This window comes from Carassius gibelio, chromosome B25, assembly GCF_023724105.1.
Source record: "Carassius gibelio isolate Cgi1373 ecotype wild population from Czech Republic chromosome B25, carGib1.2-hapl.c, whole genome shotgun sequence".
Lineage (NCBI taxonomy): Eukaryota > Metazoa > Chordata > Actinopteri > Cypriniformes > Cyprinidae > Carassius > Carassius gibelio.
The window spans coordinates 19,925,815-20,214,172 of record NC_068420.1 but is presented as its reverse complement, the minus strand read 5'-3'; the positions used below and the strand labels follow the sequence as shown (position 1 = coordinate 20,214,172).

Here is a 288,358-nt window from a genome sequence, read left to right as displayed (position 1 = left end):
GAACCAGTAGTCGACTGCGGGAACATCAGAGGACTCTCCTGACCAGGGGAATAGAGGTGGCTGGTAGCCGAGTACGCACTGGAAGGGTGTGGGTCCGGTGGTGGGTTGACGGAGGGAGTTCTGTGCGTACTCTGCCCACCCCAGGAATTGGTTCCAGGAGTTCTGGTGGCCGTGACAGAAGGTACGGGGGAAGCGTCCGATCTCCTGGACCTTCCTCTCTGTCTGCCCGTTAGACTGTGGGTGATAGGACAGGCTGATGGCCAGACCTAGGAGGGACTGAAACGCTCTCCATTCCCGGGAGATGAACTGGGGGCCCCGATCCGACACGATGTCCTCTGGGATGCGGAAGTACCTGAAGACATGGTTAAACATCAGTTCTGCCGTTTCCATGACAGTGGGGAGACCCTTCAGAGGAAGAAGACGACGCTTTGGAAAATCTATCCACAATTACTAGAATACATGTGTTAATGTCAGAGGGTGGAAGGTCCGTGATGAAATCCACCCCTAGGTGTGACCACGGGCGATTGAGAACGGGCAGAGGATGGAGTTTGCCAGATGGTAGATGGCGAGGACTCTTGGACATGGCGCAGCTGGTACATCCACTCACATACCTTCTGACATCTGAGGCCATGTTGGGCCACCAGAAGCGTTCCCATATCAACGAGAGGGTTTCATTGACCCCCGGGTGACGAGTGCCAAGTGATATATGGGTGGAGTGGATGAGTGGAGAGCGCTGTATCCTGGGAATGTACTGGTGTCCCGGTGGGCAACCCGGTGGGGTGTTGTTAGGAGCAGGAGGTAGGGTCTCAGCTGACCAGATGATAGGGGCGACTATGACCTTGTCCTGGAGGATGGGTTCAGGGTCTTCTGACCATTCTTCGGGTGCATAACATCTGGATAGAGAATCGGCCTTTACATTTTTTACCCCTGGGTGGTAGGAGATGGAGAATTAGAAGCGGGTGAAGAATAGCGCACAGCGGGCCTGTCTGTGGTTGAGTCTCTTGGGTGCTCTAAGGTATTCCAGGTTCTTGTGATCAGTGAGAACTTGAAACGGCTGTTTGGCTCCCTCCAGCTAATGTCTCCACTCCTCCAGGGCAAGCTTGATGGCAAGTAGCTCCCTATTCCCTATGTCATAGTTAACCTCCGTCGGGTTGAGTTTCCTGGAGAAGAAGGCACATGGATGGAGGCGGCTGGGCATCCCCTGCTGCTGTGAAAGGACCGCTCCCACTCCGGTGGTCCCTGACTGCGCTTACCTTCCCCTCGTCCATCTCGATGCCACTGCGGTCGATGGTATACCCAAGGAACTGCACTGAGGGTTGATGGACTGAACACTTCTCTGCTTTCAGGTAGAGCTGGTAGTCCCTCAGGCGTTGCAGGACCTCGGCAACGTGGCGCTGATGTTCTGCCAGGCTCCAGGAGCATATCAGGATGTCATCAATATAGACTAGGACGAACTGGTGGAGGAAATCCCGGTTGCACCTCATGTATGAAGTCCTGGAATACGGAGGGGGCGTTTACAAGCCCATACTGCATGACACAGTACTCATAATGACCAGTAGGGGTGATGAAGGTGGTCTTCCACTCGTCCCCCTCACATATCCGGATGAGGTTATACGCGCTGTGGAGGTCCAACTTGGTGAATACAGTGGCACCACGGAGATGTTCTAGGGCCGCTGGGACGAGGGGAAGAGGATATCGGAATTTCTGAGTTATCTTATTCAAGGCTCTATAATCTATGCATGGCCGTAATCCTCCATCTTTTTTGGCCACGAAGAAGAAACTGGATGCAGCAGGGGAGGTAGATGGGCGGATGTATCTTTGTGCCAGTGCCTCCTTGATGTACTCCTCCATGTCCGTCTCCTCGGGAATGGATAGGGGATATATCCGTCCCTTTGGCACTGGTTCACCCGGCAGCAGATCTATTGCACAGTCCCACAGCCTGTGTGGAGGCAGCTTGGAGGCCCGCTTAGGGTAGAAGACATCACTGAAGGGGGCATAGCACTGGGGAATGGAGATGGACTGGTTCTCGACAGGGCTTTCAATGGAGGTGGAGTAAACAGGTAGCGGTTTGGGGGGACGTTCCACGGGAACAGGGCAGCCAGAGATGCATGATTGAAAGCAAGCTTCGCCCCTCTTCAGGATTTCTCCGGTCTTCCAGGAGATCACAGGGTTATGCTGCTCCAACCATAGGCGCCCTAGAATCACGTCAGCGGTGGAGTCCTCCAGAACCAGCAGATGGATTTCCTCATGATGTAGGAAATCTTTCTGAAGGGAGATGGGACCCACACAGTGACGTACATACTTCTTGCTTAACGGCCTGAGCTGACGGCAGAGGGCGCCGGAGATGAAGTTGCTGGCTGACCCAGAATCGAGGAGGGCGGAAACTGGAAGAGATACATCAGCGGCAGTAAGTGTAACAACAGTGGTGAATGGTTTCATTTGGTATCGTGAAGGGAGAATGGCATACACCATGGGACGAGGAGGACGAACGGGGCACCCAGCTATGGTATGCCCCGGAGCTGGACAGTACAAACATAAGTTCTGGGCCAGCCGTCTTTGATGCTCCGCCATAGTGAGGCGGTATGAGTCCACAATCATGGGTTCGTTGGCTGGTTCTGGGGAGCTAACGTTCTCTGGCCAGCAGAGAGGTGTGGAGGAATGCGCCTGGCCCTGGTGCTCTTCTAAGCACGACTGCATAGGAATGGCGAAGCGGATGGACAGCTGGATGAATCGCTCGAGGCAGATGGTATCCTCGTATGCAGCGAGATGCAACCGCACTCTGGGTTCCAGTCCTTGGCAGTAGGTAGTTAGCAAGGCTTGTTCGTTCCATCCACTGGAGGCCGCTAGAGTTCTGAACTGTAAGCCATATTCATTGACAGACAGTTTCCTTTGTTTTAAATTGTATAGCTTCTCACCTATCGAGGAATCCCAGGCAGGTCTGCCGAAAACATCACTGAAATATTCGATGAAGCTAGAATATGACTGAATCACTGGGTTATTTTGAGTCCAGAGAGAATCTGCCCACAGTAATGCCTTGCCTTGTAATTGAGAAATGATGAATGCTACCTTAGAGCGGTCCGTTGGATACGAGAGCGGTTGCATCTCCAGGACCAGTGAACACTGAAGCAGGAAACCGCTGCATTCCTCCGCCGAACCAGAGTAGGGCGCCGGCCCGGCCATGGGACTGGCGTGCACGGCAGGTGAAGGAGGGATGACGGGATCGGTGGAAGTGCTCGCTGGTGGTGGGGATGCTGGTGCTGACATGAGTGTCCGACGGAGTGCATCAACCAGGTCTTGGAAGGGATCCGTGAGGCTCATGCTTGTGTCTCTCTGTGCTGGTCCGGTCATCTGTTACGGATCACTCAAGAGACAGAGGAGTAACAGATGAAGGTGTTTATTTTTAATACACAAGCAGAGGAGCAGGCAATGAGGAGTGGATGGGTGTTGGGATCCGTGCCGGGAAGGTAGTGACTTCGAGAAGGGTAGGTGAACCACACACACGCACTGTAAGGGAATCAGTATCTTCGGAGGCAATCCTTAGAGAGAAGGAAGAAGAGGAGTTAGTCCTAATAGTTAGCACACAGGAATGATCTTGTCGCGAACGTGACCGGACGATGACTGGGTGCATGTGTGTGGCTTATATGGTGCAGCGCTGATGAGTGGATGATGAGGAGCAGGTGGTGATGACTAGTACTCAGGTGAGGGTGTGCGCTGTGATTGTGTGGAGGTGGAACCTGGCGTGTTTGTAACAGTTATACAAAAAATATTACAATGAAGATCAATTATGAAAACTTCCCTTGAGAGCACTCTTCTTTTATCCCAAAATATACATGGACCACTGAAATATCAGAAAGAAATAAAATAACAAAATGAATACAAGGAATAACTTTTCTCTCAAAATATCACAGCTGTCCCGATAGGGATTTCAATATCAATTAAGTGGTTTATCGGTAACCATATAGTGACATGACATACAGCCAAGTATGGTGACTCATACTCAGAATTCATGCTCTTTTTTTTTACCCATCCAAAGTGCACACACACAGAGCAGTGAACACACACACACACTGTGAACACACACCCAGAGCAGTGGGCAGCCATTTATGCTGCGGTCACCCGGGGAGCAGTTGGGGGTTCAGTGCCTTGCTCAAGGGCACCTAAGTCATTGTATTGAAGGTGGAGAGAGCACTGTACATGCACTCCCCCCACCTTCAATTCCTGCCGGCCTAAGACTCGAACTCACAACCCTTTGATTGTGAGTCCGACTCTCTAACCATTAGGCCACGACTTCCCATATACCATCAATAGTTCAATGTTCTGTAAAGTACTGATCAGTTTCTTTTCCTGTTCTCCTTTTTTTAATTAATTCCCTCAAGGGAAGGAACTTAATTATTTAGATTTTGATCGTATTGTCCTCATAAATCAAGGATGATAATTGAAAGAAAGGATATTGTTGTTACATTCAGTGACTTTCTGTTTCCTTATTTGGTCATCTTCCTTTTCTTGTTTTGTTAATTGATTAATCCCCACCTGTCTCCTTTTCCCTGATTACTTCCCATGTGTTTAAATACCCTGTCTTTTGAGTTCCTCTTTGTCCGTGATTAATGTTGTATCTTGACGTTGTCTCTTGAGTAAAGTTTATCTGTTATGTTGGATGTGCCGTTGTTCCGCAGCGATCATTAAAATAACCCCTTTGAATAGCATCTTCCTCGTACACCTTCCTTACACACCAGCAAACCGTAACAATTGTCCTCTTCTTTATGATGTGTTATTTTTCTTCTGTAGCATTTGTAGATTTGGGTGGCTTGCCATCAAATGTGAAGTTTAACAAGATGTCACAGAAGATCACAGGAGGATCAGGAATCCATAGAATCAAGAAAAAATAATAGAAAAACTAAGGAGAAAAAAAACCCGGGCCTGATCACAGACCAGAACATTAATTTAGTGTATTCAAGTATAATTTCACATGAAAGATCAAACAAATCAGAATAAACAATTAAACATACAGTTACAAATACCATTTTTTTTCAATATATACATCCACTCACCTCTGTTACAATAGTTTTGTTTTTTGTTTTTTCTCTTACACAGGCACTTCTCTATCACAGGCACGTGACCAACAATGGTGTCAGTGAACTGCAATGAACAAAAGCCATGTGGTTCTCCATGACCGCTTAGACTGAAATTAAACAGTAACTCATACAAATATAATTTTTACAAGAAATTATATCAGATATCATCAATGACTTTTACAGGCGTTTGACCAACAATGGTGTTGTGAACTGAAATGAACAATAATCATGCCGTTCACTAACATTTATAACTACTTAGGTCAAATATTAATGTAAAAAAGAGAAATAAACAATTAACTGCAACTAAATGTCAGTTTTTTTTATCACTGATTACATTACGCTGACTCACTGAGTAAAATGTGTCTTACAATACTCAATCGGCCTCTTCCGTTACTGGATGGCTCAAAACAAATGAATTACAATACTTTGGAACACTCTTCGGTGGATTTGTAATCTATGTTTCTTCAAATTAGATTGTGAACATAAGATCACGTCTTTTCTTCTCTGTCAGGGTCGTCTCTTCTCATTGCGCATGCTCGTCAACACGACGGGCGCGCAACGTCAGAGAGCTCTCATTGGTCAATAACTAATCTTATAAATAAGATTATTTAACTAGTTTTTTAAATATTCTCTAATAATGTCTACACCTCTTTTCAACTTTTATTAGATAAATATGATATTACGAAACTATGAATAAATTAAATAATTCCCCTTCAATTACACTTCATTTAACCGGGGTTACATATAATTTATACAAAACGAAAATCTTTTAAAAAGAGTCTTTCTACCAAACAAAACTCATTGAAGTGGTCAAAATCATGTCTTAAAAAATATATATATTTGCATTAACATAACATCAAACTTTCCATAATATGCTAAATATTTCCTATATTTCTCAAATCTGTGAGGCACAAGCTGAGTTTTGGCGCCCTCCAGTTCACGTTCAGTGCAAGTGATCGCACCAGTGCCTTATTAGATTGTCTGCTGTGCATTTGCTTCTTATTTATTAAATACAGGCAATTGGTTGATAAAAAAATATCAAAATTAATATACAATTTATACAAATGAAAATCTTTTAAAAATAGTCTTTCTACAAAACAAAACTCAATTAAGTGGTCAAAATCATGTCTTAAAAAACATGATAGCACCTGGACACACCCCAAAGCTAACTATAGACATTCTGATAGGTAAGCCCAATGGCCATACCCTATTGAGAGTGAGGAGCTGCTCCTCCCCTCGATATCACAGTCTCCGCCATGTTTGCAAGATGCCGGCTGCAAAACATGATTGTTTACATGTGTTGTTAACTCGGTAGTAGGGGAGGTTCTTGCAATTCCGCACTGATTTACCAGGCCTGGAAGTCACTGCTGCGATAAAAACTGCTCCAGTACCTCACACGATACATATGGAAAACATAGGAACAATGGAATAGTTTTTTAAGTTACGGAAATGGACACAGCATGAAACACACAGTTTATGAAACACTAGTTAATTCACAGTTAATTACTTGTTAAAAACTTGTGGCTTTCAAACTCCTGCATTGTGTAGTAACTCACACCAAAAACAAGATAATTCACAGTGTCCATATGTGAGCATGGAGGTATATGGTGCAGGTCTCTGTGCCATTCCACTGCATGAAACTCGTATGGGTCGATATTTTGGATGCCTGAGAGCTTCTCCAAATACCGCTGTTTTGCACTTGGTGTGAGCTTTTCTTTCGCCTTATCTTTATGCATTGCTTTAATTTCTTCTTTTTCTTTCTCTTATTCGTAGATCCGTCTCTGTTCCTCCGAAATAATAAAAGTGCAAAAATTAAAGAGCTCTGGAATGTTTAGTCATGCCTCTGTGAAGTTCTGAAGGCGTTGCCACTGGCAACCAATAGCATCTCCGAGCGTCATGGCTGACTGGCTCAGATCCCGCCCAAATCAACCCAAATCGGCATGTGACTCCTCACTCTCAATAGCCCCGTACACAGTGGCAATGACAAGATCCCATTCATCTCAATGGACCTTGGGCAACACAAGCGTGTGGTACTCCAGTCCACTTTTTTACATTCCCTTAAAGTAAGTGTGCTGGTAGCAACCCCATGCTGTGGGGCTGTTTTTCACTGCCAGGCACACATCACAGTGTGTTTCCAAAAATACATCAACACATTAACTTTCCAACACAAGGTAATAACATTTTAGACTTTGTTTACACTACATAGAGAGGAGCTTACAGAGCCCCCCCCCCCCCCAATCTTGGTGCATCAGACCACATCACTGTTAGGGGAAATCTTGGTCTAGTGGTTAGAGAGTTTGACTACTAACTCTAGGGTTATGGGTTCTCCCCGGGCGCTGCAGCATAAAATGGCTGCCCACTGCTCTGGGTGTTTGTGTTCACTGCTGTTTGTGTGCGCACTCTGGATGGGTTAAATGCGGAGCATGAATTCTGAGTAGGGGTCACCATAAAGGTGCAAAAATATATGTGCAATAATATAAACTATATGTCACGTGCAATACAATCTCTAGTCACCAAATCACCAGCTACTCATTCCATAAAAATGTTACTTTGTTTTAATGAACTGTGCATATCAATGTGAAGGCCAATGTGCAATCTTATAAATGGTCACTTTACTCAGATTGCTCAGTGTGAGGTCTTTGTGTATGTGCAAAGACCTCTAACTAGCTTGCTCTATTCTTTTTTATTTTTATTTTTTATTCTATCTGTTTTCTATTTATTTATTATATTATTTTAAATCCCATGCTACATGTACTGTGTTAACCTAACTGAGATTGTTATAGCACTTATATATCATTGCTTTTTTTGTTGTTTTTGATTGCTTCCACTGTGTTCATCTGTAAGTCGCTTTGGATAAAAGCGTCTGCTAAATGAATAAATGTAAATGTAAATGTAATGAATATCAGGACTCATTTTTCTCTGTTTATTTGTTTGTTTTTTTTAACACCAGTCAGGAGAAATGCTCGTAATTTTTTTGTGTGCAGAAAAATACAATGACAATAAAGGTGTTACATTTTATAATAGGCTAGGTTTAGAGCTAGAGCAGATAACTACACAACCCTAAATATAAAAACCAAAATCCATGCTTACTACATTTAAACCATGGTAACCACAAATTAACCATGGTCTGATGTACCTCAATTCTAAGCATCATGTTTGAAGGGAACCAGCTCTGCTCATCACCTGCAGAGTACCATCCCAAAAGTAAAGTATGCTGGTAGCAGCCCCATCACCCCCAGGGACACATCAGAGTGTGTTTCCAAAAATACACCAACACATTAACTTTCCAACAAGAGGAGATAACATTTTAGACTTTGCTTAAACCACACAGAGAGGAGCTTACAAAGCCCTCCCCCATCTTGGTGCCTCAGACCACATCACTGTCATGCTAATACCTGCATACAGGCACCAAACCAATTCAAGAACAGATTCAAGTGTGGCTGGAACGATTTTCAGGGGCTCTTCAAGACTGCTTCAGCACAACTGACTGGGACATGTTTAAGCAGGCTGCCACATACAATAACACCACTGACCTCCAGGAGTACTCAGAGACTGTCACTGCCTACATCAACAAGTGTATTGATGATGTAACGGTCACAAAAACAATCATTGTCTGGGCCAGTGTGTTGAAGTGTTTCTCTCTCTGCTGGAGTGTGTGTTCACTCGAGTGGAATAGAGGTTTTTGTACGAGTGTTTCATTAGATTGTATCACTGTGGTGGACTTTCGGTGGAGGAACTAAACTGGTGCTCGTTAAGTCTGTCTTATTAATTGTCCATTAAAAACACACAGTTTAGGTTATATGAAACATTAATACTTATAACACTATACAAACAGTAACCCTATAACACTATTATCACTATATAAACACTCTTTATCACTCTAATAACACTCTCTCTCTTTATAACTCTATTAACACTATACTAATTCTTTATTAACACTCTATTATCACACTATTAACACTCTATTAACAATATATATCTAATAACACTCTACTAACACTATTAACACTCTAATAAGAGCAGAGGTGTAAAGTACTTGAGTAATTTTACTTGATTACTGTACTTAAGTATTATTTTTGGGGATTTTTACTTTACTTGAGTACAATTAAAAATCAATACTTTTACTTAATTACATTTTTTTTTAGAAAAAAAAGTACTTTTTACTCCTTACAATTTTATTTACAGTCAAAAAGTACTTATTTTTTGGAGATCACTTCATTCTATTTTCCCTTGCTATTACCAAACCAATTGAATTGCGCTGATGCCCAGTTTAATTTAAATGTTATTTATTCTGCCTATGAAAATCGTTTTCACATTATATGAAATTGGTCAGACATGTTCATTGGTCCTTTGGAAGTGACGTCATGTCACATCTATTACCACAATGCACAGCACCTTGACCTGGAAATTAGAGAAATTATAACAGTCAATCAGTGGAAGAAAATGGAGGAAGTATGTGATTCATCAGCAGCTGCGAGCAGCACAGTCCAAAATCAGCCACAGGATCAAGAGCACCCGTGGCCGTATCTTCGCGAATTCTTTTCTTTTAGTGGTGTAAATAAAGATTCATACAAGATGAAATGTGTCCTCTGTCTCCCGCTTAATAAAGAAATATCGGCCTTCAAAAGTTCGCCATCAAACCTAAGGAAGCATATTGAGGTAAGTACATTAAGTATTTTGTTTTACTGATAGTTTTTTTTTTTTTTTTTTTTTTTTTTTGGGTGTGCATGTTTTGACGTTGATGGCGCGCCTTTTATATGTGTAGTAGGCCTATTTTCACTAATGCATGCGATTGACAATATAAGGCTCACGTAATAAAATGCTAAAATGCATTTGTAATTGTCTGTAAATTATTTGCTATGGTAACGTTAGGTCCACGGGAAATTTGGCGCCTATTGCAGCTTTGAATAATCATTATCATTCCGTGCTCTCATTGTGTTTGAATTCATGCAAAACACAAGAAAACCAAGCGAGAAATTTTAATTTTTAATAATTACCAAACATGTTGTATTGTCAAAACGGTAACACTTTACAATGAGGTTGATTAGTTCATGTATTAACTAACATTAAATAACCATGAGCAATACATTTGTTACTGTATCTGTTAATCTTTGTTAACGTTAGTTAATAGAAATACAGATGTTCATTGTTTGTTCATGTTAGTTCACAGTGCATTAACTAATGTTAACAAGATATAAAGTATTAGTAAATGTTGAAATTAACATGTATACGTGCAGTTCATTATTAGTTCATGTTAACTAATGTAGTTAACTAACGAACCTTATTGTAAAAGTGTTACCATCAAAACTAATGTAATGAAATCAATTCACCCTGTCATGTCAGCCTTACAGTCCTGTGTTTTTGTCAATATAATCAGAAATAAAATTAATGTTTGATTGTCACTAAATGCTACTGTATTTCTAAAATCAACAAGTATTTAACATTATAAAGTGTGCAATTGGCTGCAAATGTCAGTTTTATTAAAGGGTTAGTTCACCCAAAAATGAAAATAATGTCATTAATGACTCGCCCTCATGTCGTTCCAAGCCCGTAAGACCTCCGTTCATCTTCAGAACACAGTTTAAGATATTTTAGATTTATTCCGAGAGCTTTCTGTGCCTCCATTGAGAATGTATGTACGGTATACTGTCCATGTCCAGAAAGGTAATAAAAACATCATCAAAGTAGTCCATGTGACATCAGTGGGTTAGTTAGAATTTTTTGAAGCATCGAATACATTTTGGTCCAAAAATAACAAAACCTACGACTTTATTCGGCATTGTATTTTCTTCCGGGTCTGTTGTCAATCCGCGTTCACGACTTCGCAGTGACGCTACAATGCTGAATAAAGTCGTAGGTTTTGTTATTTTTGGACCAAAATGTATTTTCGATGCTTCAAATAATTCTACCTAACCCACTGATGTCACATGGACTACTTTGATGATGTTTTTATTACCTTTCTGGACATGGACAGTATACCGTACATACATTTTCAGTGGAGGGACAGAAAGCTCTCGGACTAAATCTAAAATATCTTAAACTGTGTTCCGAAGATGAACGGATGTGTTACGGGCTTGGAACGACATGAGGGTGAGTCATTAATGACATCTTTTCATTTTTGGGTGAACTAACCCTTTAATGCTGTAATCAGAGAGTGTATGTGTAATTGTTACATTTATTGCATACAATATAAATATTTATTTGTTGTTTTTACAGAGAATGCACCCAAATTACCTCAAAAACTACTCTAAATTGACAGCACAGAAGAGAAAGATCGGGACCTCCACCCATGCTTCCAGCAGTAAGCAACTGAAAGTTGACTCAGTTTTCCCAGTCAAACATGTGTCTCCAGTCACTGTGAACAAAGCTATATTAAGGTACATCATTCAAGGACTTCATCCTTTCAGCACTGTTGATCTGCCATCATTTAAAGAGCTGATTAGTACACTGCAGCCTGGCATTTCTGTCATTACAAGGCCTACTTTACGCTCCAAGATAGCTGAAGCTGCTCTGATCATGAAACAGAAAGTGACTGCTGCCATAAGTTGAATGGATTGCAACCACAACGGATTGTTGGACTGCACGTAGAAAGTCATTCATTGGTGTAACTGCTCACTGGATCAACCCTGGAAGTCTTGAAAGACATTCCGCTGCACTTGCCTGCAAAAGATTAATGGGCTCTCATACTTTTGAGGTACTGGCCAGTGCCATGAATGATATCCACTCAGAGTATGAAATACGTGACAAGGTTGTTTGCACAACCACAGACAGTGGTTCCAACTTTCTGAAGGCTTTCAGAGTTTTTGGTGTGGAAAACAGTGATATCGAGACTGAGGCAAGAAGGTGTGAAAGTGATGACACTGATTCTGAAGGCTGTGGTGAGGGAAGTGATGGTGTGGAATTCCAAGATGCCTCACGAGTCCTGGACCGATGGCTTAAAGACCGATGACCGAAGACGATGGCTTCGAATTCCAGCTACCAAAACATCAAAAGTGTGCCTGTCACTTACTTAACCTAGTCTCAAGCGTTGATGCCCAAAAAGCTCTCTCAAATGAACACTACAAGAAACTCTACAGATCTGTCTTTGGCAAATGCCAAGCTTTATGGAATAAAAGCAGCCGATCGGCTCTAGCAGCTGAAGCTGTTGAATCAGAAAGCCGGCTTCAGCTTTTAAGGCCAAACCAAACGCGGTGGAATTCAACTTTTATGGCTGTTGACAGAATTCTTCAAATTTGCAAAGAAGCAGGAGAAAGCGCACTTCGGAATATATGCACCTCTCTTGAGGTTCCAATGTAAGTGTTTTTCCTCTCTATCGATGTAAACAAATGTGGGTTGTTGTTGTTTAATACTCTTTGATTATGCTGATTTCTCCTGTAGGTTTAATCCAGCAGAAATGCTGTTCTTGACAGAGTGGGCCAACACAATGCGTCCAGTTGCAAAAGTACTCGACATCTTGCAAGCGGAAACGAATACACAGCTGGGGTGGCTGCTGCCTAGTGTCCATCAGTTAAGCTTGAAACTTCAGCGACTCCACCATTGTCTCAGGTACTGTGACCCACTTGTGGATGCCCTACAACAAGGAATCCAAACACGATTCAAGCATATGTTTGAAGATCCTGAGATCATAGCAGCTGCCATCCTTCTCCCTAAATTTCGGACCTCTTGGACAAATGATGAAACCATCATAAAACGAGGTAAATGAATGCAAGCAACATACACTTGACGAATTCTAATCTGGGCAACCTTTGAGCCATACCAAAATTATTCTTTTATTTATTTATTTTTGCACTTTTTAGGAATGTTATATCCCATCTTTGGCTGTGATCTCAATATGAATATTGATGTAAAGTATTCTTGCAGCAGGTTGTAGTTATCCCTCAGTGTTTCTTGAAACAAAACTCATATGTATCATATGTGGTTTGGAAATGCAGTTAGATTTTATGCTAAAATAAGGGATTTGCATGATTTTAGATGTAGATGACTGCACGTAAATGTAGTTAATGACAAAATCCATAAAATTTGTTCCCAGTCAGAAGCCCCTCAACCAAACTTTTCTTTGTGTCTGCTCACTGTGCTTGTAGGCATGGACTACATCAGAGTGCATCTGGAGCCTTTGGACCACAAGAAGGAATTGGCCAACAGTTCATCTGATGATGAAGATTTTTTCGCTTCTTTGAAACCGACAACACATGAAGCCAGCAAAGAGTTGGATGGATATCTGGCCTGTGTTTCAGACACCAGGGAGTCTCTGCTCACGTTTCCTGCTATTTGCAGCCTCTCTATCAAGACTAATACACCTCTTCCCGCATCGGCTGCCTGTGAGAGGCTTTTCAGCACTGCAGGATTGCTTTTCAGCCCCAAAAGAGCTAGGCTTGACACTAACAATTTTGAGAATCAGCTTCTACTGAAGTTAAATCTGAGGTTTTACAACTTTGAGTAGCGTGTACTGGCATTAGATTGTCTGTCTTATAGTTTGATAATTAAATACAAACAGTTCTAAAGCAGGATAAAACCTTGTATGCATTTCATTTAATGTTTTTTGAGATTAAAAGCTTAAACAAGAATCTCTAGTTTTCTTTCTTGCTTTTACTTTTACTTCTTTAATACTCAAGTACAATTTTAATGGAGTACTTTTTTACTTTTACTCAAGTAAGATTCTAGCCAGATACTTTTACTTTTAATTGAGTAAAATTTTCCCTAAGTACTTGTACTTTCACTTGAGTAAAATTTTTGAGTACTTTTTACACCTCTGAATAAGAGTCAGTAGATATATAAGTTCAACGTTACTTATAGTCAAAAGATTGTGTTAATTGGACCATCAAAATAAAGTGAAACCAGATTATTTTCCGTTTAAAAAAACGTTTATATATTTAGGAAAATAAAAATTATTGATTTTGAACAAACAATTCTTGTCTAAACACTTTTTTTGTAATTTGTCTCACTATGCAATTTATCAGTTTATTTTAATATCTTTTGCTCATGCTGTTCTTATAATTCAATGTATTTAATATACATACAAATGTGTAATTGTGTATTTTAAACACATTTGACTGAGTTATTTTCTAATTCTGAAAATTAACACATTGTCACTTGTAGTCAAATAATGTGTATTTGAAATTAATTTTAAAAAGTATTTTAAAGAGATGAGTTCAATATCTCATATAAACACTATGCTGCTGTGTTTGCTGCAACATTCAATAAAACTTCTCAACAAACTCCATTTGTGTCTGACAACATCATTCAACTAACAGATGAAGATGCATGTAGTGTTTGTCCAGGTGTTTTTCAGAAGCTCGATCAGTAGCAGTAAATCTAGTCAAATAAAGCTCTTGGGGTTTGAACATGGTCTCTGGAGACAGAGCTGCTCTATTCTGAGAGGATCACAATCACTCCACCCCGACAATGCAAATGAGATTTTCAGCTCACACTCCCAGAGTCACTGTTTGATTGGTTACATGATCTGGACTGAAACACACCAGTTTCATTTCTGCTGTAGTCAAGAGATAATCTCAATATACGGTGTATGAAAATGACATAAAAACATAAAAAGCCATTCCGATACTAATTGTGTAGGAATTTAAATCTCTCTGTGGGTCAAATAGAAAGCATTACGTTCAGACAGAAGAAGTGACTGAATGCAGTCTGTTCAGTTTGATTGAAAGGAATCATATATTACACCTGAAACATGATGATTATATTAAACACTGACTCATTCTCTTCAGAAATACAATATGTCTACTAATACACACTGTAAAAATTTTTGCCGTTAAATAACAGTAATTTTCTGGCAGCAGGGGTGCCAGTAAAGTACTGTTAATTTACAGCTCTTAACCATTAATTTACCACTCTTATTTTTTAACAGTATTTTACCGTAAATTCTACCATGGAAATTAACTCCACTCCCACTGCTTCAAACAGTTCGAGTTTTTAAAACTAGCATTCCTACGATGTTAGTACTATGAACATATTTCATTTGAGTCCACTGAGAAGGAATATTTCTTACACTTAATGTGCAGTAATAAAGTAACTAAATACATGACTTTTACTCAAATCACTGCAGCTCATTGTCAGCTGTATTACACATGTATGTGCTGAAATACTCAACACAGAGATCATCACTGTATCAGCAACTCCACATTTACTGACTTTATATAAAGCAGCAGAAAATCTGAATTTGTGGCTCATCATTGACTGAAGCACCGGCTCTACTCTCCAGCACAATGGTGAACAACAAAACTACATTAAACTAAACGATCTCTCTTGTGCAAACACACATTAATACAGTCAAGTTCAGTATTTACTCTCATTATCAGTGTATGACTTTGCCTATTTTTTTTCTATGGATGTTCACAAATATTTTAGTTAAATTAACTTTTTTTTCATTTGGTAAATCTGACGTTTACATTTTACAGTATATTACTGTTTTTCCTTGACTTGACGGCAAAAAACTGTAGAAAAACACTTTTTTTTGCTGGCAACCATTAATTTACGGCAAGAAACAGTAGAAAAACAGTTATTTACTGGCAGCAGGGGTGCCAGTAAATAACTGTTTTTTTACAGTTTGTTTCCTGTAAATTAATTACAGTTTATTACTTTTAAATTATGTTTCATTCTGTTTTTTCTTCATCTTAAATCTTTAACCCTTTAAACCCCACAAGAAAATCCTCAGTTTTAAATGAACACTTATAATGTGTGCACACTACAGAGTGTTTGAGTAACACTGAATCAGTGAAGTTAATGAGATAATTCGGTGATTAATTGATGATTGAGCATTAGTGATAAACACCTGCAGAATCACTGAAGGAAAGAGAAACACAAGATCTACAAATGACTTCAGCCACAGCCTTAAATGAAATCAACTGAATAAAAGAATACATCGAATCTCTCAAGATCTGATTAAACAACTACTAAAACAGCTTCACCAGATTCACATTACTAACCAGACTGACTTTATTTCTGTCAGATGTCTACAGAAGAACTTATGGAGAGTTAAATAGGTTTAGGTGTTTTTTTCACTACCATGATGGAGATCAGTGTTTACTTTAGTTGGGCTCTTGAACGTGACTTTTCAACAACTAAGGTTTTTTTTTTTTTTTTACATGCTGTAACAATGCGCTTTTGGAACCTGTTATAGCAAAACAAAAGTACACAGAAGAAAAAAAATCTGATATTGTTGTTTATAGATTGACAAGAACAAATACTATTATTTCTGATCTAATCCCGTGTCTCTTCTCTTATTGAACATTGATACTACTGTTAAGAAAATTTCACTCATAATAAAAAAAAAAAAACCTTAGCTGAAATTTAGACAGAAACATCAAGAATCAGCGTATGAATCACAACAATGGTGACAATCCACAAAATAAATGAAAAGATCAGTTCTGAACATCACAACACATGCTACTAAAACTTAAAACAAATGCAAAATTAAAAGCACATAAGAATTCAAGAAAATAAGTGAACAATTCAGGGGCATAATTTATTCATGCCGCAATGCATGCTGGGAATCATGGATGAGTTTTATCCTGTGCTGGTACCCAGCATGCATTGCATCATGAACCTTTTGATTGTCACCATTGTTGAGATTCATATGCTGATTGTTGATTTCTCTCTTTGAGTGTTGTGGGGACTGCTGCCCGAAATACTTTTTAACTAAAACTAGTCGTTAAATCCATCAATACTGGTTATCACACAACTTTTCAATCTTACAAAATTGAAGTGTCATTCACTCAAATATTTCAACACCAAATTAATATTTGATTATCATAGCAACACTTTAAGTCAGTCTAGTAGATCATGCCTGTTAGAAACAACCATAATCACTTGACTATCAAAATTAATACTGCTGTAACAGATGCATCATAAAGATACAAATACAGCAATAAAACAAAATTTAAAGTGCAAAAGTCAATGGTCAGGAGCCCAACTAAAGCAAACACTGATCTCCAAAATGGTGACGCTAAACGAAACAGTAACATCATCATCTAAATCTCTTTAATTCTCAGTAAGATCTTTTGATCTCTGTTCTCTGATCTGACAGAAATAAAGTCAGTCTGGTTAGTAATGTGTGAAGTTGGTGAAGCTGTTTGTTGATCGTTTAAATCTTTAGTTGATTTCATCTAAAGCTGTGGCTGAAGTCAGTTGTATTTCATGTGTTTGTCTTGTTATGTTTTTTTTTCTTCAGTGATTCTACTCATTAACAGCAGCTGTTGATCATTGTCTGAATTCACTCATTAGTGTTCATTCTCTCTGTCAGGTGGAATATATTAGTAAACTCATGTAGGGAATAGTGAATGAGGGTGTAGGGTGTGATTTGAAACACAGCCGCTGAGTGTCGACTTTGAACATTGTTAATTTACGATATATAGCAGCAGGCTACTTCTCGAAAACGATGAATATTACCCAGAATGCACTGTTTTAATGAAAAACAGTATTTTACTGTCGAAATTTGGCCGTTTTTTTACAGCGATTTTTAACAGTGTAGTAATGACATTGTGTTATTTTTGTTCTGTGTGATTGTGTCGATCAGTGTTGTGTGTGTGATTGTGTTGTAGAGCAGCTGCAGTGTGTCTCAGCTGTATCAGTGCAGTCACTGTGACTCTGACTGACGGAGGTTTTGTACGACTCTTTATCACTGTGTGAACACACCTTTACTGTTGATGTAGTGGTAACTCTGACAGTAATAATCTCCTGTATCTTCAGTCTGGACTCCACTGATGGTCAGAGAGAAATCAGTTCTTGATCCACTGCCACTGAATCTAGAAGGAGTGTTTGACTCTCTTTGGACTGCATAACGAATCAAGAGTTTAGGAGCTTCTCCAGGTTTCTGCTGATACCAGGCCATACAAGTATATGAACCTGGACAGCCATTGCTCACTACTGTGTTTGTTTTACAGTTTATAGTGACTGATTCACCAATCTGAACTGTTTTAACAGAGGGAGTCTGAGTCACAGTCACCTGTCCACTGAAACCTAAAAACATTGTTAGAGTTAGAGAGAGCAGGGTCTGTGTGTAACATTCACTCTTGATAATAATATTATACAATTGTCTTTAATATTTTAGTAAAAACATTACCTTGTATACACATAATGACAGTCCAGATGAGGATGATGATGTTGTTCATTGTTGTTGTTGTGTCTTGTGTGATGATGAAGATTGTGTTCTGTTCTGCTCTCAGTCATGAAGTGTTAAACTCACAGCTCTATAAACACTCTCAGAGCACTGAAGCATGTGCTGACCATGCAAAGAAGTGGGCAGGATTCACAACAACTCGAGCTGATACAAGACTAATATACTAGAGTCACAGATTATATATCATTACATATTCCATTAGATGAGCTGCCACCGCTGTAATAAGAGCAAGAAACATGATTCTGTTCATAAAGTTTCAGGACTTATTGAAATTATCAAATGGACAGATAACGTTCTGTTAAAGATGGGGATAGATTACAGCTTGATCATGTGAAGTTTTGTTGTTTTTGTGTTCCAATTAGAGCCTGGGATTCACATGAGCCTGTACAGTATATATTTACAGTATATATGAACAATTGTGTCTTGATTCTTTTGTCTGAAGATGCAGGTTATTTTGTGAATTATTACACTCTAAAAAACGCTGGGTTGTTTTTTCAACCCAACTGCTGGGTTGAGGCCGTTTGATAGGACTTTGGGATGTTTTAACCCAAGTTTGGGTTGAAAATAACTTTCTTTTTTAACCCAGCGGGGTGGGTTGAGGACGCGGACGTGAAGGAGAGCACGCACGTCACGTCAAAATCGTACGTCTCCAGTGCGAGCAGCCGCCATTTTCTCAGCGTGATAGAAGCGAGAAGCGAGTGAAAGACTATGGTAAGTAACGTTAAATATTCAAAATGTAAAGTTGTCTTTTATTGTTTACCCGGTTGTATGAAAGGCGGAAGGTTTTATGAAAGGCGGAAACAAAGGAGCTTAACGTTATATACGTTATATATAAAAAAAAACGGACGCGGTTTTCGCCTCGGACACGGAGGTCTTAACTGCCTCATGTAACGTTACTGAACGGAGGATGTACTTTTAATATAACGTCTGTGAATGTATTTTGTCATATTTACATAAGATTTTACATTATCTGTTCTCTTTGAGGCGTTAACAGACGGTTATGGTCACGGTTACGCTCATGTGAATTTGTCTTTTTTTTTCGCGGTTAAACTGAATGTATGTTTGTCTCCTAAAGGAAACGGCATTGTGTAGTAAAGACTAGCATAATTATTTAGAGGCTGTTGAAGTGGTAACTGATAAAAGTATGTTTTACATGTAATATTTCAGACTTGTCCAGCTCCTGTCTTCATTGTCCTCGCGCTGAGAGTTAAAGACACAGAAGCTGTTTGTGTGAGGAGTCACAGACCTGTGTTAGGATGAGGAGGAGGTGTTCTTCTGAAGAGAGGGACAGACGGTTTAAGGAGAGTAAACTTCAGAATAACATCAAGTTATCTTTATTTTTACTAAGAATAAAATAATATGTGTGTTTTTTTTAGATGTTGAAATCCAGAGACAAGATAACTTCATTCTTTTGAGACTGATGTGAGTTAAATTATTATTACTTTTTTTTTTTAGAAAATTAATGTTTCTGTTGTGTCCTGTCTGTTAACTTCACATTTTGATGCAAAAACAGTGTGATTTTATATATGTATGTATGTATATGTTAATATTGTATTGAAACCATTGATGTCCCTCTTTGCAGAACTCAAACTAACTGGAGTTAAGGACACAGAAGTCTGCTTGTGTGAGGAGGTGGTTTTCTCAGCTTCTTCTGAAGAGAGGGAAAGATCGTATAAGGCAAGTAAACTTCATAATTTCATGTTATCAGTTGTTGTTGTGTTTTACTAAGAGTAAAATAATGTTTGTTTTTTGTTTTTTGTTTTTGTAGATGTTAAAAGCAAGAGACATGGGAGAGCATCATTCCTTTGAGATTTTATGTAAGTTATTTTTAGAAAATAAATTTTTCTGTTGTCTCCTGCCAGTTTACTTCACATTTTGATGCAACAACAGTGTAATTACGTGCTCATTTCATTAAGACCATTGATGTCTGTGTTTTTTATTGCAGAACTCAAACCAACTTTGGAGTTGTCTGATTTGGAGAGTCATTATTCTTGGTCTTCGCTCTTAGAGGTAAAGTTCACACAAAAAATCATTTACTTGCCCTCAAGTCATTCCAAACCTATAAGACTTTTGTCTGTCTTTACAACATAAATTAATATATTTTTAGTTTTCTCATAATATTTGTTAATCCATTTATAGTTTAGATAATCAGTATTTTCAAGCTTCATAAATATAGAGTTATTGTAGAAGTAAATTCTGATATTTATATATGAATACATCTTAAATTATATGATAGCAAACATGTTCAAAATAAAATACTGGTCTCCCAGACCAGCAATGGAGGACACAAAAAGAGAATATTAAATATATTCATATGTTTTCCAAAAAATGAGCAGATTTTGTATGAGTCAGGAAAAACATGAGGAGAGTAAATTATAAACATTTTAATTATTTGGTGAACTAACGGTTTGAAGAGCAGCCCTCCATGTACGTGAATATTGTGAGGTATGTGAATGTCATGTCTGTTTTAATGTTTCAGTAAAGAAGCTTTCTGAAAGCAATATTTATTCAAACAATATCGCATGTCCTCACACTAGTGCTGCCATTATAGCATCCTGGAGCGCTGTGGTGGACTGAGACATTAAACAACCTCACAAAGTGTTGAAACTTTAACACCGATTATTTACCTATCCTTACGGATGTGAATACACCTCTACCTGAAAATGGATAGTTTAATTAAATGTTTAATTTTTTCAAATGTGTTTCTCTTAGGCCACTGATGAAGAACAGGCGGTGACTGGGATGAATGCTGGTCAGAGAGGAGAATCTTCTTTCCCCTAAACTGATGCAGCGGTGGTTTTAAAGGAGGACGCTGCCCTGGATGATGTAGAAGATGTCACATGCTGTGCAGATGGGGTTTCTTCATGATTACATCAGTTATGCTAAAGAGATCATGAAAATTGACCGTGATGCATGATCTGTATTCATGGACTATGAAACAAACTGTAAGTGTATAATTTGTTAAGAAAAAAAAGTTAAATGCTTTTTCTGTGTTGTTTAGTAGAAGAGTTTACACTCTGTCATTCATACACCTGCTCACATTCTTTCTCACACACACACACACACACACACACACACATGCGTCTGTTAAATGTTATAATATCAAAGTTAATGTTGTGATTTATTTGTGTACTGTCATGCCAGAATAGTTGGAAAAAAACCTAACTAATTGTAAATTTATTGTATGTGTTTTCGTATATTTTTATACAATATATACAATTGAACAAAGCCCAATTTGATTTTAAGTTATATTCATCAAATGCTCAATGCTTTGTTTATGAACTCTGTAGCTGTTAATGCCATCCTTTTCTGCATTTCTTCTAACATGTTACTTTTTGACTTTTCTCTTGTTTTTAATAAATATTTTCCTTTTGGTAATTATTATTTGTGTGTAAAAGTGATATTTAAAATGAACAACATTTGTAGGTTTAATGCCTAGCTCAATTTGGGTTAATTTTAACGTAGAAATGCATTGTTTCCCCACATGGCTGCACTCTGCGAGTTTATTTTCTGCCAGCAGGAGGCGCTAAGAGCGGGAGAGGTAGGTTTCTCCGGTAACGGCTGCAGAGCGGTGCTGAGCTCACAAACGCTGCCTTATCAAGCACATGCGAAATGATATCGAACATTTTCTAAATACAGTAGTTTTCCTTCTGAAATACACTGATAAAAAAACACCAGCTCTGTTTTTTTAAACCCTGCAATATAGTCATTTTAATCTATAAAAAAGGCAACCCAGCAGGCTGGGTTAAATATGATAACCCAACTGGTTGGGTTAAAACAACCCAGCGCTGGGTTCGTCCCTTTTTGACCCAGCGCTGGGTTGTCAAAATAACCCAAATTGGGTTGTTTTCAACCCAGCAGTTTTTAGAGTGTATGATTGAGTTGCATATAAAGAACATAAGCAGAAACTCCACAACATTGTCATGATAAAAGAGGTCAATGGTCACCTCAGAGGTCACAGTTCATCAATTACTGTATATTTCTTTAGAAATGTCTAAATCAGCAGACAGCTGGAGATTGAAGAGACATACAGGATTTAAAGTCAAAGTGAATCATGTCTATCGTAAATGTGATTAATTAACTCTTCAACTGATTATGAAATAACTAAATTGATGTTTTTCTTCAGTTAATAACAAACATTTTGAAAACACTTTGTCTTTGATCTTAATTTTTGAAACTAAATGAGTGTTGAAGTGTTTCTCTCTCTGCTGGAGTGTGTGTTCACTCGAGTGGAATAGAGGTTTTTGTACGAGTGTTTCATTAGATTGTATCACTGTGGTACACATTCGGTGGAGGAACTAAACTGGTGCTCGGTAAGTCTGTCTCTTTTGACTGTCTTTTACAAAATTATTAAAATGTTTAGATTTTAATGTTTAATTTATTGTATTTTCACATTTAGAGCTTTAAAATAACTGAATTAAATACTCAGAAAACAAATATTGTCCAAACACATTTCCATGATGTGTCTCACTTTGAGTTTCATCAGTTAATTTTATTTACAGATTTATTTTCATTAATGTTTACACTGTTCATATGACGTTCACATTTTTTTATATTATACATGGAGAAATGACATTAGAATGTCAATAAAGTTACTTTTTGTAGTTCAGTCAATGATTTTGAAATTTCTTTTGCTCATGCTGTGCTTCAAGATTTTACAAAAATACTAAATATGTGACTGTTGAGAAAAGTTGATTCAATTGTTTATTATTATTAAAATAATTTGCATTTGATGTGAGATATAGTAATAAAATAGCAGCTTGAAACATTAACATTTTTAAAAGTGTAAAAAATTATTTAACAGTGTAATAGGATTTTAAGTTCAGTTAAGACAATGTAAGAACTTTATGGTGAGATTTGAGACTATACTGGAATTAAAGCGTTCAGTGTCTTTGTACAGTGTCAGCATTCATGTACAGTTTCATTTTATGATGTTTCATTTAAATGTATGTAGTGATTGTATTTAGTTTGTATATTGTGTATTAATCACTTGTAGTGATGTTGAATAAGATGAATGATGAGATTGTAGTGATGTTGACTGCACTCCTCATGTCTGCTGCTGAAAGTCCTGTTGAAATGCTGTGAATGCTGCAGGGCAGAAGAGTGCTGGAGCTTCAGTGTGTTTTCTCTGTGTTTGTGAATGTGTTGTGTTTGTCTCCTGCAGCTGGTCCCACAGTGAAGCCCTCAGTGTCTCTGCTGCCGCCCTCTTCTCTGCAGATCTCTGGAGACTCAGCCGCACTGCTCTGCCTGCTCAGCTCTTACTCTCCACAGGGGGCGCTGGTGAGCTGGACACTGGACGGCTCAGAGGTCACCGAGGGGGTTGTGACCAGCGCAGAGAGCGAGCAGGACGGCCGCTACAGCCGCAGTAGTGTCCTGACCCTCAGCAAAGCACGCTGGGAAGCGGGAGAGCAGTACGTCTGCAGAGTAACACATGATGGAGCTCCTCATGAGGCCTCGTTCCACAAGAGTCGCTGTTAGTCGCTCGCAGTGCTGATGTTTCTCCAGTGAGCGCTGCTCTCTCCTGAAGATGAGCGTATCTGAGTGTCCTGTGTCAGGCAGGATTCACATGAGTCTAGTGCTGCAGCTGTAGTCATTTACAACTCAATACTGAAAGAGAGCTCTAGTGTCAAAGCACTGGCTGATCTTTCAATCTGCTGTGTTTGCTGCAACATTCAATAAAGCTTCTCAACAAACTCCATTTGTGTCTGACAACATCATTCAACTAATAGATGAAGATGCATGTAGTGTTTGTCCAGGTGTTTTTCAGAAGCTCGATCAGTAGCAGTAAATCTAGTCAAATAAAGCTCTTGGGGTTTGAACATGGTCTCTGGAGACAGAGCTGCTCTATTCTGAGAGGATCACAATCACTCCACCCTGACAATGCAAATGAGATTTTCAGCTCACACTCCCAGAGTCACTGTTTGATTGGTGACATGATCTGGACTGAAACACACCAGTTTCACTTCTGCTGTAGTCGTGCAGCCCAGGTGTAATATACGTGTATTTAAATATTTTTATATGGCACACTTATATTTAAATTATACCATACTTAATCCATAGTTAATGTATTATCTTGAAACAATACGTATATTAAGCATATTCCAAGATATGTTTAAGATCAATGTTTAGCTATTTGATAAATATTTTAATATATTTAATGGTGTGAAATTGGAATCGCTTCAAGAACATTCAGTGCAATTTAATTTTATTAATTTACAGTTCATGTAAAATAGTATTCTAATGTAATTCAATAACATTTCAATTTAGTATTTAGAAATGCATTATCATTACAATATTGATAAGTTGTGTTTTTTTCTGGTATTTGATAGGCAGATAGGCAAGTATTCATCAACATAAATCGAGTAAGCATTACAACTATCAGACGCATCTTGGTAAAGCACAACATGAGCTTGAAGCAATTGCACAGGGTCCCATTTGAGAGGAACAGTGTCAGGGTCAAAGAACTTCGACATGAATATGTACAGGTAAGTGTTTTTGCTCCCCATGTGCTCCGTGACCTAGTTTGCCCATATGTCTAAGTGTTGATTGCTCCCAGGTGTGTCTCGTAAGGTCTAGCTCATTATTCTACTTAAGTCCCAGTTTGTGAGTTTCATATTTGTCGGGTCTCGAGTTTCTCCATGTAGGATAATACATGTGTGTCCAGCCAGCTCTATGTTCCTCTGAATGTGATTATTGTTATTTGTGAGTATCCCTCATCTCCTAGTTCCTTAAAGTAGTGCAACCGTGTCAAAAGAACTGACCAAAACAGTTTAATCTGTTTATTCTTTCCATTTTTGTTTCTGTTTTTTTTCCATCCAGTGTTTTATTTTTTTCCTCTGTTGTTCCCAATGGATCCCCTTGTCCGTCCCGAATACCTCCTCCTCCTGCTGGAGCATTGGAGCCGTTCTCTCAATGACCAATGTCTCAAAGTTTCCAGGAGGGCGACGTGTGCTAAGCTGGTGCCGAATCACAACACAGGAACCGATGGCACAATCAGAACTCGTTACGTATTTCTGAAGGAGGGACTTTATAGAACAAGGAAGTCATCAGCCCGTTTTTATGACAGTGAAAACAGCGGTATACAGATAAGTGAATTGTGTGAAAAATATTATGTTTTTTTATACGCAAACATGAACACATATTATATTGCACCCTGTAAACACAATCAAAGCTTCAAAAAGACACGAAAAACGGGACCTTTAACAAGGTTCGGTAGGAGCGCATCAGATACTTAATCCACCAGTGGACCACAATCAAGTAATCAATACCACAGTATAAATACCTCTGACGTATCTCCATCCATTGATGGTTTATCAGCATCCCTTCGCCACCCAATCGCCTCTCTTAGAGTTAACTTTACAACTATACGGGGAAAGTGGGGGTACTCTAGGTTCGGGCCATTGCCGAGCTCGGAGCCCTTCACCAGACAGCACGCCAAATACGCATTCCATACCTCAGCTAATCATATGTAAGCGTGAACTTGTGAATTGATGACAAACTAAGAGTGGGTTGTGAGTGCTATAAAGAAAAGTTAATTTAGATTAAGAATAATAATGTTATGACAACTTGTTGAGATGAGTGCAATATTTCCAAAAGAAAGTTTAATAAATGAAATGAATAAAAATAAAATACATTACAAATTGAATCTCTCTCTTTCTTGCCAGCTTCACTGTACTCTCGCAGTATGTGTCTGTCTAGTTCAGCTGTAAGCATGCGCCGGCCTCAGTTAACCACAGACTTCTGTTTTGAGGATATTTTTGTTTAGTATGCTTAGTTTTTTTGCAGATTTCAGTATAAATAAAACACTGGTATAATAGGGTTTAATGTTTTTACATTATTTGTACAATTATTGTTATCCTGTATATGCAGAGTTTAATGTAATTATTTAATAATTTAAAGATACTGTACACTGTGTAACTTTTCTAAATATCAGTACAATATACAGACTCATCTGATACATTAGGTTTGGATTCAAACAGATGAAAAGAATGAAGTTAATAACGGCTGAGGATTTTCTACTATTACCTTGTTGGATTCAACTGCAGTAGTTATTGAGGTTGAACTTGAGCAGAAACAAACATGAGCAGTATCATTGGCTCAATGGTAATTAATTTCTTGTGTGAATCCTCATTTGTAAGTTGAACTTCTCCCTCACTGTCTGACAGCTCAGATTTACTACATTACACCAGAAAAGATATACAGAGATCATCATTGCCCTCCACACCTGGATAAAAGAGATGTGTGTAATGCTGTTTGTGGACTGTAATTCATTCTTGAATTTCTGATATTTATGTATTCACAAAGGTTTTTACATATTATTATTTGTTTTGTTACTTTAGTTCTATCAGATCTTTATTATTTTGCTCAGGGTTTTTCTCATTGCTTGTCTTGATTGTCTGCTGGTTGTCTCTGACTGACTGTTAAACTGGTTCTGAGTCAGTGTTCCTCAAGTGACAGATCTCTGTCTCATTGTGTCCTGTCTGGCCCTCACCACCATCTCTCTGGTCCTGCCACTTCCTCTGCTGTTCTTCTACAGACTGTTATCTGAGGCTGGCTCCAGCGGTCATCTGTCCTGTCTTTGTTGGACTGTTTCACTGCTCACCCACCCTCTTGTGCACTGTCTGTGTTATTAATAAACCCTGTATTTGCCATTCTGCGTTTGGGTCTTCCCTCACAGATCCTGACAGATAGTTCTTCCATTTGTTAACTTAAACACACAATTCAAAGAAATACTTGGCTAAACTTTACAATGATCACAGAATAAATGCCCTAATGGTTAGAGATTCAGACTCATAATCCAAAGGTTGTGGGTTTGAGTCTCGTACCGGCAGGAATTGTAGGTGGTGGGATTGTGTCACGGTGGGTAAACCGTGATCTCTGGGTTTTGCACTTTGTGGTGAAGTCTGTGTGTTTCGCGTCTGCACTGATTAGTTTGTGGGCGTCTCAGTTTATTGTCATCAACAACAGCTGTCACTCATTACTCATCCCCTATATATTGGCTTGTCTCACGTCTTGTGTTTTTGAGATCGTTGTTTAATGTCGCTACCTTGTCTGTTTGCTTTAGTGTTGTATGCGTTTGGATGCCCGTGTCTTCCCCGGAACCTCATCCACTCTCCGCACTATCACTCAGCACCATCCTCCATCCTCTCCTGCTTCCATCTCACCATCTTCACCTGGATTACTCACCATCTTCCCAGCCTTGTTACTGAACTCTTGTTTGTGTGTCTCATCTTTCATAAATTGTTAACTCACATCTGTTTCCAGTACCTCCTTCACCCCACCGTCACAAATTTACAGCACTAAGGTGCCCTTGAGCAAGGCATCGAACTCACAACTGCTCCCCGGGCGCCGCAGCAAAATATTGCTGCCCACTGCTCTGGGTGTGTGTTCACCTAGTGTTCACCTAGTGTGTGTGTGTGCACTTATTCCAAGTATGGGTCGTAATTAACAAACTTGGCCACGTTGGTTTCTCTTCTTTTACGCTATATATATATATATATATATATGCCTATTAAATAAGTATAATAGGTAAATAAATATTGTATAAACTCTCTCTAATTTTTGCTATAAACTATTTGTTGTTTGTGATCCTCTCATCAGCAGCTGCAGTGTCTCTCAGCTGTATCAGTGCAGTCACTGTGACTCTGACTGACGGAGGTTTTTGTACGACTCTTTATCACTGTGTGAACACCCAGCTACCACTGATAGAGTGTAGACTCTGACAGTAATAATCTCCTGTATCTTCAGTCTGGACTCCACTGATGGTCAGAGTGAAATCACTGTTAGATCCACTGCCACTGAATCTAGAAGGAGTTCCAGTGTAACGGCTTGATGTATAAGATATGAGGAGTTTAGGAGCTTCTCCAGGTTTCTGTAAGTACCAGTGTAAGTAACTACCACCATACACTGAACTGCTGATTTTACAGTTAATTCTGACGTCTTGTCCTTGAGCTGCTGTTATTAATGATGGACTCTGAGTTACAGTGTACTGTCCCCTACACTCTGAAAGAAAGAACAAGAATAATATTTAGACAAATGTGACAATAATGTACATTTCAAATATTAAATAATTAATATTAATTATCAAATTTTATCACACAAACCTTGAGCAAACAGTGCGAGAGTCCAGATGAGGATGATGATGTTGTTCATTGTTGTTGTTGTGTCTTGTGTGATGATGAAGATTGTGTTCTGTTCTGCTCTCAGTCATGAAGTGTTAAACTCACAGCTCTATAAACACTCTCAGAGCTCCAGGGGTGTGTCTATGTGCCCCCCCCCCCCATGTTTGTAGTAAATGTCTAACTGCAGTGTCGGATCCTCATATGTGTAAGCAGCTGCCTAGGGTCATTTTTTTTCTCTTCATAGGATAATTGTTTCTATAGTGTGATCTTAATGTCAGAAGTCGAGAATACATAATGTTCTGTGATCCATGTAATGTGTGAGCACAAATATCTCCACTAGCAAGTGGATTTCCTTCACTCACACAAAACTGGATGTGTATCAACCAGGTTCCAGAAATAATCACTGAGGGAAGGTCCACTTACAGTGCCCTCCATAAATATTGGAACAGTAAAAACAAAATTGTTCTGTTTGAGTCAAGAAACCTGTAAATACAATTAAAAGATGAATATGAGACAAAACTAAAGAATGTCACTTTTTATTATTGGGTGATTCAACACAAAGATGTTTCACCAGCTAAGAAGATCAGCACTAATAGAGTTTCATCTCCTTATCTCCTTTATGTGAGCAGAAGTATTGAAACATTTGCCTCACAGGTCTTTCTAAGTGTTCAGCTGTGTCCTGTTGCATTAATTCTTCAGATATTAAAAGCAGGGAATGTGTCTTATCAGTTAAATCCATTACTTCTGCATTCGAAGTCTTGCATTCGATGATGACACACACAAACCAGGATGAAGATGAGGAAGCCGACTCTAATAGAAAAGCAAGCAATTTGGATGCTAAAAAAAGAGGAAGTCAAATAGAACTATAGCAAAAACAAAGAATATGAGTGTGGCGAGTGGGGCGGGGCCGAGAGGCGTGGGAACGAGGAGTGAGGCCAGGTGTAGTGATTGGAGATGAGCTACACCTGCGCCCCACCGCCAGTATCGAGTCCCACGTAGGAGATGGAAGGATATAAAACTGGAGTGACGACCGTGAAGGACGAGAGAGGACCAGGCCTGGGACATTATTTTATGTTTGCTTTTTATTTGCGCGCACCAGTCGTCCGCGAGGGGCTGGTGCGCTGTTTTGTGTTTATTTTGAATATTAAAATTATGTTTTGATTGTGCGCCGGTTCTCGCCTCCTTCTTCCGGATGATTATGGAGTTATATCGTTACAATGAGAAATCAAGAGTTTGGAAACTAAAGGTGACATCAGCAGCCAACAACGACCTGATCGGCTGAGAAAAACAACAGTAGTTGATGACAAACAAATCATAAGATCTGTGAAAATTAACCCCAAAATATATGTCTGTAAAATCACCAATAACCTCCAGAAAGCTTGGGTGATGCTCGGTCAATCTACAGTCCGCAGGAGAATTCCACACAGAATTTGACTTTAATTAGCACCAAAAATAGAAAGGCAAGATTCTACACAAATGTGAGTCAGTAGAGTTTAGGATCTGAGTTGATGGACCGATAAGACAGAGATTAACCTTTATCTAAGTGATTGGAAAGCAAAAGTGTGGAGAAAAAAAATGCAACTGCAAATGACCCTAAGCATACAAGCTCATCTGTAAAGCTTGGTGGAGGTGGTGTCATGGCCTGGGCATGAATGGCTGTCTCTGGAACAGGATCTCTTCAGTTTAATGATGACTTAATATATAATTGAAGTAGAAGAATGATTTTATAAGCATGCAAATTCATCTTGGCTACCAATATTCAAGAAAATGCCAACAAACTCATTACAAAGCACCTTATATTGGATCAGGACAATGACCCAAAATACCAAGAGTCTGGTGAAGTCTATGGGTTGCAGACTCAATGCTCTGATTGCATGCAAGGGATCAGCAACAAAATATTAGGGATGAACATCAAATAGGGGGATGAACTCTATAAGTGCGGTCCTTTTTTTTTGGTAAAACATGTGTAGAAAGGCCTAATAATAAAATGTGACATGCTGTAGTTTTGTTGCATATTAATCTTTTAATCATATTTGCAAATGTCTTGACTCCACAGAAGAGAAAGCAATTTTCTCTTTACTCATCACTATACATGATGTGTCCGTCTCTGTTAAAAGAAGTATTTTCTCGTCCTGCTTGAGACTCAAATGCAGGAGAACAGCTTCATCATCTCCAGCAGGGGCAGGACTAGGATTAAGATCCATTGCCTTACACTCTTTATGGTTTGTAAAAGCCTGTCCTGACTGAACATTGTCATTGACATTGTCCAGGTGCATGATGTATCTGCTTCCTAAGTCTTTCACATGTGTCCTACACTAAAAAAAAAAAAAACAACAACAAAAAAAAATTAAATGTGGCTGGTGTTGGTGGAAATAATATTACTATGTATTTAAATGAAATAATTCAGTTTGTGTGTTAAATTAAAAAAAAAGTTGTGTTGATAAAAGTAGAAAAAGTTATGAATAAAATTGATTTGTTCCTTGTGCAGCACTGCTTTTTGGTCAGCAGGTAATATCTGCACATGCGCAGATGGAAAGCAAATTCAACGATCACGCTTCAGCTCTCTTTTAGATCAGCGCCATCTTATGAGAAGCAAAACAGAAGAATTTCAGTGTGAGGAATGCAAGAGAACATTTGTTTATTTGGAGACGCAGGGAAGATATTTAAGTTTTCATGCATATGTTGAGGCTGTCATTAGTTTACAATGGTAAATAAAATATAATCTTGGATTTTGTATGGTATTTTCATGAAGGTGCCGAATTCAATACCTTGAATCTTGAAGTTAGGTTATCCAACACATCCAACGATATGACCATGGGCATATAGTCAGTAAATCTGTTTAAAATATATATTTTCAAACATATTAACACAAATATTGTAACTAATTCTTACAAAATATCTTTTCTTGCAGCACAGTTTGGTAAGATTTTCTGGTTTTACACTTTTCAAAACTTTACCATGATGCTTTCAACAGCTATAGTACTTTTAATTAGGTATTAGATCTTGTATTTACATCATTTATTTGTTTCCTAAGCTACTTGCTGTGAGCAGAGAGGTAAAGGCCAATCACTATCAATGTGTTATAATATAAATATAAATATTAATAATATAATATAAATGCTGATGTGTTGAGATGATGTGTTCTCTGATTGTGTCAGGCATCATTTCTCCTGCAGTGAGTGTGAAGAGATTTCCACAAAGATCAGCAGAACTGATGTGAGAGACAAACTCAAGCTTCTCTTCAGACTGGAGCCGGAGCTGAAGGTGTTTGGGAACATCAGGTCTCAGGACAGCAGTGCTGGAGTCCTGCAGAAGAACAGTCTGAACATCTGGAGCAGCAGCCTGACTCTCTCGTGATGAGAAGTGAGGAGAGATCATTGTTCAGAGCAGATGCACTCACTCTCTCCTCTGGATTCTCACTGATGTCTCACATCGAGACCAACAGCACATGAGAGACTCCAATCATTCTCCACACTGAGCTTTACTCTCTCTCATCTGACATCTGCTCTGCTTTCACCAACAACAGCAGAAAAGAGTGCGTGTGTGCTTTTACACAGCTGTATCATGAAGCTCCTGTGAGGACGCTGAACATCTGCTGTTGGAGCTGCTCTATTCTGAGAGGAACACAATCACTCAAATATGAGTTTAACTGTTTGACTCTTTATTCTCTGAAATGAGTCAGTTGAGTTGGAAAATCCACAAAGAGCCTCTTACTCCATTAACCCTTTAAACCCCACAACAAAATACTCAGTTTTAAGCGAACACTTATAATGTGTGCACACTACAGAGTGTTTGAGTAACACTGAATTAGTGAAGTTAATGAGATAATTATGTGATTAATTGATGATTGAGCATTAGTGATGAACACCTGCTATTTAAAAACAGAATCACCAAAGGAAAGAGAAACACAAGAACAACAAATGACTTCAGCCACAGCCTTAGATGAAATCAACTGAAATAAAAGAATTCATAAAATCTCTCTATCTCATAAAAACAGCTTCACCAGATTCACATTACTAACCAGACGTCTAAATCAGATGTCTACAGAAGATCTTATTGAGAGTTAAATAGGTTTAGGTGTTTTTTTTTCACTACCATGATGGAGATCAGTGTTTACTTTAGTTGGGCTCTTGAACGTGACTTTTCAACAACTAAGTTTTTTTTTTTTTACATCCTGTAACAATGCATCCTTAGAACTTGTTATAGCAAAAAAAAAGTCAACAGAAAAAATAAATCTGGTATTGTTGTTTTATAGATTTAAAAGAACAAACACTCTATTTCTGATTCAATCCTGTGTCCCTTCTCTTATAGAATATTCATACTTAAGCAAAATAAGAAACACTGCTGAGCCTTAAGTTATGAAAGACTGTTAAGAAAAATTTAACTCATTAAAAAAACCTTTCCTGAAATTTAGACAGAAACATCAAGAATCAGCGTATAAATCACAACAATGGTGACAATCCACAAAAGATAAGTTCTGAACTTCCAGCCTGATCTCACAATCAAAACGTACATATTTAGACGTAAATTAAAACTGTCCAATACGTATGTGCCTTTATGTATTTACAGTGTCATTTACGTATTATCTGGACGGTTTGATACGTATCGAAATTTACGAAAAAACAACCTCAAATATGTACAGATAGATCGTGTTCTCTGAACAGTCAGTTATCCATTAAAATTTGCTCATGAAGCTGCTTTTCAATGCGTATCTGATTAATTTGTTTAATATTTATGTATATTTTCCCTTTTTATATATTTTTTTGATAATTGTAAGAACCCTATACCCCACCCGAACCTAAACCTACCCATTTTATATACAGAATGTTAAAAGAATAAAACATAATAAAACACAATTTTAGTAAAAATATAACATTAAAACAATATTTTGAGCCATTAACGTTAATCCTACACCTACCCCTAAACCTACCCATAACCATATCCTAAAATTACATAACGTTACTGTTATAAATACACAAATAACAGACAAACAAACGTAATGTTAATCATTTATTTTTGTGAAAATATCAAAAGTGGTTCCAAAAGTAGTTCAAATGATAATGAGTTCCAGTCGCAGTCCTCTCTGGAGGTAATAGTTTTTATAGGGTACAGAGCAGAATTTTATTTATTAATCCGTGGAATTATGTATCTGTCTTCTCTCCGTGAAGGCGCACTGGCGCAGTACTCAAATGTCATAAACTGAAACACGACATGTCGCAATCTGTGACGAATTGGATGAGGACCAATGAGCATTCGATATCATTGCCGTAAACCATGTCGTAACGTGGCGCACTGGCACTATTTTCAAATTCGAATCATAACGAGTGCGAGCGTTGACTGTGACGGACGCTGTTGCTGAGAATGAAGATCAAGATCGATTGATAAAGGGCTGAATTCGGATATGTTCCTTGCAAACATCTGGATTCTAAAGATATGCAGTACAGCAAACAAATAAAATGGATGTGATTTGTAATTGTAGGCTGTGCTTTTGTGTACCTATGGTTTGCAGCATGCACATAAATGTTATTTCCTATTAAGTAGACGAGTAAACTGCTTTCAATAAATTGAATAAAAACATGTATTGATATGACATTTAAATAAAACAGATTTAAATCATTAAAGCCACGATTTTAATATTAATACATGGGAATTCATATACATTCACACTTTACGTTAGAATATTTACGTTTTTTTAGCTGCTAACACGTAAGTATTTGTACGTTTTACTGCTATAAATACGTCTAAATTGTACGTTTCTATGTGCATGAAAACGTAAGTAAATGTACGTGTGGTAGAACAACATTTAACGTAAAAATACACATGTATTTTCATGAGATCACGTTGGAACTTCACAAAACATGCCACTAAAGCTAAATTATAAGCACATAAGAATTCAAGAAAATAAGTGAACAACTCAGGGCCATAATTTATTCATGCCGCAATGCATGCTGGGAGTCATGGATGAGTTTTATCCTGTGCTGGTACCCAGCATGCATTGCATCATGAACCTTTTGATTGTCACCATTGTTGAGATTCATATGCTGGTTCTTGATGTCTCTCTTTGAGTGTTGTGGACACCGCTGCCCAAAATATTTAAAACTCAAACTGTTGTTAAATCCATATGTTCTGCTTATCACATTACTGTTCAATCTTATAAAATTGAAGAAACAAAAAAATGTGTAATTGTGACGATTGTGTGTTGGGAAAAACACAAGGATAGGGTAGATCCAAATGCAGGTAGTCTTTAATAACAAAAAAGGGTAATTCAAAACAAAACAGTACTAGGAAGACAAACAAAACAAAAGCGGGAACCGGATGAAACGGGAACTCGGAGGAACGAGAAGGTAAGGGGAAGTCTCGGGAGACGAGAACATACGTACACATAGGGCAAGGACTCCATCCAGACAACAGAGAAGGACAGCTATATATATGGAGACTAATGACAAAGGATTGTCAGCACCTGTGCGATTTAATTGGAGTGCAATTACTGTGAAGACAGGACCAGACTAGAGGAATTGAAGTGCCTATGGTGAAGTGCCTAAGGAGGAGAAGTGAGCTCACTAGGGAACACCCAGGAAAACAGAGACTGACAGCGTGACAGTAATTCACTCACATATTTCACTATAGCAGTACTATAGCAACACTTTAAGTCAGTCTAGTAGATAATGCCTGACAGAAACAGCCATAATCACTTGACTATCAGTATTAATATTACTTATATATAATATTATATTACATTAATATAACAGATGTACCATAAAGATACAAATACAGCATTGAAACAACATTCAAAGTACAAAGGTCAAGGGTCAGGAGCCCAACTAAAGCAAACACTTATCTCAACAATGGTGCAGTAACATCATCATCTAAATCTCTGTAATTCTCAAAAAGATCTTTTGAGCTCTGAACTCTGATCTGATAGAAATAAAGTCAGTCTGGTTAGTAATGTGTGAAGCTGGTAAAGCTGTTTGTTGATTGTTTAAATCTTCAGTTGATTTCATCTAAAGCTGTGGCTGAAGTCATTTGTAGTTCTAGTATGTGTCTTGTTTCTCTTTTTTCCAGTGATTCAGCAGCTGTTCGTCAGTGATTGAATTGAAATTGAAAAACAGTATGTTACTGTCGAAATTTGGCCGTTTTTTTACAGCGATTTTTAACAGTGCATTAAAGATATGTGTAATTGCAGAGCTCTATAATTGAATTACAGAGCTCTCTAATCGTAATTGTTACTAGTAACAATTCAATTAGAGAGCTCTGTAATTCAATTGTTACTAGTAACAATTTGATTATAGAGCTCTATAATTAAACTACAGGGCTCTCTAATTGAATTGTTACTAGTAAGAATTAAGTTACAGAGCTCCATAATTCAGTTCTTACTAGTAACAATTAGAATTAGAGAGCTCTGTAATTGCAATCTTACTAGTTCAAATTGAATTACAGAGCTCTACAATAGCAATTCTTACTAGTAACAATTGCATTACAGAGCTCTGTAATCGGTGACATATCATTATGCTAATCGTGCCTTATGCATATTCAACTGGGGTATATAAACAGGCAGGCGGAAACTTTGGCGCCCCCAGCTGACATGGATGAAGTACACGGTGGAGAGGCAGGGCTGAGCAGTCTGCAATATCTGCGATTTGTAGCCAAAACATTAAATTCAAACACAATACCATTTTAAAACCCCCAGGACGTCTCCTAACAAAATAAAAAGAGAAAATGCAGATAACACATTCATAAATGAAATTAGTTCATTTAATTATTATTAATTAACATTCAATAAACATTCATAAATGAAATTATAGACATATTAGTGCTCTTAGTGCAAGTTGTCTAAAAACAATCTGGTGCTTCCTACACTCAAAAAAATTTACTTTCACTTTTGCCAATTTACTTTAACAATGTGAACTTAATTTAGTCTAGTTCATTCAACAAAAAAAGTGTGTATTGTCAGCTTTACTTAAAAATAATTTGTTCAGCCAACATAACTGTTGCATAAAAGTAAAGATTAATAAAACCAATACAGACTTGAATCTCATTGGCTGAGGATTTTGCAGTGTATTATGGGTAATTGTTGTTCTGTCACCCTCCTGCAGAAGTGTAGCACCATTAGATAGGTACCTGAGTAATAACAGATCACAGTTGAGTTAATGTACTTGTTCTAATATAATTTAGAACAGATCATATAATTAGGTTGTTGAAAAGGCAACATTGCATTTCAAACGTGTATTTGTTATCTGTTTGATGAACCTTAATTAAGAAATGGTGTTGGTGTTGAATTGTATTGAGCGACTGCACTCTTATTTGCTGATTTGGTGTTATAGTCTTAAAAAATCCTTATTGAAAGGGGGCGGTGTTTCTGAAGTGGAATCATTAATTTTTCTTTGTCATCATTAATCACAATTTTCATGTATAATGAACTGAATTGTTGTTTGTTGATTTTACTGAGGTTTGTTAATTTAAGTTTACTTAAACATCTTTTGTAAAATGAACTAAATTATTGTTTGTTGAGATTAGTTAAAAAAATTGTGTGGAACCTGTTGACATAGTATTTTTAATTAAACCCAACATTTAATTTTTTTGAGTGAATGTGGGACACTGAAAGGTCTATAATAAAAGTCCAAAATCTATGATAATGATGATAGTAATAGTAATGATAATAATAATAATGATATTGATAATAATAATGATCATAATAGTAAAAGTTCTGAAAAGGCCAAAGTCTGTGATTAAGGCCAAAATCTATGATAATGATGATAGTAATAATAATGATAATGAAAATAGTCTAGTAATTCTCTTTGTTATGGATGGATTGATTGAAAATTGAACATCATCAGACAAATAATACAATATGATAGTTTTTATGCATTTATTACAAAGACATTAGCCAGCTATTTTCATAGGCTAGGTTATTATATATAACGTTAGCCTCATAGCATAATTGCCTAAGTAATTTTTTGGCCCAATTGATATATCTGCCTAACTTTACTGTCCTACCACTGCTGCATCATCCTGCCTTTCTGAATATGTCCTTAGCCAATCACAACACTTATTAGAATCCAAAAACACTATCTGCCTAATCATCTCTTTAAATTAGGCAGTTTTGATACAAACAAAATGGAAGTAGACATGGGAAGACAGATGTCCAGAAGTGATGTATTAGCTCTTCTGTTTGATATATGAAAGATATGATGAAGTAGCTAGCCAACACTAGCAAAATATAACCTCATTTGTGGTCAGAACAAATCTTTACAGTTAAGAAACATCACCATAAAAAGACATTTAGGCAATTTTAGGAAAGTAAAGTAATTTTTCAAGCATTTACTTTTTATTTTAAGTGCAAATAAAAGTAAAAATAGTAAAAGTGCAGTGGACCTATGAATTTAACATGATTTACTGAGTTAAAATACTCAACAGCACTCCATTTTCTGCTTTAATGTCAGGAAATAAAGTTGATACCCATGTAGTGGAGTTAGAGGATTTAGATGAGAGCAGACCTGAGAAAGAAGGTAATGGCATAGACATGGGGCAACAGATAGAAGAGGAAACAGCCAGTAAAGCCTCCAGAGCTGAATCAGATCCTGATTTATCGTCAAATAGTGAAATCGATGACACTGTCTTGAATGAGGACTATACACCTGAGAAAGATGACAGCCCAGATAATGGTAGTGATACAGACACAGCTCAAGGAGCTGTCAGTGAAGGAGATGCAGGAGATGTACTTGAAACTTCTGCCGTTCAACGTCAAAGGCACCCAAGGCCAGATATGTGAAGCGAGAGCTGATAAAGGAGAAGCGTCTTAAGGGGGAGAATTAGAAGAATCCAATGGGACAGGAGAGACCACCAAAGACCATGGGCCCACCCTGCACATCACATCACTGCTTAAAGTCAGAGAAACTGACTGAAGAGCATGGAACAGATATCTTCAACAATTTCTGGTCCATGCCTTTCTGGGAGACACGCAAGCTGTATATCCAGACTCTAGTCCAAAATGTGCCCATAAAACAGAAGAAAGGTGGTGTTGCATCTAGGAGAACAACGTCCCTATTATACCACCTGCAACTGGCAGATAGCTGTAAACTAACTGTGTGTAAGAATCTTTTCTGTTCAACACTTTGCATCGCCTCCAGAACCATCGGATCATGGTTAAAATCCAAAACTTATCCGTGTAAACCCAAGATCAACAAGACTGGCCCATGTGTGCCCATATCAGATGTTGACCAGAACTTCCTGAAAGAATGGCTCTCTGGACTGCCTACAGTCCCATCCCATTACTGCCGTCAGGACAAATTACACATCTTGGTTATATTTAGGAGAATAAAAAAAACTTTGGTTATGTTTGCACAGCACCTAAGTGGAACTTCGATTAAGGGTAGAAAAGGAAAACAGTGGTTAAGGTTAGACATTAATAAGAAACAACTTGGTTAGGGTTCACAAGTTACACATCTTGGTTATATTTAGGAGAGTAAAACAAGTTTTGTTATGATTGCATTTTATATGTAAGAGAAAGTCATGGCATATCACTTTTATTGGTTAGGCAATTGATGATGGATCTTTTTCTTTTTGCATACTTGTTCACACATCTGGTTGAATGTACTGTTATAATATCAATAAAAAATAACAATGTGATTTCTAAAAAAATTGTTTATTCTTGTTTACCAAAAACATTGAAATATGACTTTTATGATATGAGGCTAACAATAATATATATTTATATATATAAAAGAGTTAAATGCACAGTCAGAATTCCTCACTGTTCTCTTGTTCATTTTACTTAACAACAAACACATGCAACCACAACAGGCATAAGCTTATTTGAAAGGCAAAACATAAAATCTTGCAACCTGGAGAAAAAAAGAAGATGAAAAAAAAAACTTTGTAAAAACTTTAGGCTAGATTTAACCTCAAGTCACAATTTACAAAAAAGTTTAAGACTATTTGGCCTAATGTTTTCTATTTTACTAAACAACAAACACAATCATTCTATTATTGCATATCAATTCTAAACACTGTAAATATTCATCTCAGGCATCATCTTAATTTCGCTTTAATGTGAACATGATTAATGTTACCTAAGTCTGTAAAATATTTCAGAATACTTTAGAACCACGCTACAGGGCTTTTATTTTGAAACGCACTGTTGTAGGCGGGATATCTGCAATCTGTTTTGCATCTCATGAATAGGAGTTTCTACTAGTAACAATTACAATTAGAGAGCTCTATAATTCAGTTTTTACTAGTAACAATTGAATTAGAGAGCTCTCTAGTGGAATTGTAGAGCTCTGCAATTGGATTATTACTAGTAACAACTGAATTACAGAGCTCTGCAATTGGATTCTTACTAGTAATAAATGAATTGTAGAGCTCTCTAATTGGAATTGTTACTAGTAAAAATTGAATTATAGAGTTCTTTAATTCAGTTGTTACTAGTAAGAATACAATTGCAGAGCTCTATAATTCAATTAGAGAGCTCTACAATCATAATTGTTACTAGTAAAAATTGAATTATAGAGCTCTATAATTGTAATTGTTACAAGTACAAATTAAATTATAGAGCTCTTTAATTGAATTGTTACTAGTAAAAATATAATTACGACGAGTAACGCTGGGACGTTTTTTTGCTGAAACAGCCTCCCATACCTCCAGGATTATTAACAATCTTATTTGAACTCTTATTACTCTAGTCACACTCTACTAACACTCTACTAACACTCTATTAACACTCTAATAAGAGTCAGTAGATATATAAGTTCAACATTACTTATAGTCAAAAGATTGTGTTAAATGGACCATCAAAATAAAGTGAAACCAGATTATTTTCTGTTAAAAAAAACGTTTATATATTTAGGAAAAGAAAAATTATTGATGTTAAACAAACAATTCTTGTCTAAACACTTTTTTGTAATGTGTCTCACTATGCAATTTATCAGTTTATTTTGAATATTTTTTGCTCATGCTGTTCTTATAATTCAATGGATTTAATATACATAAAAATGTGTAATTGTGTATTATAAACTCATTTGATTGATTTATTTTCTAATTCTGAAAAGTAACACATTGTCACTTGTAGTCAAATAATGTGTATTTGAAATTAATTTTAAAAAGTATTTTAAAGAGATGAGTTCAATATCTCATATAAACACTATGCTGCCCGTGTTTGCTGCAACATTCAATAAAGCTTCTCAACAAACTCCATTTGTGTCTGACAACATCATTCAACTAACAGATGAAGATGCATGTAGTGTTTGTCCAGGTGTTTTTCAGAAGCTCGATCAGTAGCAGTAAATCTAGTCAAATAAAGCTCTTGGGGTTTGAACATGGTCTCTGGAGACAGAGCTGCTCTATTCTGAGAGGATCACAATCACTCCACCCTGACAATGCAAATGAGATTTTCAGCTCACACTCCCAGAGTCACTGTTTGATTGGTTACATGATCTGGACTGAAACACACCAGTTTCACTTCTGCTGTAGTCAAGAGAGAATTCAAATATACTGTATATGAAAATGTCATAAAAAAAAAAAACATAGAAAGCCATTCAAATACTAATTGTGTAGGAATTTAAATATCTCTACTGGTCAAATCGAAAGCATCATGTCCAGATATCAGAAGGGACTGAATGCAGTCTGTTCAGTTTGATTGAAAGGAATCATATATTACACTTGAAACATGATGATTATATTAAACACTGACTCATTCTCTTCAGAAATACAATATTTCTATTAATAGTAATGACTGTGGCGAGTGGGGCGGGGCCGAGAGGCGTGGGAACGAGGAGTGAGGCCAGGTGTAGTGATTGGAGATGAGCTACACCTGCGCCCCACCGCCGGTATCAATCCCACGTAGGAGATGGAAGGATATAAAACTGGAGTGACGACCGTGAAGGACGAGAGAGGACCAGGCCTGGGACGTTATTTTATGTGTTTGCTTTTATTTGTGCGCGTCAGTCGCCGTGAGGGGCTGACGCGCTGTTTTGTTTATTTTTGAATATTAAAATGTTTTTGATTGTGCGCCGGTTCCCGCCTCCTTCTTCCGGATGATTAGGAAGTTCGTATTGTTACAATGGCATAACTGAAATATTCTACAAATGGATACAAAGAGCTCTGCCATAGCATTTCACTAATCTTTCATTTATGTATTTTTGGTCAAGTTATTATATATGCTACTGTACTTTTTAATGTACTCTCGTATTTTATGTGTATGTTTAATCATTTATGTTTAATGATTTTTGCACCTTTATACCATTTTTAATACCAGACATAAACTACTTGATAATAAACAAGTATTGCAATGCTAATGAATTTCTAATGAGCTGAAATGCTATTTAAATGTTATTGAATCACATTAGAATAATATTTAACATTATTTGTAAATAAATACAATTAAATTGCACTAAATGTACTCGAAGTGGTGTACTCGAATTTTACACAAATGTAATATATTTAAAATATATTGCAAATATCTTAAAACTTTAATTATACAGTACATGTCTTGAAATATGCTTAATAATAGCATTTAGTATGATATAACTTATCAAAGTATGCCATATATATGGAGCCAAAAGAGTCTCAATAAAGATAAATGCACACACTACATTCACATATGCACACATAGGATTCATACATTCACACACATAATAAATAAATACACACACAGGATACACAAATGCGCACAAAATTCAGAAATGCACACACAAAATATAAAAAGCACAGAAGATTCACAAATGCATACAAAATTCACAAATTCACACAAAATTCAGAAATATACACAATTCAGAAATGCAAACAACATTTACAAATGCACTCACGATTCACAAATGCACAGGACAAGATTCAGAAATGTATTTCTGATGCACACACACATATATCTTGATTTACAAACTGCATGCGATCTGTGAACTTCACTGCATTTGTGTGTGAATTTTGAGACTCTCCTGACTTGGCTCAACACTAGGGATGTGCACATTGATGCTGCAGTATCGATATAACGATACTCAGAAGCTTCTATTTTGGTATCGATATTTCCTGCAAAGTATCGATACTTAATTATATTTATAATTTCTTTATAACTAAATGTTTTAAGCAGTGTGTGCAAGCACATCGGGACGGTGTGTAAATGATATAAAAAGAAAAGGTCTCGCGGACATGGTGGTATGACGTTAAAACCGATTGGTCTGTGGCTGCGCACAGTGAAATGTACCATTCACCATCACAACACGGCATACACGGTTGCGACTTGCGCGAAAGATGACAGCAGTACCGCCACTCCCTATACGCAGAATACGCAGTCTACATAGGGCACCAACTCCCAGAGGGGCACCATCCCAGTTGCTCAAAAAACAAAACAAAAAGAAAACATGCACCATTCTCCCATCCGCGCTCGCGACCGCTCCCACCTCATGTTTGCGGCTGAACGTTCACAATTGATGGATGGACATCTATGCCTAGGTAAAGGACATCAGCAATCCAGCGCAGAGAAAAGAAAACTAAAGAAAGTAAAAAAAAATATATAAAAAAAAGCATGAAGTTGGCTTGACGTTGGATGTTTGAGAGTTTCAAATTTAGGGAGCGTCTCTAAAGTTACATGCGATATTGGTATACACTTTTCTAACGTCAGTAACATTTGAGAAGAATGACTTACAGTCATAAAAACAACTGTAATTGTTAATCTAGGTGTCAGCTATAATGCACAATTGTCGATATCGGTATCGGAATCGCTAAAATTGTAACAACAAGTATCGGTATCGTATCGCATGGAAAAAATGTGGTATCGCCCATCCCTACTCAACACACAAATGCCTTTTTTAAAAAAGGGAATGATCTGCAACCAATCAGATATCTCTCTTGTTTTAGCCAATCACAAGAATGCACCCCATGTGGGGGATTGTTTACTTATAAGCCAATCAGCGAACGACTTTCCTCAGTCAACAACTCACTTTCCCCACCCAGCGAACGACTCACTTTCCTCAGCAAATGATTCACTTTCCTCACGCAGCGAACGACTCACTTTTCCTCAGCGAACGACTCACTTACCTCACGCAACCGGCGACTCACTTTGCGCAGCCAGACACCCACTTTGCGCAGCAGGAGACTTATTAGTTAATGTTAATTAATTTAGTTAACTAATGAACCTTGTTTTAAAGTGTTATCGATTATTTGTTTATTACGGTTAAGGTGTACAGTCAGACACATAAGCATTATTTTAATAAGAGAGATATATTTAATAATAAAAATATAGTGCCTAAGTGAAGCAAATAAACAACTTAACTAATTTAAATGATTGCATTATTCAATAGGCTACTGTAGAATTAACAATAGACTAATAGATTAACTTACAAATAATAATAGAAAAAAATGAGAAAATGTAGAAATGTTTGTAGGTTGGTTATTTATTATGTGGTTTCACTGTTGGGATGGTGTTACTGTCTGATAACAATGACAAATATGTTATCCCAAAATCTGTGTTCACGCTGCCTTAATTAATAAAGTTAATTAGCAATTCATATTTTTATGAAAACATGTTTGAATTTGTGATTTACCACCACTGGTAAATCACATACATGGGCTCATGGATCCCTCCGTCTGTTGGGGTCTGGCAACAGGACCTCATCGACATTGCAAGCAATGTCTTCTCCCGCTAGGCACCGGGGAAAATATCCCCTTGCATGTCGAAACCATCCATTGGTTGAAATGCATACCAAAAGATAAATAACAGGGCACAGATACATAATTTTCATGTATTGATTCATCAATATGTGGTTCTTTTTTTCTGAATTTCAAAAGTTTAACATTTACTGAGATCAAATTTACCTGAGCACTATACCAAACCATGCCATTTAACTACAGATAGTGTAAGAGTTTTAGGTGAACCAGTGGTTAAATATAGCCACATATCCATGAAATTCTGCATAGAGAAACTCAAAAGAATGAACTCAGAAACACAAACATGCGCCCTCTGCACTCTGGGCACTCTTGTTTTTGGGAGGTGTTCATTTGCTCTGCCACAATACTTTAGGATCGATATTTTCATGTTTTGAAGGCTTCAAGTGCCAGTAAAAACAAGTAAAAATGCATATGCTTTTCCAAACAGCTGTAATTTTTGCTGCATTGCATGTAGGCGTTCTGCGCATGCGCAGTGTGAAACACAGGACGCTATAACAGGAAGAAGCTCCAGCTTATCAACTACCAAAGTCGTCTCTGTTTATCGAGCGTGGCATGAATGTATTTGAGAGTAACTGGGGTAAAACCTTAAGCTTCTTCGGTGCTTTCGTCGCGGTGCTCGCCGCTGTTTTTTACTTTCTTGAGAATTCAGAGATCCACAAGACTTTCCTGAACTGAATAATTTATCACATTGCGCATGCGTGAAATGCGGTAAAAAAATTGACGTAATTAACGACAAACAACTAATTAACGTCGTTAACGCGCTATTTTTGACAGCCCTAATATTTAGATATATTTAAATATTCAAAAAGGTGTAAAAAATTTTTTTATTTCATTAAAATATTTCAATAAAATGAAATAATTGCCTATTTCAATTTTATTTTTCTGCAGTCACTGGGCTATATGTATTGAGAAATTTTTTCCATTTATATTTTGAAAAAAAATACTAAAAAATAAACCTGAATTGTAATCTGTATTTTGAATCTGTATTTTCATTTTCATACAATTTCATAAATAAGTAGGCTATAATATGCCACACCACAGGCATATCGCGCTGTGTGAACGCGTTCATGTGATTGGCTTATAAGTAAACAATCCCCCACGTGGAGTGCGTTCTTGTGATTGGCTAAAAGAAGGGAGATATCTGATTGGTTGCTGATCATTCCCTGTTTAAAAAAAAAAGGCATTTGTGTGTCGAGCCAAGTTGCAGTGAAGTTCACAGACCGCAAGCAGTTTGTAAATCAAGATATATGTGTGTGTGCATCAGAAATACATTTCTGAATCTTGTCCTGTGCATTTGTGAATCTTGAGTGCATTTGTAAATGTTGTTTGCATTTCTGAATTGTGTGTGTATTTGTGAATTTTGTGTGAATTTGTGAATCGTCTATGCATTTTAAATTTTGTGTGTGCATTTGTAAATTTTGTGCGCATTTGTGTATCCTGTGTGTGTATTTATGAATCATGTGTGTGCATATGTGAATGTAGTGTGTGCATTTATCTTTATTGAGACTCTTTTGGCTCCATACATATAACACTATTTAAGTGTATTATTCACCTGGGCTGCTTGACTACAGCAGAAGTGAAACTGGTGTGTTTCAGTCCAGATCATGTAACCAATCAAACAGTGACTCTGGGAGTGTGAGCTGAAAATCTCATTTGCATTGTCAGGGTGGAGTGATTGTGATCCTCTCAGAATAGAGCAGCTCTGTCTCCAGAGACCATGTTCAAACCCCAAGAGCTTTATTTGACTAGATTTACTGCTACTGATCGAGCTTCTGAAAAACACCTGGACAAACACTACATGCATCTTCATCTGTTAGTTGAATGATGTTGTCAGACACAAATGGAGTTTGTTGAGAAGCTTTATTGAATGTTGCAGCAAACACAGCAGATTGAAAGATCAGCCAGTGCTTTGACACTAGAGCTCTCTTTCAGTATTGAGTTGTAAATGACTACAGCTGCAGCACTAGACTCATGTGAATCCTGCCTGACACAGGACACTCAGATACGCTCATCTTCAGGAGAGAGCAGCGCTCACTGGAGAAACATCAGCACTGCGAGCGACTAACAGCGACTCTTGTGGAACGAGGCCTCATGAGGAGCTCCATCATGTGTTACTCTGCAGACGTACTGCTCTCCCGCTTCCCAGCGTGCTTTGCTGAGGGTCAGGACACTACTGCGGCTGTAGCGGCCGTCCTGCTCGCTCTCTGCGCTGGTCACAACCCCCTCGGTGACCTCTGAGCCGTCCAGTGTCCAGCTCACCAGCGCCCCCTGTGGAGAGTAAGAGCTGAGCAGGCAGAGCAGTGCGGCTGAGTCTCCAGAGATCTGCAGAGAAGAGGGCGGCAGCAGAGACACTGAGGGCTTCACTGTGGGACCAGCTGCAGGAGACAAACACAACACATTCACAAACACTGAGAAAACACACTGCAGCTCCAGCACTCTTCTGCCCTGCAGCATTCACAGCATTTCAACAGGACTTTCAGCAGCAGACATGAGGAGTGCAGTCAAAATCACTACAATCTCATCATTCATCTTATTCAACATCACTACAGCTGATATATACACAATATACAAACTATATATAATCACTACATACATTTAAATGAAACCTCATAAAATGAAACGATGTACATGAACGCTGACACTGTACAAAGACACTGAACGCTTTAATTCCTGTATAGTCTCAAATCTCACCATAAAGTTCTTACATTGTCTTAACTGAACTTAAAATCATATTACACTGTTAAATATTTTTTTACACTTTTAAAAATGTTAATGTTTCAAGCTGATTTTTTATTACTATATCTCACATCAAATGCAAATTATTTTAATAATAATAAACAATAGAATCAACTTTTCTGAACAGACACATATTTAGTATTTTTGTAAGTTTTTGAAGCACAGCATGAGCAAAAGAGATTCAAAATCATTGACTGAACTACAAAAAGTAACTTTATTGACATTCTGATGTCATTTCTCCATATATAATATATATAATAAAATATGAACGTCATATGAACGGTGTAAACATTAATGAAAATAAATCTGTAAATAAAATTAACTGATAAAACTCAAAGTGAGACACATCATGGAAATGTGTTTGGACAATTTGTTTTCTGAGTATTTAATTCAGTTATTTTAAAGCTCTCAATGTGACAATACAATAAGTTAAACATTAAAATCTAAACATTTTAATAATTTTGTAAAAGACAGTCAAAAGAGACAGACTTACCGAGCACCAGTTTAGTTCCTCCACCGAATGTGCACCACAGTGATACAATCTAATGAAACACTCGTACAAAAACCTCTATTCCACTCGAGTGAACACACACTCCAGCAGAGAGAGAAACACTTCAACACTCATTTAGTTTCAAAAATACTTCAAAAATTAAGATCAAAGACAAAGTGTTTTCAAAATGTTTGTTATTAACTGAAGAAAAAACATCAAATTAGTTATTTTCATAATCAGTTGAAGAGTTAATTAATCACATTTACGATAGACATGATTCACTTTGACTTTAAATCCTGTATGTCTCTATCAGTCTCTAGCTGTGTGCTGATTTAGACCTTTCTAAAGAAATATACAGTAATTGATGACCTGTGACCTCTGAGGTGACCTTTGACCTCTTTTATCATGACAATGTTGTGGAGTTTCTGCTTATGTTCTTCATATGCAACTCAATCATAATAATTCACAAAATAACCCGCATCTTCAGAGAAAAGAATCAAGACACAATTGTTCATATATACTGTAAATATATACTGTACAGGCTGTTGTGAATCCTCAGCACAAGAACAACAAAACTCCACATGATCAAGCTGTAATCTATCACCATCTTTAACAGAATGTTTTCTGTCCATTTTTATAATTTCAGGCCTACATGAGGATTCATGATAGACGTACAGTCATTCCTGATAGTTTATGACCAGACTCATGTTTCTTGCTCTTATTACAGCGGTGGCAGCTCATCTAATGTAATATGTAATTAAATATTCTGTAACTCTAGTATATTAGTCTTGTATCAGCTCAGTCTGTTGTGAATCCTGCCCACTTCTTTGCATGGTCAGCACATGCTTCAGTGCTCTGAGAGTGTTTATAGAGCTGTGAGTTTAACACTTCATGACTGAGAGCAGAACAGAACACAATCTTCATCATCACACAAGACACAACAACAACAATGAACAACATCATCATCCTCATCTGGACTGTCATTATGTGTATACAAGGTAACATTTTTATTAAAATATTATATTCAAATTGTATAATATTATTATCAAGAGTGAATGTTACACACAGACCCTGCTCTTTCTAACTCTAACAATGTTTTTAGGTTTCAGTGGACAGGTGACTGTGACTCAGACTCCCTCTGTTAAAACAGTTCAGATTGGTGAATCAGTCACTATAAACTGTAAAACAAACACAGAAGTGAGCGATGTCTGTGTAGGTTCATATACTTGTATGGCCTGGTATCAGCAGAAACCTGGAGAAGCTCCTAAACTCTTGATTCGTTATGCAGTCCAAAGAGAGTCAAATACTCCATCTAGATTCAGTGGCAGTGGAGTCCAGACTGAAGATACAGGAGATTATTACTGTCAGAGTTACCATTATATCAGTAGTGTTGTGTTCACACAGTGATAAAGAGTCGTACAAAAACCTCCGTCAGTCAGAGTCACAGTGACTGCACTGATACAGCTATGAGAAACTGCACAACACAATCACACGCAACAAAAATAACACAATGTCATTGTAACGATATTAACTTCCTAATCATCGGGAAGAAGGAGGCGGGAACCGGCGCACAATCAAAAATAAACACAAAACAGCGCGTCAGCCCCTCACGGCGACTGACGCGCACAAATAAAAAGCAAACATAAAATAATATCCCAGGCCTGGTCCTCTCTCGTCCTTCACTATAGTCGCTCCAGTTTTATATCCTTCCATCTCCTACGTGGGATTGATACCGGCGGTGGGGCGCAGGTGTAGCTCATCTCCAATCACTACACCTGGCCTCACTACTCGTTCCCACGCCTCTCGGCCCCGCCCCACTCGCCACAGCCATACAATGAATATTACACTGAACACAATTAAAAATGTAACACTTTTGTTTTTGCTCCCATTTTTCATGAGCCGAACTCAAAGATCTAAGATCTAAGACTAAATCTGTGTTAGTGAGCACTTCTCCTTTGCCGAGATAATTCATCCACCTCACATGTGTTGCAAATCAAGATGCTGATTAGACAGCATGATTATTGCACAGGTGTCTCTTAGGCTGACCACAATAAAAGTCCACAATAAAGTGTGCGGTTTTTACACATAGAACAATGCCACAGATGTTGCAAGTTTTGAGGGATCATGCAATTGGCAGGCTGACTGCAGGAATGTCCACCAGAGCTGCTGCCCGTGAACTGAATGTTCATTTCTCTAGATAAGCCGTCTCCAAAAGAGTTTCAAAGAATTTGGCAGTACATTTAACCGGCCTCACAACCGCAGACCACGTGTAACCACACCAGCCCAGGACCTCCACATCCAGCATCTTCATCTCCAAGATCATCTGAGACCAGCCACCCAGACAGCTACTGCAACAGGTATGGTTGCTTATGGGGATCCTTGCTCCCAATTTAACTGAACATACAAGAGCTTAAACATTAACCACCCGGAACCATCAGTTTGGAAATACATGACAATTAAGACACTTGATAGTGTCTTTAAAAGTGAACAGCGGTAATTGTGTAGATGTGGCAGTGGGACGTCTATCCTGTAGCTTGGTTATGAGGATGAGTGTCTCTCATCAGTGAGGTCCATGCCAGCCAGGACTTGAAAGCCTTAGTGATCTGAAACAAAGAGACTACAACCAGAAGGTGCAGGGTAATATGCTCATGCTTATAATGGGGAGGGAGGGAGGGTTGCAAACGATTTGAGCATACTTACCGAGCAGTAGTGCCACGGATACATGTCCTGTGTATAATAAGAGAATGGTAGTGATTGGAGTGATTTGACAGCTGACCGCATCAGCTGGTCGCAGCCTATCCCTATCTGGCCTGACAGAACTAACATTGTGCTTGATTTCAAATGAACATTAGCAAATAGCGTCACAAACTTACGTGGTTAGAACTACGTGGTTGGTTAAATAGCAGAAGTTATTCCTCCACCATATGTGTGTGACGTCATTAACAATGGCCCTAATTTGTTGAACTAATGTGATTCAAACGACGGAGATGTGATCGTGATGGGGAAACCGTCGTAACTAGCTAGTTCATTTCAACAACAATGCAGCTGACTATGGCGGTAGGTCAACGAGTAATGATCTTTTACGGGAAACGTATCCCAGGTGAACTATGTGAAGGAGATGTGTTTGCATTGTGTGAGAAATAGTGGATACTGATTGGTTTTCAGGTGTAACATTTTGATTTAACATTTAGGTGTAACATTTAATATTTATATTTAACAATTTAAAATATCTCTAAGTTGACAAATATTGTTGTAAAGGTGCTAAAAAGTGACTGTCAAAAATTCATACCAGTTTTTTTAACATTTGTTTGAAGCTAAATGTGTCAAAATGTTGCTGTTATGTTCAGCGTGAGCCGCTTTACAAACGGCGCCCCATAGAGGGCTTGCAATTCAGACACTGTAGTATTTAAAGACTTTAACACAGGACCGGTGAAAGGGAAAATAAGTTGTATACAATTTATCAATTTTATATAACAGTTTTGCATCAGTGTTTGAATACATGTATTATAATTTGCCGACAAATTAGAATTTTTAGAATTATGTAAATATATATATATATTTTATAATACATTAGAAGTTTATACACCGTAAGAATACACTTAGACACTTAAAACACAATTAGCATAAGGCACATATAGTTATAATTTATTTTTTGCTGTAGTGAATTAATGTGCTACATAAAATGATTTTCTAAATGTATTACTTTTGAAAAGAAGATTGAAGTGCATGGAAATATTTTAAACATATTGCAGCTGGCCTATACATTGTAATAAAGTACTTACACATTAAACCCTATAACACCTGAATCATTTTGCTGTCTTCTTACACAAAGTACACACAAAATATACTATAATTTGTAAATAAATACACAACTTAATGTGTGCTTGAGTTAAGAATATGACTTAAAAGCTCAAATAAGCATATTTATTTGCATACTTTTTAGAAATATATTCAAAATCTAGATTCATATATTTTAATGCACTTGAAACAAGCATGTTGTGGATAAAAATGTACAAGAAGTCAGACAGAAGAAGTGACTTAATGCCGTCTGTTCAGTTTGATTGACAGGAATCATATATTACACCTAGAAAATGCTGATCATATCAAAACACTGACTCATTCTCTTTAGAAATACAATAATTATCAGGTTTTTAATAATGGTTATGTGTTTTGGTGGTTTAATTTGTGGGGAACATGTTATTTATATACACATATTAAAGGTCCCCTTCTTCGTGATTCCAGGTTTTAAACTTTAGTTAGTGTGTAATGTTGTTGTTAGAGTAAAAATTATATCTGTAAAATTCTAAAGCTCAAAGTTCAATGCCAAGCGAGATATTTGATTTAACAGAATTCGCCTACAAAAAACGACCCGTTTGGACTACATCCCTCTAGTTCCTGCAGTAATAAAATCACTAAAACAGTTTTTTGACTAACCTCCGCCCACATGAATTCACAAACAAATTATTCTTGAAAGATGGAGCAGTTCCCTCTTTGTCTGGAGAAGGCGTTGTTTATGGACCACAAACGGTAAGTGTATTTTATTATTTAAGTTGGTGCGTTTAACAGTTTCTGTAACTTACTACACAAAGGGCAATGCTGTTTAGCTTTAACTAGATGTTAGGGCTGTGCAAAAAAAACTAATGAGATTTTCATGTGCATCTCGTCAGTAAAAACGCTTCTGTGATTATAAATACATCTCCAGCTCTAAGCTGGTGCCGAATCACAACACAGGAACCGCTGGCCCAATCAGAACACGTTACGTATTTCTGAAGGAGGGACTTTATAGAACAAGGAAGTCATCAGCCTGTTTTTGTGACAGTGAAAACAGCGCTATACAGATAGGTGAATTGTGTGAAAAATACAGTTTTTTTTACACGCGAAACATGAACATGTTATATTGCACACTGTAAAGACAATCAAAGCTTCAAAAAAGCGCGATAAACGGGACCTTTAAAATCTTAAAAGATGTTACACCATACTGGATTTTAACCCATTGAGCAAATAACATAAGATTTTGTCTTTATGCCTTTGTGAGTTTTGAAAGAAAAAAAGAAAAAAATTCTGAATAAATGCATGTTTGTAAACGCATGGGTTTTCTTGTTCATGGTGATGAATGTTGTACTACTTCTGAACCATAAAGAGATATTTGTGGCTGCTCTGTTGATGCAGCAGTCATAATGACCTCCTGAATAACTGAATCAACTGTTGATCTGTGATGAGACTCAGTCAATGATTCATTCTGATGTGTGTCCTTCAGTATCTGTGTCTCTCACAGCTCTTACTGAATTACTCTGGCTCCTAGTATCATGTATAACATTCATATTACAATTATTATAATTTATTTTTTTCAGCAATAAAAGAATCCACAAAGAGCCTCTTATTCCATCAATGTACACGTACTTTAAAGAAACTGCCAATGGCTCTTTCACAAGAAGGAACTCTTTTCAGTCCTACATGGAAACATGTCGTGTTATAGTCATTATATGAAGCGTCCGTCTTCAGGTGATTTGTTTTCTGGTGTTCAAAAATACCAGAAGGAAACATTAGTTGAGGGATGTCATCTTCTTGTATATGGCTTTAATGTGTGCTGTATTAATCAAGCCTTAATCTTATCATGGCATTTTTTTCTATAATAGCAAATGTCAAATCATATTAAAAATAATTTTTTAAATCAATATTATGTTGTATTGTGATGAAAATGCTGTTTGATACAAACTGTATCTCCTCAAGCTGCAGTGTCTCTCAGCTGTATCAGTGCAGTCACTGTGACTCTGACTGACGGAGGTTTTTGTACGACTCTTTATCACTGTGTGAACACACAGCTCCTAGGACAGTGTAAACTCATACAGTAATAATCTCCTGTATCTTCAGTCTGGACTCCTCTGATGGTCAGAGAGAAATCAGTGCCAGATCCACTGCCACTGAATCTAGATGGAGTTCCTGACTGGAGGGTTCTTATGTCATAAATGAGGAGTTTAGGAGCTTCTCCAGGTTTCTGCTGATACCAAGACACACAGTTACTACATCTAGTAAGTGTCTGACTGGTTTTACAGCTGATCGTAACAGTTTCTCCTTTATTGATGGATTTTATTGCTGGATTCTGAGTCACAGTCACTTGTCCCCAGATCTCTGAAATAAGACATTTTAGTTGTTTAGTGAACATTTAGATTAACTATTATCCTTCTAATATATCACACTAGTGCATAGAATATGAGATGTTGTGGTATAATTCCTGATTTATTATAAGATATTTACCGTGAATGCAGAGCGTCAGAGTCCAGATGAGGATGATGATGTTGTTCATTGTTGTTGTTGTGTCTTGTGTGATGATGAAGATTGTTCTGTTCTGCTCTCAGTCATGAAGTGTTAAACTCACAGCTCTATAAACACTCTCATGCAAAGTGTCTCTGTATGTAAATGTCTTCGTACACAGAACAGACAGCTGTCAGACTCAGATCTATTCACAAAACAATAAAAGATTTAATACTTTATGATGATAATGAGCTTTATAAATCAGACAGACACTCTCTACAGTGAGTCTTTAATTATTTTACAGGCTTATCATCTGCTTTCTAAACACATATTTTTAAGAGGTAAATGTTCAGATCTTGAGGTGTTTAATGGTGGTCTGGTTTTGTTCTGAGATATATTGGGATTTACAAAGACATAAATTAAATTACGTTAAAATATTTGTATCCGTTCAAAAAGGCATTAGTATGAACCTCTGTACACATACCATCAAAATAATTCAACAGTTTATAAAATTGTTAAGATTAAAATAAAAATAATAATAAAAACTTCTAATTGTATTAACTTCTTCTGAACCATAAAGTCATATTTCTGAACATTTCTGTAGGCTGATGTGTTTAATTCAATCATATTGTGTTTGGATTAAAAATTTACTGAGATTTATACAGATTAATGCATTCAGAAGAAAAAAAAGTTGAATGAAAACACCTGCAGATGAAGGAAATTATTACACAAGTCTGTGAAGCTCAAACACTGAAACAGATCACTGTTGGTTGTCTGTGTGTTTGTCACAAGGTGACGATCTTTAGGGGCGGAACCAAAAATCGGGAAGTTTCCGCCCGGAAGTGTTTCCGCCCGGACCGGAAAAACAGAACACCGGAACTTCCGGTAGCGCCGTAAGAGGGAAAATCAGGGAATTCGATGCACCTGTGCCTAGTTAGGGACAGCGGTTGGTGATTGGAGGATATGCTGGACAAGGCAGTACTTAAGGCCAAGTTATTTCACAGTCTGGGGGCTCTTTCTGGTGTGTGTGAAGCACTGTGTCGTGCCCGTCTTGGTGCGCTGCTGGTGGCTGTCTAACTCTCTCTCTCCCTCAGGCTGGAATTGTATGATTGTGAAGACATCGCGAACCTTAAAGGTTGAGAAGTGAATGGATTATACGGCGAACTGAGACGACGTGAAAAAGGGGATTGGAAGCGGCATTGATGTGAGTATTAAGAGCAAGCCGAAAGTGCCCTGTATATTGACCTGGCGTTGTGTAGATCTCTCCAGGAGGAGGGCGGCCCTACCCCTAATATAGCGTGGTGGGAGAGCCGAAGGAATACTTATTGAAGTAGTCACAACGACGACATCACTAGCTAGGCCGCATATTCCATCGCCAGATCCGAACCAAGCGAAGTGAAGGAAGACGGGTGTCCTTTTCGTACACTGAGTGTGGTGGGTGAGTCTTCGTGCTGTGAAAACCTATAATTTTGACGTGGTGCTGTATATTGCTGTGGGCTGCTGTGTATTGCCGTGTGTCTTGTCAGATAAACCCCCGCCTTCACGCACTTCGTCGCGGGAGGACAAGGAGACTGCTGGTCCTAGCCTAGTTCAGTACAGTATATGTTGTGAGCGTGCTTCAGATCTCCGGAGATAGCACGGTACGCTGTGTCCAGCCCAGAGGTGAGAGCCATCCAAAGCAGAGTAACTGTGCTTTGTGTCCAAGTTGATACCTGTGGAGAGGAAAGGAAAGAGAGAGTGAGTAACACAAGGAGAAACAGAGGAAACCTGTACTTACAGTACGCTGTGTTCAGCCCAGAGGTGAGAACCATTCAAAGCAAACTAACTGTGCTATTGTGCCCAAGTTGATACCTGTGGAGAGGAAAAGGAGAGAGAGTGAATAACACGAGGAGGAATAGAGCGAACCCTGTACTTACAGTACGTTGTGTCCAGCCCAGAGGTGAAAGCCATCCAAAGCAGAGTAACTGTGTTTTGTGTCCAAGTTGATACCTGTAGAGAGGAGGAGAGAGAGTGGATAACGCGAGGAGAAATAGAGCGAAACCTGTACTTGCAGTACGCTGTGTCCAGCCCAGAGGTGAGAGCCATTCAAAGCAAACTAACTGTGCTTTGTGTCCAAGTTGATACCTGTGGAGAGGAAAGGAAAGAGAGAGTGAGTAACACAAGGAGAAACAGAGGAAACCTGTACTTACAGTACGCTGTGTTCAGCCCAGAGGTGAGAGCCATTCAAAGCAAACTAACTGTGCTATTGTGCCCAAGTTGATACCTGTGGAGAGTGAAGGAAAGAGAGAGTGAGTAACACAAGGAGAAACAGAGGAAACCTGTACTTACGGTACGCTGTGTCCAGCCCAGAGGTGAGAGCTATTCAAAGCAAACTAACTGTGCTTTGTGTCCAATCTGATACCTGTGGAGAGTGAAGGAAAGAGAGAGTGAGTAACACAAGGAGAAACAGAGGAAACCTGTACTTACAGTACGCTGTGTTCAGCCCAGAGGTGAGAGCTATTCAAAGCAAACTAACTGTGCTTTGTGTCCAATCTGATACCTGTGGAGAGAAAAGGAAAAAGAGAGTGAGTAACGCAAGGAGAAACAGAGGAAACCTGTACGTACAGTACGCTGTGTCCAGCCCAGAGGTGAAAGCCATCCAAAGCGGAGTAACTGTGTTTTGTGTCCAAGTTGATACCTGTAGAGAGGAGGAGAGAGAGTGGATAACGCGAGGAGAAATAGAGCGAAACCTGTACTTACAGTACGCTGTGTCCAGCCCAGAGGTGAGAGCCATTCAAAGCAAACTAACTGTGCTATTGTGCCCAAGTTGATACCTGTGGAGAGAAAAGGAGAGAGAGTGGGTAACACGAGGAGAGACCGAGGAAACCTGTACTTACGCCGCTGCCTGTGGAGAAAGAGAAAGCGAGTGAGCACCCCGAGAACGAACTGTGTGAACCAGTACTTACCGTGAGTTGTATTCAGCGAAGAGGAGGAAGAAGGAGGGCGCTACGGATACCTAAGACTCTGGCCGGGCCCCGAGTCCCACGCCCCGGATCCCCGTGGCCCCCTTGCTCCCTGACCTCTTCCCGGCCATAGCCCATCTGGAGGGCCGAGTCAGAGTTTAGTTTTAATTGCCCTTTCCCTATTCCCCAAGCTATTTTTAAATATTTAAATAAAGATTGTTTTATCACTTACTTGTTCTCGTGTTGTTTGGCCATTGGTTTGGCTTTGGGGACCTCCTCGAGGTGGAAGTTGAGAAGGGGTGTGGCTTAGTCAAAGCATAGCCCGCCCCTGGGTGTGACAGATTTGGCGTAGTCGGCAGGGTTTCCACCTCGAGTTGAGTAACCAGGGTCGTCCAATGACCGACAACGCGGGGCCTTCAGCCCCACCCCGTGCTATGCCCGTTTTTATGGGGAGCCCCTGGATCCAAAAATATGGGGGGACAGAATCCGAGGTACGATTGTCTGAATGGAAGGCCCAACTAGAGTACCTGGCCGACCTACAGGGCCTTAGTGCAGCCCAGCGGCTTCAATTTGTGTTAAACTCCCTGGATGGAGAAGCGCGGCGAGAGGTGCATGCCGCCCCCGAAGCCGTTAGAGCCAACGCCCAAACCGTGTTCCAGTTCCTCACTGAACAGTATGGTGACCACACCCCCGTAGCTGTCCTTCGCTCCCAGTTCTTCAATTGTAAGCAGGGCCCCCGTCAATCGATTAGAGCTTTCGCCCTGAGGTTGCGAGAGCAATTCGCCCGACTACAGACCCGTCAGGACCACGGGTTGGGAGATGGAGAGACTCTATTGCGGGACCAGTTTCTTCTGGGGCTGAAGGAGGGTCCGGTGAGACAGAGCCTACGTATCCAGTTTCGAAGGGACCCGGGTCTTACGTTCGAAGATCTGAAGAAAGAGGCACTGGCCCTGGAAGGTGATGAGACTGAGGTGAGTGGTCCCCCAGTGTGTGCGGCCGTCAGTGAAGTAGCACCAGCACAACCCGGAGGCCCTGACTGGAAGCAAGCACTGAAGGCTGAACTTTTGAAAGATGTCCGCGATCAGATGTCTGAACTGTCTAAAGCCCTCGTAGGAGAATTGCGCCAAGGACGGGCGCGGGAGGAACCACGGCCGGCGCCCCGAGACTGAGTGTACTCAGAGGGAGGCCGAGAGCCGTTCAGGCGCCCGAACCACTTTAATCGGCCCTGTTTTGAATGGGACGAGCAAGGGCGACCCATCTGCAACCGCTGTGGCAAACCAGGTCACTATAGCCGCCAGTGTGGGCCCCGCAGGGCGTCAGAAGGGGGTTTTTAGGTCGGCCGGCCACTGTGGGTCGTGTGGCCGGGACCCCTCGAGAAGACCCTGGAAGAGGATATGGCTCTAGGAGCCAGATGATTGGGCGTAGCCCCGTGGGGAAGGTGAGAGTGTGCGGCAAGGAGATTCAATGCCTGGTAGACACAGGCTCCCAAGTGACGTTATTTGCTGAGAGTTTATCCGAAGAAGTGTTTGGGAAACAAGGGGCACCAGGGGCGGAGGCCCCCTGGCTTACTCTGAAGGGCGCAAACGGCCTCGACATCCCATATATTGGCTACCGATTGACGGACCTAGAGGTTCACGGAGTGATGGTCCCCCAGAAAGGTGTGATTATCGTGCAAGACCATTGTCTGGGTGCACATCGAGCCCTGTTGGGCATGAATGTCCTCGCTGATTGCTGGGAAGAGCTATTTCGGGCTAGGCCCGTATCGAAGGTACCACCTGCAGAGAGGCCCAAGTGGGAGTGTGTGGTAGCTGACTGTCGAAGGGTGCAAATGAGCCAAGTCCGCAGAGAACAGGAAGAGGTAGGAAGAGTGATGTGTCGTTTTGCTTTGTCTGTCCCCGCAAAAAGTGAGGCTGTTGTGTGGGCGCGAGTACCGCCCCGAAGAGCGGGCCCAAAAGAGTGGGTGCTGGTGGAGCCCCATGTGGATTGTCCACAAGTGGAAGTGGCACGAGGACTAGCGACGGTCCGGCGGGGGAGAGTCCCCGTGAGGATACGGAATGTACACCCATACGCGGTGCAACTACATCGGCACCAACGATTAGCCCGTCTGACAACGGTTACACCCCACCAAGTAAGGGAAGAGAGGGATATTAGTTTTCGTCAGGTGTGCCCCACTGTCATCGAGGTGGCCCTGACACAAGTAGACACCCCATGGGGTGGTATGGAGAGGAGTGTGCCGAGTCACCTGGCGGGTGAGTCATTACAAGGGGAGGATTTAAAGCAAGCACAGACACAGAAGTTACAGGCCCTCCTTCGGAGATGGCAGCATGTGTTCGCCACCCACGATGAAGACTACGGATGCACCCAGGTGGTACAACATCATATACCTACCGGGGATGCAGGGCCCAGCCGGGAGAGGTATCGCCCAATTCCGCCCACTTTGTATACCGAGGTACGTACACTCCTGCAAGGCATGCTGAAGCAAGGAGTTGTCAGGGAAAGCAGCAGCCCGTGGGCGGCCCCCATAGTGCTGGTGCAAAAGAAGACGGGGGCTTGGAGATTCTGCGTGGACTACCGTAAGCTGAACCTCGTGACTAAGAAAGACGCTTTCCCTTTGCCGCGGATCGAAGATTCGCTTGCCAGCCTCACGCAGTCGGCATGGTACTCTACCCTAGATTTGGCCAGTGGCTACTGGCAGGTGCAGGTGGCCGAAGCAGACCGGGAGAAGACTGCCTTTACAACCCCGTTTGGACTATTTGAATGGGACCGGATGCCTTTCGGGCTCTGTAACGCTCCGGCCACCTTCCAGCGGCTGATGCAGCGGTGCTTGGGAGGTCAGTTAATGGAGTCAGTATTAGTTTACCTGGATGATGTGATTGTCTACTCCCCAGATTTTGATTCACACCTGAGGCACCTCGAGGAAGTCTTTCGGGCCATGGAGAAGTACGGATTGAAACTACAGCCCAATAAGTGTCACTTACTACGGAGAGAAGTCAACTTTCTGGGCCACGTGGTCAGTGCGGCTGGAGTGTCCGTAGATCCTGGAAAGGTATCGGCCGTGAAAGACTGGAAGGCCCCGAGGACAGTGAGGCAAGTGCGATCCTTTTTAGGATTTGTGGGATACTATAGGCGTTTCATAAAGGACTTTTCAAAAATTGCTAAACCCCTTAATCAGTTGCTGGTTGGCACAGGTCGTAACCGGGGCCGGGGGTCGCCCAACGTAGACTGGGATGCAAATTGTGAGTCGGCGTTCCAGACATTGAAGCAGGAGCTGCTACAGGCCCCTATCTTGGCATACGCAGATTTCACAAAACCATTCCTTTTGTATACAGATGCCAGCAATCTCGGGCTGGGAGCGGTGTTGGCTCAACGACAGGACGGAGTCGAGAGGGTCATCGCGTACGCCAGCCGGAGCCTCCACCCAGCCGAGAGGAACGATGCGAACTATAGTTCTTTCAAATTGGAGCTGCTGGCATTGAAGTGGGCCCTAAGTGAGAAATTTAAAGACTACCTCTGGGGTGCCAAGGTGACGATCATTACAGACAATAACCCATTAGTACACTTACAGACGGCGAAGCTGGGAGCCGTGGAGCAGCGGTGGGTGGCCCAACTGGCCAACTTTGACTATCAACTACAGTACCGACCAGGGCGTGAACACACGAACGCGGACGTCCTCTCAAGGCTGCCCGAAGCGGAAAGCCCCGGAGGGGCCAGCCCGGAGGAGGGCTATATGGTAGGAGCAGTAGAGGCACCAGGCAGCAGACAAGAGGCCGTGCCTGAGAACTGGGGATGGGATCCCCGTCGGTGGAGGGAGAGACAGGCCAGGGATCAAGATGTGCGGCTGGTAAGAGAATGGCTGGAACAGGGCCGACGGCTGACGCCAGCGGAGAGGTTAGCCCAGACGGATACTGGGAGGAGGCTGCTGGGGCAATGGGACAGGCTGGAGCTGAGAGATGGCGTTCTGTGCAGAAGGGTCAGTGACCCGAAGTTGGGCGAAGAAGTACGCCAGATCGTGGTACCCGCAGATGAGGTAACGGCATTAGTTTCGGCGTACCACAACCAGTTGGGGCACCAGGGACAGGAGAGGACCGTGTCCCTGCTTAGGAGATTCTTCTTTTGGCCCGGGATAGAGGCATCGGTGCACGCCCTAATTCAAGCTTGCCCGAGATGCATATTGTTTAAGTCCAGACGGGAGGTCCGAGCGCCAATGGTACCCATCCATGCGAAGGCCCCCCTTCATATCATGGCTATGGACTTCTTGACACTGGGCCGACCACGAGATCGCTACCAGAACATCTTGGTAATAACGGATTTGTTCACAAAGTACGCTTGGGCTATCCCCACCCTCGACCAGACTGCAACCACCACCGCTACAGTTTTATGGCGGGCCGTCTTCCAGACGTTCGGATGCCTGGAGTTTCTGCACTCCGATCAAGGAGCCAACTTTGAGTCCAGGGTAATTAGAGAACTATGCCAGTTGTACGGTTGCACGAAAACTCACACCACTTCGTATCATCCTCAGGGGAACGGTGGCTGTGAGAGATTCAATCAGACCCTATTGGGGCTGCTGGGGACCTTGGACCAACAACGGCAGGACGATTGGGTGAGTGCATTGCCAAACCTCCTACAGGCCTATAACAACAGTATACATAGTACTACGGGTTACGCCCCCACGTACCTGATGTTTGGCAGACACATACGAATGCCTACTGACCTGGTCCTAGGAGTGACAGCCGACCAAGAGGAAGCAAGTGTAACGGAGTGGGTGGGGCGCCATCACCAGCGCTTGCATTTCGCCTACGAGCAGGTGTCGAAAAGGATACAGACGGCAGGAGAGAAAAGTAAGCGGTTGTATGATCGGACTGCTAGAGAAGCCCCTCTACTGCCAGGAGAGAGGGTGTTGGTGAGAGATAATCGGCGGCAGGGGAAGGGGAAACTGAGTGACCGTTGGGAGGCCACCCCTTATGTAGTCTGCCGGCAGCAGAGGCCGGGACAGCCGGTCTATACCATCCGGCCAGAAGGGAAGTCAGGCCCCGACCGTGTGGTGCACCGGAACATGATTCGCCCATGCCCTAACTACCCTGAAGCCGTGGAAGAAGTCCCCACGGAACCTGTACCAGGGGCCCCCTGGATTGAAGGTTGGGCTGTGGTACCAGGGAGACCCGTGGTGGCACCACCCCCGATCGCCCCGAGAGAACCAGAAGCAGCCCCTGAACAAGCTGAGCCCGATTCACCAGTGAGACGATCCCAGCGAGAGAACCGAGGCCGACCCCCTGCCCGCTATGGTGAGTGGACAGCCCGAGGACGTTCTAGGGACTAGAACGGATTGGCGGGGGAGGATGTCACAAGGTGACGATCTTTAGGGGCGGAACCAAAATTCTGGAAGTTTGGTTCCGCCCGGAAGTGTTTCCCGGACCGGAAAAACAGAACACCGGAACTTCCGGTAGCGCCGTAAGAGGGAAAATCAGGGAATTCGATGCACCTGTGCCTAGTTAGGGACAGCGGTTGGTGATTGGAGGATACGCTGGACAAGGCAGTACTTAAGGCCAAGTTATTTCACAGTCTGGGGGCTCTTTCTGGTGTGTGTGAAGCACTGTGTCGTGCCCGTCTTGGTGCGCTGCTGGTGGCTGTCTAACTCTCTCTCTCCCTCAGGCTGGAATTGTATGATTGTGAAGACATCGCGAACCTTAAAGGTTGAGAAGTGAACGGATTATACGGCGAACTGAGACGACGTGAAAAAGGGGATTGGAAGCGGCATTGATGTGAGTATTAAGAGCAAGCCGAAAGTGCCCTGTATATTGACCTGGCGTTGTGTAGATCTCTCCAGGAGGAGGAGGGCGGCCCTACCCCTAATATAGCGTGGTGGGAGAGCCGAAGGAATACTTATTGAAGTAGTCACAACGACGACATCACTAGCTAGGCCGCATATTCCATCGCCAGATCCGAACCAAGCGAAGTGAAGGAAGACGGGTGTCCTTTTCGTACACTGAGTGTGGTGGGTGAGTCTTCGTGCTGTGAAAACCTATAATTTTGACGTGGTGCTGTATATTGCTGTGGGCTGCTGTGTATTGCCGTGTGTCTTGTCAGATAAACCCCCGCCTTCACGCACTTCGTCGCGGGAGGACAAGGAGACTGCTGGTCCTAGCCTAGTTCAGTACAGTATATGTTGTGAGCGTGCTTCAGATCTCCGGAGATAGCACGGTACGCTGTGTCCAGCCCAGAGGTGAGAGCCATCCAAAGCAGAGTAACTGTGCTTTGTGTCCAAGTTGATACCTGTGGAGAGGAAAGGAAAGAGAGAGTGAGTAACACAAGGAGAAACAGAGGAAACCTGTACTTACAGTACGCTGTGTTCAGCCCAGAGGTGAGAGCCATTCAAAGCAAACTAACTGTGCTATTGTGCCCAAGTTGATACCTGTGGAGAGGAAAAGGAGAGAGAGTGAATAACACGAGGAGGAATAGAGCGAACCCTGTACTTACAGTATGTTGTGTCCAGCCCAGAGGTGAAAGCCATCCAAAGCAGAGTAACTGTGTTTTGTGTCCAAGTTGATACCTGTAGAGAGGAGGAGAGAGAGTGGATAACGCGAGGAGAAATAGAGCGAAACCTGTACTTACAGTACGCTGTGTTCAGCCCAGAGGTGAGAGCCATTCAAAGCAAACTAACTGTGCTTTGTGTCCAAGTTGATACCTGTGGAGAGTGAAGGAAAGAGAGAGTGAGTAACGCAAGGAGAAACAGAGGAAACCTGTACTTACGGTACGCTGTGTCCAGCCCAGAGGTGAGAGCTATTCAAAGCAAACTAACTGTGCTTTGTGTCCAATCTGATACCTGTGGAGAGAAAAGGAAAGAGAGAGTGAGTAACGCAAGGAGAAACAGAGGAAACCTGTACGTACAGTACGCTGTGTCCAGCCCAGAGGTGAGAGCCATTCAAAGCAAACTAACTGTGCTATTGTGCCCAAGTTGATACCTGTGGAGAGTGAAGGAAAGAGAGAGTGAGTAACACAAGGAGAAACAGAGGAAACCTGTACTTACAGTACGCTGTGTTCAGCCCAGAGGTGAGAGCTATTCAAAGCAAACTAACTGTGCTTTGTGTCCAATCTGATACCTGTGGAGAGAAAAGGAAAGAGAGAGTGAGTAACGCAAGGAGAAACAGAGGAAACCTGTACGTACAGTACGCTGTGTCCAGCCCAGAGGTGAAAGCCATCCAAAGCAGAGTAACTGTGTTTTGTGTCCAAGTTGATACCTGTAGAGAGGAGGAGAGAGAGTGGATAACGCGAGGAGAAATAGAGCGAAACCTGTACTTGCAGTACGCTGTGTCCAGCCCAGAGGTGAGAGCCATTCAAAGCAAACTAACTGTGCTATTGTGCCCAAGTTGATACCTGTGGAGAGAAAAGGAGAGAGAGTGGGTAACACGAGGAGAGACCGAGGAAACCTGTATTTACGCCGCTGCCTGTGGAGAAAGAGAAAGCCCTTTCCCTATTCCCCAAGCTATTTTTAAATATTTAAATAAAGATTGTTTTATCACTTACTTGTTCTCGTGTTGTTTGGCCATTGGTTTGGCTTTGGGGACCTCCTCGAGGTGGAAGTTGAGAAGGGGTGTGGCTTAGTCAAAGCATAGCCCGCCCCTGGGTGTGACATGTTGACTCTGTGTAGTTTGACTGTATCATGAAGCTCCTGTGAGGACGCTGAACATCTGACTGCAGTAAAATTGGTTTCATATTCACACATTCAGACTTTCATGTTCAATAGCTTTGTTAATATGCATTTAATAAAAAGGATATTTACAATTAATTTTCATTACCGACTATAATGAGCAGTACCTATCCATGTTTCTGCAGAATTCAATGTTTTAAAAGGTTGAAAAACACGTTTATGTCCATGGAGTAGTGTGACGTCATCACCATCAGAGGGACCGTCTACAAATTACAAGATAGTTTTATGGCAAGTTGCTAAAGACTCTTTCGAGCTGAAAAGCACTGTTTTATTTAAAACATTGCAGAGCATGCTGATATATGATACATTTATTATTTATATATTTCATAAACAATTTGTGCCTCAAGTGTAAAATATTTTGTCAATTACTGTGAAATGAGGGTCACACCTCTACAAAACAAGTTGCTAAATAATTATTTTAATTATTTAAGAGCATACTACAAGCCTTAAATGTACAATTATTTGTTCTTTATGTTTGATGCTCGATGGACTGTTCTAGAACATAGTTGAAAATCTTAATTTGGCCCTAATAAACATACTTTAACTCTTTATTTTGCAATCATTTGCTTTATATAATTATAATTATAATAATAATTCATTACATTTATATAGCACTTTTCTAAGCACTCAAAGCACTTTACATAGTCAGGGGGTATCTCCTCATCCACCACCAGTGTGCAGCATCCACCTGGATGATGCGACGTCAGCCTTAGTGCACCAGAACGCCCACCACACACCAGCTTACTGATGGAGAGGAGACCGAGTGATGAAGCCAATCAGCGGATATGGGGATTCTTAGGAGGACATGATGGTCAGAGGCCAATGGAGGAATTTAGCCAGGATGCCGGGGTCACACCTCTACTCTTTTCGAAAGACATCCTGGGACATTTAATGACCACAGAGAGTCAGGACCTTGGTTTAACGTCTGACCAATTATATGGTCAATGGTATATTGACCAATTATATGATCAATGACTACTCTTAACCTGACTGATTGCTGTTAACAGGTCCACATGGGTCCAGAATACATTCCTCACATCATTACACCACCAGCAGCAGACCGTCCTGTCAGCCGAAAGAAGTTCGGATGAATAGATTCATGTCATATATGTGCCCCGGAACAAATCCTCAGAAACATCAGATCACAAAAAAATGTGTAATAGACAGCAATGAAAATTTCCAGTAATAGCAAGCTACACTGCAGCAAACTCACTTCAGTGAGTGCAGTCCACATCAACAAATAAATGCACTTATAGGACATAATTATATATATATATATATATATATATATATATTGCAGGAATACAGTATTTCACAGAGTTTGATCTGTTTTGTGTTGCACATTTTGATACATTTAGTTCATCCAGTCATCTTTATTGCTTTGATTCCTCAAAATTAACCATGACAACACTTGCAAATGGAGTTAAGTATACAAGAGTGTGCAGCTAAAACATTTTTTTACTTTTACTTTTTTACTTTTTTATTTATTTTTTTATATTTAAATTTGTATTACTGCAAATTATCATTAATCTTTAATATTAGTTACATTATTTTGTAACTATGTGTGTTGATTTTTTTTAAAGTGATTTAAACATGTCCATGCTGAAGTTTTTTTATGCTTGAAGAAGGTGTTTTGCTGTTTTCTTTCATCCTGCTACATTTAAGCAAAATCACATGACAAAAAGTGAAGCTGTACTGAATATCAGCAAAGATTCAATCATAGACATGAAGCCACAGAAATGTCCACTCCATCCTCATTCTCTGATCTGGAACACAAGAGGAGAGACACAAATACTGAACTGGCTGAGCACTTACGGTTATTTAAAATAAAATAAGCTACAAGACATACAACAACTATGTTTGCTATATTTAGTAAAAAAAAAATGTATATAATATATATATATATATATATATATATATATATATATATATATATATATATATATATATATATAATTCATATTTCATGTTATAAGAACATTTGTAATTTAACGTTGCATTGTTTATCATCCTCCTCTCATCAGCAGCTGCAGTGTCTCTCAGCTGTATCAGTGCAGTCACTGTGACTCTGACTGACGGAGGTTTTTGTACGACTCTTTATCACTGTGTGAACACACAGCTCCTAGGACAGTGTAAACTCAGACAGTAATAATCTCCTGTATCTTCAGTCTGGACTCCTCTGATGGTGAGAGAGAAATCAGTGCCAGATCCACTGCCACTGAATCTAGATGGAGTTCCTGACTGGAGGCTGTTGATCCAGTAAATGAGGAGTTTAGGAGCTTCTCCAGGTTTCTGCTGATACCAAGACACACAGTTACTACATCTAGTAAGTGTCTGACTGGTTTTACAGCTGATCGTAACAGTTTCTCCTTGATTGATAGATTTTATTGCTGGATTCTGAGTCACAGTCACTTGTCCCCAGATCTCTGAAATAAGACATTTTAGTTGTTTAGTGAATATTTAGATTAACGATTATCCTTCTAATATATCACACTAGTGCATAGAATATGAGATGTTGTGGTATAATTCCTGATTTATTATAAGATATTTACCCTGAATGCAGAGCGTCAGAGTCCAGATGAGGATGATGATGTTGTTCATTGTTGTTGTTGTGTCTTGTGTGATGATGAAGATTGTGTTCTGTTCTGCTCTCAGTCATGAAGTGTTAAACTCACAGCTCTATAAACACTCTCAGAGCACTGAAGCATGTGCTGACCATGCAAAGAAGTGGGCAGGATTCACAACAGACTGAGCTGCTAAAAAAAAAAAAACACATTGTAGTATATTTGATTTAAGATTTTCACAAATATAATTTTGGTAACACATTAGTATAGGGACCAATTCTCACTATTAAATAGTTGCTTATTATCAAGCCTATTATTAACACATTAACTGTACCTAAACTTAAAGGGTTAGTTCACCCAAAAATGAATATTATGTCATTAATTACTCACCCTCATATCGTTACATTACCTGTAAGACCTCTGTTGATCTTCAGAACACAAATTAAGATATTATTGATTAAATCCGAGAGCTCTGACCCTCCATAGACAGAAACAGAATCAACATGTCAATGTCCAGAAACATAGCAAGGAGATCGGTAACATAATCCATGTGACATCAGGGTTCAACTTTAATATTATGAAGCTATGAGAATACTTTACGTATTACCAACTATTAATAAGCAGTGAATTAAGAGATTTGTTTTTGGCAAAAGTCGTAGTTAATGGTTTGTTAATAGTGAGAACTGGACCTTAAAATAAAGTATGGTCATTATTTTTAGTAACTGTTGTTGAATCCAGGTCCAGGAGTTTCAAATGTAAAGTGGATTCACAGTGATTGAGCTGCAGATGAAGAAAAGAAACATTAAGAGAAACACAACGTCATCCATGATAGAAGAGGTCAAAGGTCATTAGGTCATTAAATATATACTGTATCTTTAAATTTTTTTATATAAGCACATTTTGAAGATATTGTATGTGAAAGTTTTATTCTTAATTTTTTAAAAGCATTTTTTTCCAAAACTAATTGACTGAGTGTCATCAACAGCTGAAGTGTTCCCTTTCAATCGCTCACATTCGACGTTACGAATGGGATCTCGCCCGAGAGCCCAGTCACCTTCGAGTGGTACAAAACGAGCCAATGGTACACAAAGTACCTAGGTCCGTGGAATTTGCATCGCGAGCTCCGCCCCGCAGAGCGGGTATATAAGGAGCAACGTGAGCAACTTGCATTCAAGCTTTCGCTTCGAAGCCGAGCACATCGCTTGCTGCAATCACCGGAGTGTTACAAGCTAGAACTGACAGAGTGATTCAGCGGTTCGTCTGGGTTTCCTGCAACAGCTCCCGCGTTCCCCTATTTCTCTCACAAAAGAGATACGGGCCGATTTGCGTCTTTTTAAAGATGTCATTTCGCCCGTGTGTTTCTGGGTCCGGTCGATACATCGCTCCTCATGACGGTCACGATTGCTGTGTCACGTGTCTGGGCTTCCAGCACGCTGAGACTGCTTTCGTGGATGGTTCATGTTCTCATTGCGGAGACATGACCATCTCGGCGTTGAGATCGAGACTCGATTACCTTAAAAGGTATATAGTCCCCTCTGCCACACCCCGTTCTAGCTCTTCTTCTCATAAGAGTGCTACTTTGGCTGGTGGCCAGGGTGATCTGAACGAAGAGGACCGTATGTCGATCGCCGCATCACAAGGTGGGCTTGAGTCCCCGGGAGATGAGGGTTCGGCTGCGTTGCCTCCCTCGGGAGTGCCAGAGTTGTCCGAGTCGACTGGAATCCTTCGCCCTGTCCCGAGCGCTCGAGGCTAGATGATTGGTTCCTGGGGGCTGCTCATGCGGAACGCCAGCACCCCCCTCTGGTTCCTTTCTTCCCAGAAGTGCACCAGGAAGAAACTAGTTCATGGAAGGCACCTTTAACTGCCCAAAACTGTTCTGGTACTTCCTCCACCTTCACTGCCCTCGATGGGTCAAGAGGCGTGATGATTGCCAGTGTTATTGAGCAGGCTGCCTAAGTTTGAATGTTTTTAATGATTATTGGTATTTTTCAAACAGAATACCTGGGACATTTGGCTAATAATTGTAAAACTGCTGTTTTTCATGTAGCCTAGTTTATCATATTATGTATATATATTTTTTTTTTGCAAAGCAGTCTATTTTTATGTGCAAAGTTTTTGATAAAAACAAAATTATATTTGAATGTATTGTGTTTTCTCTTTTTTTTTTTTTTTACATGCAGGCCAGGGAAACGAAACAAACAACCCCATGAATCTCTTTAATAATATAAATACAAATACGTGTTTTTTTTTCTGCGAGACGGTATAAGACACAAAATCAATGCATCTCTATTATTGTGCGGGAATAAATTCTCAGAGTTTCGCGGGTGCGGGCGGGAGTGGACATACATATTGCGGGAGCGGGCGGGAGTGTAACACATACGTTACGGGAGCGGGCGGTAATGGTCAGAAATTCGGCAGGCGTGGGCGGGCGGGAGCGGGATGAAGAAAACAGTCGGAAACTCTAGTTCCCACCACTCCTTTTAGGGATCAGGTGGTGAACTTGCAAGCGCTGCCCCTGGAGGAGACAGACCCAGCCCCGGCGCTGCTCTGTCCAGTACGTGCGCTCCGCACCTACGTGAACAGAACTCGGACCTCAGACCAGCTCTTTGTCTGTTACGGAGGCCAGCAGAAGGGAAAGGCTGTCTCCAAGCAGAGGTTATCCACTCTACGGACTGTATGTGTGCGCTAATACCCTCAGGAGGTGAGTTCTTCAGTCAGAACCCTTGGTTCCTCCAGCACTGTTGATGTCCAACACTTGTGTACATGCCCTTTGGCCAGCCCTGTGTGGGACTAGGTGCCTCCATGTGTCGTGATTTCACTTTTCTGGGTAATCCCACATGTGTATGTCCACAGTAAGTCTCTCCGCAGCATGTGTCTTTCCCTTGGCAAGCCCCTTGCCAGCTCTGTCGTTGAAACTTCCACCCTGCGGGCTGGGTACCTCAGAGTTCTTATGTATCACCACCTTGGTAGATACCTGCCTTCTGTAAGTCCTCCCAGGGGCAGCCAGCATGCTATAAATATGTCCAGCTGGAATATGCTACCCAATGTATTCTGTGTGAGCTATAGGCCCTCACTCGTGCTGGCCTCACGGCAGTGTGCTATCACTCACACGGGTCGCTGGAAGACAGCCATGTGGCGTTTTGTAAGGGACCCCATCTGTAACGTCGAACGTGACCGATTGAAAGGGAACGTCTTGGTTACGTATGTAACCCTCGTTCCCTGAAGGAGGCAACGGAGACGTTACGTCCCCTTGCCACATCGCTGTTCCGATGAACGCTGGGTCACTGGCTTGGCTCCTCAGCGAAGACTTGAATGCAAGTTGCTCGCATTGCTCCTTATATACCCGCTCAGCGGGGCGGAGCTCGCGATGCAAATTCTGCAGACCAAGGTACTTTGTGTACCGTTGGCTCGTTTTGTACCACTGGCAGGTGATTGGGCTCTCGTGCGAGATCCCATTCGTAACGTCTCCGTTCCCTCCTTCAGGGAATGAGGGTTACATACGTGATCAAGACGTTTCTACTCTCAGTGTGTTGAAGTGTTTTCAAGTGAAATATGATACAAATACTCAATAGCGGTTTAAAGTGAGTTTTAAGTAAAAGTGTACTATTAATCTTTTAAATTGTGAAATTTAGCTTGATGATACCTGTTGCTCTAATCCACATGAACCATTAAAAAGGAAAGTACACGTTTGACCAGTACATTTTATTGAAGAAAAATGTAAACAGATCAAACATTAAACATAAGAACTAATGTATGTAGTGCAAAAACTGTATATAAAGAAAATATAAAAACATATATAAAGACAAATTTAAAAGTAAAGAATGTACACCAAGCAAACTTTAAATGTGAAAATGTATGCAGTGCAAAAAAATTTAAATATAAATAAGACATATATAAACATTTAAAAGTAAAACATTTACACTAAACAAACTTTAAATGTTGTGCACAAACGTATGTAGTAGAAAAACATTCACAGGAAAAACAAGTAAAAAAAAAAAAACTATTTCCGTGAAGTATGGAGTAGGGAGGTTTTAGTCGGGCAGAGTGTTCTGTTCTTGTTGGTTCTGTCACTGTTCTGTTCTGTTACTCATCGCCTGTACAAGCTTCCCCATGATGTTGAGAAAGGCTTGATTGAATGCAGCCGTTTGTGCATTTTCCTCCCTCCTTAAGGCCGCTTCCTGCTCCATTGCTTGCCGGGCCTCATCTATTGCCATCTGCAAATGTAGCTCCCTCTGTGCCTGGTTCAGTTCCTGCTGTTGAATATCAGCCACCTGCATCTCTCTTAAAACAGCAAGATGCTCCTGATGGTGCATGTTCCGTTTCCTCTTGCCTGGAGACAAAGAAAGAAAAGTTATAATTTAGATTTTTTTTTCTAAAGGTTTTTGCTAAAAAAAAATTAAAAAAAAAGAGAGTAAAAATAAAGCTTAAGACATATCATCGATTAATTTATGAAAGAACTGTTCATTAACAACCCCATGATCTACAGTGTGAACTAATCAAAGTTACAGTAGCTGGCAATAATGTATTTATGGTGAGCAGCAGGATTTCATTATATATCCAATTTTAGTGCAGGCTTTCAAAACGACATAAGAAAAGGATTAGGTAAGCTTAGTCTAAATATATGATCTGTAACATTAACTGTTTTAGTCATATTTTCATAAGTGGTGGACAAAGTACACAAATCAAGTACTTGAGTAAAAGTACAGATACATATAATAAAATATTACTCCAGTAAAAGTACTTCTTTTTCAATGTTACACAAGTGAAAGTACAAAAGTACTAAATTTTTTATGTACTTAAGTAAATTTTTTTTGCCATTTTTAATTTCAAAATACCTGGGATTTTTTCCAAAATAACCACTATATGGAGTCGAGATATATTTTTGTTGTTGATATGGACTACGCTGATGAGAGTAATGTTCACTGTGAAGCTTACACTGTGATGTACCTGAGAGAAAACAGAGATGACCATCTGATCTTCACCAGTAAGAACAAAGTATTTTAAAGTTAGTTGTTTTACAGAAAATCACAGTTATATATGACATGATAATAAGGCCTGAAGTTAGTATAATATAATTATATTTTCATAGTGATTTTTTCCTTCTCAAACCTTGTATGTGGTTTAAAACACCCCTGGCCAAACGGGGTGCATCTCTTCCCACTTTGATAATTACTGTAGTTACCATGTTCTGAACATCACATCCTTTCTTTTCTCCCCAGATGTAATCTATATGTATATATATATATATATATATATATATATATATATATATATATATATATATATATATATATATATATATATAGGTGGTTGAATAAAAATATTTGGACATTATTTATTACCTGGTACCACACGCTCTGGTGTCCTGTTGGAGGTTGCTGGTGTCGACGGTCGTGCTGGTGGCGACGTTGCTATCACCAGTTGGGACGTTGAGGCATCACTGCACGGAGAAAGTGCTAACGAGTCAATCGTAGACAGTGCATCTGAAACAAAAAGTTTGTACAATGTTTGTTAACGCACAAATTACAGCAACACGAATCAAACTAGCAACAATAACAAAGAACATTTAAATAATAATTGAATAGGCATACATGTAAAAAAAATAAAATAAAGCTTTACAATATAGATGGTCAATAAATTGAAGCTTTCAAACTTTATATATTGTACACAACTTTACATACCATCCTCGATTGTGTTGTCCAACAGGGAGGTGGCCGAGTCCAGGACACCCTCTCTCCCATTGCTCGCAGGTCGACTTCCGTAGATAGCATCGATTTGTTCGAACCACTTCCACGTTCTTCTGTTTGCACCACTCCGGCCGTTGTGATCCTTTATGGTTCAGTAGTCACTTTTTAGTTTTTTTTAATTTGTCCCTACACTGTTTGTAGGTCCGGTGGTAGCCTTGTGCAGCTAAGAGCCGTGCTACTTCTTGGAACACTTTTTCATTCCGCTCCTCGGCAACCAACGAGAGGAACGTCTGCACCTCGTCCACTGACCACGATTCAGCCATTTCTTTTTTTATTTTTTTAAATTCTTTTATCAAGTAAATACTCTAAAAACAGGTGCTACCGCGTTAGCTGTTGTCTGGCTATTTAAATCTAGTGGGTTTTAGTGTCTCGTGTCGTAAATACAATGACACTGGTAGTGACGATTCTGTCTGACCAATCAGTGATCTGCAGTGTTTTTACGTCACATTTTAGTATCAGTACGGTACGCTTGGAACCTCAACAGAGGTGGTACCATTTAAAGCGAGCCGAAGCAAGCCGTACCGTACCATGCAGTGGAAATGCGCCATAACTGAGCCATACTGAACCGAGCCGTACCGTACCATGCAGTGGAAAAGCGCCATAAGAGAAACACAACGTCATCCATGATAAAAGAGGTCAAAGGTCATTAGGTCATTAAATATATACTGTATCTTTAAAAAGTGTTATATAAGCACATTTTAAAGATATTTTTTTGAAAGTTTTATTCTTTTTGAAAAGCATTTTTTTCAACAGCTGAGGTGTTTCTACTCTCAGAGTGTTAAAGTGTTTCCCTCTCTGCTGGAGTGTGTGTTCACTCGAGTGGAATAGAGGTTTTTGTACGAGTGTTTCACTGTGGTGGACTTTTGGTGGAGGAACTAAACTGGTGCTCGGTAAGTCCATCTGTTTGATTTTCTATTAAAAACGGGCAATTTAGATTGTTTACAAAATAATAATAATAATAATAATATATATATATATATATATATATATATATATATATATATATATATATATATATATATATATATATATATATATATATATAGCATATCACTTATTAATTGCTTGTGAATGTTTTGTAAATGATGAGTTCATCATTAACTAATCAATTATAAATGACTTAACGTTATTAGAAAGTTTTTACCATTCATTTTGAACAAACAATTCCTGTCTAAACACTTTCATAATGTTTTATCAGTTTATCACAGATTTTTTTTTTTTTTCATTTCTATATTGTGTTCGTAGTAGGCTATTTTATTGTAGATGTCATAAACAACAACAACAAATAAAAGAGATTTGATGTCAAAATGTAAAGGTAGCAACTTTCTGCAGATTATTTAATGATTCTGAATCTGTTTTGATCATGTTGTTCTTCTAATTCAGTGATTTTAATATGCATACAAAATATGTGTACATCTTTTAAACTCATTTGATTCAGTTATTTTCTAATTATGGACGGTAATATACTCTTAACTTGTTTCTCACACGTTGTGTATTTGAAATGTAATGTGAAACGTATAAAAAACATAAAAACAATGGTGTGTTAGGATGTAAAAACTACTGGAATTACAGCAGTCATTGTCTTAGTACGTTTAGTTTTTTTTTATTAGGTTTGATTTAAATGTATATAGCATTTGTGTAGTTTGTATATTGTAAATATATATCAGCTGTAGGGATGTTGAATAAGATGAATGATGAGATTGTAGTGATGTTGACTGCACTCCTCATGTCTGCAGCTGAAAGTCCTGTTGAAATGCTGTGAATGCTGCAGGGCAGAAGAGTGCTGGAGCTGCAGTGTGTTTTCTCAGTGTTTGTGAATGTGTTGTGTTTGTCTCCTGCAGCTGGTCCCACAGTGAAGCCCTCAGTGTCTCTGCTGCCGCCCTCTTCTCTGCAGATCTCTGGAGACTCAGCCGCACTGCTCTGCCTGCTCAGCTCTTACTCTCCACAGGAGAGTAATTTTGCAGTATTGCCCACCACTACCAAGCAATTGCTTACAACGACTGGTTAAGAATAAAATGCAACGACACTGTGTGAGAGCCCCTTTGATCGTCAATGCAGTAAGAGCCCCTTTGATCGTCAATGCAGTAACATGTAATGACACTGTTATCGGGATCCCCCCCAAGGGGGCCCCTCTCAGTAGTCACCAACAACAGCCAGCCAACCACGTGATCTCACGTGATGGACTAATCTGTAAATGTTAAGCTGGAACAGTCTGTTTAAATGTGAATCCTGCATGTTCTGCGTGTCTCTGTTAATGAATGGAGCAGAAGCCCGACTTCCTTTATTAACACACACTGAAGTGCACATGACGCTCGCGGTAATTTCAGCGTCTGCTGTCTCACTAAATAAGATGAGAACACATGAACAACATCTCCAGAACTGCTCTGACAGTCACTTCATGAGCATTTGACTGTTTGATTTGAGTAAAATTAGCGTCACATCACATACACAGAACTGTAAAGGTACGTCAACCCGTCAAAATAAAAGTCCTGTTTTAGACAAGTATTTGTTCAGCAGAATGTGCATAGCCTACTACTAAAAAAAGTATAACTTTTTTTTAAGGTTTAATCACACAAAATTTCTTCCATGTTTTATTTTTTAATAGTGAATCCCCATTGTTTACCAAAAAGCTTAGTTTGCTTAATTTTCAGTAATTAAAATATAAATTAAATTAATGTTTTGTGTTTAATGTTTAATGTGCATCTCAGAAAATGCTTTATTTAAAACCCCAACTGAATGGCACTTAAAGCTACGGTAGGGAACTTTTGACGCTCTAGCGGTTAACAAACAGTACTGCTTGCGTCTTGCGGAAGAACATTGTAGCCGGAACTACTTCTCTCTGTTTATGTCTATGAAGAATCACAAAGGTACTGGGTTACTCCGCCGCGGTATCCCCGAAGCAATCTAAAATAGTCCGAATATAAACACTTATTATAGGTGTACCCTAGTGATTCAGGACAAGCCAAAAACACAGTTTGGAAAATGGATTCATGGTGTACTCGCTTATTATATACATTTTTCTACATTTTGAACACAAAACAAAGTTACGGACCGCAGCTCTGATTGGTTATTTTTTACCGGGAGCGATGGAGTTTCTGCAAATGGCAATAGGACCACTGGGAGGAGCCAGAGGAGCTTGATTTTTTTCACAGATTATCTGTCTCATATTCTACTGTCAGGACATAATGACAGGTTTAATAAATATGTAAAAAAAAAAAATTTTTTTTTACAAAAGTTCCCTACAGCACCTTTAAATGCACTTAATTCATCTGTCAACTTTATTGTCATTGTTCACAGTAAAAGTACAGACAGAGAAACAATGGATAATAATTAAATGTTTATTTTTGATGTATGCATTGCATTCTATGCATTTAAAAATAAAAAATAAAAATTTTCTAAAAAAGGAAACTTAGCTGTTTTATTTTATTTTCTCTTGCATAATTAATATTAATAAGCAAAAACACATTTTATCCGATTACTCGATTAATCGATGGAATTTTTGGTAGAATACTCGATTACTAACAAATTGGATAGCTACAGCCCTAGATGAAAGTGGCATAGCAAATAGCATGCTATACTATTCCACCGTGATAATCTATTAAACTACACAATAAATTCTGTGCATCAAACATTAGCTTGGGATGTTTTTAAGAATAGGTAGTGAAAGCAGCTGCCTGCATCCCTTCCCTTCTAATTTCAAAATATGGAAATGTTAACATATCTTGAATTTTTCAGTAAACTTTATAGTAAGTAAAAATACTGTTTGCTGACAGTTAAATGACAAAGATTAAAGATTAATTAACTATCAATTTACCATCTATTAATGATTGTTATTATAAAGTGTCTACCATCTAAAGCACTATTCGGACGGGACTAGTTTTCTAAACTATGTTTGAGTTTCGATTCTTACCACCTGACGTCTGTGATTTTCATGTACCAATTCTGACGGGACTAGTATCCCGTAGGACAACACATCTGTAGTCTCTTACATAAATCGCCAGGGCAGACTGCAGTCGCGCCGCTCGAACGAGTTAGCGCACCAGGTTCTGCTTTAGGCACAGGACAAGTTCCTGTCCCTCAGGGCGATTTACATTCCTGGGCATATGAATGTGGGAACAGACTTGCTGTCCAGACAAGCTGTGAAACACAGGAAATGGAAACTCCACCCCTAAGTAGTCAAATCTGGGAAAGATTTCAAGTAGCAGAAGTGGACCTCTGTGCTTCACAGGAGATGGCACAATGTCCCCTCTACATCTCTCTGATTCATCCAGCTCCCCTGGGTCTGGATGCTATGGCCCATGCGTGGCATAGACTGGGTCTTTACGCCTTTCCTCTGATTGCTCTGCTCCCGGGAGTCCTGGCCAATGTCCGTCAACAGGGGTCTTGCCTCTTACTGATAGCGCCCCATTGGCCGACTGGAGTCTGGTTCTCAGATCTAATATCCCTCCTCGATGGCTCGATGGCGATTCCAGTCAGGAGAGATCTTCTCTCAGGCACAGGGGACATTACTTCATCCCCGGCCTGAGCTCTGGATCCTTCACGTCTGGCCCCTGTGGGGGACCAACTAGAGATGCTGGCCTTCCAGCCACAGTAATATAGACTATTCTAAGTGCTAGGACTCCCTCCACCAGAAGAACTTATGCCCTCATATGGAGTGTTTTTGAGGGCTGGTGCATGACACACCATGCAGACCCAGCTCACTGCCAAATTGTTTCAGTACTGGAGTTCCTGCAAGAGAAATTGTCCTCAGGCACATGCCCTAGTACTCTCAGAACTTACATGGCCACTAGTTTGGCTTGCCATGTTTTGATTGACTGGGTTTCTGTGGGGAAGCACCCTCTGGTCACCCGCTTCATTCATGGGGCTCAGATGTTGAGGCACCCACTAGAGCTATAGCCCCTTCAGGGGATTTAGCCGTAGTACTCGAGGGGCTGGCTGGCACCCCTTTCGAACCATTAGAATCAGCACCTGCCAGGCTTCTGACTCTAAGATGGTTTTTCTTATGGCCAATACCCCTCTAAGGAGAATTTGGGATTTACAGGCTTTGTCATACCTGTCATCCTGTTCCAATTTTGCCCCTAGACGAGTCAAAGTTGGTCGCTAATGGGAACGAGAATACCAACGCCGCCGCACTGTAAGTGCCTGGACCCCCAAGGTTGTGTAGTGTGTGTCCACAAACTTTGAAGAGGTCTTAGACATGACTCATGTGGATGTGGACTCAAGGGCATGCAAATCCTGAAGTAGCATCGACATCCAAACTATAGAATCTGACAAATGCGTGCGGAAAGGACAAACCTGCCGCATCACACACTTGCTGCAAGGGCGCACCTCTTGCTCAAGCCATTGAAGATGCAACTGAACTGGTTGAATGGGCACTAACTCCTAGAGGCGAAGTTTGACCACACGCCTCGTAGGCTAGGGCAATAACAACCCTCACCAAATGTGAAACTGCTTGCCTGGTGGCAGCCTCACCCCTGACTGCGGCCCCCACGTCATATGAAAAGCTGCTCTGACTTACGCCACTGGCTAGTGCGGTGGAAGTAAATCTGAAGAGCACATACTGTGCACAGTAAGTGAAGTCTCTTCTGCTCCGGTGTTGTAAATGGCGGAGGACAGAAGTCTTTGGAAATTAGTAGGATGTACATCCAAACTATAGAACCTGACAAATGTGTGCGGAGAGGACCAACCTGCCGCATCACACACTTGAGCAGGAACATCCCTCAACCAATATGAAACTGTTTGTCTGCAGGCTGCCACCTGGGGGGGTGGCGGCTGCTTTTTTGCCTGCAGGCAGCCGCCACCCCCATTCAACCAGTTCGGTTGCATCTTCAATGGCTTGAGCAAGAGGTGCGCCCTTGCAGCAAGTGTGTGATGCGGCAGGTTTGTCCTTTCCGCACGCATTTGTCAGATTCTATAGTTTGGATGTCAATGCTACTTCGGGGTTTGCATGCCCTTGAGTCCACATCCACATGAGTCATGTCTAAGACCTCTTCGAAGTTTGTGGACACACACTACACAACCTTGGGGGTCCAGGCACTTACAGTGCGGCGGCGTTGTTATTCTCGTTCCCATTAGCGCTATTGAGCGCAGCATCAGGAGTAGCTTTTGAAAGGGAACGTCTCGGGTTATTTGACTGTAACCCTGTTCCCTGAAAAAGCGAGAACGAGATGTTGCGCCTCAATGCCGCACTGTCGACGTGTCCGGACGTCAGTACTTTTATTTTAGTTTAAGTAGTTTGGTTAATAAGGAATAAGACTGATTGTTTGTTGTTTTAGCAATACCTCCTACTAATTTTGATACCACTTTTTCTTTTTGCCAAATTTGTAAATAAAACAAATTTTGTTTAATGAGATGACTATGTAGTTATTGTAAAACGACTCTGTGTCTGGAGACGGAGTGGCTTCATGCTGCTGCACATTAATTTCACCACCATCTATTTTTCATTCCTCCACTAGACCAATCAGGAAAACATAATAGTTAATGTATTAACGTCTGTTATTGCTGTAAAGTACTACCTAAAGAATGTATGTCGAGCATTCACTTGAAACTCACTTGATCTCACGTGATGGACTAATCTGTAAATGTTAAGCTGGAACAGTCTGTTTAAATGTGAATCCTGCATGTTCTGCGTGTCTCTGTTAATGAATGGAGCAGAAGCCCGACTTCCTTTATTAACACACACTGAAGTGCACATGACGCTCGCGGTAATTTCAGCGTCTGCTGTCTCACTAAATAAGATGAGAACACATGAACAACATCTCCAGAACTGCTCTGACAGTCACTTCATGAGCATTTGACTGTTTGATTTGAGTAAAATTAGCGTCACATCACATACACAGAACTGTAAAGGTACGTCAACCCGTCAAAATAAAAGTCCTGTTTTAGACAAGTATTTGTTCAGCAGAATGTGCATAGCCTACTACTAAAAAAAGTATAACTTTTTTTTAAGGTTTAATCACACAAAATTTCTTCCATGTTTTATTTTTTAATAGTGAATCCCCATTGTTTACCAAAAAGCTTAGTTTGCTTAATTTTCAGTAATTAAAATATAAATTAAATTAATGTTTTGTGTTTAATGTTTAATGTGCATCTCAGAAAATGCTTTATTTAAAACCCCAACTGAATGGCACTTAAAGCTACGGTAGGGAACTTTTGACGCTCTAGCGGTTAACAAACAGTACTGCTTGCGTCTTGCGGAAGAACATTGTAGCCGGAACTACTTCTCTCTGTTTATGTCTATGAAGAATCACAAAGGTACTGGGTTACTCCGCCGCGGTATCCCCGAAGCAATCTAAAATAGTCCGAATATAAACACTTATTATAGGTGTACCCTAGTGATTCAGGACAAGCCAAAAACACAGTTTGGAAAATGGATTCATGGTGTACTCGCTTATTATATACATTTTTCTACATTTTGAACACAAAACAAAGTTACGGACCGCAGCTCTGATTGGTTATTTTTTACCGGGAGCGATGGAGTTTCTGCAAATGGCAATAGGACCACTGGGAGGAGCCAGAGGAGCTTGATTTTTTTCACAGATTATCTGTCTCATATTCTACTGTCAGGACATAATGACAGGTTTAATAAATATGTAAAAAAAAAAATTTTTTTTTACAAAAGTTCCCTACAGCACCTTTAAATGCACTTAATTCCTCTGTCAACTTTATTGTCATTGTTCACAGTAAAAGTACAGACAGAGAAACAATGGATAATAATTAAATGTTTATTTTTGATGTATGCATTGCATTCTATGCATTTAAAAATAAAAAATAAAAATTTTCTAAAAAAGGAAACTTAGCTGTTTTATTTTATTTTCTCTTGCATAATTAATATTAATAAGCAAAAACACATTTTATCCGATTACTCGATTAATCGATGGAATTTTTGGTAGAATACTCGATTACTAACAAATTGGATAGCTACAGCCCTAGATGAAAGTGGCATAGCAAATAGCATGCTATACTATTCCACCGTGATAATCTATTAAACTACACAATAAATTCTGTGCATCAAACATTAGCTTGGGATGTTTTTAAGAATAGGTAGTGAAAGCAGCTGCCTGCATCCCTTCCCTTCTAATTTCAAAATATGGAAATGTTAACATATCTTAAATTTTTCAGTAAACTTTATAGTAAGTAAAAATACTGTTTGCTGACAGTTAAATGACAAAGATTAAAGATTAATTAACTATCAATTTACCATCTATTAATGATTGTTATTATAAAGTGTCTACCATCTAAAGCACTATTCGGACGGGACTAGTTTTCTAAACTATGTTTGAGTTTCGATTCTTACCACCTGACGTCTGTGATTTTCATGTACCAATTCTGACGGGACTAGTATCCCGTAGGACAACACATCTGTAGTCTCTTACATAAATCGCCAGGGCAGACTGCAGTCGCGCCGCTCGAACGAGTTAGCGCACCAGGTTCTGCTTTAGGCACAGGACAAGTTCCTGTCCCTCAGGGCGATTTACATTCCTGGGCATATGAATGTGGGAACAGACTTGCTGTCCAGACAAGCTGTGAAACACAGGAAATGGAAACTCCACCCCTAAGTAGTCAAATCTGGGAAAGATTTCAAGTAGCAGAAGTGGACCTCTGTGCTTCACAGGAGATGGCACAATGTCCCCTCTACATCTCTCTGATTCATCCAGCTCCCCTGGGTCTGGATGCTATGGCCCATGCGTGGCATAGACTGGGTCTTTACGCCTTTCCTCTGATTGCTCTGCTCCCGGGAGTCCTGGCCAATGTCCGTCAACAGGGGTCTTGCCTCTTACTGATAGCGCCCCATTGGCCGACTGGAGTCTGGTTCTCAGATCTAATATCCCTCCTCGATGGCTCGATGGCGATTCCAGTCAGGAGAGATCTTCTCTCAGGCACAGGGGACATTACTTCATCCCCGGCCTGAGCTCTGGATCCTTCACGTCTGGCCCCTGTGGGGGACCAACTAGAGATGCTGGCCTTCCAGCCACAGTAATATAGACTATTCTAAGTGCTAGGACTCCCTCCACCAGAAGAACTTATGCCCTCATATGGAGTGTTTTTGAGGGCTGGTGCATGACACACCATGCAGACCCAGCTCACTGCCAAATTGTTTCAGTACTGGAGTTCCTGCAAGAGAAATTGTCCTCAGGCACATGCCCTAGTACTCTCAGAACTTACATGGCCACTAGTTTGGCTTGCCATGTTTTGATTGACTGGGTTTCTGTGGGGAAGCACCCTCTGGTCACCCGCTTCATTCATGGGGCTCAGAGGTTGAGGCACCCACTAGAGCTATAGCCCCTTCAGGGGATTTAGCCGTAGTACTCGAGGGGCTGGCTGGCACCCCTTTCGAACCATTAGAATCAGCACCTGCCAGGCTTCTGACTCTAAGATGGTTTTTCTTATGGCCAATACCCCTCTAAGGAGAATTTGGGATTTACAGGCTTTGTCATACCTGTCATCCTGTTCCAATTTTGCCCCTAGACGAGTCAAAGTTGGTCGCTAATGGGAACGAGAATACCAACGCCGCCGCACTGTAAGTGCCTGGACCCCCAAGGTTGTGTAGTGTGTGTCCACAAACTTTGAAGAGGTCTTAGACATGACTCATGTGGATGTGGACTCAAGGGCATGCAAATCCTGAAGTAGCATCGACATCCAAACTATAGAATCTGACAAATGCGTGCGGAAAGGACAAACCTGCCGCATCACACACTTGCTGCAAGGGCGCACCTCTTGCTCAAGCCATTGAAGATGCAACTGAACTGGTTGAATGGGCACTAACTCCTAGAGGCGAAGTTTGACCACACGCCTCGTAGGCTAGGGCAATAACAACCCTCACCAAATGTGAAACTGCTTGCCTGGTGGCAGCCTCACCCCTGACTGCGGCCCCCACGTCATATGAAAAGCTGCTCTGACTTACGCCACTGGCTAGTGCGGTGGAAGTAAATCTGAAGAGCACATACTGTGCACAGTAAGTGAAGTCTCTTCTGCTCCGGTGTTGTAAATGGCGGAGGACAGAAGTCTTTGGAAATTAGTAGGATGTACATCCAAACTATAGAACCTGACAAATGTGTGCGGAGAGGACCAACCTGCCGCATCACACACTTGAGCAGGAACATCCCTCAACCAATATGAAACTGTTTGTCTGCAGGCTGCCACCTGGGGGGGTGGCGGCTGCTTTTTTGCCTGCAGGCAGCCGCCACCCCCATTCAACCAGTTCGGTTGCATCTTCAATGGCTTGAGCAAGAGGTGCGCCCTTGCAGCAAGTGTGTGATGCGGCAGGTTTGTCCTTTCCGCACGCATTTGTCAGATTCTATAGTTTGGATGTCAATGCTACTTCGGGGTTTGCATGCCCTTGAGTCCACATCCACATGAGTCATGTCTAAGACCTCTTCGAAGTTTGTGGACACACACTACACAACCTTGGGGGTCCAGGCACTTACAGTGCGGCGGCGTTGTTATTCTCGTTCCCATTAGCGCTATTGAGCGCAGCATCAGGAGTAGCTTTTGAAAGGGAACGTCTCGGGTTATTTGACTGTAACCCTGTTCCCTGAAAAAGCGAGAACGAGATGTTGCGCCTCAATGCCGCACTGTCGACGTGTCCGGACGTCAGTACTTTTATTTTAGTTTAAGTAGTTTGGTTAATAAGGAATAAGACTGATTGTTTGTTGTTTTAGCAATACCTCCTACTAATTTTGATACCACTTTTTCTTTTTGCCAAATTTGTAAATAAAACAAATTTTGTTTAATGAGATGACTATGTAGTTATTGTAAAACGACTCTGTGTCTGGAGACGGAGTGGCTTCATGCTGCTGCACATTAATTTCACCACCATCTATTTTTCATTCCTCCACTAGACCAATCAGGAAAACATAATAGTTAATGTATTAACGTCTGTTATTGCTGTAAAGTACTACCTAAAGAATGTATGTCGAGCATTCACTTGAAACTCCCCCGATTTGCCGGCTGAGGCTAATGAGGCTGTGTGTCCTGGGGGCGGATCTGTCTGATGGTTATTAAAACCCTCCATTTCATTCTTCTCAATCAATCCTCTTGAATGATTAATGTCATTATCCTGTTGAAATTTCCTTTTAATTTTCAGTAAACTGCTCAACCTTTGACTTTTCTGTAAAGAGCACATTGTTCCAGACATTTAAGTCCTCAAGCACACTAGACTAGAGCAGATGAATCTGTTATTTAAATGTTCATGCAGGTAAATAAATACAGTTCATATTAATGTCCGTATGCCATAATCTCTGGAAAATGTGTTACTTGAAGGCATTGTGTTGTTTGTGATCTTCTCATCAGCAGCTGCAGTGTCTCTCAGCTGTATCAGTGCAGTCACTGTGACTCTGACTGACGGAGGTTTTTGTACGACTCTTTATCACTGTGTGCACACATAGCTACTAGAACAGTATTCGCTCTGACAGTGATATTCTCCTGTATCTTCAGTCTGGACTCCGTTGATGGTCAGAGTGAAATCACTGTTAGATCCACTGCCACTGAATCTAGAAGGAGTTCCAGTGTAACGGGTTGTTGCATCATATATGAGGAGTTTAGGAGTTTCTCCAGGTTTCTGTAAGTACCAGTGTAAGTCATTACTACCACACACACTACTGCTGGTTTTACAGTTTATTCTGACTTCTTGTCCTTGAGCTGCTGTTATTAATGATGGACTCTGAGTTACTGTATACTGTCCTCTACACTCTGAAAGAAAGAACAAGAATAATATTTGGACAAATGTGAAAATGATGTATATTTCAAATATTAAAGAATTAATAATAATCAAATTTCATTACGCTAACCTTGAGCAAACAGTGTGAGAGTCCAGATGAGGATGATGATGTTGTTCATTGTTGTTGTTGTGTCTTGTGTGATGATGAAGATTGTGTTCTGTTCTGCTCTCAGTCGTGAAGTGTTAAACTCACAGCTCTATAAACACTCTCAGAGCACAAGGGGTGTGTCTATGTTGTGCCCCCCCCCCCACCATGTTTGTAGTAAATGTCTAACTGCATCTGGCAGTGTCAGATCCTCACTAGGGATGATTTTTTTTCCCTCTTCTTTATACTTAATCTTAGGCTGTTTCTATAACGTGATCTTAATTACAAATGTCGAGAGTGCATAATGTTACGTGATTCATGTAATCTGCGAGCACAAATCTCTCCACTCACAACCAGATAACCTTCACTCACACAAAACTGGATGTGTGCTTTTAAATATACATTGTTCTTTTCTGAATTGGCTCTGCTCTTGCTCAGATATTATGTGTACGCTCAAACGTTGTCTTTACATCATCGAAAACCAGAAGAGCTTATATTTCAGGTGAAGAGGAGACTTTTCTCACTAAATGAAAGCAAGCTGATTACAGTCAGTCTTCTCTAGTAATTTATTTTGTTATTTAGTACTTATTTTAGTTAAGTGCTTAAAGTGTTAATATCCATTTATTACATTATTTTATTTAGTGCATTTGTATTTTGTAGTTTTTGTATATATAGTCATACAATAAAAGCAGATCAACCAGGTTCCAGAAATAATCACTGAGGGGAGGACCATGATGTGTCCGTCTCTGTTAAAAGAAGTATTTTCTCGTCTTGCTTGAGACTCAAATGCAGGAGAACAGCTTCATCATCTCCAGCAGGGGCAGGACTAGGATCTAGATCCATTGACTTACACTCTTCCCCAATATCAGGACACACTGGCATTACACAGTCCCTGTTTCACTTCTGCAGTTTCTAAATGTGGTTCCAAAAATTCATACATAAATACATGTAGAAAACATGGTTAATATTGGTATAATAATTGGTTAAAATGGTTAATAAATTATATTAGAGTAACAATGATCTTAAAACAAGTGAATTGTATTTTTGAATGCACTCTATCATGGTTTATCAGTGATTATTGTTGTTCCCTGCTCAGTCTTGAATAATTCACTGATTGCTTGATTTTATTAATTTTTTTCTTTCTTGGGAAGTGTTCACTTTTACTGTTCAATGTTCAATTATAATCTTAAACATTATTACTTAAACATTCATGATCAACTATAACTCATTCTAAAGCACTGAGTCAGGAGTCATTTATTAAAGGTGATATTTTGCTGCCCAAATAATAGCCAGTGTTCCTATGTAAAATAAAACAAAATTAATACATATTCAAGTAATAACGGCAACCAGACACTTCCTGTAGTTATTTATACGGTCAAACCTAAATTACTGGTACTTATTTTTTTCAGTCTATGGTGTAGAAATCATTAGCAATTAAAAAAAAAAAAAAACACTTCAGCAAAACATGGTCAGGTCTGAAGTGTCTGAATAATTTTTGGTCTCAAATGTTGATCAGTTTCACTGGTAGTCCACTGTATGCAGATTTTTTTGGGTATAATATGTCACAGTTGACTTTACTCTGCTATCTTCACTTACATAAATGAACTATCGTGTCCTGCACCCACTAGTAAAAAAATAAAATAATAATAATAAAATATCAAAAATCATTTCTGATGTCTGTATAATTTTTGGCTTTTACTGTAAGTCTTCCTTACAGAACTGCTTGAGCTCAGTGACATTTGTAGGATTTTCATCTGTTTATAACAGCATTTCAAAACTTGAAGGAAAGTAAGTTCAGTTGCATTTGATTGTAAACACCATCCAGTTCTCGCCATCAACTAACTATTACCTAAGACATTTGCTTCAATAAACTCCTAATTTGATGCTTATTAATAGTTAGTAGGGTAAATGTTAAGTTATTAAGCTATGGATCTGCACGTCTCACGTCTCGCTTGCCCCGTAACTGTTCCAGTGTTTTATCCTCTAATTAATGCTGACATCACTATATGGGAAATATTTTCATGTGGTCTTTTTTCCATTTGAATAAAGATCATCAGGACTCATAATTGTGTCAAAAGAGTCTAGACTGAAACAATGTCAATCTGAAAAGTTCAAAACTACTGATTCATTTGTCTGAAACTGCAGGTGTTTGTGTGAATCATAATGATTGAGCTGTATATGAAGAACAGAAACATGATTATTGATAAACTCCACAACATCGTCCATTATAAAAGAGGTCAAAGGTCACATCAGAGTCACAGATCATCAAATACATTTCCTTAAAAAAGTGTTAGTCAGAACACAACAAGAGAATGAAAGAGAAATATAGCTACTATACACAGAGACAGAATCAAGCTTACTGTAAATGAGATTAATAAACTCTATGATTATGATTATTGGCTTGCTTAGTTGGGGACACTTAATTTCTGGCAATATTTTCAACTTGATTGCACAGACACTGTACTGAACTGAGCTGGACGACGATGACATCACTGAATCAATGATGAACTGACTTTAGCTGAAAAATTGAGTCTTTGCTATTGTCCTCTTGCATTATCAACACAATATTTTCCTGTTTGACTCTGTGAAGCTGCTTTACCACAATCTGACTTGTCTTGAATTGATGAAAATAATCACATTATTTTGCAAGCAATAACAAATGCTTTTAATGTACTTTATGTGAAAGAGATTTGTTATTTAAAAGTATTTTGCCCAAACTAAATGACTGAGTGTTGTTAACAGCTGAGGTGTTTCTACTCTCAGTGTGTTGAAGTGTTTCTCTCTCTGCTTTTGTATTTGATTTTGAAACAGATTTGATTCAGAATATAAAGAAAACTACTGGAATTAAAGCAGTCATGTCATTCAGTGATATTGAATAAGATGAATGTTGAGACTGTAGTGATGTTGACTGCACTCCTCATGTCTGCTGCTGAAAGTCCTGTTGAAATGCTGTGAATGCTGCAGGGCAGAAGAGTGCTGGAGCTGCAGTGTGTTTTCTCTGTGTTTGTGAATGTGTTGTGTTTGTCTCCTGCAGCTGGTCCCACAGTGAAGCCCTCAGTGTCTCTGCTGCCGCCCTCTTCTCTGCAGATCTCTGGAGACTCAGCCGCACTGCTCTGCCTGCTCAGCTCTTACTCTCCACAGGGGGCGCTGGTGAGCTGGACACTGCACGGCTCAGAGGTCACCTGGTTGTGACCAGCGCAGAGAGCGAGCAGGACGGCCGCTACCGCTAGTTTTACTGTATCATGAAGCTCCTGTGAGGACGCTGAACATCTGCTGATGGAGCTGCTCTGTTCTGAGAGGAACACAATCACTCAAATATGAGTTTGACTGTTTGACTCTTTATTCTCTGAAATGAGTCAGTTGTGTTGGACTGATGGAGAGATGAGGTTTGTTCACACTGAGACTCTCAGCAGTCGTACTGACCTTCTGAATGATTGAATCAACTCTTGATCTGTGATGAGACTCAGTCAATGATTCATTCTGATGTGTGTCCTTCAGTATCTCTGTCTCTCACAGCTGTTACTGAATCTCTCTGGCTCCTAGTATCATGTATATTTTAGAATTAGGATTCATATTATAATTATTATTATTTTCTTTTTTTTTCAGCAATAAAAGATAAAGGATTAACTTTATTTGTCCCCGAAGGGAAATTTGTCTTGGGCAAAGTGCTACAGTGTTGTTATCTGAACAGACAATTATAAAAACAATAAAAATAGAATAAAATACAATGTATGAGTCTGATATATAAAATACATATAATGCAAAAAACAAGGTTCTAATATGTTAAATGAGCATTATTTTTGGTGGAATTCAGCATTTTTGTAGAGGCAGGAACAAATGAAAGCTTCAGTCTATTAGTTTTACACATTGGCATTCTTAGTCTCTTTCCTGATGGCAGTGTCTGGTATTCGCTAAAAAGAGGATGTTTGGCGTCAATAATGATACTTATTGCTCTTCTCATTGTTGCTTGTTCGTAAAGAGTCTGTATAGGCTCATATTGTTTTATTCCTATAATTCTCATAGCTGTTTTGTGGATATGAGCCAATTTGTTTTTCAGTTGAACAGACAGGTTTCCGAACCAGACTGTAATTCCATAGCGAATAAGAATTTCAAGCGTGGCCTGGTAAAAAACACGCAAGATATTGCTACCCACCCCATACAGTCTCAGCCTTCTTAAAAAATAAAGCCTCTGTTGTAGTCATGTGCACAGACTGTCAATGTGTGTTTTCCAACAAAAAACATTGTCCATATAAAACCCCATGTATCTGTAAGATGTAACTTGTTGTATCTCTGTCTTTAATAATCACAGGCTTATGTTCAGATACACTTCTTGGGTCAAGGACCATTTCTTGTGTCTTATTTACATTTAGCACAAGACAGTTCTTGTCACACCACTGAGTAAAATTATATATTTCACTGTGGTAAGTTAACAGGTCCATACCTTTTTGTAAGAGACTTAAAATGACAGTATCATCAGCATATATCATTATATAATTATTAGTATATGTGCTCCTGCAGTCATTTGTATATAAAGCAAAAAGCACAGGCGATGAAACACAACCTTGTGGAACTCCTGTGCTGCTATATCTGACTTCAGAAAGTGTCCCATTAACCCTAACCTGCTGAGTTCTATTACTTAAAAAATAATAAAACCATTTAATTAAATAAGTACTGACACCCATGCCATACAGCTTCTCTAAAAGCAGATGTGTCTGCACTGTATTAAATGCTGAACTAATAGAAGAATCAACAAAGAGTCTCTTTTTCCATCAATGTACAGGTACTTTAAAGAAACTGCCCATGGCTCTTTCACAAGAAGGACTCCTTTACAGTCCTACATGGAAACATGTCAGCCTGATCTCACAATCAAAATGTACATATTTAGACGTAAATTAAATCTGTCCAATACGTATGTGCCTTTACGTATTTACAGTGTCGTTTACGTATTATCTGGACGTAATTACAGGTGCGATACGTATCTAAATTTATGTAAAAACAACCTCAAATACGTACAGATAGAACGTGTTTTCTGACCAGTCAGTTATCCATAGAAATTTGCTCATAAAGCTGCTTTTCAATGCGTATCTGATTATTTTTTTTAATATTTATGTATATTTTCCCTTTTTATAATTTTTTTGATAAATGTAAGATCCCTATACCCCACCCGAACCCAAACCTACCCATTTTATACAAAATGTTAAAAGAATAGAACATAATAAACACAATTTTAGTAAAAATATAAAACTAAAACGTTATTTTTTGCCACTAACGTTAATCCTACACCTACCCCTAAACCTGTGTTTCTCAAACTTTTTCAGCCCAAGGACCACTTTATCTCCCTTTTTTTTTCCTGAGGACCACCTAACAGAATCCCACTCTAACATGCCCCCAAAAACCAACAAAATAGGAAGGATAAGCTACATTTAAGTTTAATATGCGACTGTTTCAAGTCAAAAACTAATTATTCAAACACAAATGCAATGATATGATCAGAAATTATTGTATTAATTTTTATTTAATTTGAAAAAGTAAATGCGAAATGAGTTGAAGCTTAATATGAACAACAAACTGCACATGTGAAAAAAAAAAAAAAAAAAAACTGCAATTAAACACTGTAACAGCCTAGGTCCCACTTAATGCCATTCCATTAGTTTAAAACTGAGGTGGTGGGTATAGGAAGTCTATGGTTGTAACTATGGTAACAATAAAATGCTGAAAACAATGTTCCCCTTAATGTCCAATATCACTGAAATTACTGGGATTTTACACATGAAACAAAAACTAGTACATTACAAAACTAATAGATCTGTGGATTTTAGATTTTGAGATTTCCATATAAAACTTTAACGTGAATATTAATGAGATGGGTGGTGCTGCTTATCACACATCAGTTTCTGAATGTCTGGCTCCAAAGAGGAGAGTTTTAGGTCATCTTTTCGCGGACCACTAGGGGGCGATGGCGGACCACACTTTAAGAATTACTGCCCTAAACCTACCCATAACCATTTCTTAAAACTACATAAAGTTACTGTTATAAATAAACAAATAACAGACAAATAAACGTAACGTTAATCATTTATTTTTTGTGAAAATATCAAAAGTGGTACCAAAAGTAGTTCAAATGATAATGAGTTCCAGTCGCAGTCCTCTCTGGAGGTAATAGTTTTTATAGGGTACAGAGCAGAATTAAATTTATTAATCTGTGAAATTATGTATCTGTCTTCTCTCCGTGAAGGCGCACTGGCGCAGCAGTACTGATTTCAAATGTCTATCAACTGAAAGACGACACCGCAATCTGTGACGAATTAGGTTACCGTTCGATATCAGTGCCGTAAACCAAGTCGTGGAGCACTGGCGCTATTTTCAAATTCGAATCATAACGAGCGCGGGCTTTGACTGTGACGGTCGCTGTTGCTGAGAATGAAGATTAAGATCGATTGATAAAGGGCTGAATTTGGATACGTTCCTTGCAAACATCTGGATTCTAAAGATATGGAGTACAGCAAACAAATAAAATGGATGTGATTTGTAATTTTATGCTGTGCTTTTGTGTATCTATGGTTGTATTGTCAGTCATTGGATAGGAGAAAATCGCACAGCAAAATATTACAAAATGGTTAAACAATTACATAAATTGTATTAATTTTAAGGTGTCAAAGTGTAGTCACGTTTAGCATTATGTAATCCCCCAAAATGAGTTTGCAGCATGCACAGAAATGTTAAATCCTATTAAGTAGATGAGTAAACTGCTTTCAATAAATTCAATAAAAAAAAACTTATTGATGACAATTAAATACAACAGATTTAAATCATTAAAGCCCATGTTTTAATATTAATACATGGGAATTCATATACATTCACACTTAACGTTAGATTATTTACGTTTTTTTAGCTATAAACGTACGTTTTACTGCTATAAATACGTCAGAATTGTACGTTTTTATGTGCATGAAAACGTAAGTAAATGTACGTGTGGTAGAACCACAATTAACGTAAAAATACACACGTATTCTCATGAGATCACGTTGAACATGTCATGTTAAAGTCTTTATATGAAGCGTCTGTCTTCAGGTGATTTGTTTTCTGATGTTCAAAAATACCAGAAGGAAACAGTTGAGTGATGTCATCTTCTTATATACGCCTTAATTATTGTATGTATTAATCAAATCATAATCTTATTGTGGCATGTTTTGCTATAGTAGAAAAGGTCAAATCATATAATAAAAAACAAGAATCAATGTTATATTGTATTGTGATGAAACTGCTGTTTCTCTCAGCTGTATCAGTGCAGTCACTGTGACTCTGACTGACGGAGGTTTTTGTACGACTCTTTATCACTGTGTGAACACATGTTGACTGTTTGGATAGTGAAAACTCTGACAGTAATAATCTCCTGTATCTTCAGTCTGGACTCCTCTGATGGTCAGAGTGAAATCTTTTCCTTGGCTAGATCCACTGCCACTGAATCTAGATGGAGTTCCTGACTGGAGGCTGTTTATGTTATAAATGAGGAGTTTAGGAGCTTCTCCAGGTTTCTGCTGATACCAGGCTAAGTTGCTATAGTATATTCCTGGATCTGTATTACACTCTATTGTAGCTGATTGACCAAGCTGGAAAGTTTTAACTTTAGGCTGAGTCACAGTGATTCCTCTGGATTCTGAATAAAATAAAATAGATTAGTTTACAAATCTTCTTAATAACAAAATATTAAATTGATGTAAACAATATAATTTGCATTACCAAAAATAGACATCCTACCTTGAATAAAAACCCCAATGGTCCAGATGAGGATGATGATGTTGTTCATTGTTGTTGTTGTGTCTTGTGTGATGATGAAGATTGTGTTCTGTTCTGCTCTCAGTCATGAAGTGTTAAACTCACAGCTCTATAAACACTCTCAGAGCACTGAAGCATGTGCTGACGATGCAAAGAAGTGGGCAGGATTCACAACAGCTCGAGCTGCCAACAAACACATATACAATAAACATATAGAAAATATCATTTTACAATGACTAGGGTTCTGTATCGTTTGAATTTTATCGAAATCTTATTCTGATTCTTATCAGTTCCTATACACTCTAAAAACTGCTGGGTTGAAAACAACCCAATTTGGGTTATTTTGACAACCCAGCGCTGGGTCAAAAAGGGACGAACCCAGCGCTGGGTTATTTTAACCCAACCAGTTGGGTTATCATATTTAACCCAGCCTGCTGGGTTGCCTTTTTTATGGTTTAAAATGACTATATTGCAGGGTTTCCAAAAACCAGAGCGGGTGTTTTTTATCACTGTATTTCAGAAGGAAAACTACTGTATTTAGAAAATGTTCGATATCATTTCGCATGTGCTTGATACGGCAGCATTTGTGAGTTCAGCACTGCTCTGCAGCCGTTACCGGAGAAACCTACCTCTCCCGCTCTTAGCGCCTCCTGCTGGCAGAAAATAAACTGGCAGAGTGCAGCCATGTGGGGAAACAATGCATTTCTACGTTAAAATTAACCCAAATTGAGCTAGGCATTAAACCTACAAATGTTGTTCATTTTAAATATCACTTTTACACACAAATAATAATTATCAAAAGGAAAATATTTATTAAAAACATGAGAAAAGTCAAAAAATAACATGTTAGAAGAAATGCAGAAAAGGATGGGATTAACAGCTACAGAGTTCATAAAGCATTGAACATTTGATGAATATAACTTAAGATCAAATTGGACTTTGTTCAATTGTATATATTGTATAAAAATATACGAAAACACATACAATACATTTACAATTAGTTAGGTTTTTTTCCAACTATTCTGGCATGACAGTACACAAATAAATCACAACATTAACTTTGATATTATAACATTTAACAGACGAGTGTGTGTGTGTGTGTGTGTGTGAAAGAATGTGAGCAGGTGTATGAATGACAGAGTGTAAACTCTTCGACTAAACAACAAAGAAAAAGCATTTAACTTTTTTTTTTTTTTAACAAATTATACACTTACAGTTTGTTTCATAGTCCATGAATACAGATCATGCATCACGGTCAATTTTCATGATCTCTTTAGCATAACTGATGTAATCATGAAGAAACCCCATCAGCACAGCATGTGAAATCTTCTACATCATCCAGGGCAGCGTCCTCCTTTAAAACCACCGCTGCATCAGTTTAGGGGAAAGAAGATTCTCCTCTCTGACCAGCATTCATCCAGTCACCGCCTGTTCTTCATCAGTGGCCTAAGAGAAACACATTTGAAAAAATTAAACATTTAATTAAACTATCCATTTTCAGGTAGAGGTGTATTCACATCCGTAAGGATAGGTAAATAATCGGTGTTAAAGTTTCAACACTTTGTGAGGTTGTTTAATGTCTCAGTCCACCACAGCGCTCCAGGAGGCTATAATGGCAGCACTAGTGTGAGGGCATGGAATATTGTTTGAATAAATATCGCTTTCAGAAAGCTTTACTGAAACATTAAAACAGACATGACATTCACATACCTCACAATATTCATGTACATGGAGGGCTGCTCTTCAAACCGTTAGTTCAACAAATAATTAAAATGTTTATAATTTACTCTCCCCATGTTTTTCCAGACTCATACAAACTCTGCTCATTATTTTGGAAAGCATACGAATATATTTAATATTCTCTTTTTGTGTCCTCCATTGCTGGTCTGGGAGACCAGTATTTTATTTTGAACATACATGTTTGCTATCATATAATTTAAGATGTATTCATATATAAATATCAGAATTTACTTCTACAATAACTCTATATTTATGAAGCTTGAAAATACTGATTATCTAAACTATAAATGGATTAACAAATATTATGAGAAAACTAAAAATATATTAATTTATGTTGTAAAGACAGACAAAAGTCTTATAGGTTTGGAATGACTTGAGGGCAAGTAAACGATTTTTTGTGTGAACTTTACCTTTAAGAGCGAAGACCAAGAATAATGACTCTCCAAATCAGACAACTCCAAAGTTGGTTTGATTTCTGCAATAAAAAACACAGACATCAATGGTCTTAATGAAATGAGCACGTAATCACACTGTTGTTGCATCAAAATGTGAAGTAAACCGGCAGGAGACAACAGAAAAATTAATTTTCTAAAAATAACTTACATAAAATCTCAAAGCAATGATGCTCTCCCATGTCTCTTGCTTTTAACATCTACAAAAACAAAAAACAAACATTATTTTACTCTTAGTAAAACACAACAACAACTGATAACATGAAATTATGAAGTTTACTTGCCTTAAACGATCTTTCCCTCTCTTCAGAAGAAGCTGAGAAAACCACCTCCTCACAAAAGCAGACTTGTGTGTCCTTAACTCCAGTTAGTTTGAGTTCTGCAAAGAGGGACATCAATGGTTACAATAAAATATTAACATATACATACATAAATATACATACATATATATATACATACATATATATACACACATACAGACATTATATATATATATATATATATATATATATATATATATATATATATATATATATATATATATATATATATATATATATATATATATATATAAAATCACACTGTTTTTGCATCAAAATGTGAAGTTAACAGGCATGACACAACATAAACATTAATTTTCTAAAAAAAAAAAAAGTAATAATAACTTAACTTACATCAGTCTCAAAAGAATGACGTTATCTTGTCTCTGGATTGCAACATCTAAAAAAACAACAACATTATTTTAGTCTTAGTAAAAATAAAGATAACTTGATGTTATTCTGAAGTTTACTCTCCTTAAACCGTCTGTCCCTCTCTTCAGAAGAATACCTCCTCCTCATCCTAACACAGGTCTGTGACTCCTCACACAAACAGCTTCTGTGTCTTTAACTCTCAGCGCGAGGACAATGAAGACAGGAGCTGGACAAGTCTGAAATATTACATGTAAAACATACTTTTAACAGTTACCACTTCAACAGCCTCAAAATAATTATGCTAGTCTTTACTACACAATGCCGTTTCCTTTAGGAGACAAACATACATTCAGTTTAACCGCGAAAAAAAAAGACAAATTCACATGAGCGTAACCGTGACCATAACTGTCTGTTAACGCCTCAAAAAGTACAGATAATGTAAAATCTTATGTAAATATGACAAAATACATTCACAGACGTTATATTAAAAGTACGTTACATCCTCCGTTCAGTACCGTTACATGAGGCAGTTAAGACCTCTGTGTCTGAGGTGAAAACCGCGTCCGTTTTTTTTTTTATATATATATATATATATATATATATATATATAACGTTAAGCTCCTTTGTTTCCGCCTTTCATAAAACCTTCCGCCTTTCATACAACCGGGTAAACAATAAAAGATAACTTTACATTTTGAATATTTACTTACCATAGTCTTTCACTCGCTTCTTGCTTCTATCACGCTGAGAAAATGGCGGCTACTCGCACTGGAGACGTACGATCTTGACGTGACGTGCGTGCTCTCCTTCACGTCCGCGTCCTCAACCCAGACCCGCTGGGTTAAATTTTTTTTTTTAAACCTTATTTTCAACCCAAACTTGGGTTAAAACATCCCAAAGTCCTATCCCACAGCCTCAACCCAGCAGTTGGGTTGAAAAAACAACCCAGCGTTTTTTAGAGTGTAGTTTCCGTTCCAATAAGATAAACAAACAAAACAAATCCAGTAAAAAACATTTAGATGCCAAACATATTCATTCTGTCATTTTTCTGTTGCAGCTGAATAACATGAGGAAAAAGCAGCAGGCTACAGAAAACATAAGGCTACAAGAGGAACTTTTGTCTATGGTAACACATTAATGGTCGTACTGAGATTGTGAGAGCTGATTTCTGCTCAGCCATGCCATGGTCCGTGAAACAAACAGGAGGACGGTCACACAGAGTTGCAATGACAAAAAGCTGGAATCAGTCGATTGAGAGGTACGCTAATTTAATGTTACCGTTGATTGAGTGATTGAGTGATTGATTGACTGAGTGATTGATTGATTGAGTGATTGGTTGATTGATTGATTGATTGAATTACATTTCCCCCAGGGTTAGGTTTAAGACTAGTTATGAAGAGAAGCAGAGATATTCAGAGCTTCTTCTAAAAATAAAAGAGTCAGAGCCAGCCACAGCTTCTCCCAGCTGCAGTGAAAAGGCTCAGTCAAGTAATCAGCAGCCTAGGTACAGCAGTGACAGTGAGGTTGAAGAGCAGTCAGCTCCTCTTGCACTGGATGCCAAGGCATGCTTGGATAAATGGAATTTATCATGTAGGCTTACATTCAAGTTGTTTTTCACTCCAGTTATACAATAACAACTGTCTAAAACATCACTACACAAGAACAATAGTTAAAACAGTGGTAAAAGACAGAAGAACAATCATAAAATGTGAATAATACATAAATACAAACACAGAAACACACGTCTGTATTGTAGCCGCACTGGGTTGTACATAATTATTAACTCAAATGATATATATAGGGAATTTGAATAATTAATCAGGAATATGATTAATATATATCTCATATGACAGTTACACTAAATTTTATTGAAGATGAAAAATAGCTCAATTGCATATATCAATAACTCATTACAGGGCACTGTAATTTACTCATTAATATGTCAATATTCCATTCTTCATATCAATTATGGTGATATCTCTTACTGTAAATTACTGCAAATCAAACAGTGGTTTGTCCAGCAAACGGCCGAAAGATTAACTTATCAATTTTCAATAAAGTTATCACTTCTTATAATTCAAGGAAAAATATTCTCTGGCCATGAAAACATTATCCTACCATTATGATGAATTTAGTTGCTCAAAGTAAACAGCGTGTAGCTAAAGATCAGACACTTCATTGACTCGTAATGTGAGCGGTTCAGAATAATCATGAATATATATTGGTTTTTAATAATTGAACTAATAATACATCAAACTACAAATCACACAGAGTAAATACGCGTACGACAATACAGACAGTAAACTTTGTACAAGACATAACGGAATCCAAATAAGGAAGCGAAAGAGAGAGAGAGAGAGAGAATGAATGAGAGAGAAAGGGCGAGAGGGAGGTGAGAGAGAGAGCGTGATCACAGAATGAGTTCAGTTATGCAAACTCACAGACAGTAACCTTTGAAAGACAACAACGAATCAAATCATAGGCAAACTTTAAACAGCATTTAAATTCTTCATAGAATGATACTTGCATGGGTCCAGCATGCGTGAGCGTGGTCTTTTGAGACCAGCGTGCGGGTTCTCTCCTTTTATACAGGTGGATAGTTGGGTCACAACATGACAATTCCAAAAACACAAAACAGTACATATATAACTGATAGAAACACGTAGTTACATTCAAATGCAGAATTACACACATTTAATAGTTTGATTAACACACGATATAAACTGCAGATATTCCATTTTATATGGGGAAACATCTAATGCACCAAAAAGCAATACTTAATACATTGAGAATACATGTGAGTAGATTTTACTATTCTCTTTCCTAAGAGTTAGCTTTCCTGTCCTGTTTGTTAGGTCATAAAGTTTTACGACCTGGTCAGGAGTAGGGTTACAGAATCATGACTCTATTTGAGAACATTAAAATTAGGAGAAACATTTCCAATTTACAAGTCAGCAAATTATAGTCCTCGCATAACAAGGATTAACCATTTTATGCAACGCACAAACATATTCAAAATACATATTAGGTGTAATAACTGTCACCCACGGCAGGGTGTTGCCGACATCACGGCGCCCCAAATGGTGAATTATGTTGTAAAACGAAGGTCCTTGTTTACTCACGTTCTGGTCTTTGAGTGCAGAATGTGTTAGAGTCAGGATTCATTAATATGGAACAGATGGCTGAAATACCATCAGCTCATTAGTGTTACAGTATGTATATGTCGTCAATGAACATTTACCTGAAGTTGTCGTGTACTCTCATACTAAATTAAATTAAAAAGAACGGTCCAATTTTGCCCAAAGTGTATGCTATTAATTTGCTAATACACAGCAAACTCCACATTTTAAACATAGACAATCTATACTTTAAATCTCAATACAAAACATTCAGAAAAGACAAAGGAAAATGTTTGTCAATAATTTGTCCACATACAGTCTATGTGTGTAATGGTGATTGTTTTTACTACTTCAGGTACTTCATCTAGTGATTCAGAGGGCATGTCAGAAGGTGATGGTGATACTAATGACAGAGAAGCTCCTCATGTTGCACAAGTACATGCTGCCCCACCTGGACCTCACGGTATGTTGTGACATTTAATCTTTCAGATTACACGACATTATGAGTGCCTTCCATTTAAATACCATGGAAGTTGTAATACTGACCACAAATACACTTTGAAACTAATCATTTTCAATGAGACTTCATAAAAACTGAAGTAAGGACTGATCACGATTATGTATTACTTTACAGACGTTTCACAGTCCAGAGCAGCAGGTCCTACACAACCTCAACTTGAGGTATTTCCGCAAACCATGCATGGCAACAGGAAGAGGTCCTTCAGTAGCGAGTGGTATAAACAACACCATTGGCTTAAGTACTCTCAAAGTCAAAAATATGCCTACTGTTTTGCATGACAACACTTCTCTTTGCCAAAACCCTAGCATCTGTATTCACATCACAACTGGGATTCTCTTGTTGGAAAAAGGCAATGTACAAAGATGGTGGATTTAAAGTACATGAAAAGTCAGAGGGTCATATCAATGCAATGTTTGCATGGGGTGAGCAGCAATAGTAACAGATTGTTCCTTTCACACTGAAAAAAAAGATTTGTTGAATTTACTCAATTGAATTATGGACATTGGTTCCACACATTCAGTTTGATGTCAGAGTATCCTATGCATTTATGTGGTTTCATTATATTACGGTTGTGTTAATCATATACATTTTCAAAATGTAATGTATACATAGTCTTTTTAACTTATACTACCATAATTCAGTTATGTTAGTTTAACATTATTATTTTGTTTCAGATATATGCTTCGACCATGTTAATTCTGTGCAATTAAATCAAGTTATCTTAACATAATTTTGATAACTTCACTATAATTAAATTGTAATACATATTTAAAAAAAATGTTGTCGCATGTTTCATTTCATGTAACACAACAACCTTCTGTAAATACTTTAATCATTTGAACAATGTGTTATTTAAATGACATGTCTATATAATATTGTGCTTTAAAAAACCTGCCATAAATAACTTCTATCCTGATGATTAAATTTGATAAAAATACATATCAGTTTTAATTAGACCAGTATAAAAACAAAGACCGTTCATTTTGTATGCATAACATGTAGATCAACAATATATGTAAACCTTCATATTTTTTACAAGATTTACACATTTTTAAACAATATCATAAACTTAAGTAACATTACACTGCATGTAACTGTGTTAAAAAACTGTCTCAGATTACATATTTAACCATAGTTTCCTGAGTAGGGAACGAGACACTGCGTCCTCTAGGGGGGGGCTTTGGGGAACACCTCGTCGTGACCAATGTCTGAAGCATACATTGAATGCCTCCGATGTTACTAAGGCCTAAGCTACAAACCCAACTTAATTGTTAGGGCCTCGGCCCAGGGTAGAGCTTAAGGCTTGGAATCAGGAAAGATTCCTTTAAAGGGATACGGCTAAGAACCTAGCATTTCTACCAAGTCTTGCCTGTCACACAAGGGCTACCGCTAGCTTACGCATAAGCTTGCTAAAAGAGCTGTCTCGACAGTTCTCTAGTAGCAACACACTGTTTAGATAGGTATCCGATGATACATAGGTGGACTGGCGCCCAAGATGAACGGAGATTTTACCAACTCAAGAAAGGGCACGAAGCAACCGCGCAAAGCCCTCACCATATAAAAAAATACTGGAGTGCTCTGGGGAAAAAGCAGAGAAGTCAGTCTCATATGAGAGGAGAACTCCGAGCTCAGAGTAGCGCCCTCATAGGTGACACTTATTTTGGAAAAAGGGGAGCGCTGCTAAGTTACCACGAGAATCACCCAAATAGCCCCTCATGTTGAGTGAAGCGATGCTTGAGGTGTATAAACAAATACACACTGGCTGAATGGAGCCCAAGGAACCAAAGTCTAATCATCTCAAGAAAGGGAACGAAGCGGAGCGCGTAACCCTTATCATACAAGATTTCAGAAAGTTTGCAGTCTTGCTGGTGTGGCAAAAAGGGATACACAGTAGCAGACTACGCCACGATGGGAGTTACACCCAAAGAATTTGTTATCTTGTTCTAACCAGGCACTCAAGTTCGTGGATGGATCAGCCAGAGACAGTGGTCCAGTACAAAAATAGAATTTTTATTTTTACTTAAAAACACACAATAATCACAGCAAACATAGAAGGGAATCTTCACAGCAAACAAAATACACAGTACACCAAATCAAAAACCAAAACACACACACACACGAGAAGAGGAGAACAGGGCAGAATCTTACCAGTGGGAGACTAGTGGCACGAGCAATGAGCATTCATAAGACACCCCAATCACCAGTGTTGAATTCACACACACCCCACAAGGGAAATGACCACACTTGGTGAACACACAGCCACAGCACACACCAAGGGACCCACCACCACAAGGGGCACCGCTCCCACTGGCAGTTCTCAGCACCTGGACAAAACGGACACTTGAAAGTTAAACAAAACTTAAACAGGTTGCAGAAATAATATAGACAAAAACAATTGTCAATACAAATAAAGTGGTGCCAGCTAGCCCAGCAAACACACTTTATACTCAACCAATGATTCCCAAAAATAACAGAAAGGATCAAACAGAGTTAAACTGGAAGTATCAAACTGAGTTGAACCGGCAATAGTTTAACACGCCAGCCAGCCGTCTGTAAACTCGAGCTAACCACAGGTCCAATAATCATAGATCCCGGGTGAACAAAGCCACCAGGTACGACGAAAGTTCATACACAAGACATAACAGTAAAACATAAGCAAAACAGCAGTTTTTCAGCATCGATATAGCCAACTGGCGGCCGCACCCCCGGTTAAATAGCATTCCTTATGATTAACAACGTTACGTCACAGGCCCTGAGCTCTGATTGCTGATCACAGGGTGCACACTCAGCTGGTAAAAGGGCTGCTGCCAGACCGGGGATTCTATAGCATAAAACATTCCCTTTAAGCTCACATTATAAAGTTAACGAGTGGAAAGAGAAACTAAGCTAACCATACCTGCAGCGCTACCGTAGACCGGTAACCAGGCAGACATCAGGTCGCTGGGCAGGTAAACAAGACAAGTCGCGTACCGGTGGCATCATTTGTCAAAAGAAAAGTCCCGGTTTATAAAGGGGAGTAGTCCTCGCGATTGGCTCAAAGTTAACTTCCCAGAACCACTCACAGCTGCAGCAAATTAAGCGTCACTTAGGGAGGCATGAGCCAGATAACTGCATCCCGCTACACGTGCAAACTTACCACTTGTAGATTTTTAGAAAGTGTGCAAAGTGTTCACATGCACACTGACCACCATGTGGTTTTGAGAAAGTACACAAAGCTTAGCGTGTGTACTTAATGGTTACTAAGCATCGCAGAGGTGCTGAATTTCACGGCAGAGGCAAGCTCAATTTTACAAACCTCGGGCGAGGGGAGCATCACCTGAGGCAGCATATACAAGAAGATTTCTGTAACTGCCACCTCCACTTCCCGCTAGATGCGACAGCACCCCTAAGCGGCCAAGAGACCCCTCGGGGTGACCTGGCCGGACATCTATGAAGTTCCCTGCAGTGCTGTGCCAGGCCTGATGATCAAGGAGACTCCCTCAGAAACCTGTGATCTCAGCCACCTAATACCGAAGCCGGATGGATGGTGCTGGCGAGTGTTTAGTAAACGCTGTAACTGAGCACTGCAAAGGAAACTCACAGAAGGGGCTGTGAGTTTATTGAAGGGGCTTAAATGGCAAGGAGGGAGATTAAGAGAGGATGTTTCCCCCTGCAGAAAGAAAAACATTTTCACAGATAAAAATTTATAAATTATTTATAAAACTTTTTTTCTCTTTCTTCAGGGGACATTCCCTCATAGCCACTTTCGCTCAGCACCTCGATGTCGGCAGATTACTTTCATGCCGAAACTGATGGATACGAAAAGAAAACGGCATTTTTAATTTCGTTTTATGGAGATCATGCAGAAATAAAAAGGCTCACCTGAGCTGGAGGGTTATGGTCAAAAGGTTTTTTACATTTTTGCTCAATAAGCTCCAACAGCTCTACATATGCAGGGCAGGAGAATTGAGAAGGCTCAGCCTCAGCTTTTTCACTATCCTCAAATATCTCCTGCTTTTCCTGGGTAAAAACCCAGCAGAGCACTAACCTCAGTATCAGAAAGTGTTTAAGATATAACATCATCCTCCCGAGGCTCTCTCTCGTCTGCCGCCCTTCTTTCTTTTTATTTCTTTTTTTTTCGAGCGCGAAAGGGAAAGTCCCTCTTTAAACCATTCAGACAGATCCACCTGTATTCTTACGAGCTCATTCTGTTCCAGGCCTCAACGCGGACAGGTCCTGAACCGCGGGAAGCAGATGGCTGTCATCAGGTGTCAAATAATGCCAACATGGATGCACACATCGTCTAAACGCTTGCTAGTTGTCGCCATGATAAACAGAGAAAGATCGCCTTTACTGGTTCTTTCAGTGCATGTGAACAGATCAAGGTCACAGAACTCTTACTATTGACCGTCAGCCCGCATAACACATGGAGAGTGCGTGGCAAAAAGGAATATATCTTCCACACACACGGCAATTCCACTTCTAGCATATAATGTGGGGGAAAACAACAATTTTAGGCACTACAAACTCACTTCACAAAGTGCAATTTAAAGCCAGCACTCACATTCGTGTCTCTGTCCGAGGGGAGGGGGGTTGCGATCCTCAATGCCACAGAGGCTGTTCTGAGATGTTTTTCTTCACAGTCACAGGCAGAGTTCACATCACCATTTATAAAAGGAGAGAGAGGTAAGAGATCGGTAATGAATCAATACAATCCAAACACTCCAAACCACATCCAATTCAGTGTCGAACGTGTACAATTACGAGACTCAGTTCTCAGTTACTTAGCTCCTCTCCAGTGCAAACGGGATATTTCACTCTCCTTCTGTTGTCCTCGAATCCCTCATCAAAGCAACACTTTCCTCTTCTTTCACCCGTCCTCCAGTAACTATTACCACTCAATAAAACGACTTTTCACGAGGGAGAAAAACCACACCAACCGCCTCTCTCTCTTGCTTTTTATCCTCTCCAATGTTGTTGAGGCCTCACGCAAACTCTCCGAGTAAATCCCACACACCTGTTGTCAATCCGTCATTTGGGGTTGTCATGGCAACAGACGCATCAGATTTCAGTGTAACATCCATTCGGGGCCCGCCTTTCCTTCTGGCCGCAATGCATATACGGGTTGGTCGCTGGCCAAGTCAAGGGAGGAATACCAGGTGGCTTGTGTGAGGCTCGTGAGAGAGTCTTCAACTCGAGGCAACGGGAAAGCATCCCTTTTGGTTACTTGATTGGTTACTTGATTCAGCCTTCGGTAATCCACACAAAACCTTTCTTTCGAACCAGTACTATCGGGGCAGCCCAAGGGCTACTGCTCTCTCGAATAATCCCCTTGTCGAGCATCCCTCGCAAAAGGGTGCAGACCTCTGAATACAAGGTTGGGGGCGCGGGTCGATAGCGCTCTTGGCTGGGTGCAGCGTCCCCAGTTGGGATTTGATGTCGTACCACATCCGTGCGGCCGTAATCCTCATCGTGAATGGAAAACAAGTGCTGCCATTCCATCAAGAACTCTTGGAGTTGTCCCAATTGCTCTTCTCCTAGTCCTTCACCCCGTAAAGACTCCCCCATCAGGTGGGTAGGCAATCCTCCTCCTATCTCTCCCGCCCCCGAACCCGCTCGTGTCAGGACCACCTCTACAACTGTAGGGCCTACTCGATTGAAGTTGACTTCACCCTGTTCACGAACCTGCTGGGGCCTCACTGAGGTCACCCGGGCCAAACGCTGGTGACGATACAAGTGAACAGGGAAAGGGTTCATGTTCCTGACTCGCACTGGGACCCGGCCCCCCTGAACAGTCGCCAATCCTCGAGCAACTTCCACCTTGGGACCATCTTCATGGGGTTCCACCATGACCCATTCTTCCGGACTATAAAGTCGAGGAGGCAACCTGACCCCAACCAAAGCCTCACTCTGGGCTGGAATGGACAAGGCATAATGGCAGGCTACTCTTCCCGTGCTTTCCAGATCCCCCTGTTGATCAGCCAGGCATACTCGACGGCAGTCGGCCCTGATGTGGTCCCACTCCTGCCCGGCCGATGTTGCAGCTGTTCGAGCCGGTCTACTTCGGAACAGCTCCTCCCAACAGTCCGAAATGACGTTCATCCCAATCAGGGCATGATGAGACCCCAGGCATGTGTCTCGTACGACCACCACTCCTTTCTGTGTCACCACGACTCCCTGAATCTTTAGATCGGTCAAAAGGTTTCCCACATACGGGATGTCGAGACCATTCGCCCCATGTAGCGTCAACCAGGGGGCTTCCGCAGGTGGTCGGCCTTCGGTGCCAAACAACTCATGGGCCAAGCTTTCGTTGAATAGGGTCAGTTGGGAGCCTGTATCCAAGAAGCACTGCACTTCCTGGTCATTGACCTGAACCACCACCACCGGGCAACAGCCCACCAGGCGGTTCCTAGAAGTTGTAGGCAGGGAGGGGTTTGATAATGGGGTCCCGACCACTTGACCAACAGTGGCCGGAAACTCTAAAAACCCCCTTGAGATGCACGTCGAGCAGGACACTGATGAAAGTAATGTCCCGGCTCTCCACAGCCGTTGTAGATGGGATCCCCACGCTCATCCCACTGAAATCGAGAGCACGAAGGTCGGGATGGACGGCGGTCGGGAGGACGGTTCCCATCAGAGTATGCCCGCTCCCACGGTAAAGAGGATAACTGGAGGCACTCTCGATTAAGCTCCTCCATAAAAGATTTAGATAGGTCAGACATTTGTTCCCGCACAATTCTCTTCAACCCTTCCCGGAGGGCCTGCTTCCAGTCAGATGTCATAGTAGTCGAAGGGGTGCTAACAACATTCGTGGCTAGGCAGCTGGGAGGATCTACATTCTCCATGTGATAACGCTCAAGGGCCAGTGCTTCTTGTCGAAGCTCTTTAAAGTTCAGGTTCGCGGTTCTTCAAAATTGCACCCGCAGACTCTGACGCACAGGGCCCTCCCGCAACCCCAATAAAAACTGATCTCGTAGTAGAACCTCTTCGCCCCCCAGGCCATGATCCTGTCTCCCTGTAAGTCTAGAAAAATGCTCCCGTAATTGTAGGGTAAATGCCCAAACAGATTGACGAGGGCCTTGTCGAGAATTGAAAAACTACGTCCTCAGAACAGCTACTGGGGTGGTGTCTCCATATTGTCCCGTGAGGAAGTCAAAAATGGCCTGGACAGTCGCTCGAGTTGCTGCCGGTGCTACCTGAACTTCTCTCCTCGCTTCCCCTTCCAAGGAGTTTAAAACAAACTGAACCTGCTGCGGGGCACTCAGACCTTGGAGCCCTGCCAGGTACTCCACCTGAATCTTCCACATTGACAAGCTTATTTCAGATCCCGGGCCTCCATACTTCGGAGCCCACGGAGCCCCCATAAAGATCGGCACGACAGGTTGCCGTGCCCCAGGCACTTCCTCTTCTGCCATCTCAACCTCTGGTCACTCAACTCGAGGTTGACCCTGCCGACTACACCAAAAAATCTGTCACAGGTCGGGTGGCCCAAGCTAGACGTGCCCACCCCTAAACCAGGACCACCTCGAGGAGCATATCAGAGGGAAGAGTCAGAGACAGAGAATACATTTAACAAGTTTTATTTTGAAGTAAAAGCAAATTGGAAATCCTAATCTAAAATATTATTCTTTGTTGCCCTCAGGGATCGAAGGTGAATGGTGCAGCGACCGGGGACTCTCCCTCCCTCTTCCTCTGTGCGGGCCCCACAATAGATGGACAGATGGGTGGTCAAGTAGGTATTTCACAGGTAGGGATACGATTGGCAAGCCAGCAGTCTGGTAAGTCTCCTCTGATAATTAAGTACTTCCAACCTTCCTTCCTTCTTTCACAGATGCAGAATTTGGGACGGATGGATATCAGTCAGGTACGTACATGGCAGATACACAGCCTTAAGGTGGGGAGGTGTTTGCCAAGGGAGTACGTATACGGCAGGTGCATGGTCTTACGGCAAGGTGGCTTCTCCTGACACCGACAGAGTGGATATTCCAGACAGAGCGTGCCAACCTCACGTTCGTGACAGAGGGAACAGCCACTTCTCTCATCACAGGTGGGCCACAAGGATGTAGCAAACTCGAGGTCAACAGGCTGTGCGGGGTTTCTACTGAGACAGACAGAATGAATGCTTCAGACAAAGTATACAGTTCACATGCGTTTGAAGGAACGAACACTTCTCACAATACAGATGTATGGCAGGGATACAGCAGACTCGAAGTCAACGGGCTGAACGGGGCTTCTTCTGACACAGAGTGGATATTCCAGACACAGCATGCCAGCCTCAGATTCGTGACAGAGGGAAAAGCCACTTCTCTCAGCACAGGTGGACTACAAGGATGCAACAAGCTCGAAGTCGACAGGCGGCGCGGGGTTTCTACTGAGACAGACAGAATAGATGCTTCAGACAAGTCTATAGTTCACATCCATTGGAAGGAGCGAACACTTCTCACCATACAGATAAGTTGCAAGGATACAGCAGACTCAAAGTCGAAAGATTACACAGGGCTTTTACTGAGGCAGATAGTAAATATTTCAACAGGGTATCTCTTCTCCTATTAGTACAAACAGAGGGGTTAATTCAAATCCCAGATGATAATTCTTCAACATCCAGACAGTTGGAACAGATCAATGTCACAGAACGCTTACTATTGACCGTCAGCCCACATAACACATGGAGAGTGCGTGGCAAAAAGGAATATATCTTCCCCACACACGGCAATTCCACTTCAAGCATATAATGTGGGGGAAAAAAAATTTTGGCACTGCAAACTCACTTCACAAATTTCAATTTAAAGCCAGCACTCATGTTCGGGTCTCTGTCCGAGGGGAAGGGGGGTGCGATCCTCAATGCCACTGAGGATGTTCTGAGATATTTTTCTTCACAGTCACAGGCAGAGTTCACATCACCATTTAAAAATGAGGGAGAGGTAAGAGATCGTTAATGAATCAATACAATCCACTCAGTGACATTTATGATCGGGATCCAAACACTCCAAACCACATCCAATTCAGTGTCGAACGTGTACAATTACGAGACTCAGTTCTCAGTTACTTAGCTCCTCTCCAATGCAAACGGGGTATTTCACTCTCCTTCTGTTGTCCTCGAATCCCTCATCAAAGCAACACTTTCCTCTTTATTCACCCGTCCTCCAGTAACTATTACCACCCAATAAAACGACTTTTCACGAGGGAGAAAAACCACACCAACCGCCTCTCTCTCTTGCTTTTTACCCTCTCCAATGTTGACGAGGCCTTACGCAAACTCTCCGAGTAAATCCCCCACACCTGTTGCCAATCCGTAAGATGAAACATGCTTCATCTCCGGACAGCATCTTGCATTCTCCTAAAATGGCACTGATCAATGCTCACTCCGTGGTCAATAAGACACTTATTTTGCATGATTTTATAACATCTAACAACCTTGATTTTATGTTTATCACCGAAACCTGGATGAAGGTAGGAGATTTGAGCCCGTACTCTGAACTTGTTCCAAATGACTATTGCTTTTATAACTCTCCCCATCCGGTTGTTAGGGGTGGAGGGCTAGCAATTATTGCTAAAGAAAGTTTTGGAGCATGTTGCCAAATGCTACCCTCCATTAACCCTACAAGCTTTGAAGTTCAACTATTAATACTTAACTGGACTCAACCTATTGTCTTAGTCTTAATATATCGGCCTCCGCATTTGACGAAGGACTTTATGGAAGAATTCACTGAGCTTGTTGGGGATTTAATTATTACTTACGATCTGATTTTATTGTTAGGTGATTTTAATGTACATCTATACTGTAGCATCGGAGTTTATGAATATCATTGATTCCTTTAAACTGGTGCAGTGGGTTAAAGAACCCACACACAACCATGGTCATATGTTGGACTTAATATTGTCTTTTGGACTCTCAATAACTGATACTGAAGTGATTGAACTATCCATCTCTGATCATTTTCCTATCATATTTAAAATGGCTCTTCCAGCTATGCCTTACATGACTGTCTCTGACTTAAAACAGGTTCGAGTGGATTAACCGCAATTTTGCGAGGCTTTTACTGAACGTTATAATGAAATCACTTCCTCAGTGTCCGTCCTATGAATCCTTATTATTAGATCTAGATGTTGAGCAACATCTTTATTATTAGATCTAGATGTTGAGCAACATCTTAAATCCTTAAACACTGTATGGTTAGATTTTAAATGCTGTTGCACCCTATAGGTTGCTAAAGCTGCAAAGTAAAGCTGAGCCTTGGTTAGATCAAGATATCCGCTCCCTGAGACAACTATGTAGGAAAGCAGAAAGAAAATGGAAGAAAGACAAACTTCAAATATCCTTTACCATACTTAAAGAAAGAATGTTTATGGACATATCAGAGTGCAGTTAAAAAGGCAAAGTCTCTTTATTTTTCTAATCTGGTCGGGGAGCATCATCAAAGTCCTAGAGTTCTCTTTTCGATTATCAATTCAGTATTACATCCCCCTGTACAGACTTTCCGTAATCCTACTAGAGTATTATGAGAAAATGTTCTAAATTACTTTGAGACTAAAATTATAAATCTAAGAGTTCAAATACAAGATACCAGTGATGATAAATTGACTTCAATGACTCCAGTGGCTTCTTGGACTACTTTTAATTCTATTTCCTTAGACTCGTTAAAAGAAATAGTTTTAAAACTAAAAACCTCTTCAAGTCCACTTGACACTATGCACTCCTGTTATCTGAAGTTATTAATTGATATTGTAGGACCTGGCCTTGTAACTCTACTTAATAAATGCTTGCAGTCAGGGATTATCCCTGATAGCTTAAAAAGGGCCACTGTGACTCCAGTGCTAAAGAAACCCACGCTTGATACATCTATCTTAGCAAACTTTCGCTCCATGTCTGTCCTTCCGTTTATTTCTAAGGTGATGGAAAAAATTGTCTCTCTGCAACTTCAGTCTTTCCTATCCACAAATCATATATATGAGATCTTTCAATCAGGTTTCAAATCATTACATAGTACTGAAATGGCCCTTATTAGAGTCTTAAATGACATTTTAATGATTACTGATTCGGGAGCTTCTGTCATTTTAATCATGCTGGACTTGTCTTCAGCTTTTGATACTGTCGATCACGGAATTCTCATCTCCCGACTGGAGTCCTATGTGGGTTTAAGTGGGGTAGTGTTAAACTGGTTTAAATCTTTCTTAACAAATATAACTTTTTCTGTTAAAATTGAATATTTTACTTTATCATTACGCAAGCTATCCTGTGGCGTACCACAGGGATCTGTTCTTGCACCCACTCTGTTTTCTTTATATTTACTTCCCTTGGGATCCATTTTCAGGAAACATAATGTAGCCTTCCATTGTTACGCTGATGACATGCACATTTATCCAGCCTTTACCTTTGACCAGCGGTAATGAGAATGCTGTTAGTAACTTATCAGCATGTTTGAATGATGTAAAGGTATGGCTCTCAAAAATTTTTCTTTTTTTGAACTTTCTTTTTTTGATAAATCAGAAGCTATTGTTTTTTGCCCTACCGAGCAAAGAAGAAAATATTTACCTAACCTTGATCTTTTAAATTTCACTATCTCAGAAAAGGTTCGTAATTTAGGTGTGGTAATTGATAACAACTTACAAATTTATAGGCAAATTGCCTCGGTAGTGGGCTCTAGTTTTTTTTCATCTGCGCTCTTTTTCCAAAATTAAATCTTTCTTATCCAATGATTCTCTAGAAGTTGCTATTCATGCCGTTATAACATCCAGGCTAGATTATTGCAACTCTCTTTATTATGGGATCTCCAAGAATCAAATCTCAAGATTACAAGTTGTTCAGATTTCAGCAGCACGTTTTTTGAAAGGTGGCAAAAAATTTATCATGTGACACCTCTTTTGAGATCCCTTCACTGGCTACCTGTCCAATATAGAATAGACTATAAAATTTTACTATTAGTCTACAAATCCTTAAATAATCTTGCACCATCGTATTTATCGGATTTACTCCACCCATATACTTCAAAGCGAGAACTGAGATCAGGAAACAAATCCCTCCTTTGTATTCCTAGAACCCGCTTGAAAAAGACGGGAAATAGAGCTTTTGAAGTGGTGGGCCCCACTTTATGGAATAATCTTCCTATTCATCTTAAAATGTCTTCCACTTCATCAGAATTTAAAACAGCGCTAAAACCATATTTGTTTGGAGTGGCTTTTAATGTGTAGTTTACTTGAACTTCTCTTTTAATGCACTTTAATTGGTTTTTGATAGTGACGTTGCTGGTACATTATGTATTTTGTCGTTATTACTTTTAATGGGTATTTACTTGAACTTCACTTTTAATGCACTATATTGGATTGTTGATAGTGACGTTGCTGGTTAGTATGTATTTTGTTGTGATTACTGTACAGCACTTTGGTCAGCTAAAAACCGGGTAAATGTGCTCTAGAAAAAAGTAAATGTGCTCTAGAAATAAACAAACTTGAACTTGAAACTTTGTTGGGTACTGCAGGTTAAGAGCATAAATTAGACCAAACAACATTGAAGTTGAAAAGCCACGCTTTCGAGGTCCTGAAGCACTGCCACACCCTCTAGCCCAATCCCTACATTGTGGGCATCATTGTTTGCAGTGTGCTTTATCACGAAGATGCCGTATTTAACACATGAACAAGAAATATGAGGGGTAGCATAATGGGATATTACTTAAAGAAATTACCAACATATTTTTTCCCCCATTATATTTTTTACTAAGGAACTACTAAAATTGGGTTAGTTTTTTACAACCCTAAACATCTGTGTTGACATCACACATTGCAAATTAGCACATAAATGTCTGCTTAAAATTTTATAACATCTGTAAAATATACATCGGGAGTGGCCAATCCTGCTCCTGGAGATCTACTGGAGATTTCTAGTAATCCTAAAGACCTTGATTAGCTGAATTAGGTGTGTTTCATTAGAGTTTGAGCTAAACTGTGCAGGGCCGGGTTTCCCGATAACGATGTATCTTAGCTCTTAAGAGCGTTTTCTACGTGCAAACTTACGAACGCTCGCAGCAATTCCACGAGCGTTTCCCAAAAATGCACTTAACATGAACGCGCGAGAACTCTCTCTACGTGCTACTTACGAGTCGCTGTCCATTCGCGAAGTGCTAAAATGTAACCTTATATGGAATCGTATTCTGAACGTATAACCCTAATAATTGGCATCTGTTTTGGATTACCAATCAATACAATCAAGTCTATATAAAGCACATACATACAGGCGGAGACACTGACAAAATGGCTGAACAAAAAAAAACAAAAACAAGAAAAGATACCTTTCAAAAGGATGAAATTAATGTCCTCTTAGAGGAGATAGAGAAAAACAAAGATGTGTTTTTTTAATCTTGTTTTCCCCTTTTTATTTATTTCATTTATAAATTCATGTAAACAAAAAACGAGTACAATAAAGTGTACAATAAAGTACAATCAAAATATTATTATATTACTCGCGTTGCAGTGTGTTAAATCTAGATAAAAGTGTAATCTGCCGGTTGTCCTGCATGTGTCCTCATAAATCTGTCTTCTTACGATGCACTTCGGGATGTACGATTACTCCAGAGCACTCGTAGATCTACGAAGATTTTCAAGTGCTACTTAAGCTACGATGCTTTTGGGAAACAGACCGTAATATTAAGATCAATCGTACGATCGTTTTTACGATCAACTTAGGCTTACGATGCTTTTGGGAAACGCAGCCCAGAGCTGCGGCCCTCCAGGAATTGAGTTTGACAGCCCTGGCTTTAGGTCATTACACAGTAAGAATAAGATATAAGAAAAATATAATTAGACTTTGAAATGTAATTTGTTTTTCCACACATGTGATAGGGTTTTAAGTAATGTGGCATATCATGGTATTGAATATGCACAGGAGTGTCATAGGGAATAGGCTTGCTGCAATAGACAGGGTTTTTAGTTATACCGGTGTTAAGCCATAACAATGGTTACGTCACCGCACCCCACCGGCGTTTAGATTTTTTAATAGTAACAAAAATCATTTAACCTAGTTCAGTTAGAGGACAGACATGTTTAAAAACTAAACGCTCAATGCAGCATGCCGAACTGTGCGCGATCGACAGTGCACCACAGGCCAGGAGCCAGATTTTATTTATCACGTAAGGAAAGTGAGGCAAGCTGACTGACAAGAGTGAGGTGAGAAAGAGACTATAGCAGATGTCTATTTAGAAAGGAAATGCAAAGGCACCTGTTTGGCAATAATTTAGATTTTGAAAAGCCTGTTAACTGGATGATTTTTATTAAGTGCACTGTACTGTCCTGTATATGCAGGTTGGGTTTTTGTAGCTATTGGGTTGATGTGTATTCCTTCAACCACTGATTCTCGTGCTGGATTGGGTTTTGTTGTGATGATACCGTCGACTCCACCCAAGGGAAGAAATACAGATGGCGAGCCACCCATGAAAAGGATCAAAGACACTGATTTACTCATTTTAACGGTTGGCGTGATTTTTCTTCTTTTTTTTCACTGATAAAGACTTGTACACTGTAAACCCTAATGTTGCCTTGACTTAAAAAAATCAAGTAATGTTGACTAAACATTACTTAAAATTTAGCATTTTGGCCCTGTCACTTAAACATATGAGTTAATTTAACTAATTTACCTTCAAAATGTATAAACTTAACAAAAGTAACAAAAGTATTTTTTTTTTTCTCTAACCAAGCCTGGTGAACCATTTTTTTTCTCCAAAAGTGTAAAGTTTTTTTGTTTTTTTGAAACTATAAGGTGACTTTATATGTCGATCTCTTTATTTTCCTTGATTCACTCTACTTAATTTATATATAAACAGAAGTTTTTTTTTTGTTTTTTTTTTACAACAGTGTGTGTGTTTGCCTCTGCCCTAGGAACCTTAAACTTCCTAGTCTTCTAAGGCCCATATTTATATTGACAACAATTGTTTAGTTCTTTTCAAACTTATGATTAAATAGTGACAGCCGGGTGTTACACTAAACTTTTAATACATATGATCATGCAGATAGTGAAAATCTAAAATCGATTTGAACAGATGTTTCACAATGATTAAAAGCATGTGCTAATGCACAACACTTTTTCAGTTATTGAGGTGTGATACAGATAGCGTTAAGGGTTAGGAAGAGGTCAGCAGTGTACAGTGTGTTACTTGAAGTCATTGTGTTGTTTGTGATCCTCTCATCAGCAGCTGCAGTGTCTCTCAGCTGTATCAGTGCAGTCACTGTGACTCTGACTGACGGAGGTTTTTGTACGACTCTTTATCACTGTGTGAACACCCGGCTACTAGGACAGTGTGCACTCTGACAGTGATATTCTCCTGTATCTTCAGTCTGGACTCCGTTGATGGTCAGAGTGAAATCACTGCCAGATCCACTGCCACTGAATCTAGAAGGAGTTCCAGTGTAACGGCTTGTTGCATCATGTACGAGGAGTTTAGGAGCTTCTCCAGGTTTCTGTAAGTACCAGTGTAACTCATTACCCCAACACACCCTACTGCTGGTTTTACAGTTTATTCTGACTTCTTGTCCTTGAGCTGCTGTTATTAATGATGGACTCTGAGTTACAGTGTACTGTCGTCTACACTCTGAAAGATTATATTTAGTACTAATATTTAGTACTAATATTTAGACAAATGTGACAATATTAAATAATTAATATTAATTATAAAATTTTATCACACAAACCTTGAGCAAACAGTGTGAGAGTCCAGATGAGGATGATGATGTTGTTCATTGTTGTTGTTGTGTCTTATGTGATGATGAAGATTGTGTTCTGTTCTGCTCTCAGTCATGAAGTGTTAAACTCACAGCTCTATAAACACTCTCAGAGCTCCAGTGGGTGTGTCTGTGTGTCGCCCCCCCCCCCCCCCCCACACCATGTTTGTAGTAAGTGTCTAACTGCATCTAGCAGTGTCGGATCCTCACATGTGTAGGCAGCTGCCCAGGGGACGCTTTTTTTCTCTCTTAATTTTAGGCTGTTTCTGAAGCATGATCTTAATTACAAATGTCAAGAGTGCATAATGTTACGTGATTCATGTAATGCGCGAGCACAAATCTCTACACTCGCAAGTGGATTTTCTTCACTCACACAAAACTGGACGTCTGCTTTTAAATATACATTGTTCTTTTCTGATGTGGCTCTGCTCTCGCTCAGATATTGTGTGTACGCTCAAACGTTGTCTTTACATCACCGAAAACCAGAAGAGCTTATATTTCAGGTGAAGAGGAGACTTTTTTCACTAAATGGAAGCAAGCTGATTACAGTCAGTCTTCTCTAGTAATTTATTTTCTTATTTAGTACTTATTTTAGTTAAGTGCTTAAAGTGTCCATTTAAATCCATTTATTAAATTATTTTATTTAGTGCATTTGTATTTTGTAGTTTTTGTATATATAGCCATACAATAAAAGCAGATCAACCAGGTTCCAGAAATAATCACTGAGGGGAGGCTCATGATGTGTCCGTCTCTGTTAAAAGAAGTATTTTCTCGTCTTGCTTGAGACTCAAATGCAGGAGAACAGCTTCATCATCTCCAGCAGGGTCAGGACTAGGATCTAGATCCATTGACTTACACTCTTCCCCAATATCAGGACACACTGGCATTACACAGACCCTGTTTCACTTCTGCAGTTGCTAAATGTGGTTCCAAAAATTCACACATAAATACATGTAGAAAATTGGTTAATATTGGTATAATAATTGGTTAAAATGGTTAATAAATTATATTAGAGTAACAATGATCTTAAAACAAGTGAATTGTATTTTTGAATGCACTCTATCATGGTTTATCAGTGATTATTATTGCTCCCTGCTCAGTCTTGAATAATTCACTGATTGCTTGATTTTATTTATTTATTTTCTTTCTTGGGAAGTGTTCACTTTTACTTTTCAATGTTCAATTATAATCTTAATTAAACTTATTACTTAAACATTCATGATCAACTATAACTCAATTCTAAAGCACTGAGTCAGGAGTCATTTATTAAAGATAATATCCCACTGTTCTGTGCATTCGATTCTGACAGATGAGATGAAACAATAAATGCTGTTTGAAAGTTGTTTGTGTATAAATGTGTACATTTCTGCTGTGTTTTGTTCACAGAAATGCATTATTCTCTGCTGTTTTTGTGTGTGTGTGTGTGTACAACTTGAAGCCCCGATTAATCGATTTTGAACTGATTTGTTGATTATTTTCATTTTAAATGATCATTAATTAGATCAATAAGGGTTTTTGCAAATGATAGCCAGTGTTCCTTTGTAAAATAAAACAAAATCAATAAATAAATTTTCAAGTAATAACAGCAAACAGACACTTCCTGTAGTTATTTATACAGTCAAGCCTAAATTTACTGGTACTTTTTTTTCAGTCTATGGTGTAGAAATCATTAATAAAAAAAAACAAAACAAAAAAAAAAAAAAAAACATGGTGAGGTCACAGTGTCTGAATAATTTTTGGTCTCAAATGCTGATCAGTTTCACTGGTAGTCCACTGTATGCAGATTTTTTTGGGTATAATATGTCACAGTTGACTTTACTCTGCTATCCTCACTAACATAACTATTACCTAAGAAATTTGCTTCAATAAACTCCTAATTTGCTGCTTATTAATAGTTAGTAAGGTAGTTGTTAAATTATTAAGCTATGGATCCGCACGTCTCATGTCTTGCTTGCCCCGTAACTGCTACAGTGTTTTATCCTCTAATTAATGCTGACATCACTATATGGGAAATATTTTCATGTGGTCTTTTTTCCATTTGAATAAAGATCATCAGGACTCATAATTGTGTCAAATGAGTCTAGACTGAAACAATGTAAATCTGAAAAGTTCAAAACTACTGATTCATTTGTCTGAAACTGCAGGTGTTTGTGTGAATCATAATGATTGAGCTGTATATGAAGAACAGAAACATGATTATTGATAAACTCCACAACATCGTCCATTATAAAAGAGGTCAAAGGTCACATCAGAGTCACAGATCATCAAATACATTTCCTTAAAAAAGTGTTAGTCAGAACACAACAAGAGAATGAAAGAGAAATATAGCTACTATACACACAGACAGAATCAAGCTTACTGTAAATGAGATTAATAAACTCTTTGATTATGATTATTGGCTTGCTTAGTTGGGGACACTTAATTTCTGGCAATATTTTCAACTTGATTGCACAGACACTGTACTGAACTATGCTGGACGACGATGACATCACTGAATCAATGATGAACTGACTTTAGCTGAAAAATTGAGTCTTTGCTATTGTCCTCTTTCATTATCAACACAATATTTTCCTGTTTGTCTCTTTAAAGCTGCTACTCTCAGTGTGTTGAAGAGTTTCTCTCTCTGCTTTTGTATTTGATTTTGAAACAGATTTGATTCAGAATATAAAGAAAACTACTGGAATTCAAGCAGTCATGTCATTCAGTGATGTTGAATAAGATGAATGTTGAGATTCTTGTGATGTTGACTGCACTCCTCATGTCTGCTGCTGAAAGTCCTGTTGAAATGATGTGAATGCTGCAGGGCAGAAGAGTGCTGGAGCTGCAGTGTGTTTTCTCAGTGTTTGTGAATGTGTTGTGTTTGTCTCCTGCAGCTGGTCCCACAGTGAAGCCCTCAGTGTCTCTGCTGCCGCCCTCTTCTCTGCAGATCTCTGGAGACTCAGCCGCACTGCTCTGCCTGCTCAGCTCTTACTCTCCACAGGGGGCGCTGGTGAGCTGGACACTGGACGGCTCAGAGGTCACCGAGGGGGTTGTGACCAGCGCAGAGAGCGAGCAGGACGGCCTCTACAGCCGCAGTAGTGTCCTGACCCTCAGCAAAGCACGCTGGGAAGCGGGAGAGCAGTACGTCTGCAGAGTAACACATGATGGAGCTCCTCATGAGGCCTCGTTCCACAAGAGTCGCTGTTAGTCGCTCGCAGTGCTGATGTTTCTCCAGTGAGCGCTGCTCTCTCCTGAAGATGAGCGTATCTGAGTGTCCTGTGTCAGGCAGGATTCACATGAGTCTAGTGCTGCAGCTGTAGTCATTTACAACTCAATACTGAAAGAGAGCTCTAGTGTCAAAGCACTGGCTGATCTTTCAATCTGCTGTGTTTGCTGCAACATTCAATAAAGCTTCTCAACAAACTCCATTTGTGTCTGACAACATCATTCAACTAACAGATGAAGATGCATGTAGTGTTTGTCCAGGTGTTTTTCAGAAGCTCGATCAGTAGCAGTAAATCTAGTCAAATAAAGCTCTTGGGGTTTGAACATGGTCTCTGGAGACAGAGCTGCTCTATTCTGAGAGGATCACAATCACTCCACCCTGACAATGCAAATGAGATTTTCAGCTCACACTCCCAGAGTCACTGTTTGATTGGTTACATGATCTGGACTGAAACACACCAGTTTCACTTCTGCTGTAGTCAAGAGATAATTCAAATATACGGTATATGAAAAATGTCATAAAAACATAAAAATCCATTCTGATACAAATTTTGTAAGAATATAAATCTTTCTGTGGGTCAAATGGAAAGCATCACGTCCAGATATCAGAAGTGATTGAATGCAGTCTGTTCAGTTTGATTGACAGGAATCATATCTTACATCTAAAACATGATGATCATATTAAACACTGACTCATTCTATTCAGAAATACAAGATTTCTGTTAGTAGTAATGATACTGTGTTATTAGTGTCTGTGTTGATCAGTGTTGTGTGTGTACTTCTTCTGAACCATGAAGAGATATTTGTGGTTGTTCTGCAGGTTTATGTGTTTGTTTACATTATGCTTGAATTTAAATTGAATTAAGATTTATATATATATATATATATATATATATATATATATATATATATATATATATGTATATATATATATATATATATATATATATATATATATATATATATATATATATATATATATATAATTTTGTTGATGGTTTTATAAGTTGTTTGGGGACATTTCAGAAATTCAGAAACGTACATCTTCATAGATGATGCCCCAGAACTCAAGCTCATATTTTATAATCAAATGTCACTCAGTGAATCATGAAAACACCTGCAGATGAAGGAAATTATGTGACTGTGTAGCCAAATTGTGAGTCTCAAACACTGAAACAGATCACTGTTGGTTCTCTGTGTGTTGACTCTGTGTAGTTTTACTGTATCATGAAGCTCCTGTGTGGACGCTGAACATCTGCTGATGGAGCTGCTCTATTCTGAGAGGAACACAATCACTCAAATATGAGTTTGACTGTTTGACTCTTTATTCTCTGAAATGAGTCAGTTGTGTTGGACTGATGGAGAGATGAGGTTTGTTCACACTGAGACTCTCAGCAGTCGTACTGACCTTCTGAATGATTGAATCAACTGTTGATCTGTGATGAGACTCAGTCAATGATTCATTCTGATGTGTGTCCTTCAGTATCTGTGTCTCTCACAGCTGATACTGAATCACTCTGGCTCCTAGTACCATGTATAACATTCATATCATATTTATTATTATTATTATTATTATTATTATTATTATTATTATTATCAGCAAAAGAAGAATCAACAAATAGCCTCTTTTTCCATCAATGTTCAGGTACTTTAAATAAACTGCCCATGTCTCTTTCACAAGAAGGAACTCATTTCAGTCCTACATGGAAACATGTCGTGTTATAGTCATTATATGAAGCGTCTGTCTTCAGGTGATTTGTTTTCTGATGTTCAAAAATACCAGAAGGAAACATTAGTTGAGTGATGTCATCTTCTTATATATGGCTTTATTATTGTATGTATTAATCAAATCATAATCTTATTGTGGCATGATTTGCTATAGAAGCAAATGTCAAATCATATCATAAAAAAACAATAATCAATGTTATATTGTATTGTGATGAAACTGCTGTTTGTTACAAACTGTATCTCCTCAAGCTGCAGTGTCTCTCAGCTGTATCAGTGCAGTCACTGTGACTCTGACTGACGGAGGTTTTTGTACGACTCTTTATCACTGTGTGAACACATGTTGACTGTTTGGATAGTGAAAACTCTGACAGTAATAATCTCCTGTATCTTCAGTCTGGACTCCACTGATGGTCAGAGAGAAATCTTTTCCATAGTTTGATCCACTGCCACTGAATCTAGATGGAGTTCCTGACTGGAGGCTGTTTATGGCATAAATGAGGCGTTTAGGAGCTTCTCCAGGTTTCTGCTGATACCAGGCTAAGCCATTGCTGTATATTCCTGGATCTGTATTACACTCTATTGTAGCTGTTTGACCGAGCTGGACAGTTTTAACTTTAGACTGAGTCACAGTGATTCCTCTGGATTCTGAATAAAATAAAATAAAAATATTAAATTGATGTAAACAATATCATTATCATTACCAAAAGTAGACATCCTACCTTGAATAAAAACCCCAATGGTCCAGATGAGGATGATGATGTTGTTCATTGTTGTTGTTGTGTCTTGTGTGATGATGAAGATTGTGTTCTGTTCTGCTCTCAGTCATGAAGTGTTAAACTCACAGCTCTATAAACACTCTCAGAGCACTGAAGCATGTGCTGACCATGCAAAGAAGTGGGCAGGATTCACAACAGCTCGAGCTGCTAACAAACACATATATAATAAAAATATAGAAAATATAATTTTACAATGACTAAGGTTCGGTATCATTGAATTTTATCGAATCTTATCCTGATTATTATCGATTCCTATAGTTTCCATTCCAATAAGATAAACAAAGTCATACTCATTCTGTCATTTTTCTGTTGCAGATGAATAACATGAGGAAAAAGCAGCAGGCTACAGAAAACCTAAGTCTACAAGAGGAACTCTTGTCTATTGTTTTATTATTGTAAATTATGAACAATAAATCAATTAAGAATACCATAAACATTTCAGGCATAGAAATTTACATAAATTTAGAAACACTGCTGCTTCATTTACTTGCTAATTTCTCATGCAATTTTTTAAGGTTTTAAGATTAAGGACCAGTTTTACATTTTTAACTAACACAATAACGGTTGTACTGAGACTTTGAGATATGATTTCTGCTCAGCGGACGTTTGGCCAAGCAGGTCAGGCGACCCATGAGATGAGCACCTACTGCTGCTGCGTGAAACAAACCGACAAAAATAACAGAACTAACAAATATTGCTACAAGTGTGACTGCATCATATAATAATTGCTGTTAAAGCTCCAGTATGCGATTTTTGTAATTGACCACAAGAGGGCGCATTTCCAACAATAACAAAGGCGAAGCTTGATGACGCTATGAAGCAGGTGACGTATCTAAATTGAATAAACGAATCATGATCACGGATGAGGTAATTTATTCGTTTTTGTATTACCTGTATATCTGATCGTATTATTTTATGTCATCATAATTAATGAACTGCAAGGACTGTGAAATGTTATACTATATGTACCCCTCTCTCCTGGGTCCTCTCTGATGCTCCTCGCACTCGCTCCGAGTGGGGCTCAAACCCGGGTCTTCGGCATGGGAGGCGGACACACTAACAAAGAGGCTAAATGGCTACGACCACTAGCCACTACTATTTGTTAAATGATTTGTTGGGTTAATGTTGTGCGGTGTTACGTGTTTATGGATAATGCCATGTTGTTTAACATGCTCAACCCAATCGTTCTAAAAGTAAATTTGAACGAACATTTGCAAGTAATGACTAAATATATTTTTAACAGCACATATCCGATTGTATTTAATTGTACTGCCATAATCTCGGTCACCACACGTGATAAAAATCCTTACCTTAGTACAAAGAGCAATATAACTTTGTTTATAAGCGCTATTATTGAAACTGAAACAGTCCATTTGCCACGTTATGTTATTTTCTCACAGGTAACGTTATTGATAAAAGAATGCTACAGTGACAGAATGTACAGGCATGTGGTGTAATCTATTAAAATCATCTTTACTGTAACTATTACGTTACTTGTACAATAACAAAATAAATAATTGATTTGCTTACCTGTCTATCAATACACTCGCGAGAGCAGAGTCTATGTCAAGTCCAAGATTTTCACGCAGCTCTCTCCATCTGGTAAACGCCTGGCCGATATTTATCCTGGTTTTATTCCTCCGTTTGTCACACAGTCTGCGTGTATCCGAATATGGATGCTTACGTTTTACTGGCACTTCAATACTCGCCAAAGAGTAATCGTGATCCATAACAACGACAACCAAACCATACGCGCGGCTATAACATAACCACCACTTCCGCATTTGACCATGTGATATTCCGGTGTGGTGGAACATCACATGGTCTACACCTGAAAAAAAGTATAGAGCGGACATTGCGTCACTGAGAGGCGACATTTCTTTTCCGGGACGGCCAGTTATTACAGAGATATTGTAAGTACACAACTGGAGGAAATATATCACACTGTGCAAGTTATTTTCGGAAATTTTATTACAAAATTCCTCCATGTTGGAGCTTTAATTATGTTCACAGTCTGGCTGACTACGACTTTTCTTAATTTTCTGTAAAGTTGCTTTATAACGATTTGTATTGAAAAAAACGCTATACAAATAAACTTGAATTTAATTGAATTGAAAAGCACTGGAATCAGTCGATTGAGAGGTATGGTAATTTAATGTTTAGTTATATCGTAGTTCACTCTGAATGTGTAGGAAAACTTTATCAAGCACTAAGCAGCAGCTAAAAGTCGAACTACACTGCAAAAGCTAGCTTAGCAGCCTGCAAACTAAGTTGAGCATTGAACGTTAGAATACCGCTGGTGCCATTGCACCATGAAATATGAAAAAATATTTTCTGGACTGAAGATTAAGGGTGTTTTTTGCAGATAAAAGGGTGATGGTGTTTTTTGCAGTGTGTGTTCAGTAGAACTAATGTTATATTTTTGGCCAACCAGTGTGTGAAATATAGTAACTACACTCAAAAAATGATTTTTGCTATTTGTTCAATTTAATTAATTAAAATGAGCACATACAACACAACTCTTGGTAAAAATTGTCCCAACTTAATTTTATTTAACATAAACAATGTAATTTTCAAAAAATTAGGTTTAATTTTCTCTAACAGTTTCCGTTCATGTTCGCTTCTCTTTTTTTCTTTTGTGGCTTGACGTTTGTGCAAATCCTCCTGTAGCTCTCCTTGCTTCTTCCTCCTCTTTCTTCTTTGTATTACACCCAGCCTCACTGCCTTCCTGATGACCAGCTCTTGTTTTTCCTTGTCTAAACTGTCCAAGTAGTCCACAGTGTTGTTTTTCCATGCTCGCATTTTATAGGACAAGTAGCAGATGGTGGCATTTGGAGCTTTCTTCTTCAATGCACTAAACATCCCCATCAGCTCTTCAGCATCCATGTTGTGTGATCTCGCTGAGGTTGTCTCTTGTTTTAGTTTCTCCGTCACTATCCACGTATCAGCAAAGTTTTGTTGATACTGCCTTTCAAGGACTAAAATGACTGCTCTCAGACAGCTTTCCATCATTTGAGTGAACATGACTGTCTTTTGGTGGTTTTTGCAATTTCTCAAGGATTTTGTCTGAAGCATTCCAACGAGGCTGAAGCGAGTGAGGAATTCAGCAGGTGAGTGTAGTTGATCTTTCAGTTTCTGCACGGTCTCTTTGATAATTTCAATACCGCTCCAACTGAAGCGAGTGAGGAACTCAGAGTGAGGAATTCAGCAGGTGAGTGTAGTTGATCTTTCAGTTTCTCTCTTTGATAATTTCAATACCTTTAATGTAATCAGTTTGGTCATCTGCACCAGTGTAGAATTTGGTCATCCAGGGTCCTGTCAGTAACTTCCCAAGCAAACCCAGAACTAGCATTTTAACCTGTCCAGCTGTAGAGTTGAAGTCTTCCAGTATGCTAGCACGTAGGCTTCCACAGGATGTTCCTACACTGAGATATGACTTTAGTGCAGCATGATGACTTGAGAATATCCCATATATATGGAAAAGAATGTGCAGTCAATTACCTCTGTAGCATGGTATGGACCGAAAGGGAGATTTTTGTCATTCAGAAAGGTCTTAAAGCCACAAGGGTCACCCTTGCCATCCATGTACCTCATCTTATTAATCTGGACCAAAATGTTGGCCCCAATGCACTCTTTCCCCTTGATTTTCCCAGTAATCCCCATGCATTTCTCAATCTCCTTCAGAGAACTCTTTGTCTTGGAAGCAATTGTTTCCAGATGATGAAGGTTGCAATTCAGCTCATTCAAGGCCTTGATCCAAGATGCACAGACTAAACGAATGGCCGCATGATTGGCAGCACAGCGGTCAGTGAGCGTGTTTGATATATTCTCTATCATTTTTTGAAGGATGATTTCGTAGTCTCCCTAAAAAAAATGACAGTAGACATTTGTTAGGTTACAGATGGAGTCACAAATATGGATCTGGTAATCCTCAGCAGTGCCTCCTGGAAGTTCATCTACAGCAACAACATAACAGTTCTACCAGAAAGACTCGGGAGATAAAATGATGTACGAAGCATACATTTATTGACAGCTCAGCAAGCACAATTATATATTTCTTTGGTGGAAGGCCCCGTCCAAGGTTCGTAATCCGAGGGTAGCGAATCTGCATTTCCTGCCTGAAGACAAGGGCAGGGACGCAGCCGACCCCCCTGGAAGGTAAGGACAGGACCATCCTGGTGGTGGTGGGGAGGGTGGAGGTTGTTGTCGTGTCGGCATCTGCAAACTCAAACATGTGTACGATCTTTTATACCGGAGTATAAGGACGTGATTGGATAATGATGAAGGTAATTGGTGACGAAGTGATTGAGTCTTCCTGGCAAAACTTAGGCTAAAGCTTCCATTTCTCTTTGGTGGTGAAATGTATGCTGTTTAAGTGGATTCCCTCCTGTGTGGTTGCATCAAAATCCAGGGTACAGTGTGAGTTCACTAAAAGTGCTTCGGCAGTCTGGAGGTCACTTATTGCCCCCAGTTCTCTGGTCATGGCTTCCACAGTAGCCCTTTTTGGCACATCACTTAAACTAATTTTGAAGCGCAGACAGAACTTTTTTAATCAAATTGTGGATGTTGGCAGTGGGCACCTGATTGGATATTGCATCAAACACCATCAATTGCATTTCCTTTGAGTATAACTTCGCATCTGTTTTTGTAAGCTTTTTTTCACTTTCCAAATCCTGGATTTTTTTCTCCCAAAAGAAGGTTTTCGACCCGAAGAGCATGAATCTCACTGTCCATTGAATTAATTATTTATTCTAATTTGCAGCATCTTTGTTCCACATCATCAACAGCATTTGATTTGTCCTTTTGCCTCATGTGTGTAAGGGATTTCTTCAGTCGCATATGACTTCTTGCTTTCACTTTGTATTGCTTTTTTAATGTAGCAATGGTTTCAGCCTCATGCGATTTCAACAGATATTTCAAGTCGGATATTTGCTTTTCTTTTCTTTTCAGTTTCTGATTAAGTACCCTTATTGTTCCTTTATTTTTCTGCCTTGCTCTGAGTGCCTTAATTGCCAGGTACTTGCTTCTCGGCATCTGCAGATGTTTCTGCCTCATGTTTTTTAGAGACTCCTTATATCTGTTACAAGAAGGACAATTGGTCCTAGCAACCTGTCTTGTCTTCAAAGGACTACGTTTCGGAACTTGTTCAGCAGTAGGAGACTTTGCCTAGGGAACTGTGGTGGTAGTGGAGATTCCACAAAATTCTTGGCTACATACTACTTCAAACTGACTAAATTCTTGCTCATTAGTTAATTTTCTGCATTTCGTTTTTTCAACAAGCAGCTTCACTTTAGTCTTCGCCTGATCTTCAGTCATTTCTGGTATGTATCTAATAAGTTCTCTTGCAGTTGCAGTTCTGCTGGATTCTCCAGCTGTGATGTAAAGATAGAGAATATGTCCATTTTGGATAAAATGAGAAGATGGTACATCACAGTACTTGTCCAGGAGGTGCTGTCTGGCTAGACCTGGCTGTGTGTTGGGCCCCTTTCTTCTTTTCATAATTAGCTGTAAAGAAATAACATAAAATATTAGGCTAACGAGCCCCTCAACTGTACATACATTGATTAACACTGGATTTCTGTAACATAAACAGCACCAGAAGCCTAATAAACTTGGAGAATCCTCTTACATGTTTGTAAGTCTACATAATCTACATGATTCAAGGAAATTGGGCATAAAATGTTTTAATCAACATGGCTTATTTGTCACAGGATACTTTGGATAAAAGAGTAAAAAAAAATAACAGACAACAAGCAAGCATAACTTTTTGATCACATTCACAGATCCAATGCCGCTTTTAAATTATGTGCACAGATTTGCTGTATTCATCTAGATGATACATGATAAAGTGCATAAAAGATCTAAATAATACTATGCTTGTTCACTTTGTCATATCCACGTTGTATTTTGTCAAGCTTACTGTCATGTCAAGTGTTCTTAGCCTATTAATTTAGACAGAGTTACAGGCTAGAACTCAGTAATCTAACTCGAAGTGATGTAAACTATGTTACCATTTTGACAAGTTATGTCAGAAAAAACATGATATACATATTAAACTACATAGCATCAGTAATAAAGTCAAGAAAAACACAGTGAGAATGAGTTAAATACAGACAATGTGTTTTTTTTAGTGCTGTCAAAATTAGCGCGTTAACGCATTCGATTAATTTGAAATATTTAACGCGTTAAAAAAAAATAACGCAATTAACGCGGTTGCAGTTTTTTTTTTTATTTCCGGTTGTGGCCTATGTGTGTTCAACTTGCAAAGAAATATGGATAAGACCAAGGAAGGACTTTTAGACGGAAAGTTTCAGTATAAAACTCTGCCGGATTACTCTTCAGTCTGCCACAAGAAACATTACTCTTCATTCAGTCTGCCACAAGAAACAGCAACATTAAAATCATGAACTCAAATGTCATTGTTTAAAAAAAAAAAAAAAAAAACAATGACTGTTGTAACAGTGCGTAAATCAGACCTTTCTGTAACGCTAACGTTAATAAGCTTAAACGAAAATAACGAAATAATTGTGTAGCGGAGTATTTTTTGTACACAGTGCCGCGAACTGTCAATCACTCCTGTACGCGTGCATCACTGTCCTCCTCGCAGCTGCAGTAACTTGCGCTCTCTCTCTTCATCAAGCTTTAAAACAAAAAGGGGACAAAAAGATCATATTGTCTTTGTGCATAGGCTATAGATTAATTAGATAAATGAATATCTAAATTTGTGCCTTGCTGTCTACGGTATTTTTTTAGAACATAGAAAAAAGATGCTGCATCCAATGAGCAGCCAGCGGGGGCTGCAGGACGACTCAACCTCCGCAAACTGTTTTTAATGTTTATCAGACAATAAATACTCAAGATTTTGCTTTAGTATAACTTCAGGGACAATTAGGGCCAGATTCGGGAGTCGGGACAACAGTTTAGATTTCGGGACTGTCCCGAATTTTTCGGGACGTCTGGTCACCTTTCCTGAAAGAGCTGCATTAGCCTACTTCATTAGCTTGAGTCTGACCTGCAGTGATAGGATTCGAATTTGGTGAGGTGTCAGTCAGCGAATCATCTGATTCTGGTCTTGTTCTTGCAGTATTCAGAGTCTGAAGCCAAGAAAACATATTAAGTGTTGTTGTTAACTGTATTTGATTTTTAACCGAACCGAGTGTGGTGTACACTCATAACGAGTTTCACACACCTTCTCCGGCCACGTTGAGTTGTTGACACTTAACAGTGGGAAAAGCGACACATGCGTTATTCACTTGTATAACTTAAGGGTGAATGGGTAATGTAGTTTCTGCTCTGGGTGGGATGAATTAGGAAGCTTGCATTGTGAAGGGCGCTCTGAAAATCAGAAGTGCAGCTAAACGATTAAAACCTCTATTAAAACAGATGTCCAAATGAGCGTACCGGTACGCTACAAGCACGTTCTGGGCGCACGGAGAGGTGGCGATACGCTCAAGAGCTATATTTGGAAGTGGCGGTAGTACCGGTGCGTACAGGCCAACTTAAAGCACTGGCAATGACTATACTTTGGAATTTTTTTGCAGTCCACTTAGAATTCAACATGGAAATCATTTTTGTTTTTTTATTGGCATTGATTGTTTTGAAATTCAAATGGCACTTACATGCCTGTGTTTTTATTTCTGTAATAAATATGGCTTTCAAGCCAACAGTTAATTTGGAGGATATTGATGGTTTATTGCAGGTATGTTGTTTACATGAGAAAATCTGTCTTACAAGTTAAACAAAAATTCCAATTAATTTATTAATCGCAATTAATTAAAAAAAAAAATTAATAGATTGACAGCACTAGTTTTTTTTTTTTTTTTTTTTTTTGAACGAGGCCTGCAGTGCATCTGACTAAGTGAATCTACCCGCCACAAATGTGACTAGCCAATTTCCGCGATTTAGTTAAATACCTTCTGCTTTATGGATTTCTATGGAATTTCGTCAGTACCAAGATAAAAGCTATATATTTATGTCCACTTACCTTTCAGTAGTGTCCAAAGCTTAGATGAAGCCCACCGACCGGTTGAAAGCCACAAATATTTTCCGAAAGTCGCAGTGACCTGAAAACACCTCAGGGCTGAAATCCCGAAGTGTCCAACGCTGCAGGGGTTTGCACTCAACGTAGTTAACGTCGTATTCAGGAAAAACATACTCCCACCAGGCGGCCAGGAGTAGATATTGAATGACACACACATTAACAGTACCACGCAGTTTGGAACACATTTTTGAGGCAGAATGTTCGCCGCGAGTGGTTGCTATGTCATCATACCTATAATCATTATGTCTGTTTAGGCAGCTAATAACGTTACGTTTCTCCAAGCGTGTATGTGTAAATTAATGTTATTCTGTTACTTGAGCTTAATATATCAAGAGGAATAAACAACAATAATGATTTGTCATAAATAATTTGGCAGCCTGACCCTGTACAAAATAACTTTTTTTCTTAGTAGCATTTTTAACTTTTTTTTCTTTTCTTTGCTAAATTACCCATAAACAAGACCTCTGTAACTTATGTCTTCAGATAAATGCTGAATTCCGTCGGATCACAACCCTTCCTTTACAGTCTGAGTGAGAGTCACAGTGTTTAGAAAAAGCATTCTGGATGTGATAGTGCCAATCTCTCAGGTTGTATTATTACTTTAATTATTTTGTAATTTATTTATTTTCTAATACAAGCTATTGATATAGTGCTCTGTAATGCATAAGGGCTCAGAGATGTGTATTGAAGGGTGTTGTCAAATGTATAAATATCAGAAACAAAGCAAGAGTGCATTCTCAAGGGAGTATGCATCCACTTGAATGAAGATCCACAGTATCTGGTGAAGGGAGTATTTGGTGAGTATAGAGTTCTCTTTCAATACAAACAGTTATCACAAGCAATAACACATTTGATCGTGCAAAATACGTGACATGAACTGCGCATAAAATGGTTTGTTCAATTTAAAAGCAGAGACACTTTCTTATATACTTTATATTTTGATATATTTTAATATTCAAAGAAAACTGCTAATGGGGAAAGATTCAGTTCAGTCAGTGTAGTGTTTGAGTAAATGAATTACTCCTGGATATTGGTTTGTTTGAACTCAGAGGGAGTGTCAGCCACATTAAAAAAAGTTAACAGCTGAAGTCATTTGCGGATTAATGCGTATTGGAGACGCAAACTTTTTAAAATGTTTCAGTTCGATTTGGTGAACTGGTTCAAAAAGATCTGGTTACATCGAGTGATTCGTTCGCGAACCGGATCACAAACTGCTTTGTATTGAACTGTGTTACAACAGACACGGAAGAGAAGACAATGCTGAATAAAGTTGTAGTTTTTGCTATTTTTGGACCAAAATTTATTTTCGATGCAGCTGGCCCTGACGGAATACCTGGTCGTGTGCTTAAAGCCTGTGCGGAGCAGCTGGCTGAGGTCTTCACAGACATTTTCAATCTGTCCCTGGCCCAAACAACTGTCCCCACTTGCTTCAAAACCTCCACCATTGTGCCTGTACCGAAGCACTCCACTGCCTCGGTCCCTAACGACTTCCGTCCTGTTGCACTCACCCCCATCATTGCCAAGTGCTTTGAGAAACTGGTCGCATCCCACTTAAAATCCTGTCTCCCTGCTACATTAGACCCATTCCAATTTGCCTATCGCAACAATAGGTCAACTGAGGACGCCATCTCAACGGCACTTCACTCTGCCCTCACCCACCTGGACAGTCAGAACACACATGTGAGATTGCTGTTCATAGATTTCAGTTCTGCATTTAATACGGTAATCCCCTCCAAGCTGATCTCCAAACTCGGCCATCTTGGAATCAGCACACCCATCTGCAACTGGATTCTAGATTTTCTGACTAACAGACCTCAGTCTGTTAAGTTAGATAACCTCTCCTCCTCCATCATAACCCTGAACACTGGAGTGCCACAAGGCTGCGTACTTAGCCCTCTCCTGTACTCCCTATTCACCCATGACTGTGTTCCTGTTTATGGCTCCAACACCATAATCAAATTCGCAGATGACACCACGGTGGTAGGTCTGATCAAGGATGACGATGAGTCAGCCTACAGCGATGAGGTGCAGCACCTGGCTGAGTGGTGTGCCACCAACAACCTGGAACTAAACACCCAGAAGACTAAGGAGATCATTGTGGACTTCAGGCGGACTAGGAATCATGCACACACACCCATCTACATCAACGGAGCTGTAGTGGAGCGTGTGTCAAGTTTCAAGTTCCTTGGCATCCACATCTCAGATGACCTCACCTGGTCCCTAAACACCTCCACCCTGGTCAAATAGGCTCAGCAGCGCCTTTACTTCTTACGGAGCCTTAAAAAAGTTCACCTCAGTCCTAGGATCCTTTCTGAATTCTACCGCTGTACCATTGAGAGCATACTCACAAACTGCATCTCAGTATGGTACAGCAATATCTCTGCATCTGACCGCAAAGCACTCCAGCGGGTGGTGAAAACTGCTCAACGGATCACCGGCACCCAGTTAACATCCATCGAGAACATTTATCAGAAGCGCTGTCTGGGCAGGGCAAGAAACATCATCAAGGATGCCTCTCACCCTAACCATGGACTTTTCACCCTCCTTCCATCCGGCAGGCGTTACAGGAGCCTACGCTCTCGAACTAGTAGGCTCAGGAAGAGCTTCTTTCCTGAGGCTGTGACACTCCTGAACGCCACACCACCAATCTAACCTGCACCTGCTCTTTTACTGCACTGGTCACAGTACTTTACACTAGGGCCGGGACTTTAACGCGTTAATTGAGATTAATTAATTACACAAAAAATAACGCATTAACTAAGATTAATTAATTACAGGAAAAAAAATTCCCGCATTTTTAATAACTTATTTTTGCACCGCGGAACGTTTCTCACTGGATGAGTCTCGGCGGGACCGATTATACTGAAGCACCAACTAGCGTTCGCATATCACTACACATCGAGTCTCAAGTATCACCTCAACGCAAAACATATAGCAGCTAGCGTGGACTTTACACATTATGTTGAACTATGTATTATTTTGTTGGTGCAACAGTTTATGTTGAACCCTTTATTGTTTTGGCCAAGGTTATTGAGAGTTGGACTTAGTATGTTATGGCCTCTGAAGCAACAGAGAGATGTTTTCTTATAGTCAGTGTTTCCAATGTTCTGAATGTAATTGACAGTATTGTGTTTTACTTAAAAAACACTTTACAGAAGGTTCCAGCACCTATGAGCTTCCTGAATTTCTGAAATGTACTATTTCTAAAGTATTTCTAAATATGCTATTGCTACACTTCATGGCAAAAATTGCACTGGTCTGCTAGACTTGGTTGAACAAAAATAAACAATATTTTTTTTTTGCTTAAGCTTATGTATTCAGTCATTATTCAATGGTATACTATAAATCCATGTGAAAAAAATTACTTCTCACTGTTCTCAGGTCAAATATTTATCTGCAATTAAAATGCGATTAATTTCGATTAATTAATTACAAAGCCTCTAATTAATTAGATTAATTTTTTAATCGAGTCCCGGCCCTACTTTACATACATGTATTGCACTACTCATATTTTGCACAGACTGCACATGGTTAAATCCATTACACTATAAACTGTCTTAAGCTGTTACTGTACAAGCACAGTAAACTATTCTACAAAAAATATAATTGCACTACTGTTATTTTGCATATAATTGTTAAACAATACTTTTGCACACTCATTCAACTGTATTTATTATTACTGTTCTCAAGTTCCTGCTATTCATAATGTATATATAATCCTTCTTTGCTCTGTTCATAATGTACATACACTCCCTACATTACATTCATATTTATATTCTGTATATACTCTGATCAATATTGTATATACCAACTCCACTGTACATTCTGTATATCATAAGCTTTACTTACTCTGCACTTTTATGTATATAAAACACTATATTCTTGCACTACTGGTTAGATGCTAACTGCATTTCATTAGCTCTGTACTTGTACTCTGCATAATGACAATAAAGTTGAATCTAATCTAATCTAAAAATATTCTAACTGACACTCTGATGTCTACTTTGATGATGTTTTTCTTACCTTTCTGGACATGGACAGTATTCCGTACACACAGCTTCAATGGAGGGACTGAGAGCTCTCGGACTAAATGTAAAATATCTTTAAACTGTGTTCCAAAAAAAAAAACGGGTTTGGAACAACATGAGGGTAGGTTATTAATGACATAATTTTTCAAATTGGACGAACTATCCCTTTAATGTAAATTTTTAATGTTAAAATATTGAGTAAATTGTAAAGCCAAGATTCACTTTAAACCTTTGTACTCCACACTGCCACTGGTTTAGGTTTACGTGATATCATCCTGTTTGATAAGCAAAGTTCTTAATAGTCAAGTCATTTCACCTTTATTTATATAGCACTTTATACAATACAAATTGTCAAAGCAGCATAATTAAACAGGAAAATAATTTGTCGATAATGCAAGAAGACAATAACAAACAGTTTTTTTTTTTTTAAGCTAAAGTCAGTTCATTGATTATTCAGTGATGTCATCATCCAGTTCAGCTCTCTTCCAGTAGTGTCTGTGCAATCAGTCAAGCATCCCCAACTAAACTAACTACTAACAACTAACTAACAAGCCAGAGGTGGCAGCAGCAAGGAACCAAAACTCCTTTGGTAACAGAAAAAAAAAAAAAAAAAAACTTGGGAGAAACTTTACTTTCATCTGGCCAGATGAAAATATCAGTTTAATTCCAGGATGCAGCAAAATCAGATTGTTCAGAGGACTTGTCTAGTTTCCATGGTCTTGTCCCGATGACTGACTAGTTTTTGTGGTCTTCAGAGTTGATCTGTCTCTGGGGCGCATCTAGTTGACATGATAATTTCCATTGACATTCAGGGATGTAGACTGCCTTAGACTGCCATCCTGCTGTTGGCTCATAGCTGAAAGATGCTGTTACTAACTCCATAACCTGCCCATATATAAACAGTATACAGTTCCGAGAACATACAGTAAAGGGATAGGTCACCTAAAAATGCAAATTCTGTCGTTCCAAACCTGTAACACCTTTCATCTACGGAACACAAATGAAGATATTTTTATTGAAATCCGAGAGCTTTCGTACCCTTCATAGACAGCAACACAACTAAGAAATTCCCAGATCGAGAAACACAGCAAGGAAATTGGTAAAATATTAAATGTGACCTCAGTGTTTCAACTGTAATTTTGCAAAGCTACAAGAACACATCAAAAAGACTATTATTGTTGCTATGTTTATGGGCCTGGGAACTTTTTAATTGTGTTGCTGTCTATGCAGGGTCAGAAAGCTCTTGGATTTCAATAAAAAAATATCTTAATTTGTGTTCCCATGATGAATGAAGGTCTTATGGGTTTGGAATGATGTGAGGTGAAATAACTAATGACCGAATTTTCATTTTTGTGAGAACTATACCTTTAACATACAAAGTAATTACATTCCATCTGTTCAGGAATAAAGTAATTTATTCTATGCAAGGCACTCGATTGGCATTGCATCCATGTATGTTGCTGTGAAAATAAAGTGACTAATGATTTTATAAATGAAATTAAACATACACAAACCTGTATTTTGGCAAAGAATTGGACCAACTTGGTGGTGCCAAGGAGTGCGCTGTTCTTAAGAAAATGGAAAAAAGCTTGTGCTCAGTAACCCAACCGTTGTCAGAGAATGTGGGAAGGGTGTGCTATCAGCGGTTGTTTAAATTGTGCCCAGCTTTTTGTTAAAGATAAGTCATATTGATTTGAAATAAGTAGTATGTATAGCTCTTCCCAGGTGAAAAATAATTATATTAAAAATATACTTTAATAAAGTGTACTAAGTATATTTTTTACATTTTGTACTATTTTCGTCAAATCCAAGTATAGTTAAGTGCATTCAATTATGCATTAACTTCAACTTAACATCTATTTGATTACACTTCTAGTGTAAATAGTATAACTAAAATGGACTTTTTTTAAACTTCAAGTGCACTGAAATACACTAATGAAAATCAAGATTCATGAGCAATTAAGCACACTAACAGTACAATTGAATTGTATTGACATTCTAATGGAAACACACTTAAAAAGGTATTGCAGTGCAAATTTTAGTTGCGTTTAAGTACATTTTGTGAATACTGCTATCATACTTATAATTACCATAAACTGTTAATTTAGTATGCCTCTTTAACATTTCAAGTGATCTACAAATGTACTTCCTAACTATATTTAGTGATTTTAAAGTGTCCCACTATGACAATAATAATGTTTTTGAAGTGAAGTTCAATTACAACCTAAACGTCATAGACACGTACTTTCAGTGCAATGTGATTATAGTTTAAGGTAGAAACAAATTGAAAGTACATTTCATTTGTAATTTTATCCCCATTTTGTTATACTTAAGCATGAATGTTGGTATGACACTACAAGTGTATTATATTACAATTCACTTAAAGTACATTAAATCAACAGATTACAAATTGAATTTCAGAAAATCATTTTTATTATTAACATAAAAGTAACACACAAAAGCAGATATTTGCAAAAGGAGGAACCTTGAACAGTCGACTATCTCTGAAATGCCGGGAACAGAACAATGGCAAAACAACTTACTACAAATGCATATCTAGCTCTGACTTGAGTTACTAGAGGCATTGTAGCTGTTATTGTTGCACTTCCTCCATAGAAGGGCCGGGATCTCTGTCACCTCGGTGTTGGGGATTCGCTCCCTCACTGCATCTGTGGAAACAGGAAAGAGACATGGGGATGAATTAAAACAGGATAGACAATGCATAACATTGAAATACAATCATTGATGATAATGGATTTGTTAAATCAATCATGACAATGGATTTGGATTCATAACTATGACATTACTGTACCTGTAGAGAGTTCAAAACAAAGCAGTTTGTGATATCCGGTTCGTGAACGAATCATTCAATGTTACCGGATTTTTTTGAACCAGTTCACCAAATTGAACTGAATCGTTTTAAACGGTTCGCGTCTCCAATACGCATTAATCCATAAATTACTTAAGCTGTTAACTTGTTTAATGTGGCTTACACTCCCTCAGAGTTAAAACAAACCAATATCCCGGAGTAATTCATTTACTCAAACAGTACACTGACTGAACTGCTGTGAAGAGACAACTGAAGATGAACACCGAGCCGAGCCAGATAATGACTCGTTCACGAGTCAAGAACCGTTTCTGTCAGACGCGTCCGATTCGTGAACCCAGGAGCTGATGATACGGCGCATGTGTGATTCAGTGTGAAGCAGAACGACACACAGAGTGTCTGAACCGAACTGATTCTTTTGGTGATTGATTCTGAACTGATTCTGTGCTAATGTTATGAGCCCAGGTAAACCAAAGACTTGAATCAAGGGCAATCATCGCAAATGACGCCATTACGTCGAGCGCAAAAGAACCGGTGAACCGTTTTCTTCAACCAGTTTACTGAATCAAACTGTCCGAAAGAAGTCAATGTTTTGTTCGTTATCTGGCTCGGCTCTGTGTTCATCTTCATTTCTCTCTTCACATCAGTTCAGTCAGTGTACTGTTTGAGTAAATGAATTACTCCGGGATATTGGTTTGTTTTAACTCAGAGGGAGTGTCAGACACATTAAACAAGTTAACAGCTGAAGTCATTGGTGGATTAATGCCTATTGGAGACGCGAACAGTTTAAAACGATTCAGTTCAATTTGGTGAACTGGTTCAAAAAGATCTGGTTACATCGAATGATTCGTTCGCGAAACGGATATCACAAACTGCTGTGTTTTGAACTCTCTCTCACAACAGACACAGAAGAGAAGACAATGCTGAATAAAGAAGTAGTTTTTGTTATTTTTGGACCAAAATTTATTTTCGATGCTTCAAAATATTCCAACGGACCCTCTGATGTCACATGGACTACTTTGATGATGTTTTTCTTACCTTTCTGGACATGGACAGTATACCGTACACCAGAGCCGATCAGCCCTAATCGCTCACTACGCAAGCTGCGTAGGGCCCCGCAAATTACTCAAGGCCCCGCCTCCTCCTCGTGTCATAGCGCGTCACGTCACCGTCAATTAATGTTTACAACATCCATGACAAAATGAAGCGAAACTATCCTTCTGGTCACGAAAAGAGGGGAAAAAAAAACCCATGAAAGTGAACTGCAGGAACAACAATCAGGTAAACTTGTCTTCTCTCCTCTCTAAGTTTGAGGTCAGCAAAGTAAAGTTTATGTGCATTTCTGTTGTGTTTTTTCGGTCTTGCTAACCTAGCTGGGCAGGCAGGCAGTGCATCTCTTGCATCACTTTGTGCCTGACAAAAGTGAGAGTAAAATACAATTATTTATTACGTTTGTTTTTGAGAAACGACAAAGTGCAACGGTGTTTGTTTACTGCAGCTCGGAAAAGATAACCGCGTCGCGTGTGTTATCATGCGTTCATATGCGCATGCACGAAATGAAATGCGCATTTTTCAAGCAGAAATATATGTGGAGACCAGACAGACTGTACAATATATGGCCGTGAATGATGGCACTCCTCATCAAAAGTGCACATTATACATAGCCTACATACTTTTAAAACAAGACACTGATTTTCTAGTCTCAGTCAATGTGTAGTTAAAAACTCTATAGGCCTACAACTGCACTGCACTAATTATGCAAAATGGAAAGCAATGTATTGATAATTTGACAGTGATTGACTTGATTTATAGGCTATATTGAATTTAAAATGTTGATTAGCTGGACATACTGGTCAATGTGTGGATGCACATCCCTCAGTTAATAATAACCATAAATCAAGAATTGCTTCACCATATATATTACAAAAAAAAAAAAAAAAAAAAAAAAAACCTTTAACATGCTATGGCAAGCTATTTTAGCTTTTATTCATTCACAGTTTATGCATTTTTGATATCAAGCATTACATTTTTATGTCAACAATTTTTTTTTGACAATATTGTCGACTAATCGTTTCAGCCCTACTGGAATCACAATGTTCTATAACTGTTAAGTCATAATTCAAACTTACAGTCATTCCTTGCTTCACCACCCCCTTCTCCTGGCCAGACTGACTGGAAGACCATATATCCCCCCTTTTGAGAAAAGCGAAACGCTTCTGAACTACTTCGTAGTTTTCTGTGAAGACACAAAATACAAATACAGTGTGACCTTTTAATAAGAAAAAAATATATCATTTCAAGACAGCAATGTCACTGTCATTTAATGTATTTGTACTTTATTACTTTCATCAGTATTAGGCACTAATGTCCAGTGGGGGGGGGGGGGGTACATTCAAAATGTCTCCTTGACACAACTTTATTTGTCCTATATTTTAGCCTGTTGCACCTTATATATTTGTTGTCCCCGACAACCGAATGACTTTAGTAACTTTGTCTTAACTAATTATCAGAATTTGTATTAAATGGTCATGCTGACGCATGAGGCATATCGACGACGAATTCCATTATACTAACGTTACTAGCTAAACCTTCACTAGAACCTAAGCCAAACACTTCAAAGATAAGCTATGGGTCTGTAAACGCTAGTTTTGGAGCGTTCTCTGTAGGAGGACTAATTAATTATGGCGTTTTTCCATTACATGATGGTAACTGCTCGACTCGCCAGTAACGTTACGCTACATGACAGTAGTCGGTTAGTTAATGTTACAAAAAGTATTCCGAATATTTCCAATGTTTCAGAACTTACCCGCCATGAACAGCAGTTTGGCTGCAACTGGCTTCGGATCAAAATCACCTCTATCCAGCCTTCCTGGGACTGGATGTCTTCCTTGCAAGTCACTGTAACACCAGCATTTATATATGCATCCTGTATAATAGATGTATTCTCTGCAATAACGGACCCGTCAATGAAATAAAACAACCCATACATGGTGCTAACTTTACCTTGTTACCGCCTGAGTTTCAGTGATGAATTTCAAACATTAACCGTTACTATATGGCTACTGGAGCTAATTGCCTCCGAGACTTCTACATAGTGATTGGATGTCGATGATGCTGCGCACACTGATTGGATGTGGTAACCGACTGGGGGGTAGGTCCAATTCCTGGGTCCATTAGAAGCCATCTATTGCTTAGTAGGGCTGTTCGATTCCACAATTTTTGGAATCGATTCCGATTCCAATTCCTGGTCCTGGAATCGAATGGAATCGATTCCAAGAATCGATTCCTCACTGTTGTTTTCGATTATTTATTTATTTTAGATTAAAAAGAACCTAATCTCACCATGATGACTGTAGGATAGGTCGTATAATGTATCCTTCCTATAAAATGAAGCTGGAAAAAAGTTTTTTCAGCTTTGCCCGTGAAATTAGTCATAGCCCAGCTCAGCAGGGACATGCGTTTATCGCATGAATTAAATAAGACATGAAGAGTCTAAATAAATGTGCTCAGTTCAGCTGAATGATGAAGTTTACTTTGTATACTTTGCATAATATTAACAAACCGTAGCTACACTGAAACAAAATAACCAGAACATTAATGACTGATAGAGCTCTGTCAATCAGATTTATTATGTATTATTTATAATTATCATTGGCTGATAGAAATGTTTATATATATATATATATATATATATATATATATATATTGTGACGAGTCAGCTGCCTCCTCCCTGATTGTCACCGGCACCCCGTCCTAAATCGCCGCCCTTCACCAGGCTCCCGACTGGAGTGGGTGTGTGAGAGGAGGGGCGCTGGACGAGTCAGGGCTGGCGGCGTGTGATGGGGCACACCTGATGTGAATGGAGCCTCATCCCCGCCGCTGTTTAAAAGCCCAACGCGCCTCTCCTCGGGAGACCGGTCTCTTCCCCGTGCATGCACACTGGTGTCCTCGTGGGTCCAGGAAGGGTGCGTTGAGGGACTCCCGCGCCACAAGAGACGTGAGCAGCCGGACCCGCGATCCGGAGGAGAACCGCACCCGTTTACACGGCCGACGGGCCAGGATGCCGGGCCGTCCATCCCCTACCAGCGCCGCGGCCGACGAGAGAGATGCGGCCGCTAGAGGAAGCCGCCGCCCCTCGCGCCCCGGACCAAGGAGGGGAGCGCGTGCGGCCGCCGGACTCCGCCCCTTACCTGGACCCTTCCTCCATGAACACTGCCCGACCCACACGAACCCCGCAGCACAACGAGGACACCAGATTCCCTGTTATTTTGGACACTTTCCCCTTTTGGCCACTTTTATTCCCTGTGTTTTATGATTTCTGTTAATAAAAGCCTCTCCGAGGCCTGACGCCACGCCCACTGTGTCTGTCTTGTGCTCCTCCCGTGACACTGGTGGAGAATGCGGGCAGGCGGAGCCTAGACAGCGCAGTTGGGAAACGTCTGGTGACGTCACTCCCTCTCGCTTGCAAACGTTCGTGAGAACCCAGACTGGGACGGAGGAAAACTGGGGACAGCCTCCCAGCCACACAAGGGGTAAGTGACTTTTCCATTGTCATTTTACCCTTTGGTTGGTTGAGGCTGTCACTAAAACCCGGTTTCTCTGTCCCTGTTCTGGTGCGCTGCGAGAGGGAGGACCGCCCGGAGAGGAATCCCCGCCCACTCCGACCGTTTGGAGTCTGGTTGAGGATGGTAGCACTCCCGTGTGGGTGGCGCTCTGGGGACGGGGATGTCGCTTGGGAGGGGGAATGTGACGAGTCAGCTGCCTCCTCCCTGATTGTCACCGGCACCCCGTCCTAAATCGCCGCCCTTCACCAGGCTCCCGACTGGAGTGGGTGTGTGAGAGGAGGGGCGCTGGACGAGTCAGGGCTGGCGGCGTGTGATGGGGCACACCTGATGTGAATGGAGCCTCATCCCCGCCGCTGTTTAAAAGCCCAACGCGCCTCTCCTCGGGAGACCGGTCTCTTCCCCGTGCATGCACACTGGTGTCCTCGTGGGTCCAGGAAGGGTGCGTTGAGGGACTCCCGCGCCACAAGAGACGTGAGCAGCCGGACCCGCGATCCGGAGGAGAACCGCACCCGTTTACACGGCCGACGGGCCAGGATGCCGGGCCGTCCATCCCCTACCAGCGCCGCGGCCGACGAGAGAGATGCGGCCGCTAGAGGAAGCCGCCGCCCCTCGCGCCCCGGACCAAGGAGGGGAGCGCGTGCGGCCGCCGGACTCCGCCCCTTACCTGGACCCTTCCTCCATGAACACTGCCCGACCCACACGAACCCCGCAGCACAACGAGGACACCAGATTCCCTGTTATTTTGGACACTTTCCCCTTTTGGCCACTTTTATTCCCTGTGTTTTATGATTTCTGTTAATAAAAGCCTCTCCGAGGCCTGACGCCACGCCCACTGTGTCTGTCTTGTGCTCCTCCCGTGACACTATATATATATATAGCGCTCAAAATTGTAGACAAGCCAGTTCCACCGTAAAATAACCTCTGAATCGTTTATATATATATATATATATATATATATATATATATATATATATATATGTATATACTGAAACTATAACTGATATATATATATATATATATATATATATATATATATATATATATATATATATATATAGAATATAAATATATATATAACTGAAAATAATCTTTTATCTCACAACTGTTGTAATTATGGCTTTGGTGAATTGTGGTCCTAAAATTCAAATGATCAGTGTCGGCTTGTTTTCTTTCTGTTTATTTTCATGAATTTAAATGTGTGCAGCCTTTGTCAGATGTAGCCTTCCGTTAGAGAGACTCCCATAGATAAGCTTTGTTGAACTGAAAAATACTCTGAATGAGGAGTCGATTCCCCTTTATGGAATCGATTCCAACCTTTGGACAATCATCTTCTCCTTTTGGTTTTTGCAGTATATCATCTACTGCAAGAAAGGATCAGAGAGGCAGAGGTGGTGATAGCCGAGCAGGCATTGAAAAAAATTGTCAGGGAGTTTCAGGGGTTATGTGGCACAGCAAATGTGTCATTTAATGTGCACCTCATGACATACTTGGCTGCGAGTGTGAGGAACTGGGGACCATTGTGGGCCACATCCACATTTTCCTTTGAATCTTTTAACGGCACAACTCATGTCCCTGTCCAAATAATGAAAAGGTACCTAAGGGAAAGGAGTCACACAAAGAAAGGAGCAACAGTTATGCATAATGCCAATGAGTATGTCAAATATCTTTTCTATGAACTACAGGGCAGAAAGTGTTCAACTGACAAATCAGTTCAGATCAGTGCCCATGTCAGAGTTTTTGGTAAATCAGTACAGAAAGATGTCTCGGTTTTACACATGCTTGCAATAGATGACCTTCTAGGTGTTAGAGTGAAACAAGCCTCCTACTACAACCGTTTCATTGTGAATGGAATACTGTATCACTCTGACACAAACAACCGCCTACAGAAAAGAATCAACTCTGTTGTTGAGTTGCAGAATGGCACATTAGTCAGAATTGTGAATTTGGTTGTTTCTGGTGCAACACACTGTGTTGTTAAGCTTGTTAAGTCTGGAAGGAAGCTGTGCAGACACACAACATTTAATATTCATCAAGCTTTTTGTATGAAGTGTCTGAGTGCAATATAGTGTATGCCATCCATCCAGAGTCATTGACACGCAAATGTGTCATGGTTGAATGCAGGGAGAAGGTATATGTTATTCCTCTGCCAAACAACATGGAACGAGACTAATGTGGCATCAAGAAAATTGAATACTGCCAAGAAGTCCCAAAATTCCTGAGACCTATTGAATTGACTTGTAAATACAATATCTGTACAAAGAATTACTGTTCTTTACCTGTTACATAAAGTGACCCTTCTTTCAATTAAGTGTGTGTGCATTAATACAAGATGTAACAGTAAACAAATTAACTTGTCTTACTCACTGCAGCATTGTAGTATATGACCCTTTAAGAAATCAGCCTAACAATGTCAATACACTTCCCATTAGTAGGCTACAGTAAATTAATAATTATCTAAATTTCCACTAAAACTGTTTGCATCTTTGCCTATTTTATGACAGTACTGTGATATGCTAAAAAAGTACACTTATATTTAGTGCACTTTGTTTACAGTGTACTAAGATTACACTACAGATGAAGTGAAATCATTGTACAAGTTAATAAATTATACTTTGTATTACAAATAAACGTACTTACTAAAAGTACACTAAATTACCACTATACATTTTTATATTTTTAACATATTTTATGAGAGTACTCTGATATGCAACTAGAAATACACTTATTTTAGAGTGTACTGTATAAAGTGTACAAAATTCACACTTCTAATGAAGTGAGAACATAGTACACTTTTAAAAACAAGTAATTTCCAAAAAATATACTTCCCATAAGTACACTGAATTGCCACTCTAAAGCCCTATTCGGACGGGACTAGTTTCACAGGGGGTCGTTAGAGAAATCTGCGTTTCACAGACGTACTCGGTGATTTTAATCCCATCCGAATCTGCCACGTCTGTGTTTTTCTCACACAACCTCTGTGATAATTCCAGAGCAAATTACCTACCGTTTTTCAGCAAACTCAGTGATCCTCTGAGAAAACTAATCCCGTCCGAATGCGAATGTCTGTGATTGCCGGTGATATTTTATTTCACAGCGCGTTTCTTTGTGTGTTTTGGCCAATGTGAATTACCGTAGATGTTCTTACCGCGCGGATGTTTGATATATTTGCTTAGCGGCAAATAGATATTAATAAAAAAAATAATACAAATAATAAAATCAAGAGCAAGATCGCGTAAACTGTTAATACCGGCTATTATAATATCAGCATCAGGTAAGATTACTCACGTTCATTTATGTACTCAGTTACATAATTTTCTAATTACATTTAATAAAAAAAAGGAAAACACGTTAAACTAAAGGAACCACACATTAACATGGTTTTGCTATACTAGCCATTTAGTATTTATTGTGTAATAATACTAAGGCAATCATTCTGAATGAATGCAATGCACGCATACAGAGCGCGTGATCTCTGTGACGCCCAGATGCACAAATCAGACCCTCCCACCTCTGTAATAAACACGGAGATACTAGTCCCGTCCGAATTAGTACATGAAAATCACAGACGTCAGGTGGTAAGAATCGAAACTCAAACGTAGTTTAGAAAACTAGTCCCGTCCGAATAGTGCTTAAGTATGTCAAATTTAATATACTTAAAATGTTTTATCTTCAATACAATTTAAAATACATTAACAACAAAGTACACTTTCAAAAAGTACATTTAAAAAATAATTTGATTACTGATAAATTAGTATACTTATTGTTTGGACTATTAAGTTGAACTTAACTACATCTTTTTTGAAGTATACTTTTAAAAAGTACAAATCAAATACTCTTTAAATAAAGTACAACAAGTAGAAGCATACTTCTTTTATAATTCATGTACTTTATTCATATTTCAAATACACTAAAGTATACTACTTTTTTACCTGGGTTGAATCTGTCCGTACATGTACTTCATTCTCAAATATTTTGATTGAAATTGAGAATATGTGGATTTTAAAAATCTAATTTGATAATGTCATTCATTTCTTAACACAAACAGTATCTAAACTGTTAGAATTTCCACTGAGTGACCGTTAGAGATTTTAAGGTAGCATAGTTATTCATTATTGTGATATTTACAAAGGTTCAGTATTATTTTCCTTTAGAGTGTAACACATTGGTCTCCCAAAGGTGTTGATGTTGGTTGTGATCTGGTGACTGAATGCCATAGCATTGTTTTCAAATGACTTCCATAGCACATTCGTACAGCCACGAGCCAAGTGGTTCACTGAAAACAATTGGGTTGTTTCTCTTCAAAAATATCTATTTTCAATGTCACATTAAAGCATTTTATTACACTACTGTACAGTTATTTATTATTTAAATGATTTAGAACTATTTTATTGAGGTCCACAGTTCTAAAATAAGCTGAGTACTAGGGCTGTACAATTAACCGCAAGCGGTTATGAACGCAATATTTCGTAGCTTGTCAGCGAACTACAGCTCTGTGTATTAAGTGCGGCTCCATTTGAAAGCAGGTGGTGGACATTTACCGCTAATCACAGAACCGGCTTTACTGACGAGACACGCATGACAATCACATGTGATCAATCATGCAGCCCTACTGAGTAAACATTTCTTAATGGCTGTATTGCAGTTTTCATTAAAAAAAAGAAAAGAAAAAAAAGAAACATGAAGTATAAAAAATCCAAACTTGCTGATTTTACATGACCGACTGATCATTAAAATGAGTCACATGCTGTATAGTAATGGCATAATTTCTGCAAGTGTTTTTTTAATATATATGTTATTTAAAAAAATTTTCCCCCAAAGGATGAACACCCAGCAAGAAACGAAGCGGACATCAAGAAGACCTTTTTGAGGATCTGTGTTGTAAAGCATGAATTTGCTGATGCAACAGAAGACCCTGAAGATATGGGCATTGTACTGGAAGATGTAGGTGCTTTCTGGTTTAGGTAATGTAGCTTTGGCTACAGCCATGCTACCTGGACTAATATACTCTTTAAATCTTACTCATTCACAGGAGTTCCATTACACTTTTAAGATGCTCCAAAAATGATTCTGGAACTGGACTTGTGTAAATTGTCTGCCAAAGCACAGGCACTGTTTTATTTTCTTGTAAGCTCATGTTATTGTTGTACTGCATTTTTGCATGGTGAGCAGAGGTGATTAAGTCTCTCAACCTCATTTAATTTGCTCACTCATTTAATCTGACGCTTAAAAAATTAAATAAAAACATAAAATGCTGTTATATTCTCTTGTATGCTCATGTTTTATTTGCATTGTCATTTTTGAACTTTGAAGAAGGCATGCAAGGTTAAATGTACTCAAGTTTTCGATACAGATTTTTATAAAATGTATTGACTTTAACATTCACTTTTTCTTCACAATAGACTATGGGTATACATTAACCTCTTAAGCACAAATGCTATTTTGGGGATTTCCGTTTTTCATTTTCCTTCCTAATTTTGAATGCTTCCCTATTCACATTCAAAAGTGTGAGATGACAAAGTTTGGTATCATTTTAAAGGAAACCCTTTGAAATTACATAAAACACTGTTGAAATTGATAAAAATGACAATATATGCTGTCTTTGTTATAATAAATAGGGAAAAAAACAAGGCGCTTTTTTATTTTATTTGTGTAAACTGAAGTTTGAAATAGTATAGCTCAGGCAATGAAGGGCCTAGTAACTTTAGACCAATTTCATGTTTTTCTAGCACATGTCAGCTAATAGAGGAAAAAAGAAATTTCTTTCTATCTTAATCTATGCAAAAGTTATTCTATTCCAACTGAAGGAAGGAATAATACCATTTTTGTACAAAATTTTAGTCTAAATAAGTATGAAGTCATCTTTTGCACACTTGCAGTATGGAATAATGTGATATCTGTATATTATTTTACAGAAAACACTCAGAAGTTACATAAAAAGCTGCTGTTTGTGACAAATAGTATTATTTATGTTGTTTCACATATGATGAACCATCTCAATACAATGTGCTTTTTTGTGTGTATGTTTTCTGAACAGTCTTTCAAATAGAATTAGGCAATAGCGACATGCATAGAATTATTAAAATATCTGGTCTGTCACAGTCTTAAATAGAATCCACAATTTCCAGCTTAATATCATTTCATTTATGTCTATTCTGCATCATGTAAAGATTAGGAGACCTTGCCTGTCTCAAGCATGTATGATATTTCATATTTATAGCGTGTCTGTTTGTTATTATTCAAAACCAGCGATAAATCCGCGTCCCCGAAGCTTCAACGCGAACTTCGGAGCGTCAACAAACTAATTTATGTTCATCCACCCAGTATACTGTACTGTTTACTGTATATTCACTGAAATGCGGTCAAATATGAAAATTATGAAAATAAACAGATAAGCTTATGGCTAGCGGAGCTTCGAGGCTTCAAAATAAAGAATGAAATGTATAAAAGCAAGTATCACGCGTATACGCTTACCAGATGCGCGTCCTGACCTCTCCACGGCGACGGTGGTCCTCCATAACTTGTATTATGAATATTATTCATTGTTAATCCGGAGATTCTTCCGCGTGTAGTTTCCCCCTCGCGTGGTCTTTGTTTAGAAGCAGCCAAACACTCGATTTCCCTTCGGCCAGCAGTTCTGTGACGTCACCGGACGGAAACAGGACGGGGCAGTAAGTGACCCCCCTGTTGCGGCTATTCGCACCTCTGACTGGTTCAGACGGCTTTTGAGTGACAGCTATTTGGACTAATAGCGCTTCACAAAGAGATCAGATCTGTATAGCAGGAAAAAGGCTTTAGTGCGCATCATATGAGTTAGAGGTCTGGTCAGCGCTCACAGGGCTTTGGACCTCTATTGCGCACTTGTACAGAACGCTTTATATCTCAGCAATGGAAGCACGCAGAAACGTAAAAATGGTCTTGTTTGAAAGAAGAGATTCTAATCTAAAAGATTATATCGAGTATATAGGTATGCGTGGCTGTTTGCGGCTGACTGAAGCGGTGCAAAATGTATAAATAATAAGGTGAGAAATTTTACATCGCGATTCTGTTGAAGATCATTCGATCTGTGATTGTCACACAATAAAATGATCTACATCATCAGATTCCTGAGAATGAGAGCTTTCTTGTGATATATGACTTGACTGTTTTGTGAAAAATATTTTAAATACACATTCTTACGAAAACGTATTCGCAATCGTTAGATGGAAATTTATGGGGGGGGGGAAATATATTTCTTAGCTTAATTTGACTACTTTATGTATCATAAAACCCCAATTAATGGTATTCTTTGTAAAGAAAACACTCTAAGCTTTCAAATGAACCCATTTTTGGGCAAATGCCATATAAGGAAGGATATGCAAATGAGACACAAACACGTGGCATGCTATTTTCGGACCCGGTACCGGGTCTGCAGAGTTTAAGATTAAAAAGGTTTTAATTTAATTGAACACAAGTATTTCACTTCCATTTGGAAGTAACTGTAGAGTCAAGTTAGATAAGTGTAATGCTTTTAATTTTTTCTAGTAGGCAGGACAAAAATGTTTGTAGTTGACATTGCATTGTTAGATATGGAAGACATAATCACATTGAATGTAGTTAACATGACATTATTATATATAGTAGGCATGACAAAATTCTGAGTAGTTAACCCTGACAAAATCTTCTCTATTAGGCATGGCTAAACTTTATCTAGTAGTAATGACCAATTTTCTTTTTGTAATCTTGACTAAAATAATGTAAGTTTATACAACAAGATTACAAAAAAAATGTTTCAAACTAATTAGATTTTGGTTGGAAAATGTAATTAAATTTCGTGGAAAAGTTTAATGAAATTTTTCTTAAGTTCGTTCAGTCACTTTTATTTTGAGTGTAGAATTATTATTATTTTTTGTGATAAAATACAGTACAGCATGGTTCAGTTTAATTTCTTCTGGAACGTTGTGTATGTCTTATAAAATAGATCTAACTAAAGCTATGTGACAAAAATGTATTAAATTCATTTTTTATTGAAAAATTATTTTAGGAATTCTTAAAATTAATGAAAACTGATTTGAACTTAAAACATTTTTAAATACAGTACAGACCAAAAGGACACACCTTCTCATTCAAAGAGTTTTCTTTATTTTCATGACTATGAAAATTGTAGATTCACAATGAAGGTATCAAAACTATGAATTAACACATGTGGAATTATGTATGGAACTATATACATAACAAAAAAGTGTGAAACAACTGAAAATATGTCATATTGCAGGTTCTTCAAAGTAGCCACCTTTTGCTTTGATTACTGCTTTGCACACTCTTGGCATTCTCTTGATGAGCTTCAAGAGGTAGTCACCTGAAATGGTCTTCCAACAGTCTTGAAGGAGTTCCCCGAGAGATGCTTAGCACTTGTTGGCCCTTTTGCCTTCTGTGTGCGGTCCAGCTCACCCCTAAACCATCTCGATTGGGTTCAGGTCCGGTGACTGTGGAGGCCAGGTCATCTGGCGCAGCACCCCATCACTCTCCTTCTTGCTCAAATAGCCCTTGATGCCTTCAGTGTGACTCTACAATTTTCATAGTCATGAAAATAAAGAAAACTCTTTGAATGAGAAGGTGTGTCCAAACTTTTGGTCTGTTCTGTATATATTTTCAAAGATCTTAAAGGGGGGGTTAAATGCTATTTCATGCATACTGAGTTTTTTACACTGTTAAAGAGTTGGATTCCCATGCTAAACATGGACAAAGTTTCAAAAATACCTCTTCCGGTTTGTCACAAGTATCGGAAAGTTTTTTTTCGAGTATGGGTCTGTGTGACGTTAGATGGAGCGGAATTTCCTTATATGGGTCCTAAGGGCACTTCTCCCAGAAGAGCGCGCACTCCCGTATAGCAGAGCAGAGACATTCACTGATCAGAGCGAGAGCGTCGCGGAATGTCACAAAAGACGTGTGTTTTTGGTTGCCAGGGCAAGACAACCCTGCACAGATTACCAAAAAAAAAACAGCATTCAGGACCAGTGGATGGAGTTTATTTTTACAGAGCATCAACGGAGTTGTGCAAGTGTTTTTATTTGTTCCCTGCATTTCGAAGATGCTTGTTTTACAAACAAGGCCCAGTATTTGCACATCGTTTATTTCTTAAAGGAGCTGTATGTAAGAAATCTATTTTGATTAATCATAAAATGGCCCTGATGTGTCACTAGACATTAAGAAATCATGTTTATTTCATATACGTATATCATTGACAACAGTAGTCCGGCCAGGATATTGTCATTTAAAAAGTGGACTTGCAGCCCTCAACTGATGTTGTTGTTGTCATTTTGTGTTTTGGCCTGAAGCTTCTCCCTCCACCTATCTACCGATCACGAAGTCAGTAGTGTTTCGGGATCCGTGTTGCCAGCTTTGCTGTAACTTACTCTAACTCCAGTCGGATAAAAATGTCTGTTACTAAATCAAAAAGATCTCATTATAATTCCGAAATTCGTCGTGACAAAGTCCGAAATAAAACCAGAATTTGTATTGGAGATGCTTTTGAACGATGGAGACGGCTGAAAACAGAGAAGAATTTGAACACAGACGCCAACGTTGCTAATTTTCTCCTGGACAGGTAAGATTAATCTATGCTTGGTTAACTTGTACTTGATGTCGATGGACATTTGATATATTAATGACAGTCGAACAAAGTTAGGCATGTTTGTGCAAAGTAAAATAACTTTAGCTCACATGGACGTATGCTAAGCAATGCATTGCAGGAGCCCGTTTTTCTGTCATTATGCTGAGAAGCTGAGGAAAACAACATTAGCACAAACATTTATGGCAATTTGAAACGTAATTGAGACAGTAGCCTAATGTTACCTCAGTAAAAATGATTCGTCATTTGTTCTTCACGTATATCGTGGACTAAGTTACACATGCTGCAAGTTGACCTGTATGACCATTGCTAATGTAATTTAGTTACTCTAACAATATTTTCTGATGGAACTGAAAACAACCCTGTGATAGCCATTGGTGATATTGAATTTTTCCCGCGTTACAATTGCTGTGGAAAATGTTTTGGTTATTTGTTAGCGTACTTATTACAAAAACTTTAGTACTTGTAAATCGATTTTCTTTTCGTATTGAAAAATAAGGAATTTTTATTTTGTTGTTTATATGTTTTTTGTTTTGTTTTACTATTATCTTTTTTTTTCTCAGATTTTTTTATTGTAATTGCATTTATATGTTAAAAAAAGAAATCAAATCAAAAATGCTTATCTCTTCAGCTATTATGGCCCCAGCACCTCAACACCCAGTAAGAGAAACTTGAAGAAGCACCACCTGACTGCACCATCACTTTCCAGTATTGTATGTGCATCATCTGAAACACTTTCAAATCGGTCAGTAGTCAGTACCACTTTTATTTCTTTTTTTATTTTCATTGCATATTTTAAAACAATTTGGGTCTTAAACAACATTTACAGAGAGGACCTGTCGCCTATTGAGGAAAGACTGGAAGATGATGAGCGCACCATAGATGCCTCTGAGGTTCTGGAGGAAAGGTAGATAAAGCCTCTCAGGCTTCCTAATATGCCAAATGATAAGAAATGTTATAGAAAATGTACTTAAAAAAAAAAAAAAAAAAAAAACAATCCATTGTGACCGCTGTATTGTTTTTGTTTTTAGTCTACAGAACATGAGCATCCAGGATGCTGAAACCCAGGTCATGAATGAGCAGGAGATAAATGATCTAATGAACAGTGTGTAAGTTCCACTGGGTTTTACAGACTGGGGAGTAACAAGATGTTCTGCTTTGTATTAACAAATATCATTTTCTATCACATTTGCCAGAATTGATTGGGGGGACAGTGAAGGTGTTAGTAATGAGGAGATTGGAACAGATGACAGTGAAGATGAGGACTATGTCCCTCGTATTTGTATTCGGTATGTTAACATTGGATCCTCTAAGATTATTCACAATACATTCTCGAACATTGATTCAATGAAATATGTAAACATAAAAATAAAAGATATATATTTTCTGGGACCTGTAGTATCTCAAAGATAACCCCGTCTCTGTATTTGCCATTTTTATTTTATTCATCTGATTGGATATCTATCTGTAAATGATATATACAGTATATATCTTTCATGTCTTTAGGTTGGCTGGAGCATTGCAGGCACCACCATGCATTGACAATCTGCCTGTGATAGATGCCAGTGAGACAGTACATGACATCCTGGATGTAGAGCCTCCATCAGTAACCTTACTAACACTTCAACAACCTGGCTTTCCTGATACACTGGAGGTCATGACTGAAGATGACCTAATCGGGAAACGGGCCTCCATCACTTATGAGGACTGTTTGAGGCAGCTTGCAACATTACTTGTGCTTCCGGTCCAAAAGTGCCCATACACATGTGACGTCAGTAAAATGGAGTGTCAGTGTCGCCCTCCATTTGAAGTTTCCATTACACACAGGGGTACTGCAAGCATCATGGAATGGGTATGTGTTGTAATCATACTACATTGAAAATAAGTGTAGATTGGTGTTGGAGGCAATGTCAATACGTTGACAGTGGTTTTGTGAAACTCAATCAAGCTTCCTGAGTTGTAGTTCCACTTAGTGGAAGCAATTCTATGTTTGTATTTGATAATGCTAAATAGGCTAAGTTGTGTCCCATTTATTGTCAGACCTGCCTTGTTGGCCACACTTTATGGACATGGAGCTCACAGCCCACTTTGAGGTACGGGATGCTAGCAGGGGACTTTATGTTGGCAAGCAACATACTACTCTCCGGAAGCAACTACGCCAAAATCTCGCTTCTGTTCCAGTTCATTTTTCACAATTTAGGACACATACGGTGTAGACACTGTGAAGGAGTTTTGGGAGGAGAGGAGGGCTGAGGCAATAAATCGGCTAAAAGACAGAGATGTGGTAATAGTAGGTAATGTACATTTTTTATTCATTTATGCTACAGTATGTTAATATGTCAATTTTATGTTCTGTGAAAATCATTGATTCTTGTTTACAAATTGAATAGCGGATGGAAGAATGGACAGTCCTGGACATTGCGCCTACTGTACATACACTGCCATGGAGAACGAATTCAGGGAAATCCTCTGTCATCACTGTGGACAAAAGGCAGACTGGGCGAAATTCTGTGATCATGGAGAGAGAGGCATTTGTGCGGACAGTCGACACTCTTTTGAATGAAGTGAAACTAGTAGAGGTCTGCACTGATGCCCATGTCCAGATCTCCGCACTAATGAGGAAGTTGCCACTGAAATTTTGTGTTACTTGTAGAATTACAACAACTTTTTTGGAGGGGTGGGGGGACCATTACTGTACTAATTATGCATATTATTTTTTCAAATAAGACAAAGGAAAGTACAAAGACCTTGGACTGCAGCACAGCTTGGATATGTGGCATGGGGCCAAGAATTTGGCAAAAAGGATCCATGCTGTAAGTTCAGCTATCATTACTATGGCTTGACATGACATTTTCTGCATGGCAATCTACCCTAATTTGAGCGATGTAATCATGATAACTGTTATGTCTATTCCAGGCTTCACAGGTCAAGGGTCAGTCCAGTTTGAGCAGTTGGCTAAAAGACATTCTCAACCACTTTTGGTGGTGCTGCAAAACAGCAGAGTCTTACCAAGAGTTCCTTGTAAGTTGATATGGTTTGAAAAAAAGTTGTCATCTAAAAATAATATGCAAAACTAACATGCAGACTTATTAGACATACCTTGCTGGCAAAGAGAATAAGTTAGGATGGTTCATTGATGTTGGATATTTGTTGATTCAGTAGCTAACCAGACATGTCATTGTGGTAAATAATGTGACCCACTTAGATTAAAGTACTTACAAACAGAATCATAATTAATAATGAATTATGGACAATATGCATGCTTTTGTTTCTGTACATTATATTTCTATATTATTTCTAGGAGCTGTGGCTTGGTCTCCTTCATCATGTGACAAATGAACACAGGTGGGTGCTGGGAAGCTGCCAGCATGCAGACGTAGAATCTGGTGGAACTCAACAGTGGCTTGAGCGAGGATCCATGGCACATGAGGCCCTGAAGAGCATCGTTAGAAACAAGCGGTGGCTTAATGAGGTCCACAAATATCTCAATTTTAGGTAATATTTTGAGTATATACACATACTGTGGATAGAAAGTTATTTTCAAAATCCCACTAAATGTCTCTTCTCACACACTGCTGATCTGGAGTCCTTCCAGAACCATATTTTAATGTACGCTAGCAAGCGCACAGCATTTAGCCCTCCTGTCTTTGAGGCCAGGATGCTCCTTGCAGCAATGGACTATAATTACCACAAGGACCACCCAGAGTTGTGTAAATCTGATGGAAGCAAACAGGAAGTGACTTGCTCACATCTACATGCTATTGTTTTATACCAGATTACAACACCGTGTAAAGAATACTCCACCGAAAAATGAAAATTCTATCATCATATACACCATGAGGGTGAGTTCGGTTGAGTATCCCTTTAAACACTACAAAAAATGTCCCTTGGAATGTAAATGTCTTCTTCCCTCCCCTTTTTGCTTTCAGTACAGGTACAGGGGGCTGTACAAGAAGAATGCTCGCAGGTATATGCTATACACTCTGAAGTGTCTGAACTCTGGCTACATCCCAGAACTGCAAGCTATGATCCTTCAGAAGTGATTAGCTGGTAAGGGGATGCCCAGACGGAGGACACTACGACCTGTTGACCCCAGAAGGTACGGCCCACTTCCCCCTGTGCCGGCACCAACCATTGAGGAACTCCTGCACACCCAAGTCAGGAGAGGTCTTGGTAGGTTGAATCCCAATTTATTTATTTTGCACCTTGGGCTACATGCCACACACCAAGTCAGATGTCATGCATAACACTTCCAAGTTTGAAATAAACTAACTTCAGGTTTTATTTTGCTCTCCTCAGTGTCAACATTCCAGACTAAAGACCTGTGAAGCCCAGTTTCCAGAGCCTCACAACCCTGACCATCTTCATGGCCATGTAAACTTTTGTGTCACAAGCTGCTTATCAAAAATTTCAGTCTAAAAGTTTAAACAGTACAGAGTCTAGTTTTCTATTTATACTGTGTAACATTTATCATTATACCGTTTTATATACTGTTTCTCTTCATTGTAAAAAGCATAGTATTGTTATTCTAAATAAACTTTTTTTATTGAAAAAATGAGGAAGGCTTTTTACAAACAAACAAACCAAAAAACAGATCAAATCAAAAAACAATTTGTTAAACCATATATACAACAATAAATAACTTGAATTTAACTGTTCACGTTAGAATGGTATCAAATGGTGGGTACAAAGCCAGTGTACTGGCCTTGGGGGTCAGGGTATTTGTCCCTTATTTTCCATATACAGAGGCTGGGAATAACACGACGGTTACCCAGACCCAGTGACCGATGCTGCCAAAAGATGTATTGACGATAAGCAGCATACCTAAATTGTCTGTTATCATCTCCTGGCTCTATAACTTCAGCTACCGCCAACTTATCATCTCTGTAATCTCTGTGAATACGCAAATAACCATCTTCCAGACAATACAGATCAAAATGTGCCAATTTGCTGATGCAGTAGTCCCTTTCAGCGTCTGTGGCCATTTCCCTGCAGTTCCCAAAGGTGCACCATGGAAGAGCAGCGTTAGGTGGGGTTGTGCTGTCCAATGGAGGAAGTGCATCAAAAACTAATCCAGGATTCCGGGAGAAGACCTGGGTTGCTAGTGCTCGTAGCCTCACTTCACTCATGCCCTGAATGAGTGCCAAAGTAAACAAACCATAATAGAAAATGTGTTATTTACATTTGATTAAAAATAACAAAGATGCTAACATTGATTCAAATGGTGACTACTTATCACAAGACATAATTTTACTAAAGTCTATCAATTGTGTAGCATATTCTGGAAACAAACGTCTGTCCGGACCCTTCGGTCAATTTGGATCATCTGAACTCTGTTCTCTTCCTCTGCATCTCTGCCTCCTCTCCCTCTCCTTCCTCTGCTGCCAACTCCAGTACTTGGACCTGCATTATCTCCTCTTCCACCTCTCTGACCTCTTCCACCCCTCTGGCCTCTTCCACCCCTCTGGCCTCTTCCACTTCTATGGCCTCTGTCACCTGGTGCAGGGCCCACACTCTCTCCTTTTCCCCCTGAAACATCTGCACTCTCTCTTCCAGCTCTCTAGCCTCTTCCACCTGGTCCATCTCCTCCCTCTAAATTCTCTCCTTCTCTCTGCTCTGTGTCTACTGGACCAAGACCTGCACGTTCTACTCTTGTCCCTCTCCCTTTTGCTCTTCTTTTCCTTTGTCTGCGCCTCCTCTCGCCTTCCCAGCTCTCATCAGCCTCACTTAGGAAAGCGGGCACCTCATAACTGAGGTCTAAATCAGGCTGCAACAAGTGAGAGCAGTACAAGTGCTAACTCAAAATAAACATTATCAACTTTTAGGCTATGTACTATGTTAGTGATGGTTTGGAAGCACTACAGTAGGTACAATTCCAAGGAAAAATTACTTTTTCTAATATCCATAACACTAATGAAAAGCACAGTGTAGCCTATGATGTGAAAAATTTGGGCCATTTGGAATGTTTTGTAGCCAACTTGTTTTTCATGCAAGTTCTACAGCCAAAAATAATAGAATGTCATTTAGCGTTATGGACGTGTGCTGCAGGGTAAGTAAAAAAAATACAGCTGGCCACTTTCACTTATAGCGTCAGCTAAATGAATAGCTGTATCTTTGATATTGGTTACACAGTGACAGGCTTGTGCTTGTACTTACATTAATGACAGATAAATAACGTTACAAGTTAGACTAACAGTTACCGTTCTGTCTGTCACATACGAGCATAAACCTTTACGATTATACTGTCACATACGAGCATAAATCTTTACGATTATATTTAACTAATGACAATTAGTAAATTTTTTAAATACATAATCGTCACCTGCCATTGGAAGCTCGATGAAGCAGCCTACGTTTCTGCTGAATCCTGCAGCTCATCTGGCAACCTCGGGGGAGGGGGAGGGGCTACACCGCTCTGCAGTATTTTTATAGTGATTGCAGTACCAGTTTAGGCCACAATCCTACATACGGCTCCTTAAAAAAAAAAAAATGCATCCATTATTTCATTATTACATAATGATTTAATTTCTATAGGCTATATATATATTTTTTTTAAATAGAGTCGGCTCTTCAGATATGCGAGCCAGCTCCCGTCGTTCACCTACAAGAGCCGGCTCTTAGAGTCGGATCATTCGCGAACGACCCATCACTACCTGAAATGGTCTTCCAACAGTCTTGAAGGAGTTCCCCGAGAGTTGCTTAGCACTTGTTGGCTCTTTTGCCTTCAGTCTACGGTCCAGCTCACCCCTAAACCATCTGGATTGGGTTCAGGTCCGGTGACTGTGGAGGCCAGGTCATCTGGCGCAGCACCCCATCACTCTCCTTCTTGGTCAAACAGCCCTTGATTGATTTGATTTTGAAGAATTTATTTCACACATTTCATCATTTTTAAAGACAAAATTAACAATAGTTACAGAAAGGTTAATGTGTGTAAAAAGGGGAAACCCCAAAGAAGCTACTAAAAGCTTTTAGGAGGGGGCCCAATAACACCATACAACATATAACATACAAGAACAAAAAACTCAATCCATAAACACAAATAAATATAAATACAACAAGACAAACACTACAGCAAATAAACGATCCCAGCACAAATGTAACACTTTCAAAATTATCAAAAAGTATATGTTTTTCCTTAAGATTTTTCATGAAAATGGAGACAGAATGCATCAATTTAAGGTTTTCCTCAAGCTCGTTCCAAATCTGCAGACCTCTACAGACAGCACTCAGGCTCGTACATTTCAATCGTCTTATTTTACCAGTAATTAAATGTTTTTCCCTTGTGTGATATGTATGCTGGGGTCTGCTAATTGGGACAAGTTCACACAACCTGTAATTTAACTTATGAACAACCTGGAATATCATACAGGCATTATGAAAAGTATTTTATTCGGTAAGTCTTAATAGACCAAGGCGATAAAACAAGGGACGTGAAGAGGTATTTGGCTCAGACCACGTTAATACCCATATAATTTTTTTCTGTAAAGACTGTATTTTTTTCAGGTAGCTAGTAAAAGTGTTACACCATATGACATTGCAATAGTTTATATGAGATTCAAACAAGGTTTTATATAAGATGACAATGCTGACTGTGGGAGAAATTTTCTTATTTTGAAAAAGAATCAAACGTATTTTGATAATTTTTTTATTAATTGTCAATTGTCAATGTTCCTTGATACTTACATACTGCTGTGTACCAAACAAATAACTTCTGAACCAGCTAAGGGCTAATCCTCTATCTCCATAATGGTGTAATTTATTCAATAAGATGTCAAAATCAATAGTTTCAAACGCCTTAGATAAATCTAAAAAAATACCAATACCGCTATCGCCTTTATCAATGGCATCATTGATCTTGTCGATCAGATCGAGTACCGCCATGCATGTGGCTCTGTTTTTTCTAAAACCATATTGAGAAGAAGCAATAATATTTAATTTATCAAGGTAGCCATATAGCCTATTGTACACTACTCTCTCTAAAACCTTAGAAATTGTGGGCAAGATTGATATTGGACGATAATTGCACATATCATTTTTATCCCCAGATTTAAACACTGGTATCATTCTGGCAATTTTTGTCCTTTTTGGTACAATTCCAACAAGCAGAGAGAGATTAATACAATAAGTCAATGGCTCCATGATATTAAATGCTATGGCTCTCAGAATTTTACCACAAATTTCATCCTCACCAGCAGTGTCCGAACTTCGTAAATTTCTAATTATTTTATAGACTTCATCACAATTAGTTGGTTTCATAAAAAAAGAATGTGCATAAGAGCCCCGTAAATAATGGTCGAAAGTGATACCCTGCGGTTGAACTATTTTGTTAGAGAGTTTTTCCCCAATAGAGTTAAAGTAATTATTAAAATTATTTGCTAAATTAATGTCATGCGTATATTTGTTATCCAGATTTGAGGGTAAGCCCACAACATTAGGAAGCACAACATTGTTTTTGCTCTTGTTAAGGACTTAATTTAGCACTTTCCAGGACTTCTTAGAGTCACCCTGTGATGCTTTTATGAGATATGTATAGTGGTTATTTTTACTTTTCCTTATTATATTAGTGAGTTTATTCCTGTAACTAGTATATATATCCTTGTTCATAACACTTGGGCATTTTAAGAAACGTTTATAAAGCTTATTTTTATGGGTGATAGATTTTAAAATACCCTTTGTGAGCCAGGGGTTGAGACCAGTCGCGCAATGTCCGGCGTTCTTTTCAGGGATAGTACAACAAATAGAGTTTGTAATTTCATTTATCAAGTTGTCATAAGCAGTATCAGGATTGTTGCAATATCTAGAAACAATACAATCGGAAAATGGTCAGTAATGTCAGATAACACTACTCCAGATTCTAATCTAGTATTTCGAATGTTTGTGATGATATTGTCAATAACTGACCTAGTGGAGGGCGTTATTCTGGTAAATTGATTTATGGTACAAAAAAAAGAAAATGAATGCAAGTTATTTACAAAGTCTCTTTTTACAACGTCATCTTTGGATACATCAATATTGAAGTCCCCAATTATGACACAATCTTTGTTTTTTTTTGTTTATGGAGAATAATATGTCCTCCAATTTACCCTCGAAAACATCAAGGTCAGAGTCAGGGGGACGATAAATCACTCTACTATGACTTTTTTTGCATTAGTGAGATTTATCTCCACAAAAAGTGAATCAGAATGATTGTCATCTAAGACAATGTCATCACAAACATTAATTTGACATCTGGAGTGAACATATAAACAAACACCACCACCGGTACGGCCAAGCCTATTTTTATTAATGGGCTTATATCCATCTAGGTTAAGAATATCTATTGATGCCTTCAGTGTGACTCATAGTCATGAAAATAAAGAAAACTCTTTGAATGAGAAGGTGTGTCCAAAGTTTTGGTCTGTACTGTATATATTTTCAAAGATATTAACACACATATTGTAACTAATTCTTATGAAATAGCTGTTTCTTGCAGCACAGTTTGGTAAGATTTTCTGGTTTTACACTTTTCAAAACTTTACCATGATGCTTTCAACAGCTACAGTACTTTTAATTAGGTATTAATCTTGTTTTTACATCATTTATTTGTTTCCTAAGCTACTTGCTGTGAGCAGAGAGGTAAAGGCCAATCACTATCAATGTGTTATAATATAAATATAAATATTAATAATATAATATAAATGCTGATGTGTTGAGACGATGTGTTCTCTGATTGTCAGGCATCATTTCTCCTGCAGTGAGTGTGAAGAGATTTCCACAAAGATCAGCAAAACTGATGTGAGAGACAAACTCAAGCTTCTCTTCAGACTGGAGCCGGAGCTGAAGGTGTTTGGGAACATCAGGTCTCAGGACAGCAGTGCTGGAGTCCTGCAGAAGGACGGTCTGAACATCTGGAGCAGCAGCCTGACTCTCTCGTGATGAGAAGTGAGGAGAGATCATTGTTCAGAGCAGATCCACTCACTCTCTCCTCTGGATTCTCACTGATGTCTCACATCGAGACCAACAGCACATGAGAGACTCCAATCATTCTCCACACTGAGCTTTACTCTCTCTCATCTGACATCTGCTCTGCTTTCACCAACAACAGCAGAAAAGAGTGCATGTGTGCTTTTACACAGCTGTATCATGAAGCTTCTGTGAGGACGCTGAACATCTGCTGATGGAGCTGCTCTATTCTGAGAGGAACACAATCACTCAAATATGAGTTTGACTGTTTGACTCTTTATTCTCTGAAATGAGTCAGTTGTGTGGGAAAATCCTCAAAGAGCCTCTTACTCCAGGTACATCGAGAAAACCACCAATAGTGCCAGAAGGAACACTTTTCAGTCCTACATTGAAACATGTGTCCAATAGTGGTTTGTGTGTTTGAGTTCAAAAATACCACATGCTGTACACAAAGAAAAAAAAAAATATATATATATGTTTGTGTCACCTTCTTGTGATATGGCAAATGACTAAGATGTAGTAACCAAATTGTAATATTATCATTACATGTTTTAAGTTATTGGCATATGTCAAAACATATCATAATAATAAAAATAAATAACATATAAAAAATATGTTTTTTATATAATGTATCTCCTCAAGTCTGCTATTACATGGTCCATACTTTCCGTGCACTGATTTGAAGAGCCTATAATGACACACCAAGAACTGTTTAAAGGTGCCATCTGTAATGTTTGGCAAAAAAAATCAAGTCATACTCCACATTCCATACCAGATGGGGGCAGTATGCCTCAATAAAGTGAATTGGTCTACTCTAGAGTAACAAACGAGAAACGGCATAGTCTCTATGCTCCGCCCCTACTTTCACAACAACACTAGTCATAGCCGAATCCTAACTGTGCGTTCACACCGCCTGGCGTCTAGAGCGTCAAAAATCGCTCTTGCTGCTTTGCTCACGATGCTGCAGAAAGATTTATGTGCTCTCAGACGCTCTAACGTCGATCGAATGCTTATTCTGTATTTAAAGCGGCCGCAAAGCAAACAAGCTTGTTGATCTCGTGCAGACTAAACACAAGGAGTTATAACCTCATTAAATATTGTTGTGGACGAAATATTAGGATCCTTTACTTAAAATGAACAATCTCAGACACCTTGGTCCACGTATCACTTTTAATTAATTTTTTTATGTCCCTGTAGGCAAACAGGGACACATCATAGATGAATACAAACGCTAAACAACAATAATCAACCTGTCCTTTATTCTCCTTGAGAACTAATGTGCCAACTCTCAAGCATTCACCGTGAGACACACGCAATTGACTCTTTTCACACGCTTTCACGCCACACATCAATTTTTTCACGCACAGAAAAACCACGAAGCAAAGAGGACACGGAGACCAACAGACTAGACAGAGCAGGTTAGTTATGATACATAGGGCTGTGCAAAAAATCGAATGCGATTTTCATGCCCCTCCCATCAGTAAAGACGCTCCTGTAATTAGAAGTATATCTCCAGTATATCTCCAGTATATCTCCAGTATATCTCCAGCCTGTGCGTTCAGATCAGGGTTGCCAGGTTTTCACAACAAATCCTGCCCAGTTGCTTCTTAAAACTAGCCCAACCGCGTTTCCGGGAGGTTCCCCAATAAAAATTGCTTCCCGGGGTTAACATATAAATTTTTGGGAGGGGTTTCCCTGGTAAAATTAGCATTTTAGGGGCTAAATATCACGTTATTGGTATTGGGATTGCTTCAAACCGCGGACATGAAAAACAATCGCAGACTTGGCAACACTGGTTCAGGTGGAGCGGCAGTTACTGCACAGAGCATTACTCTACCGACAACTAACACAAAATTGATTTCAAAATCGACAAAGAATCGCCTGTGATTTTAACATCGATGTTGTGTAGATTGTCAGTGAATTACGGCTCTGTGTAGTAAATGCCAACCAGTGTTGCCAAGTCTGTGGTGGTTGTTTTTCATGTCCGCTGGTCACAGCGACCCCAATACAAATAACGTGATATTTAGCCCCTAAAATGCGAATTATGCCAAGGCAACCCTGCTAAAAAAAACTATATTTTAACCCCGGGAAGCAATGTTTTATCGGGGAACCTTCTGGAAGCGAGATTGGGCTAGTTTTGAGAAGCAACTGGGCAGGATTTGTTGTGAAAACCTGGCAATCCTGATCACGTGCTGGAGATATACTCCTAATTACAGAAGCGTCTTTACTGATGAGATGTACATGAGTAAAGACATGCACAGCCCTATATAATAAAATGGGTAACGTTAGGTTATAGCTAGCTAATTATCAAACGCAGCTACGGTTAGCCATCGCTAACATTAGCATGTTTATCGAACAGCCTTTGATACATTTCTATGTTATAACTTCCCGAAAGCAAATACACAAACATATAAAACAAACTTCTAGCGAAATACTAACAGCATCTAACTTGCAAGTTCGGAGTCGAACCTCATTTCTTTCAGGTCCATCAGTTGTCTCCAGCGATTAAAAGCAGTGCCGATATTTACCCTGGTATTCTTATCGGATTTGATTTGTGATTCCGAGCGCGGTTGTTTCCCTGTAGCGGGTGTTGGTCTCTTGCCAAGGGCTTCAGCTATCCTTCCGCTCTTTTCCCTGAACTGAAAGTAGTGGGCTGTACTTTCCACACGATTGACATCAGGTTCAAGTACACGCCCACAAGCCGTGCGAGTTATTCGTGTATTGCAGGTTGGCTGTTGGATATGTTGCCCGCATACCGCCTCCCACGGCCGAAACTGGTATTACAACACCTGTCGGCCGGGGCTAGTAATGCTAATGCTAATTAAGGTTGATATCTCTGCAGCACTATAACTTGATATTTTTTTAATGACATCATCGCCCTTATTTCTTCTCATTCTTTTGATGCGTGTAGGTCATGTTATGGATATTTTTACCTCAATTTCTGCATATGGCACCTTTAAATCTCCAAAGAACTAAAAGTAAATAATAAATAAAGTAAATGTGTTTAATCTCATCCTCCATCAGCAGCTGCAGTGTCTCTCAGCTGTATCAGTGCAGTCACTGTGACTCTGACTGACGGAGGTTTTTGTACGACTCTTTATCACTGTGTGAACACTGGACCACTCTGGTAACTCTGACAGTAATAATCTCCTGTATCTTCAGTCTGGACTCCACTGATGCTCAGAGTGAAATCACTTCCATAGTTTGATCCACTGCCACTGAATCTAGATGGAGTTCCTGACTGGAGGCTGTTTATGTAATAAATGAGGAGTTTAGGAGCTTCTCCAGGTTTCTGCTGATACCAATCCAAATCATTATAGGTTAGTCCTACATCCAGACTACACTCTATTGTAGCTGTTTGACCGAGCTGGACAGTTTTAACTTTAGGCTGAGTCACAATAAACAATAAACATGTAAATTTCACTTATAGCATAACATTGGCATATTAAAATGCTATAAAACAGCAACAGCATAATATTATTGTCACAAATGATAATTCTACCATGAATAAAAGCTGCAGTGGTCCAGATGAGGATGAGGATGTTGTTCATTGTTGTTGTTGTGTCTTGTGTGATGATGAAGATTGTGTTCTGTTCTGCTCTCAGTCATGAAGTGTTAAACTCACAGCTCTATAAACACTCTCAGAGCACTGAAGCATGTGCTGACCATGCAAAGAAGTGGGCAGGATTCACAACAACTCCAGCTGCTAATATAATGTCTTAGACATTATACCGCTATCAGTGTAGATGCAACACTTTCAGTTTCCAGTGCTGCTGTAGAAATAACATATTCATAACTTATTCATATAATCTAGTCATGCATGATTCATTTGTCTATTACAGTTTTTTACAATCGCTATGACAGTTTTTTCAATACCTTTAACAAGTTTCCTAAACTCTTAACAAGGTTAGCACAACATCCGTCTTTGTAGGCTTTACAATTAACACATTTCTTGTTGCTTTGATACAAAATGCATACAGTCAACACCAATTTAAAATGCTTGAACTTCTTTTACACACAAGCTCAACCAAGACCAAAACAATGTAATTTTACAGTCAAATTTACAAATGCTTTCACACTGTATGCCAGACCAGATAACATCATGTTCTAAGACTAACTTACAGGTTAAAGTCAAAGTGAACAGCTGTTCATATTGTGAATTGAAACACAAATATATTCCCTGTATTTTATTCCATTGCTAATGAGAAACAGCTTATTGCAGTTATGCAAGTATATAAATCACAGCTGATTCCCATCCAGGAACCACACTCAGGTGTTCGCATGATCATTCTATATACAGTAAAAGAGGACCTATTTGGGCTGATCTTGTGTTGAAAAGTGCACTCCTGCGTAAATGTGAGATTTTAGAAGATCAGTACCAAAGACTGGTGCCAGAGAAAGGGGACAGGTGGGGGACCATTTGGCAATATATGTGTCACATGGAACAATGTGCATCCCACCATTCCCAGATCAGACAGTCAATGATGTCTCTTTTCCTTGGCCCTTACTCCCTTTTCCTCAACCCCACTGAGGGAGATGCCAGGATACAATGGATGCTTCGCCAGCTGAGGAAGTTTAACCTGCCAGAGGAGCTGTTAAAACAGTTCTACTCGGCCGTCATTGAGTCTGTCCTCTGTACTTCAATAACTGTCTTGTTTGGTTCAGCAACAAAATCAGACATCAGAAGACTACAGAGAACTGTTCGGACTGCTGAAAGGATTATTGGTGCTCCCCTGCCCACCCTTCAAGAACTGTATACATCCAGAGTGAGGAAAAGGGCTCAGAAAATCACTCTGGATCCCTCACATCCAAGTCACCCCATCTTTGTACTTTCGCCATCTGGCCGCAAATACCAGAACGGCAAGGCACAAGAACAGTTTCTTCCCCCAGGCAATCTACTTCATGAACAGTTAAATGTTCCCTACTTATGCTTATAAACGTGCAATATCCTTATATTTATTTGTTAAACCTCCATCCTAGAACATTCCTGCATCTCACTCAATCCTATTCCATTATCATTTATAGCACAATTGTTTATACACTTATTTATTTGCCAATTTGTAAATATCTTTTTTTTCTATTTGTTGTTGTCTCTGTGTACTGGAAGCTTATGTCACTAAAACAAATTCCTTGTATACGTAAGCATACTTGGCAATAAAGCTCTTTCTAATTTCTGATTCTGATGCTGCATGCCAAGGCATTACAGCTGAACAATACCAGAAGAGGATAAAGCATACCAAAAGATACTTCCCCAGATGCCTTGCCAGAGAAGATATCAGGTGTGATGTGGATGAGAACATGTGGCCAAACGTAAAATTATTTACTTTTTATTCTACTGTGGCTTTTTCTGTTCTGTAAATTTAGTATTTTCACATAATGACACAAATAATAAATACATGACAGCTATATTGCATTTTTTTCTTGCATTTTTGTTTTATTTCCTTTTCTAATGTCCTGTTGCAAATAAAGTCTTTACTGCAGCAATTCTGTGTCTGTATTTTTTTTTTTTTTTTTTACATAAACTGTACACTTTATAAAGCTACACTGAAAAAAAAGGGCTTTACTCCCTTGAAACCTTAACTGGAATGTCACTGCGACTTCCCGAATAGGTGAACACACGCACACGCGCGCACACATCACTTGTGAAGTAAAATTGAAAATTGAAGATGTAGTGCATCGGGATTAAAGGTCGATTAATCGGCACCGATAGTTGATTGGTGGAACAGTCGGTTATCTGCAAAAATCCCTGCCGATAGTTTTCCGTGTTTCGTACTTTGCTGGAGCGGCTGAAAGTTTCCCGGGTTGGGTCTGTTGCTGCAGCGGCTGAGAAGGCTCTGTTTTCATTATACAGTGTGAGAGCGACCTCTAGTGGCTGAAATCACTGACAGCACGTGCTGCTTGTTTAGACACCTAAACCATCATAAACCGGAAAACAGGTATAATAAAAAAAAAAAAAAAAACTGTATTTTTGGTCAACCGCCCAGCACTAATTAGTTGTACATGTTCTAATATCCATATATTTTGTTCTACTAATAATCTCAAGGTTAACTGGGTTTTGGTTTTACATGATTCTTTTATAGTGTTAAAATTTTCACCTTCGTTTCTAATTTTCACCTTTTTGAATATATATTCAAATTTAGAATATTAGTTGACAGCCCTGATGCTCATTCATGTTTATTTCGCGCTGTAACTGGTATTATTGAGGAAGAGAGGATCATGTGCTTCTCTTGAGCTGAGCCTGAGCGATCTCACGCCACAGCACCAAAACGGTATTTATGTTTTTGAATTTAGTAAGGAAACAGACGTATTTGAAATCTGAGACTTTGTTTCATACCAATAATAACAAAGCACAAAGATTATTGTGAGTTATTGGATGGGATGTGCACTACAATGTTCCATTCATTCATCAACTGAAAACAGGATGACTAATAGATTCCTGGTATTTAAGAAGAAAAAATCGAGAAATCAATATTTTACCCAGCCCTAATAGAGAGGAATACTGAAAATAGAAAAAAGGCAATCAAATTTACTTGCAGTAGATTGACAAAAATACTCACCACTTCTATAGAGCATTTGCAGGTCAAATTGCACTTGACTAGATGAATCTCATATCTGTAAAATATAAGAAAAAAATACATTCGTTTTAAAGCAATAACATTTTCTCAGTGGTAGGCTAGTTAATGATTTTAGAGAATTGAGCACATTTCCTTCTTAACTTAAAAAAATAAAGTGATAAATGATTATTGTAACAGTAAGGCTTACTATGAGTTTAATTAGTGAACAGTAGTTAATGTTTTTAATAGATCTTAGTCTATCTGTGATTCGTACTGACTAGGCTTCCAGCACGCATGTGATTTGTGGATTACTTGCTATTTTAACCGCCATAGACCTGGAAGATTACCATTTGCAAAAGTTTTGTCTTGATAGTTTACACATTTAATTTTCTCCTCTTGTAAAATTACACGCATGCGCAGGATCATCAGCTCATCGATCCTAAAATGAGACGCGTCCGACAGAAACGATTCTCAGTTCAGTTGGTTCAGTGTACTGGTGATCCGACAACCGATGCAACCGGTTCTTGACTCTAGAACGAGAAGCGCTCCAGCAGTGGGCGTGTTCGTTCGTTATCTGGCTCGGCTCGGTGTTCATCTTCAGTTCTCTCTTCACAGCAGTTCAGTCAGTGTACTGTTTGAGTACATGAATTACTCAAGGATACTGTTTTATTTTGACTCAGAGTGAGTGTCAGCCACCTTAAAAAAGTTTAACAGCTTAAATCATTTGTGGATTAATGCTTACTGGAGACGCGAACCGTTTCAAACGATTCAATTCGATTTGGTGAACTGGTTCAAACGGTTCACTAAGAACCGATTAAATTAAACGATTTGTTCGCGAACCGGAAATAACTATTTTCCAGCATAAAACACAAGAGCATATAAGATTTTAGTGCGGATTTGAAATATGACAGTAAATTTGAGTGTGGCATGATTTTTTGGTATTTCCCAATTTAAGTCGATTACGTTCTGTTATATCCCCTAACGTTACACCACCCAAAAGTATTTGGTGCCATCCCTCCCTGAAGATAATTAGTTGTCATACACAGAATAAAATAGGAATACATATGCCTTAAGGAATGTACACAATTTGAAAACGTTAATAAAAGTTATGTTAAACAGGTAACTGTTACTGTTAAACATTCGCACTAACTTTTGCCTTTCCATGAAATCAGAAATGTTAAGGTAACTTACATAAAAACGTTTACCTCAGTGAAAATACGTTAACAACTGACTACAAACTGATTCTCAATAGCATTTCAGTTCAAAATGTTAATTACCTTCAAGGTTTAGCATTGCATCCAAAGCATCCAAAGCATCCAAAGCAAGAGAGAAGATGGCGAACTGTTTTTCCTTTGCGTATCCGCAGGGGGCGGAGTTTCCAGAGAAAACACTACAAATTTATATTATTTAAACATGATTATTTCTAACAGGTTGAATATTCGTCAGCATTAAATAAATGGCACAAGACTAAAATATGTTTAGATGAGAAACAAAATAATCATGTAGGAAATACGAAATGCATTTGTGCAAATTGAACAATCTGCCCATTGCCATTTTTTGAGTGTACTCTGTCATGGTCATTATTTTTTGTATTGAATTTCTGCAGCAAAAGAAACAAAATGCATGCATTTACTAAACGCAATGAAACAAAAATGTAGAGAGGCTTCAAAAGAAACTACAGTGAAAAACACAATCTATGATCAACAATATACTGTCTATAAGGGCAGACCTGACACAAAATAATATATATATAAATATAATATAAATAATTATATGCATTATAAAATAATGCAGTTTCTGTAATTTCAGCTGATGATAGTGTTTTTTTATGTTTCATGTTATGATTGACTAAATGTTCCTGTTGGAAGAGAACATGTCTTAGTGTTTTGAATAATTATTTGATTTTGAAACATGTTTGCAGTGTTTTGTTAGACATACAGTAGTGTATTGAGTTAGTTTATTATTGTATTTAGAAAATTAGTTTTGGGGTTTAGTTTTTGAAGTGTGATTTTGAGCATGAAATTAACCGTTTTGCTAATTGTGTGTTTTTTTGTTTTGTTTTTTTGTTTTGTTTTTTGTTGTTGTTGTTGGTGCGTTAAGAGTTTAGTAAACTTGTTAAATGTATTGAAAAACTGTCATAGCAATTGTAAAAAAACTGTAACTGAAAGCATCTGATAATAAAGAAGTTCCAAGATAAAGAGAGTAGCATTCAGCTATTTATGTGATTTGAAAAAATATTTTTTTATTTTCTCCAAATTATGTAAAGAGCAGGTGCAGCCATTTGTTAATGTAATGTCTGGCTTCCAGAGTCATCTGCCTCCAGCTAGTTTTACAAAATTATATACTTCATATTTTTGAAAATATAATACATTAAATAAGTGGCAATTGAATATGAATGTATAATTACTTTTCTAGTTCATTTAATGTTCTTATTCGTATTATATAATTTGTTCTGAGCTGAAGTGTTAACATTGCATTATTACATTGCAAATAAAAAAAATGCACATAAGAAATATGAGAGAATATCTGCTTAAATATATAAGATATTTCTGTTTTCACTGATTGCAGTCTTAATATGTTAGATTTTATTTATGAGGTTTGACTGAAATTAATATAGTGATTGTGTAGTTTGTATATTGCATATATATAGGCTGTAGTGATGTTGAATATCATGAATGATGAGATTGTAGTGATGTTGACTGCACTCCTCATGTCTGCTGCTGAAAGTCCTGTTGAAATGCTGTGAATGCTGCAGGGCAGAAGAGTGCTGGAGCTGCAGTGTGTTTTCTCTGTGTTTGTGAATGTGTTGTGTTTGTCTCCTGCAGCTGGTCCCACAGTGAAGCCCTCAGTGTCTCTGCTGCCGCCCTCTTCTCTGCAGATCTCTGGAGACTCAGCCGCACTGCTCTGCCTGCTCAGCTCTTACTCTCCACAGGGGGCGCTGGTGAGCTGGACACTGGACGGCTCAGAGGTCACCGAGGGGGTTGTGACCAGCGCAGAGAGTGAGCAGGACGGCCGCTACAGCCGCAGTAGTGTCCTGACCCTCAGCAAAGCACGCTGGGAAGCCGGAGAGCTAACGGAGGAACATGCACGTAGTGTTTGTCCAGGTGCTCCAAGCATTCATAGTTTAAGTTGGTGTTATGGATTAAAATAAATAAACAAATAAATTTGAGAGAACTTGGAATGATAAAACTAGGACAGTGTTTTTTTCTTTCTCGTCTGTTCTCTCTTACATCAGATCATTTCTGACAGTTGACTGATAGTTCCTCTGGTTCCACTTTATATTATATGGTTTTAACTATCATGTTCTTGCATCAGAAAATAGGTGCAATGTACTTATTGTGTTCATAGTTTCTTGCAAAAACACTTCTGCTGCTACTGAGGTGAGATACATGTAAAGGACATTAGCAGTTAAGGCCACCGAATATAAAGTGGGATGAAAAAAACATTGATCAAAGAGTATTGTACGTTCATCTGCTGTATATAGAGTGTACAATTATAATCCACCTAAATTATTCATTAAAACATTTATAAAATAATTAATTAAAATTGGAATTAAGTTTGTGATCCTCTCATCAGCAGCTGCAGTGTCTCTCAGCTGTATCAGTGCAGTCACTGTGACTCTGACTGACGGAGGTTTTTGTACGACTCTTTATCACTGTGTGAACACCCAGCTACTGATATAGTAGTGACCCATACAGTAATAGTCTCCTGTATCTTCAGTCTGGACTCCACTGATGGTCAGAGTGAAATCAGTGCCAGATCCACTGCCACTGAATCTAGAAGGAGTTCCTGACTGGAGGCTGCTTATGTAATATATGAGGAGTTTAGGAGTTTCTCCAGGTTTCTGCTGATACCAAGACAGACAGGTACCACAGCTAGTAAGTGTCTGACTGGTTTTACAGCTGATCGATACAGTTTCTCCTTGATTGATGGATTTTATTTCTGGATTCTGCGTCACTGTTATTTGTCCCCAGATCTCTGAAATAAGACATTTTAGTTGTTTATTTAACATTTTGATTAACTAATCATACTAGTGCATAGAATATGAGATGTTGTAGTTTGTGATTTATTATAAGATATTTACCCTGAATGCAGAGCGTCAGAGTCCAGATGAGGATGATGATGTTGTTCATTGTTGTTGTTGTGTCTTGTGTGATGATGAAGATTGTGTTCTGTTCTGCTCTCAGTCATGAAGTGTTAAACTCACAGCTCTATAAACACTCTCATGCAAAGTGTCTCTGTATGTAAATGCTCTTCATACACAGAACAGACAGCTGTCAGTCTCAGATCTGTTCATGTTCAACAAAATAATAAATGTTTTAATACTTTATGATGATAATGAGCTTTATAAATCACACAGACACTCTCTATAGTGAGTCTTTAATTATTTTACTGATTACTAATTATTTAAAAAACGTAATAATATTAAAGATCATCTGCTTTCTAAACATATTTTTAAGAGTTAAATATTCAGATCTTGAGGTGTTTAATGATCGTCTGCTGGTTTTGTTCAGAGATATATTAGATTAATATTAATCTGATTAATATTTACAGAAGTAAAAATAAAAGCACAATTAAATCTAAAAATTAAAACTTAACAGCTGTTTTTTAACTCTACTGGATATTATTTAATCAAATTTCAGCAATAAAACTATATTTTATCTTTGTCTTTGACTTATTTTTGTGTTTTTGAATTTGTCACAAGCTTCATTTTTAAAATGGAAGTATGATCGAATCCTAAATGATGTAGGATTCATCCTAAAAGTGAGGAACAAATTGAGATTTTCAAAGACATAAATGATGAAAAATTATGTGAAAATATTTGTATCTGTTCAAAAGAGCATTAGTATGAAACTGTACACATACATACCATCAAAATAATTAAATATTTATAAAATAAAATTATAATAATAATAAAGACTTTTAATAACTTCTTCTGAACCATAAAGTCATATTTCTGGACATTTTGTAGGCTGATGTGTTTAATTCAATCATATTGTGCCTGTATTAAAAAAATAATAATAATAATAATAATAATTGTGTGGTTTTTTATTTATTTATTTATTTGGTTTTATGAATCACTCGTAGATAATTTCAGAAAATTCTATGTGCATCTTCATAAATGATGCCCCAGAACTCAAGCTCATATTTTATAATCAAATGTCACTCAGTGAATCATGAAAACACCTGCAGATGAAGGAAATTATGAAACTATTCTGTGTAATCAAATTATGAGTCTCAAACACTGAAACAGATCACTGTTGGTTCTCTGTGTGTTGACTCTGTGTAGTTTTACTGTATCATGAAGCTCCTGTGAGGACGCTGAACATCTGCTGATGGAGCTGCTCTATTCTGAGAGGAACACAATCACTCAAATATGAGTTTGACTGTTTGACTCTTTATTCTCTGAAATGAGTCAGTTGTGTTGGACTGATGGAGAGATGAGGTTTGTTCACACTGAGACTCTCAGCAGTCGTACTGACCTTCTGAATGATTGAATCAACTCTTGATCTGTGAATGTTTCATCATGAAAATCAGATGAGAGAATCAGATGAGCCAGACAATAAGTTACTTGCTTGACTTGATCATGAGTCAGTGAGTCTGTTATAATAATGTTCTTGTTCAGGAAAGATGTCAGAACTGAAAAAAACAATTCTGTAAAATTAACCGATGATTATTGGTTTTGCATCAGTGTTTGAATATATGCATTATAATTTGCTTACACATTAGAATTCTTAGATTGAATTAATCATAGTTGACATTTTAATTTAATTTTATTTTTATAATACATTAGAAGTTTATAGATTGTAAGAATACACTTAGACACTTAGAACACACTATAAAATATGGCAAATATAGTTATAATCAGGGGTGCACATAAGTTTTTATATGAGAATCTCTGGTTACACTGCACATAGTGTCACCCATCAAATATAATAAAACTATGTAAAAAAATATAATAATATTAATAATAGTGACAAAATTATTGCATGTAATTTATTTTTTATTTATTTATATAAAATAAAAAGTATTAAATATGAAAACAATAATTGCATAGTAAACTTAAAAGTAAAATGCTATTATTATTATTATTATTATTATTATTATTATTATTATTATTATTTGCAAACTGAAAATCAGCAAGCTTTTATTTGGGTTACCGGCAGTATGTGCTTCTTTAGCGCTGCCGACTGTAGAGCATCAGTGAACCACTTATGTGCACCCCTAGCTATAATGTATTTTTGCTAGTGAATTAACGTGGTATATATAAAGAAATGTTTGTCAAAATATTTTACATTTGAAAATCAGATTGAAGCACATGGATATATTTTAAAAAATATTGAAGTGGGCCTACACATTGTTATAAAGTACTTATACATTAAACCCTATAAAACCTAAATCATTTTGCTATCTTCTTACACAAAGTACACATAAAATATACTTTAGGTAAAAGTAACATTAAAATGAGTTTAAAAAATGCATTAAAACTTCACTTGAATGCTTGTGCTAAGAATATGACTCAATAGCTCAAATAAGCATACATTTATTAGCTTGATTTTTAGAAATATATTAAAATGCAGTTTAATATATTTTAATGCACTTCAAATAAGCATTTTGTGGATACAAATGTACAAATGCACTTTAAGTATATTTTTAATGCATTTAATTTCAACCTGTAAGCACACAGACAAACCCATTACATTACAAAGGGATAATGTATATGAAAATGTCAATAAAATCATAAAAATGTATGATTGTAAATACAGAATAAATAATTCTGACAGTAATTGTGTAAGATTTTAAATCTTTCTGTGAGTCAAATGGAAAGCAGACGTATATTATCTCATTATAGTGCATTAAGTTTTACTTGTATTATTTTGGTAATAATGACTTTTACTCTTTGCTAAAGTCTGGCTCTTATGATTCAGTTAAAGCAGCCAAATAAAATGTAATATTAAAAAGTCAAGGGTCAAGCTCCATTACAGTAAACACTGATCACTATAATGGTAAGTTTAAAAAAAATCATTTTCTTCTTTAGTAATTCTGCAAGTTAACATAATGGCCAATCATCACTCATTTACACTCTTAATGACCTCATTAACTTTGACACTGCTTCAGTGTTACTTTTTACACTACTGTGGACATATATAGACATCCAGAAGTGTTAATCTGTTTTGCCGGGACGGGAAGACTCAATTGTTAGCGTCACTTGTTACCTTCTCAATTGTCCAATCACGTTCTAATAAGTATAAAAGACCTGTGCTTACACCTGTCTGAGTTTGCAGATGCTGAACGCTTCACTCACCACCATCCACCCCACCACCACCAAGATGGTTTCCACTTCACCAATAACAAAGCTTCTTCTCTCCATCTTCTTAAACACCGCAGGATGTTTTTTCCCCTCCAACCACCCCACCACCACCAGGATGGTCCCTCCTAAATCAATTACATTAACGTAAAACCTCTAATCTTTCACATGAAATGAGAGTTTCATTTAAAAAAAAAAAAACAAGACGCTCTGCATTAACAGGTGACAGCCTGTTGCAAGTGTGGGGACGAATGTCCCCAGCAGTACTGAAAAGTCTTTCACTGGGCACAGAGGTGCAGTGTAAGGGCCGACTGGTGAGAGTTAAACAGATGTCTTCTGACACACATGAAGTATTTTAACTGTGAGATAATAGTATGATGTTGACATTTCAATGATTTAGAAGTGATCAATAATATACAACCCATTCTCACTCCAAAGGCGTCAAAAACCGAAGCATGGTCAAGCGCCCCTAACGTCACTTTTATGACGCCAAATGTGCCTCCCGGCGTCGAATATCGAAGCACTACGACCTTCATTGCTTTCAGTGGGAAACTTTTGGCGTCAGAATTCGACACGAGGACATGAGATGTTTATCGCTATGAAATCACGTTCAAGAAGTCTCATTCAGCACACATCGCGATACTTGCTATCAGTTCCAAAGTTTGGGTGAGTAGTCCTCGATACGCTCTTTTAATGCCTTTTATAAAATGTATTCTGTCTTATTTATTAATCAGATTAGTGCCATATGTTTAATCGCTCTATTATATCGGTCATCCGCGGCTGTCTTTGAGTTTCATTGCGTTTAAATAAATGAACACAGCTGCTAATTAGTGTGATTAAACTCTATCTGTCACGTGACGTGCCATACACCTTCGATCCGTTTTATATTATTATTAATTTCAGGATCAATGATTTAAGTTGTATTTGTAGTAAAATCATGGAAATCACGACACTTAAAATAGCAATAAATGAAATGTGAAGTTAAAACACAGTAAACAGGACATTAGTAACTTTAACTGTAGTTTTACTATGGTATATTAATAATCAATACAACAATACAATAATCACCAAACCAGCTATGTTTGTATCACTGTAATGTTAGTGTTTTTATGTGCTTTTATATGACAGATATCACAGTAATCATATGTTCTGTACCATGCTTTTAATACCTTTTAATGTAAATCCAAAAAAAAAAAAAATCTAATTAAAAATAAATAATAAAACATGCATTTTTCCATCTTGCAGTTCATTCATATCAGTTTATATATATATATATATATATATATATATATATATATATATATATATATATATTATATCTAAATATTTTGCTCACAGATCATTATTAACATTCTGTATATAATTCAATTTTATTTACTCTCCCCTTTTTATTATTTTTATTTTTATTTTTAGCTGAAAAGACGTAAAGGAAGCCCAGTGGTGTTTCTGGAGAGGGATTCCTTCAGAAATGGAGAAGACAGAAAGCTGCGGAGGCAGATATTTGCAGCAGTAAGTCTGTGATCGTTTGTCCCTTTTATCAAACATTCCTGCTGTTATAATTTGTACAGCATTTGTTGTTTCTTAAACTGTTGCACTGTCCAAATACCCACACTTGCCATCTTTTCACTTGAGCACTTGATTACTTATTTGACGTCTTTCCTGTATTTGGCCTAGTGTTCAAGTGAGCATGATGACCACAAGTGTGTGTCGAACTTTTCATGACCTGATGACTGTGTTTCCCAATCCTGATCCTGGAGAACCCCAGCACTGCACGGTTTTGGCGTCTCTCTTATCTGACAAACACACTTTTGAGGTCTTGGAGACTTCATTGATGAGCTGATGAGTTGAATCAGGTGTGTTTGATCAGGGAGACATCTCAAATGTGCAGTGTTGGGCTTCTCCAGGACCAGGATTGGGAGCCACTGCCTTATGGGACACTTATGTGTTTACAGAGATTTTTAATATCTAATTATCAATATTTCACATACTGTACATTGGACAGCTTTCCATGACCTCTTGTGAGATCTCGGCAAAAAGTCTGACGATTTATTCCAAAACATGTATGATGGGATACACTAAGCTTTGTATAGCGCTCCGGAGCAGTATTGGAGAGGTTTAGTGTGTGTTAAGGACGCTGTGCTTTGGCATTGTTAAGACCGGGGACAGTCTCGTTCACACACTGTCATGTACACACACTCTCAAGTGGCCAAGACTGCATCTGGACGGGGTCAAAGTCTTAAAAATGATCCCTAAACACATCACAGTCTTAATAATCCAGTTTAACACTTGTATGATATTGTACAAGCCCCAGGACTGTCTCATCTGACACTATAAAAATAATTCATATGACTATAGCTTGCTATTAATTACTTGCTTTCAATAATGGATGCATTTAACATTTAATTATACAGCATCTTTACAGAGGCTGCTTTTATGGTCTAAACAAAACACAGTGTAATGTATAAGTTGAATGTAATGTAATATTTCCTTCCTTTCTGTCTTACAGGATTGTTTGCTGGTAACGCTGTAGTTCTCCATCATGCACAAGGACTCACCTCGTTAACTCTTTGTCACCCACACACACAGAAATGGTCCCTGGATCAGTGATTAGACTTTGCAGTGGTTTGATTTTTGCAGATGTAACTTTGTTTTAATTATAAGCTCATAATGAATACATTACAGAACCAGTGATGAAAACAATAGTTAAAAATAGTGCTCCATATTAAAAATATATTGCACACTTGACATGCATGTCTTCATTGAGTTTGAAACGTTTACATTGTGTTGTATAACATTTTGGTCACAACACTTTTTCCAGTGTTCTCTGAAAGACATACTGTATTTACTGTTTTGTTTTTTAATGAAAGCATTTTCATTTGCATACTGAAAATAGTTAATGTTTACAACATAACTGCCTTTTTATTCTTTATGGTGGCAAAAACGAGCTTGGTGACAGAGGATGCAGTGTAGTAATTTGGGCATGTTGTCTTTAAATGAGTTTGACATATCAATAAATAATGGAAGATCCTTACAAAAATATGCGTGTATATTATGCTTTATGTATTTATTTGTTCATTCATTAATTAATTTATAATTTTGCTGTTTTTATTCCTAGAGTTCAAATGGTAGAGAATGGTAAATCACAGAAACACAAATGTGAACAATTTTAACTTTAAAACACAATGCAATATACAATGTAAATTTTAGAAGCATGTCATTTGATTAGTAAATATATTTGTCTTTGGTCAAAAAAAAAAAATACAAATCTTAAAAATGTGTCTTATATTTAATGAGAGGAATCTATCTGTTGGATACAACTGCGACTGCTGGGCATGTGCACATCAATATTGCCCAATTTTTGTCAAGCTGAACAACGGAGGAAGGTGAAGACGTTAATAAAACAGAATCTAATAAGTAGCCAGCTTAATCGATTGTTAACCGAATATATCCCTTCAGCCGAAAAACGAAAGACATCTGTCATAAATGGATAAGGAAGTGTGACGCTGCTGCTCAGCTTTGATCTCATTGGCTATGAATTTTCAGGACAGTCTGTGGTTGGACTATCTTTTAACCCATATTAAACAGCGCATCATGTTAAAAAGTATGTTTTGCTGCTATCATCACATTAGTAATATATTAAGTCAACAATGAAATGTTGCTATCTTGAGAAAAATGACATCTTTAGCGAGATCTTAATCCTAACCCTAAGCATAACTTCAATGAACTACAAAAACAGCCCCCTAGTGTTGCTTTTCTATAGATAGAACGACGGAGGCTTGTGGGTAATGTAGTTTAAAACTTTTTATTAACGAAACGAAATAAATTATTTATTTTAAGGAAAACTGGATATCTAAATATGTTTATTGTGCAAACCTCTATGATATATTTGAGAGGCAGGCTGAAATGTGGTATTTTACAGTGAGCAATATTTAAAATGCCTTTATGCCAGCTTTCCATTTATTTCTGAAAACTGAGCTCAACATTATTTTATCAGCATAGCATAAGCAATAATCCTGCCTATTTTCTCTTTGATATGTTAATTGGACTCTGATTTACAGCCATTTGAAATGTACAGTTTTGGGCTCTTCCGGGGGGTGCTACTGGGCCCCTGGGGGTAGCAGGGCAGTAAAACCTACATATATGTATTCTCCTCATCATGAACAACAAACTGAGCTGAGTCACATTTATATCTGACAGTTTTCACAGTCCTCTGTTTTCTATTCTATTCATCATGACTATTATACCTTTTGACAGGACATTGTGAGGCCATCTGATGAAACATTGAAAAATTAGAAAGAAATGATTTAATAATGAAAATAATAGATTATTTATTTGATTTTTGAAGTAAATGGCAAGAAATATAATGGATGAACCTGCAACAACTTGCCTTTGTCTATTCCCCACTGTAAAGCAGTAATGAAGGACAATGTATACACATTGTGATACTTCACTATTACACAAGGACAAATTCATGCAGTGCTAAGAATATTAATTTATATATATATATGCTCTTGGTTTTAATGCAGTACAAGATCCACATTGATCATTCCTGCTACATTCTCAGTTATCCCTCAAGTGTTTGTAACAAAAAAGCCCATGGCACCATTTTGTAATGCAGAATAATTAATCTCGTAACTCCCTTTATTTCACAAAAAAATGTGCATATTTGCTACTAAAATATAAAAAAAATACTTTCTGGTGTACTGATGTCCCAGATGTTATTAATCCGATCAAAAATGTTTATGTCTTAAATAAAAAATAATCCCAATAATAAATATGTCGTTTTTCCAAGTCTAAAATAAACACATATGAGCCTACATAGTAAAATTATGTATTTACCAAGAATCTTCAGAACACAATATTCACCATTTTCATTTTATTGAAGCATAGACTATAAAGTTGATAAAGTAGCATCAAGACAAATAAGATTCAATGAAAATAATTATCATCAAAAATACATTAACCTCATATATAAATCAGTTCACACAGATGAGTGATGAAATGTCCTTAAAAGTCACACAGTCCCATCCAGTCAACTGTGACACAGATCATGTGATACATATAAGATATGTAATACTGTTTCAGAAAATAATGATTCCCATCATCACATCAAAACTGGTTTCATCTCCCCATCGTGATCTTCTTCTCTCGTGTCTGGAAACAGTTTGTGGTTGATATCCAGCACTGATGTGGTGTAGCTTGTTCTCAGCCAGAGGATCTCTCAGTCCTAACATCCCAGACCTGGTCAAAGTGAAACAAACAATCCAGATGAAGTTGTTTAATGGACAGAGAGCTCATCTTATGTTCTGTGTGATTTTAGCAGTGTGAGCAACTATGACCCTTGTAGTACTGTACACTTACCATTCTTCAAGCTGCTTTAAGACCTTTTGAGAAGCTTTTTCTCTGAAGAGAATTTACCACATCCTCTTTTTTCACTCCTTTCAAGAGCATCACTTGGTCAAAACCCCTCATTTGGCTGATGAGATCATCTGTACAAAGTAAAATACTGCAATAAATATGTAATTCTGCAAGAATTAAGAAAAAGTTACAGAGGCAAAGGTCTTGCTCATAAGACTGCATTAGCATGTGTAGTTCTCAGAGACTCTAGAATTCATCTATTGTTGCAGTAAATGTGTTTTCTTCCTCTAGAAGCTTTCTCCAAAGTTCCTGACTTCTCTCACAAATGTGTTTTAGTCTGTGTGGTGTAAGGCCTGGCTTCAAACCAATCCATTATCAATTCACAATTTATAACATAACATTTAGAAAACAATGAAATAATGTCAGGTGTTTATATCAACTAAACCAATTTCATGATACTTGTCTACTTTTAAAACAGGTGGTGTGTTTTTAAAAACATAATATTAAAAATGTCCAGTCACACTTTGCTAACATGCTGTAAATGTAATAGTATAAAAAGAAATCAAGGCTGACATGACCAGTTCTGTGAGAGATCATCATAAAATGTTGTATAACACAGCATTGCTTCAACACACACATACCAGAGGACTTCTGTTTGCACAAGATGGCCATCTTCATTTCTCATCCTGAGCAAATCATTTCCTTGTTCTTCCTTCTCTTCTGTGAAGATAATCTCTACTTACTCTGTGTGCAATTAATATTGCTCATTAAACATAATTAAGTTAATTTAAAGTAAGATTCAGACCAGAGCATTTGAGGAGTAAATGTTGATTTAAAAAAATATTCTAAACTAATGTACCTGGAAAAAGCTGATCATGGCAAGATTCGCTGAGACTCAGTAATAGCTCTTTTAGTTTTTAGGAAGGTTTGTGAGGGCTGGCTCTTAAAATAGCTGTTGAGCTCGATATTGTAGACCTGAAAAAGAAGAACAGCATTATCTGCAAAAAATCCTGTAAGACAGAAGGAAGGAAATATTATTAATTACGTGCAACTTGTACATTACACCTCTGTAAAGATGCAGTATAATTAAATGTTAAATGCATCCATTATTGAAAGCAAGTAATTAATAGCAAGCTATAGTCATATGAATTCTTTTGATAGTGTCAGATGAGACAGTCCTGGGGCTTGTACAATATCATACAAGTGTTAAACTGGATTATTAAGATGTGATGTGTTTAGGGATCATTTTTAAGACTTTGACCCCGTCCAGATGCAGTCTTGGCCACTTGAGAGTGTGTGTACGTGACAGTGTGTGAACGAGACTGTCCCCGGTCTTAATAATGCCAAAGCACAGCGTCCTTAACACAGAAGGATCTTTTGTAAAATTTCTTCGTCATTTGAATATTGATTTAAAAATCGGTTTAAATCATAAAGGCCATATGATATTATACCCTACTTTAAAAGCAAGTAAAGAATGTTGTTGATTATAATGAGAGAACTTGAGTTTAATCGTGAGGACGTTAAATTAATTCTTTAGAGTTTCAAAGATTTAATCGTGACAGTTTAATTTTATTCGTTTATTGTTTTAGGCAAATTAGGCCTAAATAATGGGAACAAAATTATACAGTGCTTCACATTTAAACATACAACAATTTCTTAATCAGTTTACAGACAAATGTCTTTTTCTCAATAAGTTATGTAAAAAAAAAAAAGGACAGGTAACGAATAACAATAATGCATGTTGTTTTATTAAAGGAAAAAATATATTTATATTTAAAATATAAATTAAAATATAGGCATAATATATTAAAATATTGACATTTAATCCATGTAGCCTATGTCAGGACAGATGAGGACCCAAGAGCGGAATGAGGCTGGAGAACAGAGTTTTATTTCAGAGGACGACTTAACGTCAAAAACAAAACAAAATAAAACAAAAACCCCTCAAGGAGGAGAGAAAAAGTCTTGACTTCACGCTGCTCAGCGGGCAGGTCGAGCGCTCAGCCTCCGCGAACGCCAGGAGAGAGGGAGCAACAAATCCAACAACGGCAGGCAGGAGAATAGTCGGGCAGACAAGGGGTCAAGCGAGGTGCAGACAGGGCTGAGAACGGCGGGCAGTATCAGAGTCAAAAACAGTCCAGATCGATAACCAGAAGAGCGGTCCGAAATCCTCTGAGGGCAAAACACAGGTTACACTAACTGGGCAGACAAACCAACCAGTAAACTGACCAGAACTGGACAGAACCGAAGCCAAAGGGTCACAGAACACACTGACAAGGAAGGGTGAAAACCAAGCAGAATAAATAGGGTGAGTAATGAGATACCGGGAACAGGTGAGTAATGAGATAGAGGGGGAACAGGTGCATCAGACAAGCCACAGCCTAGATTGCAAAGCGAGATCAGCTGGCGCTAGGGCGAAGGGAAGAAAAACCAGAAAAATATAAAAAAATCAGAGAGAAAGAAAAAAAAGCAAAGAAAATGAAAACAAGTGTAGAAAAATGAGTAGAAACGAAAAAATAAATATAAAAACGAACGAAGTAAGAAAAAGGAAGAAAAAAGGACAGATCATACCCGAGTCCTGACAGTACCCCCTCCCCCAGGAGCGCCTCCCGGCGCTCCCGAGGAAGGGCGGCGTTGGTGAAACTGGTCGATGAGCGAGCGGTCCAGGACGTCCCGGGCTGGAACCCAGCATCTCTCCTCCGGACCGTACCCCTCCCAGTCCACTAAGTACTGATATCCCCGCCCACGGCGTCTGGAGTCTAAGATTCTCCTAACCCTATATGCAGGAGAACCGTCAACCATAACAGGGGGAGGGGGGGCGACAGGGGAAGACACAGTAGGAGAATGGGGGGAACGCAAGACAGGCTTAACTTTGGACACATGGAAGACAGGGTGCACACGACGAAGAGAATTGGGCAACCGGAGACAGACCGTCACCGGGTTGACGACCTTGGCAATGCGGTACGGCCCCACGAACTTAGGTGCCAACTTTCGTGATGGGACTCTCAGTGGCAAATCCTTGGTGGAGAGCCACACGCGTTGTCCGCAGACATAACGGGGCGTCAACCTTCGGTGGCGGTCTGCGGCAGCTTTAACGCGTCCCCTAGCTCGGAGAAGCGCCTCCCTGGCCCTCCTCCAGGTGCGGCGACAACGCTGAACAAAAGCTTGAACCGAGGGGACAGCTGCCTCGCAGCCCTGGGAAGAAAACAGAGGAGGTTGATAACCCAGACTACACATGAACGGGGACATACCTGTAGACGTCACCGGTAGCGAGTTGTGAGCATATTCTGCCCAGGTGAGTTGATCACTCCAGGAGGAGGGGTTATGGGATGCCAGGCAGCGGAGCATCCGACCGAGATCCTGGTTGGCGCGCTCGGTCTGGCCGTTGGTCTGTGGATGAAAGCCTGACGACAGACTCGCAGAGGCTCCAATCTGTCGACAGAACTCTCTCCAAAAATGTGAAACGAACTGGGGCCCCCTGTCAGAAACCACGTCCTCCGGAAGGCCGTGAATCCGGAAGACGTGATCAATGACCACCCGGGCCGTTTCTTTAGCCGAGGGGAGTTTAGGAAGAGGAACGAAGTGGACCGCTTTGGAAAAGCGATCCACCACAGTGAGAACCACCGTATTGCCACTGGATGGAGGGAGTCCAACTACAAAATCCAGGGCAATATGGGACCAGGGGCGGGATGGGATGGGAAGCGGCATTAACAGACCAGCGGGAGGAGAATTGGAGGATTTATTCTGAGCACAGACCGGGCACGCCCCCACGAACCGGCGAACATCCTCCGCCATGGCAGGCCACCAAAACCGCTGGCGAATGGCTGCCAGCGACCTCCTCACACCTGGATGGCACATGATTTTGGAGGAGTGACCCCACTGGAGAACGGCGGAGCGAACTGACCTGGGCACGAAGAGCAGGCCGATGGGACACCCCGCGGGCACTCCGACTCCCCCCTGCGCTTGTCTGACGAGCTTCTCGATTCCCCAGGTAAGCGCCCCCAGCACGCACCGCGGAGGTATAATAGTGTCAGGGGGCGGGTCGCCTGGAGAAGCGAAAAGACGAGACAGCGCATCGGGTTTAACGTTCTTGGACCCGGGTCGATAAGAGAGGGTGAAGTCAAAGCGCCCGAAGAAGAGCGCCCACCGAGCCTGTCTGGCATTTAGCCGGCGTGCAGACCGAATGTATTCTAAATTCTTGTGGTCAGTCCACACCAGAAATGGAACGGCCGCTCCCTCCAGCCAGTGGCGCCACTCCCCCAAAGCCAGTCGAACAGCCAACAACTCGCGATCACCGATGTCGTAGTTTCGTTCTGTGGGAGACAAACGGTGTGAAAAAAAAGCACAAGGATGTAATTTGTTATCCAGGGGGGATACCTGGGAGAGCACGGCACCGACACCAACCTCTGACGCATCCACCTCCACCACGAACTGCCGGGAAGTCTCTGGAGTTACCAGGATGGGAGCTGAAGTAAATCTGCGTTTTAATTCATCGAACGCCGCTTGGGCATCCGCTGACCAACGGAAGTTGATCCTGGTGGAGGTTAGCGCGGTCAGAGGGGCCGCCACCTGCCCGAAGTTCCTGATGAATCGCCTATAGAAATTGGCGAAACCCAGGAACCGCTGTAACGCCTTGCGGGAATCAGGAGTCGACCATTCGGAGACGGCTCTCACCTTCGCAGGGTCCATGCGAATCCCCCCTACCGAGATGATGTGGCCCAAGAACGAAACTGACTGAACGTGGAACTCGCACTTCTCCGCCTTAACGAACAGCCGATTCTCTAACAGCCGCTGAAGCACCTGTCTGACGTGCTGGACATGATCCTGAACAGAAGAGGAGAAAATTAAGATGTCATCTAAATAAACAAAAACGAACCTGTCGATCATGTCCCTCAGCACGTCGTTGACAAGTGCTTGAAAGACAGCTGGAGCGTTGGATAAGCCGAAGGGAAGAACCCGGTATTCAAAGTGCCCGCGAGGCGTGTTAAACGCGGTCTTCCATTCGTCCCCCTCCCTGATCCGCACTAGATGGTAAGCATTGCGAAGATCCAATTTTGTGAAGAACTCGGCCCCCTGCAAGAGATCGAAGGCCGAAGACATCAGCGGCAGAGGGTACCGGTTCTTAACTGTGATGTCATTCAACCCCCGATAGTCTATACAGGGGCGCAGAGAGCCATCCTTCTTCTTCACAAAAAAGAACCCCGCACCGGCCGGAGAAGAAGAGGGACGAATAATACCGGCTGCCAGAGAATCACTTAAATACTTCTCCATCGCTTCGCGTTCTGGCGCGGAGAGAGAATACAGCCGCCCGCGAGGCGGAGAAGCCCCAGGGAGGAGATCGATGGCACAGTCGTACGGTCGGTGAGGAGGAAGAGATACAGCCCGGGACCTGCTGAAGACCGCCCGCAGATCATGGTAGCAAGCAGGAACTCGAGAAAGATCCGCCTCCTCCTCCTGTAGGGAAACAGAAACAGAGAGCGGGGAGAAAGCAGACTGGAGACAATGTGTATGACAATACTGACTCCATGACAAAACTACATTGTCTGCCCAGTTAATGTTTGGCCCGTGGCGAACGAGCCAAGGATGACCCAATACTAAAGGGACAGATGGAGAGTCACAGACTAGGAATCTAAGGTCCTCCCGGTGGTTCCCGGAGGCAAGAAGACTCACCGAATCAGTGATCCGCGAGATCTGCATAAGTGGCCTGCCATTGAGTCCATGAGCGACTATAGGTGACTGCAGGGATTGGATGGGTATATCCCGAACGCGAGCCCACTCCTCATCGATGAAGTTGCCCTCTGCTCCTGAATCAACGAGTGCTGAAGCCTTAAACAGAGTGTGTTTAGTAGACAGAGACACAGACAGAAAAGTGCGTGACCTATGAGCAGGGGAAATGGCAGTACCACTCAGATTAACGCTCTGTGGCGAACGAGCAGCCTTAGCTGGACAGGAGTGAGCTCGGTGCCCTTGAGCCGCGCAATACAGACAGAGACCCTCCAACAGGCGGCGCTGTTTCTCCTTGGGCGTGAGGCGCAAGCGATCCACCTGCATAGGCTCACACTCCTCGGTAGTCTGGGATGGAGGGACGAACATAACAGGCTCGGAGTCGGCACGAACTCGACGGCGAAGCTCTCTCCTGGCGTCTATGCGGAGGGACAGGCTGATAACATCGTCCAAGCGTTCTGGAACCTCGCGGGAGAACAGTTCATCCTTGACTGAGTCATTGAGACCCTCTAAAAAGCGAGCGATAAGGGCCTCGGCGTTCCATCCACAGGTAGCGGCCAGGGTACGGAACTGCACGGAGTAGTCTGCCACTGAACGCCTGCCCTGTTGAAGGCGCGCTAACAGTCGAGATGCCTCCTTGCCGAAAACAGACTGATCAAAGGTCTTGACCATCTCCTCCTTAAAGGAACTGAAGTCCGAACAGCACGCGGCCTGTGACTCCCATACCGCAGTCCCCCAATCACGTGCTCTACCAGAAAGCAGGGATATGACATACGCCACCTTGGAGACATCTGACGCGTAGGTTCGAGCTTGAAGGGAAAACACCACCTCGCACTGAATAAGGAAAGCTTTGCAATTAGTAGGCTCACCGGAATACACGGGGGGGTTGTTCACTCTCGGCTCAGAGGAGGAAGCGGACGGGAGAGGCCCGGGAGGCGGAGAAGGGAATTCCTGACGAGTGAGACGATCGAGACGACCCACTAGATCCGTGATCTGAGCCGACAAGGCATCCACAGAGTGACGGGTGGAAGAGAGTTCCATCTCATGACGGCCCAGCATCGCTCCTTGATGCTCCAAAGCCGCCTGCCAAGTCGAATTCTCCGCTGGGTCCATTCGTGGTCAGTGTGTGGTGTCAGGACAGATGAGGACCCAAGAGCGGAATGAGGCTGGAGAACAGAGTTTTATTTCAGAGGACGACTTAACGTCAAAAACAAAACAAAATAAAACAAAAACCCCTCAAGGAGGAGAGAAAAAGTCTTGACTTCACGCTGCTCAGCGGGCAGGTCGAGCGCTCAGCCTCCGCGAACGCCAGGAGAGAGGGAGCAACAAATCCAACAACGGCAGGCAGGAGAATAGTCGGGCAGACAAGGGGTCAAGCGAGGTGCAGACAGGGCTGAGAACGGCGGGCAGTATCAGAGTCAAAAACAGTCCAGATCGATAACCAGAAGAGCGGTCCGAAATCCTCTGAGGGCAAAACACAGGTTACACTAACTGGGCAGACAAACCAACCAGTAAACTGACCAGAACTGGACAGAACCGAAGCCAAAGGGTCACAGAACACACTGACAAGGAAGGGTGAAAACCAAGCAGAATAAATAGGGTGAGTAATGAGATACCGGGAACAGGTGAGTAATGAGATAGAGGGGGAACAGGTGCATCAGACAAGCCGCAGCCTAGATTGCAAAGCGAGATCAGCTGGCGCTAGGGCGAAGGGAAGAAAAACCAGAAAAATATAAAAAAATCAGAGAGAAAGAAAAAAAAGCAAAGAAAATGAAAACAAGTGTAGAAAAATGAGTAGAAACGAAAAAATAAATATAAAAACGAACGAAGTAAGAAAAAGGAAGAAAAAAGGACAGATCATACCCGAGTCCTGACAGCCTATACCCCCCTAAAATAGGCTATCACTTTTAATGCTCCGATGCAAAGTAAACCACAATATATTTTGAATAATATAACGCATAATTAATATAATATAAATAATACTGCACACCTTTTAAATGTTTCAAATCTAAAATATGGTTTTATATCATGTAGCTTAGAAAATATAAGCACAGATTTAGGCACAGGCTTAACATTTATCCTGCTTGAATATGTTCTAAGAAATGCACATAACTTCATAAATACCAAACTTTCATCTGTGAATATTAAATATTAAATATATTAAATATTTAAACTATAGTGTTTTTCTTTCATTTTCCGTGACTGTAGCAGTGAAATGTAACACATCAGCGAGGCAAAGCTGACGTCTATTTGTGAAAATGTGCTTTGATGCGCTTGTTTGATAACTTGTGGTTAAAGCGCCACTCAGCGGTCAAAAGCTGCAAATGCACTTTACAAACGCTGCGGCAGCGGTACCCGCGGCGGTAAAAGAGGCGTTTTCGATGTCTACTTAGTGTAGGTGTCCGCATGTTCTGCTTCTGCAGATGTCAAGCGTTTGGTCCGTGTATCTGAAAAACATAACCGGCCAGCTGGAATTCCGAACTTAGCCGGCTGTTATACTACTCCACTCTATATTTCCGACGGACATTATGTAAATGAGTTCTCATGTACTGCGGAGTACGTGTATGAAAGCAGTTAGTGTTCCGGTTAGGACGGGAATATGCTGTTCATGTAAATACAGTCATTGTGACAAAAACCTACTATAATAACGATAATGACAAACTCTCTTTTCTGTTATCACCTCTCAGACTGCGTAAACCCAGGGTGCTCAACACTACTCCTGGCGATCGACTGTCCTGCAAAGTTCAGCTCCAAAAGTTTGCAGGACAGTCGATCACCAGGAGCAGGGTTGGGCACCCATGACCTAAACCCACACTGAGAACCAGGGCGGCAGCGCCTATGTTTGCCTGTCGTTACGTCATATGACGCATTCTCTGGGAAAAGGCGGTTTCTTGGAGCGTAGCTTAGAATAGGTACACTTTTTTCTTAATTTCTGCCCTTGGGTATTGTAAAACATAGTATTCTTATGTATGTCTTTTTAAATTAACACTTTCATGCAAGATTCCATATAAATTAAGTTATACAATTAAATTGAAAGATGGCCTTTAATTATTTTTCACACGTTTTTATTTCTAGCCTTTTACCGCGTGCAGTGTTAACGTTAACACTCTGGAACTGGGTCGCAGAAAATCATGCTATAAAGACATTTAGAAATCGCGCAGGGTCAAATCATGATTTTTTTGACGATTTTTTATTTCTATTTCATTCACAGCCCTGGAATGAACTGTCAATGAACAGAAAATAAATCGGGCTGGCAACGCTCAGGAAACGGGAAAAGATCCATCCAGAGCTCGGAAGCGGGTAGACAGTCAGCGGAGCAAGCAGTCAGGAGGGAAACTGTTGACAGCCATTTATGCATGTTTGCAAAAAAAAATTATTTTGGTGGTTTATTCTTAAACCAATCAGCAAGCTCGAATAGTGGAAGCAAAGTTACAGTTTAATATTTATTTTTTGTTATTTAATTATATATACAATGATGTTATTATGTTATGACTTAGAAATTTTTACATATATTAACAATATTATTATTTCTTTTAATAGTAAATTGCGGCCCACCTACAATACCACCGGTTGAAAACCACTGACATAAATTATAAATAAATGACAGATATATTGCACTTTTTTCTTGTATTTTTGTTTTCTTTCCTTTTCTAGTGTCCTGTTGCAAATAAAGCCTTTGCAACTGCAGCAATTCTGTCTGTTTTTGTTCCCCCATAAACTGTTCATTCTATAAAGTTACTCTGAGATGGTCATTCAATTTTTGCACTGAATTTCTGCAGCAAAATAAACAAAATACATGCATTTACTAACCCAACAAAACAAAAATGTAGAGAGGCTTCAAAAGAAACTACAGTGCAAAACACAATCTATGATCAATAGAATAAACTGTCAATTGTATAAGGGCAGACCTGAAGCATAAAATAATGCAGTTTGTGTAATTTTAGCTGATGATAGTGTTTTTTTTTTTTGTTTTTTTTTTTTTTTTTTTTTTTTTGTCATTGTGTTATCATTGACTAAATGTTCCTGTTGGAACAGAACATGTTTTAGTGTTTTGAATAATTATTTGATTTTGAATCATGTTTGCAGTGTTTTGTTAGACATAGTGTATTGTGTTAGTTTATTATTGTATTTTGAAAATTAGTTTTGGGGTTTAGTTTTCAAAGTGTGATTTTGAGCATGAAATTAACCGTTTTGCTAATTGTGTGTTTCAGGTGTGTTGGTGCGTTAAGAGTTTAGCAAACTTGTTAAATGTATTGAAAAAGCTGCCATAGCGATTGTAAAAATCTGTAAACATACAGTTTACATAACTATGATTTTATTGTATTTTAAATAAGTACACTTATTTTTATATGTCTATCAATATACTAAAGCACATGTAAAATAATTCATTTTAATTTCAACTTAAGTGTGTTCTCAAAAATTACATTTGTTAATGTGTTTTAAATGTATTACTATTTAGTCTATATTATATACTATATGCATTAATGCAATTAATAAAAATAAACTTCAATACACTTTCTTATACAGTATACTCCAATAAAAACACCTGAGAAGAGTTGATGCTGACCCCTCAGAGGACCTCAGATGATGCTAACCCTGAATCAACAAACAGAACTAACAAATATTGCTACAAGTGTGATTGCATCAGATAATAATTGCTGTTAATAATGTTCATTGTCTGGCTGACTACTGTACGTCTTGTATTAATTTTTCTGAAAAATCCCATACGTGCACAAACTGACAGTCACCACTTCTAAGCTACCACTAAATATTGTGGAAACGTTATTTTCTGTAAAGTTGCTTTGTAAAGATTTGTATTGTAAAAAGCGCTATACAAATAAACTTGAATTGAATTTGTACTGCATTGAATTGTTTTGCTCCTCCTACATAATTCTAATATTTACTCGTAATGTTGGGCAAATAAATAGATGATTTTCATCAATACAATAGAGAGTTACAGACAAAAAATACTGAGATGAGCATCAGCAGCTGCAGTGTCTCTCAGCTGTATCAGTGCAGTCACTGTGACTCTGACTGACAGAGGTTTTTGTACGACTCTTTATCCCTGTGTGAACACATTACCACTGTGGTAACTCTGACAGTAATAATCTCCTGTATCTTCAGTCTGGACTCCACTGATGGTCAGAGTGAAATCAGTGCCAGATCCACTGCCACTGAATCTAGATGGAGTTCCTGACTGGAGGCTGTTTATGGCATAAATGAGGAGTTTAGGAGCTTCTCCAGGTTTCTGCTGATACCAGGCTAAGTAGACACTATATATTCCTACATCTATGTTACACTCTATTGTAGCTGTTTGACCGAGCTGGACAGTTTTAACTTAAGGTTGAGTCAGAGTGATTCCTCTGGAGGCTGAAGAAGAGAAAATAAAGTCAGTTTGTCAGTAAAGCGCCTTAATAGCAGAATATTGGTATATAAAAATGGTAAAAAAAACAACCTTGAATAAAAGCTGCAATGGTCCAGATGAGGATGATGATGTTGTTCATTGTTGTTGTTGTGTCTTGTGTGATGATGAAGATTGTGTTCTGTTCTGCTCTCAGTCATGAAGTGTTAAACTCACAGCTCTATAAACACTCTCAGAGCACTGAAGCATGTGCTGACCATGCAAAGAAGTGGGCAGGATTCACAACAGCTCGAGCTGATACAAGACTAATAAACTAGAGTTATAGAATATATCATTACATAAATTCCATTAGATGAGCTGCCACCGCTGTAATAAGAGCAAGAAACATGAGTCTGTTCATAAAGTATCAAGACTGACTGTACGTCTATTATGAATCCTTGTGTGGGCCTGACATTATAAAATGGACTGAAAACGTTCTGATAACCAATTTAAGCCCACCAGTTTATAGTTGCCATTTTTCTAGATGTCATCCATGTTTTATTTCTCAATGACATGCAAGCAAACAACCAAATAAAGGATTTGAAGAAATAAAAAGGTGTCACATGAGCTGTCAAGTTCCTACTCCTAAATTTCAGCAGCATTTTACAAACTTCAGTCAGTCACACAAAAGGAAGAACGGAAATATAAAGAGCTAACATATGGGATTAATAGCTGTAGACATTATGTATTGTAACAGCAAAATATTGAGGCTCCTTTATCCAGTTTGTGTGTGTTTTATTCTAATTGGTCAAGGACTAGTAGCTTATGATTCCATTGTAATGTAAATGACTTTACATTTTAACATTATTATATGAAATCACCTATCACAGTCAGAAATTCATAATTTTTATTATATAGACATAATATTTTCTTCATTCTATTTATTTGTATTTATTTTTAACTAACACACCTCTTAGAATGAAAATACCTGCATGTTAAATATCAAGTAGATAAATAAACAAACAAACAAACATAGGTGTAGCCGACACATGATAAATGTATAAAAAACATATATTTTAAAAATAATATAATTAATTTCATGATTATCAAGGACTTTCTTAAATCACAAAGAATAGCATGCAAATATGTTTGTGTAAATTTATAAAACTACTTGTACCTTCACTGCTTATGTAAGGGGAAGTTCACCCACAAATGGAAATTGTGTCATCATTTAGTTTTCCTGAAGTTGCAAACCAATGAGTTTCTTTCTTCTGTTGAGCAAAAATATGATATTTTGCTGAATGTTGGTAACTAAACTGTTTCTTTCAGGTATACCTTTTTTCATGATACAGATGTAATATTTTCTTCATTCTATTTAGTTTTATGTATTGATTTTCATTTAACTTTTTTATACACCATACCCTGTTGGGTCAACTTAATCTCTGCACTGTGTTCAGATCTATGTTCCACCATTTTAAGACAAATGGATTTGTTGTGTTATCATATCTAAGAGATTATAAGATAGATGATTTTTTTGGGGGGTTGCATCAAATGTTCTTCGAATTTTATGCATGATAAATTTGTTTATGAAGAAAGATTGATCTGTTAAAAGCAGGGCCGGCGCGTGCCTATAGGCGAACTAGACAGCTCAGCCAGGGCGGCGAGAGAGAGAGAGAGAGAATTATTAATGCATTTGTTTGTTTCACATTAGGCTACAATTATCGCACTTATATTAACATAATTTTTTTAGTATAAATAAATTAAAAAAAAAAAAAATTTACATTTCGAATAAAAATTCCCCCCCCGGCAGCGCCCTATTAGTAGGTCTATATGCATGCAAAATACTATTCAGAAATGTCAAAACGAATAAAATTATCTGGTCATACAATCGCCTCCGTGGAAGAGCGCTTTTCGCTGCTTAGAGACCATGGGGTGTATTTGGATTTTTATATGACATCGCATCTCTCAAAGAAAAGGAGAATACAATAGTTATTCAGGATTGCTAGGACTGGAAAAGGCCCTGACTCATGGAGACTCGCGGGATGTTGATGGCATGAATTGTTTGAAGAGCTGACTGCTTTGGGCAGACACCTGGTTGCTGAATCTAAACCACTGGATGAGCTTAAATTCATCTGTGAAAAAGGGATGGAATCAATTTTTCCAAATGTTTTTGTAGCATTGAGAGTGCTTCTCACTTTCCCCGTCACTGTGAGATCTGGAGAACGCAGTTTCTCAAAGCTTAAACTGATAAAAATGAAGCCCGACGCGCACGCTTCTGAAATGTAGGTGTGTGAATGTGTGTATCAGTCAAGAAAAAAAAGAAACCTCCAGTTTTGTGAGCTAAAAAGTTGTGAGCATATGTTTAGTTTTATTCTGTACACTATCTATTAGCCTATAAAACAGAAATGATATGCAGCTGTTGCATTGTGTACCTTTTTCACCTTTTTGCAGAATAAAAAAAAACTCTGAAAACATGCTTGCACGTATTTATTTTAGTGTAAGATAAATATTAGTTTTTTTTTTTTTTAAATGCATCTTAAGGATACCTAATTTTGAATGTGAGGTGGAGGCGGCACGATCGTGCTCCGTCTAGAGCGGCATTTGAGCTTGCGCCGGCCCTGGTTGAAAGGAGTTATTTTGAGTTAGATGCCAAATGCTCTCCTCCTATTCAAATTTGACATTGAAGCGGTGAATACAACATATTTGCCCACCGGCAACTATTGTTACTGGTTACCGGTATATATATATATATATAAATATTTTTTTTTTATATAGGCCTATATAGGCTATTTCAGTCGCTATATATATATACAGTACAGACCAAAAGTTTGGAAACATTACTATTTTTAATGTTTTTGAAAGAAGTTTCTTCTGCTCATCAAGCCTGCATTTATTTGATCAAAAATACAGAATTTTTTTTTTATATTGTGATATATTATTACAATTTAAATAGTTGTTTTTAAATGTATTATACTTTAAATTATCATTTATTTCTGTGATGCAAAGCTGATTTTTTTTACATTGTCATGATAAAAGAGGTCAAAAGTCACCTCAGAGGTCACAGGTCATCAATTACTGTAGATTTCTTTAGAAAGTTCAAAATCAGCAGACAGCTAGAGATTGATAGAGACATACAGGATTTAAAGTCAAAGTGAATCATGTCTATCATATATGAGATTAATAAACTCTTTAACTGATTATGAAAATAACTAAATTATTTTTCAGTTAATAACGAACATTTTGAAAATACTTTGTCTTTGCTCTTACTTTTTGAAAAACATTTTTTAAACTAAATGACCGAGTGTAGAAGTGTTGTTTGTCTCTCTGCTGGAGTGTGTGTTCACTCGAGTGGAATAGAGGTTTTTGTACGAGTGTTTCATTAGATTGTATCACTGTGGTACACTTTCGGTGGAGGAACTAAACTGGTGCTCGGTAAGTTTTTCTCTTTTAACTGTCTTGGTTAAAAAAAGTTTTAAAATGTATAGATTGTAACGTTTTATTTATTTTATCATCACATTTAGAGTTTCAAAAGAACTGAATTAAACTCTCAGGAAACAAATATTGTCCAAAACACATTTCCATGATGTGTCTCATTTTGAGTTTATCAGTTAATTTAATTTACAGATTTATTTTCATTAATGTTTACACTTCATATAAAGTTAATATTTTATTATAGATATTATGGATGGAAAACATCAAAATGTAAATAAAGTTACTTTTTGTAGTTAAGTCAATGATTTTGAATCTCTTTTGTACATACCATGCTTCAAAAACATACAAAATACTAAATATGTGAATGTTTAGAAAAGTTGATTAAATTGTTATTATTATTATTATTATTAAATAATTTGCATTTGGTGTGAGGTATAGTAATAAAATAGCAGCTTGAAACTTTTATATTTTAAAAAGTGTAAAAAAATATTTAACAGTGTAAGAGGATTTTAAGTTCAGTTAAGACAATGTAAGAACTTTATGATGAGATTTGAGACTATACTGGAATTAAAGCGTTCAGTGTCTTTGTACAGTGTCATTCATGTACATCATTTCATTTTAGGAGGTTTCATTTAAATGTATCTAGTGATTATATATAGCTTGTATATTGCATATATATCAGCTGTAGTGATGTTGAATATCATGAATGATGAGATTGTAGTGATGTTGACTGCACTCCTCATGTCTGCTGCTGAAAGTCCTGTTGAAATGCTGTGAATGCTGCAGGACAGAAGAGTGCTGGAGCTTCAGTGTGTTTTCTCAGTGTTTGTGAATGTGTTGTGTTTGTCTCCTGCAGCTGGTCCCACAGTGAAGCCCTCAGTGTCTCTGCTGCCGCCCTCTTCTCTGCAGATCTCTGGAGACTCAGCCGCACTGCTCTGCCTGCTCAGCTCTTACTCTCCACAGGGGGCGCTGGTGAGCTGGACACTGGACGGCTCAGAGGTCACCGAGGGGGTTGTGACCAGCGCAGAGAGCGAGCAGGACGGCCGCTACAGCCGCAGTAGTGTCCTGACCCTCAGCAAAGCACGCTGGGAAGCGGGAGAGCAGTACGTCTGCAGAGTAACACATGATGGAGCTCCTCATGAGGCCTCGTTCCACAAGAGTCGCTGTTAGTCGCTCGCAGTGCTGATGTTTCTCCAGTGAGCGCTGCTCTCTCCTGAAGATGAGCGTATCTGAGTGTCCTGTGTCAGGCAGGATTCACATGAGTCTAGTGCTGCAGCTGTAGTCATTTACAACTCAATACTGAAAGAGAGCTCTAGTGTCAAAGCACTGGCTGATCTTTCAATCTGCTGTGTTTGCTGCAACATTCAATAAAGCTTCTCAACAAACTCCATTTGTGTCTGACAACATCATTCAACTAACAGATGAAGATGCATGTAGTGTTTGTCCAGGTGTTTTTCAGAAGCTCGATCAGTAGCAGTAAATCTAGTCAAATAAAGCTCTTGGGGTTTGAACATGGTCTCTGGAGACAGAGCTGCTCTATTCTGAGAGGATCACAATCACTCCACCCTGACAATGCAAATGAGATTTTCAGCTCACACTCCCAGAGTCACTGTTTGATTGGTTACATGATCTGGACTGAAACACACCAGTTTCACTTCTGCTGTAGTCAAGAGATAATTCAAATGTACTGTATATGAAAAATGTCACAGAAACATAAAAACAAAATTTGTAAGAATATAAATATGTCTGTGGGTCAAATGTAAAGCATCACGTCCAGATATCAGAAGTGACTGAATGAAGTCTGTTCAGTTTGACTGACAGGAATCATATCTTACATCTAAAACATGATGAGCATATTAAACATTGACTCATTCTCTTCAGAAATACAAGATTTCTGTTAGTAGTAATGATACTGTGTTATTAGTGTCTGTGTTGATCAGTGTTGTGTGTGTGTACTTCTTCTGAACCATGAAGAGATATTTGTGGTTGTTCTGCAGGTTTATGTGTTTGTTTACATTATGCTTGAGTTAAAATTGAATTAAGATTTATAAAGATTAATAGATTTAGGAACATTTTTGTGTGGATGGTTTTATAAATTGTTTGGGGACATTTCAGAAATTCAGAAACGTACATCTTCATAAATGAGGCTCTAGAACTCAAGCTCATATTTTATAATCAAATGTCACTCAGTGAATCATGAAAACACCTGCAGATGAAGGAGATTATGAAACTATTCTGTGTAATCAAATTGTGAGTCTCAAACACTGAAACAGATCACTGTTGGTTCTCTGTGTGTTGACTCTGTGTAGTTTTACTGTATCATGAAGCTCCTGTGAGGACGCTGAACATCTGCTGATGGAGCTGCTCTATTCTGAGAGGAACACAATCACTCAAATATGAGTTTGACTGTTTGACTCTTTATTCTCTGAAATGAGTCAGTTGTGTTGGACTGATGGAGAGATGAGGTTTGTTCACACTGAAACTCTCAGCAGTCATACTGACCTTCTGAATGATTGAATCAACTGTTGATCTGTGATGAGACTCAGTCAATGATTCATTCTGATGTGTGTCCTTCAGTATCTGTGTCTCTCACAGCTCTTACTGAATCACTCTGGCTCCTAGTATCATGGATAAGATTCATATTATAATTATTATTATTATTTTCAGCAATAAAATAATAAACAGAGAGCATCTTTTTCCATCAAAGTTCAGGTACTTTAAATAAACTGCCCATGTCTGTTTCACAAGAAGGAACTCTTTTCAGTCCTACATGGAAACATGTCGTGTTATAGTCATTATATGAAGCGTCTGTCTTCAGGTGATTTGTTTTCTGATGTTCAAAAATACCAGAAGGAAACATTAGTTGAGTGATGTCATCTTCTTATATATGGCTTAATTATTGTATGTATTAATCAAATCATAATCTTATCATGGCATGTTTTGCTATAATAGCAAATGTTAAATCATATTAAAAAAAAACAAGAATCGATGTTATATTGTATTGTGATGAAACTGCTGTTTGATACAAACTGTATCTCCTCAAGCTGCAGTGTCTCTCAGCTGTATCAGTGCAGTCACTGTGACTCTGACTGACGGAGGTTTTTGTACGACTCTTTATCACTGTGTGAACACATTTTGACTGTTTGGATAGTGAAAACTCTGACAGTAATAATCTCCTGTATCTTCAGTCTGGACTCCACTGATGGTCAGAGTGAAATCTTTTCCTTGGCTAGATCCACTGCCACTGAATCTAGATGGAGTTCCTGACTGGAGGCTGTTTATTTGATATATGAGGAGTTTAGGAGCTTCTCCAGGTTTCTGCTGATACCAGGCTAAGTAGTTGCTGTATATTCCTGGATCTGTATTACACTCTATTGTAACTGTTTGACCGATCTGGACAGTTTTAACTTTAGGCTGAGTCACAGTGATTCCTCTGGATTCTGATTAAAATAAAATAGATTAGTTTGCAAATCTTCTTAATATCAGAATATTAAATTGATGTAAAAAAAAAAATAATAGCATATTATCATTATCAAAATTAGACATCCTACCTTGAATAAAAGCTGCAATGGTCCAGATGAGGATGATGATGTTGTTCATTGTTGTTGTTGTGTCTTGTGTGATGATGAAGATTGTGTTCTGTTCTGCTCTCAGTCATGAAGTGTTAAACTCACAGCTCTATAAACACTCTCAGAGCACTGAAGCATGTGCTGACCATGCAAAGAAGTGGGCAGGATTCACAACAGACTGAGCTGCTAACAAACACATATACTACAAAAATATAGAAAATATCATTTTACAATGACTGGGGTTCGGTATTGATTGAATTTTATCGAATCTGATTCGGATTCTGCTTATCAATTCCTATAGTTTAGGTTCCAATAAGATAAACAAAAAAATCCAATAAAAATTAAGTCAAACATTTAGATGCCAAACATATTTATTCTGTCATTTTACAAAGCGTTCTGTTGCAGCTGTGTAACATGAGGAAAAAACAGCAGGCTACAGAAAACATGGATACAAGAGAAACTCTTGTCTATGGTTTTATTATGGTAAATTAGAAACAATAAACCAGTTATGAATAACATGAAAAATAAAACTGAACACATTTCAGGCACAGAAATTGACAAATTTAGAAACACTGCTTAGTTTTCTTTCTCATCTTTTGAAGTCCAAAAAAAAATTGCTGCATAATGATCACAAGAGTGAAAGAGAAGTCATCTCTGGTCCAGAACTGTTTTTATCTTCAGTGGAACTACACGAGAACAGACACAGACCGGGAACACACACCGCTGTTCTCTGTGCTCTGCTTCAGATGTGTGATGGGGATCATTTTACTGACTCAGATCTTTGAATCTTTGAAAAAATTCATTTAAGCAGAATATAATTCAAATGTACGGAAGTTCTGAAGCCGAGTTCAGACAGCACGATTTTAGCCCAGTTTTTGGCTCGCTGACAGGTTTTGAGAAATCGCTGACAAATGCCCGAAATCACAGGCAAATCTGTTATCATTCACGCGAGCGACAATCACGCAGTGTGAATGAGCAAAGACGTGATCTGAAATAATTGCAGATGAGTCGCCGATGCATGCTAAATATCTGGAGCTGTCGGCGATTCAAAATCATGCTGTGTGAAAAGTGTTCTGACTGAAAACTACATCAGCGATGACCGACAGCCAATGAGAGATCAAGATACAGAGAAGCGGGGAGTTCTGCGAGGAGTTATAAACCACAATATGTAAGTGTATCAACCAAGTTCCAGAAAAAATCACTGAGGGAAATTACAGTGCCCTCCATGAATATTGGAACAGTAAAAACAAAATTGTTCTGTTTACTGAGGAGTCAAGAAACCTGTAAATACAATTTAAAGATAAATGTGAGACAAAACTTAAGAAAGTCACTTTTTATTATTGGGTGATTCAACACAGATGTTTCACCAGCTAAGAAGATCAGCACTAATAGAGTTTCATCTCCTTATCTCCTTTATGTGAGCAGAAGTATTGAAACATTTGCTTCATAGGTCTTTCTAAGTGTTCAGCTGTATCCTGTTGCATTATTTCTCCAGATATTAAAAGCAGGGAATGTGTCTCATAAGTTAAATCCATTACTTCTGCATTCGAAGTCTTGCATTCGATGATGACACACACAAACCAGGATGAAGATGAGGAAGCCGACTCTAATAGAAAAGCAAGCAATTTGGATGCTAAAAAAAAAAAGAGGAAGTCAAATAGAACAATAGCAAAAACAAAGAATATGAGAAATCAAGAGTTTGGATCAGCAATGCCAACAACGACCTGATCGGCTGAGAAAAACAACAGTAGTTGATGACAAACAAATCATAATATCTGTGAAAATTAACTCCAAAATACATGTCTGTAAAATCACCAACAACCTCCAGAAAGCTGGGGTGATGCTCGGTCAATCTACAGTCCGCAGGAGAATTCCACACAGAATTTGACTCCAGTTAGCACCAAAAATAGAAAGGCAAGATTCTACACAAATGTGAGCCAGTAGAGTTTTGGATCGGAGTTGATGCACCGATGAGACAGAGATTTACCTTTATTGAAGTGATTGGAAAGCAAAAGTGTGGAGAAAAAAAATGGAACTGCAAATGATCCTAAGCATACAAGCTCATCTGTAAAGCTTGGTGGAGGTGGTGTCATGGCCTGGGCATGAATGGCTGTCTCTGGAACAGGACCTCTTCAGTTTAATGATGACTTAATGTATGATGGCAGTAGCAGAATGTATTTATAAGGGTGCAAATTCATCTTGGCTACCAATATTCAAGAAAATGCCACAAAACTCATTAGAAAGCACCTCATATTGGATCAGGACCATGACCCAAAACACCCTGCCAGTTCAGTCAAGGACTTTATCAGGGCAAAGAAATGTAAAGTTTTCAGATTTAAATCTGATTGAACATTAATTTCACCAGCAGAAGAGGAGACTAAAGTCAGAAACTCGCCAAAACAAGCAATAGTTGGAATTGGCTGCATTAAAGGCTGGAGAAAAGCATTTCAAAGCAGAAGACCAAGAGTCTGGTGAAGTCTATGGGTTGCAGACTCACTGCTCTGATTGCATGCAAGGGATCTGCAACAAAATATTAGCTTTAATATTTTACATCTGCCTTAAATTCAACAAATCCAATACTTACGCTAATATCAAATAGTGGGATGAACTCTTTAAAGGAACACTCCACCGTTTTTTGAAATAGGGCTTATTCACATTATTTCCTACATTTAGATAGGTGGGCAAATGCATTTTTGTGTCAGTGCATGCATTGTTTTAGTTTGACTGGGTCGGCGTTAGCTTAGCTTAGCACAATGAATGGAATCCTTTGTTGCCAGCTAGCATGGCCTGAGTAAAAGTGCTCAAAAAAAAAAAAAAAAACCCAGCTAATTACTTCTTGTGGCCTGCGTATTCACAACGAGTACAAATAGCGATCCAGATTAACACTAGGCGATTTCCTAGGCAGATATTGACTTGGGACTATATTATGGGGAAGCACAGGCGAAGCACTGCTACTTCGGCGCAGAGAATCACGCAACACATGAAAACATCAACTCTATGTGAATACAGGTATAATATGGGTCGATCTATACATGCGTCATGATTAAAATAATCACTTACTCTGTGGACAGCTGTCCATTTGGTCCATTCGGCGTGGGGCGTTTTTTCCAGTTCACTTTGTCACACAGGAAAAAAAAAAAATCGAGTACTGCAGAATGGATCAGCGCCGTGAAATCCTCTGTAGATGTGACACAACTTCGGGCACGCTCATCTTGATCTGACGTGTTGAGCCTGGTCATCAATGGCAAAAACATGTCCCACTCTCTACAGCACAGACACTCTATTTCCGTCGGCATAGATTGGCATATTCCCCCACATTCACACCACCAGTTCATGTTGGCTCTCATCCTCACGTCCTCAGGCTGTTGAGCGATCTCAACCTCCTCCTCCTGTCGTTCTGTTTCCAAAGCACGCAGCTCGTCTTCTGTAAACTCTGGTTCAAATAGGTATGGTTCTGGTTCTTGACTGTCTGAGAAGTCACCGTCTTCGACTCTCTCAAAATCAGCCATGTTCATCGCCATTCGTGTACTGTAAGGAAAATAGCCAGGCAGCTACTATTCACTTATGTTGACGGAAGTTGTGGGATTTCATGTGTTGCGTGATATCTCTGCGCCGAAGTAGCAGTGCTTCGCCTAAGCAGCAGTGCTTCGCCTGTGCTTCCCCATAATATAGTCCCAAGTCAATATCTGCCTAGGAAATCGCCTAGTGTTAATCTGGATCGCTATTTGTACTCGTTGTGAATACGCAGGCCACAAGAAGTAACTAGGTGTTTTTTTTTTTTTTTTTTTGATCACTTTTACTCAGGCCATGCTAGCTGGCAACAAAGGATTCCATTCATTGTGCTAAGCTAAGCTAACGCCGACCCAGTCAAACTAAAACAATGCATGCACTGACACAAAAATGCATTTGCCCACCTATCTAAATGTAGGAAATAATGTGAATAAGCCCTATTTCAAAAAACGGTGGAGTGTTCCTTTAAGTGCTGTCCTTTTTATTTGGTAAAACATGTGTCGAAAGGCCTAATAATCAAATGTGACATTCTGTAGTTTTGTTGCATATTCATCTTTTAATCATATTTGCAAATGTCTTTGCCTCAGAAGAGAAAGCAATTTTCTCTTTACTCATCATTGTACATGATGTGTCTCTATTTCAAAGAAGTATTTTCTCGTCCTACTTGAGACTCAAATGCAGGAGAACAGCTTCATCATCTCCAGCAGGGGCAGGACTAGGATTAAGATCCATTGCCTTACACTCTTTATGGTTTGAAAAAGCCTGTCCTGACTGAACATTGGCATCGACATCAGTCTTTCACATGTGTCCTACACTCAAAAAAATGAAATGTGGCTGGTGTTGGTCCAAATAATATTACTATGTATTTAAATGAAATAATTTAGTTTGTGTGTTAAATTTAAAAAAGTAGAAAAATTAATATTTCAAATTTACAAAGCTCACTTAAGTGAAATGAATGAAATTGATTTGTTACTTCTGCAGCACTGCTTTTTGGTCAGCAGGTAACATCTGCACATGCGCAGTTGGAAAGCAGAATCAACGATCACGCTTCAGCTCTCTTTTAGATCAGCGCCATCTTATGAGAAGCAAAACAGAAGAATTTCAGTGTGAGGAATTCAAGAGAACATTTGTTTATTTGGAGACGCAGGGAAGATATTTTAGTTTTCATGCATATGTTGAGGCCGTCATTAGTTTACAATGGTAAATAGCGTATAATCTTAGATTTTGTATGGTATTTTCATGAAGGTGCTGTATTCCTTGGGGTGTTCACAATGTGAATGTGAACTTCACATGCTTGTTAGTTATATTCTTTGTTTTTCGCTTTTATGTAATGTTTTATATTTGTTGAACTTTGATAATATTTAAATTCCCCCACATAAAATATGCAAATGACGTAAATTTCTGGTTATGAAGAGTTGATCCATTTACGTGTAAATGGATTTTGTGTGAAAAATTTTTGATCAAGATTTAATATGAATTTTAATATTTAAATGATTCATTCTTAACTTTTTTTTATTTTTTTATTTAATATGTAATGTTAAATTTAAATTTTTGGAAGGCCCAAACAACACATGGCAATAAACATTAATAAAAAAAAAAAACGTAATAAATAAATAATTTACCTTCGGGTACTAATGAAGATAACTTGAATCTTGAAGTTAGGTTATCCAACACATCCAACGATATGACCGTGCGCATCTAGTCAGTAAATCTGCTTACGTGATTACCGCTAAATCACCATCACCTGTATTTAAATGCCACTCCATTTAAAAGCAGGTGATGGCAATTTAGCGGTAATCACGTAACCAGATTATATATATTATATATATTAGGGATGGGTGTTATAATCGCTGCACCTCTTTTTTTATACTGCAGCTAAGGTTTGCAATATTGGTTTTGCTATTGTTGGACAAACACTGTTTAGTGGCCGAAAAAACTGTAAACTGTACAAACTGAATACAGAAAATTTTTGCATTCATATTTTATCATGAATTATATGTTTATATATAGAATTCATTTTTTTTTTTTTTTTTTTTTTGTGATAAAATACAGTACAGCATGGTTCAGTTTAATTCCTTCTGGAAAGTTGTGTATCTCTTATAAGATGGATCTAACTGAAGCTATGTTACAAACATGTATTAAATTCATTTTTTATTGAAAAAATAGTTTAGGAATTCTTAAAATGAATGAAAACTGATTTTAATTTTTTAATACAGTACAGACCAAAAGTTTGGATACACCTTCTCATTCAAAGAGTTTTCTTTATTTTCTTGACTATGAAAATCGTACTTTAGATTCACACTGAATGCATCAAAACTACGAATTAACACGTGGAATTATATACATAACAAAAAAAGTGTGAAACAACTGAAAATATGTCATATTCTAGGTTCTTCAAAGTAGCCACCTTTTGCTTTGATTACTGCTTTGCACACTCTTGGCGTTCTCTTGATGAGCTTCAAGAGGTAGTCACCTGAAATGGTCTTCCAACAGTCTTGAAGGAGTTCCCCGAGAGATGCTTAGCACTTGTTGGCCCTTTTTCCATCTGTCTGCGGTCCAGCTCACCCCTAAACCATCTGGATTGGGTTCAGGTCCGGTGACTGTGGAGGCCAGGTCATCTGGCGCAGCACCCCATCACTCTCCTTCTTGCTCAAATAACCCTTGATGCCTTCAGTGTGACTCTACAATTTTCATAGTCATGAAAATAAAGAAAAATCTTTGAATGAGAAGGTGTTTCCAAACTTTTGGTCTGTACTGTATATATTTTCAAAGATATTAACACAAATATTGTAACTAATTCTTATGAAATAGCTGTTTCTTGCAGCACAGTTTGGCAAGATTTTCTGGTTTTACACTTTTCAAAACTTTACCATGATGTTTTCAACACCTATAGTACTTTTAATTAGATATTAAATCTTGTATTTACATCATTTATTTGTTTCCTAAGCTACTTGCTGTGAGCAGAGAGGTAAAGGCCAAACACTATTAATGTGTTATAATATAAATATAAATATAAATAATAATATAATATAAATGTTAATGTTTTGAGATGATGTGTTCTCTGATTGTCACAAAGATCAGCAGAACTGATGTGAGAGACAAACAGGAGTTTCTCTTCAGACTGGAGCCGGAGCTGAAGGTGTTTGGGAACATCAGGTCTCAGGACAGCAGTGCTGGAGTCCTGCAGAAGGACGGTCTGAACATCTGGAGCAGCAGCCTGACTCTCTCGTGATGAGAAGTGAGGAGAGATCATTGTTCAGAGCAGATCCACTCACTCTCTCCTCTGGATTCTCACTGATGTCTCACATCGAGACCAACAGCACATGAGAGACTCCAATCATTCTCCACACTGAGCTTTACTCTCTCTCATCTGACATCTGCTCTGCTTTCACCAACAACAGCAGAAAAGAGTGCATGTGTGCTTTTACACAGCTGTATCATGAAGCTCCTGTGAGGACGCTGAACATCTGCTGATGGAGCTGCTCTATTCTGAGAGGAACACAATCACTCAAATATGAGTTTGACTGTTTGACTCTTTATTCTCTGAAATGAGTCAGTTGAGTTGGACTGATGGAGAGATGAGGTTTGTTCACACTGAGACTCTCAGCAGTCATACTGACCTTCTGAATGATTGAATCAACTGTTGATCTGTGATGAGACTCAGTCAATGATTCATTCTGATGTGTGTCCTTCAGTATCTGTGTCTCTCACAGCTCTTACTGAATCACTCTGGCTGCTGTTTCTCTAAACAAAAAGAATCGAGTCCGAGGCTGTCGCTGCATTGTGGAGACCTTGCTATGTTTGAGCAGGGTGGATCGCCGCGGGTTTTCGGGAGAAGCAAGTCTCTTATGCTGACAAGTGTGAGATCTCAAGGTGAATTGCTGTTATGTTCATCTCTTAAGTATGAAAACGTCACCCGCCCTATTAGCGGCCAGCAATCCCCTCGTATCTCAAAAATACACACACACACACACACACACACACACACGTTAGTAATCCCTGCTGTTTGGTAGTTATATTATCCATGACTATAATCAAGAGTTTACTAATGTCTCATGTGATCTAAACTCTATATTTAATGTTTTCTTTTGTCTCTTGCTACTTCAACACATTGTATCTCGAGGGTCAGTGAAGCTGCTACCTTAGAGGCACCTTCCATTTTTCTGTCAAGTTTTATTTCCTTTCCATTGTTGGACTACAAAATTGGTGTAATTAATTTGTTTTGTTTCTTTTGTTTTTCAAATCTTTGAACTTTTGTGGATTGTTAAAATATGAATATAAACCAAATTACTAAGTTTTCTGTTTGATTCTGTATTTCTCTGTGAAACTGAAGTTACATTTGAACTGGAAAGTTTTTCTGTTTTTTCCTTCAATACAACTTTAAAACCTTTTGAAACTTATTTTGTGTGGACATTTTCATTCAAATTGATTTTGTAACCGATAGTTTTAAGAGCTATTTTGGCAAGACTGATTATATTTGACAAGACTGAGCTTGTCTGGCACCCGAACTAACCCAATCAGATTATTAATTTGGTTAATCTTTTTTTCTTTTCTTTTTTTTTACATAATCTCCTTAATCTGATTCTTCTTAGCACCGCCACCGCAACAATTGTATAAGAAATGTAAAACCGTTAACATTTTGTTAATTGCATATTTCATTATTTTTATCTTAATTTAGACATTTAAAATTTTGTTAAATTTGTTACACCAATTTGTATGTAAAACATCCTCCATCAGCAGCTGCAGTGTCTCTCAGCTGTATCAGTGCAGTCACTGTGACTCTGACTGACGGAGGTTTTTGTACGACTCTTTATCACTGTGTGAACACATTACCACTGTGGTAACTCTGACAGTAATAATCTCCTGCATCTTCAGTCTGGACTCCACTGATGGTCAGAGTGAAATCTTTTCCATAGTTTGTTCCACTGCCACTGAATCTAGATGGAGTTCCTGTATAAAGGCTTCTTATATCATAAATGAGGAGTTTAGGAGCTTCTCCAGGTTTCTGCTGATACCAGGCTAAGTTGTCATAGTATATCTCCACATCTGTACTGCACTCTATTGTAACTTGTTGACCCTGTCGGACCGTTTTAATTTTAGGCTGAGTCACAGTGAGTCCACTGGATCCTGAAGAAGAGAAAATAAAGTCAATTATTTAACAAAATTTCTTATGAATAATACAAAGATGAACACAACTACAGCATATTATCAACATCTACCATGAATAAAAGCTGCAGTGGTCCAGATGAGGATGATGATGTTGTTCATTGTTGTTGTTGTGTCTTGTGTGATGATGAAGATTGTGTTCTGTTCTGCTCTCAGTCATGAAGTGTTAAACTCACAGCTCTATAAACACTCTCATGCAAAGTGTCTCTGTATGTAAATGCTCTTCATACACAGAACAGACAGCTGTCAGTCTCAGACCGCAGATTAATTAATTCAGTCACGTTTATGCTCTGCAAACCATTAGAAGCTCAAATATTTTGTGATGAATATGAGCTTTTATAAACAATTTCAACAATGTGTGTTTTGTTGTTTCAGCTTGTTTGTTATTCATATACTCTATAGACCTATTTTTCACACATATTTTATTCATAACTGAATTGTATTTAAAACTATATACAGTATCATCATTTAAATGTAAGCTTATAGACATTTAAATATCTAACATTTCTTTGAAAATTTTGAAATTGAAGTGACAACAGATGTCTTAAGGATTTTTAAAAAGATGTTAAAAGGACATATTAAACAATGACATACCAAAAGAAAAAAAAAAAAAAGAAAATTAATTAATGGACAAACAATCGATCGATCAATCAATCAATTAATGTAACATGAGACATAAATTAGGATTCACATGGTGGTTTAAGGCACAATGTCTAGAATGAAGCTTCTTTTGAAACAGATCAGCAAAGTTTTTGAAACATAAGACATTGGTATCCTATCCAAAACTTCATCTTTAGCAGTCTGCGTTCAAAAACTAGAACAAATGCAATTTTATGGTTGTCTCATATTTACATCAGCATTTGTAATGAGATAATAATATTGTTGTGAGCAGAGAAGTAAAGTCAAACATTGTTAATGTGTTGAGTTTACATTAGTTCTCTGATTGTCAGGCATCATCTCTTCTACAGTGAGCATGAAGAGATTTTCACAAAGATATTTGATATAAACCAAGTTTTCCTTTAGACTGAAGCTGGAGATGAACACAGTCTGTCTTGATTATTGTTCCATTGTGGCATAATGCAGTAGTAAAAACGAGACAAACTCTAACGATAACTATACCACCTGGGAAAGATCCACACTTATTTATACCAATTAAATCCAATAAGTCCTCCAACAGACATGTGCATATAGGTTATTTGCCACTACCCTCAAATACGACCTATACGAGCGTTCCCTAAGTTAGCATGCTATTTGCATTTTAAACTGTTTTTGTTTTAAACTCTTCCAAATGTTTTATTGCTAAAAAGATATGGACTTTAGATGACTTCAAGACATGTACAGGTAGGGTTTCCACATGTCTTGTAAAGTAGTCGATCATCCCGTGTTTATAAATGAAATTATGTGGTGTTTCAAATCGATACTTGACACGTCCCATTCAACCTGTTTGACGTTCAGATCATTCGGTCTGACCCACCTGTTGAAAAAAACAGCAAGCGTCCTTCCTTTTGAATATTTTGTTCCCAGATAAGTTCCCTGTCTCAACATGTATGTATTAAAACCACAACATTTTCTTTTTTTCTTTATTTCAGCTGAAAGGGAAGACCAAAGGAAGGCCTGTCAAACTCTTGTTAAACCCGTCTTGTTTGTGGAGAGGGAAGAATTTGACCATCTTGTGTTTTTACTGTGAAGACCAAAAGCTGCAAAGGCAAACATTTCCAATGGTACGTCTGTGTTTGTCTGAGCACTTTAACTGAACTTTACTGCAGTTACATTTTGCACCACATTTGAGGTTTCTTGAACTGTTTTACAAACACCAAGTCCCGATAACAAAACCTTTGCTACATCAAAGTAGTAATAATACATACCATTTCAGCATATTCATATGATATTGTACAAGCACACTTGTGCAGAAACTCAGTTTTTTTATCATGAAGTTGATGAAAAGTCCATTGTATTCTTTATTAGCATTTCCATATTTGCGCCGTCTCTTCCCGTTCTAACAGTACATGATATCTGTCCACACCTAACAGTCTGCCTTTCTTTCCAAGTTTTTATTGGACACATCTGTCTAAAAGCAAGTCTGGAAAGGCTAGTTGTTATGTGACACATCAGATCTTCAGTCATTTTGGGCAAATTAGATTACTTAAGGCTGTTCACACCAACAATAATATATATATATATATATATATATATATATATATATATATATATATATATATATATATATATATATATATATATAAGCATTTCTTTGTTTAGGTTCAGTGATTTCACTTTAAGGGAAATAAACAGGTCCTTTTCATTAACGTAAAATAACAGAACGCAATCATAGGAACCTGCTTAAAATAATCATTTTAGAAAAGAAAGAAAAAAAATGCTGGAACTTAGAGGCTTTCCCATCTTTTGCGTCTTCATATGTACTAAGACAGTGGTTCCCAACCTTTTTCAACTCGCGGCCCACACAACCAAACACATATGTTTGCGCGGCCCACTTCAAAAAAATTAACTGACCCCGCTATTGTTGGGTTAATAACTTCGTACTCAGAAGCTAGATTTTAAACTATATTTATTGAATAAACTAGGGCTGTGCGATATGAAAAAAAAAAAAAAAAAACTATCACAATTTTTTTTTATCAATTTTGCAATTGTGACACACCGATATGCTTTTACAGTCATAAATGCATTTAGGATTAATTTGAAACATATTTCCAAAAGAAAACCAATCAGAGCTTTATCAAAAAGTTGTAACATCTCTAGAACAGACATAAGTCAAAATTATCACTATAGTGAAGATGTGAAAAAAATGTATAGACTTGTGGCAAAAAAAAAAAAAAAAATCCTGTATATAGGGACTTTTTTTTTCTTTTTTGCCATGCATTGTTCATAGAGCTCATTAATTGTAGCGGTGCCTCAGGTTTTTGCAGTGTGTATACAGTATGTGTATGCGGTCAGCAGTGAGAGCGCATAAATATAACGCGAAAGCACATTAAAATAATGTACGAGTGCGAATCTCTCTGTTCGCACGCAGATTTCCTTTGCTCTGTCACAAAAAAGACAAAGCTCTGTCGTGCTTGCTCAGATACACGCTGCTTTGCCTTTTTCCGCAGTGAGAACTCTCTGATCCGTCAACATTGGCTCAGAAAAAAGGCGCATCACAGACAGTGTGTGAACCTGGAGTTAGGCATATGCCCAGTCTCTGTTCTCGCACTAGGCGCAATGCATTCTGATGGGATCGGATAGCATACTACGGGAGGTCAGGGCCGCGGAAAATTGTGCTATAATTTAGAAATCGCGCACGCTCAAATCGTGATTTTAGGACGTTTTCTTTTAATCGCACAGCCCTAGAATGGACTGGAAATGAACAGAAAACCACTGGTTTTCAATACATTACTGATTTGTTAAAACTGCTTGTACTTGTAACAAAAGACTGCATCAAGAGGTAGAAGAGGTAGCTGGTACTGAAAACATTTGTATTCACACACTTGGTCAGTTGGCATGGTCCAGACTAAAGAGATTGGAGAAACTGTTTGGAAGTGAACACCTCACTTCTTTCTGGGACTTTTCCAAATATCCTCAAAACTGCAGTTGTTAAACCCCTTCTAAAAAGAGCAATCTTGATAACACCATATTGAGCAACTATAGACCACTATCAAATCTTCCTTTCTATGGGATTTCTAGGATGGTTCTCAAATGGTTCAGGTCACTTAGAAGGAAGAGCTTATTTTGTGAGTATACTGTAAGAGAGCATACGTCTAAGCGGGCGACCATTATATGTGAAGGTTTGCGGCATAATGTATGTTATAATACATTGTGTATACACTCACTAAACAAAGAGTGACAGTTTTTTTTTTTTTTTTTTTTGAGTTTATGAGCACTCTTTGCAAGCTTTCAAGTCTATAATCCATTTAAAATGTATAACTTTATTTTTTGGCCACACACAGTTAGCAAAGTCTCGTGAATGACGTCTGCATATTTATGCAGGATTCACTCTCGAAGAAGCAATTATTTACATAGTGATAACCATAGCAATAGATGGGTCAAAATCTGTGAAAATGTGCATTAAGACTAGAGCACCCTCGCTAATTTCAGAAGCACCCTCAGTGATTATTTCTGGAACCAGGTTGATATGCTTTTATAGAAAAACTATATACAAAAACAACAAAATACAAATGCACTAAATCAAATAATTTATTCAACACATATTGACAATTTAAGCACTTAACTAAAATAAGTAGGCTATTAATAAAATAAATAACAAGAGAAGGCTGACTATAATCAGCTTGATTCCATAAGCCTACCCTTCACCTGAATTAGAAAAAAAAGTTTTCAGTCTTCAGTGATATCACAAAAGCAACATGAGCTAATATAAAATATAAATTATTAACAGGTGAAAGTGTATGCAGAGAGTTAGACTACAATACGTGTTTGCAGCATTTAGCAATGCAGTGCTCACGAATCCTCTCATTATAACACACACATTGTTTACATTTAAACTAGTCTAACATAGGGAAGGGAGGGAAGGAGGGAAGTTTTACAACTCTTTGTCTCTAGTCTGGTGTCTTGCATATGAAATTAGATTGGGGGTTCACGAGAAGGATCTTTAACATTCTTATAAAACTAATGTGTCGCATAAGCATCAACATATAATATACACTCTTTTATTAGATTCATTTAGATCATGAAAATACAAACTCATAGATACCAAACATCATAAAGATGAGGTTATATTAACTAGTGATCCATCATAAGCACGTATAAAACATACAATACACAAAACACAATATACAAGAACAGTAAAAGCATACAAAATGCCTTAAAGTATAGTGTGTTCATTCAAAGAAAGGTTTTTCAATGAATTAATTAGAGAAGAGTCCTTTTTATGTGCATTATGTGTCTGTTTTTGAGGGAGTTGAGTTGTTTTGCCACATTCCTGGGAGCCTTAAACCTAGTGTGCAATTTTGTGTAATTCTGGATTGAAAGGAATAAATCAGTAAAAGAATATAACATTTGAGTTAATATTATAAGAAATAACCTCCATCAGCAGCTGCAGTGTCTCTCAGCTGTATCAGTGCAGTCACTGTGACTCTGACTGACGGAGGTTTTTGTACGACTCTTTATCACTGTGTGTACATGTTTTCACTGTTAATGTAGTGGTAACTCTGACAGTAATAATCTCCTGTATCTTCAGTCTGGACTCCTCTGATGGTCAGAGTGAAATCTTTTCCAGTACTCGCTGTTCCACTGCCACTGAATCTAGATGGAGTTCCTGACTGGAGGCTGTTTATGTATTTTATGAGGAGTTTAGGAGCTTCTCCAGGTTTCTGCTGATACCAGTATAAGTCGTTGGTGTATATTCCTACATCTATGTTACACTCTATTGTAGCTGTTTGACCGAGCTGGACAGTTTTAACTTTAGGTTGAGTCAGAGTGATTTCTCTGGAGGCTGAAGAAGAGAAAATAAAGTGAGTTTGTCAGTAAAGCACCTTTATAGCAGAACATTGATATACCTGTATTAAAATGGTAAAATAACAACAACAATAGCTTATTATTCATGTCAAAACTTGATATTTCACCTTGAATAAAAGCTGCAATGGTCCAGATGAGGATGATGATGTTGTTCATTGTTGTTGTTGTGTCTTGTGTGATGATGAAGATTGTGTTCTGTTCTGCTCTCAGTCATGAAGTGTTAAACTCACAGCTCTATAAACACTCTCAGAGCACTGAAGCATGTGCTGACCATGCAAAGAAGTGGGCAGGATTCACAACAGACTGAGCTGATACAAGACTAATATACTAGAGTTACAGAATATTTAGTTACATATTACATTAGATGAGCTGCCACCGCTGTAATAAGAGCAAGAAACATGAGTCTGTTCATAAAGTTTCAGGACTGAATGAACGTCTATCATGAATCCTCATGTGGGCTTGAAATTATCAAATGGACAGAAAACATTCTGTTAAAGATGGTGATAGATTACAGCTTGATCATGTGAAGTTTTGTTGTTCTTGTGCTGAGGATTCACAACAGCCTGTACAGTATATATTTACAGTTTATATGAACAATTGTGTCTTGATTCTTTTGTCTGAAGATGCAGGTTGTTTTGTGAAATATTATGATTGAGTTGCATATGAAGAACATAAGCAGAAACTCCACAACATCCTCATGATAAAAGAGGTCAAAGGTCACCTCAGAGGTCACAGGTCATCAATTACTGTATATTTCTTTAGAAAGGTCTAAATCAGCACACAGCTAGAGATTGATAGAGACATACAGGATTTAAAGTCAAAGTGAATCATGTCTATCATATATGAGATTAATAAACTCTTTAACTGATTATGAAAATAACTAAATTGATGTTTTTTTTCTTCAGTTAATAACAAACATTTTGAAAACACTTTGTCTTTGATCTTAATTTTTGAAGTATTTTTAAAACTAAATGAGTGTTGAAGTTTCTCTCTCTGCTGGAGTGTGTGTTCACTCGAGTGGAATAGAGGTTTTTGTACGAGTGTTTCATTAGATTGGATCACTGTGGTACACATTCGGTGGAGGAACTAAACTGGTGCTCGGTAAGTCTGTCTCTTTTAACTGTCTTTTACAAAATTATTAAAATGTTTAGATTTTAATATTTAATTTATTGTATTGTCACATTTAGAGCTTTAAAATAACTGAATTAAATACTCAGAAAACAAATATTGTCCAAACACATTTCCATGATGTGTCTCACTTTGAGTTTCATCAGTTAATTTTATTTACAGATTTATTTTCATTAATGTTTACACCATTCATATGACGTTCATATTTTGGGAATGAGATTCCATGCAAATGAGATTTTCAGCTCACACTCCCAGAGTCAGGCCGGGTTCACACCGCAAGTTTCAGCAGAGCAGAAGCATATATGGAGAAATGACATTAGAATGTCAATAAAGTTACTTTTTGTAGTTCAGTCAATGATTTTGAATCTCTTTTGCTCATGCTGTGCTTCAAGAACTTACAAAATACTAAATTTGTGACTGTTCAGAAAAGTTTATTCAATTGTTTATTATTATTAAAATAATTTGCATTTGGTGTGAGATATAGTAATAAAAAATCAGCTTGAAACATTAACATTTTTAAAAGTGTAAAAAATTATTTAACAGTGTAATATGATTTTAAGTTCAGTTAAGACAATGTAAGACCTTTATGATGAGATTTGAGACTATACTGGAATTAAAGCGTTCAGTGTCTTTGTACAGTATCAGCGTTCATGTACATCGTTTCATTTTATGAGGTTTCATTTAAATGTATGTAGTGATTATATATAGCTTGTATATTGTGTATATATCAGCTGTAAGTGATGTTGAATAACGTGAATGATGAGATTGTAGTGATGTTGACTGCACTCCTCATGTCTGCTGCTGAAAGTCCTGTTGAAATGCTGTGAATGCTGCAGGACAGAAGAGTGCTGGAGCTGAAGTGTTTTTCTCTGTGTTTGTGAATGTGTTGTGTTTGTCTCCTGCAGCTGGTCCCACAGTGAAGCCCTCAGTGTCTCTGCTGCCGCCCTCTTCTCTGCAGATCTCTGGAGACTCAGCCGCACTGCTCTGCCTGCTCAGCTCTTACTCTCCACAGGGGGCGCTGGTGAGCTGGACACTGGACGGCTCAGAGGTCACCGAGGGGGTTGTGACCAGCGCAGAGAGCGAGCAGGACGGCCGCTACAGCCGTAGTAGTGTCCTGACCCTCAGCAAAGCACGCTGGGAAGCGGGAGAGCAGTACGTCTGCAGAGTAACACATGATGGAGCTCCTCATGAGGCCTCGTTCCACAAGAGTCGCTGTTAGTCGCTCGCAGTGCTGATGTTTCTCCAGTGAGCGCTGCTCTCTCCTGAAGATGAGCGTATCTGAGTGTCCTGTGTCAGGCAGGATTCACATGAGTCTAGTGCTGCAGCTGTAGTCATTTACAACTCAATACTGAAAGAGAGCTCTAGTGTCAAAGCACTGGCTGATCTTTCAATCTGCTGTGTTTGCTGCAACATTCAATAAAGCTTCTCAACAAACTCCATTTGTGTCTGACAACATCATTCAACTAACAGATGAAGATGCATGTAGTGTTTGTCCAGGTGTTTTTCAGAAGCTCGATCAGTAGCAGTAAATCTAGTCAAATAAAGCTCTTGGGGTTTGAACATGGTCTCTGGAGACAGAGCTGCTCTATTCTGAGAGGATCACAATCACTCCACCCTGACAATGCAAATGAGATTTTCAGCTCACACTCCCAGAGTCACTGTTTGATTGGTTACATGATCTGGACTGAAACACACCACTTTCACTTCTGCTGTAGTTGTGACCATATCTTTAACACAATTCATGTTGTTTCCACACAATATTCAGTTAATTAACACATTTCTAAAATGCTTATATTTTCTTTTCACATAAGCTATACCTTATACCAAAATCATAGATCTTTCTTATATATATTTTTTTTTTACAAATGCTTAAACACAGCATGACAGAAATGAAAACTTAATGTTCCTAACTTTAAATATAGTGTAAAGCCTCTACTTCTGCAACAACAGCAACTCAAAAGTATTGGAAAATATCTCTATATAAAATATTGTAGCAACTGATAAGCAATTTTAAGTAACAGATCACAAAAATATTTAGAAATAGCTGATTCCAGTCTCAGTCAGAAGAATATTCAGGTGTTGATGGTCTTTACATTACATCAACATAGAGTAAAAAAGACCTCTTTGAATGGGTTTTGTGGATGCAGAACAACACAGAATCAGACAGAGAAAAATGATGCCTGTGTTTCTTGTTTTTGGACTGCTTTCCCCCGTTATGACCTCTAGCTTGTTTTGGATTTTGATTTTGGATTACCCCATTAAACACACTGCATTTGGATCTGTCGTTTCCTGTGATCAATCGTTACACTATTTAACATGCACTGTGAAATTTAGTCCTTTCTAAGTTATAAACTCCTTGATATTTTAAAGTTAGTTTAATAGTATTTAAATTCAAGTTTAAAAATAGGTTTTAACTGCTTAAATTATTTGGTAACACTTTACAATACGTGTGCACTAATAAGCATTAATTCATGCTTAACTAATGCACAGATGATACTGAATTAATGTATAACTCATGATTATCTAAGCTATTCGTTAATGATTGCCACATTATCAACTAATAATGAGTCGGTCTGGTTAATATATTAGTTGTTATTGTAATTGTTATTAATTAAATATGTGATTATGGATTAATTCCCTAATTACTTATTTCTTTAACTAATAGTGTTAATTAACTTGTTAACTACCACAGTGAGGCAAAGCCTTGTATTTCAACTTCCAGGCAAAACAGGTAAAGTAATATGCATTAATACATGATTAACTACTGCATTATTTGTGCAAATTCATGTGTAAATTACTACAATTAGTAAATAATGAGTTAATGATGATGTGCCTCAACAAGTAAAGTCACAGCATAATGATATATTCACAAACCATCAGCTAATGTTTCATTAATGACCATCACTAGAGTTTATAAAAGCCATTTATTAAACGCAGATTAAACCCTCGTAAAGTGTACACTTGTAACCCTTTACACATGTAAAGTGCTTATGAAACATGTTTCCATAACACACACATTAAATCAAATAATTAAAATGTTTTACAAAACATAAAATTAAATACTCCCCTTTCTATGACATCCATTAGCTTAATAAAAAAAAAAAAAAAAAACTAGCTCATTAGCCGAGCTGTACTAAAGAGAAAAACTTAAATATAAAGGGGAAAGATGATTATTCTAAATTCTTATTATTACACCAAAAGCAGTAATAATAGTAACAACACTGCTTAAAATGTTCTTAGAACAACTTTTTTCTAACAGGTTATTGTCCTGTTTCATGGACTATTTAAATTTTTTTTAATTTACGAACCCTAAGACCAAACGCATTCTTAAGTAACAACACTAAAATATAGTGATGAACATTTACTTTTTCAGAATGTCCAGCAGACCACTGGCTTCTTTCATAGCTCTGATCTGACTTGCATTTGGCTCTAAGATGCATTGGGCCATACATTTTTCAGCAAATTTTAGCAGACTGTCCCCTTTTTTGAAACCAGCCCTCAGGATCTTGAACATGTCAGGGCTAACAGCAGCCAGCTCTGCAATTGGTGCTTGGTTCACAATGGTGTTGCGGTCCACCCCCACACTGTTATAGGCATCCGCCTTTGTTGAGCCACTTTTTACAAGCCGTAGGACTTTCTGGTACTGACAAACAGACTCCTCAGGTGTTTTTACTGGAATAAATGCATGAAAAAAAACAAATGCAAATGAAGACAAATCATTCCATAGACAAAGCATGCTCCCACTAATAACACTAATATATAAAAATAAGGTAATTTTAAAGGGATAGTTCACCCAAAAATGCTGACTTTGTTTCTTCAGTAGAACACAAACGAAGATTTTTAAGTCGAACTTTTGTAGTCTGTCATATAATACAAGTCAATAGGTACCTTCAAAAAAAATAAAAATGCACATTAAACTTTGTGGCTCATGACAACACTTTGACACTCCTAATTGAAATTTTAGATAGTGTCAATGGTCCATTTGAGAGATATGTGGCGGTAATGCACTTCTAAGTCTGCGATACGCCTCAAAACAAGTAGAAGACAATAGGCATGCTCGACCTGAAGCGGCGCTGCAACCACCGATCGGTGTATGACATCAAAGTACCGCGAGAGAATTTGACAGCTGATGGTTTCATATACTCATTATAAATCGCTCTTGCGGCACTTTGATGTCATACACCGATCTGTGGTTGCAGCGCCGCTTTAAGTCGAATGCGCCTAATGACAACTCACACCTGCTGACAGACAGAAACATTGCAATGTATCAGAGGTAAAAAAATAAATAACTAACAAATACTGTTCAGTTTGTTGCACAGACTGATCGTTTTGTGATATAAGACCTCAATGTATTGTCACAAGCCACAGGGTTTAATTTGGTTTTGTTTGTTTGTTTTTTTTTACTCCCAAAGCTCTGGGTTCCATTGACTGTCATTATATGACTGACAGACTGTAACAGTTTGAGTTAATCTTCTTTTGTGTTCTACTGAAGAAACACAGTCACTTATATCTTGGATGCCCTGGGGGTAAGCAGATAAACATAACATTTTCAATTTTAGGTGAACGATCCCTTTAAGTCCATAGCATTGGCTTGAAATCAACCTAACCCAAACTAGCTGTGGTCTCTGAATACATTAAGTGACAATGGTTACTTGTCATGTAGTACCTCTTTTGAAATCACAGGCCCGTGCTTTCTTTGATTTCTTCTTTTTTGGTTTCTTTTTATACTTCTTTCGTGAAGGCTCAGATGAATCAGAACTGGAGTCAGAAGATGTTGTATCTTCAGATGACTCCACCTGGGATGCTGTAGGTTTCTGGGACCGTTCTGAAACTTCAGCTTTCAGTTTAAGGGCTGTGACAGACAAAATAGGATGTACAGATAATTATCTCAGCTTTGAGTCTTGAACTACAGCAATAAAACATACAGTAGTGTGTTTGTCTGTCTAGTATATATATCAATGATTACATCTGAACCTAATAAATAAAAAAGCCATTGGATAGCTATGTTAAACATACAGGGTGTGCTGAGGATCGGCTATTATGGATAGAGGACAACAGTTGCATCCTGTGGAAGAACATTCTAACCAGAGCTACTTGTCTAAGTGTATGTCTATAGCAATTCATGCAGGTATGTGTTACTCTGCAGCAGTGATGACCCAAACAGGCTACAATACTACAAATATGAGCACTTCTTATAAGTGTAGGCTACTATAGTAATTTGGGATAAGACAAAAAGGTGGTTTGGAAGATGAAGTATGTAATGTACATGCTCATTATATACTTTTTGTTTTTGCAAATTTTAAACAGAAAAGGTTACATTGTGCTGCTTTACAATTCAGAATGTATTCATGATGGATTTCTTGACAGCTTTCTGCTAAATGATCAACGCAGAGTAATTTAATGTTTTCATTTAGCTGTTTGGACTCCTTATTGCCCCCATTTAATGCATCCACATACAGGAAGTATATGTATTATTCACACGGAAATCAACCAAATGCAACTGTTTTTAAATAAACAACATACCAAGAGGACAGTATGGGTTAATTATTTTTAATTTATATTTCAAGTGTTTGAGTAATCTTTCTTTTCTGTTGCACAATAATCAGTAATTCACAATTTGTGCCAAATGAGTGGAGGGGAAACTTACCATCTTCCAGTCTGTCTCGGAGAAAGTTTCTCTCTTCAGTCAAAGACTCCACTTTTTCCTCCAGAGCATAGATCTTCTCTTTCAGCATCTCATCTGTTTGTTTTGATTTGGAAAGACTTATTTGGGCAGTTGGAGCCTCTTCTATATATAAAAAAAAACAAAACAAAACAAAAAAACAACATGAACAAAGTGTGCAGGTGACCGAAATATTTGCGTTAGAAATACAGTTAAATACAGCTTCAGGAAAGGATTGGGTAGAGAGGAGGATAGGCAAAGGACGTTGCGACAGAAATCAAACTTGGATCGCTGTGAAGGCAGGTGTACCATAAGTTGGTGCAGTAACCACTTGGCTATCTGCTCCAAAACAGTATTAAAAGTTTAATGCAGCCCCTACTAGGACAGTTACAATATACTTTCTTTAATTTATTTCTACAATAGTAACATTTCCAGTGTTCAACACTTTATCACAACTGCTGTGACATTTACACATTTATCATCACAACAAGGATATAGGGAAAAACAGTCTGACTACTAAACTAATCTACTAATCTTGTATAATACAAAGTTAATGCAATTACCAAGCTGCATTGTTTTAGATTTTGCTACACATTTGGCCAATGTATGACGTATTAGGCATCGCTTACAAAATTATTTATTATTGTTTATTTCTAAGAAATGCCTTTCACTGTATGGGCAGATCTATAGTAATTGTTAGTCATGGGTGTATAGTTCTACGTGTGTGCCTGCCCATTAAAATAACTTTAATTGATTACAAAAACTGCCTATCGAGGACTTGATAGTTCTCCCAAAAACGAAAATTACCCATGATTTACTACTCATACTCAAAAGTAATTCAAAGCTTTATTATGGTAGTGAATGGGGGCCCCAAGCTCAGAAAGTGCAAGTTTTGTCAGCAGTTAATGGGCTTGTGTTTGATTAAGTTGATGCAAATGTATGACGTGATGAAGCTCTTGAATTAAAACAATAGATCTCTATGGAAAGATCAAATAATTCAAACCATTTCTTTCAAAACCACAATATATACGTGTTACTTTATCAACAAAAATGAATGATGAATAGATTTAAATAACGACCAATGATGGTACTATCATTCATAATTCTGTTAACATGAACTAATGCATTCTATCTGCCAGCTGTCAATCACATCCTGTGGTACCTCAGTTCAGACTTTATTTGCCATGACGAGGAATGATAAAGCTTGTGTGATAATATGCATAAATGTTTCACATCACTGGCAGAGGTTTCAACTATGTAATGAGATATTTTTTGTAATGAGTGTTTACATCCAAGCTTTGCTTGTGGAATAACCTTACACACACACACAAAAAGAAAGATTTGCTTGTTTGCTGCATTTGTTGCATTCCCCATGCAGCTAGGCTCATCAATAGTGTGATAGTACAATGCTGCTGTTTTTGCAACAGACCTATGTGTAGTCTGTTTATGATTGATGGATGCATTTTTCTGGGATTCAAACTTAGGGGTCTCTCATTCACTGCCTGTAAATATTGGAAAAGAAAGGATATTTTACTAAAACTTTTGCATTTGTCTGAAAGAAGAAAGTCATATACACCTAGGATGGCTTGAGGATGAGTAAATCATGGGATAATTTTGTTTTAACCAACAAAGGCCACCCAAGATGTGTACAACTTTCTTTGTTGTGCTGAACAAAAATAAATAATTTTAGAAGAGCATTAGCTCTTTGAGGTTCTTTCAGTAAAAAACAATTTGCACCAAAAACCAATAAATTAAAATACTCATACACCAAATAGAAAAGACATTCAAACAACTCCATTTGTGTAATTAATAAATCGGAAACAATTAATGTAAAAACTATTTATATTATAACTACATTACACTATAAATGTTTGGTAATCCGAATGCTTTTGGATTATAAAGAATGTTGGTGTCTGTTAATACAAATATTTATAATATTTTAGCTGTTCTCACCTAAAACCATTTGGATTGCTTCAGAAAAATTTAACTCACTTACGTTTTGGTTCACATTCAAATGCACTGAAATGACCTTAGAGAGCTTTTTTCCTAAGAATCTTCATTTTAATTTAAAAGAATAAAGAAAATCTTGGATGATGTGGGCAAGTTACTTGTGAGAGAATGTTTATTTTTTGGTAAAACTATTCCTTAAGATTAAGAAAGTACTTAGGATTTATCTCTAATTGGCATTACTCTAGATCAGTGGTTTTCATACTTGTTCCTGGGGACCCATAGTTCTGCAGACCAGAATTTTATTTATTAAACTGTGAACACATCAGATACAGATAAACACAGTTAAATACAGAATTGGTAAATATAAGCATGCATGTGCATGTTATAGTGTCCACTTATGAGGGTGGAAAACTGACTTTTTTCTCAGAATTTCGAGTTAATAGCTCACAATTATGAATTTATTCAATTTTGACTTTTTATCACGCAATACTGACTTGTTAACAAGTTATCATCTAACAAATTTGGAAAATAAATTAATAAAAAAAAAAAAGCAAGCAATCGTGATAACTCTAGGCCTATGTCACACAATTCTAACTTGCAAATCTGAGAAAAAGCTCAAAATTCTGGGAAATGAAATAATGCTACTGTTAATTATTTTTATTTATTGGTGGAAACAATCTTCCATACGTTTTGTTGCAATAAAAGGCTAGCAGTACAAGTCGGCCTCTGCCACGTGCACGTAACGTTAAAGTTTAATGTTAAATTTACACAACTGGTAAAGCTTTAAAACTCACCATATACATCAGAACTATATTTAGATGGTATGTTGCGATTTATCCGCTTACTTCTTTTAGTACTTTGACTTGCCATGGCTGTCTCAGTGACGCCGCTGTATGCCTCCAGGTGCTCGCACGTTTCTTGCTGCGTGTGTTCTGTCTGATGACTCTGACTGTCATCCTCATCAGGAATCATTGGTTCCACTTTAATCACAGAGGCCTGGCGCTCCCCCCTAAACATAATGTGGAGCTCAGGTGGTTCTTGTACATCTTTGCTGTTGTCAAATGATGTAAATAATGTAAGAGTGGGTGCTATGCCATATATTTGAACTTTGTTTAAAATTCGCAAAATATTTACACCCCCCTTCATGTTCAGTTCGATTTGTATGGGTGTCCAGATGGGTGGCCTGACTCGCTTCAATTGTAGTTTTTTTTTTTATTGAAGTTTTTTTTTTCTTTTTTTATTGAATTAAATCACAAATATATAATATAATACAATATAACCAGTATTTTATGGAAAACATTTTTTATCTTGTATTTTAGATTATCCTCTAACAGTTAAAAAACAAAATCTGCCATTATATGTTATCTACAAAAACTTAATTTGTCACCAATAAAATATTCAAGCAAACCTAACACCTTATATTTATTTAAAATTATAAATGCTAGCAGGAAACACGATGTGAAAGTTTATTGGAAAATTTTCTGACTAAATAAGGAATCTGGCGACTGTAGTGACGCCATTATACTGTGTATTTTTTTTTTTTACCACTTATTGCCTAAACCTGGCTAATGTTATTGCAAGGTTTCCAAAAGTCATGGAAACGGCGTCCTGTATTTTTTTTATTGTTAACTATACTTCCGCTACTGTTAACCTCGGAAATGCGTTAAGGGTCCACATGTTTGCGGCTAAATTGAGGTCAAGAAGTCAGTTTCACGCTGAGATTTAGACGATTGGTTTCATGTTCTGTGTAAAACTTGAACCAATGCTTGTTGAAAAAAAAAATGAATCTAACGACAGAGCTGTTACTTCTGCTGATCGATAAGCCAACCAAGAGGACCACCGCAAAACTCGTGAAATGGTTACAGAAAAAGAGACTTCTAGCAAGGAAGATGTCTTGTCAGATTTGTGGTCGTGGCATGAAAATGAAAAGACGGCACGATACATCAGACGGCTTTCACTTGTAGGTTGGTCTGCACATTTCTCCTGGCACGATTTTGTTTGACCTCTTAAATGCTATTTTATGTGAAGTACACAAGGTAAATTTATCCAAGTGCTTTAATTTGTTTTAATTGGAAGCGTCTGTAGACATGGTGGAACATTACTGTCATTGGCAGCCTACTGTAGCAGTTACCTACTGTAACAGAGACTGCAGTGAACTATTTTCCAATTTTACAAAAAATCGGCAGTTACGAAGATAAGTAATATTTTATTTATTTACATTTTTAATGTAATATTATTTCACTCTCATAAAAACATCGTTTAAATCATTAAAAATTGATGTATTTCTTTATAAACTAATACTAAAACAGTCGCGGTCTTATCTCCATTTCATATTTCTTTTCAGCATTACAATTGGCCACCCTTTACTTCTGTCTGGGGTTTGCTAATGACAGAAAAAACTGTGTGCCCACATAACGACAGAAAATTAGATAACACGCAGTTAATGAAAACTTAATGCGATGCAATTATGTTACTTTTATGTGCTTTCAGACATAAGCTAGGCTTATTTCGGTTAGTCTGACTTATTTTGAACCAAATCAACTTAAAATAAGTCAAAGTAACTGAAATTACCCTGGCTTATTTGCTAAACTGGTTTTATGAAATAGGCCTCAGGATTATTCCTGCATATTTACATTTAGTTAGTTTATCCAAAGCAACTTAAAAATGAGGACAACAGAAGCAATTAAAAGCAACATGAAAGCAACAATCGCTATGACAAAAGTCTAGCCTAACGCAGTACAGCAAGATTTTACTTTTATAAATAAAAGAAACAAGTAGATAGAAAAGAAAAAAGAAACCTAGTTTTTTTTTTTTTTTTTTTTTTTTTTTGAAGAAAAAAAGTGTATGTATATATATATATATATATATATATATATATATATATATATATATATATATATGTATATATATATATATATATATATATATATATATATATATATATATATATATATATATATATATATATATATATATATATATATAAAACAATTAGAATAGAGAGTGCTAGAGTTAGAGGGTCAACAACCATAAAAACATTCACAATGCTATTAATTTCGATTTGGCTATTACATTATAGAAATGTTCACAGAGAAATAAATATGTTTAATAAAATTTAAAGTACATATGATGTATGTAGATATTAGCTATTTGACATTGATTTAACATTTCCTTATGGTTTATCCAGGGAATGCAGACATCAAAGCCACAGAGGCAGAAAATGCAGTAGAACTGTCAGAGCAAAATCACTTTTTCAGAATTCAAAAAATTCCCTCTCTTCGTGGATGACATTTATTTACCGGTAAGTGAACACTTCTGCCAACTTAGGGAGTAACTTGCAAACAGTCAACCAAAAAAATCAATCAATTAATAATTTTTTTTTATTTTTATAATTATATATAAAAAAAATATTATAAAAAATTATTTTAATAAAAAAAAAGTTGGAATACATTTATGATTGCATTTTTCTTATTAGAACAAAACTAATTGCAATCTAATGCAATGTAGATGTGCACGATTATAATTAAGTTAAAGGATTAGTTCACTTTCAAATAAAAAAAAAATTCTTCAGTTGAAAAGAAATTAAGGTTTTTGCTGAAAACATAATGAACGTTTTGGAGTCCATTGACATCCACTATATGATAGAATGTTTAAAGCCTTTTTTCCTTCAGTTGAAAATAAATTAATACATAAACATCTTGGATGTATCATGAATCATATCATGGAATTTAAATTTGAAAGTGAACTAATCCTTTAAGTTCTGATTCTCTTTTACCTGTCACGACTCATGTAAGTCCTGGAATTTCCATACCGGATTAAATTTACCACATAATTATTTGTGTGTGTGTATAAAACACCCCGCAGCTTTCTGGCATGTTAAGTAAAGCAGTCAGTAATATTAAAAATAACTAAGCTATGCACTTAAATTTACTACCAGGTTTTCTCAGGGCTTGAACCTCAGGCAAATCGACATGAAGCAAGATGGGATTGCAAGAAGTTCCCGAACTATGTCCAGAATGGCTGCAGCATTAAGAAAGGTTTGCAGTTGTGCTATGAGGCGCTATAAACGAAGAAGTGGGCAAATTATTGGAGATCCAAGAAAATTTGCTGTTATTGACGAAAGCAGCTTCCGTCATAAACGGAAGGCAAGTAAAGGGTGACGGCTCAGGGTTCTGACTATTACCATGTAAATATTCACATTGTGAAGTCACAAAGGAGTAACCTACAGTTAGGGCTGCACAATTAATTGCATGCATTTGTCATGCGTGTCTCATCAGTAAAGCCGGTTCTGTGATTAGGGGTAAATATCTGTCACCTGTTTTCAAATGCACCGGGAGTTAAAACACAGAGCCGTAGTTCACTGACAAGCTATGCAATATCGTGTTCATAATCGAATGCGATTCATCTCAATTATGAACACAATATTGCGTAGCTTGTCAGTGAAAAATGTATCTTTGTATAAAATGCCGCTCCCGTTTGAAAACAGGTGACAGACATTAACCGAGGTGACAGACAAATGCATGTAATTAATCGTGCAGTCCTACCTACAGTGGAGATCAAAAATAGAGAGCAATTTATGAACACTTGATTTATTTTCAGAAATGTTTTTCGTTCAGAATTTGAAGGAATTTTAGTTGTGGCCATGCCATGCTAGTAGAACAGCGTTTTACAAAATAACCAAAGGAAAAAAAAAAAAACTATTTTGTGATCAAAATTAGAGAACCGTATCGATTATAGCACAAAAAAATTACATTTGAAATCTCTAAAGGCACATCACAGAAATCAAATGTTAGTAGAAAGTGTACAAACCTTTGCTTTGAATGACTGAATGACTTTGACTTTGAATGATGAGCACATCTAAAGCCAGTCTTTGCTCTGCTGTGATCTTTGCCCATTCTTCTTCCAGTCTCTTCCACAGTTTGCTGACTGTAATGAGTTTCTTATATATGTATAACTTTGTCACCAGGACTCTGGACTGCCATTTTTTATTTCAGGGTTTTCAGCTTGCTTTCATAACTGAAGTGAACTTTGGGTCAGTTCTTCTGTTCACACAACATGCCCCTCAGTAAAAGTTAGTCTAGCCTTTTGACAAGAGGTTTGTTCACTGCAGAGTGGGCACGCAATTCCAGCTGCAGTGTTGAACTGATTGCCTCTTGAGATTTTCTGCATTATCCAGTCCTCTTGTGCATTAAATAAACTTTATCTTTCGTGAATGATCAGCCGTTTTGGGCGACTTGAATAAGTTAGTGACTGTAAAGACGCATAATTCTAGAACTCACAGATTTGGAATGATCAGCTTCTCTTGCTATGGCTGAAAGGGTCACCACATTTGGCCTTCACCTGGACAACCTGATGTCACTTTAGAATGGTTCATCATCTTGCAAAGGCAGCTAGAAAGTTAGACTGCCGGTTAACCAGGGTTTGTCAGAAACTGTAATTAGAAAATTAGCACTGGGTGCCAGATTAAAAGTTATCTGAAAGTGTTCTCTAATTTTGATAAGTGTTCTTTTTCAAATATCTCCTTTAAGTTTTTCTATACTGTACAGTATGTTTAACTAAAATTGCTCATAAATATGCTTAACTGCTTTCGTGACCATGACATTTAGGAAATTGTAGGTTGTGCTTTAATTTGATACACTATAATTTAATAATTACTTTTGTGTTTTAACTCAACACTTATTTATACTTAACTGTTTTGTTCAACTGTTGTCATTTCTCATTGTTAATCATGTTAACTGCATTTGCCCCCATCTTTAATACGAAATTCTGCCAACTTTGAGTAAATGGAAACAGAGACTAATTATTTTCTGTTTGTAATTTATAGTATATAATACATATATTGATCCATTACTGGCATACTAAGCATGCATATGTACCTCTGAGTGAATTTCTTTTTTTTTTTTTTTTTGGAATCCATTTCTTTACTTTGCCATTGAGTTATATATATATATTTATGTTGTTGTTTTCATGTCTTTGTAGACCTGATGTTAAATGTTATAATTTAAAACAACTTTTTTTTTCTTTTTTCTTTTTTTCAGTATGGCAGAGGGAGGGCAGCCACAACTTGGAGATGAAAAAAGTGGGTCTTTGGCATACTAGGAGTAAAGTATGAGCGACGAAATCCAGTCTTACGCCTTGTAAAGAGAAGAGGAAGGCAGAATCTTGTACCAATTGTGGTCAAGCATGTGCAACCTGGTACCACTATTATAAGTGACGAATGGAGAGCTTATAAAGGTGCATTAGCTGCTATGGGCTACACTCACTTTAGAGAAAATCACAGACGGTGGTTTGTGGATCCCCACAGTGGAGCCCACACCCAGCATCTCGAGAGAGTGTGGTTGAAGTACAAGTCTACTATTTGGAGACTCAGAGGAAACAGAACAGAAAAAATCCTGAAGCAACACCTCTCAGTCATTGAATGGACTCAATGGCTGGCTGACAAACATAGCCAGGGTCCCCTTGGTAGACTGTTAAAAGACATTCATCATCACTATCCTGTGTAGGAGTTCACCACAAAACAAGTTTTTTTTTTTTTTTTGTATAACTAGCTGCTTGCTTTCCTATTGCTGTTAAAAAAGTGTTACATTTGCCTGTTGACAGTAGATCATGTTTACAGGAGACATTGTTTTTGTTGCAGGTGATGAGAGATGTAGTAATGTGTTATGGAAACATGTTTCATAAGCACTTTACATGTATAAAGGGTTACAAGTGTACACTTTACGAGGGTTTAATCTGCGTTTAATAAATGGATTTTATAAACTCTAGTGATGGTCATTAATGAAACATTAGCTGATGGTTTGTGAATATATCATTATGCTGTGACTTTACTTGTTGAGGCACATCATCATTAACTCATCATTTAGTAATTGTAGTCATTCACACATGAATTTGCACAAATAATGCAGTAGTTAATCATGTATTAATGCATATTACTTTACCTGTTTTGCCTGGAAGTTGAAATACAAGGCTTTGCCTCACTGTGGTAGTTAACAAGTTAATTAACACTATTAGTTAAAGAAATAAGTAATTAGTGAATTAATCCATAATCACATATTTAATTAATAACAATTAATGTATGAACTAATATATTAACCAGACTGACTCATTATTAGTTGATAATGTGGCAATCATTAACGAATAACTTAGATAATCATGAGTTATACATTAATTCAGTTTCATCTGTGAATTAGTTAACCATGAATTAATGCTTATTAGTGCACACGTATTGTAAAGTGTTACCGAATTATCATCCATATTACTACGTTATTGCTTTGTTGGACTAAACATGCTCCATGAGATTTCGTTCAGTGGACCCTTACCTTTCTAACTAAACTGGGATTTAAAGCTGTGGATGCGTTTATGACTCGTTATTACAATGAACCTGGTATGTACTGTGTTTTTATTCTCCATGTTTTGATGTGTACTGCTTACACAAATTTAGCAAAAACATTCTTTATAAGCTTTCCATTAAAAAACAGCGATCTGTTGTCGATGTTTGAGGCTTAGATCTTTATAATGATATATAGTTTGTGAAGAATAAATTGGTCCCCTTTCATTTAATCTATTCGTAAATATTGACAAGTGCAAACAAATGGAGATCAGGATGCCCATGTCGGGGTGCAGGTTGAGAGGTTTTTAAGTCAGAAGGGCTTGCATTTCCCTCAAAAAATGACTGCATGACATTGCAGAAGACTCAAAAAGATGATGCACATTCCATTATCAATGACACACAATGCAGCAATGATTTAAGACTCCCTGAGATAGATGACAATTTAGAAAATTATTTTCCTGATTGCACTGATGATGGTGTGTATGATGAAGTGACTGAAAGACACCATGTTCAGAATCTGAGCAGGCAGATGAGCCAGTCAGCCTTGTTGGCCAATTGGGCTGTAAAGTTTGGTGTTTTTTAGTAGCCCACTCAGCCCTTGTTTGTTGAGATTCTACCACCCAGAACTGCCCAGAGATGCTCGAAGTGTCATTAAAACAATAACTGACTAAAAAATTCAGCAACATTTGGTGGTTTGTATAATAACAGAGGTGTCCTGACAGTGTTGCATAACATCCTAAACCAGCTAATTGAAAATGTTGCAGATGGCTTTACTTTCAGATGACAGATAAATATTGATGGTCTGCCATTGTTTAAGAGTTCAAGTTTACAGTTATGGCCCATTTTAGGACTTTGGAGTGTCCCAATGAAAGAACCTGTTGTCATTGGGTTTTTCAGCTGTACAAAAAACCCATCAGCCCCTGATGAATTTTTTAGGGGCTTTACTAATGAATTATGGATTCAAGAGGGAAAAAGGTAATTGTACTAGATTCTGTTGTATGTGATACCCCTGATAGAGCTTTTGTAAAAAACACAAAGGGTCGCAATGGTTATCTTGGATGTCATAAGTGTTGCCAGACAGGTGTCTATTTTAACAACAGAATGACATACCCCAGTAATGATTTTGAGTTACAAACTGATTAATCACTTTTAGACAGAATTGATGAGGAGCATCATCATGATGGGCCACATGGTTTTTCTAGTGTAGATGTGGGAATAGTAACTAGATTCCCTATAGATTAAATGTCCCTGGCATGTTTAGGTGTCACATGGAGATTGTTAAATGCCTGGCTAAGGGGTCCTTTGAAATTCCACTTGTCCTTGTGTTTTTAAATTTTCTATATCTTATAGGATAATCTTTTTACATGTAACATTTTTATAGCAATTTCTGTTTCATATGTTTTTACTCATTGAATTTATGGAACCAAAGACTGTCAACATTGAGTCATGGTTTGAGGATGGTGTCACTTGGTGACTAAACTATGGAAATGCTGAACACATAAACAGAGCTATTCAGAAATGTGAAGAGCCCGGAGCCCTGTATGATGTCTGTGTCCTCTTAAGAACAGGTAAGGGTCTGCTTTAGAACTAACATGGTTCTGAAATCACTGTTATAAAATTCACCACTTCCATAAAGATACTTAACATATTGAAAATTTGAATTATTACTGGTCTATAACATGCAAATTAATTTACTTTAACAATCATTATTTAATAGTAGGTTTAGAACATTCTGTTACATATTTGACAGTAGTTGTTTTTCACAGTAAATGGGATAATATTGTAGTAGGCTACTGTAAACCCCCTTCTGTCGCAGATCATAATATAAAAAGTTATTACTTAAGTGATTTGGTAATATCACAAGATAGATATCATTACATTGTGTAAAGTGGTGATTTGAAAGTCATAATTTATTATATCTAAGTTTGCAAAAGTGGAGTAATTATTGCTATGACTTTGTTGCTCATTTATTAGGCAGTGCATACTTCTATATTTTTATTCTGTTGTAAATTGATGTACTAGGGTACTACAAAGGTTAAGTAAAACAAGAATTCCTAGTACAGACCCAGTTGTGTAGGCTAATTAAATATTCAGTGTGCCTGGTTGAGTTAAAAGCAGTTCTTACTTTAGAAGCAACATGTTTACTTTTTTAACCATGCACAAAAAATTATGTTTGTTAGGCAAATGTTTGGTGAAACAGACTCTGACAGTGAGCCAGAGGGTGATGTCAAGAGGAGATAAACAATGTCTCTCTTTGTCCAGTGCCTCCTCTTCCTCTTCATCCACCTGATGTACCTTCTAGGGAAAGAAGACAAACATCTGCAAGACCTCTGCTAGACCTGGGGCTGGCTGGATCATCTTCTTTTAATGGTATATTCCTGTTTTCCATAGAAACATTTTGAAAGCAATGTTTTTGTTAATATCTAACTGTTTAGTTGTACCATTAACATAACATATTGAGTCAAGTTACTTCTATGGGACTGATACAGCTCAGCAAACCTAAAAGATATCAACTGGACATTTTTCACTGTGAATTTATTTAGTGAATATTTTATTAAGATTTATTAGTATGACACTGAATTATATAATGTTATATATTGGTCACTTAAAAATATTGGAATTGTAATGTTTCACAACACCACCTGTCCCCTTTAATGCATCTAGTATGTTCCAGATCTAATGCATCCTGAAGATGGTTACACAAGTACTTAATAATTGTATGCTTACAAGCTTCCCTTATCAAAGTGATCAACTATGGACAAAAACACAGTTACAGAGTCACAGAGCCTCCAGCTGCTAGGTCTTCTTCTCACATGCCATCGAGCTCTATGGACGACATCACTGCCATGCCTCCATGCATTCCTTTAGGTCAACATTAAGACTGGGGGAAACAGGAACTGGACCAATTCCTTGCTCTGGTAAACTTCAGTTTTAAACTTTCTGTGATTATCCAATTTTAACATCATACGCATTGAGAGAACTTTGTATTTTCAGTCGTTAATTGCTTTCTTACTTCATACTTTGTAGCTGCTCCCTAATATTATTGGAACGTGTAGGAACAGCAAATGCAGCTTGCTGCTGCAGACAATAATCTTTCTGCATGACTGGGGACAGAGACTCCTGTGACTGAAATGCCTCATCACATCAGTGTCCCACTGGCCACTATGCCTGAAGTTGAGGAGTTTGAGGAGTGGCTTAACCCACAGGCTAAACAAAACATGGTATGTATTGTTTTTTTGTTTTGTTTTTTAGCTACAATATGTCATGATTGTTGTAGAAATGTTCTATGTGGCTATATTGTATTCCCCTCTGTCATATATTTTGAGATGGTTAATATAAACAGAAAATAGAATAATGCATTTTGTCTTGTCAGATATCTGCGCTGGGTGGCACTGGGGGACAAAACACCAACAAATTCACGTGGACCATACTCTCAAGTGTTTTCTCCGATGCAGTAGCCAAAAAGATAAACTGGAAGGGTGGCATAATACCAATGCATCGATTTGAAAACACCTACCATCTCTAGAACCTAAATTGTATACATGACCAAAATACTATTAATTGTTTTTTTATTAATTTCATACATTTGTTATTAACGATCAAACAAAAATACATAACCGTAAACCATAAACCATAAACTTATTTTGTGACGTCTGATTTTGATTAGTCTAAAAGTCTAGATTCCTCATTCAATGAGATAGTTACATGATTATTAACTGTTTTATCTTAAAGACAAATGCACGGAACAGTGGCATTCAAATGGCAGACTCTACAGTCATGGCCAAAAATACTGACATTGACATAAATTTTGTGTTTTTCGGTCTTGCATGATGTTTTGATACCATTTTTTATTCATTGCAGTATTTTTTGGCAGAATTATGAGAAAACCTCTTGGTTGAAAAGCAACCCCACACAGGGATGTTCTGAGGATGCTTCTATGTGTGCTCTACACAGGACTCATTGTAGTGTTCACCTTTTCTTATCTGGACAATACATTTTCCAGATGTCCCAAACAGTCCCAAAAATATCTTGGCACCAGTCTTCTGTAGTGATATTCACTTTTGCCAACCTAGGGAGGCAAAATAGTGTAGTTATGGGTGCTCGTGTCAACAATGATGTTATGATATTTGGATCACATGTCACTTAAGGTGTGGTTATGAGTACATCACATAAGAAAGATTTGGTGGGAACTCTAACTTGTAGAACCTCTTTTGTATCATCAACACAAGGAAGACACAAGTGTAATAATAATAATAAAAAAAAAATGTATTAACAAAAGATTAATAGAATAATCAACAGCTACTAAATGAATACCATAAATGAAATGGGAATAAAGTACATAAAATGCATAAAATCCAAAAGAGTATGTTGGGTATCAATGTCAGAGCTACATTATCTGAAAAAAAACTGTTGCTACTCTGAAAGGAATAAGGTGAAGAACCCTATTATGCATCAAACAAATACAATATTACGAACACATTAGGTCTAAACATGATGGGAGAAGATTGAACGGTCATGCATGCATTGATTTGGCCGTTAACAGCTGAGTTTGTGTAATACTGTATGTTGCACTACAAGTTGCTGTCACTGAGAATACTTATTTCTCTAAATAAGTATAAGATGTGTGTGTTGTAGTTTGTAAGAGTTTAAGGTGTGAGAACATAGTTATGAATGGATTTGGATGGAAGTATGTGATCCCTCTTTGTTTCACCCACTGGTCCGTACAGAGGTCCTAAGGAATTTTTATGGCGGTCTCAAAACCTGAGGAATCAGTCTGTTGGTGGGTGGAGGGCAGAAACTGCATTTTAAGCAATAAGATCTCCTGTCCTTTCCGGGCTTTGTACCAAAGCTCTTCTTCTTGCCCTGTAAGGGGTTTCTGGCTATTGTTCTGGCATCTTTATCGGATGGCATTGGACAGTTTACTTATGTTAGTCCACCAAGATCCAATCAAAATGTAGCAAATCTTTGTCCACTATTGTGGTCAGAGAAGGGCCCGCCATAAACTGGGCCCTGAAATGTGCTGTCCATTACACTTCTGATGTTCAATCCTTGTACTTACTGCAAAATTTTAGTCTGTCCTTGATGTTTTTCTTGAAGAAAAATGGCTTTGTTGCTGCAAAAAGCTACAAAAAGTCCTCAATAATCTGGTAAATGGTTCTTTCAGGTGCAAAATTCTTTGTAGCAATTTCGTTGCATGTGAGGCCATTATGACGCAAATCGATGATGGCTGCATGTGTTTCTTTGGAGGTAACTATTTCTAACAAGAACAGAATGATTGGAAGCGCTTCATCCCTTATTTTATAACAATCGGTCTGCTCTTACCATCTAACTAGTATGATTGTGAATTTAAATGACTAGTACTCATTCACACTTTCAAATGTGCCGCTGATATTATTAGTCTATTAATGTTAGCTGGTCCTTTTGTGTTAGGATCCAAAAAAGTTTTTTTTTTTTTTTTTTTAGAAAAGTTCATGTTTTTGGGCCAATGATGCTTTTAGCAATGATTTAAAATGCATCTGATCACTCTACATAATAATCTAGAACCAATGCTAATGAACCACAACAGCTTAAGCAGCAAACTTATAAAAAAAAAAAACGCTCAAAATGTATGTCACTGACAATACTTTTTGCCTGTAGTACCTTCTGACTGTAGTTCCGGATCCCGGCTTGGTTTCGTCCAGACCACAGGATCTAATCAACCATTCAAACATTTCTACAGAAGAATTTTAAAACTACAGAGCAATACACACCACATGCAGTCAGGGACTAATGTATAGTCTGGACCTCCATTGGGAAGGAAATACAGGGACCTCTGCTTGTGCCTTAATAAACCCTGTTCTCCTGTTATTCCAGTCTCCTGTCCCAGAATGCCGTAACACAGACCACTTATAACTTTAATTTATTTATTGTGCTAGATTTTTATTTTTCATATAATATGTATAGTTTATATAGGTCCATTTATAATCAGCCAAAAGTCTGTCTCCAAACAAAACTAATAGCTTTCTCCTTGGTCCTTTGCTTACAGATGCCTCATGGGAATTAAACTGCATGTCTGTAGCAGTTTGTAATACAAGCGCATTCCTACCTGACCTGTTTGGTTCTTTGTGGTATTTATGGTTCATCACGTGAAGTTATTATTATTATTATTATTATTTTTTTTTTTTTTTTTTTTTTTTGATAATTGTATTTATTTATTTTAATTTCTTTGCCAATTTTACTGGTCTTCTTTCTGCTGAAGGCCACATTTTTGGCTGATGAATGTTAAATCTTCAAGTACCTATTCAAAAATGTTCTTTAAATATATTTTACAAAAGCATTTACAAAAGTTCCGAGATAAAGTGTTCTTGCATCACTATTAAAAGTTTTTGCACCATTGTTTTGTGTTTTTTTTTATGTTCTAGAATAAATGGAAGGTAAATCATAAGACAGAGGCCTTGAAAATGTCGATTTTCTCTTTCCAGTTTTATTCTCTCCTCAATGTATGTGTACAGTGAAGAAGTAGCTGCTAAGATAGCACTAACACTGCATAGCAGGTGGTATTTTACTGTAAAAGTGTAAAAAGGACAGTAATTGTTTATACATCTACATCAACAATTGCAACTTTTTGTTGTCTAAACAAAAAATAAACAAAATATCAGACTCTGGAAATCAAAATAAAACTAGTGATGACCGGACGCTCTGATTGTTTTTGTTGTAGATTAAGATATATTCACAAATTATAGAAACAAAAATGATGGTTTATAAAATAGATTTTTAAGATGAAAACTAGTTGATACAAAATAATGTGACAGAGCTCAAAATCAAGACACACGGCAGTAACAAACAGGAAGTAAAGTAAAGCATGATGATCATAATAAAACACTGACTCACTCTCTTTAGAAATACAAGACTGATTGTAATGATATTGCGTTATGTGCATGTGTTGATCAGTGTTGTGTGTGTGTGTGATTGTGTTGATCAGTGTTGTGTGTGTGATTGTGTCGATCAGTGTTGTGTGTGTGATTGTGTCGATCAGTGTTGTGTGTGATTGTGTCGATTAGTGTTGTGTGTGTGTGTGTGTTGATCAGTGTTGTGTGTGTGTGTGTGTTGATCAGTGTTGTGTGTGTGTGTGTGTTGATCAGTGTTGTGTGTGTGTGTGTGTTGATCAGTGTTGTGTGTGTGTGTGTGTTGATCAGTGTTGTGTGTGATTGTGTTGATCAGTGTTGTGTGTGTGTGTGTTATTGTGTTGATCAGTGTTGTGTGTGTGTGTGTTGATCAGTGTTGTGTGTGATTGTGTTGATCAGTGTTGTGTGTGATTGTGTTGATCAGTGTTGTGTGTGTTTGTGTTGATCAGTGTTGTGTGTGATTGTGTCTATCAGTGTTGTGCGTGTGTGTGTGTTGATCAGTGTTGTGTGTGTGTGTGTGTTGATCAGTGTTGTGTGTGTGTGTGTGTTGATCAGTGTTGTGTGTGTGTGTGTGTTGATCAGTGTTGTGTGTGTGTGTGTGTTGATCAGTGTTGTGTGTGATTGTGTTGATCAGTGTTGTGTGTGTGTGTGTTATTGTGTTGATCAGTGTTGTGTGTGTGTGTGTTGATCAGTGTTGTGTGTGATTGTGTTGATCAGTGTTGTGTGTGATTGTGTTGATCAGTGTTGTGTGTGTTTGTGTTGATCAGTGTTGTGTGTGATTGTGTCTATCAGTGTTGTGCGTGTGTGTGTGTGTGTGTGTGTGTTGATCAGTGTTGTGTGTGTGATTGTGTTGATCAGTGTTGTGTGTGTGATTGTGTTGATCAGTGTTGTGTGTGTGATTGTGTTGTAGAGCAGCTGCAGTGTCTCTCAGCTGTATCAGTGCAGTCACTGTGACTCTGACTGACGGAGGTTTTTGTACGACTCTTTGTCACTGTGTGAACACTGGACCATTGTGTAAACTCTGACAGTAATAATCTCCTGTATCTTCAGTCTGGACTCCACTGATGGTCAGAGTGAAATCTTTTCCAGTACTCGCTGTTCCACTGCCACTGAATCTAGATGGAGTTCCTGACTGGAGGCTCTTTATGTAATAAATGAGGAGTTTAGGAGCTTCTCCAGGTTTCTGCTGATACCAGTATAAGTAGCTGCTATATATTCCTACATCTATGTTACACTCTATTGTAGCTGTTTGACCGAGCTGGACAGTTTTAACTTTAGGCTGAGTCAGAGTGATTCCTCTGGAGGCTGAAGAAGAGAAAATAAAGTCAGTTTGTCAGTAAATCACCTTTATAGCAGAATATTGGTATATTAAAATGGTAAAATAACAACAACAACCATAGCTTATTATTCAAGCTTATATATCAAACTTAATATTTCACCTTGAATAAAAGCTGCAGTGGTCCAGATGAGGATGATGATGTTGTTCATTGTTGTTGTTGTGTCTTGTGTGATGATGAAGATTGTGTTCTGTTCTGCTCTCAGTCATGAAGTGTTAAACTCACAGCTCTATAAACACTCTCAGAGCACTGAAGCATGTGCTGACCATGCAAAGAAGTGGGCAGGATTCACAACAGCTGTATTTAAGGAGATGCTGTTACAGATGTTACATGTACTTACTCTAACAACAACAGTAAATTATGCATAATCCAAAACCTTAACCATAACCCTACATTCATAGAAATTAATATTACTCAGTATTTATATAATTACACTGTAACATCACCTTTAAATAAAGTACAGCATATTAAAATAATAACTTTACACTGAATGCAATGTGACACAAAACCCTTTGTAGAATCACCCTCTTCAGAAATATTTATCACCCTTGATTCATTTATTATATTAATTTATATTATATAATATGATATTCACGAGGGAGGACCACCATTATGTAGAATAAAGCAGCTATTTCTAAACCTCTGATTTAACTCTTCATCTCATTACTGTACTTTACACCATTTCTGTTGAGAGTGAGTTTTTGCAAGTGAAGGGTGAGAATAAGAAGAATAAAACACTTCATGAAACATTATAATCAAGATGAATTACACATTGACACAATGAAGAATTGATTTAAACTGAATAAACTTATTAAAAGATTGCACGGTTTATATAAATTAATGTCAGAAATCAAATTAAAAAAAAATATTTTGTATGAAGGATTTACATTTGAAAAATAGAGACATGTTTCTACTCTCAGTGTGTTGAAGTGTTTCTCTCTCTGCTGGAGTGTGTGTTCACTCGAGTGGAATAGAGGTTTTTGTACGAGTGTTTCATTAGATTGTATCACTGTGGTGGACTTTCGGTGGAGGAACTAAACTGGTGCTCGGTAAGTCTGTTAAAATTCTCCATTAAAAACATACAGTTTAGATTGTGTACAATTATTATTATTATTAGCATTTTTTTTTTTTTATCTGAACCAGAATGTTATGTATTTTATTTTATTTATTCAGTCAAATATATTAGTTTCTGTGAAGTATCAATAAAAAATTATTGTAAAGCATTTATTAATCTCAGTCTATTACATATTAATTGTTTACTAATACAGTATTAAAATCCAAAGTTTTATCTGCTAATATTAATTAATGGACCCGAGTTGACATGAACTAACAATGAACTAAGATTAATAAATACTGTAACAAATGTATTGTTCATTGTTAGTTAATATGAATTAATGCATTAATTAACGTTAACTTATGAACCTTACTGCAAAGTGTTACACATTATATAAATATAGTTTTACAGTAAACATTTAAACTAAAATATTGAGCCGTTTAGATATTCAGAAGATTTCAACTGAACTATTAATTTTTTCATAATGTGGCTCAATCTTGATTGTATTATTTATCACATATTTTATACATGGGGAAAAAAAGAGATTTAAAATGAAAATACAAATACTTTAAAATGTAAATGGAGCTACTTTCTATAGATCAATCAATGATTTTGAATCTCCTTTGCTCATGTTGTGCCCATAATTCAGTGCATTTAAGAAAAGCTCATTATATATATATATATATATATATATATATATATATATATATAAAAGAACTCAGTTGCTTAATTTCTAATTCCAGTATTATTTGCAGTCACACAATGTCTGTTTGAAATTGTGTTTTGAGTTGAATTTCTCACTGTACTACAATACAAAGACATATTTTAGGGATATAAATCTACTGGGATTAAAAAAAAAGGAAATATCTTAATAAATTTTGTATAATTTTTTAGGTTTGATTGAAATGTATGTAGTGTTTGTGTTTTCTCTGTGTTTCTCTGTGTTTGTGAATGTGTTGTGTTTGTCTCCTGCAGCTGGTCCCACAGTGAAGCCCTCAGTGTCTCTGCTGCCGCCCTCTTCTCTGCAGATCTCTGGAGACTCAGCCGCACTGCTCTGCCTGCTCAGCTCTTACTCTCCACAGGGGGCGCTGGTGAGCTGGACACTGGACGGCTCAGAGGTCACCGAGGGGGTTGTGACCAGCGCAGAGAGCGAGCAGGACGGCCGCTACAGCCGCAGTAGTGTCCTGACCCTCAGCAAAGCACGCTGGGAAGCGGGAGAGCAGTACGTCTGCAGAGTAACACATGATGGAGCTCCTCATGAGGCCTCGTTCCACAAGAGTCGCTGTTAGTCGCTCGCAGTGCTGATGTTTCTCCAGTGAGCGCTGCTCTCTCCTGAAGATGAGCGTATCTGAGTGTCCTGTGTCAGGCAGGATTCACATGAGTCTAGTGCTGCAGCTGTAGTCATTTACAACTCAATACTGAAAGAGAGCTCTAGTGTCAAAGCACTGGCTGATCTTTCAATCTGCTGTGTTTGCTGCAACATTCAATAAAGCTTCTCAACAAACTCCATTTGTGTCTGACAACATCATTCAACTAACAGATGAAGATGCATGTAGTGTTTGTCCAGGTGTTTTTCAGAAGCTCGATCAGTAGCAGTAAATCTAGTCAAATAAAGCTCTTGGGGTTTGAACATGGTCTCTGGAGACAGAGCTGCTCTATTCTGAGAGGATCACAATCACTCCACCCTGACAATGCAAATGAGATTTTCAGCTCACACTCCCAGAGTCACTGTTTGATTGGTTACATGATCTGGACTGAAACACACCAGTTTCACTTCTGCTGTAGTCAAGAGAGAATTAAAATATACGGTATATGAAAAATGTCATAAAAACATAAAAATCCATTCTGATACAAATTTTGTAAGAATATAAATATTTCTGTTGGTCAAATGTAAAGCATCACGTCCAGATATCAGAAGTGACTGAATGCAGTCTGTTCAGTTTGACTGACAGGAATCATATCTTACATCTAAAACATGATGATCATATTAAACATTGACTCATTCTCTTCAGAAATACAAGATTTCTGTTAGTAGTAATGATACTGTGTTATTAGTGTCTGTGTTGATCAGTGTTGTGTGTGTGTACTTCTTCTGAATCATGAAGAGATATTTGTGGTTGTTCTGCAGGTTTATGTGTTTGTTTACATTATGCCTGAATTTAAACTGAATTAAGATTTATAAAGATTAATGGATTTAGTAAAAACATTTTGTGTGGATGGTTTTATAAATTGTTTGTAGGGACATTTCAGAAATTCTATGTTCATCTTTATAAATGAGGCCCCAGAACTCAAGCTCATATTTTATAATCAAATGTCACTCAGTGAATCATGAAAACACCTGCAGATGAAGGAGATTATGAAACTATTCTGTGTAGCCAAATTGTGAGTCTCAAACACTGAAACAGATCACTGTTGGTTCTCTGTGTGTTGACTCTGTGTAGTTTTACTGTATCATGAAGCTCCTGTGAGGACGCTGAACATCTGCTGATGGAGCTGCTCTATTCTGAGAGGAACACAATCACTCAAATATGAGTTTGACTGTTTGACTCTTTATTCTCTGAAATGAGTCAGTTGTGTTGGACTGATGGAGAGATGAGGTTTGTTCACACTGAGACTCTCAGCAGTCATACTGACCTTCTGAATGATTGAATCAACTGTTGATCTGTGATGAGACTCAGTCAATGATTCATTCTGATGTGTGTCCTTCAGTATCTGTGTCTCTCACAGCTCTTACTGAATCACTCTGGCTCCTAGTATCATGGATCATGTTGATTTTTCCATCAATGTTCAGGTACTTTAAAGAAACTGTCAATGGCTCTTTCACAAGAAGGAACCCTTTTCAGTCCTACATGGAAACATGTCGTGTTATAGTCATTATATGAAGCGTCGGTCTTAGACACAAAATTGCTGCATCACAAGAGTGAAAGAGAAGTCATCTCTGGTCCAGAACTGTTTTATCTTCAGTGGAACTACACGAGAACAGACACAGACCGGGAACACACACCGCTGTTCTCTGTGCTCTGCTTCAGATGTGTGATGGGGATCATTTTACTGACTCAGATCTTTGAATCTCGTTCGTCAAAATGAACAAATCATTTTATTTGTATTTTTATTTAAGCAGAATATAATTAAAATGTATATTATTAGCCAAATTATTATTCCATGACACATCTACATAATGCTACATTTCAAATTAGTCTGCTAATGCAATAAAACTATAATAAAACCAAGGCCAAATAATGAGAAACAGAAATGATTCATTCATTGTTTCAGATTATCTGTTATTAGTCTGTTAGTTTCCCTCACTTCTCCGTTCTTTAGTCACATCACATCTCTATAAACTGAAGCTATGCAGTCTGTACTGGAAACAGAATTGATTAGTCTACATATGAATACAAACATTACATATTAGTAACTATATGTAGGTATTACTGAGGCATAGACCAATTTGGGACCAGAAACACATCACTGTAAACATGTTTGAAGGGAAGTTTGGGAATTATGAACTAATTTCTGTGTACAATACTGCAGACCTGACGACTCGAGAAGTGAACTGATCATTTCTCCTTCAGACACAGACTGCTGTAGCATTTGGATCAATCAGACACACAACATTTAACAAATAATATCTAACGCCTCCTCATCTAACCAAAGGGTCTATGGACCCTTCCCCCAAAAGGAAGCTATCTCCTCAAAATGGACTGGACAGGCCTCTGGTTCCCAACCAAAGGGACACTTTCTGATAAGACTAGGTTTATGACGCCCAGGAATGTGGCTAAGCGACGCTAAACTCAAGTCTCTAAAAGAGACACATAATACACAATAAAGGGACTCTCCTCTAATTAATCCATGTAAAAACCTTTCTTTGAATTAATTCACATATATTTTAGGGCATTGTGTATGCTTTTACCATTCTTGTATATTGTGTTTTGTGTATTGTATATGTTTTATACGTGCTTATGATGGATCACTAGTTAATATAACCTCATCTATATGATGTTTGGTATCTATGAGTTAGTTTGTTCATGATCTAAATTAATCTAATAAAAGAGTGTATATTTTATGTTGATGCTTATGCGACACATTAGTTTTATAAAAATGTTATATGTTGTTGATCTTAAAGATTCTTTTCTTGAAACCCCCAATCTAATTTCATATGCAAGCCACCAGACTAGAGACAAAGAGTTGTAAAACTTCCCTCCAAAAGATACCATTCCTCATTGGCTCAATCAAATCCCGAGGGTGTGACATCATCCCCCTATATAGATCACCAGATCAGGAAGTTCTTTTAGATTCAGGAATTCCAGGAGATGATGAGCTAAGAGCCTTAAAAACCTAAACTAAGCTTGTGCCAGGCTTCAGCCTTGACTATTCATTCATCAAGATCCTCTGATCTGAACCGGTCTTTCTCATCTATTCACTTCAGCAGAGACCAACTGGACCCCCAGAGTGCATCAGGACTCTTCATCAAACAGTCGAGATGTGCAAGTATCAAACTTAGTCTTATTAATTGATACATTAAGTATCATATGCACCTTTTACAAAGGTGTTTTTGAACTAAGAAACTTATGTTTCCTTCAGGCTGTAGATCTGCTGAATATCAAATTATACTAGAGCTTTATGTCTTTATTTCTTTTCTCTTTACTGCTTAAGCTTTTACCCTTTTTCTTATGAACACTGAATCCATGTGTGTGTGCATGTGTGTGTGCTTGTGTGTGTGTTTGTGCGTGTGTGCATGTTAGACTAGTTTAAGTGTTAAAGTAGTTAATAAAGTCTTACTTGTGTCACATTTGAGGTTGTTCATTGTTTGCTCAAAACTGAAGTCCCTAATAATGCAGATTTTTGCTACATGCTCTGAGTAGTATTGTACAGTAAGAAAGTTATTTTCCTTAACCAGGAAATTAACGTTCTTAGAATTAACACACAGTTGACACTGAGAGGTCAAGTAAACACTTACAGCGGATCTAAATATTTATTATTACTCATAACTAGTTATTCATATTGCCCCCTTGAAATGATTCGCAACACTGCATAGTGTCTGTAGGGCGGTCACGGGATGAACAAATGACTCAAACCCAAACCTGAAGATCCAAGAGGTGAACTAATCATGTCTCAGTAGTTATTAGTCTGCACCACCTGCCAAGATTTGATTGATGACTTTGACCTCTGACCTTGACCCCTCCCCACCTGACCGTGAAGTGTGCAATGTGAAACTGTGAAACCAGCCGTGAAATGACACCATCCATGAATAATCGGCAGCTGTGACTCGTCATCTGTTTCGTAATATATCATGTCATAAGGGATTATCCTAATGACGAATGCGACGGTCATCGGTTTGAAAAATAGACAACGGACCTCCGGTACATGACCGTTTCTCAGTGAAAATAAGGACAGCGTGCAAGAAAAATGAATCATACATTATTCAATACATTTTAATCGTGTATTCAACATATACTTAAGTTTATTGAGTGTATAAATCACATTTTAAACATATTTTAAACAAAAACTGGTCATAAACAATGCCTTTTCAAAATTACAGACACGTACATTCATGTTGCTCACATATTTATGTATATTCAGACTTTAGCCATTAATGTGTTTTAAGATAATGAAAAACACCGATGTCGGGGGATGCCAAAATATCTCCAATCCCCCAAAACCCACTCAGACTCCAGGAGGTTCAAGAATATGGAAATAAATAATTTTATAATGACATCATGCTAAAGCAATTCATTAATTTAAAAGAAAGTATTCAACATTTAAGTTAATCGAACTTATAAAACACACCATTCTCTTCTTTTAAAAAAGAAGAAAAATTATCTTATTTTAATACCAAAAATGTGATTATATATAACATACTTGTCACAGTGTCTGGTTTGTGTCCCCTGGTTAAACACTAGATATCCTCTTTCCCCACGATCTCTGTCTAATCATTGCACTCAGCTGTCACTGATTATTAATCATTGCACTCAGCCAATTCCCCATTAGCATTGTCATTTCCCTGTGTATTTATACCCTGTCTGTTGTAGTATGTGTCCCGGAGTCCTTGTAGTATTCACACCAATTCTTCGTCTTGTTCTTGCCGTATGTTTGGTGTCTGTTTATGTTTCATTGGTTACTTTGGTTTTGACCCCTGTCTGGACTGATTATGATTTGGATTACCCCGATAAAAGACATACCTGCATTTGGATCTCTCTCTGTGTTTTTCTGGATCGCGATCGTGACAGAAGGACTCCGTCACACACGAGATCCAGCGGTGTGTCTGTTGATGTTTCTTCCCCAGCTGCCGAGCGGGAGAGAAGGAGTCAGTTTGAGGGAACACGCCTGGTCGTGTTTCGCGGGAACAATTTCATTTTTTAATGCCACAGAACAATGTAAAACTCACACGTGCAAGTCAAAAAGCATACGACACGTATTACATACTCAGAACTTACAGGAAATCAAACACACACGCAAACAACACCACAAACATTGTGTCATATATACCACACACACATATACAACACTGCAAAAATAAAAAGCATGTTGATACTTACTGTTCAGTATTTTTACTGTGTCTGTATTGCCATTTTTTTAATTGTTGTAAAAAAACTCATCTTATTCGTTTCTTTCAACATTCCCATTTGACATTAAACTGTAGGTCTATGTGTACACCCCAATCGGTCGTGAGTAGCATCTACCGAGTGGTAAATTTTTCATTTTGTGCACTTTTGACGGATGTGATAGACGGACTACAGTATGTCATCTTGTTGTAACATGAACGCGATTAAGAACCATAACACTACACTACATTCCCCTGAAAAGGTTATAGATATAGTCTTTTATACAGGAACTATGTCTACCCATCAGAAATATGTATCAGTTTACCGAAATCCAGTCTTCTAAACTATTGTGAAAACTTTAATGCAGCTCTGTAAATAGCTTTTGTCTACTACTGTATACATTATTGTTTGGTTGTCTTTGTACAGTCTTTAAACATGAGATGTGTGTTTACATGAATTAATGATTGGCGGCGAGACACTAGGCTTCAACATGAAAAGTGAGTCTTTGTTACAACTATAACATATAAAATGACACATTACAAGTCATGGATGTGATGGATGCAGTATTTTCATTGTATGCGTCTCTAAACAGTACTTCAATAAATAAACCGCTGTTGATAAGTTGTTCATTTAAGTGAGAGGCGGGATGATTTTGACTGTTTAAGTCATTCATTGTGTTTAAGGTCTGATCCAGGAAACTAGATCAGACTGGAAAACTGGAAAAAAGATGAGGTGAGCAGTTATTGACATCACTTAATATTTCACAACTCCAAATGTTTGTTTAGTGAATTATTATTAATAAAAGAACTGCAGGAAAAGATGCAATGTTGCTCTGTCATTTTGCTTTGGAAACTTTAGAAAACTTTACTTTACAAACTTTACAAAATTTACTTTACCAACTCTTTGAACTTCAAACGGGTGTAGCTCAGTAAGTTTTTTGTCAGATTTCAACAAATTAAACATTATTTTGAAGGACTTTTAATGAGAATTAAAAAAAAAAAAAAAACAATTAACTCATTTTTGCTCATTGTGACTTATTTTGCCAGCACAGGTCACATATGCTACTTAATTTCCACTTGAGGGTGGTCAGATTTAAAGTCTGAGATTAGTCCATCAGTTCTTGAATTTACATTTTTGTTTATGTGTGTGTGTTCGAAACAAGAGTGTCTGAAGAAAAGAGGCCACACCTCAGAGGAATTAACCGCCTCCTACGTGTACGGAAATACCTGGCTGAGAAGATCAGTGACATAAACCAGATAAAACAGTGGTAAGTATTTACATATCCATATCCGAATGTAATTGCTACAACTTCTTATGACTTGAAGTGAATAGAGACTATGTACCATAAAAAGTAGACAATGTAATTATTCAAGCCTATTTGTGACCCTGGACCACAAAACAAGGTATAAGGTTTTTTTTTTTTCCAATTGAGATTTTTATATCAATAATATTAATAATTAAGTTTTCCATTGATGCATGGTTTGTTAGGAGGACAATATTTGTCTGAGATACAACTATTTGAAAATCTGGAATCTGAGGGTGCAAAAACATCTAAATATTGCAAAAAATATTTAAAGTTCAAAGCAAAGCATTTAATAACATTTATTAACTTAAGTTTTGATACATTTATGGTAGGAAATTTACAAAATATATTCATGGAACATGATCTTTACTTAAAATCCTAATGATTTTTGGCATGAAAGAAACATCTATAATTTTGACCCATACAATGTATTGTTGGGTTTTACTACAAATATAACTGTGTTACTTATGACTTCTGTACTGCAGAGTCACATTTATTCACTCACTCATAAAAACAAACAACACTAAACCATTGAGATATTCAACACAGCGGACAATAATTAATGACAACAGCAAAGAAGAAATAACAAGAAGAAAATATAAAGACTGTCTGCGTGTCTCTCTCTACAAACAATTAATTACTTCAAAAACAGCAAAAATATATATGCATTTATTAAAGCAGCGCATGCGTATGGAACAGTGATTAAACTGACTTGGAACCAGTATTCCAAGAATTCCAAGAGGAATCCAGTATTCAGACAGACCATGGAATAACTAACATTTACTAATGGAACCTTATTCTAAAGTGTAATTTTTTTTTTTTTTTAAATGTTCAAGAGTGTTTTACTTTGGTCTGTTTCTGTAGGAACATTGGCTTTACATTTCCACACTCCTACATATGACGCTGAACAAAATAATCTGGTTGTTTTACTCATGAACATAAAATGAATAATGGACATAAGTTCACATCTGTCAAGAACTTGAATCCGCTCAAAGTTTCCCCAAAGTGTTGGATGAATTTAAACATGATGATGTTTTGTCAACAACTAAGTTTTTGCAACTTTTTTGAGATTGCCATATAAATATATGTATGGATAATCTCACATACTGGTAATGTGGTTTAACTGGTAAATTGTCCTAATGAATTTCCTTCTCTTTTGCAGGTCTAAGACTACAATGAAGCCAAAAACGCAGTTCATAGTTCTTGTATTTCTATAATGCATTAATAAATAACAATAATATAAAAAATGTAATGGGAAGGTTTTGTGTTAATTCCAGCTATGTTGAGTATTCTGTGAATAATTTTGATTTTAGGTGCATATTCTTAATTCTTAGCAAAACAAACCGAACTGTTTGCTATTGAAAGGTTGGTATGTAGTTTAAATAAATAAAAAATGATATTATTGACAAAACCTGCGTATAGTTGTATTAATAATTTAAATTATTTCTTTATTTAATCAATGGCCTAATTATCAGCTATCAGGTAAACACTCAAATCAGAACCAATACAAAACTGCGATGGAAACCAAAAGGGTTAGTTCACCCAAAAAGGAAAATATTAATAAATCACCCTCACGTCGTTCCAAACCCCCAAGTCCTCCGTTCATCTTCAGAACACAGTTTAAAGGGTTAGTTCGCCCAAAAATTAAAATTATGTCATTAATAACTAACCCTTATGCTGTTCCAAACATGTAACACTTCCTTTTATCTTCGGAACACAGTTTAAGATATTTTAGATTTAGTCCGAGAGCTCTCAGTCCCTCCATTGAAGCTGTGTGTACGGTATACTGTCCATGTTCAGAAAGGTACGAAAAACATCATCAAAGTAGTCCATGTGACATCAGAGGGTCGGTTAGAATATTTTGAAGCATCGAAAATACATTTTGGTCCAAAAATAGCAAAAACAACGACTTTATTCAGCATTGTCTTCTCTTCCGTGTCTGTTGTGAAAGAGAGTTCAAAACACAGCAGTCTGGATATCCAGTTCTCGAACGAATCATTCAGTTCACCAAATCGAACTGAATCATTTTAAATTGTTCGCATCTATAATACGCATTAATCCACAAATGACTTAAGCTGTTCACTTTTTTAATGTGGCTGACACTCCCTCTGAGTTTAAACAAACCAATATCCCGGAGTAATGCATGCACTCAAACAGTACACTGACTGAACTGCTGTAAAGATGAACACCGATAATGGGTTGTAAGAAAACTCTTAAACTGCTTACTTGTACGCGCCTTGGAGTGTTGTTAAACTCACCTTTTAATGCCGTTTTACCTGCAGTTGAGTGTTGTTAAACTCACCGCTGATGAACACGCTAAACCTTTGTGCAGAGGGCACTTTGAACAGATTGCGAGGATTTTTAAACATCAAAAACCAGTGTGAGGGCCAGATAAAAATGATCTGGCATCCAGCATTTGACTCCCCCTGGCATAGGTAATTTTTTGTAGACTATTCTTTTTTTTTTTTTTTTATTGTAGTCTCGACTCATAAAAGGCAGACAACGAGTTGCGGTGTGCTGACCCAAGACGTCAAATTTCAACGCTGTTGAGTTCTACAGAAGTCTATCGGACTAACCTGCACATCGAAAAATTACGCCAAAGGTATACCCAGTGCGTTAAAAAGTGACACCAGGGTCCCTTGACCATGCGTCAGACATTTGACCAGTAGGGAGTGAGACTGTGTTGATTAAATATGTGCAAATAAAAGACCAAAACAAACTTGTAATGGAACCATCAGAACCAATACAAAACTGTGACGGAAACCATTAAATATCTGCAGGTAAAGAACAATACAAAACTGTGATGGAAACCATTATGTGCAAACCTATACAACCTGTACAAACCAATTAATCCTAATGGAATATGACTAAAACACACTACGTAATGGAAACCATTTGGTAATGGTTAATTGCTGATGGTTTGCAATGGTTTTGTAATGGAAACCATTATAATTTCTGTAATGGTTCCTATAGTTTTTTTTTTTTTTTTTTTTTTTTCAGCAGGGTACTTTGTATTTTGGATCTTCACTGAGAATAAACTTTTCTTCCTCTGGGTCATAACACTGAGAAATAAAAAAATATTCATAGAAGGTCATCGTATGCCTGATCAATTCTTTCTCATCTGAAAAGAAAGAAAGAAAGAATCATAAAAATAGCAGTAGCTTTTAAGATTAATGATCAGTATTGTAACTTTGACCATATGTTACATCCTTCATGATTATATCTACCTCAAATATTTAGTTCAATAATTAATAACATAATTGATTAAAATTAAAGCTTGCTATTTGTTTGTGATGCTCTCATCAGCAGCTGCAGTGTCTCTCAGCTGTATCAGTGCAGTCACTGTGACTCTGACTGACGGAGGTTTTTGTACGACTCTTTATCACTGTGTGATCACCCAGCTACTGTGGTAACTCTGACAGTAATAATCTCCTGTATCTTCAGTCTGGACTCCACTGATGGTCAGAGAGAAATCACTGCCAGATCCACTGCCACTGAATCTAGATGGAGTTCCGGACTGGAGGCTGTTTATTCTATAAATGAGGAGTTTAGGAGCTTCTCCAGGTTTCCGTAAGTACCAGGACAGACATGGTGGACTGCAGCCTGTTAAAGGAGTGCTGGCGCTGCATCTCATCACTACAGTCTTTCCTAGTTCAGTTGTTTGAACTGCAGGAGTTTGAGTAACTGTGATCTGTCCGCTGGAGCCTGAGAGAGAAATGTGTATTATTCATATAATTACATCAAGACAAATACAAACTTTTTTTTACATATTATTATATGCAGTATATGTTAGCTTAACTTCACTGATTATACTGCTTTATCCAATCTCTCATTATGTACCTTGTATACAGCAGAGCAATGTCCAGATGAGGATGATGATGTTGTTCATTGTTGTTGTTGTGTCTTGTGTGATGATGAAGATTGTGTTCTGTTCTGCTCTCAGTCATGAAGTGTTAAACTCACAGCTCTATAAACACTCTCATGCAAAGTGTCTCTGTATGTAAATGCTCTTCATACACAGAACAGACAGCTGTCAGTCTCAGACCACAGATTAATTAATTCAGTCACGTTTATGCGTTACAAACCATTAGAAGCTCAAATATTTTGTGATGAATATGAGCTTTTATAAACAGAAAGACAATTTCAACAATGTGTGTTTTGTTGTTTCAGCTTGTTTGTTATTCATATACTCTATGGACTTATTTTTCACACATATTTTATTTATAATTGAATTGTATTTAAAATTATATATTATCATTTAAATGTACGCTTATAGACATTTAAATATTTAACATTTCTTTAAAAACAGAAATTGTGAAAAAGTGACAACAGATTTCTCAAAGGGGGGGGGGGGGGGTGTACAATAATGTTTCACAGTGTAAAAGAGATGGATTCTCATGCTAAACATGGCCAAAGTTAAAACAAATAATAATTTCGACAAATGACAGAGAATTTCTGTGCCGAAAATCTTACTTCCGGGTTGGTACAAGTTTCGGCTGTTTTTTTTTTCGATCGTGGATCTAATGATGTAGACTAGAGCGGAACTTCTTTTATGAGCATTTCTGTCGTAAAAGCGCGCACATGTTGACCAGAGGAGAGTGAGACCGCACACATCAACACACTTCATCTGGAAATTATCGGCTGCGCTGCATAGGATTTGTTTTGAGTGTCTCCAAATAAGTGTGTTTTTAGATGTGAGGGAAAGTTTACCGTGTTCAGCTTCCACAAGAACCCAGCGTTACATGAACAGTGGATGCAGTTTGATTTTCCGGGGCAGCAACGGAGTGTAGCAAGTGTGTTTGTGTGTTCTGGTCATTTCAGTGATGGCATGTCTCCAGGAGATCGGCTTTTTCCGGAGAGAAACAGAAAGCTGTATTTTTATTTTATAAATATAATAAAACTAAATACTTTTTGGAGATATGAAGGATGCAGTACTAATCTATAGGTCCTCAAGATTAACATGAGATTAGGTGAAACTGTGCATGTTATGTACCCTTTAAGGATGTTTAAAAAGATATTAAAGGGCATTTTAAACATTGACATACAAAACATAAAAAAAGAACAAACAAACAAATGATCGATCGAGCAATCAATTAATGTAACATAACACATAAATTAGGATTCACATGGTGGTTTAAGACACAATGTCTGGAATGAAGCTGCTGTTCTTTTGGAACAGATCAGCAAAGTTTTTGAAACATAAGACATTGGTATCCTATCCAAAACTTAATCTTTAGCAGTCTGCGTTCAAAAACTAGAACAAATGCAATTTTATGGTGTCTCATATTTACATCAGCATTTGTAATGAGATAATAATATTGTTGTGAGCAGAGAAGTAAAGTCAAACATTGTTAATGTGTTTAGTTGACATTAGTTCTCTGATTGTCAGGCATCATCTCTTCTACAGAGAGCATGAAGAGATTTTCACAAAGATATTTGATATAAACCAAGTTTCCCTTCAGACTGAAGCTGGAGATGAACACAGTCTGTCTTGATTATTGTTCCATTGTGGCATAAGGCAGTAGTAAAAACGAGACAAACTCTAAAGATGACTACGCCACCAGGGAAAGATCCACACTTATTTATACCAATTAAATCCAACAAGTCCTCCAACCCATATGTCCATATAGGTTATTTGTCACTACCCTCAAATACGACCTATACGAGCGTTCCCTAAATTAGCATGCTATTTGCATTTTAAATGGTTTGTGTTTTAAACTATTCCAGCTGTTCAAAATGTTTTATTGCTAAATGATATAGACTTTAGATGACTTCAAGACATGTACATGTAGGGTTTCCATCATATAAGTAGCTGAACGTCCCGTGTTTATAAATGAAATTATGTGGTGTTTCAAATCGATACTTGACACGTCCCATTCAACCTGTTTGATGTTGAACTAGACTGAGAGACCATTTAAAGGCTTTGCAGGTGTTTTGAGTTAATTAGCTGATTAGAGTGTGGTACCAGGTGTCTTCAATATCCAACCTTTTCACAATATTCTAATTTTCTGAGATACTGAATTTGGGATTTTCCTTAGTTTTCAGTTATAATCATCAAAATTAAAAGAAATAAACATTTGAAATACATCAGTCTGTCTGTAATGAATGAATATAATATACAAGTTTTTGAATGGAATTAGTGAAATAAATCAACTTTTTGATGATATTCTAATTATATGACCAGCACTTGTAAATCTCCAGCTTCTACAACAACGTTTAGTGTCCACTGTCCAGCAGCTCTTTATGAAGCCATTACTCTCTCTCTTTCTCTCTCTCTCTCTCTCTCTTTCTCTTTCTCTCTCTCTCTCTCTCTCTCTCTCTCTCGACATTTAGTTATAACTGATTTACTTTAATTTATCCTTAATTTATGTGTTAATAATCTTCCTTATTGTCCTTCCTTTCGAATATTTTATTCATAGATAAGTTCCCTGTCTCAACATGTATGTATTAATACAATAAAAACATTTCCTTTTTTCTTTATTTCAGCTGAAAGGAAAGACCAAAGGAAGACCTGTTAAACTCTTGTAAAACCCGTCTTGTTTGTGGAGAGGGATGAATTTGACCATCTTGAATTTTGACCATCTTCCGCTGATCGTGTGGAGTTAACCGTCTCCGACATCAGCGAAACACATTTTTAAATAGGCGTAGTCTTTATAAATAAACCGCATATTTGAGTTTTAAACAACTACATTCTCGCCTGAAATAGTTAAAACACTATACCTTTCATGACACGATGACAGTAATATTTAAAAAATTATCAAAAGAAATGGTGGTTGAAATTACAATGTTGTATTGCCACTCCCGAAAGTTCAGGGCCTTTGAACAAGTATCTCGCGAGCAGGACTTACTGAGGGACATTATTTTTTACCAAGAACTTTATTTAGATCATGGTAGCTGCGGTGGAAGCACACAGATTACCAGTCCAAAGTTCATAGTTTCTGGGTAAAGTTCCTGCCGGTGGAAATTTGGATAGAGTATGAAGACGCCATTTTAACTAACTTCACTGTATTCTACTGAAATAAACCAAACGAAACAATCAGCACTCACTCAGATCACCAGTATTAATATATATTAAGACTTATAAAACAGATTTTATGTTACATACCTGAGACATGTTCCTTCTTCCAAAAATGTTAAAATACTTCTGGTACCGTCCGTTGGCCGCGAGTCTGGTCATCACTGTGGCATCATTTCCACCAAAACATTTATAAAATTGAAAATCAAAGGTTAATATAACTTAGAAGCAGAAAATCTTCCAATCAAGCTATAATTTTAATTATGAAAAAAGTGTGAAAATATCATTTGATTGTGGGAAATCCAAAAACATAATTTTCACGACTGACTCACAGAATGATTCTTAACACAAAACATCATTGGAGATTTTCACTTTGGAAGAAGAAGAAAAAGATAATAGGAATGAAAGTTTAATGTTCTATGACACGCAAAAGGAGTTGCTATGATTAACTTATTTTGTGTAATTCTGGATTGAAAGGACACCGTTTCCCTGCATACTGTACTATACTGTAAGTATCTTCAGATTACATTGGATTGTTTAATGCTGGAACATTTTAAATGATGCATTAAATACATCCATGGTGAAGTAATGAGTGAAACACACATTAAAGAACCAGAAAGATTCATAAATCAGTACAATGCATTTTTTTGAGTAAATGAGACTGTTATAAGAAATAACATCCAGCACGTCCTGATTTTGCCAAGTCCGATGTTTTACTCCAAAAATATATTCTTAACCATATCCCTACACCTAAACCTAACCTTAACCATGAGTAATCCCTAAAATCAGAGGAAATGATAGATGAATGACACTGATGTACAAGCACCAAACACTGATTTTAAGCATAAACTTCACAAAATCTATAAACTGGTTCTTCAAATCTGATTGGTTAATCACAATGTTGTTCCAGGGTCAACAACGATGTTGTCGCAGGAACATGTCTCACTTGGTAAAATCAGGTTAGGCTAACCTCCATCAGCAGCTGCAGTGTCTCTCAGCTGTATCAGTGCAGTCACTGTGACTCTGACTGACGGAGGTTTTTGTACGACTCTTTATCACTGTGTGAACACCCAGCTACTACTGATAGAGTGTTCACTCTGACAGTAATAATCTCCTGTATCTTCAGTCTGGACTCCACTGATGGTGAGAGTGAAATCTTTTCCAGTATTTGCTGTTCCACTGCCACTGAATCTAGATGGAGTTCCTGACTGGAGGGTTTTTATGTAATAAATGAGGAGTTTAGGAGCTTCTCCAGGTTTTTGCTGATACCAGGCTAACCTGCTATAGTATATCCCTACATCTATGTTACACTCTATTGTAGCTGTTTGACCGAGCTGGACAGTTTTAACTTTAGGTTGAGTCAGAGTGACTCCTCTGGAGGCTGAAGAAGAGAAAATAAAGTCAGTTTGTCAGTAAATCACCTTTATAGCAAAATATTGGTATATTAAAATGGTAAAATAACAACAACAACAATAGCTTATTATTCAAGCTTATATATCAAACCCTAATATTTCACCTTGAATAAAAGCTGCAGTGGTCCAGATGAGGATGATGATGTTGTTCATTGTTGTTGTTGTGTCTTGTGTGATGATGAAGATTGTGTTCTGTTCTGCTCTCAGTCATGAAGTGTTAAACTCACAGCTCTATAAACACTCTCAGAGCACTGAAGCATGTGCTGACCATGCAAAGAAGTGGGCAGGATTCACAACAGCTGTATTTAAGGAGATGCTGTTACAGATGTTACATGTACTTACTCTAACAACAACAGTAAATTATGCATAATCCAAAACCTTAACCATAACCCTACATTCATAGAAATTAATATTACTCAGTATTTATGTAATTACACTGCAACATCACCATTAATTAAAGTACAGCATATTAAAATAAGAACTTTACACTGAATGCAATGTGACACAAAACCCTTTTTAGAATCACCCTCTTCAGAAATATTTATCACCCATGATTCATTTATTATAATCATTTATATTATATCATATGATATTCACGAGGTAGGACCACCATTATGTAGAATAAAGTAGTTATTTCTAAACCTCTGATTTAACTCATTACTGTACTTTACATCATTTCTGTTGAGAGTGAGTTTTTGCAAGTGAAGGGTGAGAATAAGACGAATAAAACACTTCATGAAAAATTACAACATTACAATTTACAATTTAATTTACAACATCTGGAATCAGGGCCTGGTCTCCTTCATTCATAAAACTGGAGACAAGTTCAACCTCAATAACTACATCAGTCGAATCATACTAGGTGAATGTAGAAACTCCTCTGGCTTTATTGACTTCATTTTTTTTCATCTGTTTGAATCTAAATCTAATGTATCAGATGCGTCTCTATATCATATATCCTGATCTCTCTTCTGTCTCATATTTAGCTCACAGTCTACAGCTGCTTTTTCATAAAGAGAGTGTTTTTCATGAGCATCACAAGCTTCACTTCTCTGCATGTTTATATCTCGATGAACTGAACATGACTTGATCAAGAGCTATTCATCATCAACCAACAAACATGACTTTCAGCATCATCTTTGTCTGGACTCTGGCAGTGTTTTGTCAAAGTTTGACAATGATTTATGTTTGTATTTTGCAAAGATTAATGATCTTGTGAAAATATTTGACTTGAAATGTTCTTGACTTGACAGAATCCATCAGACTGGTGACAGTGACTCAGATTCTCTCAAAGCAGTTCCAACGACTAAGCTTTCTGTGTTTTGAAATATGGTGACCCCATACTCAGAATTTGTGCTTTGTATTTAACCGGTGTTGGGAGTAACGCGTTACGAAGGTAATGCATTACAGTAATTTGTTACTTTTTCCTGTAACGCTGTAGTGTAAGCCATTACTAATTAATTTTCATTAATATTTTACTCGGTACATTTTCAGCAAAGCCTGCATTACAAAAAAAAAAAAAATAAATAATGCCATAGTGCCACTTGAACCTCGAGAAGTCAGAAGACTTGTGGCAGAGTATACCGTCGAAGAGATGTTACCATTGACTACGGTGGAATCTCCTGCTTTCAAAAAGCTAGTTAGCAAGATCCCTGTGACCAACAATGACAAGGTAAGCTAACTTTTCCATGAATACTAGCTAGAATTTTATAATCTAGTTCATATAGATTCTAGGTCACTGGGTCAAAATCTATAGTCTAAATATTATAGCCATCAACAGACCTAAACTGAAGAAAAAAATGATTAACGTTAATTGAATTCACTTAATGTTTTAAAGTGGTTGTAATAAATGTGTTTTAGCTACATTTAAAATAAAAAAAATAATGTTGAAGTCACCTAAATGTTTATATAAATACTAATATTGAATTGATCTTGTCATGTTATTACATGCTTTCTATTTGACCCAGAATGTTTTACATTTGTGCATTATTAATGTCAGAACAGCTGATCCTTGAAAAAGATCTGCTTGACTTCAGCAGAAGTGAAACTGCTGTGTTTCAGTCCAGATCATGCAACCAATCAAACAGTGACTCTGAAACAGTGTGTGCTGAAAATACTGTTTAATTTGTGATCAAATGGGAAGAATTTCTCCCCTGAATATGAATACAAAATGATCCATGCTATTATTAGTGACACAATGTTCTTCCACAAGAATTCATATGTAGAGATCGACCAATATATCGATTCACCGACATTTTCCACAATATTTAAGCATTTTACCATAATCGGATATCGGTTTTGTAATATCAGATTCACCGATAAACGCAGCTATCTTGTGGATGCTTTTAGATTTGCGCGCAGGATCGATGTGGGTTGATGTGGTTTCTGTAACTTTTAAAAAGTTTAACCATAAATTGTGTAAGAATGTAAATCTTTTTGTGGGTCAAATGAAAAGCATCACAATCAATCAATACAAGATTTCTATTAACATAAAATATATTGTATTATTAGTGTTTGTGTTGATCAGTGTTGTGTGTGATTGTGTCGATCAGTTTTGTGTGTGTGTGTGTTTGATTGTGTTGATCAGTGTTGTGTGTGTTTGTGTCGATCAGTGTTGTGTGTTGATTGTGTTATTAGTGTTGTGTGTGTGATTGTGTCAATCAGTGTTGTGTGTGTGATTGTGTCGATCAGTGTTGTGTGTGTGTTTGTGTCAATCAGTGTTGTGTGTTGATTGTGTCGATCAGTGTTGTGTGTTGATTGTGTTATTAGTGTTGTGTGTGTGATTGTGTCAATCAGTGTTGTGTGTGTGATTGTGTCGATCAGTGTTGTGTGTGTGTTTGTGTCAATCAGTGTTGTGTGTTGATTGTGTCGATCAGTGTTGTGTGTTGATTGTGTTATTAGTGTTATGTGTGTGATTGTGTTGTAGAGCAGCTGCAGTGTCTCTCAGCTGTATCAGTGCAGTCACTGTGACTCTGACTGACGGAGGTTTTTGTACGACTCTTTATCACTGTGTGAACACCCAGCTACTACTGATCCAGTGTACACTCTGACAGTAATAATCTCCTGTATCTTCAGTCTGGACTCCACTGATGGTCAGAGAGAAATCAGTTCTGGATCCGCTGCCACTGAATCTAGATGGAGTGTTTGTCTCTCTTTGGACTGCATAACGAATCAAGAGTTTAGGAGCTTCTCCAGGTTTCTGCTGATACCAGGCCATACAAGTATATGAACCTGGACAGCCATCATACACTGCTGTGTTTGTTTTACAGTTTATAGTGACTGATTCACCAATCTGAACTGTTTTAACAGAGGGAGTCTGAGTCACAGTCACCTGTCCACTGAAACCTAAAAACATTGTTAGAGTTAGAGAGAGCAGGGTCTGTGTGTAACATTCACTCTTGATAATAATATTATACAATTTGAATTTAATATTTTAATAAAAACGTTACCTTGTATAAACATCCACAGAGTCCAGATGAGGATGATGATGTTGTTCATTGTTGTTGTTGTGTCTTGTGTGATGATGAAGATTGTGTTCTGTTCATGAAGTGTTAAACTCACAGCTCTATAAACACTCTCATGCAAACTGTCTCTGTATGTAAATGCTCTTCATACACAGAACAGACCGCTGTCAGTCTCAGACCATGGATTAATATCTTAATGGCGTGTTCATGTTCTACAAAACATTTGAAGCTTTACAGTTTTTTCAACTACTTACACACAAAATCTTTACAATTTCTGAAAGCTGACACACACCAAATCTGCAAAACCTAAATTAATTTTCAGCCTTTGACTCAGTTTTCAATTTTATAAAACACTTTTTGCAAAACACAACATAATTATCTATGTTACACACAGAAATAACAGAAATTAATATTATGGCAAAAGTGTTTGCTAATGTTTGTGATGTTTTGAAAAAAAAAGGCAAAGTTTTGAAAATGTGTGTAAGCAGCTGGAACAAAACTGTAATACTTTTTGATAAACATAAACTGCACAAACTGAAATACAGAAAATGTTTGCATTCATATTTTATCACAATTACATGTTATATATATGTGATAAAGTACAGAACAGCTTGGTTCGATACAGTTTCATTTCTTCTGGAAAGATCTCTATCTCTTATAAGATATATCTAATAGAAGCTGTATTACAAACGTATTTAATTCATTTTTAATAGAAAAATTATTTTTGAAATTCTTAAAATGAATGGAAATGGATATGAAATTAAAACACACACACACACACACACACACACACACACACACAAACACACACACACACACACACACACACACACACACACACACACACACACATATATACATACATATGATTGTACAATAGGTGCTGTAATCTGCGTTAGGTCATTCTCAATCGAGGCGAACCCAAATTGTTAAACTCCCCAGAAGAAGCAAGAGTTTTTCTCAGATCCCATTCACCCACAAACTCTCAGTGAACTTCAGTTGGTCATTTGCTATCTAATCGAGAAGAGATGCTCTAAATGGTTCACTGTTCACTCTAATGTTTACTTCTGAACTTATAGTTACTAGATAGTTTCATTGAGCATACAGTTTCACTTATGATTAGGGTGGTATAATATTTGTTTTAGTTATATTCCTTCTCTCTTATTTTTTATGTATTTATATTTTATTTTATGTATTTATTCTTGTTATTATTTATTTATTTATTATGATTATTTTTTTCAGCAGAGATGCTATTTATTCAGTATGTGACTTTGGGGCCAATGTTGGTGCTTCAGTAATGTGGAGGTTTTTCTTGACGGCACGGATCTTATTAAGGGGTACTTGCAGATCAAGGTTTGTTCTTGGTTTGATCTGCCATAGTTCAAGGAAATGTGTTTATGTTTTTTTTTTAATACTGACGGGAAGGATAGGGGTGGAGGATGGTTTGATGGTAGACTTAACTGATTTTGTTTTCAAATTTGTATTTTGTATTTTTAATTATGACTGACCTTAATATTCTAAATTGGCGTTTATTAAATCTTTCTGCTAAGTATTTCACTTTCTTTTCTGCTACTCATAAATCCTATTCGCGAATTGACTATATTTTCTACTTCTTTATCTTCAGCTGTTTGTGATGCTGATATCTGTTCCTTATCTTTGTCGGATCATGATGGAAATTTGTGCAGATTATCTTTGATCCCTCTGCCATCTCATGCGACTAGATGGTGATTTAACCCTAAATTGTTACAAGATGAAAACTTTTTCGGTCGATTCAGAAATAATTTTGCTGAATTTCTTGAAATTAACCAAGGCTCATTCGATGATCAGCAAAAACTTTGGAATGCAGTTAAAAGGTTTATAAGGAATAACTTAATTTCATATGCCTCTTTCCTTCATAAAAACAGACATAAAAAGATAGTTGAACTGGAATCACAGCTTCAGAATCTGGCTAGAGTCAATCAACTTTGTTTCTCAGACAATATACCTATATACAATATATCCTTTTACTCTAACCTCTATACTTCTTCTGCTGTTGGTGACCCTGACTCTTTTGTATCTTTTCTTTACAACCTTTATTTACCTAGGCTGTCACATTCGGACTCTGATTACCTGGCTGAAGCGATTACCCTTCAAGAGCTGGAGTCAGCAATTCGATCTATGAACAAGGAGAAATCCCCAGGTTTAGATGGTATTCCAGTCAAATTGTATACTACGTTTTGGTCGGATTTAGGCCCTGTCATGTTAGATATGATATTTATTTAGATTATTAATTACTCAGTTACACAAGGCTCGTTTCACCCATCTATTAATATAGCTCTTATATCTCTCTTGTTAAAAAAAGATAAAGATCCGACTTCCTGTTCTAGTTACCGACCACTCTCTTTGATGGGGACTGATGTTAAATGATATGCTAATCTCGTCGTCTAATTTATAAACAGGCTAGTTCATCATGATCAAACGGGGTTCATTAAATCTTGTTCAGCTTCTGATAACTTACGCAGGTTATATCATATTATAAATGTAACTAATAGTTCATCTTCCCCTTGTCCAGTATTATCTCTAGATGCAATGAAAGCTTTCGACCAGCTAGAATGGAACTATTTATGGGTGGATCTACAGCATCTGGGTCTAGGATCGAGTTTCATAAACATGATAAATGTTCTGTACACCAATCCAGCAGCCTCTGTTCTCACAGGTTCTGTCGGTTCTAACCCATTATACATCGAGGGACTCGTCAGGGTTGCCCACTTTCTCCTCTTTTATTGGCCTTATCCTTGGAACCCTTAGCTCAAGCGGTCCGACAATATGAAACTATTTCTTCCATAAATATAAACATATTTCTTTATTCGCTGATGATATCTTATTGTTTTTGGAGAACCCATAACATTCTGTTCCCCATGTATTGCATTTATTTGACCATTTTGGATTTCTCTCTGGATTTAAAATTAATTGGATTAAGTCATGTCTACTTCCCCTCAATTCTAAATTTGATCCCATTTCGCTGTCTGTGTCACAGTTTTACGCTGCCTGAAGGAACACGGAGCCGAGGATAAACGAAATAAGGCTTTTATTATATCCAACACAGGAGATATCCAACATGGAGCACAGAGGTAGGCACACGTTAGTAGCAAATGAAGTGAGGAGACCCGACAAAACAGAACTGAAAAGACAAGGCTTATGTGCAAAAGATAATGGGGAAACACAGGTGGATGGAATCACTAAATTAACACACATGAGGAAGAGAATAGACACACCTGGGAACTAATCAAACCAAAACACGGAAAGACAGAAACTGGGTCACGGGCAAGAACACACTAAATGAGTCCAGGTGTGACAGTACTCCCCCCTCCCGGTAGGTGCGTCCTCGCACCGTAGAAACAACAGGGGGAGGCGTGGGTGGGAACTTGGGAGGAGGTTCCGGTGGAGGACGGACTCCCAGGAGGGGGCCAGCAGACAGAGACCACAGAAGGAGGAGCCAGGGAGGAGACAGGAGCAGGAGGAGCCAGATGGTCCACCAGAGACCAGCCAGGACGGAGATCCAAGGTGGAGTCGACGGCAGGAGGAGCCATGGTGAAGGAAGGGTCGACGACACCAGGGGGCCGACAGGCGGAGACTGCACCGGTGGGTGAGGAGCCCAAGATGGAGCAGCACAGCCGCAGAGCCAGGGTGACGACGAGGATCCGGAGGGCCTAGGTGGAGCTGAAGGCTCAGGCGACCAGGGTGGAGGCGGGGTCCTGGCAGACCGCTGTGGAGCCGGATTGACCGAGGATGGAGGTGGAACCGGAGGGAAGGAGGAGCCTGACAGAGCCGGAGGGATGGAGTGACGAGGTGGAACCAGAGGAGTGGAGTCCCGAGGTGGCGGATGGTCGACGACTGACCAAGGTGGAGCCGGAGGGACGAGGGAGCCCGGTGGAGCAGGTGGGATGACAGGCCACGGTGGAGACGAGGGAGCTAAGAGCCAAGGCGGAGCCGCTGGGTCGAAGGACCGAGGAGGAGTCCAGGGCTCGGAGGCTGGAGGCGGAGACAGGGCCTTAACGCGCCAAGGCGGAGCTGGAGACTGGCAGTCCAGCGGCGAACCATCGCGCCCCGATGGCGCGGACTGAGGGTGAGCTGCGGGACTGACTGGCACCAGCAGGGATGGCGAGGAACTGGCTGGTCTAGGAGGAGGAGAGAGGAGGGACAGGAGGATCAGGACTGGACGGAACCAGCGAAAGAGGAGTAGAGGGACCAGCAGGTTTGGGAGGAGGCGGGAGAGGGAGGCTGGGAGGGAATACAGGAGACACAGAAGATTCAGGGCTGGGTGGAACCAGCGGAGACACAGATGATTCAGGGCTGGGCGGAACCAGTGGTGGAACAGAAAAATCATGGCTGGGCGGAACCAGCGGAGACACAGAAAATTCAGAGCTGGGCGGAACCAGCGGAGACACAGAAGATTCAGAGCTGGGCGGAACCAGCGGAGACACAGAAGATTCAGAGCTGGGCGGAACCAGCGGAGACACAGGAGATTCAGAGCTGGGCGGAACCAGCGGAGACACAGGAGATTCAGAGCTGGGCGGAACCAGCGGAGACACAGGAAACTCAGGGCTGGGCGGAACCAGCGGAGACACAGGAAACTCAGGGCTGGGCGGAACCAACGGAGACACAGGAAACTCAGGGCTGGGCGGAACCAGCGGAGACACAGGAAACTCAGGGCTGGGCGGAACCAGCGGAGAAACAGAAAACTCAGGGCTGGGCGGAACCAGCGGAAATGGAGCAGAGGAAATGACTGGAGGAGGTAGGAGTGGGAGACTGAGAGGGTATACAGGGGAATCAGGGCTGGACGGACCCAGCGGGGAAACAGGCAAATTAGGGATTACCTCCATAGACCAGTCCATCAGATCCAGAACTTGCTCCATATGATCTTCAGAGACTGCATACAGCTCACCCTCAGTCGCAGGAGTGTGGGCAGGGCTTTCCTCCACGCCCTCGATCTCCACGAGGACTCCCACGATGCACGGTGTGGCCGGCTCACACACCTGGTCAGTCGCGCTCTCGAGATCCTGTTCCCTGTCAATGGATTGCTCGGGCTCTGCGGCTGCGGTGGGCTCTGGCTCCGTGTAGCGAGTTGGTGGCTGGCTGGTCTCTGGGTAGGGAGTGGGACTGGCGAGATCCTCTATGGGGCTGACGGTGAAAGATGAGCCATTTCTCGCCAGAGTCCACTCCACGTATGTATGCACTTGGAGTTCAGGCTGGTGTTGTAGAAGGTGCAGAGCGCGTCGTCCGGGTAGCTGGTGGCATTCGCTAATAGCAGAAACCGTCTGGTGTGGTCCTCGAGAGAGCGTCCTTCCTGCTCCAGCATGAGGAGGAGGAATCCGGGGCTAGAGAGGGGATCCATCAAACACTACAAAACAAAAAGACTGAGAAAAAACGAAAGCAAAACGGAGGGAAAGACGCAGTTTTAAACTTTCTTTTTTATGGTCGGGTCTTCTGTCACGGTTTTACGCTGCCTGAAGGAACACGGAGCCGAGGATAAACGAAATAAGGCTTTTATTATATCCAACACAGGAGATATCCAACATGGAGCACAGAGGTAGGCACACGTTAGTAGCAAATGAAGTGAGGAGACCCGACAAAACAGAACTGAAAAGACAAGGCTTATGTGCAAAAGATAATGGGGAAACACAGGTGGATGGAATCACTAAATTAACACACATGAGGAAGAGAATAGACACACCTGGGAACTAATCAAACCAAAACAAGGAAAGACAGAAACTGGGTCACGGGCAAGAACACACTAAATGAGTCCAGGTGTGACAGTCTGTACCTATTCCAGTGGTTCTAAACTTTAAGTACTTGGAGATAGATGTTTTTTCTTCCCTGCAATAAATTATATCTAAAAACTATAATAGTATTCTAGCCAAAATATCCTCAGATTTAGATAATTGGTCTCGTCTTCCTACTTCTCTTCAGGCTCATATATCTGTGATTAAAACGAATGTTCTCCCACGTATTCATTTCTTCTCTTCTATGATTCCTCACGCTCCACCAGTTGGCTACTGGAACAAACTTGATGCATTTGTTTCACGATATATATGGAATTGGAAACGTCCTCGTTTTAAACTGACTAACTTACGCAGGTTATATCATATTATAAATTTAACTAATGGTTCATCTTCCCCTAATTTTAGACTGTATGCTCAAGCCTTTTCCCTCCGCCCTTTATCAGTTTGGTTTGACCCTGATGCTTCTGTATCTTGGAAAGCAATTGATGAATCTATTGTTTATCTATATAAATAGAAACGTCTTGTTTTTTCGGGGGTTCCGCTTAGGCAGTGTAAATCTAGGTTTGGTCCCATTGTAACCCATCTCCTCTCCACATGGAGGGATGTTGAAAAACATTTACAACTAGTTACAATTTGGCACAAGCATTCACCAATTTCCACAATAATAATCTTTTCTCAGGCAATACTCCATTTCATTGTCTACAATGGACTCATCATAAAGTAAACACTCTTTTATCTAGATATCTTCATAGAGATATCTATGAAGATAGTGGTTTACAATCCTTCCAGAATATCAAAACTCAATATAATCAGTTACAATGACTATAATCTTCATTGGAAATTGTTGCATAGTGTTTACTTGACTCCAATGAAACATTTTCATATGAATCTGTCATCATCTCCTAAGTGCAATCTCTGTTCGCAAGGATCTTTAGGCACATTTTTGCATTATTTTTTGTCTCTCTCTCTCCTTTTTGGTCTCAGCTCTCACAGGACCTTTCTTATTTGTTGGGTACTGAGATATGTTTGACTCCACATTTTTTCATGAATGACTTTTGGGACCTCACCTTGTCCGTCCAACAAATATGACTGTTAGCTGCTCTCACTGCAGCGAAAAAGTTGGTAATGGACAGACGAACCTGGGTGGTATATTTGTTAGACATTTTCTCAATGGAACTCTCAATAAAATTTCAATAAACAGTTGTTAACAAAACAAAACAAAAAAAACAGAAATGAGGAGAGATCATTGTTCAGAGCAGATCCACTCATTCTCTCCTCTGGATTCTCACTGATGTCTCACATCGAGACCAACAGCACATGAGAGACTCCAATCATTCTCCACACTGAGCTTTACTCTCTCTCATCTGACATCTGCTCTGCTTTCACCAACAACAGCAGAAAAGAGTGCGTGTGTGCTTTTACACAGCTGTATCATGAAGCTCCTGTGAGGACGCTGAACATCTGCTGATGGAGCTGCTCTATTCTGAGAGGAACACAATCACTCAAATATGAGTTTGACTGTTTGACTCTTTATTCTCTGAAATGAGTCAGTTGAGTTGGAAAATCCTCAAAGAGCCTCTTACTCCATCAATGTACAGGTACAGTATTGTTCAAAATAATAGCAGTACAATGTGACTAACCAGAATAATCAAGGTTTTTAGTATATTTTTTATTGCTACGTGGCAAACAAGTTACCAGTATGTTCAGTAGATTGTCAGAAAACAAACAAGACCCAGCATTCATGATATGCACGCTCTTAAGGCTGTGCAATTGGGCAATTAGTTGAAAGGGGTGTGTTCAAAAAAATAGCAGTGTCTACCTTTGACTGTACAAACTCAAAACTATTTTGTACAAACATTTTTTTTTTTCTGGGATTTAGCAATCCTGTGAATCACTAAACTAATATTTAGTTGTATGACCACAGTTTTTTAAAACTGCTTGACATCTGTGTGGCATGGAGTCAACCAACTTGTGGCACCTCTCAGCTGTTATTCCACTCCATGATTCTTTAACAACATTCCACAATTCATTCACATTTCTTGGTTTTGCTTCAGAAACAGCATTTTTGATATCACCCCACAAGTTCTCAATTGGATTAAGGTCTGGAGATTGGGCTGGCCACTCCATAACATTAATTTTGTTGGTTTGGAACCAAGACTTTGCCCGTTTACTAGTGTGTTTTGGGTCATTGTCTTGTTGAAATAACCATTTCAAGGGCATGTCCTCTTCAGCATAGGGCAACATGACCTCTTCAAGTATTTTAACATATGCAAACTGATCCATGATCCCTGGTATGCGATAAATAGGCCCAACACCATAGTAGGAGAAACATGCCCATATCATGATGCTTGCACCTCCATGCTTCACTGTCTTCACTGTGTACTGTGGCTTGAATTCAGAGTTTGGGGGTCGTCTCACAAACTGCCTGTGGCCCTTGGACCCAAAAAGAACAATTTTACTCTCATCAGTCCACAAAATGTTCCTCCATTTCTCTTTAAGCCAGTTGATGTGTTCTTTGGCAAATTGTAACCTCTTCTGCACATGCCTTTTTTTTAACAGAGGGACTTTGCGGGGGATTCTTGAAAATAGATTAGCTTCACACAGACGTCTTCTAACTGTCACAGTACTTACAGGTAACTCCAGACTGTCTTTGATCATCCTGGAGGTGATCATTGGCTGAGCCTTTGCCATTCTGGTTATTCTTCTATCCATTTTGATGGTTGTCTTCCGTTTTCTTCCACGTCTCTCTGGTTTTGCTCTCCATTTTAAGGCATTGGAGATCATTTTAGCTGAACAGCCTATCATTTTTTGCACCTCTTTATAGGTTTTCCCCTCTCTAATCAACTTTTTAATCAAAGTACGCTGTTCTTCTGAACAATGTCTTGAACGACCCATTTTCCTCAGCTTTCAAATGCATGTTCAACAATTGTTGGCTTCATCCTTAAATAGGGGCCACCTGATTCACACCTGTTTCTTCACAAAATTGATGACCTCAGTGATTGAATGCCACACTGCTATTTTTTTGAACACACCCCTTTCAACTAATTCAACTAATTGCCCAATTGCACAGCCTTAAGAGCGTGCATATCATGAATGCTGGGTCTCATTTGTTTTCTGAGAATCTACTGAACATACTGGTAACTTGTTTGCCACGTAGCAATAAAAAAATATACGAAAAACCTTGATTATTCTGGTTAGTCACATTGTACTGCTATTATTTTGAACAATACTGTACATCGAGAAAACCACCAATAGTGCCAGAAGGAACGCTTTTCAGTCCTACATTGAAACATGTGTCCAATAGTGGTTTGTGTGTTTGAGTTCAAAAATACCAAATACTAAAACCAGAAGAAAGAAAAAAAAAAATACTGGATTTGTGTTACCTTCTTGTGATATGGCAAATGACTAAGATGTAGTAACCAAATTGTAATATTATCAATGCATGTTTTAAGTTATTGGAAAATGTCAAAACATACCATAATAATGAAAATAAATTATATATGAACAAATATGTTTTTTACATACTGTTTCTCCTCAAGTGTGCTATTACATGGTCCATACTGATTTGAAGACCCTATAATGACACATCAATAACTTTTTATATCTCCAAAGAACCAAAAGTAAGTAAATAATAAATAAAGTAAATGTGTTTAATCACATCCTCCATCATCAGCTGCAGTGTCTCTCAGCTGTATCAGTGCAGTCACTGTGACTCTGACTGACGGAGGTTTTTGTACGACTCTTTATCACTGTGTGAACACATAACCACTGTGGTAACTCTGACAGTAATAATCTCCTGTATCTTCAGTCTGGACTCCACTGATGGTCAGAGTGAAATATTTTCCTTTTCTAGATCCACTGCCACTGAATCTAGATGGAGTTCCTGACTGGAGGTATTGTATGCCATATATGAGGAGTTTAGGAGCTTCTCCAGGTTTCTGCTGATACCAAGCTAAATCATTAGAGGATAGTCCTACATCCAGATTACACTCTATTGTAGCTGTTTGACCGAGCTGGACAGTTTTAACTTTAGGCTGGGTCACAGTGATTCCTCTGGATTCTGAAGAAAAACAATACACATGTAAATTTCACTCATAGCATAATATTGGCATATTAAAATCCTATAAAACAGAAACAGCATAATATTATTGTCACAAATGATAATTCTACCATGAATAAAAGCTGCAATGGTCCAGATGAGGATGATGATGTTGTTCATTGTTGTTGTTGTGTCTTGTGTGATGATGAAGATTGTGTTCTGTTCTGCTCTCAGTCATGAAGTGTTAAACTCACAGCTCTATAAACACTCTCAGAGCACTGAAGCATGTGCTGACCATGCAAAGAAGTGGGCAGGATTCACAACAGACTGAGCTGATACAAGACTAATATACTAGAGTCACAGAATATATCATTACATATTCCATTAGATGAGCTGCCACCGATGTAATAAGAGCAAGAAACATGAGTCTGTTCATAAAGTATCAAGACTGACTGTACGTCTATTATGAATCCTTGTGTAGGCCTGACATTATAAAATGGACAGAAAACGTTCTGATAACCAATTTTAAGCCCACCGGCAACTATAGTTGACGCAGTTTATAGTTGTCATAGTTAATTTTGTAAGTATTTTTCTAGATTGTTATCCATGTTTTATTTCTCAATGACATGCAAGCAAACAACCAAATAAAGGATTTTAAGAAATAAAAAAGGTGTCACATGAGCTGTCAAGTTCCTACCCCTAAATTTCAGCAGCATTTTACAAACTTCAGTCAGTCACACAAAAGGAAGAATAGAAAGATAAAGAGCTAACATATGGGATTAATAGCTGTAGACATTATAACAGCAAAATATTGAGGCTCCTTTATCCAGTTTGTGTGTGTTTTATTCTAATTGGTCAAGGACTAGTAGCTTATGATTCCATTGTAATGTAAATGACTTTACATTTTAACATTATTATATGAAATCGCCTATAGCAATCAGACACTGAATACTATGGGCATAAAAAAAAAAAAACATTAATTTCTTCATTCTATTTATTTGTATTTATTTTTAACTAACAAACCTCTTAGAATGAAAATACCTGCATGTTCAATATCAAGTAAATAAACAAACAAACAAACAATCATGGGTGTAGCCTACACATGATAATTGTATAAAAAGCAAATATTTTAAAAATAATATCATTAACTTCATGAATATCAAGGACTTTCACAAATCACAAGAATAGAATGCAAATATGTTTATGTAAATTTATAAAACTACTTGTACCTTCACTGCTTATGTAAGGGGAAGTTCACCCACAAATGGAAATTGTGTCATCATTTAGTTTACCTGAAGTTGCAAACCAATGAGTTTCTTTCTTCTGTTGAGCAAAAATATGATATTTTGCTGAATGTTGGTAACTAAACTGTTTCTTTCAGGTATACCTTTTTTATGATACAGATGTAATATTCTATCAATTCTATTTAGTTTTATGTATTGATTTTCATTTAACTTTTTTATAAACAATACCCTGTTGGGTCAACTTAATGTCTGCACTGTGTTCAGAACTATGTTCCACCATTTTATCATATCTAAGAGATTATAAGATAGATGATTTTTTGGGGTTTACATCAAATGTTCTTTGAATTTTATGCATGATACATTTGTTTATGAAGAAAGATTGATCTGTTGAAAGGAGTTATTTTGAGTTAGATGCCAAATGTTCTCCTTCTATTCAAATTTGGCATTGAAGGGGTGAATACAACATATTTGCTCACCGGCAACTATTGTTACCACATATTAAAATATGATTTTCAAGAAAATAAACAAATACCTGGGGAAAATAAATGCAGGTTCATATAGAACACTATTAACATGACTATATGCATGAATCCATTCAGAAAAAAATGGGCACAAATGGTATGGTGATAGATTACATCTTGTTTATGTGAAGTTTTGTTGTTCTTGTGCTCCAATTAGAGCCTGGGATTCACAACAGCCTTTACAGTATATATTTACAGTATATATGAACAATTGTGTCTCCATTCTTTTGTCTGAAGATGCAGGGTTTTTTGTGAATTATTGTGATTGAGTTGCATATGAAGAAAAGAATTGCCTTTATGAGAAACTCCACAACATCCTCATCATAGAAGAGGTCAAAGGTCATCTCAGAGGTCACAGGTCATCAATTACTGTATATTTCTTTAGAAAGTTCAAAATCAGCACACAGCTAGAGATTGATAGAGACATACAGGATTTGAAGTCAAAGTGAATCATGTCTATCATATATGAGATTAATAAACTCTTTAACTGATTATGAAAATAACTAAATTATTTTTCAGTTAATAACAAACATTTTGAAAATACTTTGCTCTTACTTTAAAAAAAAAACATTTTTTTAAACTAAATGACAGAGTGTAGAAGTGTTGTTTCTCTCTCTGCTGGAGTGTGTGTTCACTCGAGTGGAATAGAGGTTTTTGTACGAGTGTTTCATTAGATTGTATCACTGTGGTACACATTCGGTGGAGGAACTAAACTGGTGCTTGGTAAGTTTTTCTCTTTTAACTGTCTTGGTTATTTATTTTATCATCACATTTAAAGTCTCAAAAGAACTAAATTAAACTCTCAGGAAACACATATTGTCAAAAACACATTTCCATTATGTGTCTCACTTTGAGTTTTATCAGTTCATTTTATTTACAGATTTAATTTCATTAATGTTCACACTTCATATAAAGTACATATTTTATTATAGATATTATGCATGGAAAACATAAAAATGTAAATAAAGTTACCTTTTGTAGTTCAGTCAATGATTTTGAATCTCTTTTGTACATACCATGCTTCAAAAACATATAAAATACTAAATATGTGAATGTTTAGAAAAGTTGAATCCATTGTTTTTATAATAATAATAATAATAATAATTATTATTATTATTATTATTATGAAATAATTTCCATTTGGTGTGAGATATAGTAATAAAATAGCAGCTTGACACTTAAAGATTTTTAAAAGTGTAAAAAATATATATTTAATAGTGTAAGAACATTTTAAGTTCAGTTAAGACAATGTGAGAACTTTATGATGAGATTTGAGACTATACTGGAATTAAAGCGTTCAGTGTCTTTGTACAGTGTCAGCATTCATGTACATCATTTCATTTTATGAGGTTTCATTTAAATGTATGTAGTGATTGTATTTAGTTTGTATATTGTGTATTAATCACTTGAAGGGATAATGAATAAGATGAATGATGAGATGTTTATGGTTCTGACTGCACTCCTCACGTCTGCTGCTGAAAGTCCTGTTGAAATGCTGTGAATGCTGCAGGGCAGAAGAGTGCTGGAGCTGCAGTGTGTTTTCTCTGTGTTTGTGAATGTGTTGTGTTTGTCTCCTGCAGCTGGTCCCACAGTGAAGCCCTCAGTGTCTCTGCTGCCGCCCTCTTCTCTGCAGATCTCTGGAGACTCAGCCGCACTGCTCTGCCTGCTCAGCTCTTACTCTCCACAGGGGGCGCTGGTGAGCTGGACACTGGACGGCTCAGAGGTCACCGAGGGGGTTGTGACCAGCACAGAAAGCGAGCAGGACGGCCGCTACAGCCGCAGTAGTGTCCTGACCCTCAGCAAAGCACGCTGGGAAGCGGGAGAGCAGTACGTCTGCAGAGTAACACATGATGGAGCTCCTCATGAGGCCTCGTTCCACAAGAGTCGCTGTTAGTCGCTCGCAGTGCTGATGTTTCTCCAGTGAGCGCTGCTCTCTCCTGAAGATGAGCGTATCTGAGTGTCCTGTGTCAGGCAGGATTCACATGAGTCTAGTGCTGCAGCTGTAGTCATTTACAACTCAATACTGAAAGAGAGCTCTGGTGTCAAAGCACTGGCTGATCTTTCAATCTGCTGTGTTTGCTGCAACATTCAATAAAGCTTCTCAACAAACTCCATTTGTGTCTGACAACATCATTCAACTAACAGATGAAGATGCATGTAGTGTTTGTCCAGGTGTTTTTCAGAAGCTCGATCAGTAGCAGTAAATCTAGTCAAATAAAGCTCTTGGGGTTTGAACATGGTCTCTGGAGACAGAGCTGCTCTATTCTGAGAGGATCACAATCACTCCACCCTGACAATGCAAATGAGATTTTCAGCTCACACTCCCAGAGTCACTGTTTGATTGGTTACATGATCTGGACTGAAACACACCAGTTTCACTTGTGCTGTAGTCCAGCAGCACACAGACAAACTCATTATTACATTTTTTTAATTGCTAATATCCTTTTTCCAATCTGTAGTCACATCTTCAAAACACTATACACATTTAGCACAACATCAGTCTGTTGTGACCATATCTTGAGCTCAATTCATGTTGTTTCCACACATTAATTAACACATTTCTAAAATGCTTACATTTTCTTTTCACATATATACCAATATATATAACATATATTTCTTATACCAAAATCATAGATCTTTCTTACCTTTTTTTTTTCTTACAAATGCTTAAACACAGCATGACAGAAATGAAAACCTAAAGTTCCAAACTTTAAATACACTGTGTGCAGAATTATTAGGCAAATGAGTATTTTGACCACATCATCCTCTTTATGCATGTTGTCTTACTCCAAGCTGTATAGGCTCGAAAGCCTACTACCAATTAAGCATATTAGGTGATGTGCATCTCAGTAATGAGAAGGGGTGTGGTTTAATGACATCAACACCCTATATCAGGTGTGCATAATTATTAGGCAACTTCCTTTCCTTTGGCAAAATGGGTCAAAAGAAGGACTTGACAGGCTCCAAAAAGTCAAAAATAGGGAGATATCTTGCAGAGGGATGCAGCACTCTTAAAATTGCCAAGCTTCTGAAGCGTGATCATCGAACAATCAAGCGTTTCATTCAAAAAAGCCAACAGGGTCGCAAGAAGCGTGTGGAAAAACCAAGGCGCAAAATAACTGCCCGTGAACTGAGAAAAGTCAAGTGTACAGCTGCCAAGATGCCACTTGCCACCAGTTTTGCCATATTTCAGAGCTGCAACATCACTGGAGTGCCCAAAAGCACAAGGTGTGCAATACTCAGAGACAGGGCCGTTTGAAGGAATTTGGGGGCCCCAAGCAAAATGTACATAGAGGCCCCCCAACCCCTGCACGCACGCAAAGCCTACAGGAACCACAGCATAGTGTAACCCAGAGTGATTACAAATAGACAAAATAATAAGAATAAATAAACCAGAAAAAGAAAAGAAAAAGAGAATTAACTCAATTCATAAATGCAAAGTTAAAACTTTTCACAAATGATTAAAAAGTGTTTTTTTTTCTCTTGTGGTTTTTCTTATGTTGAGAATGTAAGAATTGTACATCGTTGAATGTTATGTTGCCTTTAAGAGAATGTGAGGTAGAGTTCACTTGTTGACCTATCAGGAGAGACGCAGCGTGAAGCAAGCGGATGAAGTCACCAGCGCGCGAAAGACTCAGCAGAAAGATCGGCAGAGATCATTCGGAGTGAAAATGTTAGTAATTGAAACCTGAAACCAGATAAAGCGTCTAGAAAGACATTGATTTTCCTTTGAACTGAACTTTATTTTGTTTCTTGAGTGATTTTGAGTTATTTTTGAGTGTTTTTCAACGTGAACACGGCGATGACGCAGACTGAATTCATCACCGCATGGAAGATGGCGAGCCTCCCAGCGAATCTCAATTGCAAATGAAACCATCGAACAATTTCAGCGGATTCACTGCTAGTTTTCCCCGGACGGAGGAAAAATAATCTGTGAGTGAACAAACATCAAACTAACTTACATCTACTTTTCTCCTTCTATGTGCTATTCTGTTCAATACGATGGAAGAAGGCCTGGATTGATGCATCTAACGTCCAATTTAGTTTTGGACAATTGTTCAACACAACAGTAGGCCTGGATTGTTGAATACTACTCAATCGGGTATGGACGATTGTTTTTTTATTTAGAGACTGGTAACATTATTTGAAAATCCATTACTGAATTTATTGATGTTTTGAACTGTATACCCACTAACAGTTGAATTGTATTATTCTTGTTTTTGTTTCAATACCTGTATTGATTTAATTTGAAGATAAGGTTTATTGGGTGAAATATTTTAAGTGTAAGAATTTTTTTTTTTTTTGCCGAATAGTCTTTGAATATCACATTCAAATTTAAAGCTAAAGAGTACTCAAACAATTGAAATAGGCTAGCGTAGCTCCAGTTAAATAATCTAAAATCTATAACGATTTAAATAAATGATCAAAAACATCTAAAAGATAATTAGGTAAAAATAAAATTAAACTAGCAAACTTTTATACACTAAACTAGAAGTAATATACTACAAGTCTTGATTTAAAAAATAAAGATTTAAAAGGAATAAGTCCTAAAAGAAAAAATTAAATAAAGGATAAATAACAGATCATTTTAATAAGAAAACAAACCCAGAGCTCAGTTTATTTATTTTCCTTGCGTTTATTATCAATCAGTAATTTAATTGTTATTTTGTTGATCATCAGTATTTTCCATTTTTGCTGCCTTTACCTGAAAGAGAAATCATTTGTTAATTATTTTCATTTATCATTTGCCTTGATATAAATCTTTCAATATAATTTGAACTTACCTTTGTTGGTTGTCTGTTGTTTTTTCCAATCTCTCACTACTGCTCCTTATGAACCTAGAGGTACTGGTCCACGTTTCCTCTTGTTTAACTCACCTGGGTGTCCATTCAGCCATGGTGCCCTGGTGACCTGTAGGAGGCGCTACAGTTTTGGCGAGCCAGCCAGGAGCAGTAAGTAGAGAGATATCTTAATAACAGAGAACAGACAAATTTAAAGAGACATTGCTCTGTAAAGAATGGAAGTCATTGAGCGAGAGAATGTAAAGGTTCCGAACTCACTTATTGTGAGTGGTATTACAAATACCGAGAGGGACAATGATTTGACTGAGCATCTTAGCAGATATGGGTGCATTGGCAGGATTGTTGCCATTGACAACCCTGAGTCCCCATATCACAAAAATGTGATAATTGAGTATGAGAGTGGAAGTGCACTGAAGAGCTTAGAGCCTCAGCTGCCATTCATTTTTGAAAGCCCACATCAGCCCAATCTCAGGTATGAGATTAAAGCTTTGTCCAGTATTTATGTTCAAACAGTCGCTAGTAGCGTCACCAAGGGCTTTATGGAGGAATTGAAGCGCATTGCAATGCTGAGTGGTAAATCTTTCGAAGACATCTTAAATGAGGAGCTTTCAAAATGCACAGAACCTGTATCTCAAAATGAAGATGAATCTAGGAGAACTGTTCAACCACCTACTATGGTGAATGCCATGCCTGAGATCCAAACGGATTTACCTCGGGTCAGTCAAGTTCAGGGGAACCGTGAAACACTCACTAATGCTGCATTTGTTCCATTAACCAGAATGTCTATCCCTAATGTGAATCCCCCAGAAGTACAGCGTGTTGTAGTTGAGCATATTGTGAAGAGTGAAGATGCTGCTTCTCACATGCATGCTCCTCTCAAGCTAAAGTTATTTTCTGGAAGATCCCCTCGTCCAGGGAATGAGGTGGATTATGATATATGGCACAACAGCGTTGAACTTATGCTACACGATCCTGCTTTTTCTGATCTAGTCAGATCTCGAAAAATTATTGACAGTCTTTTGCCTCCAGTGGCAGACATTGTGCGGACACTGGGTTCTCATGCTACACCCAGAGCATATATTGATTTATTAGATTCCGCTTTTGGAGCTGTGGAAGATGGCGATGATTTGTTTGCTAAATTCTTGAACACTCTGCAAGATGCTGGAGAGAGACCATCCCAGTTTTTGCAACGTCTGCAAGTAGCTTTGACGCTGGCCATAAAAAGAGGTGGTGTGTCCTCTGATGGGGCTGATCGACACTTGCTTAGACAGTTCTGTAGGGGTTGTTGGGACAATGCCCTCATTTCAGAGTTTCAGCTTGAACAAAAGAAAACTGATCCCCCTCCTTTTTCAGAACTTTTGCTGCTGTTGCGTACAGCTGAAGACAAACAAAGCACAAAAGAGTCCCGTATGAAAAAGCATCTTGGTACATCTAAGCAGCGCACCTCATCTTACTCCTTGTATGCTTCTTCGGATGAGGTGGTGTCACCTCAAACTTCGGTTTCTGACTTGAAGAAGCAAATTTCATTGCTTCAGGGACATGTCGAGAGCTTAAGGAAGGCCAAAGAGCAAACAAAGGATTATCATGAGAGTATGGTTCGTGATTTGCAAAAACAAGTAGCAGAATTGCAAAATCAGATTGTTGCTGTTAAGCCAACCAAGTCTGTAAATGTAAAACATGCTACAAAGGTGACCAAATCACAGTCTGTGCAAACAAATTTAAGTGAAGTTTCCCACAGCTTTATTTCTAAACAGACTAAACCTAAACCATGGTACTGCTTTCGTTGTGGCGAGGATGGCCACATTGTCTCTAGTTGTGATAATGCTGCAAATCCTGCTCTGGTAGCATCCAAAAGGAAGCTTCTAAAAGAGAAACAGGCTACCTGGGAGACTACTCAGGGGTCATACCATCCTGCCCCTTTAAACTAGAACCAGCTCCGTTTGTGGGACAAACGGGGGCTGAAAAATGTATCAGGGGTCCCGTCAATTATAAGAGCAGAAGCTGCAATTGGCATGTTCGCACCAGAAACAAACCATTTGTTCTGCCCAAAGGATTAGTTGGGGCAAAGTGCACAGCTGAAGTCATTATTGCAGGGCAAAATTGCAATTGTCTTCTTGATACAGGTTCACAGGTGACCACTGTTTCACAGCCATTTTATGCAAAGAATCTGTCCCATTTGGAAATTAAACGTCTTGAACATCTTCTTGAGGTGGAAGCGGCAAATGGTCAGCTCGTACCTTATCTTGGGTATATTGAAATTGATGTTGTGTTCCCCAAGGATTTTCTTGGAGCAGAGACCAAAATTTCCACACTTGCTTTAGTCACTGCTGATATCATTGGTAGTGGGCAGTCTTCTGTACTTATAGGCACAAACACCCTTAATTTAGCCTATGAGAGTCAGTCTGAGTCAGAAATTTCTTGTCAGACTTTACCTTATGGGTTCAGAGCCACTCTGAATGTGCTAAGACACAGATTAAAGCAAAAGTCTAATAGCATTATTGGGTCTGTGCGAATTCTGGGTATAAAGCCTGAAGTTGTTCCTGCTGGACAAACTCATGTACTGGAAGGCTCAATCAGTATGCAGGAGCCGCCTTCTGATAAATGGGTCTTAATGGAATCTCCTACTGAGTCTTCTTTGCCAGGAGGTCTTTTGTGTGCCTCTTGTCTTGTCACACTTCCCTCTACAACATCACGGAAAATCCCGGTGAGGGTGTTGCAACGACTGAAAGAGTATGGATTAAAGCTCTCTCCAGAAAAATGTAAATTTTGTCAAGCTTCTGTAAAATACTTAGGACACATTGTGTCTAGCAATGGTGTGGAGACAGATCCTGAAAAAGTTGAGGTGCTGAAATCTTGGCCAGTCCCAAAGAACCTGAAAGAACTACGTGCATTCTTGGGGTTCTCTGGCTACTACAGGAGGTTTATTCAAGATTATGCCAGGATCGCGAAGCCTTTGAATGATTTGACATCTGGGTATCCGCCACTCTGAAAGGGTTGTAAGCTCAAAGAAAGGAAAGACTACCATAATCCTAAAGAGCCTTTTGGTAGCCGTTGGTCTGTGAGTTGTCAGCAGGCATTTGAAGCAATCATTGAAGCACTTATTACTGCTCCTGTGCTTGGTTTCGCTGATCCGAAACTTCCATATGTCCTCCACACAGATGCAAGCACTGTAGGGTTGGGAGCGGCCTTATATCAAGAGCAGAATGGCCAATTAAAAGTAATTGCTTATGCCAGTCGAGGTCTTTCTCGGAGTGAGGCCCATTACCCAGCTCACAAGCTGGAGTTCTTGGCCCTTAAGTGGGCAGTTACTGACAAATTCAATGATTATCTGTATGGTTACCAGTTCACAGTTGTTACCGACAGTAATCCTTTGACATACATATTGACCTCAGCAAAACTAGATTCTACGAGCTATAGATGGCTCTCAGCTCTTTCAACTTTTTCTTTCAAACTACAGTACAGAGCTGGGAAACAGAATCTGGATGCTGACAGTCTGTCCAGACTTCCTCAGGGTGGATGGAGGAATGATGTCACATCTCAAAAGGAGCAAGAGCGAATCCGCCAATTCACTCTGAATCACCTGCTTGTTGATGTTTGCCCTGTTCCTGCTGAGGTTATTCAGGCCATATGTGACAAACACATTGTACAACACAATTCAGTTGATTGTGGTGATCCTCCTTTTGCTTTAGTTGAATCCCTTGCCATGCATGTTGATGCAATTCCATGCAGTTTTGATCAGAATGAGGGTTGTGATAATCTTCCTGGAGTTCCAACTTTTGGAGAAACCGATTTGATGGAAAAGCAAAGATCTGACCCCATCATTCGTGAGATAATTCACCAATTAGAGACTGGGGAGACAATTCCTCCTTCTGTAAGGGAAGAACTTCCTACCCTTCCATTGCTGATGAGGGAGTTAAGGAAGCTGGAGTTGCGTAACGGAATTCTTTATCGGAAAAGACAGGAGGGAGAGCATATACAAAACCAGTTGGTTCTTCCTGATTCTTTGCGTGGTATGGTTCTTACCTATTTACACGATGAGATGGGACATTTGGGCATAGAGCGCACATTGGATCTAGCAAGGTCAAGGTTCTATTGGCCTAGGATGGTTGCAGATGTGGAGAGAAAAATCAGAACATGCCCTAGATGTGTGTGTCATAAATCCTTACCTGAGAAAGCTGCCCCATTGGTTAATATACAAGTGACTCGTCCTCTTGAATTGGTGTGCATGGATTTTTTGTCTTATGAGCCAGATTCCAGGAATACCAAGGATGTGCTAGTTATCACCGATTTCTTTACGAAGTATGCGGTTGCTGTCCCCACTTCCAATCAGAAGTCGCGTACTGTGGCTAAAGCTCTTTGGGAGAATTTCATAGTCCCTTATGGAATCCCAGAGAAGTTACATAGAGACCAGGGAGCTGACTTTGAGTCAAAGACTATTAAAGAGCTTTGTCAACTGATGGGAATCCATAAGATCAGAACAACCCCTTACCATCCCAGGGGGAATCCAGTTGAACGATTCAATCGTACTCTCCTAAGTATGCTTGGTACACTTAAAGAGTGTGATAAGTTGCATTGGAGTACTTTTGTGAAACCCCTCGTACACGCGTACAACTGCACCAAACATGATTCTACTGGGTTTACCCCATATGAATTGATGTTTGGGAGGCAGCCGCGCTTGCCTATAGACTTGGCTTTTGATGTACCTCAGAACCGAGAGCAGTTTAAGACGCATTCACAATATGTGCGTGATTTGAAGACTAGGTTGCAAGGATCTTATGACTTAGCAATGAGAAATGCTGCTAAAGTTGGAGAGAGGAACAAAGCTCGTTTTGACAAGCATGTTCTTGAAACTACACTGGACACTGGAGATAGGGTTCTAGTTAGGAATGTACGCCTAAGGGGTAAACATAAACTGGCTGACAAGTGGGAATCACTTGTATATGTTGTTGTGAACAAGGCAGGTGAACTTCCTGTGTACACTGTTAAGCCAGAAGGCAAAGATGGTCTTTTAAGAACTCTTCATAGGTATCTTTTACTCCCGTGTGAATTGTTGCAGTTACCTGAAGAGGTAGTTGATTTGTCCAGGTCTCGTAGAAATCCGAGTAATGAGGTACAAGAGCAGCCAAAATCTGACTCTATTGATGATAGCTGTTTAGAACTGCTGTACCGTGATCCTTTTAACTGCACAAATACCAGATTCATTGAGGTTTATGAAAGAGAAAAAGTGTCACAGAATGATGTTTCCTCAAACACTGTAGTTCAGGACTCTGTTGATAACATTCCAACTGAGGACTTGCTTGTCCAGTCACCTGGGCCAGAGCATTCTACAATTGAAAGTGTACCTATCTTGAATTATTTTCCTGTTGATAATCCTGAGGTAAATGAAAATTTACCTGCAGTTACTTCTGACACGCCCACTGATCAGAGAATACTTGTAAAAGAAACTGAAAAGGTCTGTGAACATTTATCTGTACAAGAGCAAAATGAAAATGATGGCAATTTCATCAGAAAGTCTAATAGAGTTAGACAGAAACCAAGAGTGTTCACTTACCCCGAATTGGGTAATCCTTTGGTTTCAATAGTACAGTCTCTATTCCAGAGTCTTAGTACAGCCGTGACTGACTCTATTATGGAAAGTAGTTTTTCTAATTCATCTGAACCCGTGGTAACACAGCCTATTAGTTGCATGCACAGGGACGTGCATAGAGTTAGCGGGGGAGGGTGTAACCCAGAGTGATTACAAATAGACAAAAGAATAAGAATAAATAAACCAGAAAAAGAAAAGAAAAAGTGAATTAACTCAATTCATAAATGCAAAGTTAAAACTGTTCACAAATGATTAAAAAGTTTTTTTTTTTTTTCTCTTGTGGTTTTTCTTATGTTGAGAATGTAAGAATTGTACATCGTTGAATGTTATGTTGCCTTTAAGAGAATGTGAGGTAGAGTTCACTTGTTGACCTATCAGGAGAGACGCAGCGTGAAGCAAGCGGATGATGTCACCAGCGCGCGAAAGAGACTGAGAGAGAGGAGACTCAGCAGAAAGATCGGCAGAGATCATTCGGAGTGAAAATATTAGTAATTGAAACCTGAAACCAGATAAAGCGTCTAGAAAGACATTGATTTTCCTTTGAACTGAACTTTATTTTGTTTCTTGAGTGATTTGGAGTTATTTTTGAGTGTTTTTCAACGTGAACACGGCGATGATGTAATACTCCTGTAAAGGATGATATTAAATGAATGAGCGTTCAAGCGATGTTTCTTCACCGATGCTTTATCATGAATCAATACAAATGATGTGAATTGCACATGTGCATAGTCTCACACTTTTCAACAGTATATTCACAAATGCATAGTATCAACACAGTATTGACTTAGATGCTGTTACTGTAACCACAAATCACAATTTATGACACAAGGCCAGGTATGTAAATAGGTCCACTCGACTACATAGTCTTCTCTGGGCGTCATACATACATATCAGTGAAAAAGCATGAAATAAACTCATAACAGAAGGAATAAGGAATAACAACATATATAATGAATAAAGTATAACATGAAATGCATATAACAGTACATGTATTTTACATCCGTGTCCTAATAACCATCGTGCGATCTAATCACGGCACATTTATGCTAACCATGTGCTCGGATTTGATGGTTAACATTAGACCGAGTTTATGAACATATCAATCATATGCATCTCGAAAAACAAACAGTATAGAGAACAGCCTTTCTTACAAAACGATTAAAGCAGTGATGGAGTGTCTTGTGTACATTTTATACCTGTAAAGGATGATATTAAATGAATGAGCATTCAAGTGATGTTTCTTCACCGATGCTTTATCATGAATGAAGCATATCGCGAGAACTCCCGCACGCAGTGGCGCGCACCTTTTCATTCAACCAATCACACACATCCATCTCCAGCTGATAATATGCATATTAAATTGGAACGATAACTCTTATGAAAAATCCCGAAATAGTTGCAACATGTATTTTGATTAACACAGCATTTATAATATGATAGAAATTATATAAATAAAATATAAATCAAGGAAAATGGATATTGCCACATGAAATATACACAAGAATAAACTGAAAATAATTATAATTATGACAATTATTCAGGATACCACACTCTCCCCCTCAAAGAAAAGATGTCGTCCCGACATCAAATTGCTTAATTAGTCACAGTAATGCTCAATTCACAGTATTTAAACTTTTAGCTTTAACCAGCAGTTATCTCTGATATCAGATATAACAGTAGCCTACTGTTATCAACAATTTCCTTGTGCATTTTTTTCACAGCTTTTTTTTTTTTGTTTTTAACAAGCAAACATTTACAATGGTGATATTGCCCATTTTCAAGACAAGAGTTCTTAATAGTCAATAGACTAGAGGCACATGTTTGTAAATAGTCCCATAAGGTAGTGCAAATTTTTTTTTTTTTTTTTTTTTTTTTACTACCAACAAGTCTCTTTAAAGAAAAAAAACAGTCCATTCATCTGCTCCAGCAAAAATGGCAAAAAGTTCCTCGCAAAGGGAAAAAGATTCAAAAATTGTCAAAAAGATAGTCTCAAAGTGTCCACAATTTCAAAACTGCACAACAGTCCACTTTCTTAATATCTGATAACAGTCCATGGTTTTTGTTTTGCCATAGTTTCTTACTATGCGCAATACACAGTCTCTGGTTAATGTGCTATACAGTGGCATTTCATACCTTCAACACAGTCCATACAGTAACTAATTATGGGAGATAAGTTCATGTGGTAGCAATTCAGTTAATAGCACATACTGTATGAGGGCTGGGGGTAACAAAGTGGTGTTGCTAACCAGGGTGCCACAGCTGTCATTGCCCTAGATGCAAAGTGTGGGTAGTGGTTATTGCCTACTATCTGCACATTGTAGCACGATGGGGTCCCAAGATTGTCATATGTAAACTTTTTTGGTGGCTGCCACGTTGCATTGTGTCAACAGTTGATTCGTTTTCATCAAGTTCTTGTCTTTTTTCAGGTGCAGATGCAGGTTCTGGAAGACCTATCTCTAGTTCGGCTTGGGGTGACTGTGGCCTTGGTTCCCATACTGGAGAGCTAGATCGAGGTTCAGAAGATACTGGCTGTGGTGGTAGCTTATCCAGTTTTTCTGGGGAATCACCGCTTTCTCGTGGTCTTATCTGATAAGGCTCCACTAGGAAGAAGTACTCATCCTCTTCGCTTTCATTATCACACTCTGGTTCAATTTCTCTTTCCTTGGGGGGCTGAGTTCTGCTGCTCTTCGGTTCCTTTGGTTTGGCACCTTGAGTTGGTGTGATTTTAAGAGGTAGATGGTCACATGGAAGAAGAAGATTGCGATGCAAAACTCTTGATCTACCCTTACCCTGTTCAGGTTTTACTTCGTAAATTGGTGCATCACTCGCAACCTGGCGTGTGACAATGTGAACTTCATCTTCCCAGTAATTCCTCAGTTTCCCGGTTCCACCTCTTGGACTCAAGTTTTTCACAAGGACCCTGCTTCCTGGGAACAGATCAGTACACCTCACTTTTCGATCGTAATTTCTTTTGTTTCTGTCAGCATACTTGTTTGCCTGTTCTCTTGCTATCTCACAAGCTTCCTGCATCCCTTTCGTCCATTGCTCCATGTACTCATTATAACTTTGAAAGTTGTTGTCTGAGTTGAGACCAAAAAGAGCATCGATGGGCAGCCTTGGTGTACGACCGAACAGCAGATGGAATGGTGAGAAGCCAGTCACATCACATCTAGTACAGTTATAGGCAAAGATTAATTTGTTGAGTGCATCCTTCCAATTCGATTTTTGTTTTTCAGTCAGGGTTTTCAGCATCTGCAGTAACGTCCTGTTAAATCTTTCCACCTGCCCATTTCCCTGTGGGTGGTAGGGGGTGGTCCTTGAGCCAGCGACGCCACTGTACTTCCTGAGTTGGGTGAGTAGCTGATTTTCGAATTCTCCCCCTTGGTCGTGGTGAATCCTGGACGGAAACCCAAACTTGAGGGCAAAATCATTGAATAATCGTTCAGCCACTGTTTTTGCTGACTTTGAGGTTGTGGCATAAGCCTGAGCAAATCGGGTGAAGTGGTCGACAATTACTAAGATATACTCATAGCCCCCCTTGCATTTGTCCAAATGTAGGAAGTCAATTGACACCAATTCAAAAGGGTGGGTTGTTTTGATACTTTTAAGGGGTGCTCTTGTCTCACGGCATGGTTTTTTTTGTTTGATGCAGAAGCAGGTTCTCAGGACATAGTTCTCAATGTCTTTCTGCATGTAGGGCCAGAAGAACCGATCCCTAATGAGGCTTGTGGTGCGGTCGAGGCCCTGATGACCCATCTCATCATGCATTTCCCTTAGAACAGTTTTTCTGAATTGAGTTGGTAATACCAGCTGTGTCCTTTGAGATGTGTGGCGGAAGAGAATGCCATGTTCATCCAGCTTCAGCTTATCCCATTCTCTCAGAAGAACTTTGGATGACGAGTTGACCGAACGCCACTGCTGAGGAGGCCTAGATCCAGTTTGCAAGTGTTCAATGATTCCTCTAATGTCCTTGTCATCCTTTTGTGCTTGTCTAATTTCTTCTTTTGACAGGGGTATGAGGAGTCCCTCATTTTCCTCCCCACATATTAATACATTCTGACAGGCTACAGCAAGGGAGACATCTGGATTATTCTGGAGCTCCACCGCTTGAATCACAACTCCCACACATTCAGAGGAGAACTCTTCCGTGCATTCTCTCATTGTCGTTTCCAGATCCGTTGGCATCCTGGAGAGTGAGTCCGCATCTATATTTTCTTTACCTGGACGGTAGCGGATGGTAAAGTGGAAGTCTGCGAGCTCCGACACCCATCTACACCCGGTGGCATTCAACTTTGCAGAGGTCAGCACATAGGTCAATGGGTTATTGTCACTAAACACTGTAAAGGTTGGTGCATAATACAGGTAGTCTCTGAATTTCTCAGTGATAGCCCATTTTAGAGCTAAGAACTCCAGCTTCCCACTGTGCAGATGATAATTTTTCTCTGCCGCTGTCAAGGTCCGGGAGCCATAGGCAATAACTCTCAGCTTGCCATGCTGGTTCTGGTATAGAACGGCACCTAACCCTTGATTGGATGCGTCTGTATGGAGGATGAACGGCTGGGAGTAGTCTGGAAATCCTAAGACTGGAGGCTCGATCAAGCAGTTAATCAACTTTTCAAGGATCTCTTGATGGTGTTCTGTCCACTCAATTGGTTTACTTGATGACACCACATGATTCCGTTTGTTATTTTTTTCTTTGTGTCTTCCTTTTCTCTGTGGCTCATTACCATCAGCCTTACATTTTAGCAGGTCGTAGAGGGGACTGGCGATCCGGGAGAAGTCTTTAATGTATTGACGATAGTAGCTGAGCAGGCCCAGAATCTTGCGCAGCTCTCCCACAGTGCTTGGTTTCCGTTCCTTTAGTGCCGTTACAGCAACTGTGTCTGCTGGATCAATACGACTGCCTTCAGCTGAGACAATTCTGCCCAGATAACGCACCTCCTTCTTAAAGAGCTCACATTTTCTGGGTTTTAACTTCACTCCATGGGACTGCAGCCTTTGCAGCACTCTCCTTACTGCTTCCACCTGTCCGTCAAAAGTCTCAGTAAAGACCAGGATGTCATCTAAATATGGTATGCATATTTTGTCTCTCAAACCTTCCAGACTTTCCTCCATAAACCGTTGGAATGCTGCAGGTGCATTCATGAGGCCGAAAGGGATACGGATCCATTCATAGAGACCCCACGGTGTTGTGAATGCAGCAAGGTACCTACTCTCTGGGGACATGAAGCCTTGATGGTACGCCTTTCCCTGGTCAAGCAGAGAGAACCACGCATTGCCCCCAAGGCCATCTAGGATATCCTGCACCCTGGGTATTGGCTGGCGATCAGGGATTGTTTTGCTGTTCAGGTCCCTATAGTCAATACACAGCCTGAGGCTGCCATCCTTTTTACGGACGCAGACAATTGGGGACGAATAAGGGGAATGAGACTTAGCCACCCATCCTTGAGCAATCAGGTCGTGTAAGTAGTCCTTCATTTCCTGGTATAATGGTTTAGGGACTGATGTATACGTGCGGGCAACAGGGGTGTTATCATTTAATGAAATACTCAGTTGCAACCCTGGAACACAGCCAATAACATCATCTGACTGCGAGAAGGCATGACATTCTTCCCGCAACATCTGCTTCACTTGTTGTTGTTGAGGCAGAGTTAAATGGCTCAAATCTACTGGAGGGTCCCATGAATCTCCGTTACCGTCTCCTTCCATTGTTTCCGGTAGAACCTGAGTGACAGAGGTTGTGGCTGCAGACTGTGGACTTGCTATTGGTAAGACGGACTTGACTGGCTGCAAAGTTCCCATCTCGGTTTTACCACTGAGCATGATATCATGGTCTGTTCCATTCTGCACAATGACAGTAATCACTGGGCGGGCTCCCCTTTTCAGAATGTGGAGGGTATCAAAAAGTTCAAGGCCATCAGGGTACAGTGGGTTAACAGGTGGTTCAAACAGCAGTACACTTTCTTGTTTCACGTAAGGCACTTTTACCAGACACTGAATCTGCATAACGGTGTGCTTCAGTATGTTTACAGGCTCTTTCATGGTTCTTACTATGTACTCGCTGGAAACATCTGTAGTCACCAAACTGATGAGGGTATGTACACTTTTCTTCTTTATGCTGGGGAAAGCATTTCTAACAGTCCTGTACAAACACACATTAGTCACATCATGAGATCCATTTGTTTCATTCTGTCTCATTATTTGTTCTATCACATTATACCCAATGATGGGTCTGGATAATTCATGGTCCTTCAAGACAAGCACAGGAATTTTTAACCCTTTCTCATCGGTTACAGGGGATGCCAGCTTGAAATTCAATTCCACCCATCCGCTGTATGGCATGTTTGTTCCATTGGCTGCCACCAACCGCAGACTGTCTGGTGCTTCAGTTGCCTCAGAAATGTTTCTCAATGTCACTGTAGGTGCGTATTTGGCTTTCCACTGCTCATCTATAATGCATACTTGAGAGCCTGTGTCCCATAATGCTTCTGTCTTTTTCTTCTGTAGATAACAGGTCACAAGGCATTGTTTGCCTACTAAGGACGTGATGGCAGAATGCTGGTTAACTTGACAAGGGGCAGCTAAAATATTATCAAGCGACTGAAACTCAAGCTGTCTCTCATGGCCCATGCTACATTTCTCGTATTTTGGGGACTTCCCTACTGCTCGGGTCACACCCTGTCCCTCGGGGGCAACCCGCTCTTGTTTAACGGAGCTCCTATCTGAGGCCTGGCACCTTTACTCCTACAGCCAGCTGAGAAGTGTTCGCTGCTGCCACAGTGGTAACAATGGGTGCAAGGTTCTTCTGCTTTCCGCTGCTGGCAATGGAAACATTGTCTGGCTAGTGAGGAACGGGGCTGGCGGAACTGACGAGGGTACTGTTGTGGTGGCACCATATACTGCTGGGAATAATGATGTGGTGCTGCAAAACTTGATGGCTGAGTTGCATAATTGAAGGACATGGGATGCTGCTGAGGAGAAGGATAAACAAACGGCTGCCCATGGTGAGTTTCTGGCACTGAATAATGCTGATGAGGATGGAGAGAATGTTCTTGTGAAGCAGCAGACAACTGAACTGGGTTTGCAGGTGGAAGAGGTATTTTCTGTTCCCTCACCTGTTGTGGGCTTTGTGAGAACTGGTGTGGAGACATGTATGGACCTGCCTGTCGTTGATATATAGCCGTATCTGGCTTCCAGGTCTGATGCTCTTGAATTTGGGTCCATCCTGATGTCTGTTGGGAACCCTGAGATGAGATTTGATGCTGTGAGGACACTGCTGCTGCTGGTTCTTTGTTGTAGACTGCAAAACACTGCTGAGGAACAGTTAAGGGCTGTTGGATTGTCTCTTTAATCTGCATGATATCATCACTCAGGCTTTTCAGTTGTGACATTAAATCAAACTTAGACTGTTTGGACTGAGATTTTTGTTCAGGGGCAGGCTCGTTTGGCTGCACAGCATGAACGGTAACATTTTTCTCATATTTTCGTCTGCTTTGCCTTTCAGACTCATTGGAACAAGCCACTTTGAGTTTCTCCAGCAACACTTCATCTGGAATGGTGGGGTCTGATAGGTATGGTTGAAGTTCACTTTGGATGCGGTCGTTTTGCAATCCAGTCAAGACTGTGTGCAAAAACATATTCTGAACTAGGGCAGGATCATATTTTAACCCTGAGTCATCCTCCTGAGAAGCAAACAAAATTTTCTGTCTCAGATCAAGAGCTCTTATTAGGAAGCTTTGTGGCGTTTCTCTAGAGCGCTGAGCTTCTGTGGTGAGCTGCTTATATAGTTCAGTAGCATTTTTTTCCTGAAAATGAGAACGGAGTATCCGTCTCAGTGTTGGGAGTGTTAATCCTGCCTTTCCTTCTAGATAGATCCGCAGCTGAAGCCCTGGTGTGATAGCTCTGATGACAGAATCTACTATTTCCTGTTCTACATAGCCCTTGTTGAGTCCACCTTCTATCTGCCGTGCCAGACTAGAAAATGAGAGCCGGTCTTTCTGCCCTAGATCTCCTATGAGACCAGAAATCTTGAAATCTTTCTGCCATGTTGAGGTAACTTGTCTCTGAAATGTGGGTTGAGAATAAACTTGGCCATGGTCTTCATATGTATGTCTGTTTACTGCATTTTGTGGTGCTGTAGGACTAATGTGCATTGCAGAAAACAATTCAGTTGCACTTTCTCCACTTCCTTGCATTGCCCTCTGGACTGTGTTAACATCTCCTGGTTTATTCTCCACTCTCTCTGTAGCCTGTTCTGAAGCATTAATTGTTATTCCCATTAGCTGGCTCAGTTTATCATTAATTGTTAAAAGTTCAGCCATGCCGCCATCTTCTAGCTCTTCTAGCTCAGCTCTCAGTAGATAGTTACTAAGGAGTCGCAACAGATACAAACAAGTTACATTTGTCTCATCCTCTCGTGTCAGGTGAAGGAAGACACTGAGTTTTGCCAGCTTTTCAAGTGATAGTGTGCATAATTTCTCCCCAATTTCATCCTGAAGATGTTTAAGCTCCTCCATTTTTGTTACTGTGTAGACAGGCTGTTCAGAGTAGTGTTTACCTTACTGACTTGACCTGGATGCCACTGGTCACAAACTGAACCCCCAGCACATGCACTGCTCAATAGACTTTTTTTCTTTTCACCACTCGTCCTGAATGCCTCACACTGCAGTTCATCTGGGTCACTAAAAAGGGGATGATGTTGCTAAATGGGCTCTACCGGTCAGGGAGTCACTCCATCGAACATCAATCCCAGCGGTGCCTCCAAGATTGTAATACTCCTGTAAAGGATGATATTAAATGAATGAGCGTTCAAGCGATGTTTCTTCACCGATGCTTTATCATGAATCAATACAAATGATGTGAATTGCACATGTGCATAGTCTCACACTTTTCAACAGTATATTCACAAATGCATAGTATCAACACAGTATTGACTTAGATGCTGTTACTGTAACCACAAATCACAATTTATGACACAAGGCCAGGTATGTAAATAGGTCCACTCGACTACATAGTCTTCTCTGGGCGTCATACATACATATCAGTGAAAAAGCATGAAATAAACTCATAACAGAAGGAATAAGGAATAACAACATATATAATGAATAAAGTATAACATGAAATGCATATAACAGTACATGTATTTTACATCCGTGTCCTAATAACCAGCGTGCGATCTAATCACGGCACATTTATGCTAACCATGTGCTCGGATTTGATGGTTAACATTAGACCGAGTTTATGAACATATCAATCATATGCATCTTGAAAAACAAACAGTATAGAGAACAGCCTTTCTTACAAAACAATTAAAGCAGTGATGGAGTGTCTTGTGTACATTTTATACCTGTAAAGGATGATATTAAATGAATGAGCGTTCAAGCGATGTTTCTTCACCGATGCTTTATCATGAATGAAGCATATCGCGAGAACTCCCGCACGCAGTGGCGCGCACCTTTTCATTCAACCAATCACACACATCCATCTCCAGCTGATAATATGCATATTAAATTGGAACGATAACTCTTATGAAAAATCCCGAAATAGTTGCAACATGTATTTTGATTAACACAGCATTTATAATATGATAGAAATTATATAAATAAAATATAAATCAAGGAAAATGGATATTGCCACATGAAATATACACAAGAATAAACTGAAAATAATTATAATTATGACAATTATTCAGGATACCACAATGACGCAGACTGAATTCATCACCGCATGGAAGATGGCGAGCCTCCCAGCAAATCTCAATTGCAAATGAAACCATCGAACAATTTCAGCGGATTCACTGCTAGTTTTCCCCGGACGGAGGAAAAATAATCTGTGAGTGAACAGACATCAAACTCTACTTTTCTCCTTCTATGTGCTATTCTGTTCAATACGATGGAAGAAGGCCTGGATTGATGCATCTAACGTCCAATTTAATTTTGGACAATTATTCAACAGAACAGTAGGCCTGGATTGTTGAATACTACTCAATCGGGTATGGACGATTGTTTTTTTATTTAGAGACTGGTAACATTATTTGAAAATCCATTACTGAATTTATTGATGTTTTGAACTGTATACCCACTAACAGTTGAATTGTATTATTCTTGTTTTTGTTTCAATACCTGTATTGATTTAATTTGAAGATAAGGTTTATTGGGTGAAATATTTGAAGTGTAAGAATTTTTTTTTTTTTTTTGCCAAATAGTCTTTGAATATCACATTCAAATTTAAAGCTAAAGAGTACTCAAACAATTGAAATAGGCTAGCGTAGCTCCAGTTAAATAATCTAAAATCTATAACGATTTAAATAAATGATCAAAAACATCTAAAAGATAATTAGGTAAAAAACTAGAAGTAATATACTACAAGTCTTGATTTAAAAAAAAAAAGATTTAAAAGGAATAAGTCCTAAAATAAAAAATAAAATAAAGGATAAATAACAGATCATTTTAATAAGAAAACAAACCCAGAGCTCAGTTTATTTATTTTCCTTGCGTTTATTATCAATCAGTAATTTCATTGTTATTTTGTTGATCATCAGTATTTTCCATTTTTGCTGCCTTTACCTGAAAGAGAAATCATTTGTTAATTATTTTCATTTATCATTTGCCTTGATATAAATCTTTCAATATAATTTGAACTTACCTTTGTTGGTTGTCTGTTGTTTTTTCCAATCTCTCACTACTGCTCCTTATGAACCTAGAGGTACTGGTCCACGTTTCCTCTTGTTTAACTCACCTGGGTGTCCATTCAGCCGTGGTGCCCTGGTGACCTGTAGGAGGCGCTACAATAGCCATACAGTTTAAGTTCACCCACACTTTATATAAATAAAAAAGGTTTACTGTGCAAATACTGCTTGAAAAAATAGTTTGGTGGGAATTCAATAGTGACTTGCCCTGTTTTTTTTTTTATTTTTATAATATGACAGCACACACTTATCAGTTTAAACTCTGGGCTGTGCAGAATATCAG

The 288,358-nt window shown here is 38.5% G+C and overlaps 2 protein-coding genes, 6 long non-coding RNA genes, 1 pseudogene and 14 gene segments (V, D, J or C); 10 read left to right on the top strand and 13 right to left on the bottom strand.

The window, feature by feature from the left end:
* Positions 1 to 6,666: 6,666 nt before the first annotated feature.
* LOC128014074 (immunoglobulin lambda constant 7-like) lies at positions 6,667 to 23,898 on the top strand. The segment is given in 3 exon segments: positions 6,667 to 6,672; positions 8,775 to 8,823; positions 23,369 to 23,898. Coding segments are annotated over 3 exon segments (369 nt in total).
* On the top strand, positions 12,037 to 13,636 carry LOC128013751 (uncharacterized). The gene is made up of 3 exons (XM_052596948.1): positions 12,037 to 12,364; positions 12,450 to 12,766; positions 13,154 to 13,636. The coding sequence occupies exons 1-3, from the start codon at positions 12,279 to 12,281 to the stop codon at positions 13,510 to 13,512; spliced, it is 762 nt and encodes a 253-aa protein (XP_052452908.1). The 5' UTR covers positions 12,037 to 12,278; the 3' UTR covers positions 13,513 to 13,636.
* Positions 17,689 to 18,334, bottom strand: LOC128013765 (immunoglobulin kappa variable 4-1-like). The segment is given in 2 exon segments: positions 17,689 to 18,044; positions 18,148 to 18,334. Coding segments are annotated over 2 exon segments (390 nt in total).
* LOC128013799 (uncharacterized) lies at positions 18,674 to 19,882 on the top strand. Its single transcript, XR_008183404.1, has 3 exons — positions 18,674 to 18,915; positions 19,372 to 19,626; positions 19,787 to 19,882. It is a non-coding gene; the product is annotated as an uncharacterized LOC128013799 (long non-coding RNA).
* On the top strand, positions 19,967 to 21,757 carry LOC128013797 (uncharacterized). Of its 2 annotated transcripts, XR_008183401.1 has the most exons (4): positions 19,967 to 20,021; positions 20,150 to 20,214; positions 20,917 to 21,149; positions 21,722 to 21,757. It is a non-coding gene; the product is annotated as an uncharacterized LOC128013797 (long non-coding RNA). The 2 variants fall into 2 exon arrangements; XR_008183400.1 differs by lacking the exon at positions 21,722 to 21,757 and having other exon boundaries at positions 20,917 to 21,585.
* Positions 23,899 to 27,775: 3,877 nt separating the features above from the next.
* On the bottom strand, positions 27,776 to 28,425 carry LOC128013777 (immunoglobulin kappa variable 1-39-like). The segment is given in 2 exon segments: positions 27,776 to 28,206; positions 28,308 to 28,425. Coding segments are annotated over 2 exon segments (375 nt in total).
* A 17,402-nt stretch (positions 28,426 to 45,827) lies between these two features.
* Positions 45,828 to 84,315, bottom strand: LOC128013753 (Ig kappa chain V region Mem5-like). The segment is given in 4 exon segments: positions 45,828 to 46,357; positions 47,212 to 47,246; positions 83,800 to 84,109; positions 84,208 to 84,315. Coding segments are annotated over 4 exon segments (708 nt in total).
* LOC128013798 (uncharacterized) lies at positions 55,112 to 63,850 on the top strand. 2 transcript variants are annotated; one of them, XR_008183403.1, is made up of 4 exons: positions 55,112 to 55,260; positions 55,673 to 55,732; positions 62,822 to 63,034; positions 63,723 to 63,850. It is a non-coding gene; the product is annotated as an uncharacterized LOC128013798 (long non-coding RNA). The 2 variants fall into 2 exon arrangements; XR_008183402.1 differs by lacking the exons at positions 55,673 to 55,732; positions 62,822 to 63,034 and adding an exon at positions 63,311 to 63,449.
* Positions 74,166 to 212,915, top strand: LOC128013763 (immunoglobulin lambda constant 7-like). The segment is given in 2 exon segments: positions 74,166 to 74,214; positions 212,341 to 212,915. Coding segments are annotated over 2 exon segments (393 nt in total).
* Positions 92,662 to 94,392, bottom strand: LOC128013804 (uncharacterized). The gene is made up of 3 exons (XR_008183409.1): positions 94,342 to 94,392; positions 94,149 to 94,213; positions 92,662 to 93,444 (listed from the first exon to the last, which is right to left on the bottom strand). It is a non-coding gene; the product is annotated as an uncharacterized LOC128013804 (long non-coding RNA).
* Positions 113,774 to 152,970, top strand: LOC128013747 (uncharacterized). 3 transcript variants are annotated; one of them, XM_052596944.1, is made up of 13 exons: positions 148,684 to 148,957; positions 149,613 to 149,726; positions 149,811 to 149,888; positions 150,013 to 150,090; positions 150,178 to 150,270; positions 150,488 to 150,833; positions 151,022 to 151,074; positions 151,163 to 151,275; positions 151,372 to 151,794; positions 151,898 to 152,002; positions 152,283 to 152,476; positions 152,757 to 152,823; positions 152,916 to 152,970. In XM_052596944.1, exons 1-8 carry the CDS (start codon positions 148,788 to 148,790, stop codon positions 151,179 to 151,181), a joined length of 951 nt encoding a protein of 316 aa, XP_052452904.1. In that variant the 5' UTR covers positions 148,684 to 148,787; the 3' UTR covers positions 151,182 to 151,275; positions 151,372 to 151,794; positions 151,898 to 152,002; positions 152,283 to 152,476; positions 152,757 to 152,823; positions 152,916 to 152,970. The 3 variants fall into 3 exon arrangements, with proteins under 3 accessions (XP_052452903.1, XP_052452904.1, XP_052452902.1); XM_052596943.1 differs by lacking the exon at positions 148,684 to 148,957 and adding an exon at positions 113,774 to 113,946 and having other exon boundaries at positions 151,022 to 151,275; XM_052596942.1 differs by having other exon boundaries at positions 151,022 to 151,275.
* LOC128013806 (uncharacterized) lies at positions 153,239 to 154,427 on the bottom strand. The gene is made up of 2 exons (XR_008183411.1): positions 154,275 to 154,427; positions 153,239 to 154,113 (listed from the first exon to the last, which is right to left on the bottom strand). It is a non-coding gene; the product is annotated as an uncharacterized LOC128013806 (long non-coding RNA).
* LOC128013808 (uncharacterized) lies at positions 162,089 to 210,320 on the top strand. Its single transcript, XR_008183413.1, has 2 exons — positions 162,089 to 162,211; positions 210,204 to 210,320. It is a non-coding gene; the product is annotated as an uncharacterized LOC128013808 (long non-coding RNA).
* Positions 168,903 to 169,856, bottom strand: LOC128013776 (Ig kappa chain V region 120-like). The segment is given in 2 exon segments: positions 168,903 to 169,455; positions 169,562 to 169,856. Coding segments are annotated over 2 exon segments (375 nt in total).
* LOC128013785 (Ig kappa chain V region K16-167-like) lies at positions 204,378 to 205,129 on the bottom strand. The segment is given in 2 exon segments: positions 204,378 to 204,847; positions 204,940 to 205,129. Coding segments are annotated over 2 exon segments (363 nt in total).
* LOC128013775 (Ig kappa chain V-III region PC 2154-like) lies at positions 209,992 to 210,697 on the bottom strand. The segment is given in 2 exon segments: positions 209,992 to 210,329; positions 210,460 to 210,697. Coding segments are annotated over 2 exon segments (375 nt in total).
* A 21,284-nt stretch (positions 212,916 to 234,199) lies between the features above and the next one.
* LOC128013781 (immunoglobulin kappa variable 1-9-like) lies at positions 234,200 to 234,920 on the bottom strand. The segment is given in 2 exon segments: positions 234,200 to 234,611; positions 234,746 to 234,920. Coding segments are annotated over 2 exon segments (366 nt in total).
* Positions 234,921 to 235,547: 627 nt separating this feature from the next.
* Positions 235,548 to 237,202, top strand: LOC128014073 (immunoglobulin lambda constant 7-like). The segment is given in 3 exon segments: positions 235,548 to 235,562; positions 235,644 to 235,692; positions 236,673 to 237,202. Coding segments are annotated over 3 exon segments (378 nt in total).
* An 8,793-nt stretch (positions 237,203 to 245,995) lies between these two features.
* Positions 245,996 to 247,489, bottom strand: LOC128013762 (immunoglobulin kappa variable 1-39-like; annotated as a pseudogene).
* A 4,041-nt stretch (positions 247,490 to 251,530) lies between these two features.
* LOC128013770 (Ig kappa chain V region K29-213-like) lies at positions 251,531 to 252,266 on the bottom strand. The segment is given in 2 exon segments: positions 251,531 to 251,938; positions 252,074 to 252,266. Coding segments are annotated over 2 exon segments (375 nt in total).
* A 2,555-nt stretch (positions 252,267 to 254,821) lies between these two features.
* Positions 254,822 to 255,507, bottom strand: LOC128013766 (immunoglobulin kappa variable 4-1-like). The segment is given in 2 exon segments: positions 254,822 to 255,314; positions 255,419 to 255,507. Coding segments are annotated over 2 exon segments (390 nt in total).
* A 9,355-nt stretch (positions 255,508 to 264,862) lies between these two features.
* Positions 264,863 to 265,618, bottom strand: LOC128013784 (immunoglobulin kappa variable 1-8-like). The segment is given in 2 exon segments: positions 264,863 to 265,255; positions 265,366 to 265,618. Coding segments are annotated over 2 exon segments (363 nt in total).
* Positions 265,619 to 268,416: 2,798 nt separating this feature from the next.
* Positions 268,417 to 269,109, top strand: LOC128014072 (immunoglobulin lambda constant 7-like). The segment is given in 2 exon segments: positions 268,417 to 268,480; positions 268,580 to 269,109. Coding segments are annotated over 2 exon segments (378 nt in total).
* The last annotated feature ends 19,249 nt before the right edge of the window (positions 269,110 to 288,358 follow it).

Excerpts from the sequence above, each read along its gene's own strand:
- LOC128013751 (XM_052596948.1), top strand. The coding sequence starts at position 12,279 with ATGGCTGTTGACAGAATTCTTCAAATTTGCAAAGAAGCAGGAGAAAGC. Across the intron at positions 12,365-12,449 it reads ACCTCTCTTGAGGTTCCAAT|GTTTAATCCAGCAGAAATGC; the intron begins GTAAGTGTTTTT and ends TTTCTCCTGTAG. Across the intron at positions 12,767-13,153 it reads TGAAACCATCATAAAACGAG|GCATGGACTACATCAGAGTG; the intron begins GTAAATGAATGC and ends CTGTGCTTGTAG.
- LOC128013747 (XM_052596942.1), top strand. The coding sequence starts at position 148,788 with ATGTCTGTTACTAAATCAAAAAGATCTCATTATAATTCCGAAATTCGT. Across the intron at positions 149,889-150,012 it reads TCTGAGGTTCTGGAGGAAAG|TCTACAGAACATGAGCATCC; the intron begins GTAGATAAAGCC and ends TTTTGTTTTTAG. Across the intron at positions 150,091-150,177 it reads AATGATCTAATGAACAGTGT|AATTGATTGGGGGGACAGTG; the intron begins GTAAGTTCCACT and ends CACATTTGCCAG.